The sequence below is a fragment of the Bactrocera dorsalis genome, chromosome 3 (genome assembly GCF_023373825.1).
Source record: "Bactrocera dorsalis isolate Fly_Bdor chromosome 3, ASM2337382v1, whole genome shotgun sequence".
NCBI lineage: Eukaryota > Metazoa > Arthropoda > Insecta > Diptera > Tephritidae > Bactrocera > Bactrocera dorsalis.
The window spans coordinates 63,088,370-63,376,727 of NC_064305.1; the positions used below are offsets into that span (position 1 = coordinate 63,088,370).

A 288,358-nucleotide genomic window follows, 5' to 3' on the forward strand; every position below is an offset into this window, starting at 1 on the left:
ACAATGACCGCATATTTGTGGCACCTCTCAGTCTATCAGTTAATTAATCAAGAATAGTAGCACATAAATAGTTTAAATAGTGGAAAATTGAGCAAGCCACACGCATGCAAGCGAATATTTTGTGGCTTTCCGAGGAAAAATCAGAAAGAAATATGAAGACAAAGATGATTAAACATTTATGAAATGCAACGCGGTGCGATCGTGTGTATATCTTTATTATACATACTTATATACATATCTACATACACTAACACGCTCGCCACACAGCAAACTTATCAACGCCGCATGTTTTAATGATAATGACTGCATTCTACCGACGGCGATGAAGACATAAAAACCAAGAAACATTAGAAATAAGAAATTAGAAATGCTCAAACAAAAGATAAATGCAACAAAAACACTACGACCATAGAAGGAAAATGCTTTTTAGCTCTGCAGTTTGACATCAAATTGCGGCGCTAGTGGCGAGCGTTGATTGCCAAGCAACGGGCAGGCATTCGACATTCACAAGTTGTTGACAACTCGCGCCATTTGATTTCACACCTGACAGCAACACCAACAACTGTCATGCCGAACAACGGTAGTTATGCCTGTACGTGTGTATGACAGTTTGTGACCAAAGTTGACAACGCGGAAAAAATTATGTTGATGATGGGAAAATGCTGACCAAAAAACAAAGAAGCGAAGCAGTTTGCATTAAATTAAATGCCTGAAAAGAAATGCCGAGCTGGTCCGAATGCGCTGTGCTATGAGCTAATGAGCGTTAGATGAGAAAATAAATCTCTTGGGTAAATTAAATGTAATGAATTTTGTTTTAATGAAGTAATTGAAACACTGTGGTGGATAATTGACACCAGGAAGTGTGATGCTATTACTTTATATTTGAGTTGAAAGATAGTCAAAGATAACGAGTTTGAAATGAAAATTAGTTAATGATGAACAGAAGTATACGAAAACAAAAGAGACGAGCTTGCGATATAAGAGTACAAAGTATGAGATTGGCATGAATAAGCCCGACAAAGTAAAACTTGTATTAAGACAACTTCTATTGGTTATATCACTTCTTCGGGATCTTTGTTTCACTATACGTTCGGTAAGATTCTATTCACACACGGACTTTTTTGTCGTGCTAACCGTTTTTTATGGAAGAGGAGACGAAGGGAATGTGTCGCTTGTGCTTGAGTGGCAAGCTTTTTGTTACTGATCGTAACAGCTCGCTGTTTCGCAATTGCAGCCCTAGTCTCACTTAAAAATTTCAGTTTCAAAATCTTCAGTAGTGTCTTATAAATTGAATAATACTCTCTACGAAGTCCAAATTTAATAATGAGAAAGAGCGAGGGCGAAATCGAGAGAGAATGAGAGGGATCGGGGGCGAAAGCGAGAAAGAAAAACGAGGAGATAGATCAGAGGAAAAAGGTATTATATATAAATCAGTTCAGTTCAGGTCTAATAGTGTTTTCCTCCTGGCAAAAAACTATGTCTGACTTCATGTAAGTTTTCGAACTAGAGGAATCATTAGAGCGAATCTTATTCGCTAATAATAGAAGGAAAACATTGTTCGCTAAAAATCTACAAAAGTTAATTAATTCAGAGGTTTATTTCTCGGGTTCAATAAAAAATTACTTCGGCATATATAAAATATCTGATTTGCGAATTTAGAGCTTTCTTTCATATGTGTATACATATATAAATCCACAACTTGCGATGTTTAAGTATTTTGAGAAAATCCGAAACCATTTTATACTGCAATTCTCCTTTTGATGGCTCTTTTTATGAAAGTATGGGAGAGAAGAAATCAGTGGTGGAGAAGGGAAGGAAACTTTTTTTGGAATGAATCTAAGCTTGCTGGGGAAGGTTTGGTGGAGGTATAAACTGTCTGGAACTATCTAGTAGTATGAGAGGAATATTAACTCTAATCTTGCTGGCCGTACGCTCGAGACTAGGGACAGGATGACTGAACATCGAGCTGCTTTATGATCTCGACTGACTCCCAGCAGTCGGGGGGTAGAATTTTCCTGCCGTAAGACGTGACTGAAATCCAATATGCACTATGCCTGTTATTTGGCTTGCCTCGAAATATCGAAATTATAGTCTTGTCAGAAATAATGCAATAATAACAAAAACTATAAGGTCTGCCCGGAGACTTAAATTAAGCCTTGGAGTTGGCTGCAATCTGCATATTGTGCTTGGCGCCCTTTGGGGGCATTCCTGGTGGCTGTGTGTTCGTGTGTGGTATGGGTAGAATTGAAAATTTCAGTTGAGTGTGGTGTCAGATTGCAGCCGGGTGCCGGACTTATAGCACGGCAGAGGTTATAGGTTTGCCTCGAGCCCGACCAAGGTGGAAATGGTGACCCTGCCATCTTACCAATTGGAACCAAATAATAATTTCAAAAATTTTATTTGAAGCGCTGGTCAATGCATTGTTTTGATCTACTATGTGCTTTTAAGCACCGTACGGTTAGGTCATATATGGCAGGTATTCACTTAAAACTAAACGAAAGTTGACCCCCAGGCAGGCAGGCGGAATTGCATAAAACTGCAAGGCTAATATGCTTACTAAGGCAGATACTTCTGTCTCACTAGCGGTAGAATGGTATCGGATACTACACTGACTTCATACTACTGGATGGTTGGGTCTCAGACGAGTTCGGCGACACTGGTCAGATAGTAGCAAGTGTGTAATGCAAGGTTCTTCTGGCCCAAGGTAAATCGTAAAAGGTCTTTTGAGGGCCTTCAGCAGAGTTTACTTCTCAACAGTTATAGGAATTTTAACAGGACATTGAAAAATCTTATTGCAGGCGGATAGATTTAAAATTCTGCCAAATGTCAGTAACATATGTAAATTGTTTGGAAAAGAATGAGATTGAGTCATCTCAACATTTCCTTCTTCAATGTTACGCCTTTGCTAGATTAATACTCATAATATTGGGTTTAACATTTTCAGACATGCCGATGATATAGCGGAAATAAAGTTAATCCAAGTAGATTTGTGAGGATAGCGGAAGCTATGAATTGGTTACGTTGATTCAGTTTTATCAAAAATACAAGTTTACGAGAGGTACAAAGTCTTCAAAGACGGTCGAAAGATCGTTGAGGACATGCCTAATTCTTAACGACCTACGACCTCATCAAAAAATGAAAATATTAAAAAGCGAAGGATGTGGTGCTTGAAAATCATCAGGTTAGACAGATGGCAAGAGCGCTCTCTTCTGAGTTCGAATGATTTGAATATTTTGAGTATGAAATTAAATATGCTCGACTCGTCCTGATAAAGCTGAACTTTTTTCAAAAATAGTACCGATCCCACATTCATGGATGACATGTACACCTAGGATCAAACGGTTCTCCACTAAGGAATCTATCTTCAATATAAAGGGGTCAGTAGGATAATCTGGCCTGTTTTTTGACATTTTTTTTCATAGAAATTTTTATTCTATAATAGAACTTTTTTCACATATCATGAGGTTTATCGTAGAGTGTATAAAAATTTTTTTTCGGAATTTTTTGATGACGTCGAGCGATATTATTATTTTTGGGCCTTTTTCGAAACCTTCCAAAGATAAAGTGGTTTCTATACGTACATTAATCCATAGTTTTAGTTGCCATCAAACCACTTGCGATCTACCGGTAAAATATAGAACTTATCCGTTTATTATCTCATAATCTCTGTAGGAAATTTTCTGATATGAGTACCGTTGTAAAATTAAATTATTGGATACTTTCTGAACTCATTGGTACCAAATATTTGAATAACGCTCTTTTCGTGACAACATCCATACAAACAGACAAGACAAGGAAACAACAAAAGCTATAGGTCAACCAACTGTTGCTAATTGAAAAAAGTAAAGTAAAATGGAACCTTTATACCACATACATATATACAGACACACATACATACATATATGCAATTCTACGTAGATAATTGCCGCAATTGGCACAGGAATACCAACAGCAATGCGAATGAAAAACTCCAACAATACAAAGCAATAGGGAGAGAATGTGTAAATGCAGCGTGACAAAATCCAACAAAGGAAAACAACAACAAAAATGTGTATGTGCGACAAAGGCCCAAACGCCACAGCGGCAATCGGCGACTACAGAACTACAACGAGCGAAATACTAGTGAGCCATAATTGTTGTTGTTGTGTTGGTCATTTCTTTTGCCTGCAGCCGCTGTAACTGCTGCAATTGTCGTAATTGGCGATCGCGTATTGACGCACGAAAGGAAGCAAGCCAAAGCGAAACGCCAGGAATAACGTTGAAGGAGAAGAAGAGAGATGAAATGCAGAAAAACTTTGCTAAATGACTGAAAAGCCGACAAGATTACACAACTAGCAAACAACTAAAAGCGGCAACGCGGCAAGCTCGTGATGCTTGCCATACAATAACGCACGTTGCTGCAACATTCACTCTACTCGTCGCCAAACGACGATTTTGAGCTGCTACAAGTCGCCAGCTCCAACACCCACCTCCGCGCGTCTTCGCAGTGACAGAGTCCACAAATCAATCGTGCGACTTCGAAGTGTGGTAATTATGCCGTTACTCGCCGACAACTGACATTTCACTGACGATTGGCAACACGTTGTTGGCCGCTCAGCTGTCTGTTTCAATGTCTGATTAACCATTAAATACTTGACCCAACCAATTGTGGAGAATGTCTTGCTAGTCGCGGTGACTTAATACGAGTATGCTGGCGCATTTACTCTGAGGTAATGGTGAAAGTCTTGGGAGATGCTGCTGGCTTGGGAATTAATTAAACGGACATTACATCTACCTAAGTAGAGGAGCTCTTGCGCTCACTTTGGCAGACACGCCAATTAGGGAAGTGCGAATTATTAGTTGTTACGACAATTTTTAATTGCCAATAAACGAGAAAATTACTGATTACCAGGAAAGAAGAGTTCTGGTCATACATACATACATATTTATACTCGCATATGCATTCGATTTAATTATTGTAAAACTTTCCATTAATAGTCATGCGATAAAAATCTAATAGAACTACATTAGTGTCCATTTGATTGCTAGATCGAAGCTTCATTCATTAAATCATTCAATTTATGTATTGAGTAGCTCATTTACACTTCAGTGAGTTTTAATTTATTTTTCATACAGGCGTATAATTTGTAATTATTTGCAATTTGTTTTGTCCTGCTTACATTAATGCCACTGACTTGTATTTGCGACTGCTGAGGCAAATTGTTTTTCACCTAAGAAATTTTTGAGTTAATGAATGAAAATGCTGCAGACAATGAGACCGTTCAAAGAGCTAAGATCGAGAGTTACCGAGCATTTAAACTCTCGCAAATTGTAAGGATTAAAAATGTAACGGTGTGCATTATTTTAAGAATATCTATAAGTATCGATCTTACGTTTTGAAGCGGTCAAAATTTGAAAGAGATAAACTGCAAAAAATGAATGCCAAAGAAAGATAGTAAACATTTTTCTATAAAAAAGAAGGAAACCTCGAAAAGGAGCAAGAATTTATAACGCGAAATATTTACTTAACCATCAATATTTGCCAGGTTGTTCAATAAACTTTATTATACAGTATAGTCTCCCTGAACAATAATACACCTGCTCCAACGATCCTCCAATCTGTTGATCCCATCCCTGAAGTGAGAATCCCGAAGGTCTGCAAAATACGCTTCAACAGCCGTTATGACATATGTATAATGACATACATTTTTTGAGTTCTGGAAACAAATGGAAATCGCTGGGGGCCAAATCTGATGAATACGGTGGATGCTCTAACAAATCGAACTAAAATTCATGGATGCCCTTGTGACATGGTGCATTGTTCTGATGAAAAAGCATTTTTTTCTTCCGCAAACCGGGTCTTTTTTTACGAATTTTTTCCTTCAACTGGTCCAAAAGGTTGCAATATTATTCATAATTGATTGTTTTATCAGTTTGCAAGTAATCCACTAACAAAATTCCTCTCGCATTCCAAAAAACTGATGCCATAACCTTTTTGGCCGGTTTTCGGACACGAACTCGTTTCGAAGCCGTACAAGCAGGTGCACACCACTCTTTAGTCTCGTGTTTTGATTCTGGATCATGGTGATGGACCCAAGTCTCATCTATTGTGTTGATAGACAAACAAAATCCACTTTATCCTTTTTAAAACGCTCCAAATGTTGCTGAGTAAGTCGCATTCGAATGTGTTTTTGTTCCATTGTTAGCGAATGCGGCACATATTGTGCACACAGTTTTCTAAAACCCAAAATGTCATTTAAAATATGGCTTGCACTACCTAATAAGATGTGTAGAGCCTCTAGTAAATCTTTCGCAGTCAATCGACGATCTTCCAAAACCATAACTTGTATTTTGGCTATGATTTCTGGTGTTGATGCGCTTTTTGAAGGTCCTTCATGTGGATTGTCTTCAAGGCTACCACGTTTTGTTATTATTATTAAATTCAGCAACGCATTTTTGCACGGTGAATAATCGTTACATACTTTTAACATATGTTCGTGAATTTCTTTTGGTGCTACACCTTTCAAAAATAAAAATTTTATCACTGCACGATATTCAATTTTTTTCATTGTAAAAAAATACTGCGACAAGGCGACACTAAATGACTTGTAAACAAAGAATGAATTGACAGATTGAAATGACAATCAACATCAACAAAACAAAAATTGTGTGCTAGTAGCAACGCCCTCTCTTATCGAGCGTCAAAACTTATTGAACAACCTAGTATTTTGTCGCCTTCAAAGTAACCCCCATTAGATGTAATACACTTATGCCAACGACCAATATGGTCAAATAGAACTTCGTATTGACCGTCTATCCATCCGGAACAAATCCATGATGCACCGAACGATGAATATCGGAGAAAACGATGACCATTACTTTAATTGTTGAGCGGCTTTGGCGTGATTTTTTTTTGTTTGTGTTTGGGCTCGTTTTTCTCTCTCCATTCCGATGACTGTTGACATTTTTGAATATCATACTCATAAACCCATGTCTCATCCGCAGTTATAACGCTCTCCATGAATGTGGGATCGGACTTCCGATAATTCTTCTGGGTGTTAAAAACTTGTGCCAAACTTATTCTACCCTGTCCTGAAAAGAGCGAGTTATACTAGAACATTCAAATGCGAGACAAAGTGCATTTGAGAAGAAGATTTGTTTAATCAAGCCAGCAAGAGAACATAATAAAACCCAAAAGCAAAACAAAAACAGCTGTTTAAGACTGTAAAAATAAAAGATTTCGCAAAAAAAGAAGTCAAACGCCGCAATCAGGCAGAGGCGTGTCATAAAGATGATATGAAAACAACCGCAGACAGTGAAGGCAAGCTAGTGAATGATTTGCAAATTGTACAACCCGATTAGTTGCAATAAAAAGCTTTATTTCTGCGAATTTCAACATATTAGCAAGATAATAAATATTTGCGCGATTTGCATTTGCATACACACATACATACACGCACCAATGTCCAGATGTCAACGAATTTATCCCGGTGCAATGAACGCCGCAACGTTCACCGGGCAAAAGTTGCTGGATCTACCGCTCGGAAATAATAAAGTAGAATGCCCTCAGCCGCAGCGGTCAATCAGTGCGAGTTCCGATTGAAAAGTAAAAAACATGTTTTTACATTTTTTGTATGTAATTATAACATGTATGTATGTACATACATACATATGTATATACTATATGTGGACTCATAACACACTTGGAAGCAATTTTTAATTGAGTTAGGAGTTAAGGTCAAGCTTGCGAGGTGAGTGGGACACCGGTTATAGGGTGCTGCTAGTCTCATGTAGGGTTTCCCCACAAATAACACAATTTTAAAACAAAGCGTTCATTTGAAAGAAATTATATTCCACGACAAGTCGTCAGCTATGTTAATAAGTGAAGTAGAAATATTCAATGTCTGTATTCAAAGTAGCAAGAGGTGTTTATGTGTAAATAAACAATAAACGTATTCAGTTGTGGATGACATTTTGAGGCTAGTTTTGGTGGAATAGAAACAGTTTGGAAGTGTAGAATAAAACAACCTATTAAAAAGGGTCTCCAATGGGTTTGAGATTAAGAAATTTTAAAAGGTCCTTAAGAAAGCCGAGGTTAGGCATTACAAAAGGTCTGAAAGTAATGTAGTATGATCTAATATTCACTAAGTTATACATTGGTCACACATATTATCAAATAATGAATTCGGATGATAACCCTGCTCACTCCCCATATAACGTTACTATTAAAAGTCTGTAATAAATCAATAACTAAATACGCCAGATACATTAAATTTTATCTCCGAGATGACATGAGAAGGCTTTATGGGAGTCAGGGAGTAAAAATTGTACGAAGGGGTTCAAGCCCCTAGGTACCGATTATGTGAACCCCACAGTCTATAGTTGACTTTTGACCGAAAATATCTGTCAATGTGTGAGATATACAATTGAAATTCAGACAGAAAACCTTCCTGACAGTGATATATCTTTGTACGGGTTGAATCGAAGCCCTGAGCGCCCCTGTACTTAATAAAAAGGTTTTGAACTTCCAGGTGACTTTATGCTGGATATTTCGGCCAATATTTGGGTTATCTCAATGTAAATTACAGAACATGTTTTAATCATAATAATATAGCTTTGTGCCTGAAATAGATACAATTGGGTGAAAATTTGACTTATCCCTTATTAACCATTTTCGAACACCCGGCTGACTTTGTCCCATATGATTATATAAATTAGTGTCATTTATTATTTATTATAGATACACATATTTTCTAGACATGCTAAGAAGGTCGAGATCTTAGAAATTGCATTTTGCAAGAATAATTTCAGAAACTATGAACAATTATATTATAAAAAGCATTTCACTTGAAAATAAATAAATTAAATTTCAAAAAAAAACTCTTGTATCGAAATATTTTTTTTCTAATAACACTTTTCTTTCATAATTTTAATCCACTACACTTAGATCAACTATTTGAAATATAACTCCATTCCTGAATCGCTTTGGTCGAACCCTTTCACATTGATTCAACACCCAAACACAAAGCCATTAAAGATTTTTGCATATCCTTTACAAATATTTGTCAATGCCTTAGCCTGTACTTTCGAACTGCAGTACACAAGAAAGAACATACGATAAGCCCTTTGCTGTTTACACACCCAAACACACGCCCACACCAAGGCAGAAAACACAAACAAATCGCTAAGATTATTAAAAATAACTTAACAACAGCCGGCAGCGAAGAGCTAATGCAAATACAAACAGTTATACAAAAGCAGTGAAAGCAACAAATGTAAAATTACAACAACACAAAGTTCACAAATACAAAAAGACAAAACATTGACAATACTCGTACAACAAATATATTTATAATTTATGGTCACAAGATGCAGGAGGTATATGTGCAGGACAGGGGTTGGCAAAATGTGAAATACGAGGTATTATCACCCACTCTAAGACTCCTGTGAGAGCAGAAGCCGGCAGGGATTAAGTGTTGATGTTTGCGGAAGAATTTTGAGCCTTTTGGGGATATCCATATGTGTTTGTATTAAAATTGAACTGGTGGTCAATAATGTTAAAAGTCTTTGTGCTGCCTGTGTCAATTGTGGCATCCGAAAAATACGTAGAAAATTATAATATTATAGTTTTCTATGTTAAAAATATTAATATTTTATGTCATAACTCTTTTGTTAGAACCTTTCCTTTCATTAGCAACTTTTAGTGCATACATCTAGGCGCGCTGCATCACTTTTTCTGCAATGACCTCTTGCTATTTCTCTCAACTGCTCTAATACGAGTAATTCTGGTAGGTGTGGTGGGTTTGTTACATGCTGCCACAGCTCGAGGGCAATATGTAAATTTACAAAATTGACTTGAATTTCAGCTTGATTTGCGTTTATTTAATTTGCCAGTGATTTCTGTCAGTGAAGATGGATGAGTATAGGATTTTCGAGGCATTGTGTGCATAAATTATTAAAAAGCTATACAGTTATTCAGGCTTTATTCTATACTCACAATAGGCGGCTCATCGAAGTGAATAATATGTTAAAGACCTTCGTGGTATTTATACTCGTTTAGAAAAGAGAAGGTGCAAAGCGTTAGCAACATTTGACGTGCTTGGCAACATTTGACATGTTTAGCAACATCGAACATTATTATTGCCTAGCAACATGTTGCTTATTAGGTGAATATTTTTATTTTAATGTATGTATTAAACTTCTGTCTTTCTCTTTGGAAGCTGGGCTGGAATTTTCAGTGCATCTAGTCATTGTAGAGTCATTGCGTGTTTAAAGATATTTTTGAGGTTATATTTAAAGTTTAACTTAAATTTTCACTCTACTGTTCAAGGTCCTTAGCTTTAATGTGTTTTTTTATAGAAATGTATTACATTGCATATGTATGTATAATATATGGGTTTTTATTTTCTACCGACTCATTTGTGTCCTATTCGGGAACTAAATAAGTTGATTAAGAAGAATTCATTCAATTGAATTCACGTCTTGGGGTTAAGTCCATTAACTGAAATATTATAATGTAATGGAAATTTGTTATTTCTTTGAAGTTCTGAATCACTCACATTCATTCCCATGTAAAGTCTAAGTTTTTATGAATTTTTAGAATGAGGAGATGTGGATTACCTTTATTTTTCCAGGCATTCTTGCCATATGAAAGTTCTTTTAAGAGGTTTCTTATGTTTGCGATTCGAAATTACAGTTTTTGTGGCGAGAACAAGCCTTTACGGTTACTTAAGGCCGGGTCTCACACTTTTTATCATCCGGTTACTCACTTGACTGTGGCGACTTAATTTATAAATATTAAACCTATTAGAGAACCGTTTGAGTATGTCCTTAGTCCTGCTATTAGTTCTTAAACAAGTTCAGGTCGTTATAATAATAAAACTATAATACGTTTTTTAATGAAGTTAATTTTATTTAATGTAAAAAAAGTTTATTCGAAATAAAGCCTCAAACGATTTGGTCATTGACAGCATTGCTTGAACCAACGTCTTGAGACTCTCCAAGTTTCTCGATAACTCATGTTCTCCAACAGTAGCTTTTGGAATTAATCTGTATTTCTAGACGGCCAATCATCTACGCCTTTGGAACCAGGAATATTGCTTTTAAGCCACTGTTGAGTGATTTTTGTGTTTTGAACTGGACCAGAATCTTGCTGGAAGATGCAACGCTCTCGTTCAAAGAAAATATTGCTTAATTGCTTTACCACGCCTTTTTACAAATCCTGTTGGTACACTTTTTAAGCAGTTTTTTTTTCAAAGAAGTGAATTTACAGGAGGCTCTCCAACGTATAATTCCAGCAGCTGGATATGACCACTTTGAACCCATAGAATAATATTTTTTTCGACTTTCCAAGTTTGTGCGTAAACTCTTCTCTCTTTCGTCCATTCGGACGACATGACCTAGCCAGCGTGGCCGATGTCTCTTAATTTGCTGAATTATGTCAATGTCGTCGTATATCTCGTACAGCTCATCGTTCCATCGAATGCGATATTCGTCGTGGCCAAGGCGTAAAGGACCATATATCTTCCGCAGAACCCTTCTTTCAAAAACTCGTAACGTCGACTCATCAGATGTTGCCATCGTCCATGCCTCTGCGCCATATAGCAGGACGGGAATAATGATTGGCTTATAGAGTGTGGCCTTTGTTTGTCGAGAGATGCCTTAACTTCTCAATTGCCTACTCAGTCCGAGCAAGCACCTGTTGCTAAGAGTTATTCTGCGTTTGATTTCGAAGAGGGGTACCCACACTTATTGCCCAACTTTGATCCCGGCTCTTATAAAACTGTCCAGTGCCATCTTTGATCAACGCCCATCGACGAACTCGTACTTTTGGCAACTTTAAATATATATGATACAAAAACTAGTTTATTTGCTTTGAGGAACCTTAACAAGTCTAGCAAAATGAACCTTGAAATATGTAATCCTTTTCATTTATCCGTAATATTAATTGCATGAAGATTCCTTTGATCTCGCACTGACTTTCATTTCTTCCACTTCAAAAAAGAGTCTTAGAAAGCGTGAATTAATTTGAAATCTTGCAAAAATATCAAAGTGATTATCTCAGTTGACAACCAATTGCCTGCTTTTTCAATAAGCTATGCGCATATATTAATTTTTTTCACACCCACCGCCGCTACAGCCTACCTAAGCACAGCCCTTCCGCCAACCATAAGTCTAGTTAACATTAATTCGATATCTCTTTCAGGCCAGACGAGTTGCTTGTTTCCCCCAGAAAAAAACATAAAATACCAAAATATACCCAATAAATTACAATACACACGTCAAAAATGTAATAAACACACACAAACACCTGCACACACACACTTGCAGGCGCTTGCACCCTTGTTGCAAGAGTCTACAACCCTCTCGAAGCGGCATTGCAAGGCCACAAAAACATAAAAAAGCAACACTAAAACACCGAGATGCACGAATACGACGCTGCATACTCGTACACCCACCGATTTAGATATCGTCAACACATTTTGCCAAAAATAGAATTAGGAAATCTTACAAATACAACAAATCAAGTTAACGGTAGAGTCCTTGTCGCGTCGGCCGATTGTGGCTTTGTGCCCCAATGTAAATACTGAGCGCAAGCAAAAAGCTCCGCACACGCGTTGTTACACAGTGGCTGTAGTTGTTGTTGTTGTGGCGGTGGCGTACAAGGCCGTTTGCTTGTTTAATTGTTGTTGTTTTTCGAGTGTCTGCTTGTTTGGAAACTGTGCGGTTTGCGTGCTTTTCCGGCTGTTTAGTGAATTTTACAAATGAAATTTACTGCCTTCGATTTACCCCAAAAACAAAAACAAGCGCACAACAACACACACAGACAATCAAATTTTGGCGAGGGTGGAAATTGTTCCGAAATTTTACGTAATTATTTTAAGCCGTTTGTACGAATTCGTTTAGTTTTTTTCGTTTCCAAATATTCGGCATGTGTTTGCTATTTCGAGTGGGTGGCTTTTCTCTTTGAGTTTTTGTGCTCCTGGAGGGTGGTTTTGCGCTTGACAGCATCAGACGTTGCACGCTGACACCTTAAAGACGCATTAACTGTTACAAATTGCGCACGTTTCGAAAAGCGAATGAATATTTTAAGCACTTTGGAAGTTGTTAAGTGAATTTTTAATTGAAAGAAGGCACTTTGAAACATTAACTTGAGTGGAAAACTTTCGAACTTTCAAGTTAATTGAAAATCGGTAGAAATATAGTAAGACTGGAGAGTGTAAAGTTATATTTATAGAATTCCGACTTAATAAAATCAGTTCACCGAGGTAGAAATGTTTTTAGTAGATAATTTCAGCTGCTCGAGAACGTCCTTTTCATCTATATGTGACTTTCTAAAACTATGATGTCAAGATTGGTCGTTCAAAATAGTTTCAAGATCAGCCCAAAAATGCAAATATCAATTCCAGTTTGACCTTTCCATTTTCACGCAATAAAAGTAGTGCTGCATTTTCATAGATTTTATATTTTGAGGACAGTTTAGACCGAGTTAAAAAATCGGTAAAATCCTCTAATACACTTCTGTGTAAAATTTTTAAGGGTCCATGACTTCAGAGGGGTTTCTCCACTTATATTTTTTCCACCGAACAGAAAAATGTGGAATTTGACGATTTGAGGCTTATTCCAAAACTATATTGGCTTTTTGATATTACAGCCTGCAAACAATGGGGTTTTCAATAGGGGCGTTACAAAAGTAGGCTGATAGGGACAGCAAACGATGCTACATTTTTTCACACTCTTTTGACATTTTTCTTCAGTAAGGTTTGCTATTTCATCATGGAAAGATTTACGATCCAACAACGAGTCAATAGCTTCAACTTTAAGAGCGCTACGTCCAATTTATGGTTGTCCTGTCAGATTAACAATTGAAAGTCTAGTTAAAAAATTTTAATCCACAGGCACAGTACAAAATGCTCCCGTACTAATGAGACAAATAAGTGCCTGTAGTGTCGAGAATGTTGCTGCCGTTAGTGCATCAATTGAGAAGGACCCAAATCAGTCTCTCTCAAGTCGTTCTCAAGCGTTGGGCATCTCATGCCGTCATTGAGGCAAATTTTGCGAAAAGATCTTGGCTTACATCCTTGAAAGATCAAATTGACGAAAGAACTGAAGCCGCTTGGCGACCAGAAACGTCGCATGTTCTTGAATTGGGCTGAGCAACAACTTGAAAATAATCCAGATTTTCATAGAAAAATCATCTTCAGCGATGAGAGCTCTCTTAATAACGATCGTATGTTAGAGAGATGAGAAATTATTTTTTGATGTAAATATCCAGAGAGGCTCGCGCAACGAAAAAGATATTAACCGGAAGCTTTCCAAAATATGCTCTATGACTTTAGGATCAAAAATAAACAATGAAATTATTGTAAACTCTGCATTATTATTTTTTCAACCAAATTTACAATGATTACACTACATAAGATCCATGAGAACTATGTGACTGTGAGCCGCCTTAAATTTGAAAAAAAAACGGAATAAGACTTTCTCTCTCGAAACTAATCGTTCTCTTGATGAACTAACTTTATGCTCTATAAGTCTCCTATCATGGACGATGATTAGCCGAGAAGAGAAAGAGAACTGTTCTACACAAGAACTTTGAGCCGTCTGCATAAGCGATGAGTATCGAAGAAAATGGAACCAACAACTTTATAAGCTTTTCGGCAATGTAGATATAGTTAATCACATAAAATTCCAACGAATAGGCTGGTTAGGTCATTTTGCTTCCAGCAAAAAGCTCAATCGATTTCAGGCCCATGGATGAACAATGAAAGCAAGAGCGCATCCAATGGAAAGACCAAGTGCATAGCGACCTGTATGAACGTGAGATGTACAACCAGCATTACCTTGCAAACTATAGAGAAAACTGGCGAAGTGTTTTCGGTCCAGATTGACCCACGATTCTAGTAATAAAGAAGAAGAAAAACTTCAGCGGAAAGAATAAATCGATTAGTTTTTGGGATGTGAATCAAAACCAGCCATATGTACATCTTATCAATATCTATTTTGAAGAGAGTTCTCCTTAACAAGTATCACGCTGGAGACTAAAGCATCACAACAACCACAATTCTACTGCATTACTTTCTGAAGAAAACTATGCTGTACTCATAAAAACTTATTAGATGTATTAAAGGAAATGGATCTTGTAATCTTAGAAGTGCTCTCACAGCGATCAATTAATTCCTACATCCCACACATAATGTCTCAGACGAATACTGTCAAGCGAAAGGAAACTTATTGTAAGTGCAAGAGAAATTTGAAGAGCAGATAGGCATCTCTTAGAAAAAGTATATGTATACTTTGCTGCCGCAGTCGGATACAAGTTACTTTGCAGCTTCGCTCAAGTCAAATTCGTTAACCTTTACCATGAAAACTTCATTAAGACGAGCATGTTTCCCTTTTAAACCCATTAGGTGCATATATTTACCTTGCCCACTCCATATTATTTCCCATTCAGTCAGCTCTCAGCGCTTCGAGTGTTTATGCAAATGAACTTTGAATGTACACAAAAGCCAAACCCCGCCGCCTGCCAACTCCCCGACCAAGTCATTGGAAATTTATTTAATGTTACACATACGAAAACGATTAAAACACTCCAATAAATATGTGAAGCTAAAAAACACAAGAGTTAAAATAAACCCCAAAAAAGGGGTCTCACAACTACCCCAACTCGCCGACAACACTCGAGATTTCCGCTAACATTTCCTCACAAACGTGTGAGTGTGGCAGCATTAAGTGGCAGAGTTGCATGAGGAACTCGCTGTGGTTAGAGATGAACACAGTCATTAAATGCGTCTAACGCATATTCAAGTATTGAAATACTTACGGACGTCCTGTCAAATGTTGTCGCTGCCGATGCCCTTCACATGCAGCCTCCAAACGTTGACGACTTGCCAAAGCAACGGTACAATTATGGAACCAGCGCCGCTATAGACGCTTTGTACGACAGTTAGCCAAGCGAACAGTAAGTCCAACAGTGAGCCACAGGGTTGATTTGCGTAAATAAAGTAACGGTAATGCGCAATTTGTTTGGCGTTCTGTGCAGACCACGTGATGTCGCGTCGTGCTTCTCACATGTATTTACACATATATATTTGCAAATTTTCGCCAACCTGCCGCCGTCAGTCAGCAAGTAGAGTTTCAGTTCGATGGTGGGAGTTCGTTTGTTTGTGTACAAACAATGCGGAGAGAAAGTTAAAGCGCCAGCACCATGTGGCGCCATTTAATCGGCAAACAAATTTCATTTTACCTTCGAAGGACGCGTGCACTTTTCTGCTCTGCGACTGCACTGCGCTCGCTATGGCAGTGTGTAGCCCCAGAGGTCTCGTAAGCGTTGTTAGCAGTAGCCGCCAGCGATAAAGTGCTGAATGAACTCTTTGGGGGTTGTTCCGTTTATGGAAAACATTTGTTGTTGCCATTTTTTGTTGCTGGCCGTTGTTATTGTTGGAAATACATATATATACCATATAAGTACTTACATTTATTTTGAGATACATGTTGCGCAGGTCTTTGACGTTCGACAAGCAATAAAAATTATTGTACGGAGTTCAACGCCAAACTTTATGTGGGTATAACTTACATACATATATCGCAAGGATCAGTAAATTTGTTCCGAATAACATTGAGTTTTCAATGTCGGTAATCGAAAAGGTATAAATGCTATAACTCAGTCATGAATCACGAGTCTCTGTGGGTAAAACTTAGGTTCTTGGTACGAATCTTTCAAACCACTCAAATTACCGAACTAAGTGGAAGCATCTCTTTATACAGTGTGCCAATGGACGAAATCGAGCATTAGCCACTCCTATCTTCTTCTTTATTGCCGTAGACCGCGCTTAGCGGTTATAGCCGAGTTCACAAAAGTGAACCAGTCAATCTTCCATTCCACTGCTTGACGCCAATTTGTGATTCCAAGTGTAGCCAGGCCCTTCTCCACCACCCAGCGGGTACAGCGTCGAATACTCTCAGAGCTAAACCCCAAGTGTTTTCATTCAGTTTCTCTTAATTCGCTGAACTATCTCAATGACGTCTAATACCTCGCACAGCTCATCGTTCCATCGACTGCGGTATTCGCTATTGTCAATGCCCACATGACCATAAATCTTTCCCAGAATGATAAGTGAATTGTAGTATCTAGTCCTTGTTCGTCGATGAGGACTTTACTTCTCTATTGTCTACTTAGTCCGAAGTAGAGCCTGTTGGCAAGAGTTATTCTTCGTTGTATTTCGAAGCTATCGTTGTTGTTGGTTCCACGATATAAGAAATTATCTACGACTTCGAAGTTAAGACTGTTAACAATGACGTGGGAGCCAAGTAGCGAGTACGAAGCCTGTTTGTTTGACGACAGGAGATATTTCGTCTTGCTCTCGTTCATTACCAGACCCATTTGCTTCATTATCTTATCCAGTCTGGAGAAAACAGAACTAACGGCGTTGTTGTTGAGGCCAATGATATCAGTATCATCGGACTACACCGGATCTACACTTGTACACTCTTATAGAAGATTGTACATTCACTTTTCAGCGCTGTAGCCCGAACTATTTTCTCCTCCATTGGTATCGAACGTCTCGGAGAGGTCTTTCCCGGAGCTTTTGGTATTGCTAGAGGTCAGTTTACATATCCGTTTTCGTTTTGCTTTCTCTTGGTGTTATACTCGTACTTTCACTGCCATGCAATAGGTTTGAGAAGTGTGCCCTATAAAATTATATACTCCCATACAGAAGTTGTATTAATCAGGATCCAATGAAGATATCGGAATAAAATCTTTCTCAAATATTACCTGCAAGACATGCCAGCTGATACCCAAAAATGGTCGTAGACTTCAGCATTAAATTTTGAAATCCTTTGTTAGGTATGATCTTTAATACACATATAGTATATCTGCTTCAGCAACATGTTGCAAACATCATAGCAACATGCAATCGGCATTATATACTAGCTGACCCCGCAGCCGTTGTCCTGCGTGAGATTATATATTTTGAAATGAAAAGAAAGTTAAATTTATCATTTAATTTTTTTTCAATGTAACGCAGCTTTATAAACAACGTTCCACGTTCCAACGTCCAACTCGTGATCACGCCACGGCCGTGTGAAAAACATAGCATTTCCTTATTTATGCCGTGTTATGTTTGAACTGAAATGGAAAATCGTAATTTGGCCAATGCCCGAACATTTGTGATGAGTTCCTCTTTCGTGAATTGATAAAGGGAAGATGGAATTGATATCGAACCACCGGAAGTATCAACCGAAATTGTACCATTTCCAATTTTTAGCGAAAAAGATGTAAAATGTCTTTGGCAATGTCGATGTTTATATCGAAAAGTATGCGAACTTCATTTTCATTCCAGTGATTAACGTGTTCTAGCAAATGTAATTGCTGGCTTATTTCTCCAAAACTTGCACACATCGAACCATTCACAGTAAGACTTAAATATAGTTGAACCGCGTACATTAATCAATAGCAACCGAAGGTAGAAACAATCGTCGTTTTTCGGGTGGATTGTGTAAATTCGTCCTAAGTCAGTAGACACCTTGATGTCAATTTACTGGTTGGCCTTGCTTTCTGCGTAACTATTTCTTCGACGATGCATTCCATGTATAATATCAATGTATTTCCGAATAGAGCAATGTTCTCACAAACGGATCACTGACGAAAGTTAAGAAAAAACTCGTCAATGTTAACTTTGTTGCTGGCGATGTTTCCACTGTCTATACTGTATTCTCTGGGATGAAATACACTCTTTGGCCATTCTCCAAATTAACTGCGAGACGCACAAGATTCGGAAAACGTTCATGAATTGCAAAAGTAAATATCCTACAAAACGCTTTATTGCAGTTCACGTATCGACCGTAAGACTAATAATCGCCATGTTGCTTCATTTGGTGCCGCACTTACAAACGTATTTTATCGATTACACCAAACTGCAATACTAAACACTGATATGAGTTTTGAATATGATTTAGACAATAATGGTGAATATAGTACGGTCCATGTGTTGTCAACTTCGATATTCACTCTTCTAAGTTGAACGCTGAATGTTCTGTTATCTGGTGAGCGACGCCGATAGAGTTGATATCCATCATTTCCAGTTTGTGTTTCCGAAAGAAAAGCACGTGGATACTGTTTCGTGCATTTATTGTCAGACCTACAAACCGAAAAGGGATTGTAGTGTCCGCAAGGTCCATGAACCATATTGGTTTCCACCACTTCATATAATACTGGATCTTTCTCTACATCTGGAATTTCCGCATGATTGAGTGATTTCATCAATTTGATCTGGTGTAACCATCATCCACCATCCAAAGAAGAATGTGTGCGTGCCGAAAACCTCTATTTTGCCACTCAACAGAGTACATCTAGCATCCAACAGCACCACATATAAGTACGTTGCTTCAAGGTAAAGTCAATCAAACATCGCAACTGTTGTTTGAAAAGTCGTGCTGTGATGATCGCTTGCTGATTGACCGCGATCCATAATTCCGCACGTATGACACCGCATCCTGGGAGTACTTCTTGCCTTTCCTTGCCTTGGGCTGCCATACGTTGATGGCAAAACGAACGCCGACCGATATTAGGGCGACCTCTTCGTGGCTTCGTAACAAATTTCAATCTGCAATTGAACTCTTTGTGTAAAACACACGTAAAGTTTTCTTTGACTAATTTTCAATAATTTTTCTTTTGAATAGCCGGAATAAAAAAGCAAGCGACCGAAATTAAACTATTCAAATAATTTACAAATCAAAATATTGAAAAACAAAACAAACAAAAATTAAAAAAAAATTGTATGCAAAAAAGTTACTATTTGGAATTATCCAATTTTATAGACTTTTCATTGTTTTTAATATGTATTCTGCTATTCGGGGTGGAGACAAATCCAACGAATCAATAACCATGAAAATTGGTTCAGCAGATCTCGAGTTATACTTAAGTGTTCGAACAAACCTCTTTGTTTTATATACATACATATACATATACTCGTATGTAGATATATAGATGTGAGGTTTTTTTTATTGTTTTTATTATCGTTTTTTTTTTTAAGAAATGAAATATTCAAATATTCCTACAAACACGAATTTTGAACAAATGCTTATGATTTGAAATATAAATTTTGTATTTATGAATTGTATTAAATTTTGACATAAAGAGATAAACGGTATCCTATGTCCTTACCCTGGTTTTAAGCTACCTCTCCACCAATTTTCAGCTAAATCGGTTCAGCCGATCTTGAGTTATAAATGGTGTAACTAACATTAACTTTCTTTTATATATATAGATAATTTTATTTGTCTACCAATTTCAACCCCGATTTTAATGTAAACTTTCGACTGAGAATTATATGCGTGTAGTTAAATCCAAACAGTGCCTGCTGATCCCAGCCAGATACTCAGAGTCGTAAAATTTTACGATCACAAAAGCTCAACGCACATTTCCGCAAACACACTCATACACAAGGAAGACGCTGAAGCCGAAAGCATACACCACCTTAACCGCCAGCAAGAGCACCTTATTCCACCTTTCGCCACCCCTTTTCGTACGGCGCCGGCTATCGTAATGTTATCGTACCCACCACTTCAATTCTTGCAACACTCCCTTACATGTGCGTCCGTGGCATTGCACTGCCATCTACGACGCTACCCGCACTCCGAGTGCATCCCACCGGGTCTACACCTTTCCCGCAATCGCATTTTTATGGCTACAGAGTGGCTACAGTAGCGACACGCTCACCAACACAAACGCATCACAGAGCGCGCTCTCTTCAAATCACATTGCAAAAGTGCTTTTACGCACTACAACAACAAAAACAAGCACAAATGCAAGCAAAAATTATCGAGGAATAACAGCAAAGGATAAGGTCTTTCATAAACACAAACATACACACAGGCGCACTTCAGTGCAGTTGCACGTGGTTAAATTACCGTGAAGCAGCTTAAGGGTGAAATGTCTCGCTCGCCGTGGCATAAGCACTTTGAGCCGAGTGAGTGAATTAAATCTCGCGCTCAACCGTATGGAGATACGAATATCTTGCGATATTTGTAATTTTATATGTGCCGCTTGTTTGTATGGGTGCAGAACGAAAAATATCCAATGCGTATAACCTTCACATTTACTTTTAAGCACACATACACATATATCTGCTTATTGGTATTAGTGTATGGGTGAATGAAATGGACAGGATACTCTTATATGGGTATAATGACACTTAAACGAAACGTGCATAACGCACAGTGGGCCCAAGTTGCTAATGTATCATATACTTTTCCTGTTGTCTACCTTTACTACTAAATCAGTTCCACTCTCTCCTGAATTCAACCTAGGGAAAGGAATAAAAGAGAAGTTTTGCTCATTTGCAAAGGGGAGAGCGAGATTACTTTGCAGCCATAACTGAAGTATCTTGGCATAATATTAGACTCAAGAATTAAATTCAAGAAGCACCTGAGGTACGCGTCTGGAAAAGCAAATAAAAGATACATATAACGCCTTAAAAGATGGCAGGCAGAGGCTGTGTATGTTTCAGTCCTCGATTTCTAATCTATAAAAATAAGGATCTTAGTAATATTCAATGGATCCAGGTTCTGGACATCAAATCCTTTGCAAGATCAATAACCACAGTACATCGACATTCTACAATACGAATAATTAATGCCTTCCGGACTATTTCAACCGACACTTTGAAGTATTATCCAGTAAGCCAAACCGTCCATTGACATTAAGGGAGAAGAAGTTGAGTGATTATATTGGGTTGTCAAAAAAGTCTTGCGGTATTTTTATTGAATCAACTCGTGTGGCACCACCGAGCTTCTTAGTGACTCCAAGCTTCTTCAAATGGTTTATAACGGTTTGATGACTACTATGCGGGTCTCTTTCGACAAATTCAGCGATTTTATCGCAATTTTCGACGACAGGCCTTCCGGAGCGTGGCGCATCTTCGACCACCTCTACACCAGAACGAAAACGTTGAAACCATCGTTGTACGGTGGAAATGGAAACTGTATCGGGTCCATAAACTGCACAAATTTTATTGGCGGCTTGAGATGCATTTTTGCCTTTATCGTAGTACGAGGGCTGCTATATATATCTCTGCCCTAATAATGAAAATAGGAATATTTATCAACGAAAATGGTTTTATTGTTTTTCAAAATATTCTCCATCAAGATTTATACACTTTTGCATGCGCTCAAACCAATTTTCGAAGCACTTTTTTTCACTCCGATTGAGACATCTCCAAAACATGGTTTTAGAATGCTTCAACAGCATCTTCTGGAGACGAAAATCATTGACCACGCATTATTTTCTTGATGTGTGGGAATAAAAAGAAGTCATTGGGTGCCAAGTCAGGGCTGTACGGCGGATGACCCATCAATTCGATAGCCAATTGGCCGGTCAAAAAGGCGCTGGTTTGAGCCGATGTGTGAGAGCTCGCATTGTCATGGTGCACAATGATTCTTCTGCTCTTGTTCGTTTTTCGAATTTCTCCGAAGACTTCAGGCAAACAAATTGTGGTGTACCACTCAGAATTGACCGTCCTACGTTGCTCAAGCGGAACAGTCGCCACATGACCAGTTTTGCCGAAGAAAAAGGCGACCATTTGCTTCGAAGTGCTTCTTCCATGAACAACTTTCGTTGGATTTGGCTCGTCTTGGAAGACTCACACGGTCGATTGCTGTTTTGTTTCGGGCTCATACGCATAGATCCATGATTCGTCACCTGTGACGATCTTATAAACGTCTTTTGAAGCACCGCGATCGTATTTTTTCAGCATTTCTTTACACCAATCCACACGAGCCTTTTTTTGAGCGATTGTCAAATTGTGCGGGATCCAACGAGAACAAACCTTTTTTACGGCCAGGTGCTCATGCAATATCGAATGTATGCTGGTGGAAGAAATGCATAGGCATGCCTCTATCTGAAGGTATGTTACATGACGGTCTTGCATTATCAGTTCACGTACGGCATCGATGTTTTCTGGCACAACGGCTGTTTTTGGACGACCTTCATGGAATTCGTCTTTGAGCGAGCGTCTGCCACGATTGAACTCGTTGTAACAGTTTTTCACAGTGCTATAGGATGGTGCTTCATAGCCATACAAAGATTTTAGTTCATCGATGCACTTTTGTCGTGATAATCCACGTCGAAAGTTGTGAAAAATGATCGCACAAAAATTTTCACGAGTTAATTCCATTTTTTGGCCGAGATGAATTATTTAATTCCCTGTAAATAAAACAATTCACGATTAAATGACAAAACGTTCTGAGTGATGTTATGCTAAAAAATGTCAAACTTTCCAATGGAAATGTCAGATTGCACCTGGCAACACTTAGTGTTGCCAAGTCCAGAAATATATATAGCAGCCTATGTAGTACCGTATTTTCTCTTTATTTTGCTCCATGTTTGCGACGCTATAACTCACGAACGACTTAAAAGAAACGACAACAAATCAAACACGTGTTAGCGCGTGAAATGAGCTTTCCAAAAAGGTACAGCTACGCGCTTTCAGCGCCAACTAGCGAAAATACCTCAAGACTTTTTTGACAACCCAATATTAGTTATCAGCGCATAAAACAGTATCGTAAAAGACACAGGAGAAGAGCAACAAAATTTGGCAACAGCGGTGGCAACCCTCATCCAAAAGACGATGGATCCACAGTTGGATACTGGACATTCAGTCGTAGATAGGCAGATGGGACATGGGGATTTGGATTTCCATATGACACTAATACTAAGAGGAAATTGTTTCTTTAGAAACTAGCTTACTATATACTATAGATTCCTCCATGACATTAGTCCGAACTGTCCGATGTGCAAAGAGTGAACATTTATTCTTGTATTGCCCTAGGTTTTTAAATACCATATAAGGGAAATGCTAAAACTTAACCGGTTGCTCTGTGGGAAAGTCTGAAGGTGGGAGAAGGTTAGGTTTAGCGCATTACAGTTCCCCAATTCGATCTTCTCTGACTTTTCTTGTTATAAAAAACGTAGATAATGGCGAAAAATAGTTGCATAAAATTTATGAGATTGATCTAGGTTGTTGTTAGTGGCTAAATAAAATCGAATAATGCTTCGAAATTGATAGTCCTTGATGGACATCGGCCTCATTGCTTTTTCATTTCTATAGTTTAAAATTTGAAACTAGGTTTGGCAAAGCTTCTAGGTAGTCTTTATATAGTTGAAGGAGTTTACATGAGGATTGTGTTAAGGTTAAAGAAAATATTACCCTGATCCACAACCTTTCAAGCTAATCTCAAATTTGGCGACTAAAACGGGCCACCGACCCACAGTGCCAATCGAAAGACAAATGTGCCAAACGAGACGCCTGAGAATGCGTTCAATACAGACACCGTTGATGTGTGCCAAAAAAAAAGCAACATAATTTCTACAATATGCGAATGTTGTACAACAAGAATAACAACAACCACAGAGCGGTAAGCAAAGGCAACAGTGAATGAACCCCCAAAAAATCAGACGGAAAAACATTAAATTTCGAACCCTTATTTTACACATTAAAAAACCAACACACATAAAGTGGCACATACTTATATACATGCATTTGTATATGTATATATACATATATACATATATATATATCTAAATATCTATATGTGTATACAATTGCAATAAATGAGACAAACAAAGGAACAGCACGCCAACACTCGGCGCCAGGACTAACCACGGACAATGAACGCGCGTCGTGCCGCTTGGCTGGCCGCTCGCCGCTGGGTGGGGTTGGCGGCAGTGTGGCATGCCACTTCGTCAGCACGTCAACACACGCACATACATACATATGGACTTGCATTTGCCGTGTCCTTTACGTGTCGAGCGCGACCGGCAATTTACCCTCTCGCAGTCGGTCGCCTGTCAATGTGTTTGTATGGGAGTATGCGTGTGTGTGTATGTGGCACTGCAGTCCATCAGCCGTGAGTCGTGCTTTGCTTTGCTTTTGCTCTTGCTTTCCTACGTTCGCTTTTCTTGCTGAGCAGGCAAAACAAACTCCATGAAAATTTTCTCTGATTAGATACAATTCAATTGTAAACGCGCGCGAGCGAACGAGTGTGCAGCAGAACTCACAGGATATACGCCGGTACCGCTGCGTTGTGCGTGCGTGCGTCATTTACGTTCGCGTTTATCGAGTGAATGTGTTGTTTGTGTACATTTTGGTGAAAATAAAAGGAAGAAAAATGGAAATTTAAAAATAATTTTTAATCAAAAGTGAAAGTGAAGATAGTGCTACTATGTAAATCTCAATCGCCTTTGTGCAAAAATCGGTGAAAATAATCATGTGAAACGTGTCACAAGCAGCTTCGCAGTTTCTGTTATTGTTGCTAATAGCCCAGAGCGCAGCTTCTTTGTTTACCAGTGCTTTGTGTCAGTGAATGAGAGTCTTCTTCTTCTTCAACGTTTTCTTCTTCTTGCTTCCTTTCTCAAGCGCTGTGTATTTGTTTTTATTAGTGTATTTATGTACGTGTATGTGTGCCGCTCTGCGTCATTCATTCAACTCGCTTTGTACGCGCCAGCTTGCTTTCAAACAAATGTCAAAATTTCAAATGTTTTTGTTATTGTCGCAAAGCTTCTATCATACAGTGCATTTGCAATAATCACCAGCGCGCATAAAATCTGTGAAACGCCATGGATGAGCAGGATGACAATTTGAATATAGCCACTGGCAACGCGGCGAACAATAGCCATAACAACAACAATGGCGATGAGTCAGATGAGGAAGTTATTGAGGGTATGGAATTGCTGGAGGGCAACTATCAGGTGCTGCGTCAGTGGGTGCCACCCGCACCGAATTATTGGGATGCACCGCCCAAGGCGATCATCAAATCGGCGGAAGTGAGGTGAGAGATGAGGAAGCGTAACATATAATATGAAAAAATCAAAAGTGAAATGGAAAGGAAAGTTGGCAGGACAAAGAAATTAAGGTGGAATTAAGTAATTTACTTAATGGAGTAGACCAGTCATAGTTCAGCAGCTTCCCGATTCTATGTACATATGTATATGCATCTTATTCACGGTACTTTTCACGATGTTTCATGTTTTTGTAGGAGCTTTCGGATTAAGTGTCATTATTTGCACTTAAACCTTTGAGCTAACTAAGCTTTTTTTTACTATCAATGCAGATTCTTTTAGTAGATTCAAGTTTTTCACTAGGACTTGCTTATCCATGAAATTGATGTATACTACTGTGCCCAAAAAATAAGGTGACATTGTATTTATTTTGAAAATTCTTTATTTATTCTTCCAAATCATTTTCATCCCCTTCAAAGTAATCCCATCCCGATGCAATGCACTTATGCCAACGGATTTTCTAATCTTTGAAACACTGGTTGTAGTCACTTTCCGGGATGGCCTTCAGTTCCGTCTTCGCTGCGGCTTGAATCTCCTCTATCGTATAAAAACGGTGTCCCCGGAGCGGTCTTTTTAGCTTGGTGAACAGCCAGAAGTCGCACGGCGCCAGATCAGGTGAATACGGTGGTTGCGGAACGATATGGGTTGAGTTTTTGGCGAAATGATGACGAATTGCGAGGGCATTATGGGATGGTACATTATCGTGGTGTAAAGGCGTACAGCGTTACACAAACGACGCATAACGTTCAAATAATATTCCTTGTTGACTGTTCGACCGGTTGGAAAGAATTCATAATGCACAACACCACGATAATCGAAGAAAACAGTCAACATGACCTTGATTTTTGAGCGACTTTGGCTCGATTTTTTTGATCTCGGCTATCTTTTGGCACGATATTCGCTCGATTGATCGGTTGTTTCGGGGTCGTAAGCATAGATCCAGGTCTCATCGCCAGTTATAATGCGTTGCATGACACCCTGGCAGTTGGAAAGCATCGTTTCACACACTTCAACGAAATGCCTTTTTTCCAAAAAATTCAATGTTTTCGGTACCAGTCGAGATTTGACACGCTTGAGGCCCAAAACATCCTTCAAAATGGTATTGGCTGAGCCTTCCGATATGCCATTTTCATCAGCAAGGTCTCTATCTTTCCCACCAAAGAGCTGTTACTTCGTGGCGTCAAGCGCATGCGCACTTATCCCATGCCTGTCACTCAATAAACGACTGATTATGCAGTGACATTTAAAACAAAATGCTTACTCCTTTTCAAGGTTGGGGAATCTCTATAAATTGCTGGTTGAAAAATTGGCAATATTAGTGCAATTCAGCTGATCACATATATACATTTATTTCTTTTTCGCTTATAAAATATTTGTTTACATAGTCTTAATATAAATTTTATTTCCTAAAAAAATTTCAACTATTAAAAATTAATTTTGCTTTTCTTTCCTTTTCCAGGTAAGATACTGAATATATTGTATATAATACCTACATAACCGGACCATACAGGAAACGAACAAGGCTTGCTTCGAAACTGTCAGATCTCTTCCGTAAAGAAATGTTTTAAATATTGTTATGGGTAATGAGATGAGATCCTCGAACTGTTAAAAGCTCAATCCAAAGCATTTCCTAATATTATAAGGTATAAGATTCAGGGCAATAAACCACCAAAACTATCAAACAATTTTTGAAAGAATGAAGAAAATGTCAAGTTCTTAACCAACGGTTAAGTTTAATTGATCGCTTTAATGAACAACTAATTTTCAATTAAAATTTCTCTACGAATAACCTTTGGTTTTCTGAAGAAACAATAATATTTATTATTTGTTATTATAATTAAAGGAAAAAATTGGTATTTTAATATAGCTTTACAGGTGCTGCGTTACAGTAACAAAAGGGCGTTGTTTGCAAAAGCTAGAGTAAAGTATGTGATCTCAAATAAGGTACCCAAAACTCTCTCTCTGGAACAATAAATTAATTTTAACCACGTAAGGTAGTTTCCTCAACTGCTTCTTCAAATATTTTTGCCAAACTGAACTAACTAATGCTACATGCAATTTCATTTTCTTGACCACCAGTTAAATTTATAAGGTCGAAAAGTTTAATCAATAGTTAGTTTTCGGGTTAAAATATATCCTCACGTAATATGTTGCTTTGAGTAAGAAGCACAGTATATCTTTTACGATCTCTACACCACGTCACTTTTATACATGATTCAGATCTTTTGGAACGGGTCAAACACTGATACGCTTCATACTCAAAACGTTATCCAAAATGTGTTGAGGCGATTCATGAGAGATGTTAAGATCCTCTGCTATCTCTCTGAAGCTGACGATTTTCAAGCACTATTTCATTAACTTGCCGATGTTATCATCATTAACAGAGGTTCATGAAGGACTCACGGACTTCCTAAAACACTTCTACAATATTTACAACGATTCGGTAGGCGTGCTTTCAGAAGGAATGCAAAGTATAAAACAGACACGTTATTAATTATTTTTTCATTGTTAGCCAAACAGATACCAAACATACACTATGTGACGTCCTACTGGAAGCAAAAAACAGTAAGACTTTGTTTATAATTTTAAAATTCCTAATTTAATATTCAAAAACTATGTCGTCCTTCTCAAAATAATCCCCCTTGGCACCAATACACTTCTGCCAACTTTTTTTCCAATCTTGGAAACAGTTCTTAAAGTCAAATCCCGGAATACCCTTCATTACGCGTGCTGATTCACGTTAGTCATACGGAGCTCAATTAGGCGAATGCGGTGGTTGCGGCACGATATTGCTTGAGAATTTGGGGAAAAACTCACGAAGGAGCAATACAGTATGCGACGGTGCATTATAGTGATGGAAAAGGCAAGAGTTGTTGGGCCATAATTTCGGCCTCGCGAAAAGGGCGCATAACACTCAAATAGTATTCCTTGTTGACAGTTTGGTCGGGCGGAAGGAACTCGGAGTGCACTACACCACAATAATAGCAGAAAACTGTCATTTGATTTTTGACCGCTTTAACGTGTTTTTTTCGGCTTTGGCTCATCTTTGCCACGATATATGACCAATTGATTGTCTGCCAGTAATAATACATTTCATGAAATCCTGGTAGTGGGAAAGCACTGTTTCACAGACAGAAAAAAATTAGTGATTTCGGAACTAGCCATGCTTTCACTTTTCTTAGGCCCAAATGATCTTTCAAAATGGTTTTCACTCATCCTTCCGACATTCCAACGATGCCAGTAAGATCTCTGACTATTTATGGTCGTTTCTCAAGCACCAATTCCTTGATGTGTTGATCATCAGTTCATGTTGATGGCCGTCCTGGTCGTTGCTCGTTGTCTATGCGTTCTCTGCTCTCTTTGAATAGTTTCTACCAATCAAAGATATTTACTCGCGAGAAGCAGTTATCACCGAAGAGCTTCTTTGTTCAATGATTTCACTCACAATGTAGGAATCCCCGAAATAACTTCATGTACTTCATAAATACAACTTTTGAATATTGCATATGATGATGAGAGCTTCGTTAAGAAATATCCTGGTACTACATTTTGTCGTATTCTTGCCTACCTCTGTATACAATACACATATCAAAAATGTATAGGGTACATGGTACATATCAATATTATCGACTATGTCGATATCTTAAGAAAACCCAACTCATTAATTAGCATTTATAAGCCCATTATCGCGAATCTTATGTTGAAAAGTGATTAAAATGGACGGAATAACCCTTCCTAATAAGTAGATTTATTTATATAAACAGTTGGCTTCTACACTTTTGGGCACACTTAAAAGCAAAACACACCGAACTTGGCTTAAATACTTAACTGCTTACATTTACCATAAATGTGTATTTATTTGAGTATGGCTTAATATGTAGCTTTTCCACACACTCAGCGACAAAATTTTATTGCATAACAGCTTTTGATTAGCGACGAGTGACAGTTGCATTCGCAATGACTTCCATATTTTTGCACGTCACCACAAATGAGATCAAAGAATTTCCACTCATCAAATGCAGTTAATTTTCCAACACATTTGGAAAATCGCAAGTCAAGTCGAGCGGCGACGAGCTGCTTTGGGCAAATGCAATAGCAATAACAACAGCAAGCAGCAAAGCGATCGTGTGTGTATTTATGTGTGTGTGTTAGTGTTTGAGTGTGTGTGCTGCAATAAATCAGCGTTTGGGGTTATTCCGCGTTGAGCAGTTAAACCATTACAATTGATTGCCGGCAAACGAGCAATTGAATGCTGTCATTGTAGCAATGAAAATGTATATGTATGTACATACGAGGATGATCCGATTAATACTTAACATACAAAATAATGCGATGAAAAATTTTGAGAAATATCGAAAAACTTGAGTCAGCAATGCTTCAATTTCTTGGTGATTCCAATTTTTACCAGGAACGTCAGTTTTTCAGGTGCGTAAACATAAAGAAGTCATATAAAGTCAAATACGGAGAATCTGTTATAGATGAACCAGCAGTTTGTAGCGTAATTCGACACATTCAGCTGTGTCGATGGCGGAGGCTTATTCGGGTCTTTTGACCGTTTCCTGATAGAACAATCATTGTCTTCTTCGTCTTCGGAGCAGGTAAAGTCCTGTAATCTTTTGTTCTACTGCTAGTAGGCGATGTAAATCGCACTTTGTGACGCCTGAGAAACGACGGCAAATACCTTCCCAATCGATAGACGGGTCTTCGTCTACTTTGGAACAGGTAAACTCCTATGACCTTTTGCCCTACTCTTAGTAATCAATATAGGAATCCCAACAAACTGTGGCCAACACTTTCCGACTGACAAAACAGTCTTCGTTTTCTTCGGAGCAGGTGAAGTCCTGTTACCTTTTGCCCTACGCCTACTAGTCAACGTGGCTTGAACTTTGTGAACCCCAAGGAACAGTGGGCACACTTGCCGACCGATAGAAAAATCTTCGCGTTTTTCAAAGTGGGTTCGGCGGGTGTAGTCTGCTATTTCGACTGTCCCAAACACTGTTGAAATTTTTAACTTTCATTTTCTCATAACAAATCTTTCTGGTCGGTTCTTGGAATCACAGTTTTGACAGTAGTTACCTTCGAGAATATAAAGGGTGATCCATTTCGAGGGTTCTTACATTTTTATTTAAATCGTTCGAAAATTTCGCCTGGTAACTATTGCTGTACTGTAACGAGATGTTTTGCTCCAAGATCTGAATTGAAGCGGGATTTGCCGCCTAGACTTTAAACGTTACATATCCCTACAGGAGAAACTGTGATATCACAAGTTCTTGGTGGCCAATCAAACGGCCCAAAATGTGAAATAATCGGCTCATCGAAGTGTTTTTTCAATAAATCGGATGATGCCGAGATCACAAGCTTCAATGTCGGGCGTAAAATAGTCGGTTATCATGGCGCGATAACGTCGCCATTGACGATCGCGTTTTTACCGGTCTCATTTTTGAAGAAATATGGACCGACGATTCCACCAACCCACAGACCACACCAAACTGTTATTTTTCCTGGATGAAATGGTAGCTCTTGAATCTCTTCAGGTCGCTCTTCATCCCAAATGCATCAATTTTGCTTGTTTACATACCCATTAAGCCAGAATTTTGTACGCTTTCAATTTAAGATCTCGACGTAAAATGCGCTAAATCGTTCCATACGTCTATCCGAGTTGCTGCGAACGGCGCCGAATCAACTCTCCATGGTCTTCATGTACACTTTCAGCTACGGCTGCTATATTTTGCTTACTGCCTGCTGGACGTGGTTTATTCGGTCGAATATTATTCAATAATGAATGCTGGCTCTCAAGTTGGGTGATGGTGGCGAATAGTACGTTCAGTAGGCCGATTTTGTTGACCATAAGTTGAGCGAAGGGCGCGAAGCATATTCTTTACTGAGCCTAAGCTTTCGTAATAAAGTTAAACGATTTGTAACTATTGTTCAGGTATAAGTCTTTGCACGATGAAGCGACAAACAATACTGAACAAAAATAACATGACAGCTTGGCATGACTCACGCGTGATCTGTCAAAAAATGTCTATTGAAAAAAGTATCTCTCTTTGGATCACGCTCAAAGGATAGAAAATTTCTCTTGCAATAATAGCGTCATCCTGTGGCGAGCCTAAGCACTTATCGCACCGCCCCTGTATATACCTCTGTAACTTCATATAGCTGTATAATTCTCGCTAAAGCCGCGCTGAGTAGAAAAAATTGCAAAAATGTGCAAACATCATAAATAATTAGTCGGCTGAAGAGCCGGCAGTTGTCAAGCTGCTGCAAGCTTTATTTGTAGGCTGTTACTATGCCGCTGTTTGTCGCTATTGTTGTTATTATTGTGGCAGCTTTAATTACACACACATACGTACGCATACACATACACATATGGCGAGAAGCCATATTTGCGCGCGTAATGAATTCACTTTTGTTGCAAGTGCAGCAAACCAGACTTTAATGAATGTCCAAATGCGGTTGCTGCCACCGTTGCGGCGGCTGCTGAACAATGCAACAACAAGTCTGTAGGTATGCGCGTCCAGTACATTAATTGTTGCAACGATAGTGAAGAATGCAACAGTCGGCAGGATAATGTTGCAGCGTGACCATGGGCGGATATGCGGCTAGCTGATTAAAAACAAAAGTTGGCGAAAGCAAAGAATTAACGCTAATTACATACATTTACACATATTACCACCAAACTTACACATACCAAGTATGCTTATATATAGTATATATGTACAGTTATGGACAATAAAATAGAATCATCCGTGGTACTAATTTTCCGTTCTCAAAAAAATTATGAATTTGATTTAAATTCAACTAAGTTATATTTTTATTATGTACTTCATATCAAGTGCTATTGGTAGCAGTAAAAATATTGGAACAAAAGAATTCATAAATATTACAAAAACAAAGGTAAACAATATATTTCAAAAATTCGATGGACAAAAAAATAGAATCAAAAACTTTTTCAATAAAAGAAAAATATTTTTTTAAGGGAACTAATAGAAAAATTGGTAGTACATTGTAGTGTATTCTTAATCGTGTAATCCCGATGCACATCTTCTAAGCATAGACCTAATTAGGCTACCGAAAGTGTTCTGTGGAACAGAATACCAGACCTTTGGACCTTCTCTCAGAATTCTGCTCTATTTTTCGGTTTAAGGGGTGCAATATTTTCCTTAACAATTTTCCGTAAGTTTTTGATGAGATTCAGATCTGCTGATTACTCTGGCCAAGCCATAAGGCTAGCACCATGATCTGAAAACCATTTTTTGGCAAGACCCGAAATATGTTTCGGGTCGCTCTCTTGTTGGAATTGCCAAAATGCAAAGCCAATTCCAGTCAGCATTTGAGAATATGAGATTATCTAAAACCTTAACCTATATATGGCGGTCTATGTTTTCTTGTATCCAAAATATAGGTCCCGGAACACAATATGAGAAACAATACTAAACCATTATATTGCCCCCACAGCGTTTGAAAGACCTAGTCGTGTAGCGGACGCACATTTCTTTGTTTTTTGGACGTCGGACTCATGCATAACTATCATTTCCTATCATATTAATTTTGCATTGAGACTATAAAATATCGAACCATTTTTTCTTAATTTTCAGCTCCGCCCTAATTAATGTGTCGTTTTGCAAACTGAGTACGTTTGTATCTATGCCATTTTCTCAGCATTGGCACCTTTCGAGACCATGTGCCAAAGCAATTTTTCTCCACAAGTCGTCTTCTTACTGTTCTCGAAGAAATTTTTGCAAATAATTCTTATTGAATGGCTGCAGAGGTCTTTAACGGTACGCGCATCGGCAATCATGCAATATTTCGAACGACTTGCGCAGTCATTTTTTTGTGATCGGGGTATTTTTTCAGACATTTTAAGGCATTAAACACAAATATTTGAGACATATTTCATATATTTGCAATTTGCCGTTACGCGTGACCCATTCCTTGCAAATTTTGGACGCACAATCTTTCCCCCTCTAAACAATGTTTTGCTCGACCCATTTTTTTAAATAAATTCATAATTGATACAATTATTCATTCCACAGATCTAATTAAGTTAATATAACCACTTTTTACGCTTTTTCAATTCAAAATTTTTCATTTACGAAACTATTTCCGCTATTGATTCTATTATTTTGTTACTAAGCACGAGGCACGCTATTTACACTTTTTAAATTACAGTTAACTGTAAAACTCGACAATGCTATCTTTTCCTCTTTTTTAAAAGTACATATTATTGCCTTTGTTATTATGCCGAAAAGTTACTACATAGATGAAAATTTTCAAAAAAATTATGATATTGTTTCAAAGCAACACCTTTGATTCTATTTTATTGTCCATAACTGTATGTACCTATGTCACATGCACACATACTTAGATAAGTGGGAATAAGAGCAAGCATATACTTACTTTGTTGCAAAAGAGAATTCGTATGTATATACATACAACTTGTTGCTGCGCCTGTGGCATGAACAAAAGCTGCAACAACGCAAATGCCTGCCTTTTTTCAATTTTCATCTTCCTGTTTCATTCTTATCTCTTTTTTGTTATTGCTGCGCATTTCCGTTTGTGTTATCAACACTTTTGCCTCTTATTCATAGTACTTGAGGTGGACTTAATGCAAATGAAACAAGTCAAATAAGGCAATGTTAAGCTAGGAAGCAACCGATCGTTAGAAATTCTTGATTGTAGAGATCTTATATGATTAAAAGGCCCATCGTTTGTCTAAAATTTACAAAAAAATATGAAAGAAAACAACTATTTCTTAAGCAGTCTTCGATTCAACATTTTTTTGATTTTACCCTAACCTTGAATGGAGTTGCCCCTTGATCTGAAACTCGAGGGTCCTTGACGATCATTCCTTTTCTGATCATAGGCATATTGGGTTCAGTCTAACCTGAGAAATTCTGCCTAGAACGTCTTTTAGAAATCCTAGGAATACAAACTTGAAAATGTAACGCCAGAGGCTCCGAGAAACTCTCACATCCGCGCCTTAGGTGGGCTCATTGGTCTCAACCAACACGCCAGACTTGTGGATCGAAGTCTTCAGCTTGGCTTGTAAAACTCCACGGGAAAGCTCCTGTCCACTGAAGCACCGAAGGGCAGAGAGAATCTGGTATGGTAGACCACTATCGGTACATGCGCTGTCGCAAAAGGCTTTTAGCTCAAAATCGATCGCAAAAGATCTTGTGATCTCTGTGCCCTCAGTAAGGTCAGCTTCTCCCGAGTTGTGAGGCTTTAAACAGGCCATTGCCTTATTGGCGTCCATCTGTAAAGCTGGGAAATCTGCAAAAGCTGTATGGAAGAAGTAAATGAGGTGGAAACAACTCAACATTTCCCTCTTGACTGTCCTACGTTTGAGATATCAAAACATAAAAACTTGGGAGCGCATACCTATGCAAATTTGTACTGTCTACTAAGCGTTTTGCTAATTTATAAGTTCGAACACAGGTGTTCTTTTCTATGGCTTCACAAAAAACTACCACGGACGATCTCTATAGACCAACCATCTAATCCAACCTAATTTAACATTACCAGATTACCATAAAAACCGTATATTTGAAAATTATTCTACAATCTTCAATGTAGTCCCCTTGGGCAGCTATACAGCGATTCCAGCGCGTTTTCCATGCTTCGTAACATTTCTGGAACGCTTCGACTGGGAAGTCCGCGAGTACCCTCGTCACGGCCGCCTGGATGTCCGTAATCGACTCAAAATGGGTTCCATTGACCACCGATTTTGTTTTAGGAAACAAAAAAAGTCACAGGGTGACATGTCGGGCGAATAAGGCGGCTGTTGCCACACAGCGATACTGGGACACGCTGAGGGCGGTGTGGCACGGCGCGTTGTCGTGATGAAGGATCCAGTTACGAGCGATGCCTGGACGCACCCCGTTGACTCGTTTTCGCAATCTTTCGAGTACTTGGCATTAGTAGACTTGATTCACAGTTTTCTCCGGTGGAACGAATTCTTTGTGGACGATTCCACGGCTATCAAAAAAGGCAACAATCATCGTTTTCACCTTCGGCTTGCTCATGCGAGCTTTTTTCGGGCGGGGGGCGCGCGGAGACAACCATTGTGAGCTTGAGCACGACTAAGAGCACTATCACCATACCTTCTTACAATTTGAGCGTTCGTTTCCGAAGCTGTTTCGCCCAATCTGGCGCAAAATTTTATCCCGACGCGTTGCTCTTGATTTCGTTTTTCCATTTTCGTGACGAACACTACAAACACACGTCTACTCAACTTGACGCAGCAGGCACAATGGTAAAGCAACCAAAAAGTAATCGAGTCTTGCTCCGCAAGGAAGAAAGAGTAGGCAGAGAAAGGTATTGCCAACAACTCCAAGACATGCATCATGCCAAGTTGCTAACCTCAGGAGGTTTAAATATTTAATCAACCTCCCTAGTGACAAATTCATGTTACTTGTCGCATTTTGCACTGGCCATTGTAAGCTGAAGAAACACTTACATGACATAGGCCTAGCTTCTTGCCCAATTTGCCGACTCTGCGATAGGGAGCCTGAAATTCTAGAACATCTACTAATTGACTGCATAGCTGTTTGCAGACGCAACATTAAAGCCCTTGGATCCATGTTTCCAAATAGGGAATACTCCGTCTCAGAAGCACCAAGCAGTATATTGGAATTTGTCGATATGCTGGGGCTAAGTGGGTCGTTGTGTCTTATGAAAGGACACAATAGAACTAAGGTCGCGTTGCAATCCTCATATATTTATTTTATCTGTTATACGTACCAGGCTTTATAATTTTCGGTCTTGTAATAATATTTTTTCAATATACCCGTATCCTAGACTCAGTAAAAATAGGTTTTGAAGCACTTTCTGCATAATTTAGCCAGCCTGCATTTGGCTCCCAGCTTGAGTGCCTTTTATACAACTATACTATACATTATTTATGTGGCACTTGTTGTTGTATGAACAACAAATATTACCATATCTACTTATATATAGACACCTGGACCCGTGCAAATGTGTCGGCGCATAAGAGTTGTCAACGCGGCTGTCAAGTGCGACGAGCGACTGCCAAGTGCGACGGGCGGCTGTCAAATGCGTTCAGCAGCAACATTGTTTAAAACAGGGTTGTATTTATGTTGCGAGTTGTTGCTGTGCTTTCCTTAGTACAAGCGGTTTTTTTCTACTTTTATAGTTTCACATGTTATAGCTTTTATTGTGCTCTTTTTATTGCTGCTCACTTTACTCTTCATCGTCGCATTCTATTCTTTCAAAGACATCGCTTTCCATTTCAAATTCAACATTTACGATTCAACAATTCTTTGCGCGGAAAAACAAAACGAAAGTATAATTTTAGTGCTTTCATAAAAATGCACGACTTTCACTTGACACGGTGGTCGTGGCTCCCAGTGAGATACAGGGTAGGCCATTTAAAGTTGACCCATCTGGCAACGCTGTAACTTTTAACAGCGCTGACAAATCGGCTAATGTCATACCGCGTTAGAAGCGTCATTTGAAGACAATTTATACCATGGAACAGTACACTCCAAAAGAACGCGCTGAAATTGTTCAGCTTTATATTCAAAATAACTTTTCAATTGTGTTAACGACGCATAATTCATAAAGATTTGAAGATGTTTCCATATAAAATTCAAATGGCACAAAAACTAAACCCAGCTGATTATCCGCGACGCCTTAATTTTGGCAAATGGGCCATCGAAATGGCTGAAAACGATTGATATCGAAAAATGGTGATGTTGACTGGCCACCGAGATCACCAGATTTGACGCCACCAGACTTTTATTTGTGGGGTTATTTGAAATCCAAGGTATACGCTAATAAGCCAAAGACCTTAGCTCAACTGAAAGCCAACATTCGACGTGAAACAGCCGCCATATCATCCGAAACATTGGCCAAAGTCATGGAAAATGTCGAAAAAAGAGTGCATTTAGCTGTCAAAGCTAAAGGTGCCCATTTACGCGATCTAATTTTTAAATATTAGCTGAAACAAATCCCCTTGGACCAAAATAAATTATTTTTGAAATGAACAAAAAACATTGTTTTCTTTTGTTCTTTTTTTTTAGAAACAAATGGGTCAATTTTAAATGGCCTACCCTGTACTTTGATGCAAATGTCTTACGCAGGATGTAACAAGTTACAAAGAGTATAAAGAGAAAAACAAAAGCACGAAAATCAGTACAAGAAAACAAGAAACTATTGTTATATAAGAAGACTATGGAATGATAATTCACAACTGATTATTGTTCATATGTAACTTGGGCCTTATACTATACGGCTCTTAGGTCCTTAATTACGATCTTCAACTATATTGTTAGGGAAGCCTAACAGTCTTATATACGATAGATACTCCAAAATGACAGCGCTTATCTTAAGACATCTAAAGCACTCAGGAAATTATGACAAAATACAAATTATCATTAACTATGGCGTATGATAGTAATTTAAAGACTTTAGAAGGACCACATCTTTAAAAATATGTAGGAATATGTATTTACTCGTACAGTTTTTTAAAGCATGGAGGAACTAAACGGTAGGAAGGAGTAATCGAACTGTTCCAGATGATCTTCGAAGTCATACCACAGTCATTCGGACGCCGCAAAGCCTTTCGTTAATACCAGATCATAGGAGGTTTTTGTCAAGTGGTATTCAGACTGTCCGCTTATGTTCTCTATAATCTTTGTTACGGGGATCTATCTAGAAGCTCAATATAACTTAATTTCATTTTACTCAGTTGTAGCCTTCATTTCAAACTTATGGCTCTAGAGGCTATAACCTGTTGTACCTGCCAAAGCCGACCAGTAGTAGGTATGGATTATATTGAAGAAACCTCATATTACCCTACCACCATGAGGAAGGATTGAGATAAACATCCTATTGAGCATCAGTGATGTAAAATTTATATTTACATGAAGGGTTTTAACTGAACTTGAAAGAAGGCTTGGAGTAAATATTATCATATACATACATATACCTCGAATATATGTAATTTCCTTTCGTACTTTGTGGATCACTATGGACTATTGAACCTCTTCTCAAAATATGGTGCACATAACTAAACCTAATAAGCCCTATAGAGAGCCTAAGGATGACTTAAGTACTAGTAATATGGCCCAAAGTAATTTAGTATTAGTTTAACTAACATGGTCTAACCTAATTGAACGGAACTTCGGATTTGCAGAGTATTCTAACATAAATTAAACTAACCTTCTAACACCTCTTCTAGCCCAAATCTTCTTCTTCTCATTGACTTCTTCAAGTGCTTCGTAGATTGTGTGAATACAACAAAGAAGCAATACCAAAATAACCCATGATAACAACATAACCAACAAAATTGTCCCGTCATATTCAGTGAAGTGCAAAGACGATTCAATTTCGAGCTCAAAGTTTGTAGCACCTGAGCCAGACTAGCGAGATAAAATTGTTTAACCCATCTGCTAGAGATTTCTCTTATTATTTTTGTCATTTTTATTTTATTTTCAACTTTTTATTGACACTTCTGTATTTTTGTTTGCCACTTTGTTGTCGTTGTCTGTCAACTGTCATGAATTTCTTACATTTTATCACTTTTTACCGTTTGCTGCATTTTTTAGTACGCGCATTACACCAAATTGCTGTGTTTTCAACACGTCTCGCACTTGAGATGCTCTCTTAACCACGTTTTACACGCTGCGATATCACGATTTGCCGATTTTCGCGCATTTTCGCATCCAATTGCAACTGTCACATGCAGTTTCGCTCGTAAATATATCGAATGTGGTGATTTTACTCGAATGCAACTGCAAGTACATGAATTTTTCAGTTTTAGATTTGAAATTGCTCGCGTTGACTGCAGTGAATGCGGCGAAATGTTTGAGCGCAAATGCTCCGTTTTTGATTGACTGTAATAAAAATCATAATTGACAGCTGCGAGATGGTGTGTTGTGTACTTGTTGCTGGTGTTGTTATTTTTGCTTTGTTTCTTGCCTTTTTTGTGTTTCTTATATAGTAGTTCATTGGCCTCGATCATGCCTGAGATTGATCACAGTATCCAATAGACAATGCCTTCTAATATAGGTCCCGATTGTAAGGTTACTTGAAACTTCGAAGTATATTTCCTCCTTGAAATATTCTCTCTTATGTTGTAGGATGATATTGTATGCAAAAACAAGGCTAATATTCCCCTACCTTCAACATTTTCCAATGCTAAAAAATATTCTATAATGAATAAGGGTTGCCATTATAGCGCCTGATGTCAATCGAATGTTGTTATGAACCTAATTCTTTAATATTTCCGTCCAGCGAGGAATTTTGGGTTTTTAGTTGTCTACTTAAATTGCCTAAAAATACTTAAAGTTCGATTTCATGAGAGAAATTCCAATAAAGATGCATCTGGTAATCCACACAATGTTACACACCCCTAAGCTTTAAGAAATTAGTTTTAACACGTATGGAAGGGCTAAGTTCGGGTGAAACCGAACACTTTATACTCTTGTAACTTGCCAGAATCAAAGCCAGGGAAATAATTTAAGATGAAAAACGTTAACCAGAGGATCGGTATGTAAGCAATTTTATATATACAAACACTCTATATAAGTCATAAACTGGCCGAAGAATTCGGCATAAGATTTATTAGAAAAACTAAAGTCATCGTACGTGGTATGTGGGAGTTGGGGTAATATCGACCTGATCTTATCTATTAATAATCATTCCAAGTACTAAAAAACAATTTTAATTTGAATGAAGGTCTAATATTTTTTTGAAGTCTTAGCAACCTCCAATCTCAATCTCTTGAGATACTCTTTCCATGACGTAACATTAAGTGAGTGGATCTTAAAATAATCTGCTATAATTTTGAATGTGTCTTTGATAATGCCAACACTTGGGAAACAAAGCACAAGTTTTGATATTTTATTGTCCTCATATCAATCTTCATTTATCTACTGTTTCGCAAAATATAACTGTCGTTTTCTTCAGTGTATACAACACTCTAAAATAAAGATAAAAACTAATTAAGATCTCTTGAAAAAGATTTGCATCAAGTGAACATTAACATAGCAAGAGACATAAACATAAACATAGACATAGACATAGACATAAGCATAGAAAAAATCTGGCAGTTAATTACGCGTACCTTGAGGAAATTTTGAGGAACGTATACGAAATATACCAAAATGAAAATATAGTGATTTCTTCAAACTAATCGCATCAGCTTACCTACAATTTATTGCCTACCTACTCAAAGATTAGAAATTAAAAAGTTGTTCTGCAAAACTTTAAATGAACTAAACTAACTGTACTGAAAGAATTGGAAAACCAGATGGTTTCTATTATAATAACTTTTTCACTTCAGCTTTCTAACTATATAAGTTTGAAAGCTGAAGAAGTTTGCAGTGAATACCTTCAGAAAAATTTTAAATTTTCGAGGTCATATGTGACTTGTGTAATCTGACTCTTCAACTCTCGGTATTTGTTCGATTCCGCGCACTTTTCATCGTACCAGCTGTAATTTGCCTTTTCCGAAAACTAATAATTTCATCTGTAGCTGTACGTAAGGAGCTTGAAATGCCGTCCCAACGTTCCCCTATAACGAATTGAGTACTCTCAGAGAGCAGGAGTGCGAGCCGAGTAGAAAATCGTTCGGCTGTTTGTAGCTTTTCGATGTCGAATCTTCCTAATGTTTGTTGACTGCAAGAAGATAGTAGTCCGAGTTAATGGTAGGACCTCGGAGCGAACACACGTCTCAAACACTGGAGATATTTCTTCCTTCTATCACAACATGATCGATCTGGTTGGTGGCTTTTCAATCCGGAGACCGCCAGGTAGCTTGGTGAATTTTTCTTTGCTGGAATCTGATACTACAGATAACCATATTTCGGGCCCCGGCGAAGTCGATCAGCCTGAACCCATTTGGGGATTTTTCATCGTGGTGGCTGAATTTACCGACCATTGTGCCAAAGATACTTTCTTTGCCTACCTTGACGTTAAAGGCACTAAGCACGATTTCGAAATCGTGGCGGGGCTGCTTTCATAGGTGCGCTCCAAGCGCTCAAAATATATCTTTGGTCACATCGTCCTTATCTTCCATGGGGTCGTGTGCGCAAATTAACGATATGTTGAAGAACTTCGCTTTGACGCGGATTGTGGCTAGACATGCATCCATCGGGGTGGATGCCAAGACTTAGCGACGGAGTCTCTCTTCCACCACGAATCCAGCTACGAATCTCTCACTGAATTTATGAATCGATTTTGATCACTCCCAAGTGAATGGTGCTCAAAGAACTTTCCTCACTTTCGTGAACTTCTAAACATGGCTGCATCATCCAAAAAAAACGGAATTTAATTCTACCAGTTTTATATATCAAGTGATTTCTAGAGTTCTGGTTATGGATTTTCAGTTTATTTAACATCCTCGGTTATTTTACGCTGAAAATATCTGCTGTGTTTTTATTTAGCGTTCTTAGCACCCTGATTTCACTTTCAATTCTTCAATATGTCACGACGCTAAATATTTCCTGCAGGGTAGCTATCAACAAAAAAGCTTTCAAACTGCAATCCGCTATCATTGCTTGTATTTATGATTTAGTGGCTGTCTACGAATATTATCTAACAGTTTTATGTTCAGCCAGCGCTTAAAGTCATTTTAAACATATGTAGATGTGTCTAAACCAGTTTTTAAGTTTACAACGGTATTTGATTGCACATCTATATTGACTGGCTTTGTGACAGCGCGATGTCAAAATTAAGTTGGTAGATTATGCTATCAACAGATATTATCGCGCAGATCTTTAATTACTCATATATGCATAACACATTACACTCTGGCAATAGATTTGGTGTTCGAAAGCTGATGCTTGAAGACTTGCAATAAAAAAAAAAATGAAAAAAAAATAATAATAATAAACAAGGAAAAATGGTTATTTTATTTGCATCGAAACTATAATACCCTTCACAGGTGTATTATTTGTAGCATAAAAGAGCAGAAAAGTATCGTTACCTTGATTTTAATCGTTCAGTTTGTATGGCAGCTATATGCTAGAGTTACCCGATCTCAACAATTTTTTCGCCGATTCTACCGTTGGCTTGGTCAATAATCTGTGCCAAGTTTGGAGAAGATTTCTCGTCAAATAAAAAAGATTGTCATACAAGAGATGGATTTTAATCGGTGAGTTTGTATGACAGCTATACTTTTTAGTAGTCCAATACAGGCCATTTAGACAAATGGAGTTTTGCAAAATTTCAGATCGATAACTCAAAAATTAATGAACCAGTTCAGAGACAGATAAAGAGACATACATGGCTAAATCGACTCAGCTCCTCACGCTGATCATTTATACATAGGTTTTATTGGGTCTTCGACGTTTCCTTCTTTTACAAACTTTGTGGCAAACTTAATATACCCTGTTTAGGGTATAAAAATTTTTTAACAGCATAAATGTGCATATTTTTTTTTTTACATTGTGTATGTGTGCTGCTCGCTGTTGCTGCCACAAAGTCGCCTCAAAAATGCACTTGTTGCGCAAAAAGCAGTCAGCAATTAAACGTCAAGCGCCAAAATGACAAACCAAATAACGGTGATTGCAACTACTGAATTATAGCAACTCAATGCAGCCGAGTACACATAAAGCTGTGTGTGAGTACACATGTAATGCATGTACATATGTACGCCTGTGCACACCTACATTTGCAGCAAGTACATAAAATGGCAACACGTTGCTGCAATTTCGTTTAATTAATTTTTGCCAGCAAATTTTACACTTCTGCACTGCGTTGCAGTTCACTCGAAATGGTTATGCTGGTAGTACAATAAAATGCTCGACCATATGACCATATAAAAGTGAATATATTGAGAGTACATACATATACAAACATAAATATACATAACAAGTCCATGATTTTGTTGAGTTTATATTTTTGATACAAAAATCAACTTACAAAATTATATTTATATGCGAATGTTGTTGGTGTTTATATATGTTTGTGTATTTTGCAGCATTATTGACTTCTAGCAACATGTTGCATTGTTATAATTTTGGCCAAACCGCCTTGGCTTCTTTAGTTTTGGTATTATTAGTCATTAGTAGTGTTTTGTTTTATTCTTTGATAATTATCTTCTTATGATTTACAATGTGCTCAAAAAATAACGTTTTCGTTTTCAAAAGTGTATTTAGCGTTTATTGGCAAAAATATTGTAATTCATGAAAATACATTGCCTATTTTAACTTGACATCTTTAATGACAACTTTCAACTAAATTTACTAAATATTTCGTTTTAAAGAAAAACACGTTTTCTTGACAAAATTTATATATTATTACACAAAATAGCTGGCTATTTGAATAGATCGACCGGCAATCCATCGGCCTCAGTAGCTTTGTTGTTTCTCAGATGGATAATTGCTATTCGAACTTCTTCATGGCCTAGCAATGGAACGTCTGCTCCAACGTCATAGATTGGAGAACCGGGTTCACAATCTCCTGGTGTTAAGCTTTCACTGCCATTCAGCAGGCTGGAGAAGAGTTCACTCCATAATTTTAGTAAGCTCCGGGCATCAGTCACTACATCACCTCTGAGGGTTCTACAAGAGTATGTTTCGGTCTTGAAACCTTCTTTTAGTCGCCCCATCTTTTCGTAGAAATTTCGAGCATTACTCCTATCGGTCAGCCTCTCGCCTTTTCTATCTGCAAATGCGTCTCGCTTCCTTCTTCAACTCTCGGTATCTATCCCATCCCGCCCATGTTCCGGTCGATTGTAATGTTGCAAGGTAGGCAGTCTGTTTTCTGTCCACTGGGACACGGCATCTCTCATCGCACCAGCTATTCTTTTGGCTTTATCGAAAACCGATGATTTCGTTTGCACCCCTTATATCAAGTTGACGAGTGCTCTCAGAGAGCAGGAGTGCAAGCCGAGTAGAGAATCGTTCGGTTGTCTGTTGTGATTGCAGCTTCTCGACGTCGAACCTTCCTTGTGTTTGTTGACGTGCGTTTTTTGTTGCATGGAGGTGGGTGCGTGTCTTGGCTGCAACAAGTGGTCGGAGTAGATGATAGGACTTCGAAGTGTACGCGCATAAAAAACACAGGAGACGTCTTCCAACTATCACAACATGACCTATCTGGTTGATGGCTTTTTGATCCGGAGACAACAAGACAGCTTGATGAATTTTACTACGCTGGAATCTGATAATCATATTTCGGCCCCCGGCGAAGTCGATCAGCCTCAACCCAGTTGGAGATTTTTCATCATGGAGGCTGTATTTACCAACCGTTGTGTCAAAGACACCATCTTTGCTTACCCTGACTTTAAAGTCGCCAAGCACGATTTTGACATCATAAGCCTCGACTGATATCGCCTTCAGTCCATTTTGGTTTTTTTCGGTTTCGGCTTATTTTTGCAGCGCTATTTGCTAGACTGTTTAACAGTTTTCCTAGTCGATACAGTGTTTGCAAAAGATTTAAGTCTTTTAGTGCGAGTTCCAAAACATTAACCAAAACGTATTGAATCGATCCATAACAGATGCTAAGATCCTCGGCTATCTCTCCCTTGCCTTTGCTATTCAAATAAAACGGTCTGTTTTCACAAAATTTGGCGTGGGTCATTTGCTAGGGCTGCAGTCTCCGAAGAAATTATTAAGATTAAGTTACCATAGAATATAGTTGCTGCACAAACTGACCTTTCACAGTTCTTGCGAAGGGTATTATAGCTTCGGGCAATCAAAAACGAAAATATTTATAGCTTTATTTAATTTTATAATATTGTGTTATTTACAATAAAATATGATTATACAAACTCTTTTTATAACGTTTTTGTACTGAACCAAAAACAGACCTGTGCATAAAAGTTGTTTCACATTCCAATTTTGGCGACAGAATTTTTTTCTCAAAAGCTTCTAACAAAATAAATTACCACACATATTTCACTCAATGCAAATCAACGAGCAAATTTGAATTGTTTGACAGAAACACGTCAACACAACATCAAAGTGAACAAATGCCATTTACGCGTCGTGGCCACTGCCAAAAAAACGCAAAATATTACACAAACAAACCATCAACAACATTCATAACTCAGCGGGCGCAATGTGGCCTTTGAAGAAATTACGATGACTTGTCACACAATGCCCAACAAAGTGAAGTCAAAGAGCCCACGCACCAAATGCCGCAACAAATTTTCACATAAGACACACACACACACACCCACCTACTAATTTCCTACACACTATTTGTTTTTGTTGCTGGTAATAACCCCGTTATTGGCGAATTAACGCATAATGGAGCGATTGGGTACCGCTGCCAAGTGGTGGCGTAGGCCATTGCTTGAAGAGGGTCCGAGGGTAAATAAAATGTACGCAATTTTGACAGAATACCTTCGACAGTGGGAGGCTAGCAGTGCTGGCTTATAGAGAGTGCTCCAAAAGCGCTTGATTATGCAAATAATTTAATTTACCACTTTGATGCACGAAATCAAATGAAGTGGCTTGAGTGAGCGCTTATAAGTATACTCGTATATGTATTTACTTAACTGTGTAAACAAGTGAAGAGTAAGGGCATATAACTCTACCATCATTCAACTAAAATGCGTCCAAAATACAAAAATATTATATTTCATTCGAAATTCGGTACAAATGCCAAAAAATGTGAAAGTTACAGACTGAAATATCTAACAAAGAATAGAACTCTACATATAGCAACATCTATCAGTAGAATTAATTGAAGTGCTCAGAGCCAGCGTTTTAATATCTAATCGAACCGGCTCAACGACGTAGTCTTAAGATCATTGCATAAGTAGTACTCATATCAAGATCAATGTAACCTAACTTCAAGTTTGGACCAGGTATTAAAGGTTCACTTGGGCTATAATTTCATTTTATTCCAATTTAAAATAAATGAAGGTAAAAGTGATTAGGATATAAAAATTCTAAGCCTAAGTCACCCGCGCTTTATTATTCCCAAGCAGATGTTGAAATACTTAATTTCATGTTATCATTGTAAAGTGTGATCCATTTCAAGGTTCCCTCTTTTTTTAAAGAAAAAAATACAGGCATTCAAAATTAATTGGGAATGTTTATTATCATTCGAAAAAACAACCTTTGACCTTATGACATTTCGACTGCCAACTGAGGAATAACACGCGTGATGTTTTGCTTTAAAGCCTGAATCGAAGCGGTCCGCATATACTTTAGACTTTACTTATCCTCACAGGAAAGAGTCTAAAGAAGTGTGATAGCACTCGATTTTATCATAGTGGCCAATTCGACTGGCTCAAAACATGAAATTATCTGCTCACCGAGGTGTTCTCTCAATAATTCCATCAATTGATGCGACATGTGGGAAGCGACGCTGTCTTGTTGACACCAAAATATGGCCGAGATCTCGGGCTTCATTGACGGTTACGTTCTCACAGGCATCATTTTTGATGAAATTTGGTGTGTTCATATCCACCGTTATCTTCTGGATAAAAGCTCATCAATCGCTTTAGGTTGCTTTTCGTGTCAAATGCGACAAGTTTGCCTAAATACTGAACAAAAACAACATAACAGCTTGATTCGCTTCACTCGAGATCTGTCAAAAAAATGTTATTGAAAAACGCAGTTCTAGTTGGATCAGCCGTTACAAGTAATTTAGCCACTGCAGATTAAAAAAAAAATCTAACTAAACTCTTTATCCTTGATATTTTAAGGGCCATTTTCTCTGACACTTCCTTTTGGAAGAGTACTATTGCTATTTAAGTGAGTAAGTATAACAATGGGAGTTTTCTTAGTGCCAAGAAGAAATAAAACATCTGAAAATCTTGGAGGCCTTGCAACAGGTCCACACACATGATAAAACGCTTAGCAAAATTTGCTTCTTTAAATTGTTTGTTTCGTTGGATATATTGCATGTGTCAACATCCTCCAATACAGTCACAAAAAGGTCATTAATCATTTCTCTGAAATCTGCTCATATTTTCGTGTAAAAATCGAGATCATGCGACGCTCTTGATGATCGTTCTGCTTCTTGCACAAGTTGATTTTTGTAAGCCCGAAAACCGATATCCTTCCGTAAAATAATTCATAAAGTGGAGGAGCACAGATCCCATTAATGCGTGCATCCAGCTCCATTAGGATATTATTGCTGTTGTTTTAGCGGCAGAAAACAATCCTGAAGTAATTTCGAAAAATAGTGCCGAGTTGACAGTTCTTGGGCAGATAATAATCCGGGCCTGTTCCTTCGTTCCAGTTACTTATACCCATCTGAAGTACGAACGGACCATTAAAGTCTTTAGTGGGCACTGTTCAGCGTCACTGATTCATTAAATAGCTTCGCACAAACGACACATAATACTCAATATTATTCCTTGTTGACAGTTTGGCTGGTCGAAAGGAATTCGAAGTGCACAGCATCTTGATAATCGAAGAAAACTTTCAACATAACCTTGATTTTGGCTTGCTTTGACGTGATTTTTTTCGGCTTGGCTCACCTTTGCCACGGCATTCGGCCGATACCGGGCCAAGACTCATCGCTAGTAATAATATGTTTCATGATGTCCTGGTAGTCGGAAAGCATTGTTTCACAGACGTTAACGCGACGTCGTTTTTCGAAAAAAATTATTGATTTTGGAGCCAATCGTGTTTCTTAGATCCAATTGATATTTCTAAATGGTTTTCACTAGTCCTTCCGATACTCCAACGATGCCAGTAAGACCTCTGACTGTAAATCGTAGATTATCATGCACCAGTTCCTTGACCTCTCTGAGCATGGTTTGCCGTCAACTTGTTCTCGACTCTCCTTGAATAATTTGTACCAATCAAAAACACTTGCCTACAGACAAACAATTATCACCTAAGATCTTTTCCAACACCAAATCTAGCGAAGATTCTTTGATGAATATTTTCACTCATCATTTAAACACCGAATTTACTTTATGTACTTCAGAAAGACAAGCGTATACTAAACATTAATGATTATTTTGATGTGACATTTGGCACAGATGTTACTGACAGTCCAACCTAGTAAAAAATTATTTCGACGACCGGATTTTCGTTCGAAGTTTAAATTTAAAAATCTTACTATTTTTTGCCCACAATATCTGTTGTATGTACAATATCCCGACATTTATGTAAATAACTTACTAATTACGAGTTTTCTTTATTTCTGCGTTCGTTTCTGTTACCATAAGTAGACCATGATATATGGATTACGCATTCCAGTGCCATGAATACCTCAATAAAGTCAATGCGATGAAAGTTTTGCGTACAGAACGAGCTCAAGGGCAATGAATCAAGTTGAACAAGAATGTGCTGATAAGAGGGTTATTAAGAAGTGTGTTAATAAAAAATAATGTAATTTTCTTTGTATTTTATATTTTTAAAGAGTCACAATATGTATTTTTTTTGAAAATAAATTCGGACTAATGCAAAATATAATGAAATGCCACAAATCACTTCGAATAATAGTTTAAACTTTTTTTAACCATAAAAATATTTCACAAAATACTCATGGTGTGTGTATTACATATCGACTGCGCCTCGGCAGGAACCATTTACGCGAGCCCACAATTGACCGTTAACAAACCAGGTTGTATCCACGGCATACTCACCAATCGGGAATGGCAATTTCACCAAATCGCTGCTGAGACGAAATTTATCCAATATTAAATCGTGCTGAAAAACAGTTCATATTTTTGAAAAAAAGTTTTAATTAAGAATTAGTTTTAATTAATAAATAAAATTTAAAAAATATTGAAAATATTAATTAGTGAAAAATAAAAAAATTGTATATAAGAAAATTTAAGTAAAAAAAAATATTTGAAATAAAAAAAATTAAATAAAAAATATTAAAATTAAAATATTATTATATATATTTTGAGTCATACTAATATCAGTTTTAAAAGAGTTTTGTTGACTATATTTTTTTGATATTTTTTTATATTTTTTACGACCTTTTATTTGATATGTTTTTAGCACTTACATCATACGGACAGGTATGGTTAACATTACTGTACTCCTTCATTATGTTGTAGAAGAACTCGGCCACAGGATTTGCTCGCGTATTTTTCATAAATTTACAAGCGTCAAAGTGGACTTTATACAGGAAAGGTTTCCAACCATTGGCACGCTTTAGCAGGCGAATAGAAACCTTAAAAATATAATATTGGTTATGTTTTTAAATTTTATTTTAAAATATATATAAGAGTATATCATATATGCTTTATAATTCACAATAAAATTAAGTATATTCCAGAAATCGAATTTTTTATATTGCTATAAGCAGTTGCCGGTTTTAAATTTTTCGGTCTGTTACTCACATTCGCTTCCCGGCCAACCTCCTTCAGTTGCGCATGCACTTTCATGTAACTGTCCTCGCCACGCACTGCCTTCAAGAAGCATGATTTGAAGACTATCTTTGACTTGTCGTAAGAGTGACACCTTACATTGGAAAATTTGCAAAACGAGTCGCAAAGCTATAAGTTAATGAGATAAGCACATTCTTACATTTATTTTAAAATAAATAATTCTTTATTTCATTTGGAGTACAATATCAGTTACAAACTCACCGCATGATCCAGCAATAACACAAAGGAAAATATGAAAAAAAAGGAAAATTTAGCTGCGGATAAAGTTGCTGAAAATTTCATTTTCAATTTAAAATAGTTTTTACTAATTTCTAGTTAAAAAAAAATTATAAAAATTTATTTTTGCCACGAGTTGCTTGCACCTTTTTCGATTGTAAATTTATAAATGACTTTTCGCTTGCCATCCCCAAAGCCTCATTAGCTGAACATTTTCACGCACTTAATGTTTTTTTAATTACTTTATAGTGAATTTAAACTATTTTCATAAATATTTTTGTCTGTCCAGGTATATTGTTTTTCCACCATACCCAAATTTGTTTTATTCTAATTTAATAATTGCTTTTGGTTGACACGCTGTCGTTAGCCAGATCAATTAGCACTGTTTTCTGATTAACGCAAGTGCTTAAATGTAATATATTTCCAAATTTATAAATACAGTGAAACCTGTGTAAAATGAATTCTAATTTTCGTCAGACAAGTGTTAGACAAGGGAGGTCGACATCTCTCGCGAGCTCGTTCGAATGATTCTGGTGGATATTTTGGGTATGAAACAGGTTCTTGCTCGAATCATCATCAAGCTAATGTTTTTTCCAAAAAGTATTACCGTAAACAGGTCTCTTTAGACATGCTTGATTGTGCGAATTCCGATTCCACATTCATGGGGAGCATTATAACTGCCAACGAGACATGGGTTTATGAGTTTGACATGCAAATAAGTCAACAATTATTAGAATGGATCCGAAAAAAAACGAGCTAAAACCGAATAAAAGCACCCCACTCAAATATCAAGATGATGCTCTTTGTCTTTTCCTTATTCGTGGTTTGATGCATCAGGAATGTGTTTCGGAGGGACAGACGGTCAATAAGGCAACCACCTCTATTGCGTGATAACATTCGACGAAAATGGCCGGAGTTGTGGAAGAACAATTAATGTATTTTGCGTTTTTTCTTGTTCCTCAAATAAGAAATTGTTGCTATGTGGAACACTTTTTCAGTCGATAGTGGAGATAGAACAAAATTTCGCTGAAGGAGCTGAAGGCCAGCTCAAAAAGTTCTTATGAAAAGCGTTTCGAGGACTGGAAAAATCGTTGGCATAAGTATATTAATCTGGTGTGGATTACTTTGAAGACGACAAAATAAATATTAATGAATAATTAAATATTTTGCGTTTCCGTAACTTTTTTGTCACAGTGTGTATGGGCCATTCCATCCAAAAAAAATTTTTCGTACGAAAATTTTATGTTCTTAGAGGCAAAATATTGGAAACGTATGTACTTTTTTTACTTGTATGAAAAATTTTAAAGTTAAGAATTTTTAAAATTTTAAATTTTGAGAAAATGACCTTCAATCATTTGGTTATATGAAAAACAAAAATGGTTCGCACAAAAAAAAATGTTGTAAATATTGGATGGAATAACCCATATAAAATACTTATGTATATGCATATGTTTAACTTCGGTGCCGTTGATTTAAAATTTGTTTCTTGTTTTTAGAGAAAATCAATATTGTACTGATTTTTGAAGAACCTATATCGACTGCTTCTCCCCTCAAGATTGATTTAAAAGTTCTTTAAGCATACAAGTACCTTTGTTAGTATTGTTTCTTTGTAAGTACTTTTTAATTAAGTTTGCAGAAAAGAGGAAAAGTCATCCTAGTATTGAAGCCAATATTATTTAGGATTGAGAAACACTTGAAAATGCATACTCAATTAACATTTATGCGGGTATAAAAATACAAAACTCATTAAAACTTTAAGCAGTAACATTAAAAAGGGTTAGACGTAAAGAAGCTGTGAATTCTAATAAGAATACTCATAACTGCCTTAGCCAGGATTGGAGAAAGAGATCATATAGTCAAGCTTCCGCAAAAATGTTTATATTTGTACATATATATGAGCTCACATATCTATCTACATTATATCCTTTAATAATTGCAACCTCTCATAAATATTTGTTCAGCCCTCTAAAAGCTTCATCTATAAGCATATTTTTTAATCAAAGCACAATCCCCCAATTTCGCTGAATTCTCACACTTCTTTCAACAATTACAATTACACAAAAGTACATAAGTTTTCCTCTCCATTCTTTGTTTATTAAAATGTTGCTAAAACGGCTGATGTCACCATCATCACCGCATCCTTTAACCCCCCACGCATTGCGTTGAGCTCGCTCATCATCTTTTTCATTGCAAAAAAATATATATATAACAACAAAAAATACAAAACGCTGCCAACACCATTGCCATAAACATTTACACACAACATCATCATCAACACTAAACAACCGAACGGCAACCAACCAATTTCCAATACCAATCACGCCACCGGTAAGGCAACAGACAGTCAGCCCAGGCACCAGCAGCCGCGAAAACATTACCATCAGCGTTGTCGTCAGTAACATCAGCATAACCATCAACCTCAAAAATCAACCCCAATTGCTGCTGATGGAGGGAAAAAACAAGAAGGATGAAAAATTTACTTTTTTTTCTACGCACGCATGTGATTACTGTTGTGACTGTTGTTGTGGTACGCCGTTTATGTTGTTGTTGTAGTTGTTGTTGTTTAGTAATCATAGCGTTCTGTTTAATTAAAAATTTTATATGGCGCACAATTCAGCTATTGTAACGCCGTTTTGAATACACACTTACAGGAGTATAAGTATATTTTTATGTTGTATATGTGTGTACGTGCATATGTGTGAATATCTCTATATACATACATATATAGTAAAGTCGAATCGAACAAACCACTGGCTTAGGTCACATCGTCTGGTATAAACCTATACAGAGATACCTCCTGCATTAAATCCAACTAAAGCGAAACATACTATGCTGCTAATGGCAGCAATGGGCTTTGGCAAAGGGAAGATAATGTCGTCTCAACAAATAAAGGCCAAAGAGGAAGACACACCTCCGACTCTTCGTTCAAGGGACAGTGTTACGAAGAGGGTTAACTTTAGAAAGAAGTCCAGAGTTACTCTCGGCAGTAAGGCGGAGTGGAACGATTCTGTGCTCGACATACTACTGAGGGGCACCACTATCCAGTAATACACTGCCGGCTCTAAAATACCGGAAGGTATTGGAGCAGGAGATCACTTACCAAACTATTCATACCAATGGAACGTTTATCGACCACTTTTCTAACAGAAGTCTTTGGTATAAGTCAATGTGCAGAAATCAATCTCTGCTGCAATCTGCAAGCAGCACCAACTACTCGTGTAAAGCTTTCTTGTTGCTACTGCATTTCATATTATTACAGACGAACAAGGTTCGTGCACAGTGCGTGGTGTATCGAAGAGGACTATTAGCAACAGGCTTCCTTATTTGAATCTAATGATAGCAAAGTGATATATTGGATTTTTATTTTATTAGGGAAATTGACACCATAACTAACCTAACCAATCTTGGGATCCCGTCAATATCAAACAGTTTTAGAGGAACCTCCAATATTTAAAGTTTTGCCAAAAAACAAATAGTTTTCGAGAATGTTGTTCTTCCTTGGCCGTATAAAAGCGCGAGTTCTTCCAATTAAAAGCAAACGAAGTTCGTGCAAAGGAAGATTCGACATAAAAGCCAAAAAAGAGTAGCCCAATGCTAAAACTAATAACTAAAATTAAAAATTGGGGCTGGAATCGTGCTCAGCAGCGAATAATAAGAAATGTGGGAAGATACAGTGAAAACCGTATATGATTTCTGATTATATGATTTCTGATGCAATATATCTCTCGCATGACTTTGGTCCAATATCATAGGATGTTAAAGATTTGAAGTACAAATCCAAGTACTCATGAGTGAGCTATGAAATCAATGAGATACTTCGACATATCACAATGAATTTGGTACTAATAACATATTCGAACCAAACCAAATTGGAGTTTTTCTATATAACCTGACTTTTGGGTCCAAAGTCGCAAGTTACAATAGTCTCGTTTCTTCAGCTTTGATCTTCATATCATAATCTAATTAAGCATCGATTACATAAATCGCCGAATGGATTTGCTACTTTACATGAGGCACACATATTTAATTTTCATAAACTGCAACTTGACGAAATATATAATCTTTATACATATGTATATGTATATATCTATACATATAAATATATGTTCATATATAATATTCATTTTAAATAATGTTTAAAACACAACTTTTGCTTGATTTACCTTTAATTTTTTCCATATTGTTATTGGGTTTTACACAGTTAAATACTTCTCTAGCTCTAGTTCTATATACAAATATAGTAAATAACTCATTAGCAAAGCTTCAAACCAATCATCAATGCATCTATTACATTTTGGAGACTTTCTCATTAGAGCATAGACAATGCTATTAGCAGCCACTGTTATGTATTGCGCCTGCGCATATGCAATGCTCAATATTTGAGAACGTCGAAAGCGGAAATGATAGCAGCGGCAGAAAATGTGCTGTTGCTTCCGAATGTTAACAGTTGGCTTCATATTTTTGTGCAGCTCTCGTCAGTTGAATGTAATGTGAAGTGGGGAATGGACGTTGCTGTTGATTATGTTATTATTTTTCAATTTCGTATTTATTTATTTATTTAATTTGGTAAAATTTTTTAAAATATTTATATGAAATAATGGTTATGACTATAGATTTAAAGCATGTATACATTTTATGAAGTTAAAAAATAGTAGTTGAGTATAATTTGCTTTGTATGGGTTATAAGTGTAGCTGAGCTTAAAAATAGCAGCCATAGCCAATGTGAGAATAGTATTGCATACGCTAAGGGGCAAATGATTTATTTTATTTCTTGTGTATTTTTCTAAAATAAAAGTAATTACTGTAATATTAATTCATAATATTTATAATAAAAGTATTAAGATTGATAAAAAAAAAGGCAATACAATTAAATTGGTTCATGACAATTCCTAATACTACATGTACACACATACATATGAAACAAAACTTGATAGCATTGAATATTCGAAAAAGAAAATTCTGCAAAGTTAAAACTATTCTATGGTTTTACTGATCTGGGCATAACTATGATTCTTTCGCAGCATTTGTGTCAGCTTTGTAGATAGTTAGCAAGTTGAGGCTTTGCTTTGCGACCTGCGGTCTATTGTGCCCGCCCCTATATCACAAATGGTCACACAGGTACAGCATCCTGAATAATTCCAGGAGCCTTGCTGGTCGCGACTATGGTCTTGTGATTCCTCTCCACGTAGATGGAACCTAGGATCTTAAGTCTGCTTCTGCAAATTGCTCGGCAATCTAGAATCAGGTGTTCTGGAGTTTCCTGTTCCATATCTCAGAACCAGTAGTTTGCGTAAGAGAATTACGCCCATGTTGGACAAGTGCTTCCTGAACCTGCAGTGCCATACAGAGAGCGAGACAAGAAGATGGAATTTGTCTCGGGGGAGGTTGTTCACCTCCTTAAACCTTGCCAGGTTGTACCCTCCTAGAAGTGGGTTGGTTTAGGCCCCATCATCCTGGATGCTTCCGCAGTGCGGACTAGTTCATCAGCCCACTTATTGCCGGCTACCTCTTTATGCCCCGGCAGCCAGATTAGAAGTACACTCCTCCACACACATTCTTCTGATTCTGCCTTCTGATATACGGAAAACGTCTCACTTGTATGGATAGTTTGGTATGCTGTCCCGCAATGCCTCCTCCAAGTGCCAGGTATGTTTCGCTACCTGTTTGATCACATCAGATGCAAGTGCTGCAGTTGAGCAAGTGCACATTGCCCTTGAAACGCAGACACAGGCGAACCTTTGCAGCTTCTATAGTTGAAAGCCTACCCTACCGCTCCATAAGTGACAATACGATCATGGTATACAGTCATCTTATGATACCGGGCTTGCAGCCGCAGGATTTGCCGGCTAGGCGTCTGCATATTATGAGTGCCTTGGTGGCTTTGGACAGTATTAAATCCCCATGAGGCCAAGAAATTTTACACTTCTAACATCTTACTGAGTGTTTGGTGCCTCAACCCCGGAAGAGATTTTCGTTTCGTAAAAGAACAACGGTTGTTTTTGATTGGCTCAGCTATGTAACTCTAGAAGTACTTCTTCGACTATTATACCGTTATTTTGAATTTCACCTAAATTAAAACTAAAATATTAGAACATCAAAATTGAGTAATTAGACGAACAGAATTGAATCTTACAAAGTCGACTTTATTGCTACAAAAACAAGTGAAACTCAAAGAAATATAAGTTGTTCTAATATCAAAATATCTATCACTTCCACCACTAACCAATGCCTCATAACATTTTCTCCATAAAGTATCCTTACTTTCATTAAACTATACAATTACTCCTCAATGACCATTTCTGCAGCAATTTAGAACCTCATTATTGATTTCGCATTATGCCAATTCGCCCGAAAAGCAATTCTACCCTTATTAAAATAGAGAAAAATCTAAATAAAAAAGCATTAAAAACTACTACTACAACAACCGCACCTGTGTCGCCAACAACAACAGAAGGAAATTCTTGGAAAAGGAGGAGAAATAGACAAGCCAAAAATGAAAGTGAAGCGGCAAAAAGCCGCACAACTAACTAGCCAACGACCAGCACGAGCGACCATTTAGGCGCACTTCAATAGCACACTCTTCGCCGAAAGGGTCGAACTAAGCGCAGAAAAATAGGTAAATTGTCCATTTCGGCAGGGAAATAAAATTTTATGAGATCACTTTAGCGACACGAATGCCGTTGGGCGCTCGTTTGCCTGCTAGTTCCGATTATTCGCGCCAAAATTTTTCCTTTTGTCGAAAGCGTATTTTTCATGGCCTTTATTGCCCTTTTCGCCTTTAACTACTTTCTTTATTATTTTCCTTTTTTGCAGCGCATAGTTTTTGGCCATTTCGAATTTTATATTTCCCTAGCATTGATTTGATGACACTATTGAATGGCTGAGTAAATAGTTGACGGTGCGGTTGACTGGCTTTTGGCATGCTTGACTGAACGGCGCTATTTCCTCGGCTTGACTTTTGCCAGCGGAGGCGCCCCAAATGTGTGGCACACATTTGCGTGCCTTCATGCCGCATGCTTACTTGATGTTTGTGAAAAGGTGTTTTGTGTTTGTGTGTTTGTGTTACTGCGTTGAAACAAATGTGTTGGTAAACGAGCCCATAATGTTCGCAATTAGCCAAATTGATTTTCTGATAAATTGAAATTGCAGTTGCGGCACTTTTGCGGCTAATGAAAATTGATTCGAAGTTGTTGGCGGAGTTTTGGGCATTGTAGTTCGCCATTCGAATTATATATGATAGAATTTTGTGGCAATACATGTGTATAGTATCCAAGTATTTGTAAGAATTTTGGTTATAAAATATTGTGATCCACTGAAACGATAATGTATGAATCTGGCTCCTAGTCCTCAAGAACGTGCAAATTCTCTAGACTAACTACGAATTAGAGTTATATAAAGCTTATATTTTATTTTTAATATACGTTTAGTCAAATTTATACATATTAAAACTAATATGTTGTTGAGCCTCTTTTGCTTGCTTTAACGGCCTTAGGTGGGTATACCTCTAGTACCGTCAAAAGAGGTAATTTTTTCCACTTTTATTATGGGAAAATTAAAACAGTTCATATCTGATTTTTTTGCATACATATTAAGAGGTATTACTAAACTACAAAATAAAATTGCCTAAGCGTCATTCAGACGCACTCTTCGCTATAGCATGCACCAGTTTTTCTCCTTACGTACGACATCCCGTCGCTGCATAACATGTTAAACTTGAACTCGTCAAAGAAGATTACTTTCTGCCAATTGACTTCAGTCCAGCTTAGGTGCTTTATAGCTCAGCGGAGACATTGTTGACGCATTTTCTTAGCAAAAGTGGTTTTTTTTTCGGGTTATCGAGCGTTCTAATCAGCAACCCGGAGCATGTTTCGTATAGTTCTAGCAGTGATTTTGGTTCCAAGGTCTTCTATGTATGGTCTTCATTTTGATCTTCTCAGCGGTTTTGAATCGATTCTTTCAGTTAATGCCTTCTATTTACCGGTTGCTCCTAGAAGGCGTTTTCCTTGCTGCTCTTGAGCCCGTACTTGTTCGGATTTCAATTCCCGCCACTGTATTTAAATAATTAAGAGGGTTATGTTAATGAAATTAGTAGGGAGCATTTCCCAGAGCATATATTTTTTAAATTTCTTAAATAAACTAAATTAATCCAGATATTTTCCTATTCCCAATATAAAAATATTTTGTTTTTCAGCCATCTGGTTGACTTATATTATGATCTTTGAAATAGGCCCAGTACTTGAACCAAATTTTACGATTTTTTCCTCAATGTTTTATGAGATTCTTTTTTATCGATTAATATATGAGACATGTTATGTTTTTCGCAGTTTGGTTTTGCAAAATTGTTATTGGTTCGGTTCCTGCGATGCATCGCAGGCTGCGTCCAATATTCAGTATTCACACCACTTATACTCTAGTCGAAAATGCGCATCTCCAAAATGATGCGAAGTAGAACTGAATAAGTCCATTCGCCATGCTTGCAACGCTTGAAGGTGTGTTCATCTATTTTATGGAAGATTTGGCGTTAGAAACTTGGTTTCTTTTTTGGCCTTATAAAACCCAATTCGTGCTAAAACTAAAGAAGAACGACCATCAGCGCTTCGCACGTTCGGTGAGAGACGATGATGGCCATCAATCGCGATTTACACAAAAAAGTTTTGTTCACAATTAAGCTCATTTTTTGAAAGAATGGGTACGTTAGTACACAAAACATTTGGATTGATGCAAATCGACAACACTTTCTTGGGACACAGTTTTATCCGCAACAATGTTGATGACATAGAGGACGTTCAGAGGGAACCATTATAACATATTTTAAATATGCCGGGAATAATATTGCAATGGTTGGGCATCACTATAGAGCAATAATTAATAGCTTCTTTATTGCTGCATCGGAGGTTGTAGATGTGGACGACCTTTGGTTTCAACAAGACTGGCTACATGCCATACAGACAATGAAAAAATTAATTTAGATTCAATTTAACATGGCTAAAGGATGTTTGAGAGATTATTTAAAGTCGTATTTTATGTATCTTGGTTGGAATTTTTTGACGCTACCAAACATTATTATAATAAAAATCTTGGCCATAACAAAAAATTACTTCTTCTTGATACCCAGATGTCTAAAAAATAGCTTGGCGCATTAGGCGGAGCTTAATGGAAAACTTTTTCTCTACAACTTATCCTTGGCAATACGTTGCACGTGGGCATAAAAAATATTGTTCAATTACTTTACATACACTATAAAATATTGATGGAAAACTTCGCTATATAAATATAAAAGATTTTGTAGACGCATATCACTAAATATTTTTCTCTTTTTCTCATTGCAGGTGAGTTCGAAATGCCATTTTATACACGCATAGTCATTCAGTAACTAAAATTTTCACAAATGGTAAGTCTCATAAATCTAAATGACGAACTTTCCTAGATAAAACGAAGATGCTTGCCTTAATAAGCAACATTTTACATACACGCATGGCTTCGAGTAAAAAATAGCGTCTTAATTACCAACTACATAGACACATTACCACAAGTACATACATAGCTACATTTGAACATGTAAAAACTGCCTTTGTGGCAGCCCCGGCAACATTAGTGGCAATAACCGCCAAGCCTTGTCGCCAAAGCTGCGCCTGCAGATTGACCTTGAACTTCCAACACGCTGCCAGCGGGCAAAACTTCACAAGCTGCCTTTCATACACATACACACACGTGCATTCATATGTGCTACATGTAGATGCTCGCTAATAGCGTTAGCAGCTCTGGAGATTAGCGCGCTGCCACATCTTTGACGCTCGGCTGCGCACTTTTTGTTGCTTTTGTTGCCATCTGTAATGTTGCAGGTGCAGCCACAGACGCATTAGCTGTCACCCGTGTAAGCGCTGTCTGCTATTTATTTGCTTTATGCTTTCGCTTTTCGCATGGTCCACAGCCGCTAAGCTTTATTTGCTTTTTGACCGCGTTTATCATTGCTCAGCTAAGCAGAGAGGCTGTGTCCATGTTTATGTGTACATGTGTGTGTGCACTAGTAGATATGAAAAGTCTTACTTGGCGCAAGTATGCGTCGCAAAGACACAGACTTTAGTTATGGTCCATTTGTTGTTGGTTCATTTGCCTGGAGCCGCCTGTGCTGCACTGGTGTGTGCTGAAAAAGATGATTGATTGCGCATTAATGTGATCGCTGGGCGGTGGGAATGCACAACGGCGTGTCTACCATAAATACTCTTTTATTGTCTCTACTATTATCTAGGTATATGTGTTTATATGTTGACTTTTTTATTGGTTGATAAGAATTTTTTTTAAATTTTTTTGGTGAGAAAATCGTTTTTCTTTCGAAGAACTAAAGAATTATGCTTATTTTTTTTTCTAATTGTGTGTTTATGATTTCTGCTATAGTGTTCTAAATACTTTCGCTGAAACGTATTTGTTACTGGGGTCATCTCTTGAGAAAGAAAAACAAGAAAAAAAGTTAATTTTGGTTGCACCGATTTTACCATATAATACCCTTCACAAATACAATAGATTCCTTCCAAAAACTGGATTTTGATGCTTTAGTAATCCGATCTGATCAATTTCTCCTTAGATTGAATCACTGCCTCGGAAAATAATCCATGCCAAATTTCGTGAAGATATCTCGTAAAATAAATATGTTTTTCATACAACAACTGGTTGTTGATCGTTGTTTTTGTTATTATTGTAATGGTTATCTGGCCCCCATTAGGGTGGCAAGGTTCAGATAAGTTGTCATCAAGACCATCCAACGGTAAGTCCAAGAAACGTGCTGTTTCGCCGGGGTTCGGACCATAGGGAGAGAGGTGTCAGATATGTACGGTTAGATGGGCATGCAAAGAGGTGGTTAGAGTGCATCGCATGCCTATATTTTATATGTCAGAGTCGATCCTGGCTTAGTTTAAGTTTATCCTGTTACAATATCCAGAATGCAGCTCCGCAAGGGTCACTCTCGAATCTCGCGAGTTCCTCGTCTGGAATGCGTGATTTGACTCCAAGTACGCCATTTACTGGGAGGGAGTCGGTGAAGGTGTTTATGGCTTCACTGTGAATGGCAGTTAGTGCATGTTTGAAGTTAGTTGCGTCCGAAGTCTGGTTGGTGTATTGATTTACGTCGTCGACGTAGTTAAGGAAGGACCCTTTTATATTCCTAGGAGGCGATTTTGGACTGCAAAAGAGAACACGATTAAAACTAAAATTTTTTTATAATATATTCAATTTGGCACAAGTTTTCTAGCTAAGACAGAATCGCTCTAAGTTTTTCCAGCAAAGTTACTTAACTCAAACTAAACTCCGCACTGATATTGATTAATTAACCAAATAATAGAAATATCATTCCTGAAATAGTCAATACAATAACCAGAATTGTTCATATGCATGTGGTCTCTTGGGTCAATGACCGTAGACTTGTGCTCTTGTTTGCTACTCCTTATGTAAATATAACGGAATACGAATTCTGACAACTTTGCACTTTCTAACCACAGCCAATACACTCCATAGATGAACATAAGAGGGTGTTCGGTGTTCGGCCGCCAACATTTACAGCCATTAGTGATCATTAAAAACTATACTCCCATTTACCCACCGAAGCAAAAACAAAATTCTCATATTTGAAATAAAAACAAATTTAAATGTGTGCAACAACAACAGCAAATATCATCAATAAATCATTGCGACGTAAAAATGGCAACAGATCTTGTAGCCGAACACTAAATGGGCAACTACTGTGGAACTCTATTAGACCCCGAGAGAGAGGAGGGCAAAACGGCGAAAGACGCAACGCAATTACTTAATTACAAAGTGTAGGTACACGCGTAGCATTAAGCGGCAAAGAACACGGTATTTACAAGCCGAGCTCGAGTTGGTCACTCACACACACAAACGCCTACATTGAACTCAAGAGTAAAATGCGCACTCTGTGGACTATTTTTAACTAATGGTCTTTGTTATGCTTTGGTGGCAGCGTGAAAGACCCGCCAGCCGTTGCCGTAGCGGCAAGCTAACAAATCGCTTTCAATCATAATTTCCAGAAAATTACAACAGTTCATGAATGTAAACAGCAAAATAAGCGAAAAAGCGTAGAAATCATAGACAATGGAAAAAAATACACGCATACAAGTACATGAGCCACTTCAGAGATTAAAGCAGATCAAAGTGTTCAAGCTGATCGCTGTGTTAAAGTCCAGCCGATCATTCAGTTTGACTGCAACATCTATGTGCAACATGTTGGCAAGCTCGCACAGTTCGTTCGACTATGAAACACGGTTTCCGAAAGAAATGCGAAAATGAAACGGAAATGAAATTCGTGCAAGAAAGCGCCAAACTTGACTAAACGCCGTTGGAGTGGCCAAAGAAAAGCAAGCAGAGAGCAAGTGAGTGAGTCAGTGCTCTGGCAAGATCAACGGCTCCACTCAGCTTTGCTTAACTCGACTGCGTTGCTTCGGCTCCCATTCACCGGCTCAGCGTGAGTTGGCTTCAGTTTGAGTAAAAACGTGCCGGCGTGCGGTAACACCTGTCGGTTTGTGTCGCTAACGCGTTGTTATACAAAACCTTGCTATTACCGGTTAAAGTGTCTTATCGCGCGTTTCAGTGGTGGCCCATAGCGGCTTTTGATTGAGCTTCGGTTCTACAATGTAAACTAGTTCTATGTTTGCTCAAGCATCACTTCAATAGACGATTTGTTATTGAAAATATAAAATCAAAGTGGAAATAAAAAACAAAAAAAAATATCCGGTGGGTTTAAGCGTAAGCATAAAAAATACAAAAAAAAAAAAATTAACCAACAAAATTATTTTTTAAGTTGCGTATCGAATTTTTAAGTGCTTCGTTATAGTATTGTGCTTAGAAAAAATATTTTAAAAATCTAAATTGCATCAATTGCCATGAAACTAGAAGTTGGTTTTCGTGAGAAACCAAAAATGAAATTAGAATTTTATTTAACAACAAAAAATACTTGATGACAAAAATTATATACCTAGAAATGTGAATAAAGCTCAATCATGCTTTAAATTATATACGAGATGTGTTCAATAATATATTGATAGTATTCAATAGTCTCCACTCGATATTATGCACTTATGCCAGCGCTTCTGGCAATCGCCGAAACACTTCTCAAACGTGATTTTTGGGATAGTCTTTGGCTCTTGTAGTGCTTTTTTTCTAAGCTTGTGAAACGACGCCCTTTTAAGGTTCTCTTTATTTTTTGAAATAGGAAAAGGTCACCCGGAGCCATTTCTGACGGCTATGGAGCATATTATCAATACTGAAAACAATAATTTAACCTTTGTTTACTTTTATACCATGTTTTTAACCCTTACTGCTCAGCAAAAAAAGTATTTGTTTTTCATTTTTTTCTCTTGGAGAACTTGAAGATAAATAGCCTATTTTTGACCATCTGTACCTAAGATTTCCTGTTGATAAATTTAACTACTATTTTTATTCAGAATATCTTGCGCAATACACTAATTTCATGCTACTGCTCCTAAGAGCACACTTGCTGCTTTGGGCTTGAAATTTATGAATTTGTAGTTTTATTTTTTCTAGTCACTCTTTTCAACACTTCGTCAGCTGGTAAAAATATCGCTTTCACAATTGGACTTTTCCATGTAGAAGAGGTTCCCACCTTCCCAAACCAGCACACACACTTCTTCAGTTACTGAAGTATACATTTGGGCGGCTCGTCTAATCTAGTCTCAGTGTTTTAAAGATTTCACAATTGGACTTTTCAATGTGGAAAAGGTTTCCATCATCCCAAAACAACAAACACACTTCTTTAGCTACATAAGTATACTTTTAAGCGGCTAGTCCAAATCTCTGTGTTTTATTTGCTAAACTACCATATGCTGACGTCCTTATGGCTCACTCCCATTTTTCTAGTTTTGTTTGACAATTCATACATTAACAACGAAGCGTAGAAAGCTCCGAAAAGAAAAATTCTATGTGAATCATATATATATTGATTTTATGGGATATTTCCTGATGCTCATGTATTAAAGTTCCAAAATCTACCGCAAATTTATTCCTTGAACCCCTTGACCAGCCTATTTGGATGTTTTTAAACATAAATGCTTTGTCATGCCGAAAGGTTTATAACAAACTCGACTCTTTTATAAAGTGAAAAACTTTTCGTCAAAATAGGACATGAGTAAACATACTGTGTTCATAGCACAATATTTGTTTCTATTGGTTTTCTGTATATGTATATGATGGCTTTAAGATACGAAAATCTCTACCTATTTCTTTACTGCTAGAACTGCCAAGTGTAACGTCTTAATCTCATTCATTACAAAATCCAAAGCCTTTGTGCTCTTTTTAGGCTAATGTTATCTTTGGCGCATTACTAGCCATTATTAGCTTCTTTTTGCAACAATAGATTAGCCCGTTCACCAAAAGTTTTCTAACTTAATCTTAACTACAACATCATAATATAAGTACATTTAACGGTACCCATGTAAGCATATACATATTTATGTATTTGCGGTACTTTCTTGGTGATTAAATGAACTCTTTAAATTCAAATGCCGATAGAAAGGCAATATTTATGCAAATTCATATGCGTTACTATATTCGGCAGTGCAAAAATGTATACATACTAGCCTCACAAGACCATCAACAATCCAAATAACCGAAAAGCATTCGAATGTGCCGTGTTCCAGGCATATTTATCAGACACTAGTGTGAAGCATGAGTGCTATAAAATAATTTCTAGAACAACACGCATTGAGTGTGCTACTTTTACTTTTGAACAAGAGAATAACAATACTTACAGTCATTCTAACAGCTATGTCGTATGGATTAAAAGAGTTATATGATGCTGACTGCAGAAAAAATAGAATTTTGATGAAAAAAGTGGAACTGTGCACTGATGAACAGTGAAATGGAAAGACACTGAGTAACAACCAATCAAAGTGTGGAAAAATTTAATAAAAAGCTAGAAATATTTAAAGAGCCGAAAAGCAAAAGAATTTGCAAAATCTAGTTATTTGAAAAATACAAGTATAATAATTTAAGAAATAAAATAATAAAAAATAATGTAAACAAGTGAAAATCTGTGTGTATTGTTGTTTCATAAAATATTATAACATAATCAAAAGTAAAAGTTGTTAAGTAGGAATAAAGCCAAAAATAATTAAAAATAATATGCATACACATTTTTTTTATTAAAAAATATGAAAACTATTTTTTAATTTTTTTTTTTAATTTGAAAACTATTTTTTACTTCATATTTTTTTTTTGTATATTTAAATAATTTAAATTGCTTTTTTGGAAAAGTTGTTGTAAATCACTTTGTTTTTTGAAAAACAATTTTAAAAGTAATAAAATTAGTAAATTCATAACAAAGGCAAAAAAAATTTAAAAATATTTTAATCAACATGTTTTTATTCAAAAATATGAACACTTTTTTTTAATTATAATAATATTTTTTTTTTAATATTCTAATTTTTAAACAATTCAATGAGATTGTTTCGAAAAGGTTTTAATTATTTTACTTTCTAATATGAAAAAAAGTTTACAAAAATAACTTGGTCGCACTTTTTTAGCAAAATTACTATTTTTTGTTTTTTTTTATATTAAATGATTTATATACATTTTTTAGAGAAGTTGGTGATATGATTACTTTATGTTTAATAAAAAATATTAATAAAATTAAAAAAAGATATCCCGAAAAATTGTTTATTAAAAATATAAAAACCATTTTTAATAAATTTATTCAAATAATTTTATAAGAAAATTTTTTTAAAATGTATTTTTTTTAGTTTGTTGTCCATTTAAATAATTTAATTAATTTTTTAGAAAAGTTGTAAGTCAATTTAATATTTTTTTTAATAATTTTTTTATTTTAATTTTTTTTTTAATAATTTTTTTTTTTAATAAAAATTAAATTAAATTACAAATACTACTTGTTCTGAACGAAATAAAGAAAATATTTTATAATACTTCACATTGAAATTTTTAGGAAAATCGTAGTTTTATTAATTTGTATTTTGAAAAAATATAATTCGAAAATTCAGAACAGAGTAAACACAAATAAATGATAAAGTTTGATAAATTTTTTTTATGAAAAAGTGTAAGCCATTTTTTAATTAAGTTGTATTTTTTTAAGGGTTTCTATTATTTATATATAAAAAATTCATATTAGTTTCTAGGGAAAGTTATAAATAAATCAAGTATTTTGAAAAAAAAAATATTTAAAAAATAATAATATTTGAAAATTCAGAACAAAGCTGATTAAAAAAATTAAAGCCACTTTTTTAATTTATATTTTTTTTTTGCTTTTGTCTTTTTATATTCAAATAAATCACATTAAATTTTTTAGGAAAGTTGGTCATTTTATTCATTTGTATTTTGAAAATTAATTAATTAAAGATTATATTAAACAAAATATTGCTTAAACTTCATTACTGCGCAACAAAAATAAAAAATATAATTATTAAAAAAAAACAAATTCAAATTTCCAAACATTTTCGTTCAACAAAAAAACACAAAAAATATAATAATAAAATTTTGTATATTAGAAATTTAACAAAAAAATTTTCTGAAAAAAAAGAAAATAGAAATATTATTCAAATATACAAAAAAAAAATCCAAAAATTAATGAATATTGTTGATTAAATATTTTAGTTATACAAGCAATAATAATTAAAATTTTAATTTTTTTAAACTCCAACCGAAATGTAGAAAAAGTTCAAATCTTATAAAAAATATAAAATACACTGGACTCCTGCGCAAAACTTGAAAAAAATATGTGTGCAAAATTTTTTACAACACCAAAAATATGCAACGAAAAATACAACACAAGCAGTGACTTGTGAAAATATGCTACAACAGCAACAACAACAACAGTAAACAAAACATAAATAAACAAAAATCAAACCTCCGCAAGAAATTCTTCGACAACAACTTCGACTTCGTATTAACTGCGAGGGATTAAAGTACTGCCAGCATATAAAAGGCGTAATAACAACTAAGCCGAACAGCAACAACAGCAATAACAACAACGACAACACGGAAATAATAAAGAGTGTGATTGTAACGCGCCAAAAAGCAGACGATACAACGCAACAAAGAACAACAAAAGCAAAAACAACAACAAGCAACACATCGCTGCTGCAGCAGTTTGTGGCAGGCACATTGTTGCTGTTTGCTGTCGTTGGCTTGCCGCTGCAGACAAGCTGTATGCATTCCCCATTTTGGCAAAGTGTTAAAGGTGCGTGTACCAAAGTGTTATTGTGCAACACAACTACAACTTTCTATGTATAAATATATATATATTTGTGTACATTTACCGTGAATTGTTGTCACATTATCAAGCATTCGCTGTTAGCGCGCCGACGAGCAGCGACCGTTTTCTGATTTCGATCGCGCGCGCCACAAAACGTTTGCTTCAATTGAATTCCACACACACACACACACAGAGATAACTTACACATCACACGCGTATGTGTGTCTGTGTTTACGCAGCGCAACAAAAGCAGTGAAAAATTATGCAAACGAAAATTGTTGTAAATAAAATTATAGCGAAGGAAAAATAAAATCAAAAGAAAATTATGCATAAAGTGTCTGTCGTCGCGCAGCTCAGCTTGCTGTGACTTTAGGCGTAGCTTACGAGCGTGCGACCCAGTGGTCGCTGCCACCAAATGCCTTCATTTGGTATTCTATGTGTCAACGACGCACATTCACAATTTCTGTAATTTTTTATGGGCTTTTAATTTTTTCGCCGTTTCATTCTTATTTGCCGTGATTATTTGTTCGATCTCCTACTACTCCTCTACACATTTGGCATCAAAATGCATGCGGTGTCGTCATTTATATGAGCCTTGACGCGCTTACAATTGAATATTTTTCAGTGGGTTATTTCTTTATATTGTCGCTTTGTTCAGTCTTTGATATCAAATAGCATGTGTCCATACATATATGATTAGATATAAATATTGTGTGTGCAATGGTGTGGTTTGCTTTATGTTTATTTGATATCTTGATGGATGCGCGCTTGTGTGTAGCCCTGTAGGAAATTTTTAAAATTTTTTTAAATTTTTTAAGGAATAAAAAATCCACTGGGCACAACATTACAAAAAATATAATCCTTTAAAAAAATAAAAATAAAAAAATAAAAATAAAAAAATAAAAATAAAAAAATTAAAAATATAAAACTTATATTTTTGTTGATTTTTTTAGTTCTGAAAATATTGTGGAATATTTTTATGACATTTTGATGGAAAATAAGCTAATTCTAAAATAAAAAAAAATTTTTTTTCCCAATCATTCTATACTGGTTATTAAGTCCAAAAATCTTCTGTGAATAATTTTCTAAAAGGTGTTTCATAACGGGTTTTTCTCATAAATTGTTTCCACAAAAATTTCAAGTTTTAGTCGTAAGTTATTTGGTGGAGAAGGACCTGGCTTCGCTTGGAAGCTCCAATTGGCGCCAAGCAGCGAAAAGGAAGAACGATTGGTGCATTTTTGTAAACTCGGCTATAAACAGTGTTTACGTCAATGAAATGAAGATAAGAAGACATCTTATCCTTTAAAGACACATTGTTTCAAAACAAGAAAAACATGTTAACTTCTACTGCATCTTATCTATAATCCCCTTCACAAGTTCAAGTTCTTCTAACAAAAACTTGATTTTGATCAATCAATTTTTATGGCAGCTATATGCCATAGTGATTCGGTCTGAGCAGTTTTTTTTCGAGATTACATTATTGGGTTAGGCAATAACCCCATGCCAAATTTCTTAAGATTTCTTCTCAAATGAAAACGTGTTCCATACAAGAATTGATTCTGATCGTTGAGCTTATTGCCAACTATATGTTATATGTAGTAGTCCATTACCGGCATACCCACAAATGAGCAAGAAAGGATGGGTGCAAAATTATAATAAGAAAAATATATAATTTTCTACTCCGATAAAGCTATTACCAAGTCGTTAGGTAAAAAATATATTTATATTGGTTTTTATTTATTTTTGCCACACGAAAACTCATATCAAATGTGAAAGATATGAAATTTTAGAGAAATTATTGTTTAACATCGAAAAAAATATATATAATTTTCGTGTTCATTTGGCTGGAGAAAGGTCTCTTTTAAGTTGCTCCATTATTTTACTTGATCACAAAAAAGTTGGGAATGATTGAAACAAAACAATTATTTGTTATTACTGAGGGTACACCAACAGAAACAAACATCATCACAAAGTTCGTGTGACAAAAATTATGTTTACCAGTGTTTTGACCATGAGATTTAATTACATCGAAATATTTGTACTAATTGTAATAAATAATTATTTCATTGACACGAAAAATAAATGCATTTGCTCTTAGTAATCCACATTCAAATCGATTTCAAGCTAGTTCCTTGAACATTTTAGCTAAAAAAATTCTTACAGCCAACCTTTTTGAACTTGCGTTGGGTACAAAATTAAAATAATGATTCATATGACGTTGCTTACTGTTTAACAAGTAAATAATAATACTCAGTCGTCAAAGTGGAGCAATAAATTTTGATGTGGCTTCGGTTTAATAAATATATATTTGAATATACATGTAAACTAGTGACTCCACGATTGCATAAAAATAGTGTATGTATATAAGATAAAACAAAAAGAAAAATTTGGAATATAATAAAGCTTTGCTTACTCGCCAAGTGATTACAAGGCCACCTTTGAGATATGTGTATTCTGCAATTAAATTTGTATACATAAAAATTAAGTTGAACTGGGGCAGTACATATTATTATATCGAAATAATAAACTTCAAATCAATTATAAAAAAATTTGAATTTAAATTAAAATAACTAAATTTAAAATTTATTTGAAAAATGTCTACAAAATGCATTAAAATTTCAGGGAAATATAATAATTTTTCGTTTTTTTTTTTAATTTAATGACATTTTTACAAAATCCATTCAAATTTGGCATAACCAGACCTAAAATTATATGTTTTTAAATAAAATATTTTTTTATTAGTACTTTTTATTCATATAATAGCGCGAAAAATATTTTTACTGAAGCGATACAATCACTTTTTAAACTATTATATTCCAATTTTCAACACATTTGAAGTAAATGAGCACTTTGGTCTGTATTGCTTCAGCGGGCTCTTGGAGCATCTATTAGAGCGTGTGGTGGAGATTTATGTACCAGAAAAATTCACAAGGAATTGGACTGAAAAATAATTAAGTGGCTATCCATCCCGATTATCCATTTTGCGACTTCACAGCAAGGATGTAGAATAGGAAAATACTTACTTCATGATTTAAGCCACTCTTTTATGTATATTAAGAATCTCTGCAGTCTCTTGCATTATTCATTATATTCAATTTTCAATATTATTATTTAATTTTTTTTCCATTTTTCATTGTTATGGTATTTAAAAAGCATGATTACCCCTTTTAAATAATTTCTCTAACAAAATGAAAATAATTTTATTGGAAACTCAAACTTTGAAGCAGACTTTTTTCCATACTTAATACGGCCAAACTCACTTTTTGTTTCGTGACAAGAACAATTTTTGAAATATGAATACTAAACAGAGTCTTCAATATCATAAAATTCCTAAAAATTTATATAAAATATTTTTAATATCAACATATTTTGAGTCACTCAACTAAACTCTCGAAACTTTTTCATCTTTACTTACATTACAAATACAAAATTTTGCTTTCCAAATAACAAAACTCCACACATTTTAAAACACAACTTCATTAACCTAATAACTCACAACTTTTAATTATTCTTTACGCTTTTCCACTTTCAAACTGCCAATAGATTAGCAATCACACCCACCAAGTTTGTGTCTTAAGTCTTTTGTCTCAATGCCGTCTGGTTGCTTGGGTGTGGGAAGCGCTTAATTTTCAAGTAATCTGCGCCAATGTCTGGCTTATGGTGACATATTCTGATACGGAAATTTACAAAAACAAAACCAAAATGTGCTATTCGCTAAAGTCATAGCTAAAGCAATAAAGACTGCAACAAATTATGGACATGAGAAAATGAGATTACATTTACAAAAGCAATAACCGTAAAGAACAATACGCGCCGTTATGATGTCATGTGGTGCAAAATGCAATAAACACAGTAATCTTAAAAATTTTTTATATCTTTTTATATAATTTTTTTCTTATTTTTTGAGAGCATTTAAATTGCGTTTGCAGACAACATAATAAATTTTTAAAAGCGTTTCAAAAAAGTCAAAAAATATTTGAACAAATTATTGCTAATTTGTTTTTACTTGATAAAAATTTAAACCAGCCAGCGTTAAATTGTAATTAAACACCTGTTGGCTGCAATTGCGATAACGCGCACGCAATCCACCTAAACTGCATTGAAAACACACGCCCGAACTAACACTGAAATTAAAATTGCAGAGTTGAAAAAAATATAAACAAATTGCAAAAATATTAATAGCATGTCGGCAAAAATTTGGAAAATCACTTAAATATGTTTACAAATTGTCGCTTATATCTCCATAAACCTTGCACGCATATAAATTACACATGTTTATAGCGGTATTAATTTATCAAACGCGACTTGCGCGCGTTGGTGGCGAATTGCTTAGCCATGGTCGCTGGTGCGCAGCTTACTTTCACGCTGCCACACGCACTCTCATAAGCATTTATTCATATTTCGCGCTCGTTTTGCGCACGAATTTTTCGAGTGAAAAACTTAATTTGTCAACTGGTTTCTTGTCTCAAGCCTTTAATTTATCGCCCAGCACAGCCAATCGCTTAATTTACTAATTTCCAGTTGATAAAATGTGCACGCTTCAAAAGCAACAACAAGAGCAACAAACACTGCATTTAATTGCTACGATTTAACGCTTAAATGCAGCTTAAGCTTTGATTACTTGTACGACGGGTGGTGGTAATTCCAGTAGCTAAAGCTGATGTGTGTAATTGCAGTGGATATTAATCACGTAGCGCTTGGTTAAAAGGAACAAAGTGATTTAACATTTTTAACCACCATAAACCTTCAATTAAAGTGATTTTAGAGGGAAATTTTAGTTTCACCTTCACTACAGCGAGCTAACAAAACGTAAAATATTTATCTATATAGATTATCATTTAATAGTGTTACTTACTTTAGTCTAATGGTCTGATTTTTTTTAGCATTTTTACAAACTATGTGGCAATGCTAAAGCCTAAGGAATAGGCATATTGATCAGTATTATTTATTCTCCTCAAAAACGTGTTCTGTGCTACCAGATTGATCTACCTTTATAACACATTTTAAAATTTTGCACGCGGCCAAACCAAGGATTTCATCCATGGCAATCTAAACCAACAAAAAATATTAATTTCAAATAATGTCGCTAGGAATACCAATAAATTCGAAAAAAAAAAATGTTTTACGAATAGCTTCACGCAAACTTTGCGTATATTCCTTATCGACAGTATGGCTGGTCGCAAGGAATTCGAAGTGCACCACACCTCAATAACCGAAGACAACTGTCAACATAACTTTGACTTTTGACTGCTATGACGGCTTCGGCTCACAATTGCCCTCCGATTTCAGCCGAGTGATCGTCTCTTTCCGTGTCGTAATAACATATTCGAGACTCACACCTAGAAATAAGTATTTCCATGACATCCTGGTAGTCCTTCGTCCAAGTCTTTAGGAATTGTTTTTCAAAGACCTGTGTAAAATTTCATAAAGATCGGTTGAGTACTTCTCGAGAAATCTTTCCAACCGATTTTAGAAACACTGTTTCGAGGAAAATGCGTTTAAAGACGCGCACTTAGTCTGGAGCTCACATACCATTACTCAGATCAACTTTAAAATTTAGAAATATTCTAGAGGTATTGTAAACTTAATAAGACAAACACAAATTCTTTCTTTTATTAGCGTGTTGATCAACACTTGAAGATGATGGCCATTATGAATCTCGCTCTTGGTCAAAGCTTTCTCGACCCTCTTTGGATAATTTGTAGCAAACAAAAACCCTTGCTCACGACAAACATTTATCACAGAAGGGCTATTCGAACATTCTGAATGTTTCGGTACCAGAAATTTGATTCCGTACAGAGAATTTAAAGAAGTTTATTTGTTGAATAATTTCACTCGTCATAAAAATCGCCCAATGTATTTCATGTACTTCCGAAAGACAAGCGTTAATGATTTTTTTATGTGACAGATGTCACTTACGAATATACCAACCTAAGGCCTGGCTTTTCACGCGAAATATAAATTAAATCTTACTATTTTCTGCCCACAGTAGTATCTACTTTCAAATGTAAACAAGTCTAGATTTAAAAAAGATTCTTTGCAATTTTAAGGTAAATCGGTCAAGTAGAGCCTGAGAAATCGTGGGTACTGTTTTGAAAAAGACGGTTTGGAGGAAACCGGGTTTAACATTTCGTATCCCAGCCGAACCAGTTTGGATGCGGGGTTAGCAATATACTTTCATTTCCGAAAAAAATTTAAATTTTTAAAAATCCTCTAGTACACATATTTTTGAATAGTTAAACTATGGAAATGTACAAAAAAATTGATCGTATTAGTTGATGTGAAAAACATCGAACGGAGGATCGGAATGAATTATATTAGGGAAATGACTAAGTAGACCGGAGTATAACTAGCCCAGTAATCGAGCTATTTCGACAGCAAAAAATTAGATGTGACGAAATTAATTTTCAGATACAAAAGTTATTGCCCACCAGTCTGTTGTATAGGGTAGGCCATATAAAATTTTAAATTTCGAAGATAGGGCGTAAAAGATTGAGTGTAGCGTTTGCTGTATGGCACGTAGCGCCGTTCAGCTGGAACCAAATGTTGTTCAAGTCTTCCTCTTCAATTGGCTTGAAGAAAAATTCGGTTAACATTGCGCGATATCGCTCACCATTGATGGTTACGGTTCCTTCTTCATTTTCGAAGAAAAATGGGCTGATGATTCCACCAGACCAAAATCCGCACCATACAGTGATTCGTGCTGGGTGCATTGGCTTCCCGACGATTACGTGCGGGTTTTCTGTGCCCCAAATGCGACAATTCTGCTTGTTAACGTAACCATCGAGGTGGAAATGAGCCTCGTCCAAAAAGATGATTTTTCGATAAAATTGACCATCCTCGGTCAAACGATCTTCTGCCCAATCTGCGAACTGTAGAATAGTGAATAGCGCCCCATTTCGTAAATTTTAGACTTTTTACTGATTATCTGTCACTTTCCGAATGGTATTTGACGTTTTTAATGTCGAAATATAGATAATTCAAATTTAAAACGTTAGATGGCCCACCCGTATTAATATTTAAATCAATCGAAATGGTTGTTGATGAAAATGAAAACATAATTATATCTTCCAATACGAAATAAATGACATTGTAAAAATATTTTAATGAGCAATCCATACGGGTAGGAGTTTTATCCCATTGATAACAAAATAAGACAACTGAAGTAAAAAAAAAAATAGATCGACATTTATAAAACATCTATAAATCGTAAAATTTCTGCAGCCCATCAATTCAACAACATCACTTAGCAATAAATTCCTCAACTTTCAATATTTTTTCAAGCTGCATCCCTCGATATCCACCACCATATCGGTGCGTAAACTTTCTAGTGCGCCAAGTGAGAGTGCGAAATATTTTGTCGTTTGCGCTAAATCAATAACCGGCAAACCAGTTGGCGTAAAAGGCAATCAGTTGCCGCCGTCTGCGTCTCCCACCACCCTCCGTGCCGTGCAACTGCCAATTGCAATTAAAACGCCTGCAAGCAAAGCAACTAACTGGAACCGAAGCTATTGTTGTTGTTATTGTATTAGTCGCTGCCTTGCGCGCTACAGTTGCTACCGCTGCCATTAGTTGCCACTATTGCTGGCTAGTATTTTTTAATTAAATTTCTAGTTGCAAGTATGTGTGTGTATGTGCTTGCCACATTGGCCGTCCGCTGACTGATAGAGTTGTTGTTTTATTTATAGCTTTGGCGTTTGCTATGCCACGCTATTTTGTTGTTATGCAGCGCTATATTCAAACGATGAGGTGGCAATTTTTTGCTTTTTTCCACTCTCTTTCTTTCTTTTTTAAGAAAAACCAGGTTAATTACGCGCTTTTAGCAAAAGCAAATCAAATCACATAGCGGCACCAAAAGCGCTAGCTGCCGCATCTCACACCGCAGCTGTGAAGTATTTATGCCGCATTTGTAGCGGAAAAATGCAACAAGCAAGGCAACAACAACAACAGTAATAGCGTTGACTTTCAGAAATGTGGCAGCCTTAGTGTTGGCGTGGCTCTTTCACTTGCTGCCGCTGGCGCTGAACAAACTTGTGCACACACACATACATATATAATATATCTATATTTACATACATAAATCGTCAAGCAAGCGCGCATTGTGCCTGCTTTTGATAAAATTACACCAGTTTTTCATTTTACATATTTTTTTTGGTGGCACTACAATTCACTAGACGAAAACTGCTGATGCTTCTTTACGTTGCAGCTTCGTAGGAAGTTATTGCAGTCGCATAAGTGTAGTGCAGCTCTTACCTAAGAGTATTCAGCAGTTAGTTGCGAAAGCGGAAAATTAATGAATATAATGACAATGGCATTTTCCTATGCGCTTATATGGCAAGTTGAATTTTCTTTCCTTTTAATTGGTTTACTTATAGATACATCAGATATATGTGTATAGACTCCATACAGTTTATCACAATGAATGAATTTATACTGCACAGAATGTCATAAATATTCTATCAATTTGGAATATTCTAATGCTAAATATCATAGAAAGATAAACACATTGATGTGAATCCTTTCCTAAGTTACCAACTGAATTTAAGCTTCTTGACTTACGAGGTTTGACAATTAAGTAATGAGACTGATTTTATTGCCGCGCTTGTGGTAAACCTGTGACCTTGAAATTCCCTTTCTCTTTTTCCGGCATCTCTCCCCTCTCCATTGATATATGTACCATCGCTCTAGCTTGTTTAGTTCGCCTGCTGCGTCAAGTTGAGTAGACGTGTGTTTGTAGTGCTCGTCACGAAAATGGAAAAACGAAATCAAGAGCAACCGTCGCAGAAGACTGTTTGGAACAAGTGGAAAACGATCCCACGCTGCTTGATCGAGTTATTACAGGCGATGAGAGCTGGTTTTTCCAATACGACCCGGAAACCAAACGCCAAAGCTCACAATGGTTGTCTTCGCGCGCCCCCCGCCCGAAAACGGTTTTTATGGAATCGGTCTCATTACGTAATTGTTATACCTCGTAGTTCTTAACTTTGGACTTCGGACGAAATTCGTTTTGGAATGATCTCGACCCCGATTTAATTCACTATATAATCAATAAAAACTGGTCCTTGATGCTTCATCGATTAACTGTTGTAGATTTAATCCACGTTGTGAAATATAATCCGCAGAAATGTTCGCAATTTGATGAAATTTTTTTGCTGCAACATAAATAGATGAATATTTTAAGTTACTGTGTACATTAAGGTGTGGCAATTTTTAAAGTTTGAAAAGCCAACTTTATGAATATGTGACGGTTATTTTGAGAAATGAAAAATTAGTTGGCAAAATTTTAGTTTGAATGAAAAACGAAAATTCCTAGGTTAAATGTGTTGGGAACATAAAAAAAAAATAGCGACCCCTTAGATTTAAGCTACAGCGCCTGGCTTGAGGAAAGATTTTCTTTGTTAATTACTAACATTTGAGGAGGTAAGAGTGAAAAAAAAATTCAAAAGAAATTTTTTGAAGCACCCTAGTGTACAGACAACAAATAGCGCTCGAATTTCAAAACATTATGAGTATGTATGAGAACAGACTTTGCGATATGGGTTGCCTGATTGCAACCCTAATGTTTGCCAAATCCCGAAATATATGGAAGTCATCCAAAGTACTTTTATATGGACTATCTTGAACTAATTGTATGTTTCACACCTTATGTAATATTAATCTATTACAGTGTGTATAAACTGTAATCTCAGCAAATACTCTTTCCTTAATAACAAACGTTTGGCACATACATTTAATGCTTTTATTAGTTTTACATTTGTCGGTAGTTGGGAAATCGACTCCGAAATATTGTGGGCAAAAAATAGTAAGACATTTTAATTTAATCTTCGCGCGAAAATCCATTTGTTGATATGTTTTTTCTGGGTTGGTATGATTGTCAGTGACATCTGTGATCCAAAGTCAAAGATATTACTGGGAACGTGGGAATATATGAAAGATCAGTGAAAACCATTTGAAATCATTTGGGCCTATGAAAAGTGAAAGCACGACTAGTTCCATAATAACTCATTTTTTTCGAAACAACAGAGTCGCGTTACCGTCTGTAAAACAATGCTTTTCTACTACCAGGATGTCTTGTAATTATTATTACTGACGATGAGTTTTTTACATATGTTGGCGATGCAGAAATAAACGATCAATTGGACGAATGTCGTGGTAAAGGTGAGCCGCAGCCGAAAAACCACGGCAAAGCAGATCAAAAATCAACGTTAGATTGAAAGCTTTCCACGATTATTGAGGTGTAGTATACTTCGAATTCCTTCCGATCAGCCAAACAGTCAACAAGGAATACTATAGCTATGCGCCGTTTGCGCGAAACTATTCGTAAAAAAGGCCGGAACTATTGGTTTTGCAGCATGATTGTGATCCCTCGCATACCTCATTGATTCTTCGTGAGCTTTTCGTCAAGCACCGTATTCGCTTGATTTATGTAGCTCCCTGTGACTATTCAGAAAACTCAAATCACGGCTTTTAGAAAACCGTTTGAGTCAATTGAAGACATTAAACGTGAATTGCTACTCGCATTAAGGCTATTCCGGAAATTGACTTTGACAACTGTTTCGAGATTTTAAACACACGTTAGCACAAAAGTATTGGGCCAAAAGAGATTAGATTGATGGGGACGACATAGTTTTTGAGGAATAAATAAAGAATTTTAAAATTATGAACAAAGTCTAGCTATAGTTTGCTCATTGAAATTGAGAGATTTGGTCTTTAAAATACTCTAGTGGCAAACAAGCAAAATGAAAAACAATTTCTTCTCAGTTTTGAAGACTAACAAATTGCATACATTATTTTTGACATATTTTCCAAAAAATATTCGAATCAATTAAATATACAAAAAATATCCAATTTGGGAAATGTTTGAGCTATAGCACATATGTTCAACATCAAAACATATTTCACTCGAAAAATATTTCTATGCTTTTTCTTTCCTCGAACTTCTAAATCCAGCTATATAAAGCTTTATACATACAAAAATTCTAAACGAAAATTAATCAAACTTAATTGCCTTACTTTTAGTATATTTTGTTCTAATAATATTTCTGTTAAATCCGAATTCAAACAAATGCCAGCCTAATGAGAACTGTCAATGGAATGAAAAACAATTTGTTTGCACACACGTAAATGGAATGTGGCGAATGCCTTCCTTGTGTATGCTTTATTAGTTACAAGTGTATTTTAATGAATTCAGCCGCGTTTGTCGCTTAAGTCTTTAGTATTTTGTTTTCGTTTTACATTTTTGTGCGCAAACCTGTTATGTACATATGTATGTGTATGTGCGCGAGGCACAGCAGAATTCCTACAGTCAATTTTGCGCCGAACACGGCATTCCTAGCGACTAATTGGTGTTGGCCAGCAGGAAAAACGTAATAGAGAAGCGGCTAAAATGTGCTTGTGTAAGCAGCAGCAATGAGGAAAGCAGCTGCCATGGGCTTTTGTAGTTGCTATGGATGACCAGCGCACTTAGCTGGAAAAAATTGACATTTTAATTATCTTATCAGTTTGACTAATTTATTGGGCAAGCGCTTGTGAGTGCTACGTGAGGCATGCCACAACACGCAAGTGGCAAACACATATCTAATAGAAGTACTTGAAATACATAGAGCTGCTAATGGTAATGGCTGCATTCTAATGCATAGTTTTAAACAAAAGAGTTTTAAAATGAACGAAATATAATTTTATATCATTTTATATATAATTTAATTATGTTAATTTTTTAATAATTTAATAAATTTAATTATTACCGCCTTTTTGCTAATTTTTTTAATAATGTGACTCAACTTGTAACACTCTAAGTTGTGATTCGTACTACTTACAAGTGTTTCAAACGTTTTTTTTTTGCTCACACATTCACACACATACTCACATATTCACATGTAAACATGAAAAAAAAGAATCAAATATTCATTAAGCGACTAATTGCTGACTTAAATGGCTATTCACACCTTGACGCATTTCACTCCAGTCTCGTGCAACTGTTAATTGCTGCTGCATAATCCGCAAAACACTCACACAGCTACATATATGTCTACTTACATATGTTCATATATGCGTGTGGTCTAAATGTTTGCCGCATTTGATCTGAGTTTTATTGTTGTTGCTATTGCATCTATGTTTGTGGGTCAATAACCGTTTATATTTTAACTGTTATGGCATGTTTTTCAGTTGCCTTTTGTTTCTGCTGCTGTCATTTCAACGACACTGTGCTGCATGTGAAAATCCGCCGCGCAGGCGCATCTTCGTGTCTGCCGTTTTCTTTTGTTCTCAAAGCTCTTGTTGTTGTACTTGGTATGAGTGGGTAAAGTGTGCATTTCAGTTGTGACCTGAATTCGGTAGCATTTTTCCAAAGTGAATTGCAGAATTGAGGTGGTTGCATAGATAGTGATAGTACAAATTATTTATAAATAGAACGATTGGAAAAATGTGTCAGTAAATAAAAAGATTTCAATATAAAATATAAAGTTTACAAAATAATAATATACAAAATATATAAAATATATAAAAAACAAAAGTCTTTTAAAAATAAAAAATAGAAATAATATGAAATGCAAAAAAATTGAAAAAAAATTGTAAAATAAAAAAAAAATAAAAATTAAAAACATAAAAAAAATATTAAAAATATTAAAAATTAAAAAACTTTTAAATTTTGAATTTTTTTTTGAAAAACTAAAAAACAGAACTTAAAAATTTAAAAAAAATTTAAAATTAAAAAAGTAATAACTTAAACTACAAAAACAAAACACTTTAAAAATTAAAAAATTAAAATTTCGAAATTAATAAAAAAAAAAAATTTCACACAATTAAATAATTAAAAATATATTTACATACATAAAATAACTAAGAATGATGTTAATCTGATAATAGTAAGATAAATGGTAAAATACTAGCATTTCAATATAAAATATAAAAATTGAAAATAACAATAAAAAAATTACGAAAGAACAAAAAATTAAAATCTTAAAAAAGAGTTTAAAAATAAGACAACGAAATTTTTTGAAGGTTCTTTACAGAAAAGTAAAATAATTAAAAATATTTATACGAGGTATGACAATTAAGTAATGAGACTGATTCCATAAAAACCGTATATTTGAAAATTATTCTACAACTCTGCCATCCCCTTCAAAGTAGTCCCCTTGGGCAGCTATACAGCGATTACAGCGCGTTTTCCATGCTTCGTAACATTTCTGGAACGCTTCGACTGGGATGTCTGCGAGTACCCTCGTCACGGCCGCATGGATGTCCGTAATCGACTCAAAATTGGTTCCTTTGACCACCGATTTTGTTTTAGGAAACAAAAAAAAAGTCACAGGGTGAAATGTACTCGTATTTATTCATTCGTCTACATTAAAGTTGTCGCCTTCAAAAGAGTTCCCATTCGATATTATACACTTAGGATAACGCTGCTTCTAATCGTCCAAACTATTCTCGAACTCCATTTATGGGATTTCCTTTAGCTACTTGTATTTCAGCGATAAGCTTTTAATGTCATCGATATTTATAAAAAGACGGCGGTTGAAGAGTCTCTAAATTTTTGGAAGCAGAAAAGAATCACATCGAGCCGTGTCTAGCGAATGGCGGCTGGGATATCGTTTCAGTATTACTTTTGGCCAAGAATTCGAGAATAAGCAACCAAGTGTGAGCAGTTGCATTTTCGCGGTGCAAAAGCCGTTAATTGGTTTTTCCACGCATGTTTTTTCAGATTGTTTCATGCAAACGGCACTGAACTTGTAAGTAGATTGACCGTTTGATCATGATCATTGCGCACCAGGGTATTAAAGTCGACTACCACAGTTAGCATAACCTTCATGATCGAACGCACTTGTCGAGCCTTTTTTGGTCTTCGTCTTGGCTGCAACGACAAACAGTAAATCCATAATTTGTCACATATTTGAATATCTTGTAGAAATTCTGCATCGTCATTGACTTCTTTTATTGATTCCTGAGCAATATCCATTCACCCCTGTTCTTATTAAAAATTAAAAATTTTAGAACAAATTCGCTACCTGCGACAAACGATATGCAAATATCATCAGCGACTTTTCTGATTGCGATTTCATCGGTTATTGATGTGCTGAGGAGTTTGACATGTTCGTAATCTTCATCTTGGCCATCTAAGAATCGTTGAAGACCATTGTTAACATTTCACACCCCAACACACATAAACATCACTAACCGGCTGTCATGCCAGGAATGCAAAAAACAAATTTATTTTTATTAGCGTCACAGGTCGCATAATTGCGTATGAATTTATTACCCCTTTTAGCACATGCCATTATATTAATTTCACTGTTCTCTCTATATATTTCTCAAAAAAAATTCACACATTCCTCCTTCATTTTAATGCCCTTTCAATAAAACAGCCATAATAAGAGCTATCTTAAAGCCATCACACAGCTGGCAAATCAATTAACACCTCAGGCATGCGATGTGCCCAACCAAAGACTTAAGACACAAACCCGCGTCGGAGTAAAAGTTCTTAGACTTTTATTGTTGTCTAAAAGCAATATATTAGCTAAAGAAAACACGTGTTAGTATATTTTAATGCAAGCTAAAAGATTTAAGTTGTGTTTAATGGCAATACAAAGCAATAATAATAAATTTTTATTTGCATTAAAATTAACTAGAAATTTTATATTAAAATAGTGAAGTTGATTTATAATATATCTAGAATTTAGTTTGATTTTTATTTTGAAGCATTGCTTACGTTAAATGATTTTTAAATTCCTTTATTTGGAAAATTAAAATACAGCTAGTATCGAACAGATTTAAGAAGGAAAAATTTAGTTCAGTCGGAATTTCACTGTTCTGTAGACTAGTACTTTCCGTCGGAGAATCTATAAAGTACATATATAAATGATCAGCGTAACGAGCTAAGTCGATTTAGCCAAGTCTGTCTCTGTGTCCATCTGTGTATATACAAACTAGCCCCTTAGTGTTTGAGAGAAGCTGCTGATTTGTCGGAACCGCCGATATCGCACAACTATAACATATAAGTGCCATATAAACAGAACGATGAGAATCAAGTGCTAAGAAAGGTGTTCATTTCCTTCAATCAGTATTCTTGCCTATACCACGATTTGGATTTGATAGTGGTGTTGCCGTCTTCAGAAAATTTTCTTTTTATAAGTTGGATTAAAAATATTAATTAATTGTTTCCGTTTTTGGTGGCAAATGTTATTTAACATTAAATATAATCAGGTGGCAGCATAATGAAGGCCAGAATACCATGTAAAAAAAGATTAGATAAGGGTGGCAACCTCTTTCAAATTTATACTATTACTCAATACTCTGAAATTACTTGAAGATTGTATATATATGTTTTTGAGCACATTTAAATGAAATAAGGTGGCAACTCCAAAAAAGGTATTTCGCTGTCACATTAATTTACAATAGCCAGCAATGTTTTGCAAGCATTTCAATTAGTATATTATTTTTTCAACAATTTTTAAATTAAATTTTTTGGCAACTCCATCAAAACTACTAAAATATAATATTCTGTAAAACATTTTTTGGACGCGCTCATTCTATTTTGAACCAAATCTAATAATATTTAAAATTTTTCAATTACATTTTTGTGGCAATGCACCATAAACCATTAGTTGGCGGCGAAAAATATTTTTCATAATGAAATATACAAGAAATATAATGAAATTTCTGATTTAATGAAAATTTCTGATATAATGAAAAATCAAAATTAATATAAGTTTTCTCAAGGCATTTATTAAAACAACAACATATTTTCGAAAGTTCAAAGTTGCATAAATTTAATAAAAATAAAAATTTAATTATGAATTAAATATTAAGGCAAAAACGTTGACCTTTAATAGTCATATTATTTAAAAGCCCACGTCAGTTCATTCATTTAAGGTTTTATCTAAATTTCTCACATTAATTAAGATAAAATTCACCAACGGTTAAGTGCTTATACATACATATGTATATATGTATATATTCATGGCACTAATCATATAAATCCACATGAACTGAAAAATATATGATTTTTATGCGCTCAACTAATGAATATAATCCGACTTTTGGCGTTTTAATTAGTTGACTGTAGTTTGGAAGAAAAGGCGAGCTTATTTTTTGGGAAATTAATTTGCATACAGTGTACCGTTAATAACTCAAAAGAGACACTAATGGAAAAATAAAAGAAAAAACGCCTCAACAGACAAAGGAAAAAAGACAAATTAAGATAAAATTGTGACAGGTGACAGACGGGGCTGAAGTTGTTGCTAAAGAAAGCGACTACAAAGCAAAAGAGAACAAAACTTTTTGTGTTCCACGCTTTGTTGGCGCTGTGAACTTGTCTTCTGAATGTGTCTTGAGAATGACAGCGCGCGTCGAGACAGCTGCTGTCCCTTCTGTTAACTCACTAACTAGCTGACTGACTGACCGCCTCAGTTCTTTGACTAAATGCTGCGTATGAATACGTAATATTTATTTATGTAATGCAAGAATAAGACTAGCGATCTGCTGCTAATTTTTTTACGCAGCCTCATTAAAATATACACACATACATGCTTACATATATGTATACCCACATAAATATACATATATGCGGCCTTTTGTCTCACCTGAATACGCTTTACTGCTCCGCTCATTTGCACTAATTTGACAGATGTACTTGGCGTTTATGACATTTGCTCACACAAGTGTAAGTGTGTGTGTGTGCCTCTGCGTTTTGTTTTATGATTTATTAACAACGCATTTTGCAAATTAGCCAAAGCAAGCAGCGCCCAAGCAAAAACAAAGCGATGTTATAATACGTAAATGCAAATTGTTGTTGTTGTTGTTCGTCGCTGTGGCAAGCACACAACAAACGTTAGCTAAGTTCATTGTGTAAGCGCTTGTGTGTTGTCTTTAGCGCCCATTGTTGGCAGCCAAGTAAGCGTGAAAAGCTCGGGAGACCTACTTAAATGTCCTGGTATACGCGATGGTTCTCTGGGTTAACGCTTTTTTTGTTGTTGAAAAAATAATTACAACGCAGCTTTTAACGCTCGAAATGTGCGCTTGCTTAACCGCTGCTTATTAAAGGCTAATTTGGCGATGACTAGGGTAATTTTTATGATCGGCATTAATCGTTTAGTTGCAAGAAAAAATACTAATTGTATAATTACGGAGGGAAAATGTTTAATAAATGGGTTAACATTGTGTTGAAATAGCATAGTGTTATTTTTTTGGGCAGTTATGGTTTTCTTATTATGTACTTAGATTGTACATATGTACATATATATTTATTACAATATTAGAAAGATGGATCAAAGGCTGCAGCTAAAAAATTAAGTTAATTGCTATAATATTAAAACACTCGAATGTATTGTTCAAGCTTAAGCATTATATTCTTAGTTGATATTTTGACAAGTTTTGCAAAGACTTTCAGGTCACATATGATCAATATTTTAGTTAGCACTCCAGATTTGGCAATTCTAGATTAGGTTGGGTTCGATGGCTGATCGAAGATCGCACGAGAACTGGTATGAAAACATAGAAAAGAAGAACTCCTTTGCTCGAATTTATAAATTATCAAAAGGCTTAGTAGTCAATACAATTTTGCATTAATTTCAACTACCGCCAGTGTGTAAGTCTTGAGCTTCCAAACACGGGACAGTCAAGAAGGAAGTATTGAGTTGATTCCACCTCATACTCTTCCAAACAGCTTCTGCAAATGGCGTCTGGTAAGATTTTCAACCTCACAGCATGGACGCCTGTAGTGCAATCCCCTGTTAAAAGCCCCACAACTAGGCAGAGGCTAGCAATTCTAGATATGTTCTCAGACTAAAATGCTTCAATCGTCTAGATCTCCATTATGAAGGTAGTTTTTAGTACTTACAACATACATACCTCTCTTCTTTTGAGATCGTAAGAAACTTGTACTCTAAGAGATATTTGTTAAATAATTAAAATTTCCAAGTCCCCGGCCTATCATAGTAAAATGCAATTTCTGGCAGAATTATTGTCTTTGTTATTCAATCTTTAAGGTTAATACACTAATTATCGCTGTTGATAGTCTTTTCATTTCCGGTAGTCAATAAAAATTATTTCATGAGGATCTCAAAATAGAGACGCAATTTCCTTACCAGGCGACTGTTGCGTTTTGAAACGCTTTGGAGCGGATTCATCGTGTACAGCCTGCCTTGAATAGCTGTCGTTTGGACTTCAGAGTGAAATGATGGAGACATGCTTCAAAAACTGATGTTTATTACGCTTGAACATCATCAAACACTGCTCCGAATCATCAACTCGTCGTTGTTTTTGGTAAAAAGTGAGCTCGCTCGTCACCCCCTTTGCACAGGGCTTTCTCATACCCAAATAATCGTGGATGATATGATGTATAGTATACGTTCACATGATATCTTTAAAGTTCCTGCCCTCTCAAACAACTTCACTTTATGGTCATACAAAATTATTTTATGGACTTTTATTATGTTTTCGTCAGTAGCAACCTATTTTGGGCGTCCACCGTTCACAGTCTTCGGTGCTATTTCATCACATTTAACCTCAGCATAACAATCCTTAGTGAATGATTTTTAAGGGGAAGTGTTGGAAAACTCACCATCAATACAAGTTATTGCTTCAAGTGTATTTGCTCCCTTCAAAAAGCAGTATTTATCAACACGCGAAATTCCTTTTTATGCATTTTTTCACAATAACAAAATTTGCTTCACTCAAAATGATATAATTCACTAACTAAGGATTAGGCAGCTGTGAAATTTACAGAGTCCGGCACTCGCAGTGTAACCAATGAAAAAACCCATAAATTCGGTTTGGAAAATTATTTTTATTTATTTTAAAGTACAAAATGTGTGAAAGTAATCATAAATTTAGGACCAATTCACTTTTGCTCCATATGACCACCTTTTGGCTTAACAATGGCCTTGAGACGGTCAAAAAACGAATCGCAAGCTGCCCAAATGTGACTTGCCGGTATTTTGGCCCACTCACGGACAATGGCTTTCTTCAGCATCTCGAGACTGGTGTATTTTTTACTTCGGACCTTGCTCTTCAAAATGACCGAGAGAGAATAATCGATTAGATTCGCATCTGATGAATTCGAGAGCCATTGTGTGGTCGTAATGAAGTTCGGAACGTTGCTTTTCAGCCATTCTTGGTTCACTCGCGCTTTGTGAGACGGTGCTGTGAGCTTTTAAAACGTCCATGGTTTGCGACCGAAATGTTTGTTTGCCCACGGCTTCTAAGCAGGATCCAGAACACTTTCCCGATAATGTGTCGCATTTACTTTGACGCCAAGCTCGATGAAAACAATTGGAGAGGGCTCATCTGCGATGACAGCGGCCCAAACCATTATTTGTGGAGGGTGCTACCTCCTGGTGGCCAACCGATGACTTAGATTCTCGTATGAACGGTCGGTCAAGTTAACCCTATCGTTTTAAGAGTTTACGAATTGCTCAATTGGAAAAATTTTTTCGTCAGAAAACACAATGTTCGGAATTTGACCGCTTTCGGCCAAGCGAAGCAACTGCTTTGCTCTCTCAAGTCTTACTTATTGGTGCTTGGGTGTGAGATCAAGGGCCGTTTGGAACTTGTAAGGCTTGACCTTCAGCTCATTTTTCAATATGCGTCGAATGCTGCGGTCGGATATTTCCAGTTCCTTAGTCATTTGATTGGCACTTCGTCGTGGATTTCGCTCAAGGCGCTTCTACGAACCATCTCACGTGACGTTGAAGTCTTGGTACTGATTCATTTTAAAAAATATGTATGTATGTATGTATAAAGATGGAGCTTAAAAATCATAACGAGAAAGGTATTTATACTCGTGACTCGTGAATGTTTAATTTATATTTCCATCAGCTCGGCTAGATCTTCTAAGCTTGTGAGATCCGATGTGTTTTAGCTTAATCTCACATACGGGACAATCAAAACGAAAGTGTTGACATGTTTCAAATAAGTTTTCTTCTAAGCTACTTCTACTGTTTGGCTTGCCATTTATAATGGGTCAAAAGCATCTTGCTCTACCCTCACCAAACTCTCGCAAGGCCCAGCTATGCAGTAGTAACCCGAAAAACTTCATCCACTCTAAGTACAGCGAAGCTAAGATGCCTTTCTTTGCCAAATTCTCAGCTTTACGATGAGACGACTCTGATGCCGCGGTAGCCTGGTATCCAAACCAGTATTATCCAGAAGTAACTGGGTGCCGTTGATTGTAAGGTTAAGCATGCTTTAACTAGCCTCGATTATACGGACTAGAAAAGAATCCCTATTGTCGGAGTAGATGTGTAGTCACTTCCATAAAGATGGCTGCGCTGCGGCGAAGTAGACCTATGTGAAGTTGGGGGAAATAATAAACATCAATTAAAAATTGAAGAAATTAATAAGTTCTCTCATCGCTGAAATCGTAATATGCCTTAAGAGTTCTAAGTTGAAGTTTGATTAGAAATACGAAAAGACTTTTTCGACTACCCAGTATTACGTTTCCTTTCAGAATTTATGAACCATTGTGTATTTTTGAAGCCTCCTGTTTGCTAATATGTATCGACTATTGTGAGCTGTGAACTTAAGAAATTTATTTGAAACCACATGCGTCAATGCGGGTCTTTTTAAATAATACGAATTTTTCTGTAAAAAAATAATGAGAAAATTTAAATAAATTCACCATATTTGCGCTGAAATTTTTTTGACCTTGCAGTCACCACATAACTAGAAAAAAGCTGTGTTTGTTAGTATTCCCTCCTCAAAGATAATGATAAGCAGCAATGAAATGGTTGAGACTTGTCAGCATTTGCATAAAACGAGGCTTCCGTGATTTGATACTTCTAGTTGAAGCTGTAACAATAATTTAATTACTATATCAATTACTATTCATGTATTACATGAGCTCGCTGATAACCCTTGTTGAGACTAGATAATTACAGACAAACCTAATTCTAAGCCTTAATAACTAACTTGACTGCACTGCAGTTGCATGTCATACATTGTATGCTTTTACAGTAAGCTTCCAATGCTCTTTTTCCGCCTTTCTGTAATAATCAGCAGCTGTTTTGCTGCTAACATTTTATTTCACTCATAAAAAGTTAACTGTCTTGTTTATGTCAAACATAAATCTCACCAACACCACGGCAATGTACACATACACATACATACATACAAAGAGTCCACAGAGCATTAGCAATTTCCCGCTACAGTGGCTACTTGCATTGTTGTTTATTACAGCCGCGTAGTGTAGCTTTGTGTGATTTCTTTCACAACTCTCAAGGCGTTGGCGCATGCGCAGCCGTCACTCTGGCAAAAAGTAAATGAGTAAATCAAAATTATGCAGCGTAAATTGAGTCACTGCATTTCAATATAGTTCTCTGCTGTTTGTCTGCTCCGATTTCGTATTCACCGACCGAATGATTAGTTGAGTGTTGCTGTGATTGTTAACAATTTGTTCGAATGCGCGCGCAATAACTGCGGGCTACCCGTAAGCAACTCGGCATTTCAATTGTCTACGTTTACGAGCGCTAACCACAACTTTGAATTACGCTCGTGATTGGTGGCGCAGCAGCGAAGTGGCGAATAGACCACAAAAAAGCATTGCAATCGAATGCAGCTGCGCGCTTAAATCAAAGCAACCATAAAGCGCTGCCTTTTATGCCGACAAGCGGGCCAACTGTAATAGTAGCAGACGACAAAAAAAAAATTAAAAAATAAAAAATTATAAAAATAACGAAATGAATTAAAAAATATAGAATAATTTGAAAAAAAAAAATAAATATAAATATTTATAAAAAAATATAAAATAAATTAAAAATAGTAGCAAAGCATAAAAGGCAAGAAAATATATCAATGAAATTTACACCTCCATGCCAAAGCTAAAATACAAGTCTATATATAGACGCCTATAAAATATCTCTTTATGTTTGTATATAGGTAAACTTTGCTTGATTTCTCAACAAATTCACAAACCTCACATACACTCTACTACCTTTGGCCAAATAAGTAGCGGTGTAACTCGCTTATTTGTAATGTCAACCATTTAAATGTGTATAAATCACATGTTGACACCAGTTGAGTGGGCGCCGAACAGCTATCGAGACTGGTTCGCATATTTGCGTTGCTGCCCTTTTTCGTAAGACATTATTTACCTTTGAACGGATTTTAATCGAATATTGACATTTATGAAATTAGGTGTCGAAATCGTTGTTTGCCCATAACTTTTTTATATATTTTTTTCTGTATGAACAACATTTGAATTGCAAATTAAGTGATTATGTTCAAGTTGTTGTTATCGACTAATTAAGTTGGAGTTTATGCATAGTTAATTTGATTAAAAATTAGTATCAGGCGATGGTTCAGGAAATATACTTACAAAAATTGGTGAAAAGTAATCCAACAAATCAGTACATTTATATGAGAAAAAAGAGAGCAGCAAATAGTTTCACGTTTCGAGGTATTCTATTGGACACTAGCGAAATAGTTGTGTTAAATTAAGATAAGATTAGGTTAGGTTGGTTTGGTGGGGCAATGGGTCCACGCATAGACTAGTTTTGATGCTTTGTGATATCAGATGGAATTCAGTTACTAGGTCCATGAGGAGTAGTCATGTTTTAGGATGCCTGCACTTGACGCAAATTCCAAAAGACTCTGTGATAGTGAGGAATATCGATACCTCTGCCAGTGCATCATACCGTGGGAACCCCAGATGCTTACAGCGAAGTAGGCTTGTCAATGCGGGACAAGTGCACAAGAGTTGCTCCCTGGTGCCTTGCTAAACCTTCTAGACATTTCCTGCAGATTTCTCTGTTTTAAATATAAAAAATCGATAAAAAGAAGCACTGAGGTATCCACGTGTGACATTGATAGCCACAAAGTTTTATGCGATTATCTATTCAGCCTTTTGAAAAAAATGTTATAACGATCGCCTGTTCCCATGGCTGTTACGTAACAAGAACAGAGACTTGAATTTTTATGAAGTGTAAGAGAAACCAGGCGACCTATTTGGAACATTTTATATCTTTGCACAAATTTTATTTCAATTTTGACAGAAAGAAATTATTTCAATTCTTGGGGAATATTTAGAAGTTTCAATTAATTAATTAACCCAGAAAAGTGTAGTTGGAATTATGTACTCCCTGTCATATAACCTTATAACGGGTGATTTTTTTGAGGTTAGGATTTTCATGCATTAGTATTTGACAGATCACGTGGGATTTCAGACATGGTGTCAAAGAGAAAGATGCTCAGTATGCTTTGACATTTCATCATGAATAGACTTACTAACGAGCAACGCTTGCAAATCATTGAATTTTATTACCAAAATCAGTGTTCGGTTCGAAATGTGTTTCACGCTTTACGTCCGATTTATGGTCTACATATCATTTCTCATTTCTGGTTGAATGGCTACGTAAATAAGCAAAATTGCCGCATTTGGGGTGAAGAGCAACCAGAAGCCGTTCAAGAACTGCCCATGCATCCCGAAAAATGCACTGTTTGGTGTGGTTTGTACGCTGGTGGAATCATTGGACCGTATTTTTTCAAAGATGCTGTTGGACGCAACGTTACGGTGAATGGCGATCGCTATCGTTCGATGCTAACAAACTTTTTGTTGCCAAAAATGGAAGAACTGAACTTGGTTGACATGTGGTTTCAACAAGATGGCGCTACATGCCACACAGCTCGCGATTCTATGGCCATTTTGAGGGAAAACTTCGGACAACAATTCATCTCAAGAAATGGACCCGTAAGTTGGCCACCAAGATCATGCGATTTAACGCCTTTAGACTATTTTTTGTGGGGCTACGTCAAGTCTAAAGTCTACAGAAATAAGCCAGCAACTATTCCAGCTTTGGAAGACAACATTTCCGAAGAAAATCGGGCTATTCCGGCCGAAATGCTCGAAAAAGTTGCCCAAAATTGGACTTTCCGAATGGACCACCTAAGACGCAGCCGCGGTCAACATTTAAATGAAATTATCTTCAAAAAGTAAATGTCATGAACCAATCTAACGTTTCAAATAAAGAACCGATGAGATTTTGCAAATTTTATGCGTTTTTTTTTTTAAAAAAGTTATCAAGCTCTTAAAAAATCACCCTTTATTAGAAGAATCTGCACAATATGCCATGTAGTTTTTTTAAACAAATTTTTAAAAGTAACTAAAACGCATAAAGATAAGGGATTGCAATTATGTTCCAAAAATGATTTCAGTCAAGTAACCGCAGCCGTAAGTCGAATAATGCCCTAAATAGTCTCTGGTAAGGTGTCAGTTATATCGGGTTTATATGCGTAGACAGGCGACTTCACATTATCCCATTCCATTAGTTGATTGGAGTCTACGCCACAGGCCCACGACGATCATCAAAAGTTTTTTCAGTATATTAATTGTTTCGTTGGCTGTATGGCATATAGCGCCGTCTCGATGGAACTAAAGAGCTTCCATATCAACATCCTTCAATTTAAACACAAAAAAGTAATTGATCATACTGCAGCATTCCCCATTAACTGTAACATTATGGTCGGCTTCATTTTTGAAGAAATATGAACCAATGATTCCCTCTGCCCATAGACCGCACCAAACAGTGACTTTTTGGGGGGGGTAACGGCGTCTCAACAAGGGGTTGTTTATAGGCACTACGAATACAAAAATTTTGTTTATAAAGTACCAGCTCAATCAAAAGTGAGTTTCATAGATGAACAAAATTTTTTTTTGAGAGTCGGAATCACTCATCATCACTCTCGTTTTGGGTCATTCGGCTTACATTTTTGTACGAGTTAGATTTTGTAAGCCCTTAAACCAAGATCATTCCGCAAAATCCTCCATAAAATGGATGAGAACAGCGCTAGTAGCTGCGAGCGGTGGTGAATGAACACTTTCGGGTCTTCGAATCATCGACTCCCGAACGATGCAATCTGTTCCCTGCTTTAATTTGATATATGAAATCGAAGAGTTTAAATTTTCCTGTATTGAGTGCTACGAATCGAAGAACCAGCCCTGGAGATGTTACCTCTATGACTCAGAAAGTATAGAAATCGGAAGAGGTTATGTCTGTGTTGAAAAAATCAGCAATGCCGTGTATGAAATGGTTATAGGTTAAGATTAGGTTAGCAAATATAAAAATTTAATCCAATTGTTTATTGGGCATGCAGTAATCTATAAAGTTCAGATTTAATAAAAAAGTAAATATACGAATAGCTTTGAAACTTATATTGCATAATTTCTTAAGACGTGGCAGATTAATTATGTTATATACAGTTTTAATGAACTCCCTCTTTCATGACTTTTAGGTATAAATCAAGTTTCTTAGACTTTTCACAGCCTTTTTCTGAATCTTTTAACCGAAATTGAAATCAAAATTTTTAAATTTACCGCCAATTTTGTCATGATTTAACGCCAACGACCTATGCTTATCAGTTAAAATGAGATGTTTAATTATTTTCTTAGTTTAATATCTTAACTAGATTGCTCCGAAAACCTCTCAGTTTTCCTAAAATTAATAACAATTAAAATGTTATCAAAAAGGTATGCATTTTCACTCAGTTCAATCTTCTAATTGAATACAAGCATTACCTATACCGGCTTTAGATGGCGTTACAAAACCTTCTGTGATCTATAAGTGTGTCATACAGGCAATTTACTTTGCCATGGCTATGAAAATATACAGTTACAATAAAAAGAAAGCATGAAATTAGACAGTTGATAAAGCTTTATTACAGCTAATTTGAATTACAAATGCCACACTCCACCAACTGTTGCAACTGCTGCTGACAATACGGGCATTGTAGAATGATAGATTCATTGCCATTGCAACCGAAGCTTGAAAAGAATCCCAAGCGTGGAAAATTTTCCACCGCTGATTAGAAAGAAATGAAAGAAATTGTGGAAAATATTCAAAGTAGTTGTTATTAGAAAGCAATAATGAAGTTTGATTGTGTGAAGAGCTGAGTTGCCACGTGTCTAAAAATACATATATTGTACTGCTGCTATTGTAATTAATTTTATTAAAAGGCAGATGCTCTTAGCAGCTAATGCTGATTTTCCATAACAGAAATTAACATAACAGTACATTGTTGTCTGAGTAATAATCAATTGTGGTTAACCTAATTCTTTTGTATGCTTTTAACTGAGTTTTTGCTTTTTCTTTTCATTAAGCACATACTCCTTAAAATGAAAGCCGATACTAACTTTTTTTTTGACCATTTCAAACTACTTTTTTATAATACTTACTATTATGTAAAGAAATTCTGGTTGGTCCAAGAACACGACACATTTTTTCAAATACCGATCAATACAAACAACCACTCAAAAATTCTAACGGCTTCAATAGATCAACGATGGAAATGATTCTGGAAAGGTTTTGGGTATTTATTAGGGTGGTACTAAACATTTTAAACAAATTTTTATATCACACTTCGTAAAATTCGGTATGAAAACGGCTTCTGCTATAGTAAAAATATAAAATAATTGATATTAATCATTATTGCAAGCATTTAGATTCCATTGCAATTAATAATATAGTCCCCTATTGGTCTACCCTCTTTATCTTGTATATGAGCTACAGGTGAAATTACAGGGAAAGTGTAAAACGGTTTCCTTAGTCCCGTCCAGCTTACATCTGCGTCAAATGTTGTTATAGTATACTCTCCAGTGCACCGTTATGTAGCTGTAAGTCCGAAAATGCTATTCCAGGAACTATGTAATAAGTCCTGGGTCTTAGTCTTATCATTCTTCAGCCATATCTGCTTCGTTATCTTGCAATTGAGTGTTGATTTCCATCCATTTCCATTCATCTAGAGATGCTCCTAGTTTGGCCAACTCGTCTGCTTTTTCATTAAGGAAAATGTTCCTGTGGCCGTAAACCCATATTAAAGACAGGTGAAGTTGATTCGCCAGTGGGCTTAAAGCCATTCTGCAATTGTTGCCTGCGCTAGAACTATTTAGTGACGTCGAAAAAGCCAGCAGTATTGTCCGTGTACTCGTATATGGATGTTTTCTGTATCTTCCCCACTTATTCAATAGAACACCACATGCCTTCTGTTTACCTAATGTATCTGCTTGGATGATGCTGACTGAGTTTGGTAGCCTACTCCGTAGTCCATTCTGGACCCGTCAGTATAGATAGAGTTTGTATCATCCTCCCCTGCTAAACTTCTTCTCCATTCATGTCTAAAGGGTATCCCCACCCGGAAGTGGCTATTGGAACTTAACCTTGGGAGAGTACAGTCTGATTTACTTATGTTTAACTGGTTCAGGATTGCCTATGTCCATAACAATTCATGTTCCAACTTTTTCATTAATTGCAGAAGTATATTGAGCGCATCACTTGGACATAAGTTAACCCCTTCATAGGCTACTCACTGAATTTCTTTTAGTTTTCTAATATTATTCTGTTTCTTTAATGCTGTTCATCTTGAAAATTAATAATTTTTTTCTTAAGCTTACTTTTTTGTAAGGCTTTTGCTGCTAACAGGGTAAATAAAGTCCATGCTGTATTTCTGGGGTTTCGGGAGGATTTCTCGCGATTGCTGAAGAGTATCTACATAGGTAGTCATCCGTCTGATGACTCATCTGACTCTCTCCAGTCATCAACAACCAAAAATTTTCCAAACTTCGGAAATTGAACGAAGGCTTATCACCCCTATTACATATGTCTATATAGATTACCGTGATGCTCCCCCATATGGTATATTTCGCATTTGTCTTCAATGCCGCTTTGCGGATGCCGAAGCTGATTTTATTATCAGCTTTCGGGAGAAGTCTATCGACTTCTGGCAAATAGGGACTAGCATGGGTTTACTTGCTTTATTGCGCTTTTCTTCATTGATGATGGTAGCCAAATGCGGATATGAATTCTTCTTGGAATAGCCTTCAAATGACAATATTTGATAATTAAAAAATATTAAAAATATAAAAATGAAATACTTGTATATAAAAAAAATTAATTTTTTAGCACTACCCTAATAATCATAAATCCATTTATGCGCCACTCCAAGCCACAGTTATCACTCAGCACACATACACACAACGCCATCAAATGTAAACAACTTCATTTGAATATGAATGCAGCGGATAAATTGTCAAATTTATGGCATCCACTGTCTCTTGAAAGCGAATAAAAAAAGGAAAGAAGACTAAACAGCAGCAAACGCGCCAACAAAATGTCACACTATGCCACTGGCCACATCAGAACGATATTTTATGACCAACAGAGCCACAAGAGCCGCAACTATATAGTGGATGGCCGATGCGTAGCAGCAGGCAGTCCAGCGGATGCAAAGCCATCCCGATCGCAAGCATTTGAATTAGAGAAGACATAGGCGGCGGCAACAGGCATGTGTCGTAAACACTTTACAACAATGTCGTTAGAGCCAGTTTTCATTTCAGCCGCACGTATCGACCGACGGCTGGTGGTGTTAGCTCAGCGGTAGCGGATTGACTTGTTAAGATTCTTATTTGGTTGCCTTAGATCGTGTTTGACAGCGAGATAAAGTGCCGCTAGTTACTCGTATATACACACGTGCTCATTTATATAAAATAAAGTCTCTGTGTGTGTGTGTGTTTATGCATCATAAAACTGCGCAGATTATGAGCGTAACAAATTTGGTGGTCAACAATTAAAACAAGTCACTGAAAAATTTGCACAAAATGGAATTGAAAGCTGGATTATTTAGTGATAGAGTCATGCAAGTGCACAATATTTGCAGAAGACTCTTGCCAGTTTAGCCATCAGAAGCCAAAGCTTAATGTTTTCATTTAAAAGCTGCCTGTAAATTCCGATGTAATCATTTAGCTCCAAAGCAATAGTTGACATGTCTCAAGTTACTGCAAAAATGTTTAGAAAATTGTTTACCATTTTCAATGAGCAAATTCTCTATAATATACCTATAGCGATTGTGTCTTAAGTATGCCTGAAAGAATTCCGTTCCCTTTGGGTTAACTATGGAGTTACATTTGTTGTAAATGCTTTCTTACATCTATATTCTCCATTAATGAAGACTGAAAAGCAAAAGTTAGACTTAAGATTGAAGTAAACAAACTTTTCCTATGTCTTTTTCATTTCTAATATGTACGAGAGTTGTATTATGGGCTGAGAAGAAATTAGATCGTCCAAAAATGGTTTAATCCTATATATACTAGTTCTTCTGCAATAAGAAGATACCATCTCAGTCTATACCAACAGGTCCAAAATGGATATCCGTCTACCGAACTCGGCTAGCATCTTCCAAGTGGAAGTACTGGGCATAAAAAAGGCCTGCAAAGCTCTATTGGATAACTACAAGATACATAAAGCAGCAATATACACGAATAGCAAGACGGCTCTCTTGGCCTTGTCGTCACCAATAACTAACTCCAGCATAGTCGTTGACTCCAAAAATGTACTGAGCTCACAAAAAAAAATGCACCACCTAGACTTCATCTGGTTTCCCGGCCACAGTAACAATTTCAGCAATGAAAAAGCAGACGAGTTGGCACAGGCAGGAGCTTCCTTATACGAATCCGAGGCAGAGTTGATACCAAACCCGCTAGGATCGATCAAGAGAGCTCTATATACAATTTGAACAATTAGCAAATAACAGATGGAAAAATATAACAAAATGCAATATAACTAAACAGATATGGCCATGGCCAATATATGAGAAGAAAAGAAGTAACGACTTATTAAATAGGTACAGAAAAAGTATCTACAGACTAACAGCAACTATACCAGGGCATATGAACCATTGCGTCCAAAATGGGTATGCCCTACAACAACATCTGCCGAGTCTGCAAAGCAATAGGGAATAAGGAAACAACTTTCCACATTGTCTGTGAGTACTTAAAATCCATCAAGTACCAAACCTTAAATGGATGTTTACAAAAAGCATATCGGACATTAGTAGCTTCATCGAAACCACAAAATGGTTTGAAAGAGAAGGTGAAACGTGATAGCAATAGCAAAAAGGTCTACGACTAGTGCACCAAAATGGCACAGCTAGTGCTAATTGAGCCCGAAATACAACAGGGCTGCACTCCTATCTACCTACCTACATAGTTCTTCAGTTCTTCAATTTTTGATATACTGATTTGCACGTGTTCTTTTCTCCCAAAGAAGCTGCGCCTTCGTCGGAACCGCCGATATCGGATCAATATAGCATATAGGTGCCATACGAATTGAACAATCGAAATGAAGTGCCTAAATGGAAATTTTTTCCATTTGGCGATATATTTTCACGTAATTTGGCATGAATCCACTTCCTCTTCTTCTTATTGGCTTACACACCGTTTAAGCGGTTATAGCCGAGTTAACAACAGCGCGCCAGTCATTATTCCTTTTCGCTGTTTGACACCAAATGGAGATTCCAAGTGTAGCTAGGTCCTTCTCCACCTATTCTTTCCAATGGAGTGGAGGTCTTCCTCTTCATCTGCTTCCGTCGGCAGGTACTGCGTCGAATACTCTCAGAGCTGGAGTGTTTTCATCCATTTAGTTTACTCTCCCGCCTTTGTGTTGCGGAGATACCAAATTGAGACATTCCTTTTCGTGCTGTCAAAAGCAGCTTTTGAAATCGACGAAGAGATGGTGAGTGGTCTTCTTTTCCAAGATTTGGCTCATGCAAATATGTGGTCAGTTGTTGATTTTCCAGGCCTAAGGCACACAGGTGAGATCCAATTAGTTTGTTGACGGTGGGATTTAATATTTTAAACAGTAAGCTAGCTCGATATAAAAGTAAACTGACGGTTGTTGGCGCAGATTGTGGGGTCCCCTCTTTGTGGATTGGGCAGGGCAGACTTAAATTCCAATCATCGGACATGCTTCCATCCGACCATATTTTGCATAGGAGCTGATGTATGCTCGGCGCTTTGTTGTTCTTCAGATGGGTAATTACTACTCGGATTTCTTCATGGTCGGACAATGGAACGTCCGCTACATCGTCATCAATTGGGAAATCGGCTTCAGCATTTCCTGGTATTACGATTTCACTGTCATTCAGCAGCCTTGAGAAGTGTTTTAGTGTGCTCTGGGCATCAGTCGCTAGATCACCTCAGAGGATTCTGCAAGAGTATGCTCCAGTCCAGAAACCTTCTGTTAGTCAGAGCATCTTTTCGTAGAATTTCGAGCAAGCCTTAATGAGTCAAATGATGGTTAGGTAAACAATTTCCTTGGCAGCAAATTTCATCCCCGTGAAGAAATTATTTTTTTAAATTATTTTCTGAAAGAACTGCTCCAAAAAATAAATGCAAGATCTACGTAGAATTTTCAGACTGTAAACTCTCAACGGAAATATTTTTCATTAACAGCTAACCTGTTTAAAGATATCAAAGACACAATAAATCATATACTTTATCTATCACTCCAGTTAAATCAGAGTGCTCTTTCTCAGTTATGAGCAGCCACCTGACTGGTTGAAACAAATTAAAAGTTAACCCAAAACTGTCAAGATCAATCTGGATCTGGATCTGATTACTGGCTGCATGTTGTTTACTTGTCACTCGTTGTCGTTGTCGGCTCGCAGCATCTGCCTTACATTTCGCAAGTCACTTGACTGCATTTAATAACTAGAACTGTCACGAATCACTCGAAGTGGTAAAATAGATAAGCACACATAATTTTCCAGATATCTGCATGATACCATTTCAACCGTTGCCCCAATTTCAAACCAAACCACACGAACTTCAACTCTATTACCCTGTCAAATGTGCGTTGTCTAAATAGATTTCCACAACTCATCGTCGCATCGTGTAGCCGTGTATGATCATCACACTATTTGTAAACAAGTCCACGAGTACGAGTACGAGTATCACTGATCGTGTTAGTGGGCTAACACCTCCAGTTTTCCACTCGTCACTTATCAGCGCGCCGCAATCGTCGACAATTACGTATGCTTTTTCCTGCTCTATTTAATCACTCACCGTTTGTTTGTAAGCAAGAATTTTTCCGCTTGCTCGGCGGCATAAATCGATCGATCGGCTCAAGATCGTGCGTTTGATCGAGAAAATTTCACACAGTGCGCGGCGGCATTGTTGGTGGCGACATTCTGCGAAGCCACATAATGTGCGGCTTTGTATGTGTGCGGGGAATGAGTGTGTGCACTTTAATGTGCGACAGTTATTCGATATTTCATCTCCGCCGGAAGTCGTTGGTCAGTAATGATCAGCATTTGCCGCTAAGTGACGCCGTAGCCCGACGCGCTACAAAACATCAAAACATGTTTACCTTATGTTTGTCGGTATGCGAGCGACTTAATTTCTTAATTTTTTTCGTTCCCAACCTGGTAGGAGAGACTTAAGTGACACAGCGATTTTTACTTATTTCTGTATTTCTTATATTTTTAATTCTTTATGATTCTGTTTTCTTGTTTCTTTGCTACAAACACTTGCCTGTAATTTCAACCTAATTTACAGCTAATCATTTCGTTGGTAAGTGGTGCATGTGAACCAAATTTTGTTCAACGCAATAAAAACGCGTTGCGCTGCGCAGACGTTGGCATGTGAAATCAGCGCTCTAAATCGTTATTTGCCTTTAAATATAAAATTTTCTAATCCAATTTTCAATTGCAACAATTTTACAACAACTGCTTGTTGCTTTAATGAAACTTCAATTACTACAATTCCTAATTGCACGGATCGCGTGTTAGAGTTCATAAGCAGTTGGTCTTTGCGCTGGCGGTATCTAAAATTAGTGAGGCCGCATAAAGTATACTTCACAGCTGCATTATTATGGCAGTAAGCAGATCTTAATACTTTAACTTATCTCTTTATTTGCTTTCTATTCGATGTGATGCTTTATTGCAAGCTCCAATTGCTAAGTGTTCCACGAAATTGCTTAGCCGGAAGCTTGGCAGTGCTAATTGCAGACGGCGGCTTGAGTGTTTTCTGAAGTCTTGTTGAATTACTTCGCCGTGGCTTTAATTTGCAGCTAAAGTAGTTACGGAAACACACAAAAGTTGTTAGAAAAAAATACAAATTAAAATTCGAAAAAATTGCTTTTAACCAGATTGAGCATAGTCGAGCTAGTCTTATAGTAAAATCAGATGATCAGTATGTCAAACTTTTCATTAGACCTTCGATAATTATCGTTACAATTCAGATATTGATCGGCTGGCAATATTTACTGCAATTTGAGTGTAAAGCTTCGTATTTTAACTATCGGAATTATTTATATGCAACGATTTACTGCCGAAGGCACTAAAGATCTCAGATAATATGCATCAAATGCCATTTTTTATATTGGAATATGATTATTTTATAACTTCGATAAGTTCTTTATAAATGATAGATATAGAATTAATCAATATTTGCTCTAAATTTCAACCATTTATTGGAAACAACGAGCTTTACTTCCTTATCCTTCATATATCGTCACATAATGTACACCTTGTGTTTGCAAATGAGTCTCTTAAGGCTTACTAAATGTAGTCCAATCTGAAGGACCAAATAAAATTGAAATTTTGAATCAGATTCACGCGAAAGAGCTTTCTTATCTAATATGCCAATGTGTATAAGATATAATTTTATATATATAATAATAATAATATATATATATCTTACACTCAACAAAACTGAGCATCGACCTTTGAATAGTGTTATTAGATGATTCTTTTCTTCCTCACAATTTTAATCCAAAAAATTATTAAGCAACAGAAAAAGGCCGTCACCACCCAATAAAGCGTTTTTTTTTTATTGGCGCTTATGCGGTTATAGCCGAGTTTACAAAAGCGCGCCAGTCGTTCTTCCCATCAAGCATTATTGATACATAAGTCTTGTTAGACCCATTCCAAGATATAGCATATTCGTTTGGAAGGTTTTAATGTAAAACAAGTAACTTCCTTGCTACTGCTTTCTATGTAAAGCCTCGAGTTAGGGTGCAGAACACTATATTTAACCAGATGGTTGGCGCTCCGGCCAAGAGTTTAGTAATCAATTTATGTACAACGGATCTTTCAAAAATATCTGCGTTATAATCATAGGTGGAAATCAGTCTAAACTGCATATGTGAGCGAGCAAAGAAAGCCGAATCAACTTATTCCTAGCGATATAGAGAAATAAGTCTAAAGCCTAAAAGTGGTAAGCTCTGATGACTGCATTTACAGCATAATAACGGGTGATTTTTTTGAGGTTAGGATTTTCATGCATTAGTATTTGACAGATCACGTGGGATTTCAGACATGGTGTCAAAGAGAAAGATGCTCAGTATGCTTTGACATTTCATCATGAATAGACTTACTAACGAGCAACGCTTGCAAATCATTGAATTTTATTACCAAAATCAGTGTTCGGTTCGAAATGTGTTTCGCGCGCGTTTTGTTCAGCGATGAGGCTCATTTCTGGTTGAATGGCTACGTAAATAAGCAAAATTGCCGCATTTGGGGTGAAGAGCAACCAGAAGCCGTTCAAGAACTGCCCATGCATCCCGAAAAATGCACTGTTTGGTGTGGTTTGTACGCTGGTGGAATCATTGGACCGTATTTTTTCAAAGATGCTGTTGGACGCAACGTTACGGTGAATGGCGATCGCTATCGTTCGATGCTAACAAACTTTTTGTTGCCAAAAATGGAAGAACTGAACTTGGTTGACATGTGGTTTCAACAAGATGGCGCTACATGCCACACAGCTCGCGATTCTATGGCCATTTTGAGGGAAAACTTCGGACAACAATTCATCTCAAGAAATGGACCCGTAAGTTGGCCACCAAGATCATGCGATTTAACGCCTTTAGACTATTTTTTGTGGGGCTACGTCAAGTCTAAAGTCTGCAGAAATAAGCCAGCAACTATTCCAGCTTTGGAAGACAACATTTCCGAAGAAATTCGGGCTATTCCGGCCGAAATGCTCGAAAAAGTTGCCCAAAATTGGACTTTCCGAATGGACCACCTAAGACGCAGCCGCGGTCAACATATAAATGAAATTATCTTCAAAAAGTAAATGTCATGAACCAATCTAACGTTTCAAATAAAGAACCGATGAGATTTTGCAAATTTTATGCGTTTTTTTAAAAAAAAAAGTTATCAAGCTCTTAAAAAATCACCCTTTAGAAATAGAAACTTTGAGCGAGGACTAATTTAACTATCTTCACGTGGGTGTTTTAAACCTAGCTACTGTAAATTCAGAGGGTATTATAGTGGGAGCCAAGATTTCCCCAGCAAGTTCACAAAAATTTTTATAGATCACCTAGTTCTTTTAGATCAGTTGTGAACAGTCGAATTTTTGGAAAATGGGAAGTACCCAGGTTGTCTTTATATTTCGGGATTTGGTAACTCTAGTTTAGCAATCGAGAAATCACAATTTCCTCCTAAAATTCGACATTTGTGCTAGTCACAGTAACTTAAAATATTCATCTCGTCCAAAACTAGAATTAAATCTAGATGAGGATTAACTTAGCAATAGTGCGTACGATCGTGATGCTTCTAAATAGATCAATGACATCGTTACAGGTGATAAATTGGGGATTTACGAGTATGAACCCGAAAATAAAGAGCAGTCAACTGTATAGGTGTTTCAAGATAAGCCGAATCCAACAGAAGTTGTTTGCGCACGCAGCACTTCCAAGCCAATGGTTGCCAGTTTTTTCTAAAGCTGCTCATGTCGCAAACAGACCACTAGAACAACGCAGAACAGTAAATTCTGATTCCACGTTATATGTCTTCAATTGACTCAAAACGTTTTCTCTGTCGTTTGAATTCGGTGAATAGCCAGAAATCACAAGGGGCTAAATCAGGTGAATATGAGGGTTGTGGCACGATATTGGCTGGAAGTTTGACGAAAACCTAACGAAGACTCAATATTGTATGCAAAAACCAAGAGCTATCGGTCCATAATTCCGGCCTCTTTTTGCGAAAAGCTTTGCGCACACGACGCATAGGACTCAAATAGTATTCCTTGTTGACAGTTTGGCTAGTGAAAAGGATTTCAGAGTGTACCACACCTCGATAATCGAAGAAAACTGTCAACATAACCTTTATTTTTGACTTTGTTTTTTCGGCTTCGGCTCACCTTTGTCACGATATTTGGCCGATTGATCGTCCTCTCCTTCGGGTCGTAAGCAAAGCTGCAAGACACATCACCTGGTAGTCGGAAGGCAATGTTTCACAGACTTTAACCCGATGCTGTTTTTCGAAATAATTGAATGATTTTGAAATAAATCGTACTTTCACTTTTCTCAGATGCAAATTGTCTTTAAAATAGTTTTCGCTGATCCTTCCGATATGCCAACGATGCCAGTAAGATCTCTGAATGTTAATCGTAGATTCTTAAGCACCTATTTCTTCATTTTATTGGCGTGTTGATCATTTGATAGTCATACCAAAAGTCTTACCATTCTTTGCCTAAAGGAGTATGCCAAAATAAACTTTTTATATTCTCTTTGCTCGCGCTATATGCAGACATACATGCACATACTACACGCTTTAAATTTTTATTTGATTACTTAATTTATTTGTCAGTAAACACATCGCAAACAAATACAGCATAAAATATTGCAAATAACTCTGTTTATGTATAGTGATATAACACCAGCAGAACTTTGTTTTGGCTGTTCCGGCCAGTCACCAATCGTTGACACGCTAAGTAAAGTTTAATGATCGCTGGGCATGCAACCCAACAAACCACTCGCCATTTACCGATTGCCATGAGCCAGACGGCAAGCCGAACACTTAGTGCTCGACTACTGCATTGCCAGAATAAGCGAAAACAAAAGAAATACACTAACAATTGACAACGAAGCAATTACCGCGATAATCACTGCCATGCGAAGTGATCGACTGCAGACCGAGGAAAAATTTGTTTGCAAACCACTTTTGGCAGCTGAGATGGCGCTAAAGGCCATGCAATTTATTGCTCTATTTATACTTCTTGCTAACAATTTTATGTTTGTCTATTTCTTCTTAGCTTGTGCTTGAACTCGTTTTCGGTAGCAATTCATCACTTAGCAGTCGCAGCAGTCTTTTAATTTTTATTGCATAGCAGCTATATATGGCTGAAATCGTTGCAGTTGCTATAGTCTACCGATATGGATATACTATATATACATATAAGTATATAAGATAGTGCTTGCTTTTGTTTGACTTTAGCAGCTATGATTAACCGCCAGTTGCGACTGCCAACGGCCATGCAATCAATCATTTTCGCAATTTCCAACTACTGCAGCAATTTATTATGCCGATTTCAACGCAAAAGTGGAACAATATTTAATAATCCATTTGACGATTTTATTACTCACTTGGGGATATTTACAAATATTTTCATAGTCATAAGAAAGTTTTGTTAGTGGTGTATGTTGCAAGCTTTTCTCGTACTTTTAAAATTGAGAATATTATATCATAAAATTGTTAAATTATATTTTTTATATGATAGAAATAAAGTGTACGGAAAAAAAATTGTTTTCATTTTTGAAAATTTAACAATTTTTTTTTAAACAAATAAAAAAATAAAAAAAAAAAATCGGCCCACTCCGGGATTAGCAGGAATAGTTGTCAAATTAATTGAAGTTTCTTTTGAGGAAAAAAAAATGGCGAACTTCCAAAAAATGACGATTTTACTTTAAAAAAAACCGATTATTTTATATAATTGATCGTGATAAATTTTTTTCGTGTATTTTTTCGAAAAGTTCATTCAAAAACAAAAATTTTAAAAAAAGGTCCCCTAAAGTCAATTTCTACAAAAGGTATGGCTATTTCAAAATAAAAAAAAAAACATTTTTTTTTGAAAAATTCATAACTTTTTTCAAGTTGGACAACAAATTTTGAAAAAATTCTCAAAAATGTTTTTCACAGGGTAGAAAAGGATGGATAAGTTTCAGCAAAATCTAAAAGGATCGGGTTCAAAAGTGGTCGATTTGGTATGGAATACACCATATATAAAATACGTATATGAACATTTAGCGAATTTAACGAATTTTAAAAATTCATATTTTATTAATAAAAATATTGGAGAAGATCTCCTGGAAATCCTCGACAAAAAGGTATTTGGCGATGAGGAAGATATCTCTGTTCCAAATTATCTGAAATAAAAAAACCAAAAGGATTCATTTTAGCATAGATAAACACAGATAATGAATCGAAGAAATCGTCAGAATTTTGACTTTGGACATGGTATGTCTCTCTAATAATAAAAATCTTTTTTTGCACGAAAATTTACACTTTAAAGTGACTTATAAAATCTAAATTTTTATCAGAAACTTTATTCCTTCGATTCCTGTGAAAATTTCAAGTCAATCGGTCAGGCCGTTTCAGATAAATATTCTTCACGGACTTTGAAAACATCGTTTCGAGAAAAACACATTTAAAGCGCAGCTGTTACTTCGGTACGGTTCCGCCTACTTTCAGACGTCTTTAGAAATACGCTCATTACTCCGAAACTATGCTCACGTCCCATATAACGGTTATGTTGAAAACTACTAAAAGTGCGATAACTCACTAAATAACTACGCCATAACCTTGACCAATTTTAACCATCTTTGGTGTGAGGTTATCCAAACATTTATATTGTGAAACTAGGCCTATGTATATAACAGACTTAAGATCCTTGCATTCGCCAGTAAACAAATCAAGCATCAAAGAAGATATCAGAATAAAATTTTGTACAAATAGTGCCCTCAAAATATTTCATCTTACACCCACAATTTGACGACGTCGAAAAAGTATTTTTATGATCCCAGACGCCAAATATGTGTTCATTAGTGCATAAGGTAGATATTTGGCCTAACTTTGCGGTATTTCTGTGAGGTCGACTTTTGCAATATTTTTGTCATGACAGCATGTTCTTGTGTTTTTAACGATTGTATGCCAATTTTTGGATGATTTTTTCCTCATGCGTGTACATAAAACAAAAAAATATTTAATTATTCAGCAATATTTATTTCTTCGCCTTCAACGTAATCTCCACCAGATGAGGCCAAAAATTTTTACAGTCCTCGAAACACTTTTCATAAGCTCTTTTTTGGATGACCTTCAGCTCCTTTAGAGAATATTGTTTTATCTTTTCGATCGACAGAAAATGGGTTCCATTCCGATTATTGTTGACTTGCTTGGATGTCAAACTCATAAACCCATGTCTCATCGGCAGTTGTAATGCTCTCAATGAATGTGGAACCAGAATTCACACTTTATCGGGACAAGTCGAGCAAGAACGCGTTTCATACCAAAAATGTCCAACAAAATCATTCGAATGGACTCACGGGAAATGTGGAGGTCTTTTGCTATATCTATAACACTTGCATGATGATTTTCAAGCACCATGTCCTTTACTCTTTTAATTTTATATTTTCATCAGTTGAGGAAGGAGCCTGCTTTAGAGGCTTCAAAAAATCTATATTTTCAAGGATTTTTTTGGAAAGGAAAGAAATGTTTGATTGAAATGAAACTTTTAGGATTTATTTTTGTATATTTGAAGAGTCTTCTTAATTTTTTTTATTATTATACATTAGATATTCTTCATGTTTGAAGAAATTTACGGAGGCGCCTTGAGTGAGCAATTTCTGTGTGGCGGGCAAGATGCAGGTCGCAATTTTCATTGCAAAATTTTTAATTTTCAATAGTGTAATTCCTAAGTGAACCAAGAAAAAACAACAAAAAGTGAAAAATTCAAAAATTTTTCGCAGATTAGAAAAAAATGGATTTAAAATAAACATTTGCTTTAAGTCGTTTAAAAACCGGATTAATGTTAACTTTCTTAAGGTATTTTAGGTTCACCAAGAAGAGAATTTAATTCCAAATACAACGCATTTTGATTCGTTTCGATAGGACGTTTACTTTTTTTTCTATCTTGCCCGCTAATTCAGTAAAATCGTAAAAATTAAAAACCGAGAAATCGCCCGTCAAAATTTTCGCTTTCTGCTCAATCGCTCATATATCTACTAGACGCTTGGTCACTATTTCCCTTCTAGCTTCGAAAATATTTGGAATTTTTATCTACAACTTTGGGGACATATTCCCAGATTATTTTTAAAGAGATTTAAGCAAAAAAAAATTAATTTTTTTAAGCATCTAAAGCAGGCTCCCCCCTTAAAAGGGTCGAAGGTCGTCCAGAACGAGGCATGTCTTCATCGATCTCCCTACCATCTTTGAAGGCTTTGTACCACTCGTAGGCTTGTGTTTTTGAGAAAACTGAATCACCGTAAGCCTTCAAGTAATTTAAAGCAATAAATCATTCTCAAAAGCAGTAAAATTAGCGTGTGCTCTATAAATTACTCAATATCCAAATAAAAAAATAATAAGCCGAAAATATAGTTGACGTTCTCAACAAACAACAGTTCAATTCCACCACAATGTACCAATATAATTCTTTGGTGCATTTTTTTTCAAATATAATACTTTGTGTGGTTGGCAACCACATTTCAATTGCAGTTACTTGCACATTTCTGCCACAGCTTAAGAACTCTACTCAAATTTCTGCCAGAAGCTTCAGCATTTTTGCTGATTCATTATTTTGACATAGAGTTGTGAGGAAAAAATATATCATTACAACGCTAACGCTAATAAACAGCAAAAGAATCTGCAAACAACACAACAATACCGATTGCTTCAAGTGGTGCAACAACAGAGGCAACTAATTGCAGTGGCAACGCCTCGACGCAAAATACAATTTAGTGGCAAGCAACTGCTGGCTGGTCATAGAATGCAGCAAAAGCCGCTTGCAAAGACAGAGTGTGGAGCAAAAGCTCTAGCGGATATTCGTATGTCCATACTTTTTATATATATTTATATGTGTGTGTATGTGTAAATGTTTGTATAAAGAGTTGCGAGGCACAACTATGCCACTAAAGTGTTTTGATGAAGACATTATTATCAGAGACAAGGGCATCATCACTGCAATTTGGTGCTTTCGCGTTGAACATTATGGTGGTGAGGTAGTTGCGGACATGCTTATGGCTGTGTATGTGTGTATGTGTGAACATATGTATACATAAATTGATGTGAATCTACTCAGCAGTAGCTTAACAGTAGCAAGGAATGGCAGCAGCCGCCAAGACTGTATGGTGGTTGCCACACATTTATGTGCAACACTTAGATATGTGGGTACATATGTACATGCAACATAAAGTAGATGCACATACATATGTACATAAATAAATCCGCATATGAGTAACCGCGCTTGCATTTCGCCAACAACGCTTTGTGCGGTGTTATGTTGTTGTAAATACATAGTTTGGCAGCGCTGCGCTAAGTCACCGCCATGCAACATAGCCAGCGATTGTTATCCACAAGCAAAGTACATACACATACATACAAATCTATATAAACATACATACAAATATATATAAGCTTCCACACAGTGGCTTAGTGGTGAATGCGTGCGGCTACGTTTTGTTATTTGGAGTTGCTAACAAAATTATTAACTCGGCATAAATGTTTGGTACCCGTTGCTGTGGCTATTGTTGTTGTTGTGGCTTTCTGAAATTTGCACGCGCACTTGGCAATGTGCTTTGCTGGCAAATGTACGAGTTGCTCGAAGCATTTGCACATTAAATTCAGCTTACCCACATAGCGGCAAACAGACATACACACATTGCAACACATACAAACAGAAACTCAAAAACACACACACCCAAACAATTGCACAAAATGTGTGGAGAAAAGCGTTTTGCTGCTTTTCACGCGTTGGCTTTGCAAAATATTTGTGGTTTCGTTGGAAATTAGCGGTTTTTATGCCACGCTACGTGGAGTTATGCCACATTAGGGAAATGAGCTACAAAAAAATGCTTCAAATGCTGAAAACTAATTATTTTATTTTCGTAAGCATGCACATATTTTTCTCACTTGGTTTACTGCTTAGCCAAGCATTTCAAATTTTTCTAATTTCAATTGAATTTTATTTGTTTTTTAGCATTCTTTTGGTGGAAAACTATCACGCTAGAAAATTTTTCACGCTTTAACAACCTAAATTAAAATTTGATTTTAATAAAAAATATATTTTTTAATATAATGTAAAAAAGCATATACTTTTATGAAACTCAGCTGAAGCTGTAAATACTTATGTATGTTTAGAAGAACAGGGCAAATCGGTAAGTTCAGTTATATCGAAGCTACAGGTTAGATTAGGTTAGGTTAATCTGGTAGGCCAATAAGCGACGCATAGACCAATTTGGTCCTTTGCGATACCAGATGGAGCTCACTTGCTTAGTCCAAGATGAGCATTTTAACAGACTCTACGGCCCAACTGTCGATACCACTTCCAGTGTATCATACTGTGGGGACTCAGATGCTTACCGCATAGTCTTGCCTATACGAGCAAGTACAAGAGATATTCCATTGTTTCCCTGATGTAATGCTCTATACATTTCCTGCAGTTTTCTCGATCTATTAGCCCCATTCTGAAAGCGTGTGTCGCCACCAGACAATGGCCAGTAAGTATTCCCATAATGTTCCTACAGTCTTCACTATCGAGTGTCAACAACAATGTTGTGTACTTCCGATCTACCGTTTTGCACATGATTTTTAAAGTTTTGCACCCAGCTACCTCGATCCATCAGGTTTTGATTTTCTTCACCATGCTTCTGTCGAGATCTTCGTATAGACAATGCACGGGTTTCCCAATGTTGGTCACGTTTTCGGATGTTAGCCGTACACCTTTCTTGGCAATCTCGACCACTATTTCATTGCCCTCGTTGCCTTTGTGGCCTGACACCCACTGGAAATGAAGTTGGTTACTTCTGGCAACACTTTCCACAAAAAAAAAACACTTCTGGCCGAAATGCGATACGAGGTTACTGCCTTGATTGCTATTGTCAGTCTACGTAGATGTTGACTTTGGAATTGCCAACAGGTGCATTAGAGACCAGCTCCGCGGTTTTCGAAATAGCAAAGATCTCAGCTTGAAATATACTGCAGTAGTCCGACAACTTAAAAGGTTACCTTCTTCCTAAGTTGAAAAGTGGAGTCATGTAGTCGGTGTTTGCCCAACCGCTATGCCCGTAGGTTTTTTATGTAAGTTCTCCTGTAGTCAGCAGTCGTCTCGCCATTTTACTGCGCAGTTTTCAGCGAAGAGGTCTATGACAGGTGACAGGTTTAGTACCAGTTCAAGAGCTGCCGTTGGAGTTGTTCCTAAAGCTCTATCGAAGCTATTATACCCTTAATAAGTAAAAAACGAGATTTCTCACAGGAATATGAACAATTTCTTTGGAGATTGTTTCGTTGCTACGCTCAGTTTGGTGAAGATATTTCACCAATTGAAAAAGTTGTCCATATAAGCACTTCATTCCCATCGTTCAGCGTTTCGATATCGGTGGTTCCGATTAATAAGCATTTTCTTAGAAAGAAACAGACGTTTCAGATCCATATCTCAAAAGTTGAGGCACTGGTTTGTATATATACAGACGGACAAAAAGAGAGATGGCTATGTCGACTTAGCTCGCCATGCTGATCATTTATATTTATACATAAATTATAGAGTCTCCGACATTTTCTTCTGGTTGTTACAGACTTCTTAGCAAATACAATATACCCTGTCCATGGTATAAAAATAGAACACTCCTGAAACCTGAATCGAAATTGAATTTATTGAAGATAGTAAATATACAGGGTTTACCAATAAGAGTGATATGATTTCTTTTCAAAGAAAAAACACTAATTGCTTACGATATTCAAATATGTTTTATTTAACGTAAAGTACACTATAATTATGTTCTGAATATAACATCATTAAAATGACCTCCATGACTTCTTTTGCGGAAACGAATTCAATGAACTCAATTATCGAATACTCTTTCCAATTGCGGCTCGTTGATAAAAACGGTACCATCAGCTTCGTTTGAAAGTACGGTCCGATGATTCCACCAGATCAACTGGCAATTTAGGTGAATGTAATGGTTGTTCATGAATAATTTGTAGATTTTCTCCAACAGGTGTGTTTATTTATCGCAGCACTTAGATGAAAATGAGCCTCATCGGAAAAGATGATTTTCTTAAAACAAGTTGTTCCAAGGCAAAATCAGCAAATTCATAACATTTACGGTGGTCTAATAGCTTCTCTTCTTGAGTAAGAACAATTTTATACGAATGCAAGACCAAATCCATTGTCAAGATCTGCCAGTTGTGGTTTGAGACAGTCCCAATTCTTGAGATCGTCTTGGAATCAACAAATTGTTATCTTCACCAACATTTGCCTGATCGGCACCACTTTTTTCAATATTTGGAGCGATGCTTTGTCTTATTGGCACTTGAACATTAGGTCAAGAAAATGTACGCTTGAAATTTTCAACAATTTGCCGATTTACGATCATAAACATGTTGTAATTGGAAAATGAATATCGTGATAATAAAAGTGCATAATTTGTAAACCATGATAAAATTGTAAGAATTACTGAACACAGTGAAAAAAATAGCAGATCATGACATATTAAAAATAACTAAAACGGCACCTAAAAGTTATATCATTTGTATTGGAAAACCTGGTATGTATAAGTAGCTTTCTTCAATTCGATGAACGCTATACAGCGCATCCAACAATCTAAACAATGTTTAAGTTGAAGAAAGACTTCAATTAGCACAGTAAAACATTTTAGTAGTCCCTTAGTTTAGAGGATCGTCTATGGCTTACTTTTTTATTTTTTTTTCCTTACTCTTTTCCAACCACAGCACTCTAAGGTACTAAGTTACGTACTGGAGTTCCTACCGCTCCATATAATTATAATTCAGACAGCAAACCAGACCATGCTACTCTTGGCAACGGAGTGGTGTGGAACAGGGAAGGTAATATCATCACAATAAATAAAGGCTTTAGGTGAAGAGACACCACTCCTCCAAGGGACGGCATTACGGCCGACAAGAATGATTCTACGCTTGAGCTACTAATGAGCGGCAGCACATTTCACTGATACACGGGCTCAAAAACCTTGGAAGTCATTAGTGCAGGCATTGCAAAACCACGCACTAAACTTTTCAGGCTCATGGGATGTATACCGAGGATATTTCAAGAAGAGATTTTTGATATTAGTCAGTGTATAAAAACTAATTGCCATACTTAGCGATCTCAGTCTATGAGTCCCAATCGCTCCTGGTGCAGGAGTTCGTAGAACGGGTATTAAGAGGTAGGCGATATTGAATTAGATAATGAACTTCGCTCTGGTGCTACTTCTAAAATGTTGAGATCACATACCTTAAAGGAGCTCCCGTTGACAGCAACAGGCATTCGTCATAAACCTCTGCAAAAACAAATTCCCTCTGGTAATTGTATTCTACATTGATCAATGCAGGTTCAAGAAGCAGCTGTCCAACATTGGTGCAAACTGTTGGTTGGAGTTGGAGCTGGAAGCTCCAGAGCACCTGATTCTCGATTGCACAGCAATCTAAAAGCGCAGGTTTAAGACCCATGGATCCATAAATCTAGATAAGCATCATGCACCTGAACAGCGTTCAGAAAGTTCCTGAAACTTATCAAAATGCTATTTTAAGACCCCTAAAGGTTGATAGTATCAACTTCCCCGTGAAGTTTCTCTGTTCCTGCAACTAAAATGACTACTCCACGAAAAGCGAATTGAGTTTCATAAGATCTTTAAACGCAGTTGGTTGTGGGAAGGTCTACGAAATAATAGAAAAATAATAAAAAATTTGGGTTAAGAAAAAAGTTAAATCTACTACAATAGTACGAACTCAATTTAGACTATCGCCTACTTGTAGATAGAGACTACGATTATTCGCATATTAAATTTTGGTATGCAATAAGAAAACTAATAATTTAAAATCTTAAGCATACTACGCTAATATACAAAAAGATATTTCTGCCATTATTTTCAATACCTAAGAATTTCAACGAAACCCATTCAGAGTCCATTCGGTTGCACTTATCATTTTAGTATTGAGTATTTGGTTTTTTCAATGAGCTCTCACCTGGAGTCATATTTCCAGATTAAAGCGAATAACGAATAACGATTTTAATGGCTAGCTAACCGCAAATGTGCTGTTAATGGCTAAAATAGCTAATAGTCTATAAATTTTAATTGATGGCCAATGTTAGGCACACACTCGGCCAAATGGCAAGGTAATAACCGCGAATGGCCTTTCAGATTTCGACTTCGACTTGGCTTTTCTTACACAATTTTCCATAGAACTAACTTTTGTATGTATACACAATCAAAACAAAAATTCAATATGCGATAACAGACAATGCACGCACAGCAAGAAAAATCAATGTTTGATGTTGCTGACGGCAGGCAGCGAGCGGCAAGCAACTGGCCATGCGGCCTATGATGGCACATCATTGCGCGATCAATTGATAGGGGATAGTGCTTGGCCACCGTTCGATTGCCTATGCCGGCACCACACACACCTGATGGCAGGCACATTCACTCGCCGTTGCTGCGAACGTCTGTCAATGGCATTGTAATGAGCGAAGTGGCAAGTTGCAAGTTGCTAATAATAAAAGAAAATAAAATAATCAAAAAAGAACGTGCTATCAGTAATTGCACTTACTGCGAACGTTGTTATTGTTGTTACGCGCAAGTGCGGAGTCATAGCTGTTTTTGCGCATGCGCATGCTACACACTTGCAACAGTCGCAGCACTGCGTGACGCATCTAAAAAGTAAGCTGAGTGGCGAAAAGTGAAGACAAATAGAGTAGATTGCGAAAATTGAAAATAAAAATAGCAAAAACCGTAAATAGTGAAGAGCATGAGATTAGCTAGCATTGTGTGGCAACTTGCTGTTAGTGTTCGCTGGTTTGTGCCACAGCTGCAATTTATGCCAAGCAAAGGAGGGCAACCTAATAATAATGGCACACAGGCAGTAGGCAGTCAGCAGTCACTAACTGTCTGCCAAGCTGACTGACTGATGGCCTGACTGTTTGATTGACGTGCTGAGTAAATGCTTGCCACAGCTAAGCAGTGCGCAGTTGCAACATTGTAAATACGGAAGCACCGGCTTGTAGATTTAGTTTAGCTACAAAATGCACGCTATTGACCAGTGTTGCCACTACGGACATGCATATATAATTTGATATGTGTGAAAAGCTAATTTTGTTTTCGTTCTACAAGATGTTTGCTTAAATCTTTGTTGTTTTATACTTAGTATATACTTGTACTGGAAAATACATATACATATATTGGAACACGTGCTCGCTATTTTATTTGATATACTTGAGCTGGGATGGAGCTTTGTCTTCCAGCTAAGTAAATAACTGTGTTAAAAACTTTACAGTATGCACTAAAATTTATTTACCGTTATTTGGAAGATATAAATCTGTCTCTGTAGAGTGGAGGAAGACTGTTAAATCTGAGCAAACTAGTTTACTAAAAGCCGGGCTATTTATGCAACTAAAATAGCCTCAAAGTATTTAAAAATTTAGTTGAATCAGGCTTTCTGTGACGAAACTCTCGACCGATAGGTGTGACTATTTTCCTATCCAAAGCCTTGTATTCACATAGAACATGCTCCATAGTCTCTTCTTCTTACTTACTATCTTCGTTGAAATCCTAAGAGACTTTAAACACACAAATCCGTTTGGCTCTCTGTATATTTAAATATATTTCTTATTGCGAGCATTTTCGTTTCCAGAACAGGAAGGTTTGTTTTTAATTACTGTGGTCTCCGCATGAAAGACATTTTAATGATCTGGTAGTCGGAATGCGATTCTCGCCTTTAATTTTGCTGAAAAGATACCATCTTCTAATCGATTAACTAGTTTGGACCCTTCCGTATAAATACAAACTCTATTCGGGAACGATATTGATATTGAATTTATGTTTAATTCTATAGGATTTCGAAACGGCGCAATATTATAAAAGTTTGTTTGACAAAGTCAATGTGGTCCTTTTCGTATTTTTGTATTGATTATTTTCCGCCTTAAAAATTTTCCTACACTGAGTTTGAAAATTCCTATCGAATATATAGTATACGATAGTATAATGATTTTTAGAAATAATTTCACCAAGCAAAACTACTGCTCCAAAAACTGATACATAATTGTGTTGACTCTGAAAATTAGCATATATCTATTACACATTTTTTGTATTTTAGGAAAAGAGGTTGCTTTACATGAGGTCAAAGGTATTCATGTTGTAGTATATGTTATCATTCAAGACATACTACGAAAATTTATTTTGAATAGGATTCTCATTTCAAACTTCCTACAGTACTTTGGGTAAGAATTTTAGGCTATAAATTGCCATAACTTCAAAAAAATTCCACCTCGAGTGGAATCCATACAGCGTTAGCATAGAACGTCCGACATAATATTGAACCGCACCTGGCGTGAACCTACTGGACTTACGATAAACACTGTCCTACAAGAAAGAGCGCATCTTATGCTTCACTTTGCCTCAACGCTCAACGGCTGCTGTTATTCTTACGATTCCGCTGTGACCGAGCACCCAAATACGTTTAATGAGATCATGCATTCCTTGGTTAGTTTTCTGCTCACAGTAAGCGAGCTCAAAGTCAATATAGCTGCTACACTATTGGAGCCCATGCAAAACTCTTTGAAAGAAGCAGACACTTACACTAGCTCCACTTTGAAGACGCTACAAAAGTCTGGTAACTTGAAATTTGAGTTGATGGCGAGTTCTCGCCCTTAACACCAACCCATCCACGAAAAAGCTCACTATAACTTATATCCAACTCCAAAGTATTGCTCCGCACCGCATTCAACTCCCTCAAAGGTACATAACAGAGAGAGAAACGCCAGAAGAAGGTTCCGCGATGCAGTGATCTAGATTGTCAGAATGGTGTTCAGGAACTAGAAGAGCTACATTGTAGGCAACCACATGGTCGTAGAGTTCCTTAAGATTCTTCAATGGATCGTTCAGCTCCAGGATCTTCTATTCAAAGTCAGAAATGTCCCTATCCTTCTGTCGCAAAGAAGAGTATAAATGATATTTTTTTAAATTAGCTTCCAACTCAAACTTAACAACAGCACCATTAATCGCCTCTTTCCTCTAAGAAAGTTACCCAACACATAGTCCTTATATAATATGTAAGGGCTCCCTCCAGGCATGACACTATCGAACATGGCAGTGCCGACCGAACTGCATTTTCTGTAGGCTTGCAGAACCCTTAACAGCCCGTTTCTTGGATTTCTTGAAACGAGGATAGGCTGACAGACCTAAGCTTCGTGGCAGTGGTATGGGAGCTTTTTTCTTTGAGTTTAAAAATTAAATACCATTTTTAAATCCGGTTTTTGGATTTAGGGATTCTTCAATTTTCTTTAATTAAGCTTTTGCGGATCATTTTTTTTTTATTTAAGCATTAAAAATGTAAATTTATTGACAAAAATATTTAGTACACAACAATAACTTTCTTAACATTAAACCGCGCAACCACAAGAAAAGCAAACGTTTCGGTAAGAGCAAAAAAGAAAATGTGACAACAAATCGCGGTCAACAGAAAATTTCACACATAAATTTTAACCGAAACATAATTTATTTAGGTGCAACTTGCCGAAAAGGGTTCAAAAAAATCAATACATGGACCAACGGTGTCAATAAACAGGAGCAGCAGAACAAAGGCGCATAAATATAACGAAATAATTATACCAAAAACAAAGCAGACAACTCAGCAACAACAATAACAGCGACCTAAAAAGTACAAAATCAAAGCAAAGACACAAAGCCAATGCAAGAAGAGAAGAGTTCCACATTTCTGCTTGTTTTGAAACGAAAAGAAAATAAAAACTAAAAAGAACGAAGCTTTAAAACACAATAACAACTAAAACAAAGGCAGAAGCACACAAAAAGTCTTGAAACATAACAAAAACTGCAACAGTAATTGCTGATATACTTGCAACACAGCCAAATTACTACAGCAACAAGCAACAACAGCAATAAAAATCAGCAATAACAACTTTTACAAGTACCTACACACACATACACACTGAGAAGCCCTAATAGCGCAGCCACTAGCAACATGGAGAACATGTCATCATCAATTGAACCGGTGCCGGTGGTGCCGCGCACCGCCAATTTGCTGGCGTGCAAACAATGGTGGCGCGTCTGCTTCTTATATGGCGACCAGCAGAAGTACTATCGCCAAGTCTACAGCAAAGCGGCTGCGCAACGGCTGGCGCTCTCCACTGGCGGCACGCTAACAGCCACCGACTTTCCACCAGACAACAGCAGCGGCAACGACAACGATAATGACAACGAAAATGAGACGCACAGTGGCAAGGACAGCGGCTGCAGTGGCAGCATGCAGACCGCTGACTATGATACGGTCGCTGGCGATTTTATCGAAACGCAATTAGACGACGCAGATGCTAACGAAATACTAGCAACAACAGCAACATCAATTACAGCTACAACATTGGCAGATGCGATCAACAGCACCGATATGGTTAAAAACCATAATCAGGAGTTGAACAAACTGACAGCGAAGCGTAAGAAGAAGCAGAAGGCTAAAGAAGGTGACGAGCAAGCGCCACCAGTTCCACTCTTTCCCTCCAAATATCAGACCATGAATGTCACTGCGACTGAGACGACGGCCACGAATGCGCTGTTCAACACAACGAGTCGCGGCAAAAAGTTGCTGCGCTCGCTGCGTGTGCACGTCGGCAAGGGTGGTGACAAGTCGGCGAAGGCGCGGCATAAAGCGGCGCTCAACTCACCCGACCAACCCGAGAGCGAGGCTACCAAAGGTAATGCCAAAGTCACAGTGCTGGATGACCCGTTTCTTTTCGGCATTGACGCCGATCATTTGGGTGATTTGGTGCGCGGCAAGCAATATGCGCCCAACACCACCGAACATATTTCCCAATATTATAATACATATCTGGAACAAGAGCAGCTCGCGTTGGATGCACATAATGGCGCGCAATTGGATTTCGGTCAACATCTGTCTACGGCCTCTTCAACACCCGTGCAATACGGCTCCATGCCGCAGGAGCCAGATGCCGAGCCAAAACCCGCGTTGCCGCCTAAAAAGAAGAAACAGAGTAATTACGAAACTCTCAGTGGTTTAATGCATGGTGATCTCGTCGATGGTGGCTCTGCAGAGCTGCAGCTAAATGAGAGCGATTTACAGTTTTTGAATTTAAATATGCGCAATCGCAGTTTGCCGCGCAGCATGAAACCGTTCAAGGATGTGCCCACTGATATTAGTTTCACATTCACTGAGGCGGATGGTGATGCTGCGTCGCCCCCACGTCCAGCGCCGTTGCAGAAGAGCGCCACCTGTGAGCGTGATATGAATTTGGGCGCGCATCTGAAAAGAGAGGAGTGTGATGAGTAAGTTTTAGTGCTTAAGACATTTTTTATTTGTTGTTTGCAGAATTAGTAATGATATTCGAAGCTTTTCCAGAAAACGGCAAAACATATTAAAAATAAGTAAATATAAAATTGAAGATTTAAACAAAAAACACGTCAACTTCGGCTACACCGAAGCTAATATACCCTTCACAGGCGCATTTCTCTTAGTAACTATTTGTTCAGTTTGTATGGAAGCTATATGCTATAGTAATCCGATCTGGACAATTTTTTCGGAGTTTATATTGTTACCGTAAGCAGTAATCCATGCCGAATTTCGGGAAAATACCACGTCAAATGCGAAAGTTTTCCATACAAGCCCTTGATTCCGATCAATAGGTTTGTATGGCAGCTATATGTTATAGTAGTCCGATATCGGTAGTTCCAAGAAATGAGCAGTTTCTTGAAGAGAAAATGACGTTTACAAAATTTCAAAATGATATCTTAGAAATTGAGGCACTAGTTCGTATATATATAGGCGGACAGACGGACAGACAGACGGACATGGCTAAATCGACTCAGCTCAACATACTGGTGATTTATATACATATATACTTTATAGGGTCTCCGACGCTTCCTACTGGGTTTTACAAACTTCGTGACAAACTTATTATACCCTGTTCAGAGTACAAAAATATATATCATGCTCCTTGTACTCTGAAAAACCGGCTTACTGAGTTCCTTTGGGTGTCAGAAATAATAATATAGGTGAGGTCCCAAAATCTGTGGTTTAATTGCATATATTTTTAATTGCAAATCACAATTTCTTCTTCTTTACTGGCGTAGACACCACTTACGCGATTATAGGTGGGTTATCCTTTTAACTGGGGGCGTTTTTCACGTGACGGGCCCAAACCCAGCGCACAACCCTGTGGAGGAATGGTTCGTCTTCTCACTTTAGCTCGCCTTCAAACAGACAATCTTTGGCTACACAGACGATACTTGGTCTAAGAACGGAAATGAATCGTTTCTGGCCACTCCCAAGTGAACGACGATCAGAGAACTTTCCTCACTTGCGTGAACTTCTACCCATGAATCCATCCTCCACAATTCACGATTTATAATAGCCAGTCTGTGAAACAGAACTATATATTTTATCATTATTATGTGATCACATTTCTTCCATTTTTTTTTTTGCTAAACAATGTAATCTCACATATTTTATGTAATATTTCTAACATATGGAGCGTTATATAGGGTGGGCCATATAAAATTTTAAATTTCGAAGATAGGGCGTAAAAGATTGAGTGTAGCGTTTGCTGTATGGCACGTAGCGCCGTCCTGCTGGAACCAAATGTTGTCAAAGTCCTCCTCTTCAATTTGCTTGAAGAAAAATTCGGCTAACATTGCGCGACCATTGATGGTTGCGGTTCCTTCTTCCTTTTTTGAAGAAAATTGGGCCGATGATTCCACCAGACCAAAATCCACACCATACAGTGATTCGTGCTGGGTGCATTGGCTTCTCGACGATTACGTGCGGGTTTTCTGTGCCCAAATGCGACAATTCTGCTTGTTAATGTAACCATCGAGGTGGAAATGAGCCACGTCCGGTAAAATTGACCATCCTCGGTCAAACGATCTTCTGCCCAATCTGCGAACTGTAGAATAGTGAATAGCGACCCATTTCGTAAATTTTAGACTTTTTACTGAATATCTATTACTTTCCGAATGGTATTTGACGTTTCCAATGTCGAAATATACAATAGATAATTCAAATTTAAAACGTTAGATGGCCCACACCCTGTACATAGAATAAACTAAAAGCGTACCTTTTTCATAGACTACTAGAGTAATCACAACTTCTCAAAAAAAAAAAAACTAGTTACGATAAATTAAAGAAATATTCTTATCTACGTTCAACTATAAAATTATTTTTTCCAAAACAATTAAAGGTCTAACAAATTTATCTAGATAGTAAGTGAAAAGATAGATATATTGGCACGAAGACATTATTCAATCAGTGAGCATTTCTAATAAGAACAAAATTATTTAGTTTATTAAATCAAACCTGACCTTCCGCTTACTTCCAATCACCAAATATATTGATGATACATTATGTTCTCACTAAATTAAATTATTTATTTAGCACAGTTAGAATGGTCCGATAATTTGGTGATTTAGCTCAAATATGTTTTTTAGACGATATGTTGCCACTTTCATTGTAACCCCCATCCTATTTTTACAACCTTCGAATGAAGCCACCAGCATGGACTAGAATAGGTAGTAATCGCTTGATAACAGATCCGGTCTATAAGGTACGAGTAGATGCCTAAAAATCTCTCATAAAGCTTCCGGAGATTTTGGCTGGTGTACTGCCTAGACTGATCGTGTTGGAAGACAATTTCGCTCAAAATTGCCGCTTCTAAATGACTTCCTCCTTCAGATGGTTAAAAGTACTGCTTCGAATTTAGAGTTTGGTCGTAAGAGAGCAGATCATGGTAATCATCTGCTCCGCCCATTTGATCAAATATATATTAAAATCAAGTCAAGAAACTACAAACTTCTCTGACAACTGGAAAAGGGAGTTGTTTATATTAGGGGTATTCTCTTGCTCTTGCAAAACCCGGTGCACGGTGCAAGCATTGCAGATTTACAACGGCACAACAACAAACACACGCAGAAAAATATTTGCAAGGGCTGTGAAATATGTCAGACCAAAACCCACATATATAAGCGTGCAATGTCACGCAAAAATAAAATTGCAACCCTGTTGTAGTTGCCATTTTACATAAAGACATATTACGTCGTTAAATTGTTGAGAAGGGTAAATTTTAATTATATTTTGTAATTTCTATATAAATTATAAAGTTTTGTTACAGTTTTTTTGTTAAAAATGTATGCAGAAGGTGCGCCAATTCACAATAGCCATGCACAATAGTCATTTACAATAAATTGACTGAATCAGTCGCTCATATATCACTAGATTCTGCAATGGGTGCTCTCGTGCCCTTGTATATATCGGTGTAGTATTTCTGCAATCTGCAATCTTGCAAGAGCAAGAGAATACCCCTATTAATTCTAGAATAGAAATATGCAATGATGTCTTGACTAATATTACATTAGAAATCTATCGAAAATTACTGATTCAACTTTCGAAGATGAAGATGAAATTGCTTAAAACTTTAAGCTTAACCACAAGTGATGAAAAGTAAAAGAAGTAAGCAAGATCTAAGTTCCGCAGCAACCGAGTATTTTATAATCTTGCGACTTGCAGGAATCAAAGCCAGTTAAATACCTTAAGCTGCAAAACGACAACCAGAGGATCGGAATTCAAGCAACTGTATACAAGTATATATGTACATATAACTCATACACTGGCCGACATATTCAACATAAGATTTGTTAAAAAACGAAAACCATTATACACGTGCATGTATCGACTCGATTTGATCTATTTTTGCCAATTTCAATCATTTTCGCACTGTTACAAAGGAATGTGAGCAGAAGCCTTTTCATACTATCTGGGGTGCAAAATTGTCATTACGATTCCCTTTTGAAAAGGTTTTCGGTTAATGACGTGTTGAGGGCATGGCAGTGGTCCGATACCTGTCTGTAATACCAACCATCTTACGAAGCCGTGAAATATGTGTACGAAGTTTCATTAAGATACCTCAATTATTACTCAAATTGTAGCTTGCACAGACGGACGGTCGGATGGACAGGCCCGAATTTGGACTTGTCCGTTCATCTTGATCACTTATATAATAATTCGGTATTACAGATCAAAAGCAAATATTAATCAATATTTTATTTTTATTTTTCAAAACATTTTATTTATTATTAAGCTCGATACATTTTTCCATATGTTTGAACTAATTGTCGAAACACTTTTGACGCTCTGAAGGAGGTATCTCCAAAACATGCGATTTAAACTAATCAACTGCATCTTCAGGTGTAAAACCGTCAGTAAAAGATATTAAGTATAAATGAATAGTGCTGATAAGTCTAACCGTTCTGTGTATGTATGGTATCAAGAATGACACACTTTACGATAAAGTTGTGAGTTACCATATTGCAATACTAGTGTTGCCAAATTCCGAAACATAAAACGCAATCAACTTCTAACTTTTTGCCAAGAAGTTTTCTCTTGAAATAGTTTTCGTTGAGTATAAACTTGAGTATATTTTCGCTGAAGCAAATAAAACTTGTACCCAATTTTTCAAAATCGCTGAAGATCTACTGATTCACTTTGTAGTATAATCTTTTGAATATTTTTTTATAAACTTATCTTACAGGTATATTTAAAGTATCTCTATATCGATAACTTGATTGTGTGTAGTCTTGATTTCTTCAACATCGTAATTTGCTTCGATGACAGCTTGACATTTTAATTTGTCATCGGTGGTCTCCTTATCTTTCGCAAGCGACATACTCACTGAAGTTCTTTTCATATCAGAAAAATCAAACAAATATTAAATGAAATCACAAAAACGAGCGAACAGCCTCCCAACTCAATCTCATCAATTTCAAAAAGCGCACTTATTTGTCAGAAGTAATTTCACGCGACGCATTGTCAATTTAAATTACTCAACACAACATAAAGCAAAGACAATAAGAGCAACGACATAGAGCATAAAAACGACGAACAACCAATCGGGCAATCAATGATCAACAGAACGGTTCGAGTGAATGACGAACGCAAGCCGCTGAATGGCAAGCACGATTGCTAAATTAGCCAAATGAAGATGAGAAGTGAGGTGTTGAAAGCCGCAAATCGCGCAACACCAGAACGCATTTTCAATGAAGAGTATCTGCAAAGAACAACAACATAAAACAAAAAACGTCCATGAAAAAATGGCAACAATTTGAGCACACAGACAACAACCAGAACAAAGCAAAATAATGATTGATTAGCCTTCGGTGAAGCAGCCACCGCCATGCAACAGTGAAGAAGCTTGGAGGCAACAAAAGTCAACGTACACATGAGTTGGGTGAGAACTGCGCAGCCGCGCAGGGTCGTTGGGCCACAACGGGTATCGCTTGCAAAATTGAAACCGCAAAAGTGCGTGTGTGTGAGTGTGTGTGTGCCGAGCAAAAAGTGAAGGAAAACGAAACGATGCGCAGTCAAGCGGGCAACAAAGCGAGTGGACAGCGAACAAGACAGGCGGCTGCACAATAGAGAGCGGCGGCCGAATGGACAAAGCCCACACGAGCGCCCAACGCAACACATAGTGCACGCATTTCAGCATTTCACTGCGCAAGCGCGTATGTCTGCATTAGCATTGTGAGTGTGTGTTTGTATGTTCGCTTGAAATTGAAACCTGCCTTTGTTTACAATGTGTACGCGTATTAAAAAAGGCAACAAAGCTGACGGAAAAGAAACTCAATAACCGAATGCTTGGCCAGCAATTGTTACGCATGCGCTTTGGTGTGCAGCCAAGCGGAGTGGGTCCGCAATGGCCACATCCTGCCGCACAAAAGCCTTTACATAGTTGCTTTTATTTGTTCAGCTCGGTGTTGTTGTTTTTTTTTTTTTTTTTGCTTTACATTGTTACGCATGCGCAGCTCATGTTACTCGATTTCGTAACTGCTCGCACACTTTGGCGTTGCTTGTCTGTCTGCTGGTCGCGCTACTTTTTTCCGCTGCAGACAGCTAAGTGATTTAAATGCATTTCTGTTCACCTCAGTGTAGTTTTTTTCATGGGATTTAATTTTTTTCGTATTTATTTTCGCAAAACTATTTCTTCATTTGGCCGCTTTTATGCATTGACAGGCATCAGAAGGCAGCGCCGAACGGCGAAATATGAGAGCAGTTAGGTAATGCTTATACTTACGTATACTATTGTGAAAAATAAGCGCAATGTTTTGGTATTATTAATGAAATGCGCTGATGACTAAGAAATATATTGTCATAGAAACTTTTCAACAAAGCCTAAAGTTGTTTCATTAATTAGTTCTACGTTTTTTGGGAAATTAATTTTTACTAATTTATGTCTTAAATAAAAAATTACCTATTATAGGATTCAAAAGTTTGCTCATTAATGTACAAAAGCTCCGAATAAAATTACTCCTTGAGATAAAGATGCAATATCCGAACAAATGGCTTAGATCGAATTGCTATAGCATACAGCTGCCATAAAATGTATTTTATTTTATTATCTAAGGTAATGATACAATCTACAAAGATAAAGCAAAACTACATCTGCCATAAAAATCGAGCGATCAAAATCGTGTTCTTGAATGGAGAGCTAATATATTTGCTGAGGTATCTTTACATATTTCCGCATTGACTATTATCCTCAACGGCCGTGGCGATAGTTCCGCTTTCTTCAAAGAAGTAAACGAAATGGGTCTGGTACTGAACGACAGAAGACATCACTAAACAAACAGTCGTCGCACCACTGAATTGGCTCCCACGTCATTGTTGACAGTCATCACTTCAAAGTCGTGGATAACCTCGTCTATATTGGAAAAAACATAAACAATAACAACAATGTCAGCCTCGAAAACCAACGTAGAATTAATCTTGCCAACAGATACTACTTCGGACCGAGTAAAAAAAGGAAAATCCTCTCTCGACAACGCAAATGCCAAACTCTACAAGTCACTCATCATCGGCTATAACCGCGTAAGCGGCGTCTACGCCAATAAAGAATTCGAAGAATTTACTTTTCTGCTACTGACCATCGTATATGCATTTAATTTGATTCAAATTCTGAAAGAGATCATTATCCACATCTCAAAAATTGTTTGGCATATAAACCTGTGAAAATGTATTTCGAAATATATCCACTCGGTAGACAACCAATATCAATGCAAAGTAAATTAAAACCATTCGAATTTAAATCCAAACCTTAGATCCCTAAAGTTATCGAAAAAATTAATTTTATTTGGAAAGACCAAAGGATTTCACGTTATTCTGCTAAATGTACTTATAAACTAAAGTCCATCTCTTCGGGGTAAAAGCTTAGGGACGAAATGCGCTTTTATCATTTTCGACCGTTATCTTTAGCTCCCACAGCTTTTTTCCTTGCGTATGACAGAATGTTAAATAGAGCATTACCGCTTATGACTAATATTGCATCACCTGACACAGTTCCGTAGGCTGATGTAACTCTGAGGGCTGCGCTACAGTGCACTCTGGCCACCTTACGTCGGTTTTCCTTTTTAAGCACATCTGCCCTGATCTCCACTCCGTATAAAATGACTTAATTGTCGTCGACATTAGAAGCTTTCTCTTTTCTTGGCTGGGCCCTCTATGTTGGCCATTACTCAGCTAAGTTGGATTTGTCCAAAGAAGGTTAGTCTGGGGTCCAGTCTTACGTCTAGGTAATTTACTAATTTCTGTATCCTAAAAACATCCGTTGTCGGTTGCATACTTATTTTTAGGGGTACGTGCTTATTTGATAGCAGTAGCAGTTCTGTTTTTTTTCGTAGCGAGCTTAAGGTTATGTTTTTCGAGCCATAAGGTCCTTCTTTTATAATCTCTGCTACTTCTTCTTTTGTTGTAAGCGAGTTGAGAGATATGACATGCAGCCATTTAAAAGTCATAGCTTTCAATATGACCTTAGTTCTATAATATACGTCTGCTCATTTCCAGTCGTTCTCCAGATATATTTTTATTAACTTGATGAACAAGTGGAACGCGGCATAAGGACCATAGGTAACTATTAAGTAATATGTTAATCCTTCTACACCAAAAAATAAAAAGATAAGATAGATCTTTGAAATAATTTATGTAATTTTTTTTCCTTTCCTATATATCAAATGAGATAATTAACAGTCTCAGAAAGACATAAGTTGAGGGTAGTATACGAAATGAAATTGATGAGTTGAAAAAAATTTGCGATATTTTTTTTCATAATTATCTCTCTAAAGTCTGCTTGGTAAAGTTATCATATTGTAAGCAGCATTATTTTCTTGTAAATTTCTTTAAAATGAACCATCGACCTGCGTGAGGCCAAAAATCGTGTTTAAATTATAGATATTCTAGTCGCATATAAGCTGTAGTGGTCCTACCTAAATGCCACTTACCAAGCACTCATAAATTATAATAAGCAAATTCATGAATTAGTCACATTTGTAAAGACCACACAAGAATACATAAGCGAAGCGACATACACAAAAGAGTTTCGCATTACAAACGAGACGAAATTCAATAATAATATTTTCTATGTTGCAATCAATATGTGCAAACAACACGGTCAATGCACTCTAAAAATAACAAGTGTTGCAACCTAATGAGTAAACAGTATAGTCGCATTGTAATGCATTCTGCAAGGTCAGCAATCACTTTGATTGGCTGCCTTTATACTTTTCCGGGTTTTGACTGGAAATACACGGGGCGGAGTCATGGAAGAGTCAGTTAAACCAAAATGTATAAATACCCTTATATTTTCAATAAAGGACAGATTTAGAGCATACATGAACCAAAACCTGTTGTGTTTTGAATCTCAACTAAATCATTCCGGCTGACTAAGCTTAATGATTAGCCCTCACAAAGGGGCTGTTTAAAAATGTAATTTGTCGCGTTCACATCAGTAGGCTGAGCGATGTGATCGTGTGTTAGGTGTTCCACATTAATTCTTCTCTGTTTCCTTACGACACGGCAGACCTGCCGCTTGATGAATGTAAAGGACCAATCCTCCACAAAGCGCGGAAAAGTTGAAAACTCAATTTGACTGTGGTCAATTAAGAAGGCGATATTATTCAAATTGTCTTCAACAAATAATCTCGAAAATTGTTTGAACCCTTACGATTACATTAAGGGGCTATACCAGTGTGACGCATGAAAAGTTAACGATTTTCTTGAATGTTTTTAAGAGAAAGTACGCGATTGAATATTTCAAACTTCTTTGAACGTAATAAGGTTTATTTTAAGATTTTTTTTTTACACAAATGTTGAAAAATAACGGAGTTAAAAATGAGTAGCTGAAACACAAAAATTTAAAAAGTTTATTAAACCTAAAGATATTTCCTATACAATAATCTACGATTTTTGAAAAATATCAAAAATTACGAAAATGGCGTAATTTTGAAAAAAAAAACTTTTAAAAAATTATCGTTTTTTTAAAAATGTCGTTTCGAGAAAAACGCGTTTAAAGAAAAACGCGTTTAAAGTTTCACTGTTTGCTCCTCCGAGCGATCACTTTTTAGAATGCTGCCATTCAAAAACTATTCAAGATAGGATCTTCGCGATTTCACAGGATATTTATGGAAATATTAGCTAAAAGCAAATAAATATTTTTTTTTTTGAAAGTGCCACACTGGTATAGCCAGTTATGACGAATTCAATTAGTGTTGAACACAAAAAAGAGTTCTGCTCAAATATTTTAGCATACCAAAAATAATAATTAATAATGAATATTGTTTATAAAGTTTTTATTTAATTTTTTATCTATTTAATCTGTCTCTTTGAACATATATATGTACATTATTCCACAAAACCTTTCGAAATAAAATCATTCTTATTTTTTCTCTTTACAGGTAAGTTTCAATTATGGCTACATATTAAAAAATATATCTGGATTTCAGTAAGTTAAATAACACAAACATAATACAAAATATTTATACTTCAAAATGATGTTAAGTTAAGAGACTGCTTATATACCGCACAGCACTGTACAACGCCATATACATACAGATATGGTATATGCATGTTGCAAAAGCTTGCTGGTGTTGCACACACCAGGCCGGGTGTCAACAATCTCAACTCAATCAGAGTGTTGCTTGCGCTTTTGTGGCAAGTAATGTGAGCCCATGCGCCTTTATTTTATTAACAGCTTTTGTATTTTTGCTTTCAAACTAGGTTTGTTAGTATACTTCTTTTCTTCTCTTATTTTGTTTTTTTTTTCAGATTTATACACTTTACTTTCCTTGTTGTTTCTGAGTGGTTTGCACTCTTCCTCAGTCCTTAAACGCTATCCTTTTTCCATAACAAATATTGACCTTCCCTTTGGTATAGTGTTCACAACAATACTGCTCATATCACTTGCTCTAGTCTTTGCTTTGTGCTCGAGCTTAATGTGCAAATATGCTAAAATGGCCTATCGACTCATCTTTCTGGCATTCGCTTGCGGTTTCGCCAACTTAAATTGCATTATTCGATATTCGTGGTTGCGCACATGATTTTGCATAATGCAAAAATGTAAATTCTGTACGTAAATCGTTGAGCTATGACAGCAACAGCTTTTCGCGGTGAATGTTCTGATTATAGTATGGTATTTTTGCAAGAGAGTATAGTGTGAAGTAATATAGTGGATCTAAGATACTAGTGTATATAAATTGGGTAGTCGAAAAAGTCTTTTCGTATTTTGTGAATCAATCTCGTCACATAGCATCATACCATATAATGAAGGGAAAGGTTACATTACAAGCTTCATTTAAATAAGACAAATTAAATTCGTGGAAGTTGAAAAAAGTTACATCTGTTCAAAAATGATTAAAAATAATGTAGAAATTCGATATATTTAGAAATTTTTGTATAAAAATGAGAAGAATGATTACTGATGAATAACATCTCTAGCGGAAAATGGCAAAAAGTGGTCGACCAAAATAGTACAGATTTGTTTATTTAGTTAGTACGTAGTATAAATGTAATAAAAATAAGTTGAAATTTAATTAGAAATACAAAAAGATTTCTTCGACTACTAATATATACAAAACAGTATTAAAATTATTTTTATAATTTCTTATCAAACCATGAAGCACTCAGTCCTATGCGAACCTCACACAGTCTCATTTCTCTTACCTAACTATTTCATATATGTACTCTCAATTCGCTCCATACTCATTTTCGATTACCATGCCCGTGTCACATTTATATCAGGCACCGCACTGAGACAATCAGCATGCTCGCCAGCGCCCTGTCGTAATGTCATTTAAATTAATGCAAAATGCGTGCATTTGAAAGTCTTGCAAACAATAGCATATCAGCCATATAAGGACGAAATAAGGCTAGAATAGTTGGTATAAGTGGATAGTTTATTGAACTGAATGCATATGAAATTATACTACTTTGGCATTGTTGCTGAACTGAATTATGATTGCTCCGCTGTTTAAGCGGCTTAAGGATAGTCTGCTTTGTGGTGAAGGCAACCTTTCATTTTCCATGACTATTGGATATGCAAAAAGTTTGTGAAAACAATGAAAAAATATAGCAAATAAAATGAATGCCATTAGAAATGTTGAATCGCTTGTCCTTTTAGAGTATTTCATAGGAGTTATTTGAGGGCCTTTTAAACAAAAATATATTTATAAGTATGTATATATGAAATATACTGAAAATATAAATACATATATGCATTATAAATACTTAGTATTTTATATATTGATCCTTGAGAAATAGAAATTCTAACAAAAGACTTAAGCGACAAACTCGACAGTACTTGGCAGTCAAAGTTATAAGTGAAAATAGCGTTAAAAATGTTGGAAAAGTATCAAAAAATATTTCTCCCAACAATATTTTAATTAAAAGTACCAAATCCAAACTAAGCAAGAGAAAATATAATTTTCCAAGAATCGTTTATTCGACAAGACACTCCCTCACATAAAACTACATGCACTTACAATATAATTGCAGAAAAGAGAATGTTCTTAAGAAATAAAAAGAAAAGAAACAAACAAAAACACTAAAAAAAAATCAAAAGTAAATCTCTCTCAACCGCTGGATATTACTGACCAGTCAAGAGCCAACGTTGAAATATTCAAGTAAATACTCCATACATGTTTATTGCACAATTCTTCTAAGGTAAACCATTTTTATCTGCCATTTGCAGTCGCTTATATAACCGACGAAATTACGCAAACAACAATAATGTTTTATGAGTTTCATGTGCTGACTAATAATTAACTTCCATCTAATTGAACGTGTTGTCGGACACAAGTTACTGTAGCTTCGTAAGAAATTTACGACCAACTGATAAATGATCTCGTAAATGTTCTGACCACACTAGTCAAATAGTTAACCTTTGTATGATCGTGATGGTCGTTAATGACTTAAATTTTGTTTTTGTTAAGGAAAAGAAAATATTTTTTAAAAATTATTGCAGCTGAAGACGTCTAAGAATTTTTAAGGGATATTTTTTTAAGGGTCACGTGTTTGAAAATTTTCATTTCCAAAATATATCTTCCTCTTATAAAATGGACTTTCGCCGGAAGAAGGTTTATCAATTTTAATGTTATTTAAATATTTTTCGAAGGTTTTGACCATGCCTTAATAAAGGTAGGTAGGCTATCATACATAGCCAGGGAAAATTCAGACTACTATCTATAGTTCCAAAGCTATTCGCTTGTTGTTGTTGTTGTAGCGGTTATATAATCCACGCTTTGGTGGTAAAATTTAGGTTGGTTGACACCGAAATCATCAAACGTTAGGCTCAACCTGCGTGCTGTTTCGACGTGGCGTGAAACATAGAGAGAAGAGTGTAAGATGGGTGGGGTTCGCTGAAGATATAAAGAGGTACTTGCAGTCATGCGAGGATTCTTTACACGCTGTATATATATTTGGTGTATAGGGGTCTATTCTGAATAGGTAGGAGGTGATGGAAATTCCCTCTGGTGATTAAGAGAGTTTCGAAATATAAAAGTTAAATACTAACGGCGAGAAAATACCACCCTGCGAAAGTCACTGTTTAAATCTTCTTAACTCAGAATTTTGTCCTCGAAACAGTAGGGATAATTGCCTACCGCCAAGAAAGTGCATGTTCCACTTCTTTAACCCTGGAAAGAGCATAAAGTATTCGATTTCGCTACAAAATATGCGTTATATGATTGTCGGTGTCAAAGGCTTTTGTCAAGTTCAACGCAACGACGATTGTCCCCTCACAAGGTGCTTTTGGATTTATGACACGAACAATCTGAACTTGTGTGAGTGCTGTGTACTTTATGGAAACATTCTTGATGGTATGCTAGATTCAGGTGGTGAGTGCACGATGGAGGTAGCAAGGCTTCAGGTGTCTTCACTACTGAGAAAAGAGAGTTATTGGACGATAGGGCTTCCTTGGTAGACGAGTTTTCCAGTTGCAGTAGCATGACCATGCTTCCAACTTTCCATACATCGGTTATTTAAAGAGTCGTCAGAAACTAGATAACGAATTTAGTTAGATACATATTAATACAGTTTCTCATACAAAAGGACGTGCTAAAAGGAGTTTTGACAGAAGTTTATTTCCGTCAATTCTGATAAATCTTTTCTCAATTTTATATACTCCAGCATCGACATCGAAATATTAAAGCTGTTTATAATTGTATTTGTGTGACTCCACATGACCGAACGAACAGGATTTTTCCAGAAGTATATCTGCTTAAGGGGTTATATACAGTTCGGCGGTAAAAAAAAGTTCAATTTTCCAGATTTTTTTCTGAGAAATCCTTTAAATTTATTGATCCAAGCATTTGTACACAAATTATGATGTCTTTTAGCTGTATTTTAAAACTTAGTATTAGTATAAATATTTATTTGAAAAGGAACTTCAACTGACCTTCGGGAACTTCTTCCACAAAAGAGCACTATGTCTCTGATCTGGATTCTCTGAATTTAAAAAAAGACACAGATTTTCAATGCTGGTCATCATTTTGAGAAAAACGCGTTTTGTGTTTGAAATGCACTTCCAAAACATCAGAAACACCTCTACGTGTAACTTCGAAAATATTCACCGAAACGATATAAAATTTTCTTTGTGTATTTTTAAATATATGCACATTAAAATAAAAAAATATGATTTTTTGAAAGTTCTCCCCTTAATTTGTCAATCCAGGTATTTTACATAATCATTGAGCTTTCCACTTTTCTTTCAACTTTTCAATTCTTCATTCCTTTTCCTACGAGTTTCTATCTTTGATCTTCTTCCATTTCCCATGTGTACCAACCTGTTATGAATTTTTTTCACTTTTTGTCAACTCAATCTTTTGCAATGGCCTAATATTATTATTGATTGATTGAAAAGTTCCTCTCAGAACAGTGCGCTCAAGCACCTACATCGAAGCATGTCAGCTGTAACTAATTTCAATTTGACCTCTTGTGACTAAACGAACTGTGTTTTCCCAGAAATATTTATCACTGACCAACAGAAATAATTTTCAAGTAGGAAAGCTCGTGACATCATAGAATTGATTTAGACAATAAAGTGTAGCTAATGCAACATGATAGTTGGATGTTTACTCAAAACTTAAAAATATATATTTATAATCGATGTCTCTGCTTGAACTAGTGCTGCTGATAAGTCTTTGCAGTGCTGCTGCTGGCTTAAACTTTTTCTGGCAGAAATTCAATCAACGATACATTTTGGTCCTGTGAATTATTTTTTTGAAACTCTTCTTGGAAAAATTAAAATAATATAAATATATATACATATATATATTTATATATAATTATGCCTTTATTATGTAAGGTGGTTGACAGGATCATAGTAGCCGCTAGAAAACGGCAAACCGAAATTTTCATTATAAAGGGTGATTTTTTAAGAGCTTGATAACTTTTTAAAAAAAAAAACGCATAAAATTTGCAAAATCTCATCGGTTCTTTATTTGAAACGTTAGATTGGTTCATGACATTTACTTTTTGAAGATAATTTCATTTAAATGTTGACCGCGGCTGCGTCTTAGGTGGTCCATTCGGAAAGTCCAATTTTGGGCAACTTTTTCGAGCATTTCGGCCGGAATAGCCCGAATTTCTTCGGAAATGTTGTCTTCCAAAGCTGGAATAGTTTCTGGCTTATTTCTGTAGACTTTAGACTTGACGTAGCCCCACAAAAAATAGTCTAAAGGCGTTAAATCGCATGATCTTGGTGGCCAACTTACGGGTCCATTTCTTGAGATGAATTGTTGTCCGAAGTTTTCCCTCAAAATGGCCATAGAATCGCGAGCTGTGTGGCATGTAGCGCCATCTTGTTGAAACCACATGTCAACCAAGTTCAGTTCTTCCATTTTTGGCAACAAAAAGTTTGTTAGCATCGAACGATAGCGATCGCCATTCACCGTAACGTTGCGTCCAACAGCATCTTTGAAAAAATACGGTCCAATGATTCCACCAGCGTACAAACCACACCAAACAGTGCATTTTTCGGGATGCATGGGCAGTTCTTGAACGGCTTCTGGTTGCTCTTCACCCCAAATGCGGCAATTTTGCTTATTTACGTAGCCATTCAACCAGAAATGAGCCTCATCGCTGAACAAAATTTGTCGATAAAAAAGCGGATTTTCTGCCAACGCCAGCGCGAAACACATTTCGAACCGAACACTGATTTTGGTAATAAAATTCAATGATTTGCAAGCGTTGCTCGTTAGTAAGTCTATTCATGATGAAATGTCAAAGCATACTGAGCATCTTTCTCTTTGACACCATGTCTGAAATCCCACGTGATCTGTCAAATACTAATGCATGAAAATCCTAACCTCAAAAAAATCACCCGTTACAAGGCAACCGGCTACTCATAACGTACCGATTAGAAATTTTTTAGTAACTTATAATAAATAGCAACTGTTAAAGTTTAGAAACGGACTTAACTCGATTTAATACTCTCAAGCTGTAAAGACTATAAATAAATTCTTCAAGGCTACTTTTGGCCCAGCAATTATGCAAATTGTCTTTTAGGAAACCAGCCTTCCTAAATAGAGTTATAAATTCTTTACGAATGAGAAAATTTATGCTCTCGAAGAGAAAACGAAAGCAGTAAAATAAATAATTTTATAAAAACAATAATATAACATATAAATGTCTGTTAGAAAGTACTTTAAGTAACTAAAAAGATTTCTTCACATATTTGAAATTCAAAAGAAAACGTTTGCATTAGCAAAAATCATTACAGATTTTATTTTTCTGTGAAACAGAGTATAAATGTGTTAGCACTGGCTCATAAAATAATTTGGAGCTTTGCCGCTGGCTACTGTTTCACAAGCAAAGTGCAATAAAAAATAGCTTACGGGCACTATTAAAGCTGTTGTAGTCAAACAGGCTAACGGGTAATGATGTGTATACAATTTCGGTTTGTTGAAATTACCCAAAAACTCAAAGGCTCATTACTTTTTTATGCCTTGTGCCTGTGCTCGTTACTCTTCTTTATTTTGTGAGCGAATTGCATTTAACGAGCAGTTGATAATGCCGCACAAAAAGATGAGTAGCCAACGGAGAAATGTTAAATAACAGTTATTTGCTTCAAATTGTAAAAAGGAAAGCATAATAAAGAATAATTATAGCTACCGTTGCAGGGCAGACATAAAGGCAAAAACGAAGCACAAACGGGCCAAGCAGATTTGAAGGAAATTAAAAGAAAATCGAACTCGCCGAGTAAATAAAAGAGTTAGTGTTAAGCTTCGAGCTAAAATTTAACTACCTAACTTTTTTTTCATTTCGACAAATGCGTGAGTAATGAAAAAAAACGGTGAACTTTTAGGAGAAAATACAGGGTGATCGATGCTAACGAAACATTACATTTTATAGCATCGGCAAACGCCACGCCCCTGATACGACTATCTAAGCGATTTATAGTATGTCTCTCGTTAACTTGCTCTGTAAATACTTCAATGAGTAAGCAGCGGGATACAAGTCAAATGTTTAAGAACTACTGGCTGCTAAAGGGTGATACTTTTGCATTGCAAGGCGGGTTTTAGGCGATTACACGAACCTAGTAGAACTATCTAGGCTTTTTTGCCCCCACTTAACTTGCTGTTCCGTGGCTACTTGGACTAGATAGTCAGCCTGATCCATGCCATCTTCTTAGAAGGCATTTTTCCTTATATAAGTATTATTTGCGAAAACCGTTATCTAATTGACAAAACCTATTTACCTAATGTTTTACTTATAAATAAAATTCTTAATTTCTAAATTATGAATCAAGTTTCTCTCTGCCTCGCCTTTGCTTTCTTACACTCTCACCGTGTCTTTTACTCCCTACTCAAAGATCATACCTGTACTCCAAACAAAAGCCTTTGCATACAAACTTGCTGTCCGCTATCATCACAAACTCACGCATATGTCACTCAAATATCAATTATTTGTCACTTGAGTAAATGAAATGTTGACAAGCAACTTAAATTGATGCTCGCGCACACACAAAAAGCTAAGCCCATAAGCTGCGCGCCGAAGACTGACAGACTGCCAGGCAAATCAGATAACAATTTTACTCTTTTTGTTGTCTTTTTTTGTTGTTTTAAGTAGACAAATGAACAAAGCACATCTTTTGCCTGTGTGTGGCACGCAGAAGAGTGAGCAGCAAACAATTTGGAAATGATATAAAACTAAAAGGCGAAAGCTAAAGATTTTTACTCATATTTAGTATGCAGAAGTGAGGCAACTTTATTTTGATGACATGACATTTGTGCGAGTATACACATATACCAAAGAAATGTTAGTTTTATTTATCAGATAGAAGGTGATTTGTTTGTGGCCTGCTTGCTATTAAGTAGTTGATATAGTTTTTAATAAGAACCTGTGCGGGTTCAAGAGATTATTAAAAGCGCTTTTTATATCGCGGAATATTGGTACGTATTCGAATTTAAGGAATATTTGGCATATGTTAAATATGTTCGAATAACATTAAAGAAGATGATAATCGAGAATAAAAAAGAAAAATTACCTTTTTTTCTTCTTTTTATTGGCGTACACTCAAAATATAATTGTAGATCAGTAATCATTCCTCCTTTTCGCTGTTTGGCGCCAATAGGAGATTCTAGGTGTAGCCAAGTCCTTCTCCACCTAATCTACCCAACGAAATGGAGGCCTTTCTCTTCTTCTGCTTCCCACAAAGGGTACTACGACGAATACTTTCAGAGCTAGAGTGTTTTCATCGATTCGGACGACATGACCTAGCCGACGGAGCCGCTGCCTCTTAATTCGCTGGACTATGACTATGTGGTCGTATATCTCATATTCATCGTTTTAACCATTGCGGTGTACGCCCTTGCTAATGCGCAATGTACTTTAAATCTTCTGCAGAACCTTTCTCTCGAAAACTCGAAACTTCGACTCATCAGATGTTGGTTTTTGCTAGAAGACTTTACTTTTCATTTGCCTATTTCATCTTGCCCTCGTTCACTACCAGACCCATACGATTCGCTTCCTTATCCATACTGAAAAAAGCAGAACTAACGGCGTGGTTGACGAGACCAATGATATCAATATCATCGAAGTACGTACACAGAAAATTGTACCTTCTCAATTTAGCTGTGCGGCTCGGAGAGGTCCTTTCCGATCATGACGGAGTTTTTGGTGTTACGTATACTCAACGTCAGCTTTCACAGCCGTAATAGCATTGCGGCAAATTCAGACAAAGCGGCATTTCGTGCTGTCGAAGGCAGTTTAAAATTGACGAAGAGGTAGTGTGTGTCGATCTTCCTTTCACGGATCTGGTCGATTGTAGATTTTCCAGGCCTAAAGTCTAAATTTTTTACACAATACGTTCGATAGAACAATATTTGCGATGTTGAGGAGGCTTATCCGGCGGTAGTTGACGCAGATTGTGGATTAAATAAATAAATAAATAAATAAAATCCATTAATTGTTCTCCCATATTTCCGACCATTTTAAATGGTTGTTCTCACGCAAACACTTCAATATGGAAAAATACAACTCCTTATTGGGCGATTGTCCTCCGTAACAAATGCATGATACACCAAACCACGAATATTGTAGAAACAATGAGCCTTATCTTAATTTTTGAGTTTCTTTGGCATGTTTTTTTTTTATTTCGACTCGTTTTTTCCCCTCCTTTACAATGGTTGTTAACTTGTTTGCATTTCAAACTTATAAACCCATGTCTTATTGGCAAGCGTAATGCTCTCCATAAATATGGGATCAGAAGTCACACAATCAATCATGTTCAAAGATATTTATTTACGGTATTCGTTTTGGAAAAAAAATCAGTTTTATCAGGACTCGAGGAGTCGAGCAAGAACGCGTTTCATACCCAAAATATCAACCAAATCATTTTTAAAATTTTCATCAGTTGAAGAGGTTTAAGGTCATCCAGAACGAGGCAAGCATCCAACGATATCTCGACCGTCTTTGAAGGCTTTGTACCACTCGTAAGCTTGTGCTTTTGATATCACACGAAATTCGGTTAGAAGTAAAAAATTTTAAACAAACTCTTTGATCGATATTTTTATCCATTGTAAAAATCGCAACCCACTACTGAGGTGTCCTGACTTTAGCAGTGCCTGTAAACGATTTGGTTGACAGATCGCGTAATCGCGATTAAGATAGTATTACCAACTTAACAAAGTACACTTTCTAAAAGTATCATTTACCCGTGGAATTTAAGTACATTTTCCGGTGTTTTTTTGGCATAATCTATAGGTGCTTTTATTTTCTAAGCTTCTTTGCCTCAAATTTAGAGCTACCCTAGAAAAACTTATTGCATCTTCACATACATAATTCAAAATTATATTATAAACTTTTATCACACACATTTTGTTCATATAAAAGCGACAGTACACATTATTTTTCTTAAGAAAAATTAAGAATAAACAATTCAAAATGTCCAAAAACAATGCGCATTTTGTTTTTAAACACAAAGAAAATATTTTCTTTTGTTTCTTGCATTCATTTAATAAGATTTTCAAGCTCATTTGCGGAAAATACTTAATTATACACGCTGCTGTGCCAAGCTTAATGAAAATTTTTCCTTTAACCTCTGCTTCATGCACACAAATAATGAAAATAAACTTTTCAATAGCTGTCAAAATGCAAGCGGCTTAGGCTTAGGCTTAGAAAAGCACCAACAAAGACAGCTAAGCTTGCTATGAAATAAATCAAAAAGGGCGAGCGTACATTTAGACACAAGCATAGCATATGCGAGAGTGAGTAAAAGAGCTTGGAATTAAATGCCTATAAAAATAGAGAAAACAATTAAAATTCCAAAAGCTCTGTGCGCAACATGTGTTTCTTTTCTTCTTCTTCTTGAACGACTTCAACAATGTTCGACGAGTATTAGCAATGTGTTGTTGACTTCGGGCGTTTTGGTAAAGGTTGGTTGTTGTTGTTTGATTTTTATTATTATTATAATTTTTTTTTGAATCGCTGGCATTCGGCTCGTAAAATTGCGCATGTCAAGCCGCCGGTGAGTAAACAGGTAAGAACGCTTGCGTATAAGCCTTCGTAGGTATATATGTACATATACATATATAAGTATACACACATACATGTGTATGTGTGCATAAAAAGGGTTCGACCGCTTTGCTAATTAGCATTACAAGCGCGTATGTTGTTCTTGCGAGCGCAAATGCTGCTTACAACAGACAGCCGCAGACGACATTGCGCGCTTGTTGCTGTGTGCTGAGCGCGCTCCAGACTTGAGTTGAGAGTTGGACGCAAAAACGTGCTTCAACATAAATCCAAAGTGACATTAATGTATATGTATGTTTGTACAATTACACACACACACGTATATAACAAGTGTGCATGCGTATGACAGCCTTGTGCGCCCTGTCCGCCCAGGAGTGCCGCATTGGAATGTTCGCATCGCTCGCCTAAAGTCTTCATTACAGCATTCTCTCTGCGCTAACTATTTTTCGTTACATTAAAACGTATAAAAACGCTTTAAAAAAGTGCGCAATTACTGCTTTACATAGATTTTAATGCCGACATATGCCGATGTGGACACTCAAACGCACCTTTATGTATGTATGTGTGCATGTGTGAGGAGCAAACTGTAACGATCAACTGCTAAGACTTAAGCGCTGATAAAAAAGCTTGCAAAAAATATAAACTATAAATTTTCTAGACCAGATACGCTGTGGAACAATCGCTTTAGGAAAGAGTTACATTTTTGCCTACTCAAACGAAAATGTGGCGCCCTTCGATTGGCAGACAGCCAGCAAATTGCGCGTCCGAATACACTTTTTGCGCAATTTTACATTTTTTCCACGTTTCTTCGTTTTATGCCTTCAGCGTAATTAAGTCCCACACGCATACCCACACAGCTTTGGTGCTCACCACTTTACAAAAGTTGGCACATGTGTAACAGCTTCGTTCAGCTCGCGTATGCGTACTTTATTGCCTCGAGGACACACCCTTTCTTGCTGCCCATGGCAACATGACATAAAGTATTTATTTGCGCTGTGTAAACTGCTCTAAACGTAGGTTTGCAGCTGTCCATGCTACAGCGCAATATTTTGACACAATGTCTTCCAAGTGCCCAAGCAGTGACAAGCAAGGTTTTGAGTAACCACTTTCAAAGTAGTGCAAAAGTAACTAACGGGTGATTTTTTTGAGGTTAGGATTTTCATGCATTAGTATTTGACAGATCACGTGGGATTTCAGACATGGTGTCAAAGAGAAAGATGCTCAGTATGCTTTGACATTTCATCATGAATAGACTTACTAACGAGCAACGCTTGCAAATCATTGAATTTTATTACCAAAATCAGTTGGCAGAAAATCCGCTTTTTTATCGACAAATTTTGTTCAGCGATGAGGCTCATTTCTGGTTGAATGGCTACGTAAATAAGCAAAATTGCTGCATTTGGGGTGAAGAGCAACCAGAAGCCGTTCAAGAACTGCCCATGCATCCCGAAAAATGCACTGTTTGGTGTGGTTTGTACGCTGGTGGAATCATTGGACCGTATTTTTTCAAAGATGCTGTTGGACGCAACGTTACGGTGAATGGCGATCGCGATCGTTCGATGCTAACAAACTTTTTGTTGCCAAAAATGGAAGAACTGAACTTGGTTGACATGTGGTTTCAACAAGATGGCGCTACATGCCACACAGCTCGCGATTCTATGGCCATTTTGAGGGAAAACTTCGGACAACAATTCATCTCAAGAAATGGACCCGTAAGTTGGCCACCAAGATCATGCGATTTAACGCCTTTAGACTATTTTTTGTGGGGCTACGTCAAGTCTAAAGTCTACAGAAATAAGCCAGCAACTATTCCAGCTTTGGAAGACAACATTTCCGAAGAAATTCGGGCTATTCCGGCCGAAATGCTCGAAAAAGTTGCCCAAAATTGGACTTTCCGAATGGACCACCTAAGACGCAGCCGCGGTCAACATTTAAATGAAATTATCTTCAAAAAGTAAATGTCATGAACCAATCTAACGTTTCAAATAAAGAACCGATGAGATTTTGCAAATTTTATGCGTTTTTTTTTTTTAAAAAGTTATCAAGCTCTTAAAAAATCACCCTTTAGAATGTTAACATTTGTGTTTACTTTATTCTTCATATTATAGATAGGATATATTAGGTTTGTCACGAAGTTTGTAAAGCACAGTAGGAAACGTAAAACGCTACATATAGTATATAATATAAATGATCAGCAAGACAAGCTGAGTCGATTTAGCCTTGACCGTCTGTCCATTTATGCGTGAATTGGTTCCTCAATTTTTGAGTTATGGATATGATAATTTACATACCGCCTTTAAAAAATTTAAGGCTTTATTGTATAAAAATGGTTACAAAAATGTTATGCAAAATATTGACCGTCGCTAGCTACTACTTTAGACCATCTTTCTGGCGGCATGCGTATTCCGTGACGAAAGAACTCCTCATCTTTCGAGTCGATCCAAGTATCAATCCAATTTTTGACTTCTTCATAAGAACTGAAGTGCTCATTAGCTAGACCGTGTGCCATTGATCGGAACAAGTGGTAGTCAGATGGTACAACGTCTGGAGAATACGGCGGATGGGGTAAGATCTCCCATTTCAGCGTCTCCAAATATTTTGTGACCACCTTTGCGACGTGATGCCGGGCATTGTCATGCTGGAGAATGACTTTATCGTGTCTTTCTTGGTACTGTGGTCGTTTTCCTTTTAGTGCTCAGCTCAAACGCATCAATTACGTTCGATATCGATCTCCTGTGATGGTTTCACTTGGCTTTAGCAGCTCATAATATGTATATCACCCCCAGCTGGTCCCGCCAAATGCAGAGCATGACCTTGGCACCGTGAATGTTCGGTTTTGCTGTCGACGTGGAGTCAAGTCCAGGCTTTTCCCATGACTTTCTTTGCTTAGTATTATCGTAGTGGACCCATTTTTCGTCGCCAGTTACAATGCGATGTAAAAATCCCTTTTGGTTGTGTCTTTGAAGCAGCTGTTCATATGCAAAGAAGCCTCGTTCGACATCTCTTGGTTTCAAGTAGTAAGGAACCGAGTTTCCTTGTTTCTGAATAATCCCCATGGCTTTGAGGCGTTTTGATACGGCTTGTTGTGTCACTTGCAACGATTCGGCCAACTCCTCTTGGGTTTGAAACGCATCTTGGCCGAGTAATGCTTCCAATTCAGCATCTTCAAAAATCTTCTCCCTTCCACCACCATGCCGGCCTTCGACTTCATAATCACCATTCTTAAAACGTTGAAACCATTCGCGACATGTTTTTTCACTTAGGACAGCCTCACCGTACGTATCCGAAAGCATTCGATGAGCCTCAGGCGCACTTTTCTCAAAAAGTGACATTTTCAGTTGAGAATAAGTTTGGGATGCAAACAGATTTCTACAAATATTTTGTTGGGTGAATGTCGACACAAATGTCCAAGATCGATATAAAACGATTTAATCGACCATCGAATTATTGATTGCTGAAATCATACATTAGCCTAAACTACTTTTTGAACACACAGTCCAACACAATAAATACTACAATTATCATAAAAGAACTAGTTTTGTAACTAGTTTGCAACACTAAGGAAATATTTCGTAACACACCACTCTAGTAAACTATGCAAATCCTTAGATTTCATACTTAGTATAGCAAATAAAATAACTCGTTATTTTGCAAGACGTCTGCAGAGCCCTTGGCTTTAAAAAAGCGCGTATGTTTGTTTGCTTTTAGACAAGTGCTGTCCACAAATTGTATTTGTAGTTTTAATTAACGCGCGCGCATTTCAGTACAAAAAGTGTTGTAATCGTAAACGGTTTAGTGTTGCAACATGTTATAGGATATGTTTGCAGTGAAAGAAATTCAAATTCTTGAAACTGCAGAAATTCTATTTGTCAATAAGACAGTTGAAATGAGTTGAGTTGTATGTGTATTAGGGTGTTTTTTTTTTTTTTAACTATTAATTTTTTTCAGTCCCGTCACGAAATTTCCTTGAAAATACCCTAAAAAAATTCCCTGAAAATTTTAGCCCTTATCTAAGATTAACATTAAGAACTGAAGCAAGGCCTGCAAAAATTTTCCTTAGAAAATACACTACAATCGTGAGTTTTTATCTTTAAATTCCTACAGATCAGAGGTGTTTTATGGCATCGCTTTGACTTTAGACGCATATTTCTCAGGACTGTTCACTCTACAAAAGTGCCCAGTGCAACAAAGTCGTAACTCACACCAGCGAGGTAGTACGGGGCTCTAAACCCGCTTTTTCCAAGAATTTCGAATTTTTTGGTATATATCTCGTAAATGACAGGAGCTATAGAAAAAATGTAAATGACAAATTTGTAGGAAATTGTATTTGCTATAAAAAAGATCCGAAGTCAAAAGGTCTATCATTAATACTTCTCGAGTTATTTGGCTTTTTAAGCAAAGCTGTATGCAATTTTCATGGATTTTTTAATACATACCATCTATAAAGATTCCATAAAGCCTTGCTTAAAAAGCCGAATATCTCGAGAAGTATTAATGACAGCGGATTTGACTTCGGATCTTTTTTATAGCAAATAAAAAAACCTTAATATATATTCTGTACATATATACTTATTAATATTATATATTTATTAAAAGAAACTTCTTCAAAAATTCATTAAATAAAAATTGAAGTTCATATAATTCCTTAGTTTCTCTCAACATCAACGTTAGACTCTTGAAATTATAATGCCTTTTTAAACAGCTGCTATAATTTGTTCGATTTGAAACTTTTCAATGCTTGGTGAATCGAAAACGCCTTTCGTTATACCTTTTTAATCTTCACAATAAATCTAATAAGTTTACTACTTTCTTGAAATTCCCAAAGCAAAAAGTGAGCAGATAAAACTAATTAAGATTAACAACTCAATTAACTAATTACGACCACTTTTCTATGTTTGTGCTTTTACATTTTTATTGCTGTAAACTTGCGACATTAAGCCTCATTAAGTCTAGTCCACTTCTGTTTGCTTGTGCGCTGCTGCAACGCTCCTCGTGCCTTCTAAGTCAATATATGCAACAAGAATCGCGATAAAGTGGCTGGCATATACATGCATGACCAATAAATCTATTAACATAAAACAACAACAATACGATGTATTTAAAATGCATAATTTATGCTACTAATTTTAGTAGTTTACAGCTGTTTGGAGCAGAGGAGGGGAACGTAATGTATGTACACTTATGTCTGGTGTCTACATTAGTTAGCTAGTTAATATTTTATAAGGTGTATTGGGTAATATAAAATAAATGCTGGGAACTTACATTTGAAGGTACGCATCTAATGAAAATGAAAAGTTGCTTATACGCCGTGGATGCGCGTCACTGAGCTCAATGAAAAGTAAGTTTTATGGTTTTTTATTTTTATTTTACGAAGGTTTAAGACTATTTTAAATGCATATCGGCCCTTTTTTAGTAGTAGTAGTAGGAGGAAGCATTAAAATTGTAACTTTAATCCAATAAACCTAATCTACTCCCAACTCCAGACTCTCTTACGGAACCACTTGTTTAAGTATTACTTCGTGGGCACGGATTGCCGGCCGCCTAATCTGCTCTATATGTCTCAGTTTCTCCATGATTGATTGGCAATAAAGAAATATATGCTCAGAGTCTTTAAAGCACTCTGAACACGTCGGACAATTCGGACTAATGTCGTGCTGGATATGTACAGGTAGCTTCTAAAACACCCATGTCTACTAAGTATTTGGGTTAGGTGAAAATCCAGGTCCCCTTATCTATCGATCACGAATATATCGGTATCAGTCTATGGATCCACCGTCTTTTGAGTGAAGTTTGCAACCGCTGGTGCCATAAGATTAAGCTTTTGACTCTCTCTTCTCCTTTGTCTCCTTTAGAGGGCTCTGATAACTTGTATATCCGCTCGTCTTCGTCACCCTGTATGTCAATGGATATCACGCTGACTATTATTTCAGCAGAGTCCATGTGCCATCGAACGGAATAAATAATAAAAACTGGGAAACATGGCGGGTGGGATAGAACTTCCCATTCGAACGTTTCTAGGTAGGTTTTAAGGGCTTTGGCAACATGTGGCCGACCGCTGTTCTGCAGCAGAATCACTTTTTCGTGCCTCGCGTGATCCTCATGGAGCAACGTTTTCAAAGATTGTTGGTCTAAGCCCTTTGTTTAATTTAAATATTGAGCAAAGTCAGATCTTAGGTAGAAAACACAATTCTTGGGTTTACTATTACTATTTATTTTTTCAAATTTGAATACTTATAATATCGAGAAAAATGCAAATTTCTATAATATATTTTCCACCACAATTACAAACACTTCTTCGGCATGCAGATGCAGTGTATAATACTAGATAAATGTGTTCATGACCGGCGACCACTACTAATTGAAATCGCCATAAATACAATGGCAAATGCCCGCGGCTATTAAATAACTACTCGATATTTTTCAACCAATAATGGCCAGCGCCAAATAAAAAGCTACAAAAAGCGTAAAAAATACACAGTTCAATATGAAATGAAAGAAAAACTAATAAGAGAAGCAAAACATAACAGCCAACAGTGCACAGCATGTGGCAAGATGCAAGCCCTTGAGGCAGCCAAGCAACCGGCAGTGAAACAGAGCAAATGCAACGCTGCAACGCAAAGCACGAAATGCGCATGCGCCGCGCAGCAGATTAGTAAGTAAAGCGAAGCGGAAGTGTTCAAATGCCATCATTATGCCAAAAGCAATTATAAGCGTGCTTGTTTGCTTATTGCGAAGCTGCTACCTTTCAGTTTTGCTTGCATATTTCATTGCATTGTGAAAAGTGGTAATTAAAGATTTGCATATCCCAACCAGAAACACACACACACAAAGCTTTGCTGGAAGTCAGATCAGCGAAAGGTCAAACAGCAGAATCGAAACGCAAAACGTAGAACCCACAAAAATCACGAGTGCTCCGCTGCACCACGGCGCTCTTCACTGAACTGTAGACTGCAGTTGAGGAATGTCGACGTGCAAGTTCGTGTCTTAAGTCTTTCGTAAGTGGTGCGCAATGTTGAGTTGTCACCTTTCCGCTAAGAAAGCGACTAACGCACTTTAACGTAGAGTGTTTTTAGCGCACTTCTGCACTACTTGTTGCAGCTGCAAGAACTCACACACGCAATATACATACTATATATATAATATATTTTTTATGCTTCGGCCAACTTGCATTTTTTTAGTTTTTTTCGCTCCTCTCTAAGTTTTTTGCAAGTCTGCAATTCATATGCTAATGAGCAGTTGCACACCGTGAGCCGAGGCTGGTTGTGCCGCAAGCAGGCAATGACGACAAATTAAGCCCCTGTTGGCGTGCAATAAGTTCGAGGCAAGGTACATGCGCATGCGTATATTAGCAATAAATAAGAAAAATGCAAAAATCGAATCTGTGCTGCCCACGGTCAATGCTTGGAAGCTTCACTCTTATTTTTCATACGCCAAACAGCTTCTGCGAACTAAGTACTTGTGAAAGCAAGAAAGAACTTTGCACGAAGTTGAAAAAGGCGTGGCAGTAGGCATATTCGCTTTGTGTAAACGTATGTTTGGCAGGTTTCTTTCTCACTGATCGGTAGCTAGTCTTCACTTCCTGCATGCCATTTCGTTTTCATTCCACCACTTTTTTCGATGACATGATTTCTTAGTTTTTATGAATTTTCTTAAATTTTTGGTAAATATACTCACTTAATAAATTTCAAATGTTGAGGACTTTCCACGAAGGCGTTCTCTTACTGGATTTATGAATACTGCATATATTTCCTGTATCCAAAGGAAGACTTTTCGCAAAAGCGCCACAATATTATAATGGTTTAAAATCATCTAACGATTTTAAATTAAGCATTAAGTATTCAAGGGGTTACATGGGTTTCCTCGGGCAAAAAATGGCCTTTTTTCAATAATTTTTTTACATATAAAAAATAAAATATTTTAATGAACTTTTTTTTATTTAAAAGACTCATATTTAGTAAATATTTTGTAAAATTTTCAAAAAAAATATCAAAATGGCAGTCATTACGACGCCATTTCCGGCAGCCCCTCGGAAAAAAGGTGCATCTGCGTTGTCAGCAGAACTTCTTTCAGGATCATCAGAAATAAAAATAAAAAATACGTGTTTTAGTAAAGACAATAAACTGGGTACTGAACGAGGGAAAAAGAAAAAAATGAAAATTATATTTTTATTTATATTATTATTTTATTTATATTTAATGAAAATTTATTTATAAAAAAATGCAAATTTCGATGAAAACTTCTCGACATTTTTTTTTTTTAATAGTTGTAATTAAAAAAAAAGAAAATCCTTCGTTCAAGATCTTGTAAATGATATCTCGAAGACCTGTGTAAAATTTCATCAAGATCGGTTGAGTAGTTCGCGAAAAATCTTGACAACCGACTTTGAAAACACAGTTTCGAGAAAACGCGCTTAAAGACGGCGCACTTAGCCTAGATTGCCTCGAGCGCACAAGTTCTCAGGGTTGTATCTCCGAAAGTATTGGTCATATCAACTTGAAAATTTAGGACAATACTCTAGAAATGTTATGGAATTTAATAAGATAAAAAAATGTTTTTCGATTTTTTGAAACTGTGAAACCCATGTAACCCCTTAAGTAATAGATAGCTTATACATTCTAGAGTTATAAAATAATCAAGATAGAGGAAGGAAATGTTTTTTCTATTTCTGTACATCGACATATGTTTTGGTTATCCAAAAAATCATAACGAAATGAGATACAAAATTGGGTACGCGTATTTTTTACTAATGAATACTCTCATCATAACGTCATTATCAAATTCACCAAGTTGTGTAAATCAAAACATAAAATATTATGGCGCTTTTACCAAATTTGCTAGAAAACAATCGTATCAGAGGATGAGAGAGTCTGTGTTAAGAAACAATGGAGAAATTCACTTCTTCACCAACAAAAACTGAAGCACAAATAATTCATCTTAAAACTCAGTTCTTAAATTAGTTGACAACAGGAGTTAAAAGGGTTCCGTCTTTCCAATTTATTTGTGTGAAGTTTTCGTGAAAGCTCATTTTATTTAATAAAAAAACATTTTTTGATTCCTTTTATCTTGTAACCGATCTCCAGGAGAGCCTCCGAAACGAAGTGCCCAGGTTACGTTAGTCTGGTAGGCTCGTGAGCCACACAAATATCACTTCTGGTAGTTAGTGATAGAGTGCGGTTATATAGTTCAAGAGAATTAGTCAACGTTCCGGATGTCAGCAGTTGTCGTGAATTTCAATAGGTCATACGGCCTCACTATCAGCAATTCTACCATAGTTTCATAACGTGGGGCCCTAAAATTTGTGAAGCGTTGCCTTGCTAGTGTGGTAAAAGTGTATAAGATATGTTCTGTTTATTTTCTGGTGCCTTCTTCTTTACATTTTCTGCTCTCATCTTGATCTGTCAGCCCCATTCTACAAGCTTGTGTCGCCACCACACTGTGACCAGTGAGTATTCCAATCATGTTCCTTTTTATCAAGAGTGAGCAGAAATTTTGGGTATTTTTGATCCACTGCATTGCACATGAACTTTGCAGTTTTGCATCCTGATGGATCATTCTATCGAATTTTTATCTTCTTTGTTATGCTCTTGTCCATTTCCTCATAATGCATAGGTTTACCAAGGTCGGCCATATTGTCGGAGGACAGCGGCACTCCACTCTTGGCTTTCTTGTCCACTATCTCATTGACATCGATACCTTTCTGACCTGGTGCCAGTAGAAGTGAAGTCGCTTGTTACTGCGTGGATTGCCACTTCGTTATCTGCGTAGACATTGACTCTGGAGTTGCTCTGTGATACTTTGGAGGGTAGCTCAGCGCTTTTCCTAATAACAAAGATAGTGCAGTAGTTAGGCAACTTAAAAATCTACCTCTATACTGGACAGTATACCCCTCCTACTTTTTGCCAATATTTTTTTATGTTAACTCTCAACCTTCATCCAAAATTGAAAAGTGGAACCATATTGTCGGTGCTTGGTATACCGAGCTATGCCGGAATGCTCTATATCATATGTAAATTCTATTGCAGCCAGTACATTCAGAGATGTCTAACCAAGAAGAGTTTTCTGCTTAAAATTATCTCGCATTCAAAAAAATCGTATTATAAGTATAGATGAATGCAGATATTTATCTAGTCCCTTGATTTTGAAAAAAAAGTAAGAAAAAATGATTTTATTTTGGGGGTTTTCTTAAGGTCTTACATGGATTTACGGGTTTCCAAAAATTTCCAAATTTTATAATAAAATATTTAATTTTTTCTGTGAGAAAAAATTTTTTGAAAGAGGCCGTTTCTTATCAAGGGAAAGCCTATAACCATTTGCTAAGCTATTCTTTAGAAAATCTATAAAAGAACTACTAATGGAAAAACTTACCTAACAGCGAGTACTACAATCGGCACTCAACAAAAAATAATATCAAAACTTAAACATTTCAAAACTTTGCATAAGCAACTACCACACATAATACTCGACGCTAAAATTCATTGTCAAAGTCAATTCGATAACAAAGGCAAATATTTGAGAATCCGACTGGCACTTAAAAAGCCTTTCAAATGACAGTTTTTCGCTTTTCTGTGAATCTTTAGCAAATATTGCTGACTCGTTGCTGCTGCCGACACAACCAACACACATGTTGCTGTAGCTATGCAACAAATGCATAGGAAAAAAACAAAGTTGACGCGGTTGACCATCGTTTTACGGCCGCAATGACGCTGCAACTTTACGGCATTTTGCGTCCTCTGTTGCAAATATCACTTACTGTCAGTATTAACAGCTCGTTGTAGATGGCATATAAAAGAAATAACAACAACGCCAAAATTGAAAGATGGCAACGATAAAAAATTTATTGCTGGCAATCAAACTGTTAATCAATGAAGGTAACTCGTTTGTTTACCAGTTTATGAGATATGCAAATTTTCGTACGAGAAGGAAGAAGAAGAAAAGTGGAAGAAAACGAGGAAAGCGACAAAAAAGAAGGAAAAAAGAACAAAAAAGGGAGTACTAAGTTGGCAAAGAAGAAGAAACTGGCGAAAGGATCGTTTTGCCGGCATAATACTTGTTTTCTAAGCCATTTCGCAGCAGTCGCTCCGCTGAATGCTGGTTTGGGCAACAAATTTTTGTTTGCATATTTTTAAAAAAATTTTTGCAAGTTTTACTTTTATTATTTACAACACACATGCTTTACATTAGCTTATCATGTTTTGAGTGCTGCATTTTGTTAGTTGTGTTGTTGCATTGTTTTTTTTTTTACTTCCTGCTGCATTCACCTGGTTTGCTCGCTGGTTACTCATGTTCTGCCACAGCAGGTTGCCGTAACTTGTTGGTAAACAAGCAGTGCAACATGTTGGCTGTCGGAGTTGCAGACCACAGACAAGCCGTGCCAGAATTTCCTACAAAAAAGTTTGTACTTGCTGTATTTTTTGTGATGTTGCCACCGTTTTGTGTTATTTTTACAAGAGCCTGTGGTGTTTAGCAATTTTTACAGTACTACATATGCATTTTTTTCAAACATATGTATATATATTTTTTTTTTTGTTTTTTACGATTTTTTTGTACACATATGTATATATATACATATATATATATTTTTTTGTTTTTTACGATTTTTTTGTACAACTTGTGTACATTTCTGCGCACGTGTTGCTGTCAAAAGTAGTTTAGTTTTGTATAATTTCTGGTTGTGTGCTCATTTGTGGTCCAGTTAAGCTGATCGCTTTTGTTTTTCTTTACACCGCTTGCTGGTGTCTCAAGCAGAGAGTAAGGAAGTGTAATGAGGCAAGCAAAAAGTTGGAGAAAAGCATCCAACTGGCCTTAATTTGCAGCCTCGTTGCGCGTGGATGCAATTAATCAACTCAATTCTGGTGTTATTTTGAGTTCATCTGCCTTACGCTTAGAAACCTTTGTTACTATTATTGCTTTTTTTAACAAAAAAATTAATTTTTTGAAGTAACCAAAGAATTTTTTGTACAAATTCACATAAGTTAACAACTTTTTACTGCTTTTAGGAGCGAGTTCGTTGCTTTAGTCTTTTGATTTTCAAATATTTTTTGAAAAGAAGGGCGAGTTCGCTCTTTAAGTCTCATGAATTCCCATATATCATATTTTTAACAAATTATGGTGGCTTCGTAGCTTAAGTCTTTTGTGTTATTACATGGCCTCTGAAAATAAGCTGAGAATTAAATTTTTTTAAAACTAACTAAACTTAGGCTAAGTAATTAGGCTTTATGAATGTTGTCACCTTGAAAAGAAATCCGACAAAATGGTTAACAGTAAAAAAAATCAAAAAATCAAAAATTCAAAATATGCCAAAATCCAAAAATTGATTTACTCGAGTTAGATGAAAGCTTATGTTATATAACAACAATCAAAAAAAATACAGAGATGTAAATACCACTAAACTAGAAAAACAACTTTTTACAAAACAGCATAATTTATAATAAAAAAATTCTCTTCAGAACAACCTAAAAACTTACCAAAATTTTCATATGTCTACCATGATCGACTTCTACCTCTCTAAAACTACTTTAAAATTTCTATAAATATTCAAATATGTACTATGATTGACTACTTGAATAATACCGCTCTTGAATATTGGCTCCAGCAAACTCAAACTCTCGTAAAAAACAAAAAAGAAGATCCTAAAATCCGGTTGCTGATGAATGATCTTCAGTTTCTTCTCTAATTTAATGCCAAATTAGCTCGACAGCGCATAGCGGTTCATCAACAAATCGTTCATTCTATGAAAGCTAGTGTAATTAATCAAAACAAATTCATAGCGTAACCTTTCAAAAGATACAGTATAAGATAGAAACAATAACAAGTTCATATCAACAATGCTGGCAACGCAAAAACTCATAACTTTGCTAATATTAAGCAGACGTAAACAAAAGCTGTGCGCTAAGTTTTGAACTTGGCTCATCACTCAGCCTACTTATCTGCAAGTCAATCGGATTCGTTTTTTTCATATTTTTTCGCGAATGCTGTCGGCTCGCGATCACTCAACACATCAATTAAACAGCAAAATGGCAAAAAAAGGTTAATGTTTCGCTGTTTTATTGCTGCAGGCGGCGATTCTACTTAATACAAATGGAAGTTATAGGGTGACCCATATGGGCAGAAAATGAAATAATATAGGAAATTTCGGAAGAAGAAATTACCAGTTTAAGTGCCCCAAGAATTCATACTTACCCTCATGCATCATATTTTCCAAAATCGCAGTGTCTTGCAAGCCAAAGTTGCAGCCATAAATGTAACAGTAGATCTGTTGCTCCGGAGTGCAGCCTGCTTTAAGGAAGTGACCACTCAGATAGCAGAGCGGCGATACTACCCTCGAACTTATTTACAGTGCGTTCAGGGTTTGTCGATCCATCCTCACTATCAATACCATCAAGTGTCTTTTTGATAAGATTGTTGTGGATGTCAGGCCATAGCGGAATTTCAGGATATTGTAAAGCTGATGAGCAAGAAAGGAAAAGCACGCTAAAACCGCTATCGGTAGAATAGGAACGGGTCAGTGCTCTCGTATCCTCTTGTGTTCTACTGCTGGAAGCTTGACCAACTTTCGCCCACCATCAGTACTTGTGCTGTCGCTAAAGCGTTTAGCCTAATATCGATCGCAAGAGATCTAGTGGTCTCTTTGCCTTCAGTAAGGCTAGCCTCTTCCTAGTTGAGTGACAAGCCATTACCCTATCAGCGTTCATGCTGTAAGATTAGGAATTTTACCAGAATTTTACCAGAAGAAAATGGGATGGAAAAAACTCAACACTTTCTTCTTGACTGTACCGCGTTTGGGAGGTCAAGACTTAAACACTTGCGAGTACATACCTTTAGACATCCCACCGAACTGGCGTGTGTTAAAATAAAAAAAGCGTTTTGCCAATCTGTAGGTCTGAACACAGGAGTTCACACATTCTATGGCTTCATAAAGGACTACATATACCAGTCCACATGCGATCATCGATCAGCCATCTAAGCTAACCTAAGCTTATGGTTTAAATTGCTTTTATTATCTCTCATACATCTCTCAATTCTAAGTAAATCTAAATGTACATTTTTACTTAATTAAAGATCAATGTAAGCACCCTGTATTTTTTTTCGATTACTGATATGTGTATGTGTCTAGTTATACACAAAAGCAGAAATACAGTTTGCTTGAAGCTGCCACTTTTTCAATTAACATCTAAGGCATGCCATTTCTTTTTCATCTTTATTCCTATTCGCTTGAAGCGCGGAAATGTGGTTTGATTTCTGTGCTCATTCTACACGTCAGTCTGTTTACGCTGCCGGGCATACACTCACACCTATTTGAGCTTTGTTTTTACACTGACGACTAGCGTGTTCAAGGCATGATTCTGTTTTATATATAATAATAATTTTTTATACATTTTTTTTAAATATTTTTACATAATAAATTTTTAAAATATACAATTATGTAAGTTAGTACAAACATTTGTATATGCATAAATATATACCTAAAATAAGTGCACATTAGACCTAAAGTCGCGATGCATTTCTTGTGTAATAATCAATCAAAATAAATATAATAAAATGATTTACTAAAATTGAAAAAATTTCCAACAGAGTTTAGTATGAAAAGCATCAAATTCCTGTAGTAAATAATCTACAGTAATTTTATAAATTAGTGCTCATAATTAAAATCCATCAAACAACAACTGCATATGCATATTTTCTATATCTATTTTTGTTGGTATTAGCATTGTCATCTGCCATGAATAGCACTTGTTAAATGCATAGAAACATACAATATCTACATACATATATATATATACAACACAGGTGTACATGCATACATACCCTAGCATATACGAACATCTAGCCTATCAATTAAAGCTACAGCTCCAACCTGTCTGCAGGCCATTTATTAATTTGCAGTTATATATGCTTGCCTCAGCTGCGATACGTATACACATATACATATGTACATATCTACTTTGGCAAACCGTCCATTTAAATCAATTATCAGCTGATGACAGCGCGTAAACATGCAAACAAAACTGCAGAAAATAGCTGTCAGTTTCGCGCACAACAACAGGAAGTATTTAATTTGATATGTTAAGGAATGTGTGTTCAGACAAAAGACTTAAGCAACGAACCTGGTACAGTGAACAGTGAATTTATATTGAAATTTTAGCATAACTTTGTATTTTTATATAGTTCGTCTACCAATAAACTGTTGTTAAATCGTTAATCAGAATTACTTGAAAATATTTTTGCTGAAAAAGTTTTTGGTATAAGGCACACGCTACTTTGATGGCGGTGATCATTTTCACATAAAAAATCATAGATTTCGTTATGAACAATAATATATAATAATTTTTAAACAAGCTATTTACAAATTTTACGTTTTATATGTTCTGTATATAATAATATGATACCATACATAGCAAAGCTAAATAACATCATTTGTTAAAAAAATTCTTAGTATTTTGAAGAAGATCTCCTCTTACTTACTAATATCGTGGACTATTCCTTAAAATAGCTTTTTTTTCATTTCTTCATTCCACGTAGCTTCTATAGTTTTTTTTAGATTTCTTTTAGCTTTTTTAAACTCTTTTCTTTCAACATTTTCCCTCAAATAATGCCAGCAGTTCTCAACAGGATTGTGATCTGCACTGTTTCCTAGCCACGTGAAAGACTCAATTCTAAAAAAACTCTTTTTGGTTTGTAACTTGCAAGTGTTTGTAATGATTTAGTGAAAAGTGCATTTCAATATTTTTATTCAGTTACCGTTTTTGCTCTATGGCAAGGGTCTGAAGCTGAGTCATCCTGATAATAAACTTCTTGAGTGTATTCGAGCAGCTGTTCAATAGTTGGCAAAACGCTTTCTTTCAAATTTTTAATGTATTTTTCGGCATTCATCGATCCGTCTAATTTGTTGTTCATGATGAGCTTCTACTTTTTTCGGACACCTACTGCCGTTGTTCGATTTAAGGAAATCAAATTCGTATAATTTTCAATAATATTGCGCACACTTCAATCACTTATTGCAATTTCACGATCTATATGACGTTTGGATAATTTATTTTTATACTAGCTGACCCCGCAGCTGTTGTCCTGCGTGAAATTATGTAGTTTGAAATGAAAAGAAAGTTAAATTTATCATTTAAATTTTTTTTTTCAATGTAACGCAGCTTTATAAACATCATTTTTCGGTTTCTGTTCCGGTGTACAGAAAAGATGATTTTCCAAGTCGTGAGCACGCTACGGCCGTGTGAAAAACATAGCATTTCCAAATTTATGCCTCACACTATGCGATTATATTTAGGTCCTGTTGATTGACATCTCAAATGCAATTTTCACTGGAAACGGAATACGTTTGAACTGAAATGGCAAATCGTTAGAACTCAAAGGAATTCGTAGGATCAAGCATTCTGTCCCTTTGTACTCGATAGGTGCATCACAATCAGTCGGGTTCCATTACACAGTTTCGGCGCATGAAGATTGGGAAACATAATAACGACAGATGCTACTTTGAGACGCAAATGATGCGGTGGCATACCAAGCCTGTCCAAAGAATTTAGGAATACCACCGGATAATTCACAGCGTTGTCTTCATTGTCAAGACGATCGATCGATTTGTATGAGCGCAAGCCTCCAGGAACTTGACTTTGAATCTTCTAGTTGACAACAACATCGGTATTTTTTTCGTGAATTGATAAAGGGAAGATGGAATTGATATCGAACCACCGGAAGTATCAACCGAAATTGAACCATTTCCAATTTTTAGCGAAGACGATGTAAAATGTCTTTGACAATGTCGAGGTTTATATCGAAAAGTATGCGAACTTCATTTTCATTCCAGTGATTAGCGTGTTCCAGCATTTGTAATTGCTGGCTTACTTCTCCAAAACTTGCACATATTCCCATATACCATTCACAGTAAGCAATGACTCAAATAAAGTTGAACCGCGTACATTAATCAATAGCAACCGAAGGTAGAAACAATCGTCGTTTTTCGGGTGGATTGTGTAAATTCGTCCTAATGCATTAGTTGAAAAGACACCTGGATGTCAATCTACTGGTTGGCCTTGCTTTCTGCCTAACTATTCGACGATGCATTCCATGTACAATATCAAGGTATTTTCGAATAGAGCAATGTTCTCACAAACACATCACTGACGAAAGTTAAGAAATAACTCGTCAATGTTAATTTTGTTGCTGGCGATGTTTCCACTGGCTATACTGTATTCTCTGGATTGAAATACACCTTTTGCCCATTCTCCAAACTAACTGCGATACGCACAACAGTCGGAAAACGTGCATGAATTGCAAAAGTAAGTACAAAGCGCTTTGGTGCAGTTCCCGTATCGGCCGTATCGTTCAAGACCAATAATCGCCATGTTTCTTCCTTTGGTGACGTACTTACAAACGTATTTTATCGATTACACCAAATTGCAATACGCAACGTTGACATGACTTTTGAATGTGAATTAGACAACAGTGGCGAATATGGTACGATCCATGTGTTGTCAACTTTGATACTCACGCCTCTAAATTGAATGCTAAATGTTCTGCCATTGTCGTCTGGTGAGCAACGCCGATATAGTGGATATCCATCATTTCTAGTTTGTGTTTCCGAAAGAAAAGTACTCGTACGTGGATACTGTTTCGTGCATTTATTGACAGACATTCAAACCGAAGTGGGGTTGTGGTGTCCGCAAGGTCCATGAACCTTATTGGTTTTCATCACTACGTATAATACTGGATCTTTCTTTGCATCAGGAATTGCCACATTATTGAATGATTTCATCAATTTGATCTCGTGTAACCACCTTCCACCATCCAAAGAAGAATGTATGCGTGCGGCAAACCTTTCTTTTGCCACTCAACAGAGTACATCTAGCATCTAACAGCACCATATATGCGTTGCTTCAAGATAATGTCCATCGAAGCTGTTGCTTGAAAAGTCTTGCTGTGACATCGTGACGATCGCTTTCTGATTGATCGCGACCCATAATACCGCACGTATATCATCGCATCCTGGGAGTACTCGTTCCTGTGGCTTGATCTGCTAATGTATGTTGATGCCAAAAAGAACGCCGACCTCTTCATGGCATCGTGACAAATTTCAAGCTGTAATTGATCACTTTGTGTGAAAAACACATAACATTTTCACGGAATAATTTTCAAAAATTTTTGAAGCAAACGCCAAATTTGAAAGATCTAAATAATTGAAAAACAAAACAAAAAAATTGAATAAAAACATTTGTATGGAAGAAATTAACTTTTTGGAATTGTTCAATTTTCCGACTTTTCCTCATGAAAGACATACAGGTTCTTTATTTCTAAACCTTTCCCGATCCACGACGAACAACCTTTTAAAATTTCATCTATATTGGTTCAGCTGTTCTCTTAGCGTTACTAACGAACAAACATTCATTCGTTTGTATGAGAAAAAGAAAAGGGCTGTTTTCAGGGGTTTTCCGGCAATTATTCGAATTTTTTTCTCCGCAGAAACCATCCCTGAACCTCAACGAACATAATAAAAAAAGAATCATCAAATTTGGTTCAGTCGTAGGAAAATTATGAGCGTACATACATTTTGGCGATTCATTTTTATTTATATAGAATGAAGCTATGATTCTTGCTTTGCTTGATGTGATTTCTTATCTATTGACAGCACCATGTTTCAACTGTGCTTGTTTTTACAATTAACTCGAAAGAAAATACCGCAAGTACTGAAATAATCATGTGCTGAGACTAAGTGTTTTAAAAATAATGGTAAACTAATGGACTTACATAACAAAAAAGTCGAACAATACCAATTGAGCGAATAGTGACAGCTTTAGAATTGAATATTAGAAAAGGTTCGACAGCGTGGTTTTTATTTTCTCTGAGTGAAGTTTGACCATTATTTTCATTGGTAGGGTTTTTTACGTGGCGGATCTCAAGCCCAGCGCACAACCCTGGTGAAAGAAGCCTTCTCACTTTAGTTCGCCTTCAAATGGATGTTTTTTGGCTACACAGAGGATACTTAGTCTAAGAACGGAAGCTTTGAGCTGCTTGAGCTGCTTGAGCCATATATAAAAAAATCGTGTCTGGCCACTTCCAAGTTAATGGCGCTCAGAGAATTTTCCTCACTTGCGTGAAGTTCTACACATGACCCCATCCTCCAAACATGGACCAAAACTGAACTCTCAATAAACTACTGCTTAATATTTCTACAATGAATAAGGGTCCCCTTCCCAGGCTTAAAATCGGCGTTTTCAACAAATGGGCAGCTTGTTGTATCGAATTTCAGATCGATACCTCAAACATAATGAACTAGTTCACATATATACAGACAGACAGACACACAAACGTGGTTAAAGCGACTCAGCTCGTCATGTTCTTATACTATATATTTTTTTCTTTTTGGTATTACAAACTTTATGCCAAACCTAGTATACTCTGTTGAGTTGAAGGTATAAAAAATCGCCTAGAATGACAGAAGCTAATAATTTTCCGATTTGCATAGAATTAATGGGAATTCGCAATAAAAAGCGATTTCGTGATAGTCAGCGAGTACCTTCGTCGCCAGCTTTTGCTGTCTTATCCAAACGCTTCGAAACTCAATGTATTGGATGAAGAATGGTTTTTGAGAATTTAAATAAAAAATAAAGTGTTTGAAAAAACCCTAAATAAAAGCTAATATTGAACTCTTTCGAATTTGTGGATTTTTTCACTCCAAGAATTCTACTTGTTGATTAATATTTTGTGGACAGGTTGGAGACTAGTCTCTCATAGACCAGAATTCCAGTTATTCGCTGACGGCCTGTATGTTTCAGTACCAAGTAATTACTGTTCTTGATTTCGCGCATTAATACTAATCATAATTTATTTTTCAAAACGATGGATATTGAGTCCAAATGCACACCCAATTGGATCACAAATATCGTCTTGGTTCCAAAAATGTGCCGTTATAATCCATTTGGTTTGCGGTTATACCCTGATGTTGACCAAAAAAACACAAACCGAAATACGGGTAGCAAATCGATTTTAGTTACAGAGAGTAAACAAAAAAAAACAAAAACAATAAAATACGAGTAAAAGTAAATATTGTGCATGGTCAGCACTTAAGCGGGCGTCTATGATACGAGTGAAAGACAGCACCGCCACAGCAACGAAACAAAGCAGCAATTTAACGCGCTAAGGCTCACACTTATTTCAGGCTTTGAAAGCACACCGACATACACCTACTTCCACTTATGTAAATATGTATTTCTACGAAGAATTCTTCAGCAACTCACCACACAGATATTTGTGTGGGCTCTGGAGCAAGTGCACTTGCCGGAACACACTCAGGCGTCGCTTACGCGCACCGTAAACAAACAAAAGCGCCGCGCAACTTGACGCTCAGCTAAAGCCGCGCTAGAGCACCGTTGGCGCAGGTGTGAATGCATAAATTCTGGGCAAATTGTTGAAATTGCTTCTAATTCGCATTCTTCTCACGCTACAACCATACACAAACGTATAAATTTATGCGTGTTACTAGTTGCATTTGTGTGTGTATATGTATGGGTGTATGCATAGTACCGCTGTTGGTCAGCGTAAAATGCTTGCGTGTTTATTTGTATAAGTATAAATTGTGGCCAACCGCGGCCGTAAATATGCTGTGCGGCTGGCACTTTTGTGCCGGAGAAACAATGATGCAGTCAGCAACAAAAAGCTGAAGCGCACGCTGCACTTAAATATAAATATATATGTATAAATATACTTGTGTATATAAGTAACAATTTTGCTCTTGTTCCATGCTGACTCGTCAACCGTTACAAATTGTTTCACTAACCCACACATCCAGCGGCGGCAGTCCAAAAGACCTGGCTTGCATATGCATTTACTCTGATATTACTAGGCGCACCGCTATAACGGTAAAACAATGTTAGGTTACTAGCGCAAGAGTAAATAAATAAATGCATGGTCGCTTTCTTAATGTGTTTGTATATTGTTCGGTCTATACATGCGCTAGTGCACACTCAAACGCTCGAAGTTAATTGTTTGGCAGCAAATGTTGCGCTACAATGTTGCAAGCCATACAATCTACGACTGACAACATATAGCATATTTTTTTAGTATTCCAGCTGCTTCGCAAACCTTTACCACACACTCGTGTAGCACTCATTTGAATAGGTGTATATATATACACTGTATATATATTTCATCCTTTTATTACCTGGCTTACATATGCATACATATTTATGTATGTGTACTTATGCATATATGTATTTATATATATAAATATGTTACAACATTTGCATGGTGGTGGCATGCGAAAACATCCGCCAACATTAATTGCTCAACATTCTTGCAAAATGATAACAGCAGCGAATATTTGCTGCGGTTCGATTTATTGTTGTGAATGAAGTAAGAAGAGAACTCTATTTGGCAAGAGGAAAAATATACAAAAGAGGGAAATAGTTATTAAGCTGAATATACGAAATCGTGGGATCTTCTTGGAACTTTTAAAGAGCCCATAGAGCGAAGCGATGTCGCTTCGGAAGCTCGAGCGGTTTCAGTTCCAGCACTACCTGTATTTTTTTCGCTTTCAATTTAAGATCTCGACGTAAAGTGCGCCAAGTCGTTCCATACGCCAGTCCGAGTTACTGCGAACAGCGCCGAATCGACTCTCCATGGACTTCGTGTACACTCCAGCTACGGCTGTTATATTTACATCACTTCCTGATAAACGTGGTCTATTCTATCGAATATTATCCAATAATTAATGCTGGGTCTCAAGATGGGTAATAGGCGCGCGAAATACATTCTTTACAGAACGTGAATTATAAACTAATAAAGTGGAACGATTTGCGCTGTTCAGGCGTAAGTCTTTCCTATTTGGAGCCCCCGTTATTAATGCGTGAAATCATTTGAAATTATTGAAAGGCACACCCACTAGTATGTAATGGAGTTAGGGAGGCCTTCCAGACAGTATGGAATTTTTCAAACAACAATAAAATGTTTAACGAATAACTGTGCTATTAAAGAGGTTATGGTGAAAACTATTGGAAACCAGCAAACAAAAACAAAAAAATTATAATAAAAGAAAACAAAAAAAAAAAACAAAAGAAAAAACGCGTGCTTACCGCGGCACATGGGTGTGACGGAATTTCAAATACCTCTAACTTTTTCATACTTAAACATAACTTGTTATTGATTTCTGTATTGTTTAGATTTTCTTCCTCCACAAAGGTATATTTATTTATTTTAATCGTGCATTCAAAAATCGTTTACGACATGCATGTCAACGATGGCACTGTCTCTTAGGTATTCACATTAGACATTGATACTCAAAAATAATAATGCACACACTTGTGTGTACATGATGGAAACATGACTGTCTACACAAAACCATAAACATTCTGTCCATACCTTCATTTAATATCGAAGTTGTAAAACAATAAAAATTTTAGTCGCACATACGATCCGTGGAACCTTGCACTCGACACCAACACACACATCCAAATAAATACACATACCTCTACCGTTAAGTCGTGGCACGCGAGCTCCTGCAATTGTAGCGCCAGACGCCACAACGAGTTGTAAAATATAAGCAATAATTGTGCAGAGCATAGTGAACTGCCACATGTACTTGGCAAAAAGAATGCGAAAAAGAATTAAGCAACTCAAATACAATGGCAATAATGCACGTAATAATAAAAATAAGGAAGCACAGCTGTATGTAGAAGTGAGAAATAACCTCGAAGGAGCATAATGGGTAGAAACTAGCATACAGTATAGCACAAAATTACACTCGTTTCCAACAGTAGTAAGGATATAGGAAAACATAAGCAACTCCATAAACAACAACGGTGGCACACACACGCCAACGATTATCGACAAGCAACGATGGTGGCGTCACAACAGAACAAGTCTCCGAGGTGAAATTCCGAGACAGCAATTTTATGAGCCACCTGTCGCCTGCAAAGACATGTTGTTGTAATAACAACTATTGTACATATATATATATAAAATAAGTACATACATACATTACCAATACTGTCTACTAGTTTGGTTACTACAAGAATAGTGATAACAGATATATTACGTACGAATATATGAACCCTCAATTTTGCTCTAAATAGACAGAATATTTATAATATTATTAATATTTTAAAATTTATTGCAAAATATTTGCAAATTTATGCAAATTTATACAAAATAAAAACAGAAAAGCTTATAGATTCTTTGTTTCATTCTTTAAGGCTCACAAAGTATATTCAAAGGACTCTATATATTGTAAATTCATTTGCAAATTCATTTTTTGTAAGACCAGTTGCTACAGAGTATTATAGTTTTGTTCAACTAACGGTTGTACGTATCACCTAAAACTAATCGAAATAGATATAGGGTTATATATATATATATAAATGATCAGGATGACGAGAAAAGTTGAAATCCGGCTGACTGTCTGTCTGTTCGTCCGTCCGTCCGTGTAAGCTGTAACTTGAGAAAAAATTGAGATATCTCGTTGAAACTTGGTATGTGGGTTCCTTAGTACGAAACAAATGTTCGAGTTCGTAGATGGGCGTAATCGGACCACTGCCACGCCCACAAATCGCCATTCCACTTGATTAGTTCAGTTTCCAGTACGCTAATCAAGAAGCGTTTAATATAACGGGATACAACTTTGCACGAAAAATGTCTTTAGTATGTGCCACCTTATGACTTAAAACTGTTCAAGTCCAATAAAAACTTGCCAAGCCCCTAGGTACCGAAAATTTAGACACCGGTACCTATAGTTGACTTTCGATCGAAAATGTCGGTCAATATGTGATATACATATGTATATAACAGAAATTAAGGAATAATTCTTCTCTTAAATCTTATAATGATATGTCTGTGTTTCAAAAATGGGTTGAATCGAACCAATACTTTCCTTAGGCCCCATATACTAAAATAAAAATTTTCAAACTTCCGTTTGACTTTGTGCCGCATATATCGGCCAATATGTGAGTTATCCCAATGAAAATAAGAGAACGTGTGTTATGCATAACAGTGTTTCTTTGTGCCAGAAATAGTTAAATTTGAGCGAAAACTTGGCCTAGCCCCTATCAAAACTAATATCAGGATTTTTGAACATCCGGTTGACTTCATTCTATACATATGATTGGTTTTACATATTATAGTATTTTCCCGGCTTTGATTCTTGCAAGTTGCAAGAGTCTAAAATGTTCGATTGCACCCGAACTTAGCACTTTCTTACTTGTTAACTAGTTTATTTGATTGAAGAGTGTAAACCTAAACAACCAGTAAGGAAACGAAAACTGTTTAGAAAAATGTTCAAAGTTTAAAGCAAAATATATTTCGTTAAGCTTATGTTATTTAATATATATGAAAAATAAGTAAAATTGTTAAATACGCCGTTATGTTTATGGCCGGACTTCTATGTTAATGGTATTTGTGGCGTGTTTCTGAATTTTATCCAATGCCGAATCCTATAAAAACTGCTTTACGTTGTATAGTAAATATATAATAATTTGTATTCTTTTATTTATGAATATTATCCAACAATAATCTAATTTTTAGTTTATTATTTAAATAAGTTTAATTTAACATTTAGTTGTTATTTTAAAAATTTTTATAGAAATGCAAAATTAGGCCAAGTGTAATAGTTCAACGCCATCTGAAGAGCTGACAGCTGTGAATTTGAAAGAATTTATGTATATTTACCGCTACTTCATGACACAATGGAAATGTCAATAGTTGTAAAACAAAAGAAAATATTTCGGTTATGCTTTTAAGCAGCCATAAACATTCTTATGCAAAATTATTTTCTTTTTTAAAAACTCAATAATAAGAAGAGCCAACGAGTTACTTAACAGGCAGAGTCTGTTGCATAACAAAAGAACGAAAGAAATTTAAAGAATGACTGCAACCTGTAATGATTCAAAATAATAAGAGCGAGTTAAAAGGGGGGAATATTCAAAGTTTTAGCAGTTTATAGGAAATTTATGGAAGAGAAGTTAATGAGTGTAAGAAGAGGGAAGACTAATTCGCATCTACATATATAGACAAATATGGCTAATCGGCTTAATATATACTCTTCAGGTTGTAAAAATTATAATTGGAGACAGCGTTTGCATCAAACAGCTGGGTAGATATAACAAAATAGTTGATAACACCGCTTAAATTGATCCGAAAAGGGCTTAAAATATTAATTTTTCTCCCATCTTCTAGCTGTATATGTTCATATACAGTATAGTATGTTTTCACTACATAAGCAAGTGAAGGTTTAAAGTTTTGATTTGGGCATATTTGGTTCTTTTCACATCTAAGTTACGACCAGTAACAAAACATGCTTAAGCTAAAAAGTTCCCCAGTTCGTTTCTGAAAACAAACGTCATCAATGAATGAGATTGCTGGTGAGCGGTCAATACAGTTGGCCTTCTCAAACCCATAATTTCGTTAACTATCTGAACACAAAATTTTCGAAAGAGATTTTCATTGACTTTAAAGTGAAATATTGGGTTGTCAAAAAAGTCTTGCAGTATTTTCGCTAGTTGGCGCTGAAAGCGCGTAGTTCTAGTTTTATTCGTCGCATCGGGTCATGCTATACCTTTGTGGAAAGCTCATTTCACGCGCTAACGCGATTGATTGTCCTTTCTTTTAATTCGTTCGTGAGTTATAGCGTCGCAAACATGGAGCAAAATAAAGAGAAAATACGGCATATTTTACAGAACTGCTACGATAAAGGCAAAAATGCATCTCAAGCCGCCAATAAAATTTGTCCAGTTTATGGACCCGATACAGTTTCCATTTCTACCGCACAACGATGGTTTCAACGTTTTCGTTCTGGTGTAGAGGTGGTCGAAGATGCGCCACGCTCCGGAAGGCCTGTCGTCGAAAATTGCGATAAAATCGCTGAATTGGTCGAAAGAGACCGGGATAGTAGTCATCAAACCGTTATAAACCATCTGAAGAAGCTTTGAGTCACTAAGAATCTCGATGTATGGGTGCCACACGAATTGATTCAATAAAAATACCGCAAGACTTTTTTGGCAACCAATACATATATGTATATATGCATTTACGTACAAAACTTTCCCAAGCACTAAATAATTTTATGATTTCGTTGATGCTTCCTTTCCATCTTCATTCAATCTAAATGACAAATGCTTAATGTAGCATAATCAGTTTTGATCATTGGTTTGAGCGAACACAAGAAATATTTCCTTTTGTTTAAACATATTCATTCATTTTTCTTTCCTTTGGGTAAATTTTCAAGCGTAACATAATTTTTGAAGAGCAAAGGCTAACCGGCATACTTACATTTATTTGCCTAAAAGCACTTTGCTAAGCAGACTTTTCTCACATTAGTCAAGTACCGCATGCCACATTTCCGCTTCAAATTTTGACAAGAGCAAGAAAACGCCGAAATACACAATAAATATGTGGCACAGCTTGTCTTGAGAAGAGATACTTAGCCATGAAAAATATTTAAACATTTGTCTACTCAAATGACAGGCACTTTAAAATAGCGGAAACGGTTAGACCATTTAACAAAATATCGGACATTAAGCGGTCACAATGGTCGGTTGAAGTGCGTTTCCTGAAAAAAAATATAAAATATTTGCGGCTGATATTAAGCGCCTGTAAGATAACTATAAGATTGTAACAATTGCGTAAAATACTCACAGTTTTTTGGCAATGATAATTTTGGAATCAGCTGTAATTATATTGAAATTATAACTGAGGTGATTTATTTAGAGTATCGTGTTTTGCAGTTTATACAAATATATTGTTGGTCAAGTTGAGTGAGACTTTATGTTTTTAATTTTGTTAGTAAATTGATAATTTGTCCTTACATATCTGTACATGTAGACTACACATGTATAAGTCCATGTCTTCATTAAATAAACCTTTGTAAAGTGTCAAGTCGAACGAACTGAATATGATTATTAAAACATATGTACTTATATACTTGTAGAAAGCTGTACCAAGTATTTATACCAGAGAAATGTACAGTCTGTCAAGTAAGAGCGTGGTCGTGTTAATTTATAAAAAAAACTTATTTTATGAAACTTTCATTTTACAAAAATGTGTCCAATACACATTACAAACAATGATGAAATTTGGTCAATAATATGTCCAGTCACCATCGACGTCGATAGTTGCCTGACATCTCCAAGGCATGCTTTCTCCTGCAAAATCCAATCTTCATTTTTTCTGATAAACCATCGTTTGGCAGATAGCAGTAAAGTCTTTTTGTAGATTTTTTTTAAATTTTCTCGGCATTTAGGTTGTCAGTAAAGAGGTACAAAGTGCCGAGTCCCAGCTTTGAAGCAGCCCCAAAGATGCACCTTTATTCCATGTTTTACGGTCCGCTGAACAAGCCTTTTGGTGGAAGTTGACCAGGCTCGCGTGAGATCAGAACGAGCCCATATAGAACATTTATCAGTAAAAATGACATTTTCAAAATCTCTGTCAGTATTCTCATGCGCCCAAGCGAAGTCGCTTTGTCACAATTGCGCCACTTCAGATCAAGAATATGAAGAAGGGTTCGGATAGTTTCGTAGGATATATCTAAACCTTTTGCCATTAATTTTGCTTGTCCTTGTCGCAGTGTTAAAGCAGGATTCCGCGAAAACAGATTCACTATTCTTTTTTCATCTTTTTTGTTCACTTTTCCTATCGAACCACGTTCTGGTAAATCATCGACATTTTTAACCACTATATATCGCTGTATCCACTTCTGTACAAATGCCTTCGACTTTCTCATATATTTAGCAGCCGCTGATTGCGACATTTTGAGACCTTTCGGGTGGATGCAAAGGAACACAGCTTCGTAGCGCGACGCGTACTTAGCACTCGTGGCGTTTAACGTGATTCTCTTTAAAAAGATCAACGACAACTGAACCTTTGTTGACAATGCATCAAGGACAAAGCTTCCCTCTATCGGCTCGCGAAGGAATTAGAGCGAAATCTTTCATGAATTGTTCATAAAGTCGACCACGCTCATACTTGACAGACTGTATATGTAAGAGACATAAAATTATATGGACTTCTAATGAATTACTTTGCTTTCATGTGTAAAAATTATATGTTCTTAATTCATATTGCTGCGTTGTTCATTGCCCTTTCAACGATGTCGATCGGTAAAGTGATAACTTTGCCTCGCTCGACTGCCTTGAGTTCATTATTGGTCCACGAAATTATAGTACTCATTCTGCTTTCAAAATAACACCATAAAAACAAGTCAGGCGAGATTTGTTAATGTCACCTTTGTTTTACATCAGATGCCAAAGGCATTTTTAATTCCAAATGGCGTGCCATCTTGTCGTCAAATCATTTCTTTTACATTTGTAAGTAAATATAAATATCCAATCTCCATCGAAAATTATTTACTTAACCCATCCAAGCCCACGGCGAACCGGAATTGAATTGAGATTAGAAACAAAGGAAAATAAAAATTGTGTTCATAGTGTATCTGGCTTCCGCTGTGGAAGGTGTTACATATGTGTAACAGTGGGCAGTACCTTATAGTTTCTGACTTCATCCTTTTTCACGTAAAATACAATCTCAGCCAGCGCTTAAAATTTGAATGCGGTGCGTTACATATATGTAACAGTGGGCTTGAATGGGTTAATCCGCTACTAGTATTCGTTAAAGAATTTGAGCTTTATATGGTGATAAAATTTAGTTAAATTATAATAAAGTTTATGTCGAGCAATAGCGGACAAATTTATATAGTATCTACTCCGGATCTCTTTATATATGCTCAAATGTTGTAGAACTTCACAGCTTCGCTGAGCAAGCTTTCAGTTTTTATTTTAGTATGTTTGCTTGGGATGTTTTGCTAAGAATAGTACCTTTCAATATCCCCACGACAAGTAAGCTGCATACCATTATTCGTATCCATAGTTGATAATTAGAACTTCAGAAATGCTTTCAATAATGCTTCTCAGAAATGCAAATTAATAAATTGAATATAAGTAGCCATTTGGAATACAAAAACTGGTTGTAGTATATAGGAGCAAGAACAATTCAACAGTCGTCTTTCATATTAGGATTTTAAATATTAAACTGACAATGTAGGCGTAAATTTTATACTTGTGACGTCTATTAAGGGAGGGGTAAGGTTTTTTTCATCGAAAAAAGACCTTTTTCATGAATTTTTTTAGAAAAAATTATTGCTGTGGGTTTATTTTACTTATTATTATATGAAATCACAACATTTGAAGGATACTTAAAAAAAGTGTTATCGAAAAATAGCGAGGAAAAACGGTTTTATCGTTGATCTCTGCAGGCACCTCGAAAAGAAGTTTTTGTGCGGTGACCAGCCTACAGCATTACTAGATCATCTGAAACCAAAAAATCAAAAGGCTTTCTTTAGCTTATTAGTTTATCTTTTAATTGACGTCGAGATTTTTTACTTTTTCAATTTTTGGTATCATTTTCAAGCCAAAATACCGATTTTAGACGAAAAAAACAACCTATTTGTTATTGTAAAATTGTTGGTAATTAAAATTTTTGGAAAAACTCAACGTCATTCGAGAGCTATGTAGTTATATATATGTAGAATATTTGTACAAAATTTCAAAACTATCGATGCAGTAGTTTTTTCTGTAGGCTGGTCACCGACTTTAAAAATGTCATATTTGGGAAAATCGTGTTTCGCCGCTCAGCACAGGTAACTGGAAGGCGCGCAAACCTAAGTTAGAGGTACCGTTATTCAACCTGCTGTAACTTCGTTAGTTTTTCTCTGAATGACCTAAAACTTTAACACAATATTCTTGACATGTTGATGGTTCTGAAAAAAATATAAAAAATAAAGAAAAAAAAGGTTTGTCAAACCTTAAACACATCCATTATCCTAGTTTTTAAGAATTGTATCTCAACGACCTGTGTAAAATTTCAAGAAATCTGTTGAGCAGTTCTCGAGAAATCTCGCCGAACGACTTCAAAAACACAGTTCCGGGAAAAACGCGTTTAAAGACGCCTAGCTAGCCTCGAGCGAATAAATTCTCAAGTCTGTATCTCCGAAACTATTACTTGGATCAACTTGAAAATAAAGAAGAAGAAAAAATTAGGACAATACTCTAGAGGTGTTGTAGAACATAAAAAAATCGATGTTTTGAAATCTTTAAACCCATCTAACCCCTTATAGTGAAAAATCAGAAGGTGAAGGTGGTAACCACGGATAACCAAGAAAAGCACCACAAGGCAATTTGCTTCACGTCGGAAACCAAAACTGAAAAAATAGCAACTAAAAAACGTCCAAAAGCGCATTTCTAATGTGGCATTTTGTATTTTTACTCAAAAATTAAATAAATAAACCAGCCCCGCGGATTACCACAGGGAAAATTTATTGCAAGACCAAATCCACCAAGAAATTACCGTAAAATGCACGTGTATTAAACTCAAACATTGTGCTGGTCAGTTGAAAACTCGAGCGTAGAAAAATCAACTGACCAGCAAAAATACAATCGCACACACACAAATTACCAATTTATAACAATACCAAGCTGAGAAACGGTGCATGCCACCAAAAAGTCGCAGCAAAACTTGCTCAAGACACAATTGCGTGAAAAATTTGGTTGCGCAGTAAAATGTTGCATTTTTATTTCGCGAAATTTTCGAGACCCCGCTATTTCTTTCAATTACTAATGCAGCGTGAAATTTTTCGAATTGCTAGATTGCTGTTGTAAGGCGTTGTGTGCATTTATAAGTGACTGCATAGTGACGCTTGGCTGCACAAAGCGCCAAATCATTTGTAAACAAAATAAGGAAATTCGACTGAACTAAGAAGTGTATATATCAAAAGTCTGTTTGTGTGTGTGTATGCATTGCTATGCGGCACAAATTTTCGACCGTGCCAAATTGTGGCGCTACAAATTCGGGCCCACCTGAATGCTGCACTGAGAAATTGCTCCACTTTTTCAATCAACTTTGAACTGACCATAGTGTCCCGCTACAAAAGTGCATAATTTTCATTTATTTACTTTGAATTGCAACTTTAGCTGTGAGAAATATTGCTATTAGTCATACGAGTTACCGTTAAGAAAAGATTTATTGCTGAAATTTGCGCTCATTGGTATGCCTCTATTTGGCGAAAAAATATGCTTCCCATGCTTCCTAGATTTTGCATTGGATTTTTGAAATATTTCTTAAAAGTGGTCACCTAGTCTCAACTATTGACTTTTGTGACAGCGCATGTACCGATGGTGGCCTAGCGTTGGCCAAACTTCTGCGAAACCCAGCTATCTTCTATGTTCTAGAAGTAGAACACAAAAGTGTACGGGAGCGGGAACAATACTTAGTCAGAGAGTCTGCAGCTAGGGTTTGATAGAGAGTAAACCCTTCCACCAATCTTCCCCCAATCTTTAGACCATTTACTGCCCCTCCCCTCCAACGGCTTCTTCCCACCCACAACTCTGTTGCCGGTATATGGGTAGAGAAAGAGCCGCCAGAGCAGTAAATCTACTCCTGCTTAACCTGATCCTATGAAGTCAATAGTCAGAGAGTCGAAGTATGAAACACATGTTGATAGAGAGTAAACCCTTCCACCAATCTTCCCCCAATCTTTAGACCATTTACTGCCCCTCCCCTCCAACGGCTTCTTCCCACCCACAACTCTGTTGCCGGTATATGGGTAGAGAAAGAGCCGCCAGAGTTCGGTATGGCTACTCCATGATTCACCTGATCCATTATGAAGTCAAAGTGAGTGAGGATTTCGAAGTATTGAAACACATGTTCTTTTAGGAATCCAAACTCTCTGAGTCTGACGGCAACTTTCTGAGCCATACATACACCTTCCGACGATGTCTGCGTGAAATAAGTGCAAGATGACGTTAAGTGTCATTGCAGGAATGGCCCCTTCTGCAACACGCATGCTGATGAGCGCCGCCCTTTGAATGTATTCGAGTTTATTTGCAACTGTGGTCTTTTCTAGAGCCTTCATCACATAAAGACTCCACAGAATATAATTGGCTTGATTATGGTGTCGTAGAGCCAGATGACCACTTTCGGGAGAGACCCCACCTTTTGGCAATGGCACCTCTACAGCAGTACAGGGTAATCGATGCCTTTTTGCTCTCTCTTCGGTATTCGGCTTCCATGAAAGCTCTAGATATTTCACTGTATCCCCCTGGACGGATGTCTACCATTTGCGGCAGCGGTGCCACTGGAATATTGTATATTCTAGTGAATAAAACTATCTCGGTTTTATTTGGGTTGATGGCGAGACCGTTTACGATTGCCAGTGATTACTCGGAGACAATGATCCGATCGCTACAAAATTATTTCTGCATATTCTGTATCTCATTATACATTTTTCGGATAGGTGAATGGGCTGAAGGACTGTATTTCTATCGATTTCTTAGAAAATATTACATGTTAACTATTTTCAATAACTGTTTGTTCAGAATTGAGAAATATTTAAAGAATACTCTTGCCACATTTCAAGTAAATTGACTAATCAGAAATTAGATATAGTCACGGCTGAATTGCCTTGACCCTAAAACCGGTTTAACTTTGGAAATAATTTTAGTTTTGAAAAATCGTTTAGGGAGATAATTTTGAATATGTGTCTCATCAAAATATATAAAAACGTTAAATTTTTTCAAAGACATGAATTCTCTAATACTCGTAAAATAGTTTACTACAGGATATACCAACAAGAACAATGGGATATTAAAATGAAATAAAACACTCAAATTTTATGCTACTTATGGTTTGAAGAAAATGTCGGCAAACATCTACCAAGACTCCGTTTGCATATCTCAACTTGCTTCCGCCAATTCTAGATGACCCGGTACAACACTTCGGTATAGTGCACTGAACGTCATCTTCGAGCTCGTCAAGCCTCTTCGTTGCTGGTTGATTAGCGTAAAAATTTGATTCAAGGGGCAAAAATTATTTCATTTAACCTATTGGCGTTAAAACGGATCTTGGTGGCCATTTGACTGAACCATTTCTCGAAATTAGCGAGTCGCCTAACGATTGCACGCAATGTGTCCATTTTTAGACGTAAAATATGAGGCGGCACACCGTCTTGTTTGAAGCAAGGGAAAAAGTCGATCAACATGGTATTATAACTCTCGCTATTGATGATAACGGCAATTCAAAAGAAATAAGGCCCGATGGTGCCAACATACCACACTCCGTAACAAACGGCTCATTTTCGGAACCACAAGAGGATTTGATTCACACCAATAACAACGATTTTGTTTGCTGACGAAACAATTAAGCCAGAACTGAGCCTCATCTGAAAAGTTGACTTTTGTGATTATCGGAGAACCCGAGTTTTCGTAGTGAGCTTGGACAATTTCCAAATCGTATAACAAAGTGAAACGCGACATAATGAAATGATAAACCTTACTAAATACACTGAGAAAATTTGTCACCAATCCGTAAACGAACATGGCGGCCTCGAAGTGTCAAAGTCAAGTTATACAGTTTTACCATATTCAAGATGGTTATTGTAAATTTATTTATTTCAGGATAAGTTTAGTTTAATATAATAATAATTTTTTTGTTCGAACTAAAAAAATAAAATTAAATTACTTTCTTTACTTTTAATATTTCCAAAAAAAAAGAAAATGTATTATTCACTTAACAAAACCCAACAAGTTTCTATTCCCTGAAAATTCACTGAAATTTTTCCAAAATTGCCTTCAAATATTTTTTAATAACACGCAAATTCAATTAGCGTGGCTAACAACATAGATGGCATAAGTGCATAGTTTATTAATTAAAAAAGTATGCACCACTTGTGCTTAACCAATTAAAAACTAATTCCTTTGACACAACATACAAAACAACACTTTGCAATAACAGACAAAACGTCAAACGAAAGCATAAAAATATTTGCAATTAATTGATAGACAACCGCAGAACACAAAAACAACTAAAAACAAGAACAAAAACAAAAAAATAGAAACTGCAATGGCGCAGATAACAAACCCTAAAATCGAAAACGAAAATGAAAACAAAACAAAAACGTTGAAATAACCACAAACGCTTTGCAATAACAACGCAACGCCTACAGCGAAATTGACACATCAAACTGTCAAAGTGAGTACAAACAAAGTTGTTTTGTACATTTTTTTTTGCAAAATTTCAAAACGCCGAGAATTCAATATTTCAACTTCAATGGAAACGCTATTTGAACGGGGTGGCGCACAAAATACCAAGCTTCGATGATATATACAAAGTGGGTGGTAACATTTTTGGGGGTTTTTGATGATTTTTTTAAAAGAGTCTATGACAAATAACGTTTACTGATCGCAAATATTATTGAATTTCGGAAGCTGCCATACCATTTTTTAATGAACGAGCTGGAGGCATATCTTTTCGAAGTTTGGAGTTTTTTTTTTTTTGTATTGTGAGATATATTTTTTATGCAAACGTTTTCTGTATTCTGAAATACTTTTATGGTTACATGGTATATCGAAGTAAGATATGGGATTCTAAATTGATTCAACATAAATCTACTTACTAGCTACTAGAATGATGATGATGATTGACATCTTTGCATGTTAAACTCACAAACCCATGTCTCATCGGCATCAGCATGCTATCGATCAATGTGAGATCGGAATTCGCACGGTCAAGAATGTCCAAAGAGGTTATTTACTGCTTAACGTACCTTTTTTGAAAAAAAAAACTTCAGCTTTATCGGGACGAGTCAAGAATGAACGCGATTCATACCCAAAATATCTACGAAAATCTTTCGAATGGACTCTCGCGAGATATCGAGCTCTCTTATCATCTCTCTAACCCTCTCCTGACGATTTTCAAGCATGATACCCTTCACTTTTTTAATATTTTCATCAGTTGAAGAGGTCAAAGGTAGTCCAAAACGAGGCATGTCTTCAATGATCTCTTGACCATCTTTGAAGCCATCGGGTAACTTTTTCAAGTACGATAAATCATCAATTTGGCTGTGACGATGGCCGAGTTGTAAACCAGTACGTTGCTTTGAGACGGAGCAGATTTTTCTACCCTTCTAATAACCATAATTCGACATTGTGGGCGTTTTTCCTTTCACCCGATAGTGAATGCGGATCAGACTATGTTTATTCCAAAAACGTTGGTGTAGTAAAGGAAGTCACGCACACAGTTTCGATTGTTCCCGTTTTTGTTGTTGTTGTTGTAGCGGAAGAATTGAAAGTTCTTCAGTTGAAAGTCCTTGACCGGATAAAAAAATCCAGGTTACGTAGACCCGACTATCGTGCTAACAGTTGGACTGTTTCCGCCTCGCTGGGGGGACCAGTCGATTCATTTTTCGTCGCAGTCATGAAATTACGCAGAAGCTTTCTCGGATTACTTCGAGTGAAACACTATTATCATGGGACAACACAATTGCAATTGTGCGGAATGCGTAAACGGAGCAGCAGACAAACCAATAACTTTCTCATGAAAGAAAGAGAAAAGTCAGCGCAGAGGCAGAGTCGTCGTTTATATCAACTGAGCGCCTTGATTGCACTGCCTGTGTAAATATCACTTCAACATAAGCCGTTATGCTATACTGATATTAACTTAGATATAATAAGTAAAATACATTTGCTTTCTTTGTTGCACCTACACTCTCCTTTTCCCTACAGGGTACCCGATTTGATTATTTTTTACCGAATGCAAATTGTCTGCCCAACACGCCAGCTGCTCCTTCCGCTATACAACGCTGGCAAAACCTCCAACACTACCCTAAAAAGTAAATGTATCATATGCATGCCAACAATAACAAAGAAACAAATATTGACACCAACGAAAATATTTACGCCAAAAAACAGAATACATACCACAGGTCCCAGCAAACCCATGGACATCCAGGCACACACGTGAGCAGCGTCGTCTGACTGGCTGCGCGGGCCCTGACTGTGTCGAATTTGCAAGGCGTTGTGATAACAAAACAAAAATATTGCATTTACGCGCCGTTGCATGCATGTGGCAGTGCCTCGCCACGCAGACACGCGTCATGAGCCCGCTAAAATATCCGCCAACATGCATTGACAGCTGTCAAAAGTACGCAACAAAGCGCAGCACAAGATCAAAAAGAATAAAGTGCAATGTGTAAATATGCAGGAAGTGTAGTCGAAGGTTTTTGTGCTCACTTTTTTATTGTTATATTTTATTTTTGTTTTTATAGAGTACTCAAACGCTGTTGACTTTTTTAACGAAAACTTTTTCAAAGCGCGAAAGTTTCTTATTTTATTTTCACATATTGCATTTAATTTCATTTTGTTTCGCCTTTGTCACTGCATGAAAATTCACTTTGCACCGCTTTTTTTTCTTTTGCATTTTATTAAAAATTTCCTAAACGTTCGTTGGTTGATTGTGGGTTTTTGTCATAAGTTTGTTAACGATGTGCTGCAAAACCCCGAAACAAGGAAAGCACCAACACAGCGTGTTTAGTCATTCACAAAGCTGCAAATTGTATTAGGTTGCAGCTAACAGACTAAAGTTAATTTATTTTCCAACAATTACTTACAAAAATGGAATTTTTTAGAACCAAAAGTGCTTATAAACTGTTAGGATTTAGTTATTAGTGACCGTCTGATATATAAATATGTATACATATATTTTTTTAACTCCGTCGACATTGCTTCTACAAGTATTCGGCCTACGGGACTGCCGTTAGGCACTCCATCGTGGGGCTAAGCTTAGCCATTCGGCACTTCAGTCACGCATTTTCGCCCTAAGGTTAATCCTTCTGTTTTCGCTGCGTTACCACTCTGTTCTCCCTAGTTCTTGCATAGCTATATCTACCCACGCTCTCACTCTGTTCCAGACCACCTTTGGTTAAAACATGTAAGGCACGACATTCTCCGGCCACTCAATCGTTTTCAGATTCTGTACTTCAAATCTCTCTTTTTTCATACTTTTGGTAGGAAAAGAAGATATGCAAAGCGTTTTCTGCGCTTCTGCCTCAGAAGGTGCAATTTGATTCTATTTTTTAGAGATATTCTTTATAGATAGAAATCAATTTCCTCATATTTACGTTCTCATGGCCGTTACCCATGCTTGTACGAATCTAATAAGTATGTGCGTCCATCTCCCCGTCGTTGCTTCGTCCCATCGTTTCTACTAATGTTTAATCTCCTTTGTCTTTTCTGCTTTCTCTCTTCATTCATTAAGCTAGTGCCAGTGCTTTTTGTTTCATCGAATATTCGCTTATTTGCATGAGACCTGCTATGATTCCAGCCGCCTGATGTGACACAGTTCGTTAGGCACATGCAATTCTGATTGCACTTAGTCGGATGGACCCCATATAGGTGCAGCGTACATGAGTATTAACTGACATACATTGGCCAAAAGAGCTCCTCTATTCTAGCTTGTCCCATCAATGTTTCCTCGTTACGGCTGCCGTCACCCCTGACTCTTTTTCGTAAGCCTTGTCTTGATGCGTCTTGTAATTTAACCTCGAATTCAGCATCATTCCTAAGTATTTCAATGACCTCTGTGCCGTAGGGTCTTGTTAAAAGAAAAGAGCACTTTCATCAAATTATAGCTGTACTAAAGTCTAGTATGATATTCATTGCCCTCTTGTCATACTCTTTTTGCTAAATCCTTTACCCCTTATGAGCGCTTTTGACACAATACTTTCTCAGCAGTTACAGCGCTGTTAAAACGAACGATCTTGGAAGCCACGATACGAGCCCACGAATCGAGATAATATGCTCACCGACAGCATCGCGGCAATACTAGCGTTGAGATTGCAAACTGTGCGCTCAAGTGTCCAACTTCACTAGATAAAGCATCAAGCTACTGCATTATCAGTTTCTTTTGGATGCCTGCCCGGTGTGCGGTGTCGCTACAAAACTGCATCGGAATGAGACCGAGTTGGATCGCGATTGTTATCTTGCATTCTAGCATTAAACCTATAGATCTCGCGAGCGCTTAGCAAAATCTTTCTGCTGATGTATTTGCTCTTAGCAAAGTTCATGTAGTCACAATCGTAATACCTGACTCAATGTGTATGCATCCTTGCGAAATCGCCGCATTTCGAACGAAGAGCAACCTGAAGAGATTCAAGAGCTGTTTTCACGATGATTTGGTGAGGTTTGTAGAGCGTTGGAAACATCGGTCGATATTTCTTCGACCATTTGACGACTAAAATTGGTCTCGGTAATATTTGGTTCCAATAAGAGGGCGCCACACATTCCCACACATCGCACCAATCAATGGATTTACTAAGACAACACTTCGGTGAGCAGATAATTTCACGGTTTAGGCGGGTCGATTAGCAACCAAGATCGTGTGATATCACACCGTTAGATTTTTTCCTTTGAAGACATGTAAATTCTAAAGTCTATGCGGACAGTCTCACTTCGATTCAAGCCTTGGAGAAAACCATCACGCGTGTCAATCGCCAGTTACCAATCGAAATGCTCGAACGAGCCATCGAAAATTTAACTCAACGGTTGGACCATCTGAGACATAGCCACAGTCAACATTTGAAAGAGATAATCTTCTTCACTAAATGCAAAAGAATGCTTTTTCGAATGATAATAAACATTTCCCATTAAATTTGATATTTATGTGTTTTTTTTTTAAGAAAGTAGGAACCTTCGAAATGGATGAGTAACCGAACCACTTTATTATAACCAACCATTTTCCCATAAACATCATTTACCATAAATAAACTGTAATTTCTCTGATTTATTTGCACAATTATTAATTATAGATTATTTGGCCATAACTAATGCGTGCCAATTTCGGCTGTCTACCATCAATTGCACAGTTACAAGGCAAAGTAGGTAGCTAAAAGTAGCGCACCCTAATTGCTGTTGCAACTTTCAACTTCACCTTTCGGGACGACGCAAGCAGAACCACTTACAATTTAATTAACTTTCAATTTGTTATGCCGCATGCCACACAGTTGATTGCATACTTCAGCTGGCAGGAACAGCGCTAATGCCACCAAAATAGAACAACAAAAAATATATAAATCTGTAAAGGCCAGAGTATTGTAAGAAATGCCAGTTAACGGCAAATAAAATTGTAAAAACTGATTGATTACTGCGTTGTTGCAAGCTTTGTCGCGCCGAGAAACTCGGCAGCAAGTAAGATCTGTTGTCGTCGCAAGTTCAATTAATTTGCCGTTTTAGTCTTTTTCCATTACATTTTCTTATAATTTACCTCACTCACGTTTTTCTCTCGTTTCTCTGTCTTTGCAGGCCCATCAGTCGCACGCCGCTCACACAGGTCTCCTACCTGCAAAAGATACCAACACTGCCGCGCCACTTCTCGCCCAGCGCAGCAGCCGCAGCGGCGGGCGGAAGTGGCAGTTTAGGCCTTGGCGCGCCAGGTGCAACATCAGCACTGCTGGCCGGCAGCGTTTTGCCCAGCAGCTCGTCGGCTAGCGCTTTATATAGTCCAAATGCGACAGGTTTGCCGACCTCACCGCTGCCACTACAGCGTCAATTTCATCACGCGCCACCACCGCAACATGGACAACAACAACAACAGCTACAACATCAACCGCCATTGCCGCCACTACATCATCATCAATTGCATCCGCAACAATATTTGCCACCGCATCACCAGCTGCCACCGCCGGCGCCGCCACATGCCCCTGCCTCAACAATCGGTATGCTGGCACATCATGCACCACAACAGTATTCACCGGCGCATTCGGCGCACTCTTCATCGTCCAAGTACTCCAGCTCATCGCTGAAGCACCAACATCAACAACAACAACAGCAGCAGCAACATGGCATGCCGCAACCACAGCAACATGCGCCACACCAGCTGTCGCCGGCGATTTCATCACCTTCACCGCCCTCACTGCTGCACCACCCATCGTCGGCGCATGCGCCCTTCGTGCTAGTCGGTCACCAGCAGCTTGACATGCAGCGGCATTCGCACTCGGACGATGACAGCGGTTGCGCGCTGGAGGAGTACACTTGGGTGCCGCCCGGTCTGAGACCCGATCAGGTAAGCAATAAAACGAGAGAAAATACACAGCAATTTTCAAGCGTCTAGCCTTAAGTTAGCAAACGAGTTGCGCGCGGCTGCCGGGTAAGCGGCAAAGTTCGATATCGCGACAGATAGGCGTGAAATTATGCCACAATTGTTTTGATTAAGTTAAGAGGGCTGCAGTACGCAGTCGCGGCACTTGTATGGAAGATTTGCAATCAAAACGAATTAGCAGTGTGTAGAAGAATGCAATTATACGCGTTGAAATTAATTTACTACCTCACAACGAAACACTTTGAAGGGCAATAAAAGAGAAGCTGCATACGACTATTGTATATATTGAGCGCATATGTAGAAGCCATATATGTATCTATGTATGAATATTTTATATATACCATGCACTGCGCATACGTATGAAATGCCACTGCGCACGCGCCACTCAACACGTATCTCTTTACAGCATTACCGTCAAGAATACGCGAAGCGCTCCAGCACCAAGCAACCAACAGCCAATGCGCAAACCGACAGACATCCTCGATAAATCTCTATACATAGCATTCATTTCAAGACAATTGTAACAAGACGCCATAACCATGACCAACAGTTGCATTGCCTTGTGGGCTCGCCTTACCAAGCTTACCGCGGCCCCAAGAGCTTTCGGCTTCTCAAAGATATGTGGTTCACTTGCTGGTATAGCTGTAGTGCCTGTGCCGCAGCAATTCTTCAAATTATGCTTGCAAACGTTGTGTGTGTGTTTGGTGTTTATCATTTTGTTGCCTAGCAACTGTTGTTGGCTTCTTACGCATTGCGTCACGCTACAAGCGTATAAACGTAAGAGCAGACGACACTCAAGTGCAAGTTATCGTGATACTTTGTTATATTGGATGTCTAGCTGTGTCACATTTAATCTGCTGAAATCCATATCATGTCGATTGCGCGACACTTAGAGAAACATTTTCGAAAGGAGATTTGTTTTACCCTCAAGAAAAGCGAAATTTTTACTGAACTTAAGGTCGGTGGAGTGGTCCCTCTACTAAAACCTGCCAACCAAGTCTTATCGCCCGATAAATCTCCTTCCTCAATTAGTAAAGACGCCTTGTTACCCTCGATGTTCACTCACCCGCTAAGTCTAGCAGATCATCAACCATTTACAATAATAAATGTCCATATAGTTCGTGGTCTAAATCAAAAACCAACGAAGAAGACGATCCTAGTAGAATTGGACTTGTAAAAAGTTTCTGACACAGTCAATCACACAAGACTACTAGAGAACAGCGAACAATCTCCGCTCATTTCAGGGCTAAAGTGGTGGATACTGTGCTATCAGAGCGGTAAGTAATCATCCGTTTGCGGAAACTATCTCTGCAGTCATCTGCTTCAAGCCAAGCCGCTTGCAGCGCTACCACAACAGACGAAGAGCTCGAGTTGCCCCGAAGACCTACAGAGACCCTTTCGCAACTTCGTTCTAGATACTGTAGCAGATTAAACCTCTAACTATCCAGAATTGTTCCCGAAAAGCTAAATATATGTCCAGCGCGCAATGAGTCCCCGCATTACCCTAACCACCTCTTTGCGTGCCCAGCAAACCCCTTCCTTCAACTCAAACTCCTCTCCCGATGGTCTGACCCCATCAAAACTGCACGTTTTCTGGATGTATCGTTAGATTCTGACGATGACAACCAACTTAAACCTTACCACCCAAGTGGTGCCTAGGTAAGAGCTACAACCATAACAAGAGCTTTCTCTTCCTTTTTAAGGAACCTTTTTTTGATTAAAATTAGATCAGTGGTAGATTTAGGATATCTAAAGACGACGTGTGAATATTCAGTTCTTTGGCATGTGGTCTTTAGTCAAAAGTTGGGCCAGCGTAAACTTAAGCTTACTTAAAGTAAATGAACTCAATAAGCTGGTCCACAATCATTAAAATTAAGTATTTATTCCTAAACATCTTAAACTATTCTAAAATCGTCCTTAACTTCTAATATCTCATTGAATATAATATTAATCATATGAGCTATTATAGTTCATAGATAAAATCGACCTCCCAAAAGCCGAAAGATCCATAGCCAATTGTTCCCTTACTTTATTTCTATTCCACCGTATAACTTTTGCCAGACTGACGTTGAAATATCTCTGTAGTTAAGCTTCGACGAACCGAGCGATTTTGAAAAAAAAACTTCGAAGCGCTTAGTTAATAAATGAGATTCCTTTGATTCACACTTCCGAGTACTTGCCAACAGAAACGAAGAGTGGACCAGCTTACCAAGTAAGCCCCTTTATGACCTTCGTTTTAGCAATCATTTCCGTAAGCTAACCTAGCATTACCTCATTATTGTATCGAATTCTTTAGATACAATTTAGCTCGATCACATTCTCTACTCTACCAAAAAATACGAGCAAGATTTCAAACAGGAAAACTATTTTTAGAAAAACTGTCCACTCTAAATAATGACAGATATATTTCACAAAATTGAAGTTCGTGTCCTATCGAAAGCATTTTCTTTAAATTTAAACAAAACGACAGACTTCGAGATCAGTAAGAGGGTCTGACTCTGGCTAAAAAGGATTATATTTCGACTCAGGAAAACAATATCGGCTTTGGGATTTATTTTCTCTCAGAAACTTTCAACTTCTTCCTTTCCTAAACCGGTACAGAACTAGTTTGGCGCCTTCAGTTCATACTTCCACTATGATATTCAGTAATCGTAAGGTACTGGGCAGTTCGCGAATCTCAACGACAGGAGTAAGTGACTTATAGAAAATTATAACAAAATGGCTTTTCAGCCGTTGGCTGTATTTTATGCGAAAAGAACAAGCCTACATTGGCGAGGCAACCAAATAAGCATTCAACAAACAACTAAACCAAAAACCTAACACTTTTCCAGCGAATCCTGCTAAACCTAATATTTACACCGCTATTTTTCTGCAAGTGCATCCACTATGGCTCAAGTACAACCATGAGTGTATCTTACTTATGCGGCAAAGTGGTTTATGTGGTTGCTGTGGTTGAGGTCATAAATATTTCAAGTGCAGTTTTGATAAACAAGAGTTATTGCCAGCTGAAAAAAAGTGAAAGAAGTAAATTACACCAACAAAAAGTTCATTAAAAAGTAACAACGCAGTAACGAAAGGCGCGCAATAAAACTTGCTACAATTTGTTTCATTGATTGAAGTGGCTATAAAAATAGAAATTAAAACTAGCATACGCCGCAACTGTGAAATCAAGTGTCGCCCTTATGGCTGTACATATGTTTTTGTTGCTGTTTTTGATTACAGCAGTCCAGCCAGAGACTTTCCCAAATTTCCGATTTACCGTTTGCACCGACTATGCGACACGCAGCTGCCGCCAATTGACTTTTTACTACGAGTTTAATGCGTTGAAAAGTGTCCGGACGACGCGCCTGACCGCTGCGCCACACGCCGCATGGCATCCTCGCGACTTTATCAATTATGTCGGCCATTCATTTACTTTCAAAGTTGTGGATTTCCAGAAACAACAACAAAGTGTAGCGGGAAAGGTAGACACCGACGAAGAGGGGACACAAAAACAATAAACCTCTTCCTGCTGCCACACTATCAGCGCCTTCAGCAGGCTGCGGCAATGTGGCGCGTTATCCATACGTGACAGACGCTGCTGACTACCGCTGTGTGCAACACATAAATTATTACCGTAAAATATCCGTATCCGTTGGCGCGCCGCTGCCACTGTTGTTAAATATAAATCTTTCGCAATCTTACAATTCTACATAAAACTTGCTGGTATTTATTTCATATGCAGTTTTATGTAAAGGGTGGTCCTTATGGTATGCATTTGTTCTACTTTTTTGACTCATCGTATAACCAACTGGACAAGTTTGATCAAACTGAACAAGCCTTTACTTAACTAATCTCTTTACAACGTAGTAGATGACTCCTTCTACCTCTGATATTTACCGAGTCGGAGCTTTGGGTATCCCCTTTTGCGCTGACCAAGGCTGTACACAGACTCAGAGAACTTGTTAGTTATCTTATAAATCTGTATGTTATCAAATCAGCTCTTTTTACATTTATTAACGAAAAAAGAACGACGAGAAGTTAATTAATACTAAGAGAGCTAAAGTTTTGTCTTATAGTGGAGACAGAAGCAGCACTTTTTCACCTTAGAAATAGAGATGAAAAATCTTTAATTTCAGCAGGAATGAAGAATGCTATGAATGATAAATGCTAAGAGTCCTTTCACAGTTCGGGATCTTACAGCAAATATCGAATCAAATTTTAACGAAAAAAGAAAACTTCATGTGAAGTTGCCTCAACAACCTACTACGGCAACGTTAGATGAGAGAGACAGAGAGAAGGAGAGAGAGACGTGGTTAGGTTAGATTAGGTTACATAGCTGAATTCTTCTACAAACGTCACAAGATAACTGGACAACTGTAACCGTAGCCCTTTCGGTGATCCAAAGATTACACGATATAGATCAAACGAATATCACAGGACATCTTAAGTTCCCTGAGAGCATGACTATCAACGTGCTTCAACTTCAGTTTAGCAAAAGCTGAGCAGTGGAGGAAAAATTGTCTTAATGTTTTCACCTTTTTCCACACAGCTTTGCAAGTTTGCATCCGTCAACACTTTCAACCTCACTGCTTGGTTACTTATACCGTTTCAGCACTCGAGCGAAAGAGGACAATGGAACGCCGACTCGGACATTCTTCTTCTTAATTGGCGTAGACACCGCTTAGGCGATTATAGCCGAGTTAACAACCGCACGCCAGTCGTTTCTTCTTTTCGCAACGTGGCGCCAATTGGATATTCCAAGCGAAGCCAGGTCCTTCTCCACTTGGTCCTTCCACTCGGACCTAGTCTGATGAAATTATGTTACAGGTGACATTTCTTGCGTAGAGATATCTCTGAACGTGAATAAACCTCCCAAACTTTGACTTCATTCCGAATCCTTTTGATCATGGAGTCGCCAAACCAAACTCTAGCAACTTTTCTTTCAGAACAATTCTTCCGCTACATCAACAATAAATATTTTTTCTCTGCCACCGTTGGAAGAAAGGAAAAGTGAACTTCTTCAGAGTTGACTCGAAGCTTGGGGAAAGATTCGTGGAAGGGTATGTTGTCAGGAACTCTCTATCAACTCACTTTTAAAGTTCCTCACTACTGTAGCGTTTTACTGCTCCGAAATGGAACTTTCTTTATAGAAGTGACTATCCATTCTGATAGCAGAGTGGCGATACTAACATTGAGCTCACTAACCCTGCATTCAAGGCTGATTAAGGAGTACCTTGTTCTCAATGACATATGTCGAGTCAATTTGTGATAAGACTATTATGTGTGGCAGGTCGCACTAGGTAACTTTAAGGCTGACGAGTTGACCAGGAAAGCCACCATAGTACCGTTATCGGTAGAAAAAAACTGGTCGGTGCTACAAACTCCTTATGTGTTTTACTACTTCATTATCGGCCTCCGCGGAAGCTTGGTCCGCGTTGAACTCCGCTTTCAGAAATCTTACCGAGCTAGTGGAAAGCTTGTACCAGCAGAAAAGATATCGATTTTTCCAAAAAAAATCCACTATTTGGATCACCCTTTGCATGCGCCTTTCACTACTCATACGCTTGAATATGGTTCTATAGTTTCTATTTTTTTCAATGATCTTCTGTATTGTTTTTGTTTCTCTGCAAGCATTGCACTTTTATTTTCACTTGCTTTGTTCAACTGACTTCACTTTATTTCTTTTTGCGGTGGCTAACAATCCATTCATGGTCAGCAACGCAGTCGTTGCAATAAAAAAAAATAAAAAACAACCACTACAAACAAAGAGCATGTGATGATACGCGAGCAGCATGTGCTGGCGTTTAAATAAATAAATATTGTTTGTGGCAACGTATTTTCTTTTGCTCTTCTCTCATTTGCTGTGCTTGTCCATCAAAATGATATACGGAAGTTGAGCGCTGTAAGTGCTCTGAAAGCGCCACAAGCACCACAGATGGGTGCATAGAAATACACACAGTATGTGTGACATGTACGTGAGCATAACTGTCACAAAGTCCATCCCGTGGATATCATGACGCAAAGGTAGTAGCAGTCCCTTTGAAACGTCCATGACGCTCCTCTTTCGGCACAGCTTATACCATATTTATTTAAATTCCACCATTTTTTGGCAATTTTCCATTTGAAACCTCCCCCTAACTTTGCATTTTCCAGCACGCACCGCTACTATACTCACTTTTTCTGCTCCTCTATTTTTTTCGAGCATCCTGTCACTCAGTTTAGCTCTCGTAAAATATTCTGTTGGTCGTTGGTCGACACCACAAGTGCTCGCTTCTGTGTATATATCACTTCAATTGTGATTTTAAGCTCTGGTCGTTTTTGCTCGTGTATCCCATTCATTAGTTGAAAGCTTCGCCTGTGTTCAGCGCGCTTCCGGGGAGTCCGTTAAATCCTTATGCTTCTTATTTATGCACTCTCTGAATTCATTTATAATGTACATATGTTTGAATGCAAAATGTGAACAGTATGTAGTGAGCAAAATTCACATAAGTAGATACCACAATATTCATTAGTTTATTCATGTCTTTTAAATTTCTTTATTAGCAATAGATTTATAATACTTGGACTAGTATAACTTTTGTTTAACCATAAGTTTCTGAGGCAAGCTACATATTTTTTTCTTTTTTGATAAAAACATAACTAAGCCAAGTATGTGTTTAGAAATCTTTAAATGATTCTAAGCGATTTAGAAGATGACTCTCTGTAGATTTTGCATCTGTATAGTATTAGTCGATATATATTATTTTCTTTCAAATATAAAAATCCATAATCTACACCAATTAGAAACAACAAAATTCAAAGTGTACAAAGATATGAACCAGCATGGGTATAGCGGTCTCATTTAAAAACTCTTACTCCAGCACATAATGGTTTGAAGCATCATAATACTCTCAAAGCTCAAGTTTTGTGGTTTTTGTTAGAATTGATACCATTTCTATTGTTGCCTCATTTTACACTCTCGTTCCATGCACAGTTAGTTTAAGGAGGAAGGTTTTTTCTTGTATGATTTTTTGGACCTCGCTACTAAATCTTTAAATTCTTTTATGTACTTTTGCTAGCGCTTCTTCCAATCATTAAAACTTGCATCAAACTCGATTTTTGGCCTAACATTTAACTCTTTTAGTGATGCGGTTTGAATGTTATATACAACGACGGGGTTTTAAAATTCTCTTTATATTTGTAAAATGCGAAAAAGTTGCATGGTACTAGTCCTGTCCAATATGGACTAAGGCTGGAGCTGCAGTAAATTTTTTGCAGCTGAAAATTTTGCACAAGGGTTTGCAGTAGTAAGGGCACCTGTGGGGAAAGATTTGAAAAAGGGGGCTTGGGTGCGGCCCCTAATAAACTTAATGACCATATCTCTTAAACTATTAACGGTTCAATAACCAACATCGCCTAGCGCAAATAATATTATATAAGAACTCCTATCGACTGTGTGAAAAGGAATGAAGTCCGTGGATAACCCCGCTTACTCCCAGTATAACGTTGGTGTTAAAAACTACTTAAAGCGCGATAAATGTGCCAGAGACATATTTTCCCATGAAATGTCATGACAGGGCTTTCAAGCAGGTTCTGTAAATTGAATGATGGTGGCGGCACCGCCCACCTTTAGGTGAAATCGCATATCTCGAGACTTGCCCGACCGATTCCAAGTGTAGCCAGTTCCTTTTTCCTCTGATCTTTCCAACGAAGTGGAGGTCTCGCACTCTTATAGAAGACTGTGTTTCTCTATTCAAATCTGAAGCTCGGATTATTTTCTCCAGATATAGATTGAAATACTCACATGATATGGAGTCTCCTGGTTTGAAACTTCGCTTAGTATCAAACGGCTCGGAGAGGTCCTACCCCATCCTGACGGAGCTTTTGGCGTTGCTCAAACTTATAGTATACAACCGTATTAGAAGCAGTTCCATTTATTGCTGTCGAAGGCGGCTTTAAATCGACGAAGAGGTGATGTGTGTCGATCCTCCTTTCACGAATCTTTTCCCACCGTTGTCTTAGCCAATAATTCATGCCAAATTTTATGAAGATGTCATGTAGTGAAAAATGAACGGGTTCCTGAAGTTAAAGGGATGTCTGCAAAATTTCAAATCGTTATCTGAAAATCTGAGGAGTTAGTTTACGTATATATAGGCAGTCAGACAGACGAACATGGCCAAATCGATTCAGCTCGTCATGATGATCATATACCTAAATATATTAAAGAATCTCCGATGTGTTATAAATTTTATTGAAAACTTATTATACCCTGTTCAGTGCAAAAATATCTGGAATAATATAAAAAGCAGTACTGAATTAGCATAAAATATGAGTCACTCTATGCATATCTATTTATATAACTTTTTTTTGTAAAAATCTACGAACACGTGCAACCGAAAGACCATCATAAATAACAGCTTTTATTCTCCCATTGCAAATCACACTTCATTCCCAATTGTCTCCCGCTATAAAAATGCACATTTGGCTTAAGTGTTAAAAACTGCTTTTGTCAGCAGGGTCATTGATGTTAATAGTACTGATGTTAGTACTGCTGGTGGTCATGGTGATGATAATGGTGACGATAACTGTAATAGTACTGGGTATGATGTGGAGAATGGTAATGACGCTGCTGATGTCGTTCTTTTTAAATTTTGATTCTTTTTGTAGCCTACCGCATTATGCATACCAAAAGTACTTCTGGGCTGCCATGCCCACATGCTCGCTTCACCACTGCATTCCGCAATCCCTGGCCTTTGTAAATATTCCAACGATCGCCAAATCGTCCAATAAACGCCAAGTGTATCCTGCTTTAATTTTATCGATTTCAATATCAATCCGATCAGCCGCCATGCATTTATTGGCCTTTACCGACCACTGGCCACCAGACAAGGTGAGCGCATGGCATTCCATGTGCGATAAACACCATTTCTGCCATTTCAACTGTGGCGCTATTAAAATGGCATAAAATATAAATTTATGCCAGGCAATGTCAACGGCCAGCTGTGTGAGTGCTGGTATGTTTTCCTCCACATATGTATGTGTGCATGTATTAAGCTGGCAGCAAATCATGCGCCAACCCGCTGAGATGCGTTGCGGCGCGGAGCTTAGAGCTTTCAGGCGATCAATACGATTGCAGCGATTGCTGCACTTACTCATCGTGCCGCATTTGGTGTGTGATAAGCATTTACGGTCACTTTTCTTGGCATTCATTTATTGTGCATTTCGACTGTGTCCGTGTGTGTGTTTGGTGTTCTGTTGCGCAGCTGTTATTGACGTTTGATGATGCGCTCCGCTCTTTTCTTTTTATTTTGCTTGCAATGGCGCACCGCTGTGAAAGAGTTCCAATTCTGTTGGTTAGTGGTGATTGTTTTGAGAATCGTGCTGCTCCTGCAGTGCCGAACGTGATAAGCGGCATGTGGTGAACTTGTAGTTGAGAGAAGAGTATGACACACTCACCGATCATCAGGTGGTGTTTGTGCGAAGAAATGTGTTTGTTAATAATAGAGGACTTTTTATGTTTTGTTGAAGCTTAGTGGAAAGTTGATTATTAAAAGCTTTTATTGAAAGTAATATTTATTGTTATTCCTTTTTCAACAAACTGTCATTTGTATTCATTAGAAACTTTTACTTGTAAAATTAAAATAGCACACATTTCGTAAATAAGATGTTTCAGAACTGAGGTATTTAAATTTTTCATTGAAACCACATTGGTTTTTGTATGGAACGTTTTAATAAAATGTATTATTTCGAACAAATCTCTTTATGTATTGATGTCAAAACTGCTGCTTTAACTATCCGTCTCCAATTACTTACCGCCAATTTATTAGAATGTAATATTTAGACACAATATTACAATTATAATTATAAGGTTAAACACTTAAAATTCTTATTTCACATCAAAAAAGTATGATGGTAAATATTATTCGAAAAATGCATAATGTATCCAAAATGCCAATGATTTTGGAGATCAGTTTTATTAAATTGTAATATCATGAACTGAGTTGTTCGATAGTAAAACCGATATCTGCGATTTCGACAAACGAGCAGCTTCTTAGGAAGTCAGCGACATTTCAGTTCAATATCTTAAAAACTAAAAGACTAGTTCGCGTATATACAGATATATGGACGGAGCTAAATCAGCTCATATATATACATATATATACTTTTTAGGGTCTCCGACGCAAACTGAGTATATTCTGTTCAATTTGTAATAAAGTAAGACCTTATCTTTAAACATATTCCATGTATTCAAATTCCGAAATTCGCAAAATACTGTGTTGGCGACTGACCACTTGCAGCGTTTTCTTTGCTCACAAAAATGTTGCATTTGCATGTGGCTCTGTGCATGAGCTGTAAAAATTGAGTGTTCTTTTCTCAAAATGTTTTCAGGTTCACTTGTTTCTCATAACCTTCATAGGTCCAATTCCAGAAACGTATGAGCCATATCTGTCGATGAGAAGACGGGTCTCACTATATTTCCGTACGGAAATAAAAACATATTCAATAATTGTTCTTTGTTCACTCGCTAGTTGTTAATTTCTATACTTACATTGCATGCTCTTGAATATGGGACTAGTGTTTAGAATCCGATATCCATTTACAATGTGTATTGGTATATGGTTGCTTAATGGCAAGTTTAAAAATTAATGTAAAAACAGGAAAAAACGTTGACTTCGGCTACACCAAAGCTAAATACCTTTCAAAGGTGCATTTCTGTTAGCAACTATGGATTCAGTTTGTATGGAAGCTATGTGCTATAGTAATCCGATCTAAACAATTTTGTCGGAGATTATGTTATTACTTTAAGCAGTATTCAATGTCGAATTTCGTGAAGATACCACGTCAAATGCGAAAGTTTTCCATATCAGCACTAGATTCCTATCGTTCAGTTTGTATGGGAACTATATGCTTTAGTAAGCCGATCGGAACAATTTTTTCGTATATTACATAATTATCTTAGAAAATAACCTGTGCCAACTTTTGTGAAGATACATTGTCAAATGTGAAAGTTTTCCATACAAGAACTTGATTCCGATCGTTCAGTTTGTATGGCAGCTATATGTTATAGTGGTCCGATATGGGCAGTTCCGACAAATGAGCAGCTTCTTGAAGAGAAAATGACGTTTGCAAAATTTCAAAACGATATCTTAAAAACTGAGGGACTAGTTTGTATATATACAGACAGACGGACAGACGGACGGACAGACAGACGGACATGGCTAAATCGATTCAGCTCGACATACTGATCATTTATATATATACTTTATAGGGTCTCCGACGCTTCGTTCTGGGTGTTACAAACATCGTGACAAAGTTAATATACCCTGTTCAGGGTATAATTAGAAAATTAGATTGATAGCGCCCATATCTCGGCAACTAATTAACCAATTTGGACGATATTTGGTACCTGCATAGCAGTCGGAAAAACGTAAAAATTTACACAGTATTTCTTTAATTCAGCAGAAGATCTTAACCGATTTAGCTAAAAATTGATAAGGAGGTGTGTCCTTCCTTACTGAACAACGCAAGGTCATTATTACGAGTATATCACAACAGATAATCGTCTCAGCAGATGCATTCCCACGTATTGCGGCTACCTTGTTAGATGATGGGTGTATGACGCACAGACATTCAGATGAGCGCACGGTATACTCGACAACGACGTAATAATTCCCGAATTTCACGCTAGCAGACCCGTGGGTTAATACCTAGTATTATATATTGGTGTATAAAATCAATTACAGTAGTTTATGGAAAACAAAGCTACAAAACAGTTTGTCTCCATTAAGAATGAAACGTAAGACCAATACGCATGCGTTAGAAGGTATATTAGTGTACGGTTGGCACCACATGTTCTACTCGTTGGTTTGAACTTCTGATATATGTTGTTCGATTCGCCATCCTCCAATGCTTGGCGAATCGAAGGGGGCCGTCGCCCCGGACGCAACGTCTTGGGGGCGGTAAAACGATCTTCGCTGTTTTTTAATATTCAGAAAAATACTTCAACAATTTTTATACTCTCGCAACAAAGTTGCTAAAGAGAGTATTATAGTTTTGTTCACATAACGGTTGTTTGTAAGTCCTAAAACTAAAAGAGTCAGATATAGGGTTATGTATACCTAAGTGATCAGGGTGACGAGTAGATTTGGAATCCGGATGTCTGTCTGTCCGTCCGTCCGTGCAAGTTGTAACTTGAGTAAAAATTGAGATATCATGATGAAACTTGGTACACGTATTTCTTGGCTCCATAAGAAGGTTAAGTTCGAAGATGGGCAAAATCGGCTCACTGCCACGCCCACAAAATGGCGGAAACCGAAAACCTATAAAGTGTCATAACTTAGCCATAAATAAAGATATTAAAGTGAAATTTGACACAAGGGATCGCATTAGGGAGGGGCATATTTGCACGTAATTTTTTTGGAAAAGTGGGCGTGGCCCCGCCCCCTAAAAAGTTTTTTGTACATATCTCGGAAACTACTATAGCTATGTCAATCAAACTCTACTCCTGCAAGCATCTCCATATACAGTTCAAAAATGGAAGAAATCGGATAATAACCACGCCCACTTCCCATACAAAGGTTATGTTGAAAATCACTAAAAGTGCGTTAACCGACTAACAAAAAACGTCAGAAACACAAAATTTTACGGAAGAAATGGCAGAAGGAAGCTGCATCCAGGCTTTTCTTAAAAATTGAAAGTGGGCGTGGCATCGCCCACTTATGAACCAAAAACTATATCTCAGGAACTACTCCACCGATTTCAATGAAATTCGGTAAATAATATTTTCTTAACACCCTGATGACATGTGAAATATAGGTGAAATCGGTTTACAACCACGCCTTCCTCCAATATAACGCTATTTTGAATTCCATCTGATGCCTTCTCTGTATAATATGTACATTAGGAACCAATGATGATAGCGGAATAAAACTTTACACAAATACGGTATTTGAGCTGAGGGATCCCTTGTGGAAAAATTGTCGTGAACGGACTATAACTTTTCATGGTCCCTTATATCGAACACAAAGAACTCAGTGCCTAACCTAACCTAACCTAATTTTTTACCGAAAATATCGGTAAATCTCTCAGAATTTAATTCTAATTAATTTTACAGCAAAATAAAAAAATATGTAAATGACGGATAATGAAATCTCGATTATCACTTTATCATGCGAGAGTATAAAATGTTCGGTGACACCCGAACTTAGCCCTTCCTTACTTGTTTCCAATGAAATTTATTTGTATGAACATATTCAAAATTAAACCTCAAGTACAATTCTATATCTATATATATGAATAATAGTATAAAATGTATACCACAACAACCCGTGATCAGATCCCCTAGTAGTTTATAGAAAATAAAACTACAATGAGGTTTTTTGACATGCAGAAAAATATTTTTTTTATCAAGAAAGTTTGTTCGATTCGCTACTCTCCAACGCTTGGCGAATCAAAGACAGCTATTAACAACATTAAGAGACTGTCTTAGGTTAGACTTGTGATGAAAGTAGGTAAAATAGGTTTATGAATTTTTATATGGCAAATATATCTCACATACATATATATGTTCATATACATATATAAATATATTATATATATCTCAGTTAATGCGTACTGATTTCTTTATACATAATTTTCATTTTAATAAAGCTTATAGGGCTCTAAAAGAATCTTGAATCTGAAGTCTGTTGAAAGGTAGTACGACTCTCAACTAAGTTGACTTGAAGGCCCCTCAATTTGCTTGACCGCTATTATCAAAGCAAGTATTTTAACTATTCCCAAAAATACACAAAACCATAAAATTTTGGCGGCTTACAAGTATGGATGACCTTAAAAGCACATCTCTTAAATAACTAAAAGCTTTTGGCGTAGCCTTTGAGTTTGAGAAGTGAATAGGTGACAAAATTAATAAAGGGTGATTTTTTAAGAGCTTGATAACTTTTTTTAAAAAAAAAAACGCATAAAATTTGCAAAATCTCATCGGTTCTTTATTTGAAACGTTAGATTGGTTCATGACATTTACTTTTTATACTCTCGCAACAAAGTTGCTAAAGAGAGTATTATAGTTTTGTTCACATAACGGTTGTTTGTAAGTCCTAAAACTAAAAGAGTCAGATATAGGGTTATATATACCAAAGTGATCAGGGTGACGAGTAGAGTTGAAATCCGGATGTCTGTCTGTCCGTCCGTCCGTCCGTCTGTCCGTCCGTCCGTGCAAGCTGTAACTTGAGTAAAAATTGAGATATCATGATGAAACTTGGTACACGTATTCCTTGGCTCCATAAGAAGGTTAAGTTCGAAGATGGACAAAATCGGCCCACTGCCACGCCCACAAAATGGCGGAAACCGAAAACCTATAAAGTGTCATAACTAAGCCATAGATAAAGATATTAAAGTGAAATTTAGCACAAAGGATCGCATTAGGGAGGGGCATATTTGGACGTAGTTTTTTTGGAAAAGTGGGCGTGGCCCCGCCCCCTACTAAGTTTTTTGTACATATCTCGGAAACTACTACAGCTATGTCAACCAAACTCTATAGGGTCGTTTCCTTCAGCCATTTCCATATACAGTTTAAAAATGGAAGAAATCGGATAATAACCACGCCCACCTCCCATACAAAGGTTATGTTGAAAATCACTAAAAGTGCGTTAACCGACTAACAAAAAACGTCAGAAACACAAAATTTTACGGAAAAAATGGCAGAAGGAAGCTGCACCCAGACTTTTTTTTAAAATTGAAAATGGGCGTGGCGTCGCCCACTTATGGACCAAAAAGCATATCTCAGGAACCGCTCGACCGATTTCAATGAAATTCGGTACATAATATTTTCTTAACACCCTGATGACATGTGCGAAATATGGGTGAAATCGGTTCACAACCACGCCTTCTTCCCATATAACGCTATTTTGAATTCCATCTGATGCCTTCTCTGTATAATATATACATTAGGAACCAATGATGATAGCGGAATAAAACTTTACACAAATACGGTATTTGAGCTGAGGTATCCCTTGTGGAAAAATTGTCGTGATCGGACTATAACTTTTCAAGGTCCCTTATATCGAACACGAAAAACTCAGTGCCTAACCTAACCTAACCTAATTTTTCACCGAAAATATCGGTAAATCTCTCAGAATTTAATTCTAACTAATTTTACAGCAAAATAAAAAAATATGTAAATGACGGATAATGAAATCTCGATTATCACTTTATTGTGCGAGAGTATAAAATGTTCGGTGACACCCGAACTTAGCCCTTCCTTACTTGTTGAAGATAATTTCATTTAAATGTTGACCGCGGCTGCGTCTTAGGTGGTCCATTCGGAAAGTCCAATTTTGGGCAACTTTTTCGAGCATTTCGGCCGGAATAGCCCGAATTTCTTCGGAAATGTTGTCTTCCAAAGCTGGAATAGTTGCTGGCTTATTTCTGTAGACTTTAGACTTGACGTAGCCCCACAAAAAATAGTCTAAAGGCGTTAAATCGCATGATCTTGGTGGCCAACTTACGGGTCCATTTCTTGAGATGAATTGTTGTCCGAAGTTTTCCCTCAAAATGGCCATAGAATCGCGAGCTGTGTGGCATGTAGCGCCATCTTGTTGAAACCACATGTCAACCAAGTTCAGTTCTTCCATTTTTGGCAACAAAAAGTTTGTTAGCATCGAACGATAGCGATCGCCATTCACCGTAACGTTGCGTCCAACAGCATCTTTGAAAAAATACGGTCCAATGATTCCACCAGCGTACAAACCACACCAAACAGTGCATTTTTCGGGATGCATGGGCAGTTCTTGAACGGCTTCTGGTTGCTCTTCACCCCAAATGCGGCAATTTTGCTTATTTACGTAGCCATTCAACCAGAGATGAGCCTCATCGCTGAACAAAATTTGTCGATAAACACATTTCGAACCGAACACTGATTTTGGTAATAAAATTCAATGATTTGCAAGCGTTGCTCGTTAGTAAGTCTATTCATGATGAAATGTCAAAGCATACTGAGCATCTTTCTCTTTGACACCATGTCTGAAATCCCACGTGATCTGTCAAATACTAATGCATGAAAATCCTAACCTCAAAAAAATCACCCGTTACAAACGAATGAATTTTTTTTTTTTTTCAAAAAACAAAAATTCCCGATATACCTACTCTAATTTATATGCCTATCTAATACATAACCCGCATATTCAATGCTTTTTTCGTTCTTTATTGCAGGTACGCTTGTATTTCTCACAAATACCCGATGATAAAGTGCCATATGTGAATAGTCCGGGTGAACAATATCGAGTGCGGCAATTGTTGCATCAACTTCCGCCGCATGATAATGAGGTAAGTGAAACACACATGAAAACATATTTATATAAATGCCTTAATAAAACAATATATAAATTTGTATACGTTTAAAAAACCATAATATACTCGCACTCACATTTATCCATTCCACAATCGTACCACGAACTCCCACGCCGAGTGGCAAAACTAAAACAAAGAACTTTCCAAAGTGTCTATTCAAATGTGAAGCTTTTATCTGATTCAGTCAACGTACCGCAAGAACGGTACTCATGCGGGCATAACTGTATCTGTAATGGCTGCAGTTACGCTGAGCGCGCTCAATTATGAGGGTGGAAGTGGCACTATGATTTTATTTGAAGCAACAAACTCTACAAAATAATAATATACATAGATGACCGAAATGTTATAAATATACATACCAGCATATACATACATACATACATACATATGAATATCATTTTTAACATTTTCTAAATCTGACACAGTGTCTTCTCACCCACGCACTTCGCTCCGACCATAAATAGGCAATCTGTGACAAGTTTCGCATAATTTGCATAGCCAAACGGGGCGCAACCCCACCAGGCACTCCGCGCTACTTTTACTTAATAACGGACCGCTGTATGTTTCTGTGTTAAACTGAGTTCCTTGTTATTAGACATTTTCGATGCTCAATAAGTTGTTAACGTTAAAAATTGCCCCAATTCCTTGCTGTCCAGCATAACTGGTCCAGCGCCAACAGTTTGCAGGATCGATCAGCATGTGGCACGTCGCAAGTTAGCCATTACATATGATGCTTCTCTTGCATTGGTACCGTTGTACGCAAAGCAGCTAACGTTTGCCATTTAAATCTAACGAGTTTTCACGCACTTCCCACTGTGTGTTCGACTGGCGAGTGGCACGTTCATCGCTGGCAAGGCTTTCGTGAACGCATATGAGAATATCTGATCGATATGTTGATTGGCTGCGACGTCGCTGGCTAACCGTATAACATATGTATTTGCATAACATATTTGGGTTTTAGTAAGTGTTTATATGTTTGACATTTACAGATGTACGGGAATGTGTGCTAGCTCTTAATGCGGCTGCCAGCGGGAGCTGGATAGAAGTGAAGCTTTAATGAGACACAATAAATTTAAGAAATTTCTGTTAGAGAAATACTATGAGATAATAACTCATCGCCATCTTCAGATAAGTTTTTACTAATAAAATCCACATGAAGTTATTTACAAATTTTGCAAAGAAAATCTGAATTTTTTACTTCTAACTTCTTTTGGTTCGAGCCCCGTTTTTGGTACAAAATTTATTGTCAGCACTAGCTAGGGTGTCTTACTCCTACTTAATATTTATCGTTCCAAAAAAGATTTTATTGATCTTTATTGGCAAAGACGCCGCTTACACGGTTATAACCGAGTTAACAACAGCGTGCCAATCGTTCTTCATTTTCACTGCTTGGCGGCAATTGGATATTCCAAGTGTATTCTCCACCTAGCCTTTCCAACGGAGTGGAAATCTTTCTCTTCCTCTGATTTCCCTCCCGAATACTGTTTTGAATACTCTCAGAGCTGGAGTGTTTTCATCCATTCGGACAATATGACCTAGCCAGCGTAGCCTCTGCCTCTATATTCGCTGAACTATGTCAATGTCGTCGTATATTTCGTACAGCTCATTTTTCCATTGACTGCAGTATTCGCCATTGCCAATGCGCAAAGGACCATACATCTTCCCCAGAACCTTTCTCTCGAAAACTCGTAATATCGACTCATCTGATGTTGTCATCGTCCATGTCTTTGCACCATATAGCACGACGGGGATGATGAGTGACTTGAGAGAGAACTTTACTTCTAGATTACCTATTCAGTCTAAAGTGGCACCTGTTGGCAAGAGTTATTCTGCGTTGGATTTCGAAAGTGAGGTTGCTGTTGTTGTTAGTGATAATGCTGCAATCTCAAAAAATTCCTTACAAAAAGAAGAGTTATATCTATAGTAGTCTAGCAAGCTTTCGCAACTACCACCGATCCCCAAAATTGTCCACTTTCAGCCAAAAATCTGTATATCGAAACAAAACTGTACTAGTGAAGCCACCCTTTAACATCATGAACAAAACCAATTCCCTTCAATGACTCCCATCATCATCAGCGCTTTAACTCACATTTTACTGCATTTAAATTGAATTCCAACAACTGATTTGTGGCATAAATCACACGAGTTACGCCCACACGCCTACTGCATGTTGTACCGTACATGGTACCGTTGCATTCGCGAAAAAAGAACATAGTGCCCGCATAATTGTGGGGCATTGAAATGCAATCACAATGAGGACTATGCGTTGCCAACATTTACCCTCGCATGAGAAAGGCAGATTTGCTGTAGATAGAAATGACATTGCTGCCGAATTGACAATTTGAGCTACAGACAAAAGGTTAGAAATGCGAACGCATCTATGTTGGTATGAAAGCATCTATTTCCAGTAGCAAATGCGTTAGTAGAAAGACAGTCAGTAAGGCTGCGTACAAAGTAAAGCGAAGTGTTCTTAAAAGAACACGTATCTGGATACACTGATATCCTCATACAATTTCACTTCATACCGGATCACTAGGATCGTGGAGTCGCCAAATCGAACTCTGGCGATTATACCGACGAGGAATTTGTGGGTGAGAAGCAGCCGTTGGAGGAGAGGGGCGGTAAGCTTCTTTACAGATGGATCAAAGCTTGGTGAACAATTTGGTGGAAGAGTTTACGGCCATCTCTGTCTAGAGGTTTTTACTATCAAAAGGTCTGGTCTTCATAAACTTTTGGCCCAAGCTAGTCTTTCTAACGGATCACAGAAATTTAGTAGCTATACTTTCCGGCTTGATTTCTTTACTTTTGTCAGATCCGCAAGAGTCATTAGAATATTCTATGGCTTATGGGAGACTAAACGTCAATCAATACAGTACCAAATTTTCAAACAGTCGAACTTCTTCGTTCACAGTTCACATTACGGTCCTATTTGTAGTGTAGTTTGGGTCATTCACCTTTAGCTTACAAAACTTCAAACATGTTTTCTCGAAACGCATTTTTTGAATCAGTTGATAATGGTACTCGGAGACTATCGCACTTCAAATTTTAACTGCAACTTCACAGAGACCCCATAAAATATCTAGTTAAATAATCAGCATGATAAGCTGGATCGATTCAGCCATATCTGTCTGTCTGTATCGACAAAAAGACGTAAAAATATCGCGTCAACCAAACAAAGTATTCCAGTTTCCAAATTTTAGTCCCATAGTTTTTAAGTTAGTAATTTGAAATTTTATACCCGTCTGTTTCTCACCAAGGAGCTGCTCATCTTTCGGAACCACTGATATCGGACCACAATAGAACATAGCTACCAACAAACTAAACGCTCGGTTGTATGGAAAACTTTTTTAGTTGACGCGATGTCTTTATCTGCTTCTTTAATTATTGATGTCGTAATATAGTCACCACCCTGGTAAGATTCAGATAAGTTGTCATCGAGGTTATCAAATGGTCAGGAAACGTGCTGTTTCGGCGGGATCGGATCTTAGAGAGAAGGGTGTCGAATGTATAGGGTTAGCTGGGCATGTAAATAGGTGGTTACAGTCATGCGATGCCGCTTTGCATGCTGAACATATATTTGGTATGTCGGGGTCGGTTTTGGATAAGTAAGAGTTTAAACTGCTACTGTATCCAGAATAAGGCTGGGATAAATCACTCTCGATTCTCGCGGCAGTTTGAGCTCGTCTTTTGGAATGGATGGTTGTTTGACTACAGCTAAGCCATTAACTGAGAAGGCATCGGTTAAAGTGTTTATGATTCCACTGTAAATGACGGTCTACGCATGTCTGAAGTTAGTTGCGTCCGAAGTCTGGTCGGTGTATTGTCTTACTTCGTCGACGTAGTTGAGGAAGGACCTCTTAATGCTACTAAGAGGCTGTTTAGCTTCAAACAGGTTCTGCAGGGATAATTTCTACGAAAACACCCCAGCAGAAACTGCTTGAAGAGGAATTCATTATGGTCTTTAACTGGAAGCATACAGACCTCACTGTGCAGATGTTCGATAGGAGACATCAAGAGGGATCCCGTTTTAGTCCGGAGTGCAGTGTTCTGGCATATCTGAAGCTTCCTCGTTTTCGTTTCATTGCATCCAGGCGACCATATTGGTGCGGTGTAGGTAGGTATCGGCCGGCCGATTGCTTTGTATGTTGTCAGAAACATTTCTATGTCAGCGAAAGAGGAGATAGAAATACCCTTTGGTTTTTGAGGGAGTTCCGAAATGTAGAAGTTAAACAGCAACGTGGAGAGAACACCACCCTATGGAACTCCTGCTCAGTTCTTCTCAATTTGGAATTTGGAATTTTTACCTTAAAACAGTACGGATGATTGCTGGCTGCTCGTAATTTTTAGTTCACTTCTTCAACCCTGGAGGGAACATAGATTTTTCGATGTCCTCAAGTAGCGTTGTGTGGTTTACTGTATCAAAGGCTTTTGCCAAGTCCAGCGCTACGAGGATCGTCCTCTCACAGAGTGCATTTTGGTTGAGGCCATGAACAATCTGGGACGCTAAGCGCTGTGGTGGGGCTATACACTATACGGAAGCCATTCTGAGGGTTTACCAGACTCAGGTGATGAGTGAAAATCGGGAGTAGCAAAGCCTCAAGCGTCTTCACTACTGTGGCAGAAGAATTATCGGGCAATAGGACCACCTTTTTTGACGGATTTCTCAGCTTTTAATAGTGGGACCACTCATCGCGTATTTGAAAAGTGGTCAACGAGACAGATTGAGGACCTTGGTGAGGAAACTTACTCCCGTCAAGTGCTTCAGCATTATAGCATTTATTCCATCAGGACCAATGAATTTGGAGATTACACACTTCCTCGATTTTACCAAAATCGTCTAGTATCAACGCTGATTCCATATGCTTCACTGTGTACCTAGCTTAAGGTAAGTACAATCACAACTCCCACAAGGCAAATAATATAATTGACAAAAATCGAGCATGCAACTGATTGCTGAGCTACAGCCACAACGCACAGTTGTTTGTCATTGAAAGCACATTCACATACGCGCATTACACGCTTTGACATCTGTCCACACTTGGTCATCTATAGTTTGACAAAGCAAGTCTGCTCTGCACACACCACCTAACCAACGTACTGATACCCCTTTGCAACCGTGTAGTAAGACGCGTGTTTGCGTGGAATTTGCATGCAGCAAAACAAGTCGGGAGGCGGAACGAACCATTGCCAGTCAGTCAACCGAATAAACCGAAACAAGTTGGAAGCAGAGCCACTATTGCTGCTGCTTTGCCACCGCACCGCGCCGCCGGAGTTACGCGAAAATGGCTGTCATTATTCAGGAGCACGTCAGCAATGTTGCATGCATGCTACACATGCCACACGAATGATTTGCCAGCGAGCAGGCATGGAATGAGCAGCGAAAACTTGCGTAATAATCAAAATGTGTGCATGCAACACAACACTTACACATGTCCACACATAAGTGCACACTTCGGCCATATCAGCAATGTGCATCACTTGATTGACCATCACAGCAGCAACAGCAGCAGCGGCGTGTTTTGCATGCCACACTACCACTTTTGAGTGCCACAAAGCGTTGATGGTGGCGCGACTGCTCTTTCTCAGAAGCAATTTTCAATTTACACGCACACACACATGCGTACGTGTGCCTGACGCGAGGCGAAGAATTTTAAATTCTCAAATAAATACTTGACTGCCGACCGCAAAATTATTTAACTTGTCACTTATGTGCCCACACAAAGCTAAATACATTCACACACACTCACATTCATTTAATATGTTACAAAAGACTCTTAGCTGAGCACCACTCTCCATCATCACCATTTAAAATTGCTGTTGTTTTTATATTTTTTTATCTTTCATCTTCTTCACAGGTTCGTTACTGTCACTCATTGACGGATGAGGAACGCAAGGAACTTCGCCTATTCTCCACACAGCGCAAACGTGACGCTCTCGGACGTGGCAATGTCAGACAGCTGATGAGTGCGCGCCCCTGCGATGGCGTAAGTATTGTTTTTCAGCAAATTCACTGAAATAAAAATAAATATATAAATATATGTATATATAGTACATAAAGTATATAATAGTTATCAGTTGTCTGCCGTGCTGTAGTGCTGTAGTGGCCGTGCTGTAGTGTCCTTCTCTCAATGACTGCAGTGCGATTTGCTTATTCCAAACGGAGTTTTGTAAAAATGATCTAAACTATCTGAACATGTCGTGCAGGAATCTGTACAGGTAGCTTCTAAAGCACCCATGTCCACTTAGTATTTGGGTTAGGTGGAAATCCAGGTCCCCAAGTCGTATGTCTATCCTCGAATGGATGTCCGGTATCAGTCTGTGGGTCCACCGACATTGCAATGAGGTTTGCCACCGCTGCTGCCATATTGTTAAGCTTTTGACTCTCTCTTCTCTTTTGGTTCCTAACGACGGCTCTGATAACCTATGTATCCGCTCGTATTCGTCACCCTGGATGTCAATTCAGATAATACTGGCTATTACTTCAGCAGAGTCACTTGATATTGTTCGAAAGGCACTGATAACTCTTAGTGCCGACAGCCTATGCGCAGTGCTTATTTCTCTGGCATATGCTTTAATGCCTAGTGCCTGGATCCATATTGGAGCGGCATATTACACAACCGACTGAAACGTACGCAGCCTTTATTTGTCATCATTCTTGATAAGGCGTTTAGAATTTTATTCGCTTTACCTGCAATGTATTCTAGGTGACCTCAATATTTGAGCCTTGAGACTATTATTACTCCAAGATTCTTTAGTTGTAGCTGTGAATGAATCTCACACTCCCTTATAGTGAGATATATACTTTCCTTCACTTTTCTAGTACTTATGATCAAGACTTCTGCCTTTTGCTCAGTCAGTTCTGAACAGAATTTTTTACAATTTTCGAACAAATTTTTCAAAACAGACCACTATTCTTAGTAGCGTATACCCTATCAAAATCAAGATGAAAATATTTCCCGGCTTGAAAGTTGTTTATATCATTTTCGCCACAAGAAGCAACTGACAAAATCTTTTTCAACAATCCAATTATATTGTAACTACGATACGTGAGCTTGGCAGTCCCACTAAATACTTCTTCCGAATGAATAATTTTGAAATTTATTTTTCTGATATAAATTTTAGCTATTTAGACTTTATAATATAAATATATTATACTTAAATTAAACCAAAAAATACTTTATATAGGTTATCATTGCAGTTAAATAATTAATCTTCTTCTAAATCACTTTAGTGTACAGTAGGTTAGGTTAAATTACGTAAGGTTAGATCGTACGGTTGTTCTAAAGTCAACGAATCTCACTTCAGCAGATATTCGTTCTTTATGTTACCCATAAAATTGAATCAACAGATCCTCACAAATCGACCGATCGATTTAAGCTTGCCACAAATTTTTGAAGAGGATTAATTTCAATCAATTTTTGTCTCAGACGGGCAAAAGCTGGGCAATAACGAAGGAGGTGACAAGATGATTCAACATCGCCTGTCATAATTTCTAATTCTTTTTTGCCTTCATGTATGATAACAATAAAAAATGTTATCTTTAACCGAATTCGATATTGAGCGTATCCATTACGAGGGGTGTTGGAGACTGGCAATATGCTCGCCTCGCCATCGATTCCAGAAGTGCTGTCAAATTGACAGAATGGTTTGCCAGTGTTGAAGTATAGTCACCTTGAAGTCTTCAACGTCAGCGTTGGAATGTCCCTTTAGCGGTTCGTCAATCATGAAGTGTTCAGACGCGAGGACTTCAAAGTGGCTTACACGTGGAAGAATAAAACCGATTAAAATTAAAAATGTCCTATATGTTCCGATTCTTTATTGAAGATAATGCAAACACGGAAGCTAGTTTGACAGCAAGCACATATGTAAGTGCTGCCCAGCAAGCTTCAGACATATGTTTGTAGGGATGCCCGATAGGCGCCAACAACTAGGAAAATGCTTTTTGGTGATGGGGATTATATAAGGGATATTATTTAGCTATCCTAACTCACTTCTCAGACATACTTATTTATACACTGAACAAATATAGATATAGATATACATAAGTTTATATCTACGAAAAGCACGGATACCTTATAAAGTGTATATAAAAATGATCAGCGTGTCGATTTAACCATGTCTGTTTGTCTATTTATATATATACCCGAACTAATTCCTCAGTTTTTGAGCAATCGATCTGAAATATTATACACATCTTTTTCTAAGCTGGAAACTGCTAACATATATCTGCCAAACAAACTGACCGATCCAAATTAAGCTTTATATGGAAAACTTTTTTATTTGGCAAGATAGATTCACGATATTTGGCATAGATTATTTTTAAAATCGAAGCCACAATATTCAAGATAATTGTTCAGATCGGGTCAATATAGCATATAGCTACCAAAGTTAGTTATTGTTTAAGTTTGATGAAGTCTTTCTTCTTTCCGTTTTATTGTCACTCGAGTTAAAGTCATCTACATATTAGTAAAAATACTAAATTACTTTTCGAAGATGCTCAACTAAGATTAGTTGATAGCTTGATTATAAGATTAGTTGTGTTTCATTAGCCGAACAAACATGAATATGAATGAAGTATGCTGATGCTTAAAGCATTTCCACCAACGTGCTAAATGCAATTAGCCAAATTCAATAAAATAACATACTCAGTACTCCTCGAATGCGTAGTTATTTACAAAAGACTATACATATACTCAGCATACATATATATAATATAGCTGATTGTACTAGTGCCTAGTAATTGTATGCAGCATCGCATCGCCAGAAACTGTCAATTTGACTGTCACTGGCATTGGCATTGACACAGGACAACACTGCACTGCCGGGTCAATGTCACTTAACCGGCGACGAAACGTGTTGAAGCCACACTAAGCAAACAAGCAACTTAACTCAATGGCACTAACAAGTGAGCAAACACAAACACACTCAAGCGAGCAGTAAAAGTTGCGTGCGAGTGGAAATTATCAATATGAGTGTGTATGTGTGTGTGTAAGAAAATCATTTGGTATTGCATAACAAACTTAATGCGATTTCCTCTATGGGTATGCATGGCTGTGTGGGCGTATTTTCAGATTTGTCTAGCGATTATTGTGCAACTCAAGTAAATTAAATATGTATGTATGTAGATACGTGAATAGCCCTAGTTAAGTATATAATATTAAAGATATTCCATAATGAAAATTAAATTAAAATCAAGCTAAAGCAATTCCACACTAATTCGCTTTCCTTTCTTAAAGTCGCGTTTATTTATGCTTTCATCAGCAGCATTTTTATTATTTAAAATTCACTGCATTTATACGTATCATATTTCCCTCATTTCAGTGTGACGAGTTGATTTCCACCGGCGACATTGCTGTATTCGCTACACGTCTGGGTCCGAATGCTTCGTGGCACGCCGGTTGCTTCATTTGCTGCATTTGCCATGAGCTGCTAGTCGATCTCATTTACTTTCATCGCGATGGCCGTCTCTATTGTGGACGTCATCATGCGGAGACATTGAAGCCGCGCTGCTCTGCCTGTGATGAGGTAAGTTTGATGTTATTATTCGCTTCTATTCACCACATTCCTACAATGAAAAAGTCTTCAGCAAACTCTACTTCCAATAACTTATGTTCAGAAAAATCTCTCATCTGTTTAATTTTGAAGTTATCTAACATTTTCCAACTACAACCTACGCTTTAAGCTGCTTTCGAAATCAGCTTTCGAGTGTTAAACCACAAGACATACGACTTTAGCAAACTTCTACGAAGTCGTGTGAACTAACGGCAAACACCTTCGCTAATTTTCTACTAACCACTGCACTCAGTACCAAACGCACAGCGGCAAGTGTTGCCACACAGATTCGACTCACATACTTAAGAGCGCATTGCACTCCCCAAAGATGCAGCCCAGCATTTCTAATCAAAGTTTCAGCAAAAGTTTTCAAACTACACGGCTGACTCTTCCCATAAGCACTTTCGCTGCACTGCTGTACTTATTGCTCATTTCAGAGTATACTTTACGTCTTCTTTATGTCTGCTTAACAGCTCACTTTTCAACTTTTAAATTTATTTAACATTTCCGTTTCTTTCTTGCTCTCCTTGGCGCAGATAATCCTTGCCGATGAATGCACCGAGGCGGAAGGACGTGCCTGGCATATGAACCACTTCGCGTGTCAGGAGTGCGAGAAGCAGCTGGGCGGTCAACGTTATATAATGCGCGAGGGCAAACCTTATTGTCTGCTCTGCTTCGACGCGATGTTCGCCGAGTACTGTGACTACTGCGGCGAGTCCATTGGTGTGGATCAGGGTCAAATGAGCCACGACGGCCAGCACTGGCATGCGACGGACGAATGTTTCTCTTGCAACACATGTCGTTGTTCGCTTTTGGGACGCGCCTTCTTGCCGCGTCGCGGTTGCATTTACTGTTCGATTGCTTGCAGTAAAGGTGAACCGCCCACACCATCAGATAGCTCGGGTACTGGCATGTACACCACACCGACACCGCCAACGCAACGTGTGCGTCCGCAGACGCGCATACCCAGCAGTCATGCGTCCAGTTCGCCGCCAATGTCACCAATGCAACAACAACAGCACCAGAATAGCTTCAATCAAGCGATGTATCAGCTGCAGAGTCAACAGATAGCGGCGGGTATAGTTTGTGCGGGTACGGGTGGTGGACCAAGCGCCAGCGATGTGCATGCTGGTAGTGATAGAGTGGGTGATAGCGCTGCACCAGTCAGTGGTGCAGGCGACGTGACGCTTAGAGATCCAACGAAACAGAGCTACCCAACATCAGACTCTGATGGTGGTGTGGTCAAGGATTTGGAACATGCGATTGGTAGTCGCAGTGCTGGTGATTTTACAGACTTCTCAGGCGGTGCGCCTTCAACATCTTCACAGAATCTATCACCGCTGATCTCACCCGGCGAATACACACATTTGATGCCTCAACCAATGGAGCTGAAATCTGAGGCTGCTTACAACTTCAATGAGATGTCGCTCAACTTAGATGCCGCTTGGCCTAGTAAGCCACCACACACCGGCTCACATACATATAATCTACCGCGTCATATACAACATGTCTCGAAAATGGAAAGCTCTATGACCTCAAGTATGCCCGAACTAACTGGACGACCGGCCACACAGCCACCACCGACTGGCGCACACACTACCTCGCAACAATTCGCACAAGACTTTGGTGATCCGATCACTTCACCACTACCCTCCGACATCGGTGAGTTACCCACACCCAATTTGTCGGTGGCTTCGACCGCGCTACCGCCCGAATTAATGGGCTCACCCACAGCCTCAGGCGGTGAACGCTCAATTACCTCGCCGCAATCTACGCAGTCCAGTCAGCCACCCATACATCCAGTGTCCATACTTAGCGGCGCTTCATCCTCATCACCGATGAGCGGCCCAACTGGTGAGGTTAAAAAGAAAGGTGTACGCTTCGAAGGTTTACCACCAGACCCACTGCCGCGTTCGCGCAGCTATTCCGGCAACGGCGCGGGCACACGCGACCGTGATCGCGATCGTGACCGTGACCGCGATCGTGATCGTGACCGAGACCGCGACCATGAGCGGAGCAGGAGCAAAGACTGCTGCAGCGGTGAGCGTTCTTCTGGCGGTAACGGTCATCACTCATCGCGCCGCAGACGTCGACGCAAATCATCGGGTCATCGCAGCAACGGTTATCGCTCGCATTCCACAACGCGCGCCGACACCTACGTGACAACACAACCGCTCTCCTCCTCCTATCAAGGACCACCATCGGTGTTGCAACGCGCTTCAAACACCAGCAGCGCATCTGCCTTACAGCCTGTCACGCATTGTGGCGACGACGAATCGGATGATGCCTCGAGCGTTTGTTCCACTTGCTCGTCATCCTCGTCCTCCTCCGAAGACTATATGATGTATCAATTGCCACAGCGGCGACATTATGGCGGTGTGCGCGTCAGCTATGTGCCCAACGATGCGCTCGCCTATGATCGCAAACGCAAGCCGACGGATATGAGTGACAAGGACAAGAATTGTATTATTTCGTGATGCGTTGTTGTAGCGTTATGCAAAGTTGCGGAGCAAGCGCGTATCAGCAGTCATTAAGAGTTGTCAGTCAGCGTAGCAGTGGAAATGGGCGGCAGCGCCGCTGGCAATCGAAGCCTATAATATTTAAACAAAAACAAAAAGTACAACAAAATTCAAATGTGAAACGTAATTAAAAAGAGGCAACAATTATTTAAAATTAAATATATGTATATGGCTTCCAGGCACACTAAATCAAAGCGGCGGCGGCGGGTATCAAAGCGTTGGCATTTACCATCTGACATAATTAATGATTTATAAATTGCTTTAGTGATGAGTTAAGTTGAAAGAGGAAATTAAAGTGTAATTGAAAACTGATAAAAAAAAAGAAATTAATAAATGCTACTTCGGAAGAAGTGAAGCAGAATAAATTTTGGGGATTAAATTACAATAAAAATTAAAAAAGGAAAAAAATAATTTTTTAAAATATTAGAAAAAAAATATTTAAAATTGTGTGTATATAATAAAAATTTCAAATTTTATAAAAATTAAATTTTCTAAACATTAAGTTTATACTTTCTTTTATTATTTTAATGGTTTTTGCTACTTATATATTTTAGTCTATATTCATATATAATATATGTATTTTTCTACTGAAACCAAATATTTTATAGTGTTATCCCTAAAAATTTATTATTTATTTAATACTGAGGCAAAAAAGCAAAATGCTACAAGTTTTGTGCAAAACTATATAAAATTAATTTAAAAAAATACGAGGATATTAATAAAAAAATAAGAGCCGACGTAATACCCGCCCGTGTGTTGTATTTTTGATAAAATATATACCATTTTCTAAGATAATTGAAAAATTTGCAGAAATTTTGTAAAATTAAAAATCATCATACTGAACCAACATATTTTTGATAAAAAAAAATATAAAATTATGAATCATGTTATTTTTGATAAAAGAATATAAAATCATTGCAAATAATATATACCTAAACTCAAAAATAAAATTATAAAATGAGATTTTCCCATTCAGCCATATCCAATTGCAATGCAAAAAACATGTACAATTATCTACGTGAAGAATTAATTAAAGCAATAAAAGTTAAACTTAATGAGTTCCAGAAGCACTGAGAAACCTCAGCTGTAGCAATTAAGTATTTAAATTAAATTATAAAATTAAAAATAAATATAAAAATAATAAGTATGAGCAGCATAAGAGTATGTAACTATTTTTAGACTATATACACATTTAAATAAATAATAATAATTTAGAAATTGGGTACATATTAAATTTTAAAAACCTACAACTACCATGCATAAGTACTAGTACTTTTTAGTAATTAGAAGCAGTAATGTTAAGAGATATTATACATTTATCAATATTTCTACAAATTTTATATATAAAAAATTAATAAATATTTATTGACCCTAAAATATACAAACAAATACAAAATTATGTATATAAGCATATAATTAAACTTAACTAAATTAAAATGTATTTTTATATAATATATAACTTTAACTGAATTACCAGTAATTTTACATTGTAAATTTTTAAGATATATGGTAAGTTAATATACATATAAAAAATAAAACTAAAATTAAAACTAAAAAAAAAAACTTTTTTAATTTTATAAGCAAGTTAGTTAATTTTTTGATCCTTTACATTATAATTTCGCATTTAAAATACTCTGCCGACATTCTATCTTACAGCAACCGCTCTGTTTAATTCGGTGTGTTAATTACATTCGCCCTCTATGAGTATGTTAATTAGCATGCCATGTTGGAGGAGCTCACACATACTATGTCTGCTAAATTAACATTAACAGTGCTTAAATAGTCCCTGTTGGAGCTCGTGTAACATAGGTCTGCTATATTCACATTAACACTGATTTTATTAGCAGCCGCTGTTATGGCTTTACAGCGTGAAAAATTTAAAAATCGCATGTGCAAAATCAGCATAAATCACCTGCTGCTGCACCAGGCGAACATAATCAGCCAGTAAGCTGCCAGCGCAGCGAAAAATCGCTATAACTTCGTCAAATATGCACCGATTTTAAAAAAATTGATATCTAATGAAAGAGCGAGACATAACGTCTCTGTTTAACTTAAAGTGAGTTGAAAATATAAAAGGTGTGTATTGTGAAAACGCTATTTTTCCACACAAGAAGTGTTTTTGGGCGATGTAAAGCCATTTAGGACGCTATTAGCATATACATTTGTACAGAATTTATTTACAAGGATTACTAGATCTAAATTTTTAGTAAGTATGAGTTTTTACGTTAGCTTAGTTGAGTTTTTAATAATCATGAAAGGTGCATAAATTTTGCAAAGAACCATAAAAAACCTTTCAGTATCTCTTTGGACTTATTAGACTTAGATTTATTATTTTAATTTATTAATCTATATCAGTCTGAAGATGTTTAAAACTAAACATCTTTAAAATTAAAATTCCTATTTCTCTGGTCTTATGAAATATTTACCGTTGTCATTTCGAACGTAATTTCGTATGATACTTTAATGGAAATCCTCGTCCCTATTAGCAAAAATTAGGACAATCGCTTTTTCACCAGCAAATTCGCCATAAACAAGAATAAGTGAAAATCACTTCATGCCAGATCCAAACTATAAGGTAAATGCATAGTATTAAGTCAGTCAAGCTCCTGTAGCTTCTGGCGAGTCCTTATCGACGTGTTGGCATTATCCTGATGATGATTTTTTAGCCAAAACTGTGTACTTCTTCGCGATTGCTTATTTTAGAAGGTCCAATTGCTGACATTTTCGCCGTAGAGGAGCAGCGCATAGCAGAGAGTTGATACTTCCTTTACCATCAAATAAATTGCAAAACCTTCTTGACTGCCAATCCTGGCTTGAGCAATACAGTTTTTACTTAATGTGGTCGTAAGTCACTAAACTTTTATCTCCAGTAACCTCAGAAATGTTTCACTTTTATTGCGATTGAGAAGCAAATCGCAAATAGAAATTAGGCCATGAGGTTTTCACATGACTAATATTTATAAAGAATGTAAACTTCTGAGGAAATGGAACTCCCAAAAGTATGCATTCAAATTAACGTCTTGTTTTCTAAAATACTAGGGAGGGCAAAAATTGCTGCAGATAATAATTTTGCTGAATTTTGAAGTAGGGAAATTTTATAAAACAATAATTTTAAAATTAATAGCAATATGTAGTAAATCACAATTTTTTATTGAAAATTCTGCTTTAAGTCTTACTTTTTTCGGTTTAGTAGTAACTTTAATACGATTTATACAAAAAAACGCTGTTCAGGCGAAAGTATTTCCATGATAGCATGCCAAACAATACTGAACAAAAATAATATGGCAGCTTGACAAGACTCACGCGTGATTTGTCAAAAAAGGCGATTGAAGAATGTGTCTCTACTTGCATCATCCTTAAATTATGACATATCTGAATTGATCCACTTTAGATGTTATCAGTGCTACTCTTAATAGGGGCAGTAAAATGCCACCAACAACAACAATTTTATGTGACTGGCTGCATCACAAGCCTTTCGACAAACTTCCATATAATTATGCAACACTAAACGTAAATTATGGAGCTTCATTTATAGCCGACCCCCTTGGCAATATTCAAGCCCTGGAGTGCATGTACATGCTCGTATGCTTGTTTCTGTGCGTGTGCTTAATAAGTTATGTAACAAAGTGCATAACAACAACCAGTTTTACAAACAAGATTCAAATATTTCTAGAAAAACGAATCTTAGCAGCTTGTAAGTTATGTAACATAAAAAAATTCATCAGCTCAATTATCTCGCTCAGGGCACTTACAAATATTCCACAGATCTAAAATTTTGAGCAGCAGTTTAATTATAGGTTAGGGTTGAACAAATGTAAAAGAGGCAAAAAATATTATTTTTAACAAAAGAGAGAAAACAGATATTCGTCTCGACGGCCGCTGTTTTCCAAATATTTCTTAACCGGTCTTGCAACATGAGGCCGGGCGTTGTCGTGATCGACAATTATTGATGAGTTGTTGTCGATAGCGTTCCCCATTAATGGCTTCACTAAATTTTAGAAGTTCATAATATCACACGCTCTTCTGATCCTAACTAATATAGAGCTTTATCCTGACGTCGAAGATATTCGGCTTTGTCGTCGATGTGGTTTATTGGCCAGGTTTCACGTATGATTTTATGTATTTGGGGTTGGGGTATTGGATCCATTTTTCATCCGAGATTGAAACGACTTCTTTTTGTATCATCCTTGTAGTACGAGTATTTCTGACATGCAAAATAGTCTGTCAATGGCTTTGGTTTCAATTCATTTGATGGCCGTGAAACGGATGCTTTACCAATTCCGAGCTCTTTTGTGCTTCGAAAATCTTCACCGAGTAAAGCTTCGAGTTACTCAACTGAAAACTCTTTTGACCGACCATGTTCCACCAAAATACAATGACTTTCGGCAGAGGTTTTCTTCACATTTAAGCAATGAAGAAGAACTACCCACAAAAATTGTTTTTCAGCACAAAATTCAACATACTATATATACTCGTACAAGTATAATACCTTTCGATCAACCAACTGACTGTGCATGGAAATTCTCGAACATTAACGATCTTACAACTTTTCGGTACCGTTTTTCCTTGTTCTTTGCTGCAAATTCTAACTTTCGGTGATCGACAAAAATTTCTTCCCAGAGACAGGCTTTCGAGATAGGAGATCAGGAAGTGGTCGATGAGGCCATATCTGGAGGATGCAATATATGCGGAATTATTTCGAAGCCCAGTTCATGAATTTCTGTCATCGTTTTCACTGACTTTTGACATGGTTCTTTGTCTTTGTGCAACAGCACTTTCTTTTTCTTCTGCGACCATTTCTCGGCGATTTCGTTCTGCAAGCGGTCCAATAACGCTATCCAATAGTTGCTGTTTCCGTTTTCAAGGTAGTCAATACAAATTATGATCATCCCAAAATACAGGGTCCATTACCTTGTCAGCCAACTGTTGTAGTTATCCTTGCTCTCGAGCAGATTGATCGTGCACTCGGATGAGTGTCGACTGAACTTTGGAGTGAAATGATGGACCCATGTGTCATCCATTTTCACATATTGACGCAAAAAATCGGGTTTACGCTTGAACATCTCCAAATACTACTCCGAATCATCAACTGCCCGTTGTTCGATCAAAAGTAAGCTCGTACGGCTCCCACTTTGTACAGAAATCTCCGCTATATACAAAATTTCGCATTTCGCTGAAATTTTAGATAATAAAAACTTAATGAAACTAACTAATATTCTATTTTGGATCCATAATATTTATGAAAGCTTAATAACATTTTCTTCAACGTGGGCGAATATAGACTGGTAGAAAGTTGTGACTTGAAGTCTTTTCTCAAAAAATAAAAAAAACTATATTTACAAACGTAAGCCTAGCGGAAGATAACGTTGAAAGTAACAGACAATGAAGCGTCGGAGGAAACAGTTTTCAGTTGAAATTGTATAAACAGAACGACGATTCATATGAACGAAGCGACTGCCAACCTCAGTAGTTTAACTAGTTAAGGTGTTATACAAGGTGCGTTCCAATGTAAACAGGACTTTATATCTATATGTCGATATATGGTGCGTTAGAATCTGCTGTCTTTATCGATTGTCCAGTGAGAACTTCATGACATTTCATTGAAGGGAAGTGAAGTTATTGTGTTTTAAGTGTCAGTATGTGTGTGTTAACGGTGCGAAAATGAGCTTCCAACAAAGAGCCAACATTAAATTTTGTTTTAAAATTGGTAAAACTTTTACTTAAACGTTTCTGTTGATGAAATAAGTTCATGGCGACGATCGCCTATCCCGTAGTAAAGCGCAACGCATTTCAACGTTTTCAAAATGGTCGTGAAATCATAAATGGCGATCAACATGTGGGCCAATCAAAATCCGTGATCACCGGAAATTCCATCGAAATTGTGCGTGAATTCATCAAAAATCAGCCGAAATCATCATTGAATTTCATGGAAATTGAGTTGTACCACTCCAAAGCATCAATTTATCGCATTTTGACCGGAAAATTGGGCTTACGAAAGATGTGTGCACGGTTTGTTCCGTACAAATTGACTGACGACCAAAAATTGCTCAGAATCCAACATTCGAAGGACGTTTGTGACCGATTATTTGACCAAAAATCACATTTTAACCATTAACCACTCTCCGTATTCACCTGATTTGGCATTTTGCGGCTTCTTTCTTTTCGCAAAAATTCATTTGCCCATGAAAGGAAAGCATTATGCAGACGTAGAGGCCAAGGCTTGCACCGGCATACTGGCGGCCATACCGAGCTAAAACACTCGTTTGACATACTTTTGGACCGTGTGCAAAATAAAAAATAATTAAATTCTAACTGTGTATAGCCCCTTATAGCCAAATTGTGGCGTTATTGGAACTGGCGATGAATACAGTTAGAATACTTGTTATCTTAACTTATACCTGATTGTCTCGTAAAGTATTAATTCCGAAAACAGTTGGTCACAGATAACAGGGGACGAAGAAACATCAAACGAGCAAAGACTTGACTTGAAAATATGAAATATAACTACTAGTTTATGTATACCAAAACATATCATCAGATTATTTAAATTAAAAGCCTCGTACGTTTAAGCGAATCATTGAAATGACAAGCAAATGAAATGGAATTCAATTGCCCACAATGTGTGTTGTAATTTCGCACACAATTAAAAAGAGCCGATGTGGTTGGCAAATGGCCCAACAAACATATAAATATACGCAAATCTATTTATACATACTTATGTGCATGTGTATTTACATCATGTATGTGCGTGTGTGTAAGTGAATATCCATCGTGTGGACACAGCTGCATTTGACGGTAATGACTGTCAAAGCCGGTGGACAAACGCACACAAAAAGCAATTTTACGAACTGCACTGACTAGCAAATGATAATACTACAGGCGCACACATACACACACATTTACATGAACATGATAACGGTAAGCGCCGTAATCTGTGGTGGGAGTGTAGCGGAAAGGACGCATATAAATTGTGTTTTATCTGATGCTGGCGGCCAACAACTCCAATCTCTCGTCACTCACACCCAATTGGCGCGCACGTTTTTCTGCTTTGCTGGAGGTTGTTGTTGTTGTTGTTATTGCCGTGTGTTGGTGCAATTGTTAGTGTCATATACATTGCTGGATAAATGCATGGTTATTTAGTTGGCGAATTATTTGGGGCCATTGCATGCTTTATTTGTTGTTGTAAGTCATAGTTTGTGCGTGTATGTGTGTGATAAGCGCAATGGTCACCGCTTGCAGCTGTTGGTATCTCCTCTTAAATATGTATGTATATCTACTTGTATTGTCTGTATTATTGTTGTTGTTGTTAACTGTTGCAGCGGATGCAGGAAACGGAAATGACATGTAATAAAACATAAAAGCGCAGGCGGTAAATGAGCAAGTGAGATTAATGCAAGTTATGTGTGAGTAAGTTATGCATAAATATACAAATTGTGATGGTGAATATTTCTCCTGTATAATACTATTAATACTATTGCTCACTGAATTACACAAATCAAAAAACAAAATTTAAATACAAAAACGAACAAACACGAAAATTTAAACAAAAAAAATTAAAAATCATAATAAAACAAATGCAGTAAAAAACAGATAAAACAACTTGAAATAGAATGATTTTACAATTGTAAAAAAAGATAAATTGCCAAAAAAAATATTTTTAACAAAAGAAAAAATCTAAAACATTCTCAAATATTTGTTACTACAATATTTCTTTTTTTTTTTAATATTGTTTTTTTGATATAATAAATATTTTTCTTCCTTTACTGGCGTAGACACAGCGCTAACGCGGATGGATTTAGCCATGCTAACAACAGGATGGCGGTAGTTTCTTCATTCGCTATTTCGATTCGAGATACCAAATGAACCCAGGATCTTCACCATCTGATCTCTCCAACAGAGTGGAGGTCTGCTTCCAACGGTGGGTACTGAATCGAAAACTTTCTTCTATCCAGACAACATGGCCTAGGCAGCTCTTAATTCGCTGAACTATGTCAATGTCGGCGTATATTTTGTACAGTTCATCGTTCCATTGGTATTCCCCCGTTGCCAATGCGCAAAAGACCACAAATCTTTCGCACAAACTTTCTTTCGAACACTCCTAAGGCGGATTCATCATCAAATGTTGTCGTCATGACGAGGGACTGGTAGAGTTTGGCTTGTGTTCGTCGAGAGAGGACTTTACTTTTCAATTGCCTACTCAGTCCGAAGTAGCACCTATTGGCAAGAGTGATTCTGCGTTGGATTTTGAGGCTGACGATGTTGTTGGTGTTAATGCTAGTTCCAAAATAGACTAAGTTATCTACGACTTCGAAGTTATGACTGTCAACAGTGACGTAGGTGCCTAGTCGCGACGACTGTTTGTTTGATGACAGGAGATATTTTGTCTTGCCCTCGTTCACAACCAGACCCATTTGCTTTGCTTCTTTGTTCTACCTGGAGAAAGCAGAACTCGTGGTTGACACCAACGATATCTATGTATGTCATCGGCGTATGCCAGCAGTTTTACACTTTGATAGAAGAGTGTATTCCCTATTTAGTGAGCTCGAATTATTTTCTCCAACAGCAGTTTGAAGAAGTCGCTTGAAAGGGAGTCGCCCTGACTGAAATCTCATTTGGTATCGAATGGCTTAGAGAGGTCCTTCCCGATTCTGACGGAGTCAGTTTACACAGCCATATTAGTTTTGCGGAGGCATCAAATTCAGACATCGCGGCATAAAGGCAGCTCCTTTTTGTGCTGTCAAAAGCAGCTTTAAAATCGACGTAGATGTGATGTGTGTCGTTGATTTGCCTGATCTAAAGCCACACTGATAAGGTCCAATCAGTTTGTTGACGGTGGGCTTTAATATTTCACACAATACGCTCAATAGAACCTTATACGCGATGTTGAGGAGGTAGTTGGCGCAGATGTGGGGTGTCCCTTTTTGTAAATTCCAATCATTGGGCATGTCCGACCATATTTTGCAAAGAAGCTGATGCATGCTCCTTACCAGTTCTTCGCCGACATGTTTGAATATAGCTCAGCCAGCAATACATAGGCCCCGCCGCTTTGTTGTTCTTCATACGGGTAATTGCTATTCGAGCTTTATCATGGTCAGTATGCTTTGGGCATCGGTTACTAGATCACCTCTGGCGGTTCCACAAGAGTATGCACCGGTCTTGAAATCTTTTGTTAGTCGTCATCTTTTTCAACGAAAAGCGTTACTCGCATACTCACGAATTTCTGCCTCTCTGTTTTTTCCGTATTCCAATGCGTCTCTCTTCTCTCTTCAGCTCTCGCACTGGAGACGTGTCTTCCGTCTATCCCAACGTGATTGATCTGAATGACGGCTTTTCGATCAGGAGATAGACAGACAGTTTGAGGAATTTTTTTATGTTGGAATCTAGGACTACAGATAACTATATTCTGGCCCCGGCGAAGTCGATCAACCTCAACCCATTTGAGGATGCTTCATCATGGGGGCTGAATTTACCGACTGTTGTGCCAAAGAAAGCTTCCTTGCTCATGGCGTTAAAGTCGCCAAGCACGATTTTGACATCGTGGCGGGGGCAGCTAATACAGGTGCGTTCCAAGCGCTCTTAGAAAGTATTCATGGTCACATCGTCCTTCTCTTCCGCCGGCGCATGGTCGCAAATTAGCGATATGTTGAGGAACTTCGCTTTGATGTGGTTTGTGGCAAAACTTTCATCCACCAGGGTAAATGCCAGTAGTCGGCGACGCACATTGGGATATCTGTGGCCGAAATTCAAAAATTTCATGTTGTCTGATTTGAATGAAAATTTCACAGTTTGTTACCAACTATCTGTACATTATTTTCCCAAAGTATTAGGATTCTATCTGCATTAGTTTTTTGTCCAGAAATACCCAAAGTTGGTGAATTTAGAGAGCATCAAAATTAGCAAAAAATTTACTCAAAAGTCAAATTATTGATACAATAAAACAACTATTGAAATTCAACTTCGTTATTATTTTTATTTATAATATGTATCAAAGAAAAAATTTGCATCAAAATCCATTGAAAAAAATAATGCATAAAAAATTTTGTGGAACAACATAATTTGGTCGACAAAATTTCAATGTTCTTCAAATTCAAAGTGGTGCATCTTTTTAGCGCTGTCTACCGCTGTCGACATACATATACCGAATTAAAGCCTGAAGTCTCAGCTAAACGATAAAAAAAAATTCAGCTGCCCCAAATTGCCCCCCTTGAAAAAAAACAATGTCAGAATGTCACGAAGATGTACAAAATTTGCTAAAAAGAGACTTAATAAAAGAGAATTTAGTTGTATGGGAGGTGGGCGTAAAAGTGGGCGGATATTATTGAAATTTAACACCAACATATATAATGTCATAAAAATGCTATGTACCAAAAATCAGTGCTGTAGGTCAAAAATTAAGTTTCAGCTTATATGGGAGGTGGGCGTAAAATAAAATTTTTTAAAAAAATTTTTTCATTTTTTTCTTGATTGGAATCCAAAACAATGATGTACCAAATGTCATTGTCCTGCGACAACTCCTTATATTTTTAGCCGCAGTATGCACTAGCAGAAACCAATGTGCGACGGAGTCTCTCCCACCACGAATCCCACACCAAATTTTCGCTCTTTTCAATGCCGCAAGGATCTACTCGCCTCAGTTCTTGCCCCGCCTATCGCATTTCTTGAACGGCGGTGATATCAACCTTCACTCTAACGAGAACATCAATCAGCTGGGCAGCGGTACCTTCCCAATTAGGGACCGGACATTCCAGGTGCCCTCAAATCGTAGTCCTTATTTCGTTTTCCATGGTCGTCATCAAAAGGGGGGTCTCTCATCCGAGGCTATTCATACTTTTGCAGTGCTGGGGTTTTTTACGTGGCGGGTCCCAAACCCAGCGCACAACCCTGTAGAGGGGATGTTTCATCTTCTCACTTCAACTCGCCTTCAAACGGATGTTCTTAGGTTACCCAGAGGATACTTGGTCAAAGACCGAAAGTCGCGAGCTGCTTGAGCCATATGTAAAAGTATCGTTTCTGGCCACTCCCAAGTGAATGGCGATCAGAAAACTTTCCTCATTTGCGTGAACTTCTACACATGAAATACATTTTCTTCAAGCGCTTCCTACACCAATTTGATCTAACATTTTTGCAACATAAACACAAAATTAAAAAAAAAAAGAAATAATTCTGCCTTGTCTGCGAAAGTCTACAACTCTATTGCCATTTTCAATTTCCATTTCAATTGCAATTGCAATTTCATTTTCGATTTTAATTTTAATTCCATTCGAAATGCCAATGCAATCTGGAAAATGCAATCTATTCGCTTTTGTGAGTGTTGCTGCACTAACTTGCAACGCAAATACAAATACAAACACCATCACACACTGACTTATTTGCGCATAAATAGACAAATCTACGATGCTCTGTCTCCCATTATTGGCATTGTTATGCAACCAACCATCTGCACCCCCCTCCGTTGCTTTGTTGCTATTTTTGTTATCTGTACTGTACGCCATTGTTATTGCTGTTGTAGCTTATCAGTGCCAGACATGTTATCGTAGCAAGCAGCCTCCACCTTGCCCTACAACCACCTGACTCCACTGTGTCAATACGCCCGCTCTTTCTCCAACTCTCCCGCTCTCTCTCTCTCTACGCACCCTGTAGCAAGACAGCACACCAGTTTGTGGCACCGGAATGCAATAAACAACATCAATATGCCCACAGACACCGCCACACTGACACACGGCGCACCGTTTGTGCATTTTTCCATACATTGTAGTTGTCAATGTTATCATTGTTGTTTTTATTGTTGCACGCATTGTTATTTTTCATCTACATATTTGCTATGCAAGACTCTGCCATGTTTGTACATGAATTGGAATATGCAAAATACCGACGGCAGCTATCAAGAGGCAAGCAAGCAGCAGTTGCAACAAATGTGTGGCATGCCACAACTTGTGCCGCCTCGGCAAACTGAAAGTAATTTCATCACTGTCTCGACTGGTTGCAACTCACCTTTCCTTCGATCCACATTTAACTAACTTTAACACGCATACACATACATACATACAATATATACACTCACACACATACACACCTATACATTCACCAATATCACGCTCAGGGTGTCTTTTCACTATCTTCACCATCTCCATGTCGCATCAGTGCTTATTCGGGTCCTACTCTTTAATCACTACAATTCATTTCCTACCCCCTCCAACCCTTTCAGCTCACTCTTTCTTGTTTGCAATAATGTATTTGTGTATTTACGTGTGCATGTTGCAATCATGCTAATCTCCTGCTTTCCAATGATATGATTTAATGTTGCCCATTTGTTGGAGCTGTAATTACACGACCATTAGATCGATAATATGTCCCTAAGTGAAGTGCGGTGAAGTGCGTTTGTGGTTGTCCAACTGTTGGTCAACGCTGTTGCTTCGACCAGCTATGTAAGTAAGCGCGCACACATGTAAATGCGGTGGCGGTCATATTTTTAGTGTCACTTATTATAAAAAAAATATTTAATAATAATAAACAGTACTTTGGGAATGGGTATTATTTACCTTTCCTTTAAAAAAAAAATTCAAATAGGTGGCAACTCTACACAAAACTATTTTCATCGAAAATCTTTTTGCAATCTATACAGTTTAAAAATTTTAGAGTAGTATTAAAATTATTTTTTATTTACTTCATGTGAAATTTAGAAAAGGTGGTAACCCTTCTGCAAGTATTTTTTACCGGTAAACCTTATTTTACCCTATAGTGACCTTAAACCAGTTTCTTTCAATTCGTACTTGCAATTTTATTTAATAAAATTTGTATAAACAGGTGGCAACTTTCATCAAAAATATTTTCTACTTTAAGTGTTCATTAATTTTTTTGGCTTGCACTTTATACATTAAAAAAATATTTTATCAATTAAATTTGTTTAGAAAGGTGGCAACCTTCCTAAAAAATATTTTCTGCTTTAAGTGTTAATTAATCTTTTTGGTTAGCACTTTATATATTAAAAATATATTTTATCAATTAAATTTGTTTAAAAAGGTGGCAACCTTCCTAAAAAATGTTTTCTAGTTTAAGTGTTCATTAATCCTTTTGGCTTGCAGTTTATACATACATATATCAAATATAATTTTTTATAAATTGAATTTTTTTTTAAGCAGGTGGCAACCTTCATCAACATTATTTTTCTTAATCTTTTTGGTTTGTAGTATGTCTATTTATATCTATAAAATATAAATTTGTTTTACTTCAATACTTCATGCAAATGGCAACTTCTTTTCTTAACCAATAAATAATAATAAACCATTTGTTGTTGTTTTAGATGTGTAAAATTAAGTCGTAGCAGAGTTCACTAAGACCTTTAGGATGACAGAATATCTCTTAATTGTGGTATCATATCCAATCAGTAATATTTGATTTATTTATAAAGTTAACTAAATCAAAATTTTAATATGGTGGCAACCCTTCTCGAAAATATTTTAACTCTAAATCTTGCCATTTAAGGATATGAAATCTTACTTTAGGAACTCGTTTATCTTAGCAATTTGAAAAAAAATTTAAACAGGTGGCAACCACATAAAAAATATTTTTAAGATTTATTTTCCCGTATCTCTTTTGTTTGGATTGTATCTATATCTCACATGCTTTTCATATATTTTTTTAAGGTGGCAACCTTCTAACGATTTATTTCTTTATTTCTTTCTTTTTTTCGAGTATTATACCAAAGAATAAAAAATATGTATTCAGAACTATGAGGAATACACTAAAGGTATAATCGGAGCAGTATTTGGTTTCAATGATCAATTTCGTCGCCTTAGTTGTGTTCGACAGCCTACAAGAAAGTAGTACTTTATTTAATTTAGCAATGTCTATACTAGAGAAATGACCTATAATGTAATGTTATACAAGTAGATCAGCCCTCTTACAATTTTTTTTAATATTATTAAATTACAATATTATCAATCAAAGACAGCTCCAATTTCCCATCAATTGCCAACTGTCCTTATTTACATGCACGCCACCGTATACTTACCTGTCGCATTTATTAGCAAAGCATCACTTCGAAGTGCCCGCTCGGCGTTGGAGAGCCAATGGCAAGTGCCTTAATAGGCATAACAAGTTCGAGTGCTCCGAAGGCTGAATGACTTAGCCACTTTGTTCGATTATTCGTATTCACCTTCGGCGGCTATCGAAAGACCAACTGTGCAATTATCTTTGAAATACACACATATGTACATATATATACGTGAATGTGTGGTTGCCTGTGTTGGCGCTGCTAATATTGGTGGTTTTACATGCCTGCTCTTGCATTAATTAGCTGCTAGCGGTTTGTAAGATTCTTCTTGTTTTTACTCGACTGGCCACTTTATTGGTTAGAAAATTAATTACAGTGTTGACCAAACTTAATATGTTCAAGTGAGTTTATGTTAATGAATGAGGTAAGAACAAGTGTGTAGAGGACAAGATATACATTGTAAAAAGTCAGATAAATGTAAATTTGAAGAAAGATAGACAATGTCAAATTGTTGTGCAGTAAAGTAAACGAGAGTGTGTAAATCAGTGTATACAGGTTTTGTTATATGTGGTACATACATATTTAAATATACATATGTTAGACATTAATATTGCTGTTTTATTTGTTTAAGATTTAGGGTTTTGGTTGAGGTTTATGTTCAAAAAAACTAAATGCATTTTTCTGATTTTAAATAGCGAAGTTGTTAAGAAAGTAGAATGGGTAACATATGTACATAGCACAAATACCAAATAGATTGAAACTAGTGAGGAAAGTAATAGCCCTGCTGAGGTATCTTATCAATAATTTATGGTCATAATCTTAAAAACCGTACATAGTCATATACATGTATTTCCATCCTTAAATAGATATTTCAGTTTGGAGTATTATTTTTCCCAACTGTTGATAACCGCTAGTCCATACACATTGACAAACTGCCTTAACAATATCGAAAGGATCAGTTAAAATCATTTTGAAGGATCCTTTGGGCTTAAGAAAATTGAAAATACTATTGGTTCCAAAACCACTCAGTTTTTTCGAAGAACAGCGTTGCGTTAACGTCTGTGAAACAATGCTTTCCGACTAGCAGGACGTCATGAAACGATTATTACTGGTGATGAGGCTTGGATCATTACTTATAACCCGGAAACAGACGGTCAGTCGGCCGAATATCGTGGCAAAGGTCTTCCGACGCCAAAAAAATCACGTGAAAGAAGGTTAAAAAAATCAACGTTATGTTGACCGTTTTCTTCCAGAAAAGACGTTAAGAAGGCAACCAGACTTCGTTTGACGTGTTTCCAAGACTAGAATAACAATAAAGTCAATCAAGTAGAAGATGTGAAAATAAAAGAAATAAAGTCAATCAGGTGAAGAATAGAAATTATATCATACATTTCACAACTACTGAAAATAGCTGGAATGTAATTTATGCTTATGGCCAAGAAAAAAACTATCTTATAAAGTCATTTTGTATTAAAAATGATTTCGGGCAAGTGGTCAACGCGGCGGCCCCAATGTCAGCGTTCAAAGCGCGTAATATTCTCTTCGAAGGAGTCTATCGACTTATCCGCGTAGACAAACAACTTCATATAACCCTTCAAAAATAGTCCAACAATGTTAAATCGTATGGTCTTACAGGCCAAGTCACAGACCCACCACTCGAAATTTTGCGCTCACCAAAAGTTTTTTTCAAAACACTGATTGTTTCATTGTATGTATTGCATTTACTCGTAACTACATCTTGTTTGAACCAAAAGTCGTCCACATCGACATCCTTCTGTTCCGGCACGAAACAGTCATTAATCATGGCTCTACAGCGTTCACGAATGACTGTAATGTTATGGCCTGCTTCATATTTGAACAAATATGTGCCAATTACTACATCTGCCCATAGAGTCGAGCTATTCAAATACTGCTGTGAAAAACAGAAGAAGCTCTACCCTATTCGCAAAAAGACGACCAGACACACAATGTCATCTCCGAAATTAGCGCTATTTTAAAGTAATCCTTCGTTAAAAACAAATCTGCTAGAGATTGATAGTGTTTTGAGAGATGGTACTCTATCACTTCGAAAGGCGGAGGAATGTTTTCGATGATTCAGAGCGGGTGAAAACGACACCAGACACTTAATTTTACCCTCTACTGCGAACAACTGGACCGTTTGAAGCCGGCAATCGACCAGAAGCATACAGAATTGGCCAACACGAAGGGTGTAGTGTTCCACCAGGACAGCAACAGACCACACACTCGGTTGATGACTCGTCAGAAACTACGGAAGCTCGGATGGAAGGTTTTATCGCATCCACCATGTAGCTCGGACTGCGCTTTAAGTGATTACCACCTGTTCATGACCATGGCGAAAGCCCTTGTTGATGTAAAGTTGAACTCAAAATAGGCTTGTGAAAAGTGGCTGTCCGAGTTCTTCGCAAATAAGGAAAGGGCTTCTACGAGGGGGTATTATGAAGTTGCCGTCTAGATGGAAACAGATTATCGAACAAAACGGCGCCTATTTGAACTAAATACGAAGAAGCGGAAGGCAGATACTTTGTTTATAACAGCCGTTAAGATTAGAGATTTCCAAGAGAACCTTAAAGAGCTGTGGTTTTACAAACATACTAGATGGCATTAAAAGCGCACCACTGAGAGCTACAGGCTATCCCATCGAGTTTGGGAAGTATTTCAGCGATTAGAAAAAGTTCTAGCTCGGGTGCTTAATATCGAATGGAGACTAATTTGAAGGTGACAACATTAATGTAGTCAAATGAATAAATATTTTTTTTAAAAAACGATGCCTGGTATTTTTGGAACACACCTCGTATGTAATACGAGTATCGAAGGCTCAATGTGATTTTCTTATAACAAAACTTTTAATTTATGCAAGTATTTTCAATATACGGGGATATTCGAATTTGTACAAGAAGTGCTTTGTATTATTTTCACATATACGATTCACAGAACTCCATACTTTTTACTGTTTAACTAATTTTAATAGTTGAAATTTGTATAGAGAGATAAAACATCGGCTAATCGGAGCGGTTAGTGGCAGACCTTTATATTTTAATGTGCCCTTCGTTGTCTGGAATGTATCCTCCCTTCCTTCGACAGCGGGAACAAAATTACGAACCATATGTTGCCAGATGGAAATACTGGCGGTCTTTTTCTATTCACCATACGGGAAGTTTATTGAGTTTTAAATTTATTATCCAAGAAATATAAGAAATAATTTTTCTTATACGGGTTAGTAAATCTTAGCAACAATTTCAAATATTTTTCGGCCCATTATTCCAATATTAAAAATAATAAATTCCCATCAATAAAAAAACACCGTAATTTATGCTGCGGCAGGCGACTTTATTAAACGAAACAAAAGTGAAAGTAACACACATACAAATAAGTAAGTATATGCAACACATGCATTTACATATACATATATGCGTGTACTTGCTACATGAGCAAATGGCCAGCAAATGTTCAGCCGAATATGAACAGACATAAATTACAGCAAAATGACCAGAAAAAAGCATAAAAATAAAGAAAAAAGCAACAAAAACGTTTAATTAATTTTTGGGCAGCGCGTATGAGTACTCAACACGAATACAAGCGCACTTCTCGTATATACTCAAGTATTGTATATTTGTATTATAATGCATGGTACAGCAACGAACAGCAAATGAGGGTAAGCTAAGTAATACTTTTGTAAGTATGTATGATAACTAAAAGCATGAAAAATGATTTTAGATATTATTTTAGGCGTTGCTGCAGACCAAACAATAACAATAAAAGCAACAACAATAACATAACAGCATACTTCAGAGCTAATAATGAGCTACAGCGCAGTCATATTGATGCAGCAAAAGGAGTTACAACAGCAACAACAATAGTGAGGTATTTCTGATTAACGGTTGGTGGTTGCTGGCAGGACCATAAACGCTGCCATCGCTTATCGATGATATTTACGGCATTTGCTGTGAAAGTTTTACGGCAATGGGCGGTTAGTGCTTTAATTAGTGGGGCGTGTGGCAACATTAGCGCAGCAGCTTTGGCGGCAAGGTGTGAGAGAATATTTTGTATTGATTAATGTGTTGCAAGTGTGGCAAAATTTAATTAGCAACGGACCAAAGCAGCAATAATAATATTAGAAATGGAGGAAGCAAGTTGGGGATATTAATGATGAAGAGCAGAGCAGGATAAAGGATGACATAGCACAGCATAGCATGGCATGGAACTGTAAGTAATAAAATATTGTAATAAAATGTATTAGCACATTATTAGCGGCATGGCAGCGCTGAGCGCCAAATGCAAAGGTTATTTATCATACTTCGAAGCAGCAAGTTTAATGTGTGGCGTAAATGGTAACTCACCACCTCAGCTTTTAAATGGTAAGAAAATTTGTATGCCACACATAACCTCAAAAGCATACATGTTCATTAAAGTGAATTCACTTTCGCCGCTCGGACACACATCCAGCTGAGTTCACCCTCCAAGGTGCTGGTTTCATCTAGTCTGTGAGATTTTACCGCTTATTTATTTAGACACTATCTCAGCAAGCAGCGGCCATACATATACACACACATGCATAAGTCCGTGCATAAAGTACAGCTAAGCTGCCGTTAGTAACCAGCTCTAACTGCATATGCTATATAAAGTATAAAGTATAACTCACTTTGGTCCGCTGGCTTGGCTGTCCAGCTGCAAATAATGTCTCGTGCGGTACTAGCAACATTGTATCAGTTTCCAAAACGCTTCAGACTCACAGCCGCAATAATAACCTCAAATAAACGTAAAACTAATGCCTTGCCGGTCGTTAGTACTACTAAATACTATGAAAGCGAAGCATACTTGCAGGCGCACAGTGTTTTAATTCAAGTAAATAATAAATAAAATTCAATGAAATTTGACAAAATATTTCTTTGATATTTTAGGTATTTTTATACTTCAAAAATTATAATATTTGCATCATAAATAATTAGCCACATTTTTTAGACTATTTTTATTAATATTGAAAACAAGAAGGAAAGTTTACTTTGGCTGCACCGAAACTATAATACACTTTACAAATAAAAACTTTTTCATGCAAAAACTTGATTTTAGTTGGTCAGTTTGTATAGCAGCTATCTGCCAGAGATCTGCAAAAATCACTATTTTCTTGATTTACTCATACGCGAACTTTTTCATTCAACCCAACTCACTGAAAAAAAACAGAGTGATGAGTAAAAATCAACTAATTTTGCTGTACACATCATTCGGAGGATCTAGAGTTTTCGGTTCAAAATTTCTCACTCAATTCAACTCACTAAACAAAAGTCAGCGTTCAATAAAATGAGCATGTGTTGACGAAAGCATCATTGGGTTCAATTTGAGTTAATCGATTATGAGTAAACTATTAGCAACAAGACGACACGATGTGAGCGTTACGACTGCATGTACAGTAACAATTTCTATGCAAGCCCCATGAGTTCCATGAACTGCAGATTGTTGAACCGAATGAGCAAGCGTCCGAAATCATTATATTGAACACGAGCCGAACAAACTCGGAGTGAAACAAAAAATCGCACACACCCGAATGAATTTAAAATCAACAACGAAAATGTGAGCGCATGAAAGTTTGATCGGCTGATCCGAACAGTGTGATTATTCGGCTGTTGAGCGCGTCCGAATGTTTTTCATTCAGCCGATGCCGTTCTCTGCTATCTGCCATGGTGATCCGATCTGAACAACTTTCTCGGAGCTTATACTTGTACAGTTGCCTTAGAGAGTTATTTTTATAAAATTTCGTGAGCATTTTTTTATCTCGTCAAATAAAAACTGTCCATACAAGAACTCGAGTTGCATTGATCCCTTTGTATGACAGCTATTTACTGGGTACCTGCCTTTGGTAATCAGCGCCGTGAAAATGCCAGGCAATGTCCGAGTACATCGGGCTTTCTGCCATTATATGCACCCTGTCCCTTACCCCCGCCCCACAAAAAAACCCGACCTATCAGATAGGTGTCTCTGATGCAATTATCATTCCCCGTAAGCAGAAAAGCCAGACTCAGACAAAATGTCAAGTCTGGGTTACCCCCAATAAACCAAACGTCCCGAATGTACTCATACGCCACTCGGCCGTTAGGACTATTGCCCCAACGATCTTGCTACCTGCACCTAAGCTTATCATCCAGAAGCCTCCTGCTCCTTAAATATCCCTCCCTCACCATATCATCATCGGAAATCCAGTCATGCCGTAGCAATGACACACTCAAGATCTTTCTTAACCTGAATGCTAATCAGGTCCTGCGGACAAAAAAAACATGGCTAAATTGACTCAGTTCGTCTTAATGATCATTTGTTATATTTTCCTGCTGTATATTACAAACTTCGTGGCAAACTTAATATGCCTTGTTCGGGATATGAAATCAAATTAAACTTACAGTGGATTTGATAGTAAAAACGAATTTAATCTTTGAAATTAAGAAGGCGAGTAGCCTAAAACAGGAAAAGGAAATATTAGAATATATTTCTCAACATTGTCTCCGTTTGGCTCGATCATCTGGACCCCTAGACCCTCTAATACATCGATTTCTCTAGGTAGACGAAGAAGTTCATACCTTGTAAATTCCAAGAAATGTTGGCAAAGATATTCGCGCCGAGGAACAGTCTTCGCATTTTCGGGAGCTGGTTAGCTGAATGAGATCCTCGGTTTTAACTGTTCCTTCCACATTTATCATTACAAAACTTCGAGTCAGAGCTTGAAATTGACAGTAGCCTTTTAAGAGAATGTCGGATCCGGTAATAAATCTATCTTGCAATAAGGGCACCATTGTGCGACACGGATCATAAACTTTTCGATCGCCCTCGCAATGTAGCTTTTAGATTATTTAAGTCCGTTACTCTTAAAAGATCCACACGTTTTATGATCTAAACAGTTATATTGAACTTTTTTTTATTCAACATAGTTATCTTCAAAGGTGATACACTGATTATAGTCCCTCCTTCAACTCTCTTTTGCTTCAAAATAGGCCTCAATTTCGGCGATGGCCTTTTCATTCGACGAAAATTTCGTCCCACTGAGTTTTCTTTTAAGACCTGAGAATAAGAAATTGTCTCTGGGGGCCAAATCTAAAGAATGCGATGGTTGCGGAAGCATTTCGAAGACAAATTCAAGAATTTCTACCATCATTTTCACTGACCTGTGACACGGTGCATTGTAATTGAATGGTGAATGAGTAATTTCGTTTTCTTCAAATGCGGCCGTTTTCGGGGATTTCGTACTTCAAACGGTCTAGTAAGGCTTTGTAATAGTCGCTGTTGTTGGTCCTTCCTTTTTCAAAGTTTTCAATGAAAATTATTTCATGCGTATCCGAAAATACAGATGCCATAACCTTGCCGACTGTTGCGTTTTTCCACGCTTTGGAGTGGGTTGATCGTGTACAGTCCACTAGAATGACTGTCGATTGGACTTCGAAGTTAAATGATGGAGCCATGTTTTATCAGTTATCACAAATCGGCGAAAAAACGCGGGTTTATTACCCTTGAATATCTCGAAACACCGCTGGGAATCATAAACTTGTCCTTGGTTTTGATCAAAAGTGGGCTTCTTATTCATTTTGTGAACTTTTTTCGTCGTCAATTTTTGTCGACAACAACAACTTTTGAGCACCCACTGCGTTCACCGTCTTCGGTGCACATTTCCCCACGTCTAAACTAAGCATACAGATCCTTGAAGATTGATTTCAGATTGTTGAAAAATGTATGTACCTTCTCTCTTAATTTCTGGTCTGACTGACCAAACTATTTCTTTTTCCACATTTTTATTAAAATTGCATTGTAACTAAGCCACTGTACAACACCTACACAATGAAACGATAACGACAATTATAGCCTTGACCACCACTAAACCGAGAAGTCAACTAGCCACAACTAGCCAATGGAAACCAAACGCCAGCAAATAAAAGCGACCACTGGAGAGATCCCCAAAGTCCTCTTCTAAGCCACAGTGTGAGTGAAATGGCAGCGACGAATTTATTTATGATGCCAGATTGCCAAAGCCAAGCGTTTCACTGCTATCTCGAAGCGTACATGCACAGCGGGAAGAGTGTTAATTACACACACTCACACCGGTGTCCGTTGGTCAGTTCACATATAGGATAAAAACTTCTCTATACGAAATGCATTCAGGCTCATTGTATTGAATATATAGTGGCAGTTGGTCATAAATTGTTAAAGTTTTATGATGGTTGCACAATACGGCAGCCAAGTGCTGAGCATGAAAAGTAACGGGAAATTCTAAATTATGCCAAGGCGACCAAGCTGAGCGAAACAGTGAAAGTTTTTGCTTGAAGTATAGATTTCTAAGCTTGTTGCAAAATTTAGATAACAGTAAACTTTTCTGTTGGAATTAAAATATGAAATTTAAAGGCAAAGACAAATGGAATACCAAATTTGCATATTGAACGTATATATATACATACGTATCTACCATACGTCCCTATTTTTTTGTTGTCTCAATCAACTTTTATTTTGACTTTTTTCATCCGGTGCCCGCATCCAATTTGCCTTGGCTACAGTAATTAAAACAAACCGGTCATCAAACGAAGACATCAATGCAGACCGCCTGCACTTCGATACACATACACTTGCACACATGAAACAAATAGACGGTCAAAAAGTAGTTGAGCAGACAGCAGTTTACATATGACTTATTTGCTTTGCTTTTGTCTCATTTGTAATTTTTCATTTTTTTTTGTTTTTTTACTTTTTGGTTATTTCACTTATTGACGCAGACGCCTTTCGGTCATAGTTACATCCCAAGCTGACAGTCGAATTGTATCCTGCTTTCTGTCAACGAGTATCGTCTGTCTGCAACAACATTCATTGCCATAAAGTAAACAATTTGATGTCAGTATTGATTTAACTTGAAATGCTTTTTCATATCAATTTCATGTTGCAAGTGAAACATTGCTTCCTCAGCTATGAAATTGCGTGACATCAAAAAGAAGAAGACCAAGGCGAAATTGTGTTGTGATGTGACAAAAAGTAACCAGCAAAAGAAGCACATAATTCGCTCGAAGCAACAAAGCATATTTGTTTAACGTTCAAGTAAATTGTCCTGATGGAGTTGGCGAAATGTAATTACTAACTTGAGAATCCCAAATTGGAAATTGCTGGTCGAAATTCACTTTTAAAGCAAACACAATTCAATTTCAAAGCTTTTTTTTGACTCGAAAACGAGTTTAGAGGTCTAAATTAAAAGTTCTAAATTAAAAGTTAAAGAGATTATTAAATTAAACTTATAATTTGAATGTAAAATATACATCTAAAAGATCTTTTTCAGGATATGAATAAAGGGTTCTCTTTCTTATTTAAATTTCTATAAAAATGTTCAACTCTACGAAAGCACCAAAACATTGTTCACTATCTAATTATTTGGTTGAACAGTCTTCATATGTTCAAACAGACAATTAAACGGGATAATTAAACTGTTAAATGAGTGTTACATTAGCTTGATAATCACACACACACAATTTGGCTCACTCAGTTAGAAAGTATGAGCTGGTTTTGTAAATCTGTATACATTTAAAGAGTTTGGAGTCTTCAAATTTATTATTATAAAATTTTATTATTATTCACTGCTCATACAAAGGTAAATAAAAATATTTGAGAATATAAACAACATTATTTATGAGGAGGACTATTTCGCCTTCTCACTTTAGCTTGCTTTCAAACAGATTGTTTTTCTGCTACACAGAGTATACTTGGTCTAACACCGGAAGTCGTGAGCTGCTTAGTATGTAGAGAAATCGTTTCTGGAATGGCGCTCAGAGAACTTTCCTCACTGGCGTGAACTTCTACACATCCTCCAAAACGAAGACAAAATATCTCTTGTTATCAAAGAAACAGCCGTCGCACTTGCGGCCTGACTCCCACGTCATTGTTCACAATCATAACTTTGAACTTGTAAATAATTTCGTCTATCGTGGAAACAGTATAAACACTAAATCCAACACACAAACACTCTTGGTAGCAGTAAAGACCTCTCTCAGCGAACTGACTTGACTGAGATAATGTACTCAGAAAAAGTTTCCTTTAATAAATTTATCATTTCGAAAATTTTGTTTTTAACGTACCCATTCAACCACAAGTGAGCTTCATTGCTGTACACAAATTTCTTGTGCAAACCGGGATCGTTGATTGTCTCGTTTTGAACTCATTCACCAAATGTGCGACGCACTTGGTGGTCATTCCGGTTTAATTCTTTTCCTAAATCCGGATTCCAAGATTCTTCTTCTTCGATAGCGAATGGACTCTTTAATGTATTCTTTGATGCTCTGCTGCACAGCACCAACAACGACTTTGGATGCGCATTATCCACTAGAGTAAAGGTATTGCGAAACCGATCCATAATTTCTCGAATCACCGACTCTGCTGTTTTTGTTGTTGTTGTTTCATCAGAAAATAGGCAACAATTAACTGTGAGAAATGTTGCCGAGTTATTTTGGGTATCGGAACATAACAATCTTCTCCGCAGTCTGCACAGAATGCATAAAATTCAGTGAGATACTTAGGTATTTCAGGTATGCGCCGTTACCAGAAAGGAACAAAGTTAGAAAAAGATCTTTCTATCCTTGATTCCTGTATATCCATCTGCTAACACAAACGATTAGATTTTGACTTTACACTAGCAAAATATGAACGCATTTTTAATAAAATTTCAATAATACATTGCAGTGCTTTTTATAAGCACTTTTTGGGATGGCCTTCAGCTTCTACAGCAAATGTTTTTTTATCTTTTCGATCGACGGAAGACGGATTCCTTTACGATGATTGCTGACTTGTTTGCATGTCAAACTTATAAACATATTTCTCAATATGAGATCGGAATTCGCATGAACAAACTACCCAAAGAGGCCTGCTTACAGTACTCTTTTTGAGAAAAATTTTGAGAAAATTTTAAAAGAACGCGTTTCATATTAAAAATATAAAGCAAAATCAATCGAACGGACTCTCGAGAGATGTTGAGATCTCTTCCCATCTTTTTAACACTTTTCTGATCAAGTACCATATTCTTAATTTTTTTAATGTTTTAATCAATGGAAGAGGTCGAAGGTTGACCAGAACGAGACATGTCTTCACCGCTCTTTTAACCGTTTTTGAAGGCCTTGTACCACTCCTGGATGTGCGTTTTTGTTAAAATTGAATAACCTTAAGCCTTTTCATACATTCGCAATAATTCCATTCACGAAATTTGGATAGAAATACAAACTGAGACAAATTCTTTGTTCAATGTTTTTATCCATTGTAAAAATCGCAACTCACTACTGAGGTGTACCGACTTGAGGAGCTGCTGTAAACAAAATGGTTGACAGATCGTGCTCATATTTGGCATAGTAATTACAGAACAGTTCTACTAACTTACCAAAACACATTGTTTGAAACATCATATACCCGGGGAATTTAAATTACACTTTCCGGGTGTTTTTGTCATAGTATAAAAATAGTAAGTTACGTATATGCACTGTCACAATTGATAAAATGGTAATGTACATATTTTAAAAAAATGTTAAGACTCACAAAATAATCCTTTCTGTCCTTTTATTTAATTAGTCACACATCCGTTTCTCAAATTCTTTAAAATTCAGACTTTATCAAAATAACTTGAATTGCAGCTGAAATAAGCTTAAAAATTATCAACAAAAATTTGCACGCCAGCACTTCCCTGGTGACAATGACAATTACAAAACAAATCAAAAGAAGACTAAGTCGCAATAAAAACAAATACACTTAATGCTAAATGAAATGGAACTCAACGAACATGCAAAAACAATAACAACAAGACACACATATTCAAAGTATCGACAATAAAATTTGCAGCGTTTACTACAACAACATGTTGGAGTTAATAAATGCACAACAAAATTGTAAGCTGTTCTCTTTTCAAGCAAGACGCAAAGAAGATGCTTGTTGCTAGCGAGAATTTTCGCCAACTTACTGCAAGTGCTTGTGGCAGCTTATGCGGAGTTCAATAACTTAAAATAGCGCGGACTTTGCGAGAGTAAATTTAGAAGTATTTTATGAACTCGAGAGCTGAACTGAACTCGGAAAATAAATAAAAAAACTCTCGTTGGTTGGTTGGCAACAGTTTATACAAAATAGCAAAACTTACTTATATACATATATACATTGTTGCACCCAAATTAGTAGCGCACAGCGTGAATGTTGCGACCAATGCTGGCGCTTCCTAAACTGGCTTACAACTTGAAACAATAAAAACTTATTCACTTAACCTGCAAGTAGCTGAACTTAGTACTGAGCTGAATTAAATTTCGGTTTTTGGTTTGAGAAGATGTGCAAATAAACATGTATCTCCCTTCATCGAGGCGGCTAAGTAAAAGGATATAATTTCACTGCTATGAATACATAATTCACGCAAATCGGCTTGAGTGCAACCTCAACGGTGAAACCGAATGCGTTGTATATTTAGTTGAAAGCGACGCGTTGGTTAATGGGGATACGCCTGTATAATTGCATTAGTTACTAGGGTTACTCTTTTAATTCGCGGAACTGGGGATATTAAGTTTTTAAAACCTCACTTTCACATGTTTCACATAAATTATAATATAAATATTTTAAATTTAAAAATTAAAAATTTTAAAAGTTAAAAACACAACCCTACGAGTGGTACAGAGACTTCAAGGACGCTCTAGAGATCGTTGACTTTCGACATTTTCAACTGAAAAAATATATAGAAAGTGAAGGATATGGAGCTTGAAAATCATCAAGTACGTATTAGAAAGATGGTAAGAGAGCTCGATATCTCTCGAAAGTCCTTTTGAATGGTTTTGGTGGATATTTAGGGTATAAGACGCGAGTTATCCCGATAAAGTTGATTTTTTTTCAAATGAATACCATCGATCAACTACCGTCATTAGTGTTTAGTATAGGCTGCTATATACATTTCTGGACTAGGCAACACTAAGTGTTGCCAGGTGCATCCTGACATTTCCATTGGAAAGTTTGACATTTTTTAGCATAACATCACTCAGAACATTTTGTCATTTAATCGTGAATTACTTTATTTACAGGGAATTAAAAAATTCATCTCGGCCAAAAAATGAAATTAACTCGTGAACATTTTCGTGCGATCATTTTTCACAACTTTCGACGTGGATTATCACGACAAGAGTGCATCGATGAACTAAAACCTTTGTATGACTATGAAGCATCATCCTATAGCACTGTGAAAAACTGGTACAACGAATTCAATCGTGGCCGACGCTCGCTCAATGACGAATTCCGTGAAGGTCGTCCCAAAACAGCCGTTGTGCCACAAAACATCGATGCCGTACGGGAACTGATAATGCAACACCGTCATGTAACATACCTCCAGATAGAGGCATGCCTATGCATTTCTCTCACCAGCATACATTTGATATTGACTTAAATAAGGTTTGTTCTCGTTGGATCCTGCACAATTTGACAATCGCTCAAAAAAAGGCTCGTGTGGATTGGTGTAAAGAAATGCTGAAAAAATACGATCGCAGTGCTTCAAAAGACGTTTATAAGATCGTCACAGGTGACGAATCATGGATCTATGCGTATGAGCCCGAAACAAAACAGCAATCGACCGTGTGGGTCTTCCAAGACGAGCCAAATCCAACGAAAAAAAAAAATCGTTGATAAATATTCCAATTTTCATTATTAGGCCAGAAATATATATAGCAGCCCTCGTATTTAGGGTGTGAAACGTGAGCTGTTCCGATAAAGTTGATTTTTTTTCAAAAAGAATACGGTTGTGACCGGATCTAAAACCGAAAACGCAATGAATACCATCGATCAACTACGGTCATTAGTGTTTAGTATACCCTTGCCTTTCAGCAGTACATAAGGAGCATTGGGCGATTTTGACGACGAGTGAAATTATTCAACAAAAAAGTTCCAATAAATTTTGTTTGCGGAATCGAATATCTGGAGGTGAAACGTTCAGAATAATGGAAAAGGTCTTCGGTGATAATTGTTTGTTGTGAGAAAGTGTTTTTAACTGGTACATATTATTCGAAGGGGATCGTAAAAGCGTTGACGAGGACCACGTCAACCATTTTCAACGTCAACTGAAGATAAACACGTCAATAAAATAAAAGAATTTCGGCTTGAGAATAATATAAACAGCCAGAGAACATACTGGCTTTGAAGCTAAGTAAAGTGAAAGCACGATTGGTTTCAAAAACACTCAACTTTTTGAAAAAAACAGCGTGGCGTTAGTCAAACAATGCTTTCCGACAACCAGGATTTCATGAAACGTATTATTACTGATATGAAGTCTTGCGACGCGGAAACAGATGAGCAGTCGACCGAATATAGTGGAAAAGGTGAGCCGAAGCCTTAAAAATCACGTCAAAGCAGGTCAAAAATCAAGGTCATGTTGATAATATTTTCCGATTATCGAGGTGTGATAAACTCCAATTTCCTTCCGACCGGCAAACTGTGTGTTATGCGTCGATTGCGCGAACTATTCGTAAAAAGCGACCGGATATGTGGGCCGACATTCATGGTTTTAGCACCACGACAATGTTGCCGTTGCATACGGCATTGATTCTTTGTGAGTTTTTCGCAAAATATTGAACCAATATCGTGCCGCAACCACCGTATTCGCCTAATTTTGTTCCATATGACTTCTGGCTATTGAGTCAATTAAAAACATTAAACGTGAATCGCTACGCGCATTACAGCCTATTCTGGAAATAAACTTTAACGACTGCTTCGAAGATTGGAAAAATATTTGGCACAAGTACAAGTAGTTGGTGCCAAGGGGGATTACTTTGAGAGGAACGACATAGATTTCAAATCAAAATCAAAGTTTTCAATATATGGTAATCATTGAATATAGCATATATATGATATGTGTATAAAAACGCAATCTAATTAACGAATGAAAAGTCACCAAGAAGACCTAGACTTATAAGATTATTGAACCTAACATAACTTAATATCTAATAGTTTCTTATATGTAATAAGCTTATATTAGAAATTAGTGAGTACTTTGGATTTAGTTTTATAAACAATTTTTCTTAACTTTTAGAATCTTTTATAATTTTTTCATCAGCCGTTTTATAAATTTGCCACATAATCCAAAAGCATGTACTGTCACCCACTTATGCCGTTAAACTCAATTTTATATTCAAATCCTTGCATTTCTGTCCGCTGTGTTTGTATATATCCATATGAATATATGTGCGGCGGCATGTGATTCTGTTTTGGGTACGGATTAGTCTAACGGCATTTGCATATTTTAATTATTTAGATTGTTTTAACAGCGCAATGCTATAGCGCCCACACCCGGAACGCCCTATTTTAAGCGCAGTCGTCGAACAAAAACAGCCGGAAGCACGCCAGACATGGCAACTGCCATTTGCGCGCCACTGCTCACCACCTTTAGCGCCCGCAACAAAAAGTAAAAACTTGAGAACTCAATTTCAGCTTAAATGCTGAAACTCAATTAAATGCACAGCTGTCTGCAGGTGTAAATTTTCCAAAATTTCCAAAGTAAATAGAAGTAAGTAAGCACACCATTCTACGAAGTGCGCTGCAGGAAAGGAAAGCAAGCTGAAATATTTTTAGTTATCGGAAATTGATATCCTGCCCATTTTTGTTTGTGTTTAACTGTACGCGTATGTGTTGCTTTGGGTGTGTGGCAGTTTCCTTGCTTTTATGTGCGTGCAACAATTTTTCAGCTGCCTCAAATTTTCTTACTTCATTTCGCCGTTCGACGCTTAATGGCAAAGGCATGTTTGTGAAGTGGCGCATTTCCGTAATTCAGCATTTTTGCATGCACTCATTCCTTGCCATTTTCCTCTTTTTTTCATTTTGCTCTTCAATTGCATGCCTGCAACAGCAAAAATTCAGCTACTTCACTTGCCTTAGCCGTCAGCGCTGCATTTGCTCTCGAGCTTTTTGTTGTTTCATTCTCCTGTACTTCTTTTCTTCGTTTTTTTGTTTACTGCGCACCATGTGGTGTAAACAACGCTTGGTTAACGGTGAAAAGTGTATTTCATCGTTATCGCTCATGGAAATGCCATCGTCGCTGTATTTAAGGTATTCAGATTACTCATACGCACGGAAGTACTCCGTTGAAATTCGGAGTATTTTTTCGCCAGCCAATTATTTTTCACTTCTTTCTTTTTCTTTGCAATATACATTCCTTTGAAATATGCTGATGCAACGATTTTAAGTGCAGTTTCAATAACGGAAAGATTCCAAATTGCAAGATCATTATATTGCATTGGTTTGAAGATGCTTTGAGATAACTGTAAGGTATTGAAAAAATATGTGTTTACAGTTGTAAAACAGCGGGCTGGAGGCCTTTAAATAACTCAGTCTCAAGCAGCGCTTAAAGATACGTGGCGCCCTTCATAACAAGACAGCCTTACTTTCATTGGTGGGGCTATGCGCAAGCGGACATACATTGCCCTACACTCGTGGGAAGGGAGTAAAGCCCGAAAAAATCGTTTGCTGATGTAGCTTGGAACCGCAATATCTCTAGTATGCTGGATGAAAGAGATCTTGAAGGAAGAATCCCCAGAGCCCAATGGAAATGGGCGTAAGCTTAGCTGACAAACGTGACGCTGGAGATGCGACTAAGCAATCCGAGTCCGACACCTTCATGGACGTACCAGGGCCAAATCAAAATGACTGATTGGGACGGCGAAAGATCGGTCGAGAGATCAGTCACATGATTCGTCTGAAGCTCGGATGTTATTTTCGTCCAGTATTGTTTGGAATTTCACGGTGAAAGAACATTTACAAATCGTCCAACTTTATTATGAAAATGTATTATCCCCCACCTTGAGACCCAGCATTAATTACTGGATAATATTCGACCAAATCGACCACGCCCAGCACCCAATCAAGAAAGTATACCAGTCGTAGCTGAAAATGTATACTAAGACCGTGGAAAATCGATTTGACGCTATTCACAGCAACTAATACTGACGTAAGGACCGACTTGGAGCATTTCACATACGTCGAGATCTTAAAGTGAAAGAGTATAAAGTACAGATTGGGAAATAACTGAAACCGTTCGACTTACCCAAACGACATCACTTTGCTTTATGGAAACTTGAAAAGTTCCAAAAAGATTCGCCGTATTCGAGCCAAATATTGTTCAGTGATGAGACCCACTTTCGCCTCATTAAGACGAAGAGCAACCTGAAAAAATTCAAAAGCTACCATTTAATCGACAAAAAAAACTTTGTGGGGCGGTAGAATCATAGGTCCATATTTCTTCAAAAGTGATTCCAGCGAGAACGTAACCATAATTGGCGATTGTTATCACGCCAATTATAGCTGTCTATTTGATGCCTGAAGTTAAACTCGTGATCTCGGCAACATTTGGTTTTAACAAGACGGCGCCACTTCCCACACGTCCCATAAATCAGTGGATTTATTGAGAAACCTCCTCTAGGAACAGATAATTTCACATTTTTGGCCGGTTGATTAGACACCAAGATCGTGTGATATCACACCGTTAGATTTTTTCTGTGGGGATACGTAAAGTCTAAAGTCTATGTGTACAATCCCGCTTCAATACAGGCCTTGTCATTCGCCAGTTACTTGTCGAAATGCTCAAGCAAGTCATCGAAAAGTGGACTCAGCGGATGGACCAACATTTGAAAAAAAGATTATCTTCAAAAAATAAGTGCTAAATAATGATCTTTTGAAAGACAATAAACATTCCCCATTAAATTTGAAGTTTAAGTGTATTTTCTTTAAAAAAGTAGAGAAATATATCACCATCTAGTTAAATACAATATTACTAAGATTATTTAAAGAAAATATTAATAGAAAATTAAAAAAAAAAATTATTTATTTATTTAAAACTATTAGAATCAATTATTTTGTGCAAAAACATAGATAGGTGAAAAATTTGTTGAGCAAAGCTTAACGAGGAAAGCTACAGTTTGAAAACAGCAAATATAACATTAATAAATTGTGAAAAGTATTTCAAATATATGGAGTCACATAATCTACCATTCCTAGAAATATACTTCTCCTCTTCAGTCATCCGTGTTGAAATTCGTAATACCAAAATATGGTTGATCTGAAGTTTGTTTTAACTTTAATTCAATTGAGTGGAATGGAAAATCGTTCTAATGGTATATCCTAAGACATTGGAATACGAGGATTTTTTTAATAAAGAGACCTTAAGAATTTTCAAAAGATATAAAATTCATTGTTAAAGCAAGTAAGCTTAGAAGGAGCCCAGAGTTTTGCATTTGCCTAAAGCGGTAAATTGTCTTTAGACAGGCCTGTTGGCAATGATGAGAACTTGAAGAACTCTTTTATAAACTCTCATCATATATGAGTAAAATCAGTAAGATTATCAAATTAATTATAAAAATTTAAATGCTCGGATGATTTCTCTAAGCAATCAATCCAACAAGCCAATCGAGTACTCAACACTTTTTATAATTTTTTTCTACGATATTCATATAACTAAAAATGCTTTATAGTTTCATTTATTTAAATCACTATACTTCATACTGCCATAAGTTCCGTTACAAGTCCTTTATGTAATTTCGCATTTCTGCGAATGCATACGTGTACAGTTTTTATAATTGAATTGTGTCGAAGCAGGCCAGGACGACCACTCTTGCACTCATCAACAGTTTGGGAAAAAGATTACAAGTGTGGTAAACAAAAATTCTAAAATTATTATCTCTTTGAGCAGCTCATGAATTTCACCTACGCTTTTTCCATACCTGCATATATAAAGATGTAAGGGCAATACTATTTTCATTTGCTCCCCCACTTTAATGTTAACAAGCAAAAGCAAACACTGAACTTATTAATATATGTGACCTAGTCTACGGAAAGGGGGCTTAGGTGTCAAAAAAACAATTTCCAACGAGAAACTGACGAAACGACTTGTTTTTTTTTTAACAGCTGTTTCCCAGAAAACTAGTTTTCGCATGTTAGCTCCCTTTTCGTAGACCAGGTCACATATACATACTCGTATATATGGGCAGACACTGCATACAAATTATAAAGAAATAAAGGCACTTCTTGTCATTGCTACATGTACTGTAGACTTTGTAACAGAATTTATGGCAAGACCAAGTAATTTAATAGGGTTGCGCGAATCTCGAATAAAACAAATCTTGCAATAAGTTCGATGGTTAGGAAAATCGTGCGGTAATACCGGTCTTAATATCACATAGATGTCTCACCTATATTAATTTTCGTACTCTTTGGTCTTCAAATTATGAAATATTTGTGACTTATTTCATTGTTTAAATGGTATTTATAAATGATGGTTTTCAGATTTTTAAAATAAAAACTGGAACTAAGGTAACAATTAACTAATTTTCATTTTTTCCAGAGGAATCTCAAAATTTGTCTCAATATTTGTTGTATTTATTGATCACAAAAAATAAAGGATTGAACCCGATTATCAAACTAATCAAAAAGTGGTCGATATATTTCTTATTATTAATATCATGATATCAATTAGTTTATGTCTGAATTAAAAATATATCACTTGAAATTAAATATTTGGATCATAAATATCATACGTGATAAAAATACACAATTAATTTTTTGGAGCGAGGATACAAAATCAAAAACTATATCTGCTGTAAGGCATATTATCTGCTGAAGGCACTGCTTACTGTATGTTACATACCCAAAACAATACCAGACTGGCTTAGAGTACCTACTTTAATGCAAACACATATATTTTCATAAATATATTTAGCAGGAAACGTGTTACCATTTAAAAAGCCATAATTTATATTAACAAATTCTCAACTACAATGGCATACCTGAGCAAAATTCCTAACCTAAAATTCTTTAAATTTCATTTAGAACTCACTACACAAGATTTCCACCTCTGCCTCACGCCCAAACTAAAGTAAGTGAAAATTGTTGTCTGTCTGCAAGCCGCACCGACAATTCCGGGCATTCGAGTTTTCCTGTGGCAAAAGCGTTGCGTATACGCCCGCGCGAACACACAACTGAACTCTGCAGAGTGCTGAGCGTGTGTGCGTATGTGCAGATGTGTTGGTAGATACGACGGAAATGTGAAATTTTGAAACAGAACGTATGTCTGCCTCGAAGGTAAAATTTACATGCACACACACATTCACACTTACGGCATTGGAGTTGAGCACAAAAGCGAAGGAGTGAGCTTCAATGAAGGAGAGCAGTGAACTAGAGTGGAGGAGGTAGGGTATGCCGCACGGTTGCGCTGGCAACCAGCTGGCTGTTTCAGCAGCAAAGTACATGAAGCAATTGCGTACATTTTCCAACACCCCCCAGCGGGTGCTTATAAGCTCACATGCACTTGAAAATATTTTAGCGCCCGAGTGTTTGGCACTGATTTTATGCTTTATAACTTCAATATCCGAATGGCAAATAAACAGGCGCATCGGCTGGAGCGAGCGCCAAAGTTTCAAAGTCGACGGCAGGGTGCCAGAGATTGGATGCTTTGCTGTGTGAAGCAGCCGGCAGGCAATATGGTTGCGCTTTGGCATTGTTGGTGCTGTTGCTTTTATGACGACATTGGCGGCGAAGTGTTGCTCTGTTCAACCTGAAGGGGTTCGGCGTTTTCAAAGCGAGCGCAGAGTTTTACATGTTCGAAATTCGACAATCATTTGAATTGAGTTTTGTTGTAGGCTGAGTTCAACATTTATGGTGTTGCAATATTTAAATGCTTAGCCGCAAGCAATTTATGGGGATGAGATCGGGTGTGTAGGAAAAATTATTGCATAAAACGAATAATGCTTAAAAAACATTATCAGTTATAAAAGCTAGCAGACTTCTCAATTGAATAGTAAAACTTACGATACGAAAACAGACCTTATACTGAAATTTCTTCAATAGTTTAACAGATCTAAAAATTACAGCAGACGAAGTTATGATGGATGTCTCAACTTAATGAGGTCAGACCTTAAATATTATACCAGTTAAATATGAAAATGTACATGAAATTGATATAAAGTTTTCCCTTATAACTGGAGACGACTTTTCTTCCATCCTTTTCGAGTAAATCAGACGAAAAAATACGAGTTTAACTTTAAAAAGCACGAAGATCGGCAAAATTTCCCACAATTCCTCTAAGCTTCATCATCTTTGTTGGCGTACGCGGTTATATCCAAGTTTACGACAGCGCACCATTCGTTCTTCCTTTTCACTGTTTGGCACCAATTGGAGATTCCAAGTGTAGCCAGGTCTTTCTCTACCTGATTTTTCCAACAGAATCGTGGTCTTCATTTTCCTCCACTTCCCCCGACGGGTACTGCCATCTATTCTAACGACATGGCCTAGCCAGCCTCTAAACTGCTTCAGACCATTCAGCCCCTTTCAACGGTTTTGAAAGCAATGGACCCTAGAGGAACATCTCAGATCTTAAAATATTAGCAAACCCTAGGTACCTACCCTAAAGAGCCAGAAATGTGGATTCGGCGGGATATAGAGCATGGGCGGAGGATGATGAGACACTGGAACATTATCTTTGCTAATGTTCGGCCTCAAGCTGGATGAGACGGGTCAGAGTCACAGCTTCCATTGTTCCAACTTAAGAGACATTAAGGTGGAAAAAATTATGTATCCATTTAGTTGCTGGATAAAGCTTAGCTTCATTACCACTCAAAATCGTAATGGGCTCACGGATCCTCCTGCGGCTCATGTGCCTCATTTTTCCATCAACCATTTGTTTTTGTTGTTGTAGTAACTATCTTAACCTAATTCGTAAGGTAAGCCAACCATAAAAATCAAGTTATCTAATAGTAAACACAGAAATGATCTTTTTTTGATAAAATCCAAACACAGGGAAAGAGGTTTTAGACGATTAGGCCTGAGAGATCATAGCGAAAGTGGATTAGTATCATTAGGATAATATTTGCATGAAGGAAATATCTTGGAAAATCAGTGTCTAACTTAGTGAAGTACAGAAGTACCTAATAAACAACAAAATCCTCAACGCAAATGGGCAATAGTCATTTGGACCTCAAGGAAATCTGGTCTTCATTTGCAATGGTTGGATTTTTAGCTCCCAGAACGTTATTTCGTGACTTTATTATATGTGATCAAATACTCAGTTCTGAATTTATCTCGTATGTTTAATTTAGCATTAATAAAACTAATGTGTTCGGAAAATAAATCGCATGAGATATAAAGAGCTCTTCACCCTTAGTTAAGTCAACAGTTCTCTAATTGTAGAGTTTTTAACCCAATGGGTATCCACGCCGTAGAATTTAGAAAGCTTATCTAATGCCAATTGTCAGGCACGTAGCCAGGGGGGGGGCTAGAGGGCTGAAGCCCCCCCCGAAATAAGGAAAATTTTTAAATAAATCGCAAATAAAAAAGATTTATCACTGACTGAATCTTTTGAAACTCTTATACACAACTCAGCTCAAACCTATAACAGTCGTACGCAACTACATTAGACGGTGACTGAAAACTTATCAAAAGTCATACTTAAGCGTTGTACAGATCTCCATCTTGATATGGCGAAGTTGGTTGGACAGGGATATGACGGAGCAGCAAACATATCAGGGCATTTAAGTGGAGTGCAAACCAGGATAAGACAACTGTATCCAAAAGCACGATATGTTCATTGCGCTAGTCACCGATTGAACCTTGCGCTTTCTAATACTATGTCATTACCTTCAATACGGAACTGCCTTGGTATTGTCAGTGAAATAGCAAATTTATTTAGAAACCATTCAAATGCAAACACAACTTTCCAGGACGTTATACAGAAGCACGCACCAGAAAGCAAAAAAAGACGACTTGTTCGCCTTTGTGGAACAAGGTTTATAGAAAGGCATGAAAGCATTATAAGCTTTGTGGAGCTTTTCAAATTCATTGTACTAAGTTTGGAAATAATTTCGAGTAAGACATGGTCCATTTCGTCTAAAGCATCAGCCTTCTTAGCAGCGGTAGAGAAAAGCAATTTTTTGCTTAGTCTATTGTCTGTGAGTCTGTGAGCAATTGTTCAGCTTAACGCTGCCACTGTCTGTGCAACTCCAAGAAAAATCTATGGATTTTGTATCAGCAATGAACCGAGCCAAAGAATTAATAAGAACTCTGCACCAGATAAGAGAAACAGCGGATGGTTTTTTCAACGATATTTTCCAAACAGCATCACAAATGTCTAAAGATCTTTATGACATAGATCTTGTAGTGCCTAGAGTGACTTCGCGTCAAACTACTAGTGCTAATCCACCTTGCACAACCCCTGAAAGCCACTTCAGAGTTACAATATTTATTCCATGCGTTGATGCTCTGATTCAAAACATGACAGAACGTTTATTAGTGAATAAATAAGCGACCTCAACGTGAAGCTAGCGGCACATCTGAAAAAAAAGTTTCTACTTCAAATTGTGCATATTATAATAGCTACTCGCCAAAATTTCAGAAATTTATCTTTCGCAATTATCTGTTGACAGTCGTTTTTGTGAGTCTATTTCGGTGATTTCCCCAAAATGGAAAAAATTTAATATCGAGCTGTAATTATATTTTTATTTTTTAAAGGCAATACGCCTTCACAAAAAAAAGATGAGTTGGACTCAGTGTATGTTGACTCTGCACTATCGTTTACCACCGTAAAATTTTGGGCAGCTGAATTTAAACGTGGTCGCAGGAGCTTGGAATATGATGAACGTCCTGGGCGTCCAAAAACTGTAACCACTAACGATAACATCGCTAAAGTTCATCAATTGGTACTAGACGACCGCCGGATTAAAGTTAGGGAAATTGCTGAGATTATGAAGATGTCAAAAGAAACTTTTTGTCACATATTAAACCAAGATTTGGGCATGAGAAAGCTGTCCGCGCGTTGGGTGCCGCGTTTGCTTACGCTAGACCACAAACGTGCGCGCATGAACATTTCCAGCGCTCTGTTGGCTCAGTTTAGAGGCAATAAAACCCGTTTTTTGCGCCGATTGATAACTGTAGACGAAACTTGGATTCATCATTATACGCCCGAAACAAAAAACCAATCTAAACAGTGGATTGGAAAAGGGGAACCAGCCCCAAAAAAACCTAAAGCTGTGTATTCGGCTGGGAAAGTGATGGCGAGTGTTTTTTGGGACAGCCATGGAATTGTTTTTATCGACTATCTTGAAAAAGGAAAAACTATAACACGAGCATACTACGCATAATTATTGGACAAGCTAAAGGAAGAAATTTCGAAAAATCGGCCACATTTGCAAAAAAAGAAAGTCTTGTTCCACCAAGACAACGCACCATCTCACACCTCAACAGTCGCCATGGCGAAAATCCACGAATTGCGGTTCGAACTGCTTGACCATCCACCTTATTCACCGGATCTAGCACCAAGAGAACCTGGCGCTCGGCGGCCAGAAATTTTCGTCAAATGAGGAGGCAATCTCTTTCGTGAACTCGTATTTTGCAGACAAAGACGCCAAGTACTATTTGGAAGGGTTGCAGAGATGGGAGCATCGCTGGGAGAAGTGTGTGGAGTTACAAGGAGACTATGTAGAAAAACAAAAAAAAAAAAATTGAAAAAGCCGCGTGCATCATGGTTAGGTCGGTTATTTATCGGACAGCCCTCGTACTCTCGTCATTTCAAATTCTACTCCCAGGTTTTGCTGCAATTGATTATGCCGAAGAATTAAAAAATTTTACTATTTACTTCGAGGAGCAAATATCAATGACAGCATTAAAATCAGAGAATCGGTTGTGGTGTGCCAGCTTATCAACAATAGATCCAACCATAGAAGTGTTGAAATTACTGCAACATTGCTATGCAACGTATTTTAAAAATATTCACTACCTGCTTACAATTTTACCAACTCTTCCAGTGAGGACCGCTTCCTTCGAAAGAACTTCTTCAACCTTAAAAAGAATAAAAACTTTACCACGCAGTGTGATGGGCAATGAGCGGCTGAGTGCACTTGCTGTTATTGCAGTGCACTGGGATATTAAAATAGATCCAGATGAAGTAATTAATGATATGGCAAACAAGAAGAAAAGAAAAATATTTATTTATTTATTTATTATAATATGATTTGCAAATAAATTTACAAACATACTGGAAAAAAGAAAGGAAACTGGCTGCCTAGGCCTTCGTCCCATTTTGTATAGATACATATAAATTTACTTATATGAATATTACAATTCTAAATTAATTTTAACAGTATAGCAGGTAGATGTTTTCTTATATTTACATAGTCTAGTGTCGCTATAGCGGTATGCAAATCAATATTTTGCGATGTGTCATTGTAACAGTTTATTAGGTGTTGCATGGTCAGGATATCATTACAGTTCATGCAAAGTGGTGGTGATTCTTTTGAAAGCAAATATCCATGCGTTAGTTTTGTATGGCCGAGTTTAAGTCTCATCGAAACAAGTTCCTGGTGTTTTGTCTTAAAATTCGATTTGCTGTCATGCTGTTGCGATAACTGATGCATAGTTTTATAATGAGCATTAATTTTGTTTTCATAATTAGAGACACGTTGATTTTTAATGAAGTTTCCGAGGCACCTTTTAATATCTTTTTCAGTGTAGTTGTTTATTAAAAAAGTAGGATGAGTATGTGCGTCTTTTGCTAATTGATCGGCATTTTCATTACCCGTAATATTTACATGCGCTGGCGTATATAAAACTTTTATATTTTTGCCACGTATGAGAGTCTCTTTAACCCTACGCGTGAGAATATCGCTAATTTTTGCCGATTTTAAAGCGTTTATTGATGAGAGACTATCGGTACATATTATTAGCTTACAGCCTTTGGGTTTTAATTTTGCAGCTTCTTCAATTGCTGTAATTTCCGATGTGAATATAGCGGTGTAGCAAGGCAAAAGTCCATTTTTGATTAATTCCTTAGATTCTGTTGTAATAGCAAAAGTGTTTTCAACTTTTTTTGAACCATCACAGTACCAAATTAGCCAGTTCTTTTGCTTCCATTTTTGCACTTCCTCAGCATGTAGTTGCCTTAAAGTAAGTGGGTTCGTGCTATTTTTGGTAAAACCACTGGAGATGAAAAGATATTCTGCAGAATTCCAGGGAGGACTGAATACCTTGTAAGTTTTTAGTTTCGAAAAATCTATATCCATCTTCTTAGCCATTTTGAAGATTTCCGTGATTGTCGAATTAATTTTTGGGTATCTTTTCGAGTGAGCTAGAGCCTTAAAGTCTGAGTACAGGATGTTATCTGAGTTTTGTATACAGTTGTATATTTTATTTCCAGTTAATTTAAAAATGCAGTCTTCAATAGTAGGGAGTTTCAGTTCAAAGAGTATGTTTGCAATTGGAGTTGTTCGAAACGCGAGACTAATTATGCGCGCTGCCATGTGGTAATATTTTTTGATTTTCTGCAGACAGCGTTTGGATGTTTTGCCATATATAATAAGGCCATAGTAGATTTTCCCCAATATCAAAGCTTTCATAATATTTAATAGAGACTTCGTATGTGCACCACTTTTCATGCTGCATATGATTTTTAATAGATTTATTCGTTTTGAAAGGTCTTGACATAGGTCTTCAATTTGGTATTTCCAAGTCAGTTTTTGATCGAAGGTTATTCCAAGGATTTTAAGATAGCGCACACTTTCTATTATATGATTTTGAAATACTGGATCTGGAAGATTGCAGTTCCGCTTCCTGCATACATGTAGGTGCTTACACTTTTCAAAGTTAACAGATGCACCCGATGTTAAAGACCAATTTGTAAATAAAGTAGACAAATTTTCCAAATCATTAATGTAAGTGTTTACATCATTAATCTTCGAAACAAAATAGAGGTCATCTGCGTATTAATAGTGGGATATGTTATTAACTTTTCCCATTAAAGCATTTATTTTTTCAAATGCAATTAGAAATAACGTCACCGATAGGGGAGAACCCTGTGGTACTCCATTTTCTAATTTTTTTAAATTTGATTTATAACCGTTTACGTTGACCATAAATGTTCTATTTGATAAAAAAGCTTTTGTATAGTTGTAGATTTTTGGACCAACTTTCCACTGATCAAGTTGATTGAGTATAGAGTGAACACCTATACGATCAAAGGCTTTTGTAAAATCAACACTTATAACAGAGCAGTGATTTCGAGTTGACAAATTACTCGCTAGGAAGTGGTCTAAGTAGATTATTGCCTCTATCGTACCTGACCTAGGTTTAAAAGCAGTTTGTTTTTTACTTATCAAATTGTTTTGAAATAAAAAAAATTGTATACGTTTCGATATTATTTTTTCCAACAGTTTGCTTAAACATGATAAAAGCGAGATAGGACGGTAATTTTTGTAGTCATCTTTCTTATTCATATTCTTTGGAATACAAATGACGTTTGAATTTTTCCAAGAGTGGGGAAACACACCAGTCATGACGATTAAATTATACAAATTAATTAAACGAATTTTTAGTACCAGAGGAGCATTTTTAATCATTGCATAGGTGATTCTGTCCGGGCCAGGACAATTCTCTTTAGTATTTTTTAGATTATTTTCCAGTTCAAACAGTGTAATTTCTTCTTCAAGACTTCTAGCAGACTTTGAAATTTTATTCACCTTGTATACCGATTTGAGGACACGATTTTTTTCAGAAATGTATTCACTTGAAAATTGTTCATCTGCAGAAGCCGATGCAAAATAAGTGGCAAATATTTCTGCAATTTGGAGTACATCTGTTATAATTCCAGTAGAAGATTTAAGTGAGTGAATATAACAAGAGGTGGGATTATCTTTAAAAGCTCTTACTGTTCGCCAAACCTTTTGTGTTGGAGTGTTTGGGCTGATATGCGCCGTAAATTGTTCAAAAGAGCTAGTTTTGGTTTCTTTTACTTTTTTGCGAAAAAGAGCATTACATTTCTTATAATTAAGCAAATTCTGTAAGGTTAAGTTGTTTTTTAGAGCATGCCAGTACTTCATTTTCTCGTTTCTAAGTTCTTGCAGCTCTTTTGTCCACCAACAGGTACTACGTCTCTTCCTGTATGGTTTAGATTGCGGAATACTTACATTGGCTGCTCGCCTAATAGCTTTCGTTATGATAGCCGCCTCTTTATTTATGTTATCAGTATACGGGTATCGGTCTACTTCTTTTTCTAATCTCTTAGAAAAAAGAGGCCAGTTTGCGTTTGCCGTTTTGTATCTAGGGTTATGGACAGAACTCGCAAAACTTACCCTATAACTGAGTATTATTGGACTATGATCACTACCAGACATATCGTCCACCGTGTCCCAATTTATCTCGTTCGATAAATTTGGGCTACATGCTGAGATGTCAATCGCAGTGAAAGTATGATGAGTGGAATAGTGAGTATATTTGCCGTTGTTAAGAATACACAGATTATTTTGTAGTATAAAACTTTCAAACATTATTCCTCTGGAGTTTGTATTGTGAGAGCCCCATAGTGGATGCCACCCATTTATATCACCCAATATAATATTGTTCGCAAAATTATTATCGATTGAATTGTTCAACTCATTGAAAGAAATGTTTATGTTTGGTGGTAGGTAAATATTTTGTATTTTAATTTCTATACTAGTTTTCACTTGGATTGAAGCAATTTGAAAATTCGAACTAGTGCCATTTGCACCGTAGACGTGTTGAATATTTTTGCGGATGAGAAATGCAATACCTTGTTTATTTGACATGTTAGTATTGTGAAGATAAATATTATACCCTTTTGGGCATTTGGTTGTTTTCAAAGCCGCATTGATATGCGTTTCTTGTAATGCTATAATATGAGGTTGGAATTCCGCTATTAATATCTCCAAATTATTGTAATTGTTCCAATAGCCTTTGATATTCCACTGAAGAACTTTCATTATAAAATATGCACGGAGATATGAGTACAGTTATTCAGAATTAGAATTTGTTATTTTACTTTCCTGATTATTGTAATGAAGTTGAGAAAGAATCTCATTGATGTCTGTATCCATATTATTCTGTGAGTCATAATTGTTTACAGTAAAATTGCTGGTGTTGGGAAAGCAATTATATTTAAATTTGTTTACCTGCATTATAGTTGATTCGGTTTCTTCCTGACAATTTGATGATGTGGGTATGCTTATTGAGCCAATAGGAGCTACACTTAAGTTATTATCAGGTGGATTTTCTTTATTTTGATTGTTGAGATGAGTTGTTGGTAGTGTAAAATCTGAGTATTCTAATTGATTTATATAAGATTTTTGTTTTGAAGTTGTGTTGTCAGCAATAAGCTTTGTATAATTATTGGTTTTGTTTTGTAAATTTTCATTGTTTTTGGTCGTTGTTGGTTTTGCTTTTGTTAAGTCCAGTGATTCTATTGGGTTTTCTTTTGTGAAGTAGTCCGGTGAAAAATTGTTATTCACATAAGTTACTGCTTCTTTAATTGATGTTCGGTTTATTGTAGAATAATTAAGGATTTCCTGCTTTTTAAGATAAGTTGGGCATTTTTTATTTGTTGATTTATGCTGAGAATTACAGTTAATACATTTAATTTGAGTGCACTTTATTACCTCTGAATGCTCTGGTAAGGCACATGTGACACAAACAGGAGTGTTGGTACACCTGTTTTTTGTATGACCGATAACGTAACATATTTTGCATTGCATGGGTTTAGGAATATACGGTTTGATTTGAATAGTTTCGAAACCAACTTTTAGGTCTTTAGGAAGCTGGTATAAATCAAATGATAGAATATGTAAAGGAGTATTTACATATCCGTTATTTGTTATTTTTTTAATTTTATTAACTTCGATTACATTTTGATCCGCAAGGCCAGTTGCTATTTCTTTTTCTGAAAGGTTTGTTAATGCTGGAGAAAAAATCACACCTTTCACCGTATTAAGTTTTGTATGATATTCACAAGTAATCTGGCATATATTTGAGAGATTTTTTGTTTTTATTAAAAAGTCTGCGGTTTTTTTGTTATTAACTAAAACGAGTAAATTACCATCACGTGTAAATTTCGTCAGTTTTCTATTATTCTCACTAACAATACCGTTTAGCGCTTTTGTTAAGAGAAAAATATTATATGAATTTAGCGGCTTTTCATTATTTGTACTTTTAATGGTTACAAATTTTTGAGAGTCAATGTTTTTATTATTATAGAGGTTTTCCGTAATTGAAGTTAGAGTAGGAAAAATCTTCGGGTTGTTTAAGTTTAAGTCCTTTTTCATTGAGCTTTTCTTTTTTTTGGCTGGGGGATCCATATCAAGAATCCCATAATAGCCTCCTCCAGGAGGCGGCCCTTCGGCCATAACTGCGAGCGAGAGAACACTATAAGATATGTACTTGTAAAATCGACGTTTGAAAAAAGAACAATTTCTTCACAAAATTATAGATTTCCAATTTAATTTTTCCACAAAATTATTCTCCAAAAAATTTTTTATAAGCTTGAGAAAAAAATAATGCTATCGTTTTCAATGCTTGCTGAGAAAAACAGAAAAATATTACTTATTTAAGTTACAACTACCAAATCATTTAAGTAATATGTATATGAATTTATATTGTTTTTTTTTAATAAACAGAAAATTCAAAGTTTATATATGTTTTTACTTCAGCCCCCCCGAAATGAAAAGCTGGCTACGGGCCTGCCAATTGTAGAAGCTGCTTCGAAGAAGAAGTGGTAGGAATACCTATATTCTGCTTTCTTGACTATCCCATCACCTTCAGACATCATCGTGAGCTAGCGGTAATAGAAATAAAAACTTAAACATATTCGTGATGAGTTCTTGGCGCTTTCTCGAAAGCTACAAGACCATTTATGATCTCCGCCTTCCATAGAACCGAACGGAAGCTAAACAAGCCTAATATCGTATGATTTGGATGCGTTTTTTCGACATTTGGAAGACCTTCAAATTAGCCTCCTTTTGATTATTTATTAACGATATCCATTTTCATACCCTAAACAATTTCAAATTCCTTACTGTGAACCAGCATCAATCAATTTTAACCTAAGCTTTAACCTCAACTTTAGCCTCAACTTTAACCCCAACTTCAACCTTACAAATTCCTATAGGGCCCCACAGCTCTGATTTCCGACACGTGTGCGCGATTCATTTCGCTTACGATTTAAATTCGTGAATTTTGAGTTTTCCTCTCCTTCCACTAAATGGACGGAAGAATTGTTTATTTGTTTCCTGCTCACACACCTACATCATACTTCGTTCAAAAATATTTGCCTGTATGCCCGACAGGGGGGCGGTATGCCTTTGAAATATGAAATATTCAAATATTTAAAGAGAGCTCAACTTTAGGCGGTGGGACATAAAAAGGTGTTACACGCCTGGAAGGGAGTCGGCGCGCATAAATGCTTATGCATACAGGTATTTATTTGTTTGTGTATAAATTTGCTTAACCTCTTTCGGATAAATGCGTAAGCATATAAAAAATGTAAATAAAATGAGTTAAATGCAGAATCCGTTAGCCACGCCGCCGTTGGTAATAAGTCTTCTTCGCTTTTCACTTGCCAACTCACCTACTTCGTTCATATCTTTGTCTGGCAGACTGTTTGCAAATCTACGTGGGGATATATTGTTTGTCTTTTTACTGCGTAATCCATTTATCCCAGCGCTCGCTTTAATGCCAAAAAGATAAATGCTTTCGTAATAAAATTATGCGAATATACTTATATGTATAACTACCTGAGGAATGGTTATTTGATAAATGTGCATTGGAGTTATACATATATAGATATGAGTGTACGTATGTATGTTTCAGCTTTTATAATATTACAGAAAGCTATTTATACGATAGGTGCAGTATAAATACGTGAGCTTAGGTAAGCACATATGCATACATAGAAACTTTTGTTGCTTTTGCATTAACCCATCATATCTGTAATCCTACATCCCAACTGCTGATATGCAAAATTCAGCTATAAAAATATTTTACAAAGTATTTTACTACCTGTGGGATATTTTTCTATGCTCTTGTGTGCGGACAGATAAATACCAGTGAAGGAATTTGATTGTGCCCCAACTGTTGCTTACGTTGTAGCAGCATATACACACACACGTACATATAAAAATCAGTAATGTCGAGCAACAATCATGGGTTAAGTCTTCCGAATTCAATACTTAAAGTAACGATAGTAACTCTTTATCTATACTTTTTACTCGATAGTAGCTATTATTTACAATAACATTTTCAAACTGGAAAAGTGGTTATTTGTTTTAAAATTGCTGTGTACCCAAACAAGCATTGATTTTTCAAATGTCTTGCCATAGATCAGACGTAAAATATAGAATATATTTCTTCTTCTTTACTGGCGGTTATAACCGAGATTGTTTTACCGCAGGAAAATATGCTGTATCTCCCAACACTTTTAAGTTATTTCTATATATATCTATCTATATCTATACTCACAACAAAAAAAGATTATTATTTTCAATCGTAATAAATACGATTTTTTATGTTGATACGTGTCAGTGGATGAATATATAGGCACATTATTTTCTCGTAGTCAACTATCATCTATGAGGAAGCAGGCAAGTGAACTAAGTATTGAATCTTGAAAAAGGAAAGCCATTAACAGCGGCAAGCGTAAGATTTTCATGTAATTCACAGAATTTTCTGAAAAAGGCAACTACAAATGTGAAATGGTTTTTGTTTACGCAGTGAAATTTTTGCAATGCTGGAAATACCCAAGATTTAGATTTATAATTATGTATACAGTAAGTTAACCTGAATTTCAGGCTTCAGCTAACAGACAATAGTTTGATTAATGCGCTTAATAATTATTTTTGAGGTAAGAAAATATATTCAAGTATTATTTTCTCATTTATTCCAGTATCATATTTGAATATGACTGAAGCGTTTTTGAAAAATAATTTTTTTTTTTAATTTTTTCGAAGATCCGATTTTGACTTCACTATCGCATATGTTTATCTGAAAAATGTTATACATCGTTGATATGTATGTAAGAGGAGGGATGATACTTGCCGATATATACAACAAAATCGGTTAAATATGGAGCTGCGAGTATCATGGTTAGTGTTTACTTTTTTTTGGCAACGTGTAGGAACCATTTATTGGATTAAGGAAAACATAACTGTTGATTCGTTTGACGAAATACTCCAGAAAAACATGCTTTTTTGAACGTTCGAGCAGCATAACGATCTCAAGCACACAAGTAAAGTTGCTCAAATGTGGTTTGAGGAAAGAAATGTCAAGGTAATGAAATGGCAGCCACAATCTCCTGACATCAACATCATCGAGAATTTGATCGAAATCGACCACGCAACTATTGGGGTCTATTTCCATCGAATCGACTCTCCACCGTCGTCCAATAATGAAAGCACTTGATTCCAATTCTTCAGTTTGTATGGCAGCTATACGCTATAGTGATCGTTATCGTCCGTTCGACAATGCCGATAAATGGGCAGCATCTTGGTGAGAAAAGAGAGATGGAGAGATGCAAAATTTCAGTTCGGTATCGCCAAAAAGTGAGGACTAAATCGTATATACACAGAAGGACAGAAGGACAGACGGACATATGGTCATGGCTAACAAATATATGTTTAATATCTTATAATAAATAATATATTTCTAAATATAAACAGTTAAAAAAACAACATTCCCACAAGTATTTTTTCCATATCTTCATGTTGCTCATACGCCAGCGCATACCAAGCATCGCACAGATATTAAAACAATAAAAATATTTTTAGAGTCTGGTTTTATTTACAAATCTTTGCATTTAAAAACAACAACAAAGAAAATATATAAATAGTCAGGAAAAATATAAAAAAACATAATTTTAAAGCTTTAGTGCAGAAACAATGCGGAATTCGTGACAAACACAACTTATTTTGCACAACTTCTTATTGTTTATATTATTATTATTTTTATATAAACGCGTATGCAAAAATATTTGTTTATTGCTGGCTAAAATCTTCCTATCACAAACACAAGGCCACAACAGCAACGCAATTAAAAGTTAATACCTCATTTTTGGGCATTGTCGTTGCGGCGCTTATTTACGAGCTGGAAATGCTCCAACCGGCATTTTAATAACTTATGTACTCGCATCTTCTCCACTGTTCGATTCTTACATATTGTATGTGTGTATGTGTTCGGTGAATTGCTGCTGCTGCATGCAATTGTTGTTGTCTTATGACATATGAAGTGTCTGAATAAGGTGCGATGCCCCTGAAAAAGTTGAAAAGTGCAAGCCGGTGGGCGGGTGAGACGGTTGTGCCTGCCTTTTTGAAAGTATTTTCAACCTTTTTTGCAACTATTTCTGTAACTTCTTTACTCCTAGGTTCATAGTTGTCGCCTCGGAGTCGCCCTATACGAAATCTTTCAAACTGATAACACAAAAGAACATCCTGGTAAGTAGGTAACTGGAACTCAGAGAGATTGTACGGATATATGCCAAACACAGGACTAAATTTAAATTTAGATACAGACATTTTGAGTTCTGTGTACTGTTGAGAGAATATAAGAGATAGCACTCGTCGAAATCAACGACAAGAGTGAAAGAACTCGATGAAAAAGTATTTGTGTGACCTATCCGAACGTGTCCTTTGGCGTAGGTGAATGAACGTGAGTGATAGCACTCGGCGAAATCAACGTCAAGAAGTGTGACCGCAAGCCGATTTTCATTTTGCGCTGTGGCGCGCCGCCTTTTCGCTCGTATCTCGGGAACGGTTCGTCCTACGGCCATGATCATATATACCATTTCGGTAGCAAATGACGTGACAAATAACTTTTGTGCTATACATTTTGCCATGAGATGCGTATTTCAGGCGCTAGGGAGACAATTTCACGATTTTAAGCGAATTTCCGAAATTTCAAGGCCGGAGTTGGGGTTGAAGATGCAATCCGATCTCAAAAAAAAAAGTTACATTGGAATCAGGAAGTAATAAGGCAACTTTTCCGCACTATTAGAAATCCCGAATCGAAAAAAGGCCGGAATCGACCCACCCTACTACTCAGTCCGAAGTAGCACTTGTTGGCAAGAGTAATCCAGCGTTTGATTACCAGGCTGACATTATTGGTGGTGTTAATACTGGTTCCTAAATAGACGAAATTATCTACAACTTCAAAGTTATGACTGCCAGCAGTGACGTGGGAGCCAAGTCGCGAGAGCGACGACTGTTTGTTTGATGACAGGAGATATTTCGTCTTGCCCTCGTTCACTGCCAGATCCATTTGCGTTGATTGCTTGTTCAGTCTGGAGAAAGCAGAACTAACGGCGCGGGTGTTGAGGCCGATGATATCAAGGTGCATGCCCTCAATTCGTAGTCCTTGTTTCGTTTGCCATGGTCGTCATCAAAAAGAGGGTATCTCATCCGAGGCTGATTGTTGGTATGGAATCGAAAATTTTGAGGAACTCTATATTCATTTTTTAACACTTTTATTAGTTTATTTTCCATTAATGGGTTATATTCCGATATGATTTCCAAAAAATCGGATTTTATTTGCATATTACTTTACGAACTTTTTCTGAAAAAGCATTCATTAATAAGAATACATTTTTATGGTTTTTGGATTTCAGATAATTTTAAACGGAAAAGTATTTCTCAACGTCCAACACCTTTTTTGGAAGTTCCTGCTCGATATCGACTACGGGAGCAAAGTGCCTCTTAAAAAACAAAAAATCACAAAAAACACGTTTTTCTTGACTTACAAATCTCTCTAACCATACCATATTTCTAGCCAGTCTAATAATTTTACTATATATCACAAATTCATAGCCGATGAAACACACAAGCATAATATAACTATCCTTAAAAATCGAAAATAGCCTTTAAAGTTCTAGCCAAGCAACTGCATTTTCCATTTCCTTACCTTGCTTTAAAATTCAAAACTTCCTCGTATAACAAAGCATAACTGCAACACTCCAAATACTCGTACAACTACAATTCATCTATTATTTTGGAAGTAACACACGTATTTATATTTGTGTGTTGTTAGGAGAGCTTTACGTCTGTTCCTTGCCACATTATTTGCATTTTCACTTTTGATTTATGTCTATCAAAGTGTGAATTTCATGCGCCAACAAAACATCACAAAACAAGACGCAAAGGGAGTGTCTACTCATGTCTACACGAATTCTCATACGTAGATTTTTTTTTTTTTTTTTTTTTTTTTTTTTTTTTGTTTTCGGAGGGGGAATCTTCAAAGATATCGTCATTTTTCCGGACGATATGCACGATTCGCATTGGCCGCACGCCCAAGCAGGACTTGCGACACAATACGCCTACGTACTAAACCCTGAACTCCGTCGTCTTTGCTTGTATTTGTCCCACGGAACTGCCGTTAGGCATTACATCGTGGGACCAAGCTTAGCCACTCGGCTCTTCATTCACACACTTTCGCTCTAATTCCGATTCACCCTTCTGTTGTGGCTGCGTTGCCACTCTTTCTTTCTTAGCTCTTGAATAGCTATAGCTGCCCACGCTCTCATTTTGTTCCAGACCTCCTTCGATTCGATCATGTAATCCACTATATTCTCCGGAGTCACGCGATCGTTTATCACACTCTCTATTTCTTGTCTTTCCTTTTCATATTTTGGGCAGGAAAAGAAGATATGTAATGCATTTTCATTGCTGTTGCTGCAGAAGGAGCAATTTGTTTCGTCGTCATGTCCGTATTTGTATAGATATTCTCTATAACATCCATGACCTGTTAAAAACTGGGTAAGGTAAAAATCAGTTTCCCCGTGTTTCCGTTCTATCCATGGTTGTATGCTTCTAATAAGCCTGTGCGTCCATCTCCCCGTAGTTGCTTCGTCCCATCGTTTCTGCCATTCGTTTAGGCTCCTTTGTCTTTCCTGCTTCCGCTCTTCATTCGTTAGGCGATCGCCAGTGCTTTTCGTTTTGTCGAATATCCGCTTTATTTCCATGGCCATTATGTCTGGTGGCATGAGGCCTGATATGACTCCAGCCGCCTGGTGTGATACAGTGCGGTAGGCACATGCAACTCTGATTGCATTCAGCCGTACTATCGATTTCGCCTTTTCTGCGTATGTTTTCTGTTGCAGTGCTATCCCCCATATGGGTGCGGCATACATAAGTATAGACTGACTCACTTTGGCCAGGAGGACTCGTCTATTTTGACTTGGCCCACCAATATTTGCCATTATCCTGGTTAGAGCCGCCGTCACCTTAGATGCTTTTTCACAGGCTTTGTCTATATGCGTCTTGTAGCTTAACCTCGAGTCTATCATCACTCCTAGATATCTCAAGGATTGCTGTGTGGTAATGTTATATCCGTCAATATTGAGAGTGGCTACCTCTAGTTTCTTTCTGCTCGTGATTAGTACTGCTTCCGTCTTATGGCCAGCTAGTTGAAGTTTTGTTATCATGAGCCATTCTTTGATTTTTTCCGCTGCATGATTGCACAGGCGCTCTATTTCGTGAATTTCCTTCGCTACCACAGTCACCGCGATGTCATCCGCGTATCCGATTATTTGCACCTGCTTAGGTAATGGAAGGCGCAGCACTCCATCATATAATATATTCCACAGAAGTGGGCCTAGGACTGAGCCTTGTGGAACTCCGCCCGTCACCCTATAACGTTGTGGTCCTTCGTCTGTGTCGTATATCAGGACCCTGTCCGACAGGTAGTTGGAGATGATCTTCAGCAAATAGGCTGGTGCTTTCTTTAGCTGAAGAGCTCTTATTATATTCGGCCAGTAGGCTGAATTAAAGGCATTCTTAACATCCAATGTTACTACCGCACAATACTCTTTGGAGCCATACATCCATCTGGTTCCTTCTATAGCTTTACCTGCGATGTACCTATGTCTGCGAAATCCATATTGATTATCGGCCAGTCCCGGTTGCTCTTTTTCGAGATGTTGCTCCAGTCGTACGCTTATTATTCGTTCTAGTATTTTCCCCACTGTGTCTAGCATGCACAGTGGTCGGTACGAGTTTGGTTCTCCAGGCGGTTTGTTTGGTTTTTGTATTAGCACCAAACGTTGCACTTTCCAAATTTTTGGAAATAAGCCCTCTCGTAAGCACTTTGCGAACAGTCTTGTGAACGGGTCAGTCCTGTGTTTAATGGCTATCTTTAGGGCCTTGTTAGGTATGCCGTCCAGCCCTGATGCCTTGCTATTGTCGAACCTTTCTGCTGCCTCTAAAACCTCTTTGTCAGTGACTGGTGTAGGTATTGTTCCGGTTTCTTCTAAACGATATTCCTCTGACGGTTGCGCGGGAAAGAGGGTTTCTACTACAGTCTTTAGTAATTTGGGACAGGTTGGGGCTTGGCCTTTGTGGCCCCGGACTTTTGTCATCACTATCCTGTAGGCATCACCCCATGGATTTTCGTCAAGTTTATTGCACAGCTCTTTGAAGCAGGAGGCCTTTCTTCTTTTGATAGTGATACGTAGATATGTGTGTCTGTATGTAGCACATAGAATCCGCAAATATTCTTGGATATGAATATGAAGACGTAATTTCTCTTGTAGACATGCAAATCACTAACAACATTACTAACGAGCTTTGGAACAATCGTGTATACATCTAACTGTAAGTCTATCCGAATTGAGGTAAGAAAGGAATTAAAGGTTTTCGTATTGGTGGAGACTCATGAATTTGGAAGTAAAAGAAATTTGATGAAAAATTAGAAAAATTTGTTTGTATACTTTAAAGTCAAGGTAAATACTTTAATACTATGAAACGGCCCTCCACATGGTGGTGGGTGACTGTTATGTACATACAGTCCTTTGTGAAGTCAGACGAAAAGCCGCTATAATTAAACATCAGCTAATGGTAAAGCGCTCTGAACCTATCAGAAATTTCTTTAGGTGTTTTATTTCTATATCCACTATTAGACATCCAGCTAAAAATATGAGTTTCGAGGTGTTTTTTAGCTTGATCTGGCAAAGGCAGAAGATCTGGAGAGGAAGTGTTAGGATTATTATATCTTGTCTCCTTTCAAACGGCTGATGGAACTGGCATCCGTTACAATTCTCAATCTTACCGCCTGAATTGGATCAGATTTAGGTCTCAGAAAGACCTCCCCACAAGAAGCCAACAGGGAGACACTCCAGTGGTCAGGAAGTTTAAAACAGTACAGTTTCCCAACAGTGTAGTGCTCTTCCTACCCTGTTCGCAAGCATTGATCAATCCGTAAAAAAGTTCACTGTCCATCTCCTCCAGCTAGTCCTTTTCTACTATTCCTCTTTAAAAGGTATGTGAGCGGAAAAACGATAGCCTTAATTAAAGATGAATACAGAAAGCAGCTCGATGTATGATGTTCGCATGAGTTAACGCTAAAAATATAAGTACATACGAGTAGATGCACCAAATTTCCATTTGTGAATCGCTGCTGAATCTCCACAAAATCAACCCATTTCTGAAGCGGATGGTTACTGGTGATAAAAGTTAGGTAACTTAAGACAATGAGAAATCCGACGGAAGGAGTAACCAAACCAAGTTTGATAGTCACGAAGGTTTCAGGATTAGTGGAGAATGATCTTCCACATAATCCCTAACTTTTTATTCGAAACTGTACTGTCAACAATTGTATCGTCTAAAGGAAGTCATCGCAAAAGACCGGTCAGCTTTGACCAATAGAGAAGGAATTGTGTTCCTTTAGGACAAGGTAGGAGTTTTTTTCAAATTTGGGACTAGGGTTTCCATGAAAGAGGCGTTATGAAATTAGCTTCCAACTGGCAACAAGTTATCGAATAAAATGGTGCGCATTTGTTCTATGTCAAATAAAACCTTCAATTTATTGCAAACATCAAAAGTTTCTTTTTACGAGAGTTGATATATAGCGCCTTGGGTAATTCGTATGTATATCGATCTTACCAATTTTCGTCAGACAAATAAAGGGTTTTCAATAAGAGCCTAAACAATTTTTCTTAAATAGAGCAAAAACGGTTTGGTATAACAATGAAATTCTTTATTCCTGTGAAAATACATTCGATGCCATTATGTATGGAACTCAATTTCTTTTGCATGACCGCTTGCAGACGTCCAGAGGCTGGACCCAATTTTCAACGGTTTTCAAACATTGACATATATTTATATAATTTCGTCAATTGTCGCAGTCTTGTTGGCATAGATCATGGACTTGACGTAGCCCCACAGAAATAGTCTAACCGCGTCAAATCGTACGACCGAGGTACCACGTTCACCAAACTTAGTTTTCAATAAATCGATTGTTACCTTCTGGTGTCGTCCGGTTGGAACCACATATTGTGCAATTCCTTATCATCCAAATCGAGCTAAAAATATTCGGTTATCATTCAGCGGTAACGATGCCCATTCACAGTACCGTCCGGTCTTCATCATCATAGAAGAAGTACGGCCCAATGATGCCGCCGTCCCACAAACCGCTTAAACCCATAATTTTTTCGGTATGCAATGGTGACTCATGGAGTACGTGTGAATTGCTGCCTGACCAATAAGCACATTTTGCTTATTGACGAAGCCATTCAACTAGAAATGGGCCGGATCGTTCTCAAGTTGTTGCTTAGCCCAATTTATGAACAGACGACGATTCTGGTGGTCAAGTCGCCCAATTATTCATCTGACAGGACGATTATGACCACCATAAATTGCACGTAGCGCTCTTACAGTTGAGGTCACTGACTCCGAATTTCGATAGTAAATTTTAATAACTTCGACTCGTTGTTGCATCGTATATCTTTCTATGATAAAATGGCAAGCCTTACTGAAGAATAATGTCAAAAGATCGGGAAAAACATGGCGTCGTTTGCTGTACCTATCGGTCTACTTTTGTAGCGTCCCTATTGAAAAACCTCCACCTTATAGCCCAGACCGAGCACCAAAATTACAATATATGGTATTCGTGTCTGTGGCAAATGAGTTTGTTGGTGAAATTTGTCTTAGAAGAAGTTTAAGAAATTTGATTGTACCAGTTGTTTGCCAATTGGACAAGGGTTTCTATAAGATAAAATAAAATTAGCTTCAAACTGGTAAAAAGTTATCGAAATAGACTCGTATCTTATCGGGAATTCTTGTTTATTTATAATTTATATCACTAATTAAATATCTTTAATGCTACAATTACCCATATGTATGTCTATAATTACTGCACCAATTACTTAAAGCGAACTTTTTAAGAAGCATATTTTCCACTTTAGCAACGTAATATAAGAGAATCAATTTGTACAGCGCAAAAATGGCCACTACTTCCGCTATTATAAACCCATATGCAATTAGGCAGCCACAGGACATCATCAAGAGCAACAAAGAGTTTGAAAGAGAACAGCAAAGTGGTTGCAGTAACCATAAGCGGCTTAACTGCGTACAATAAACCAACACAGACAAACACACACACACACACAAGCGAAGCAAACAAACAAACTACCACAATGACAACTGAAAATGTCATATAAATGTACAAAACTGATGAAGAGAGCTTTTGAAGGGTTGGCGGGTATAAGTCGGAGTGATATAATGAAGCAGCCAGCGCGCAACAGCGACAATAATAATGAGAAAAACTGTTTCGACAAATGCAACAATAACAACAAAGTAGTTGCTTTAATGCTGGCAATGACAAACATAAGTAGATAATTACGCAGGACCGACAGACCGAAAAGGACACATCACACGATAAACGCGGACAATGCAGTCAGTATGCTTGTGTAAGCGTGTGTGTGTATATACATGTATTTGTATGTGTGTCTGTGCAGCTTGTATGGGCAATTGTCGCATTGGCAAACCACAAGCGGCGAAATTAGAAAATAAAAACCACAAGCGGAAAATTAAACCAAATCGTTGGCTGGCAAAAAAACGCAAAAAAAAATTCATCGCACGCGGGAAAAAAGTGAACAAATATAGAGCGATGGCGCTATTTGAAAAGCAAAGGCAAGCTGATATGGAAACTGCGAACGCTAGAAAGTTAAGCAAACAAGTGAAAAGCGAAAAAAGGCGAGCAAAAATCGAAAAAAGTCGAGCAAAAAGCAAAAGGACTTGAATGAAGGGTACAATGACGTATGGGCAGCGGCAGCGCGGGCGAGCGACGTGAGCTAGCAGAGCGCGCTTTGTGTTGGTTTTTCATTATCGTGCGCTTTTTTGCTATTAAAGCAAATGAAAGGATGCACACGCGCGCATGCACACACATACATACACCTTTCACTTTGCATAAAAGGCTACACACCGCAGTCTCTTTAAATGTCTATACAAATATACATAATCATAGAAAGTTTCTTGTGTGTGTGTGTATTTAGGCACCGCAAAAGCGCTACGACCACAACAAAAGCAACTATGAATAAAGGCAGCGCGGAAAGGAGCGCAGTCAAAGCGGTGAAAGCGAATGCCGTCATTGAAAATGTTCGTAAAAGTGAACCCTGCGGCGCTATTGAAATGGAAATGGAAATGAAAATGAAACTTTCCCGCGCCAGCTCCCCGTCTATGCCGCATACCTCCGCTAAGCACACACACATACACATTTCTGCTAACTTTTTACCAGCTCCCAACTGAGCTCGTGTGACGCGTTGCGTCTCATTGCTGGACGCCTCATTGGTATTGTCTGCGCGCACATTCAAAGTGTGTAGTTGCTAGCGGCGCCTCTTGATGCGTGTGGTGATGCGAGACGCACGACGCGGCTGCGCTTCGAAATGACATTTTCATGCAAATTCGAGTGGGGAGTCTACATTTTTGCATATTTCAATTTCAAGTATGCAAAAGACTCAACTTTGATTTATGCTTACGCTGCAACGGCGGCAATGCGCGCGCGCCATTTTTATGTGCGCCTTAAAGTATGCAATGGGAATTTAATGTAATAATAGCGTGGCGAAATAAGTTCAATTTACTGTTATTGCTATTTAATAAAAGAAAAAAAAAACACGGAGAAAAAATACATATTTCGCATAGCAAAAAATTAATACTGTCGGGTATGGAGAATCTGTATATCGAGGCATATAAAACAAAGACCACGTAAAGCCCATTAGCAAAATGAATCTTGAATAGGAGGTCAGTATAAAGTAAGGCGAGACTTCTATGCCAAGTTTAGATAGTCTCTGAGAAAGCGTTCGATATGAATCGCGTCCTTGGAAGCCTTGCTAATTTCCATATTCACTCCGTTTTAAATGCAATGCACTTGTTTGGGAACAACGTACCTATTTTTATAAAATTTTCATATGGGAAGGAACTATTTCGACTTTCTTAGTTGAACTTAAGGACAATATTATGTATGCATACTCCATATTAATAACGAACAATAATACAGAGTGGGTCATCTAACGTTTTAAATTTGAATTATCTATATTTCGACATTGGAAACGTCAAATATCATTCGGAAAGTAACAGATATTCAGTAAAGAGTCTAAAATTTACGAAATGGCTCGCTATTCACTAGAAGAAAACTGGAAAACAGTTCGCAGATTGGGTAGAAGATCGTTTGACCGAGGATGGTCAATTTTACCGAAAAATCATCTTTTCGGCCGAGGCTCATTTCCACCTCGATGGTTACGTTAATAAGCAGAATTGCTGCATTTGGGGCACAGAAAACCCGCACGTAATCGTCGAGAAGCCTGTATGGTGCGGATTTTGGTCTGGTGGAATCATCGGCCCATTTTTCTTTGAAAATGACGAAGGAACCGCCGTAACCATCAATGGTGAGCGATATCGCGCAATGTTAACCGAATTTTTCTTCAAGCAAATTGAAGAGGAAGACTTGGACAACAAGACCAGCAGGACGGCTCTACGTGCCATACAGCAAACTCTACACTCAATCGTTTACGCCCTATTTTCGAAAATCGCATAATCAGCAAAAGAGGTGATGTGAATTGGCCTCCCAGAAGCTGCGTTTTAACTCCGTGTTAAAGGTAAATGTTACGCCAACCATCCAGAAACAATTCAAGATCTAAAGTACGAGATTCAAGCTGCTGTAGCTGCCATAAGGCCTGAACCCATCGAGAAAGTACTTCAAAATTGGGTGGATCGGATAAGCTAATGTAAACTCAGCCGTGGTGGTCATTTGTCCGAAATTGTTTTCGACAAATAAATTTCATAAAACAGCCTTTTAAATAAATGTTAGACCTTTGAAAAATATCAAGCCGTTTTTTTTATTGACTTTTTAAATTTAAAATTTTATATGGCCCACCCGTTACTATCCATTTTATTCAAAACACGGGTGCACTTAACATTCATACATAAAAATCCTCAGGTGTCCACTGTCCCGACTTCCAGTTATAGTAGCATTTATAGTAATGAATGATCTGAAAAAACTGATTAAGAGTGAATACCTTCTTTTTTACTTCCCAGCAAAGAAATCTGGGGGCGAAGTCCCCATTACAGTCAATGGGGAACGCTATAGAGCTACGATTAAAGACTTTTTAGGGCCTGAATTGGAGGATGCCGATGTCGATGGAACGATGAGTTGTACGAGATATTGGGCGATATTGACATACTTCAAAGAATTAGTCCAAGCCAAGTTGTCCGGATGGAAAAGAACACTCCAGCTTTGAAGATTTGCAATACCCACCGGTGGAAGCACTGGAAGAGGAAAACCTCCACTCCGTTGAAAAGATCAGGTGGAGAAGGATCTGGCTAAACTTGGTATCTCAAATTGGCTCGAAATAGCGAAAATAAAAAAGCGCTGTTATTAACTCGGCTGCAACCGCATAAGTGGTGAAATTTACATGCTCACTTATGGTTATAGGGACAACTTTTATATAAAAAGTAGTCTCAAATTCAAAAAACTTTTTAAATATAATAGACGGCGTAGATTGGACTAAAAAGCAATTTTATTAACATTATTTTCCACAACTGCAAAGTAATTAAGGCGATGCACATACTTGTAGTCAATAAAGTCTCCCTGCGTAAGGAACTAAGTGAACGTCATTAGGGGAAGGCACTTTCAGGTTTTTCAAGAAACGCATCCCATATCATCTGTACAGTACCATTCAGCTCTTTTTAAGGGTTCTTGAAGAAATTATTGGTAGCGGAAATTGGGCAATATCATTTGATAAATTATTCAGAAGCCGAAGTTTAATCAACATTTGTGAGGAATCAAAGCGTTATCCGTTTCGAGGTTCCTTACATTTTTAAAGAAAAAACACAGAAACTTCAAATTCAATAGAGAATGTTTATCATCATTCGAAAGAACATTCTCTGTCACCTATTTTTTTAACATTATCTCTCTCAAATATTGACGACGGCTATGTCTCAGATGTTGAGTATAATTTTCGATGACTCGTTGGCGCATTTCGACTGGTAACTAGCGAATGACACGCATGATATTTTGCTCGAAGGCCTGAATCGAAGCGGGATTGTCCGCATAGACTTTAGGATTTACATAGCCACACAGGAAAAAGACGAACGGTGTAATATCAAACGATCTTGTTGGCCAATCGGCTGGCCCAAAACGTAAAATTATCTGTAAACCAAGTAGCAGCGTTTTTTTCAATTAAGTAAGAAAACCACTAACGAAGTTGGTTCAGAAAATATCGTGAATTTTAAAATTTATCTGTTCTGCATAAAATTTTTAGCTGTATACATTGCTTACTTTACTGTTACAACCGCTAAGGTTAGTTGTGTTCTCGCTTAGCGATTTTCGTTTGTTAAAAGAAATGGATGAAAGAATTTGAGCGTGAATTCTGGGCCAAAAATAATACTAAAACGATGTGCCAACCTGCTTATTCGCCAGACATGGCTCCATGTGACTTCTTTCTATTTCCAAAAAGAAAGGAAACCTTAAAAGGCCGTCACAACCTTAGAAGAAAATCGCTGAAAGAGTTAAAATCTATCGCAAAAATGGAGTTTGAGAAGTGCTTCGACACTGACATGAGTGCATAATATCGAAAGGAGACTATTCTAAAATGAGAAAAAAAAAATTTTTTTCAAAAAACCAAAATGTCCTTTATTTTTTTAACACATCTCGCATACATGTACATATGTATGTATGTATTCTATTTTACTTTTCTCTTTCACATTTACATATATTTGTGTAACAATTTTTTAAAATAATTCAACAAATTTGCATAAATCATCGGATTTTATTATCTTGTGCAAATTAGAGAAATTCCATTACCACAAATCCAATGAATTTTGAATTTTGAAAATTAAATTCCGAAACATAAGCAAACTGTCACCGCAAATGTCAACAGTGTCTTACACCACATTGCACATGCAGCCAATAACAACAACGACGAAAATAACTGTGCTCAGCTATTTTGCATAAAACACTAGGCAGTTGCCTCTACGGCCACACTCTCCGCAAAAGACCTGCCCGCCAACTTGTAATTGTCAGAAGCGTTAACGTGTGCTCCCCCCTTTATTTGGCTCATTATAACAATTTATGTAAAATGTTAAAACCACAATTGAAAATCTATTTAAATTAACCACCACAAAATACTCTCTCACACACGCACACATACAAACATAAAGCACGCATGGCATATTGTTGTATCGGGGGGGTTGTCAAAGTTTTCATTTCCGCCCGACAGGTCGCTTGTGTTTATGCTCGGTTCATTGCCGTCGCTGGCTTCTGTGTACTGCGCCACCGCCGTGTTTTGTCAGGCCAACCGTTCATTGATGCATATGAATTCAATTATTCCGGCGTCACCTTTGCCGCCAACAAACAGCAGGCAGTAGTCAACAGCTACAACAATAACAACAGTAAAAGCATAACACAAATAACGGTATTGCCGAGGCTACCGACGACCAAAGCAACCAGGCGGTAGGCAGGCGAAAATGAATAAATTTCGATGGTTTAATGAAAAGCAGCCCGTTTGCCGACGCAGCCCACCAACAGCCCCATATCTGTCCGTGGGTCTGGTGCTAACCTCGTTAATTTTATGCGGCGCACTTGCACTTTTTTCTCGCTTCCGTTTGCCAATTGCCGTTCAAAGGCAAAGCTTAACTGTCGGCTTGCCTGTTCGTCAGTCGCCTTCAGTTGCCGGTTTCGTTATTTGTTTGTGTATTTGTTTGGTTTGCTGCTTCACTGCCGCTTACGGCTGGTTGTTGCTTTGGTTCCTTTTCAGCTTTCATTTCGGGCTCTGCACTTTCGCACACACTTTATAGCCGACTAATTTGCATATTTTTATATGCACAAAAGCGTTGAAGAGGAAAGCAAGTTCTAGCTGGTGTCGGCCTTTCAACCGCGCTAGGCTCGTCGCTTTTGGCAAAAGTGTAGTGTAGGATTGCTGCCGGCTAACAAAAAGGTCTGTGGTCGGCGAGGACTTTGCGAAAAAAGGTAATTTAATGACTGTTACCGGAAATTTTGATTTTTAAGAGCCCATTGAAAGCCACACACTGGCTGGTTTTTTGAGTTAAGGGATTTACTTTTTAGTTGCATTAGTGTAAGTTGTTGTTCAAATGTTTTTTATGAAAAAATGGACTGACAACATTTTGTTGATGTGATTCAAGTGAATACTTTTCTGAACCTTAACAAAGAAGGAGATCTACTAGACTTTCCAATATTTATTTTTCGGATTGTGATATTGATGTGTTTTCTTTACTACGTTTTCTTCTTCTTTATTGACGTAGACACCGCTTACGCGGTATTAGCCGAGTTTGCTACAGCGTGCCAGTCATTTCTTCTTTTCGCTATTTGGCGGCAATTCGAGATACCAAGTTCTTCTTCAACAGATCTCTCCAACTCTCTCTCTCCTCCGCTTCCACCGGCGGGTACTGCGTCGAATACTTTCAGAGCTGAAACGTTTTCGTCCATTCGGAGTACTTGACCTAGCCGGCGTTGCCGCAGTCTCTTAATTCGCTGAACTACAAGTATGTAAATGTCGTCGTATATCTCATACAGCTCATCGTTCCATCGACTGCGGTATTCGCCGTTGCTAATGCGCAAAGGACCATAAAACTTCCGCAGACTTTTCCCCTCGAACGCATACTCACACTATTACAGAACGGGAATGATGAGTGACTTGTAGAGTTTGGCCTTTATTCGTCGAAAAAAGACTTCACTTCTCATTTGATTACTCAATCCCATGTAACTTCTATTGACAAGAGTTGTTCTCTGTTGGATTTCGGGACTGACGTTGTTGTTTTTGTTAATGCTGGTATAGACGAAGTTATCTAAAACTTCCAAGCTTTGACTGTCAACTGTCATGTGGGAGACAAGTCGCGAGTGCGACGACTGTTTGTTTGATGACACGAGATATTTCGTCTTACCTTCAAGGAAGTGATTGTTTTGTTGGCTGCCCCACAGCGTCTTCTTGTTAGACCCGAAGGTCTCCCACATAAACATCTTCCACTTCAAATACGAAGAAGCTATACGGCTCTATAGCGTTCACGATTGATTGTGGCATTATGGCCAGCTTTCATTTTATTAGAAATACAATATCAGCCCATAGAGCTCACCAAATGATGAATGAATGAGGGGATGTAACAGCGTCTCAACTTTTGATTGTGGATTATCATCACAACAGACGCAATATTTTTTTATTGAAGTACCCATACTATCAAAAGTCTGATTCACCGCTGAACAAAATTTTCTTGTGAATATCGGTATCGATGGGCATCTCGTTTTGAGCTCATTCACCGAATTTTCGATGCGCTTGGTGGCATGATGTTGGCCACGGTAGCAGATGGACTTTTTCTTCTTCTTTAATACTCCGGAAGTTCGACTTTACTGGGCGATTATGTCGACCGAATATTGAACACAGCACGCGAAGAGTCACACAAACCGAACCATTATTTTGGTAATAAATGTACACGAATTGGAAACGTTGTTAAGGAGTAGGTCAATTTTTTATGAAAAGACCAACCTCGATAATAGTACCGGATAACACTTCTCTGTTCTAAATTCAAAAACATAAGATTAACTGCGATTTCGCGCTATAGATGATTTAAGACTTTCCTGAGCTGTCGTTTCTAGAATAATAACATATTTTCAAGTCTCCGGTATAACTTACCCTGTAAAAATCAGTACCTAACTGGCAACAGAAGACTGGAAATTTTTTCTGAGTAGTTTGTTGGATATTATGTTAATTATTGTTGTTCTGAGAATAGTAGTTTACAACTGATAGGCTATAATATATTCAAGGCGATACAAAAAGATATACACCAGACTATAAGGACTTTCTTTTCCTAAGACTCCTTTTCCATTCCTCCGCCTCCCGGCTTTCTAGAAAAATCCCGCCTTGAAAAACTGCTAAAAACATGGAATTCAGAAGAGTTGACAATCCTAACAAAGAATGCATAGTCACTCACTTCCTCAAAAATTTCTTTGAAATGTATATTATACATATTATATAAAGATATAAAATTTTCTAACACATTTATATTCACAACCGTATCCTCCGCGTGAACTCCGAATCACTACGGGGTATAAGCAGCCATTTATTATGTCCTTTGGTGAAATCTGCCATAAAATTAAGTCAAACGCCATGATAATGACTGAGTTGGGGAGCTCGTGGTGTTATTTACACATTCAACAATTGTTTACCTTTTCTTGCCAGCGCGTGGATTCACTTTTTGTGGTTGTTGTTGTTGCGATACAAGCGGCAAAAAGCATGAATAACGCTTAAACACATCCACTTGACACCTGATAATGAAAAGTACGCTCTTCAACGGCGCCACCTGACTGCGCAGACAGCAGGTAGTAACGGTAAAACACTCACACAAGTGTGCGCAACAACCGTTTAGCCTTTGCGTCTCTTCCATACCTTTGGCCATACAGTTTTAGTTTAGAAGCAACGCAACACCACAATATTCAAAATCTTTTGTTTTTCACTTGGTGTTACATAGCCAGCGGCAAAGCCCCTTGGAATGTGGGTTGTTGTATTCACTGTTTTTCCGAGAGCCTCTTGTGTAGTACAAAATTATTCCTTTCACAAGAAAGCTTAAAAGACTCTAGTACAAAGGTATGTGGAATATTTTACCCTGTCTCTGAAAGGCGCCCTTGTACTATATGTTTGTATATACATTGTTGTGGCGTATGCTTTGTTATGTAAAAATTTTAAATAATTAAATATTCGTAATGAATACTAATTCGAAATGCAGAATGCATTTTTAGTGGTGGTGTTGTAAGAAATCCTTTTTAATGTAAATGTATATGTACTGCTTTGAATTGTTGAAAAACCGAATTCCAGTGAAAATATTCTTCCTTTGGAGGACGAATATTAGACCGCTTTGTTATTCGTCAGATGATAATTGCTATTCGAACTTCTTCATGGTAAGGCAGTGTAATGTCGGGTTCATCGTCATCGATTGGGGAATCAGGTTTACCATTCAGCAAGCTGGAAAAGTTTTCTCTCCATAATTTCAGTATGCTACGGACATCGGTTACTAGATCATCATTAGTCGCCGCATCTTTTCGTAGAATTTTGGGACATTACCCCTGTCAGCCGGCTTTTTAAGCTCTTCATACTCACCCACTTCCACCTTTCTCTATTTTTACCTGCAAATGCGTCTCTCTTCTCTCTTCAACTCTCGGCATCTTTCTCATCCCGCAAGTGTTGTGGTCGAATGTTAGAACCTCGGAGCGTACGCACGTCTATTGGGGACGTGTCTTCTTCAACATTATCGATCTGGTTGGTGGCTTTTCGATCCGGAGATAGCCAGGTAAGCTTGATGATTTTTCCTATGATGGAATATTACAGAGAACCATATTTCGGAGCTCGGCAAAATTGATCAGCCTGAAATCATTTGAGGATGTGTCATCTTGGAGGCTGAATTTACTGACCGTTGCGCCAAAGATACCTTCTAACGCAGCGCACAACCCTAGAGAGAGATATTTCGGCTTCGCTTTTTAGCTCACCTTCAAACGGATGTTTTTTGGCTACCCAGAGAATACTTGGTTTACGATTGGAAGTCGTGAACTGTTCGAACTTCTACACATGGCTCCGTTCTGATATTGATTTTTTAGCGAATAAAATGTTTATATACATTAGGGAATTGATATATTATTTCCGTCTAGCTTAAACTGTTCTCTCTATATATTCTCAAGGATGTTTAAGCAATACTACTTTACAATAAATAGATCTTAAAAAAATTATTTCAGTTTACCAGTCCATGAAAATAATACAAAAAAATTAATAATGCGTTCCAAATCTTATAAATTTTTCGACAGCGCATACTTTAAGCATGCTTTTTTATAATATAAATCAGTGCATTAGCATACACATTCCGCATTGACTTTCTCATATTTTCCGCTGACTTATGACTGGGTGATAGATGAGTATGTATTTGCATACATTGTTATCCTTCGTTGCCCGCCTGCTGTACTCAGCAATAATAGAGTTCGAGCTTTCCATCAAATCAACCCAATCAATGTCAGTGTCAAACAAGTTAAGCATATTTTCTAAGAACGAAAGTCGTAAATGTACTTCTATGTGGGTACCTTCATATATAAATGTAGTCGTACGCACTTACATACATATGTACATTTATTCTCATGGTTGTTGTCATCACTACATCCTCCTTATTCACTTAACTTCTTTTTGAATAACTTTTGCTCATTGATGCGAGAAATATTTGCGCAGAGTCTGCGAAATTCTTTTAACTCCAACCAAATGCAATATTTCTTTTTAAAGTTCTTTTGTTAAGTTCTTCAATACACATACCCATACATTCATATAAAGTATACATACATCTGTGCATTCTTGAATGCTTACACATACGAGTACTTTATGGATTCGCTAATATTCCGCTGCACTGATTGACTGCCAGTTGTTATATTGATTTTATATCATTTATTATGTGCAGTTATATAACGGGTGATGCAAGTAGTAGCCTTTTTTTGACAGATCACGTGACAAGCTGTCATGATATTTTTGTTCAGTATTGTTTGAAATTTCATTATGGAAAGACTTACGCCTAAACAGTGTTTACAAATCGCTCAACTTTATTACGAAAATTCACGTTCTGTAAGGCATCTGTTTCGCGCGTTTCGCTCAACTAATGGTTAACATAATCGGTATACTGAGCGTACTATTTTCGAACACTATCACCCATCTTGAGGCCCAGCGTTATTGGATAATATCAAATCGAACAGACCACCCGACAACGCTTCCTTTATGGGCTCTTGAAAAGTTTCTTGAAGATTCGACTTTTTGTTTTGTTCAGCGATTAGGCCCATTTCTGGCTCAATGCGTAAAATTTCCGCATTTTGGACCAAATTCAAACTGGACAGTTGGGCACCAAGATCGTGTGATATCACACCGTTAGACTAAATTCTGTGGGAATATATAAAGTGTAAAGTCTATACGGACATTCCCGCTTCGTTTCAGGCCTTGGAGCGAAACATCACACGGGTCATTCGCTAGTCGCCAATCGAAATGCTCGAATGAGTCATCGAAAATTCAAAGCGATAATCTTCAAAAAATAAAAGCCGAAGAATCTACTTTCAAATGATAATAAACATTCCCCACTAAATTCGAAGTTACTTTGTTTTTTCTTTAAAATGTAGGGAACCTCGAAATGGATCATCCTTTATTATGAGCAGTAAATATGTATGTACGTATGAGTACACATATTTATGACGCTTTTGTGATTGCATGCAACATATTTCCTTATATGCATATAAACTTAACCTCACATTTGCTTATGTGAATATATGTATATATTATCATATTTATACCATTTTTATGTACAAGATGACTTTAACCGTTCAAGTGTTCTTGATACTGTCTGAAGAAGCTCTTTCGCAAGCACAATTTGGCATAAAAAAAAATCAAGCAAATAGCATATAATATGGACTAAAACGTCGATAAAAATAGTTTATGAAATATTGTATGTTTCTAAGCATATTGTATGTTTTTAAACTCAATAAAAAGTATTTACAGAAAACAGAAATGCAAAGATTTTGAATATTAGGTCTAATTAAAAGAAATCCAATAACAATAAAGGTTAACTTATTATCGCGTTGAAAAAGTTATACTTCACTTTTTTTATATTTTCATCAGTTGAGGAGGTCTTCGAGAACGAGACATGGCTTCAACTATCTCTCAATAGTCCCTATCTGTCCTTAATTTGTGTTCACGGCCACAGGAACATTTTCGGTATCGAAAAAAACAGACGAATTGATCAAATTAGAAGCCTTTTTACATGAAGCCGAGGAGGAGTTAATACCACGCCCGCTGAGAACGATTGAAAGACTGCTTTGTACTCACTTTGAACAAGTAGCAACATTGAAAAGTGGTACTGGCCTTTTGGAGAACACGCGCTAAAAATGGGACTGCATCAAAACAATATTTGCCGCAGCAGCACACTAGAAGAGAATAAGTAAGCAGTTTTCCACATTCTCAGTGAATGTCCACTTCTAACACAAACCAGACACAGTTTGAACACAAAAATGAAAAGGGGTAGTAAGTGTATAGAAGTCCGTCATACCTACCTACCTATCTGATGATCTACACTAAGCACATGTTAACGATGACAATGCTTCTCCTCATCTGACGTCTACCTCCTTCTTAACACTTGGATAACAGTATGTTTTTTTATTACAATAATTTAAATAGTTTATACTAAGTTGTCTACTGACTAAACTTTAATGTTCTCCATTAAACACACTCTTGCCTTCACCTTCAGATACATAAAGCTTGTTAGTTATGTGGAGTCCAAGACGAGTTTTCACCCGATTTTATTCATTCTACGCACAAATATGCGTTAAAATAAAAAATGACTGACATATTACTAAAGTCAACCGGAAGTTCGAAAACTTTTATATTAAGTATTTGGGGGATAATGGAAGTAACGGGTGATTTTTTTGAGGTTAGGATTTTCATGCATTAGTATTTGACATATCACGTGGGATTTCAGACATGGTGTCAAAGAGAAAGATGCTCAGTATGCTTTGACATTTCATCATGAATAGACTTACTAACGAGCAACGCTTGCAAATCATTGAATTTTATTACCAAAATCAGTGTTCGGTTTTTTTTTTTTTTCGGACAAATTTTGTTCAGCGATGAGGCTCATTTCTGGTTGAATGGCTACGTAAATAAGCAAAATTGCCGCATTTGGGGTGAAGAGCAACCAGAAGCCGTTCAAGAACTGCCCATGCATCCCGAAAAATGCACTGTTTGGTGTGGTTTGTACGCTGGTGGAATCATTGGACCGTATTTTTTCAAAGATGCTGTTGGACGCAACGTTACGGTGAATGGCGATCGCTATCGTTCGATGCTAACAAACTTTTTGTTGCCAAAAATGAAAGAACTGAACTTGGTTGACATGTGGTTTCAACAAGATGGCGCTACATGCCACACAGCTCGCGATTCTATGGCCATTTTGAGGGAAAACTTCGGACAACAATTCATCTCAAGAAATGGACCCGTAAGTTGGCCACCAAGATCATGCGATTTAACGCCTTTAGACTATTTTTTGTGGGGCTACGTCAAGTCTAAAGTCTACAGAAATAAGCCAGCAACTATTCCAGCTTTGGAAGACAACATTTCCGAAGAAATTCGGGCTATTCCGGCCGAAATGCTCGAAAAAGTTGCCCAAAATTGGACTTTCCGAATGGACCACCTAAGACGCAGCCGCGGTCAACATTTAAATGTCTTCAATCTTAAATTATCTTCAAAAAGTAAATGTCATGAACCAATCTAACGTTTCAAATAAAGAACCGATGAGATTTTGCAAATTTTATGCGTTTTTTTTTTAAAAAAAGTTATCAAGCTCTTAAAAATCACCCTATATAACGGGTGATGCAAGTAGAGGTACTTTATTAAATAGCCTTTTTTTGACAGATCACGTGACAAGCTGTTATGATATTTTTGTTCAGTATTGTTTGGCATTTCATTATGAAAAGACTTACGCCTAAACAGTGTTTACAAATCGCTCAACTTTATTACGAAAATTCACGTTCTGTAAGGCATCTGTTTCGCGCGTTTCGCTCAACTAATGGTTAACATAATTCGCCAGTCTCCAGCCGAAATACTCGAACGAGTCATATAAAATTGGACTCAACGAATTGACCATCTGAGACGTAGCCGCGGCCAACATTTCAAAGCGATAATCTTCAAAAAATAAAAGCCGAAGGATCTACTTTCAAATGATAATAAACATTCCCCACTAAATTCGAAGTTTCTGTGTTTTTTCTTTAAAAAAGTAGGAAACCTCGAAATAGATCATCCTTTATTATGAGCTGTAAATATGTATGTACGTATGAGTACACATATTTATGACGCTTTTGTGATAGCATGCAACATATTCCCTTATATACATATAAACTTAACTTCACATAAGCATACTCATATGTATGTATATATTATCATATTTATACCATTTTTATGTACAATATGACTTTAACAGTTCAAGTGTTCTTGATACTGTCTGAAAAAGCTCTTTCGCAAGCACAAATTGGCATAAAAAAAAATCAAGCAAATAGCATATAATATGGACTAAAACGTCGATAAAAATAGTTTATGAAATATGTTTCTAAGCATAGCAAAGTCATTTTCAAACTCAATAAAAAGTGAAACACAAAAATGCAAAAGTTTTGAATACTAGTTCTAAAAAAGAAATCCATTAATTTTCCAACAAATGGCTTAGGAATCAGTATTTCGCATTTTATAAAGGTTACGGAATAACACGTTAAATAGGAAAGTTTTAGATCGTTTGACTCAGCAATGGTAGAGCATGTGTCAATAGTGGACACCAACAACGAGAAAACAAGCCATAGTTTACAGTGTTTCCCAGTAAACTGTAAAGGCGTTTCCTCTAAATGGCAGAGGCGCTGGGACATGACAGAAAAAGGAAGGTGGACGTTAAAACTAATCGGAAAGGGGTAGAGAGAAAACACGTCGAGATTAAGGTGTACTCTTAGCGTGCAGTATGAATCGTGCTTGTCACGGTATATACAAGTATAAAAGATTCCCCTTCGAAACAAAAAACAGAAAAGGCAGGTATTTTCAAATATGAATAGTGTTTATGATCACAATACTGTAACAGCCAATCATTCTAAATTTTAGTTTCGTTGATTCCGTTCCAGTAATTTTGTCAATAACTTGCCACGCTTTGGAAGTCCAATTGTCTAAAATAACGACAAAGTAATAGAAATCGGCAAGTCCTAACATTATGTAACCACTATTTCGCTTGCTCTGGAGCTTTATGCCCCCAAAAAACCTCATGGACCGGAGTTCCATTTTCTTAATTGAAAAAAAATAAAAAACAAAAACTATCTATTTCTGAAACTAATGATTACTGGTGATTAAAAGTGGATTCCTTACAAGAAACGTGGTTGAATAGCGGTGAGTCGACGCAAACGGTAGTCAAGAGAGGATGCCTGTCATTACTCTGAGTGTGGTGGAATTGGTAGAGAATCCGGTATCATCTACTACTAGCTGCATCCCTACGGCCAAACTCTTATTTCGAACCTGTACTGTCAACAATTGTCTGAAGTAAACAACCACACAGAAGCGACTAACTTCAACTAGTGTGTTCCATCATTTCAAGGTTGGGCGAATGATTTTATTGATGAATTTGGGGTCGCCTGCTACGTTGTCAAGCATTTATTTTTTCGACGTCGGATTGGCATAATATGAATATTTTCAGGTCTCTTGGTACGGCTCTAGCTTAGCCACGTTGTATACCCGAAACATTAACAAAATGTTTGACTCAATCCATAAAAGATGTTGAGATCTTATCTCTCCGATTTTCAAACCCTATCTTTTTAACTATTTTGATGCTATCGTCATTAACAATGGTGAGCGGATGACTCGCATGGTGCATGTTTTCGTTGACTTCACGGCCTTTACTAAATACTTTGTAAGCGAGAATAAAAAAAGTTTTAACTTAAAAAACAAAAGGAATTGAGGATTTCGTGCAGTGTTTTAAATTTACAAAAGTACAACATATGACTCCATAATTATACAATGGAAGAATAAGTAGCCATTTGAGTAAAAATTTTAATTCATTGACCATCTTGAAAACCTAAAAGATATCATTGGAGTGTTTGAAGGATGAAATTGCAGAAAAAATCATCATTTTAAAAAGAGGTTCCAATAAATTTCATACGCAAAACCACAACTAATAAATAGTAAAATTGCTTGAAAGCATTCCGCTTCCACCAAATCTGACAATCAGTAACTTTTACCCGTTTTCAAGTCTCAAGAAAATACTCGCTGAAACGGGAAAGCAAGTTAATAGAAGTCCGACTTAACTACCTACCTACCAATCTTATGAACCCACTAAACCCACTTGGTAACCCTCCATAACACTTGGAAAACATATTTAGTAAAATAATTTGTACTAATTTGTATACTATAAGGCAAGTAAGGAGGAGCTAAGTTCGGGGACAAACGAACATTTCATACTCTTACAATTTGCAAAGAATGAAGCAATGGAATTTGTTAGTTATATTGGGTCTAGGGCGAGTTTTCACCCGATTTTATTCATCCTACGCATAAATATATGTATATTATAAGAAAAACAGGCTCTCTCAATTGATATAAGCTGTTGTAAGCGATATAAAGTCACCCAGAAGTTTGAAAATCTTTAAATTAGATATATGGAGGATCAGGGAAGTATTGATCCGATTCAACCCACACACTGGCTACTATCAAAAAAGGATTATCTCTGAATTTCAATTATATATCTAACACATTGATCGATATTTTCGGAACAATGTCAACTATAAGCGCTGCGTCCACATATTGAGACCTAGATGAATAGTTTTGGTTCGATTTGGGTAATTTTTAGTCGTAAGGTGGCACATTTCAAATGCACTATTCATTTGAACCCGATATATCAACTCATTCTTGCTCTGTGGGTTGGAAAAGAAAATTCAAATGGAATTTAAAAATGTTTTATAATGATATCGATTTCGCCATTTTCACAATGTATCATAGGAATGTCAGAGATAACTAACGTACTAAATTTGTTTTAATTCGGTCGGCCGGGTCCATATATATGTTATTTCCCCCTAAAAGTTTTTACAAATCCCTCTCATACCATCTGGGATTTAAATTTAGGTCTCTATCATATTTAGTTGAAAAGAACCTTTACTTTTACAAGAACATCAGCCAGTTAGGCAGCTGCCTTATCAATTAAAGGACCGGACATTCCAGATGCTTACTCTTAAATCGCAGTCCTCAATAAGTTTGCAGTGATCGTCATCATAAGGGGGTCTCTCATCCGAGGCTGTTTTTTACTTTTCATTGGGGGTGCTTCTTACGTGGCGGGTTCCAAGCCCAGCACAAAACCCTGGCGAGGGATGTTTCGTCTTCTTACTTTAGCTCGCGTTCAAACGGATGTTTATCGGTTACTCAGAGGATGGATGGTCTAAGACCGAAAGTCTGGAGCTGCTTGAGCCATATATAAAGGGATCGTCTCTGGCCACTCCCAACTGAATGGCGCTCACAGAACTTTCCTCACTGACTTCTACATATGACTCATAGTGAACGAAGCTGAAATATCTCCTGTCATCAAACAAATAGTCGTCGCACTCGCGACTTGGCTCTCAAGTCACTGTTGACAGTCATAACATCGAAGTTGTAGATAATTGCGTCTATCTTCGAACCATTCTTAACACCAACAAAAATTTCAAACTGGAAATCCAACGCAGAGTAACTCTTGCCAACAGGTGCTTCTTCGGACTAAATAGGCAATTGAGAAGTGAAATCCTCTCTCGACAAACAATGACCAAACTCTTACAAGTTGGTCATCCCTGTCCTGCTATTTGGTGCAGAGGCATGGACGATGACAACGTCTGATGAGTCGGCGTTACAAATTTTCGAGAGAAGGGTTCTGCGGAAGATTTATGGTCTCTTGCGCATTGACAACGGCGAATACCGATGAAACGATGACATAGTTCAGCGAATAAAGAGACAGCGATTGCGCGGGCTAGGACATGTCATCTGAATAGATGAAAAAACTTAAGCTCTTCGACGCAGTATCCGCCGGGGGAAGCTGAAGAAGAGAGAGACCTCCACTCCGTTGGGAAGAGCGGTTGCAGAAGGACCTGTATACACTTGGAATCTCCAAAGAAAAGAAAGAACGATTGGTGCGCTGTTGTAAATTCGGCTACAACAAATTTAAGCATATTGAGCGCATTAACTTTTAGTAGTTTTTCACAGTACCGTCATGTGAGAAGTGAAAGGGGTTATCATTCGATTTCATTCATTTGCGATCGCCTGCGCTAAGTTAAAGTTTTATATCTTAATATAGTGCTTAGCTATGGCACATTATAGGTTTTTGGTTAATGGGGATTTGTGGGCGCGCCAGTAGTAGCCCATCTACGCAATCGATCCTTTTTTGGCAAAGAACGCGTATACCAAGAGGAAGAGGCATAAAGATACCTCAAATTTTACTCAAGTTACAGCTTACACAGATAGACGAACAGGCAGACAGTCACTCGGATTTGAGATCGCCTTTTCAACCTGATCATTTATATTTATTTAGGTAAACATAACTATTATACTCTGTGGCAACATGTTGCAAGAGTATCAATATACAAAATCGGACAATACATCAGGCGCCAAATATTATAACTTATGTACTCTATGAATACTCTATATTTCAATGTTCTTCGATGCCTTTAATTGCATAATAACGAATATTTTTAGCACATTTTAACTGCATAACAATTTAAAAATTCTTGGCAATTTTGCACTATTTCAATAATAGCAAAGCTTAAAATAATGAAATAATTTTCTCAAGGTCAATTGCATGTCTTAAACACTATAATTTCAATTGCCATGCGCCTTCAAAATTTCACAGAAATAGCCTCTCCTTTTAAATTGAAAGTCCTGAATTGCATTCTGAGTGCAATTTGCCTTTAAATTGAGTTAGCAATTGTCACCAGCTGCGTCAATTGAAATGTGATTTAATGACTACTTAGGGTTGCATACCGAGTGATTAATGCCCGCAATTACGTATACGACACGTATTACAATAAAAGATTTCACACACACACACACACGCAGTGAATTCGATACTCATCAAACACGACAAATATTGAAGAGAATTTCTCACTCCAAGCTATTTAAGTGGCATCAAGTGACCAGCTGGCAAGGAGTGCGCCAATATCCTCGAATGGAAGTGGAAGTAGCCAGAGCGCTTAGATAAATAATAACAAGCCGCAAAATAAGCAATCAGCCAATTGAGTTATTGAGCAATCATAAAATCAAACGCATACAAAGTGACGGTGTGAGTGAACGCAAACACTTTGTTAACCTCAGCTGGAGTTGTGGTGCCTGCCAACAACACTTGTAGTTACTCTTTGGTGTGTAGATATCCGCTAAAATTTCTGCCTCCACTTCGTTAGCACTTCTGCTTTGGAAACCGCGCAAATTCAAGTAAATATGGTCACCGCGGTCGTAGACAATCCGATGCTCTCAGTCAATGTGAAGCTGTGGCAGTTCCTCTCCGTGCTCTTTGCACGCGATTGGCGGCGCTGTGTCGCTTTAGTGGCACCCGTCTGCCTAATGAATGCAATGCAGTTCGTTTATTTGTATCAACAATGGGGTGATTTGTCCACTTTCATATTGAATACCTTCTTTGCGGTCTCCGTTTTCAACGCCTTGCTGCGTACGTGCCTTATTATTAAGAATCGAGATAAATTTGAAGCGCTGATGGAAGAATTGGTAACACTATACGACGATATACAAGTGAGTGTGAGTTATGGCGCGTAATTTATTTTTTCAGTTCGATTGTTTGCCTAAAATATAGTTTAAATGAAGAATGTGTTAAAATTTTTATTTTTATTTTGCGATTTTTCAGGATTCGGATGATGATTATGCGAAGAGCGTGCTGGCTGCAGCCACAAAAAGCGCACGAAATATTTCCATTTTCAATTTGTCAGCTTCGTTCTCCGATTTAATTGTGGCAATGGCATATCCACTTTTTCAGCAACAGAGAGGTAAGTAATTGGTGATTTAAGTAGTATAATAATAGCTTATGATGAATCAAGCTATTGAATGTCGGATCATTTAAGCTCATAGCTTGAATAGGAATTAAACTGTTGGCATAGGTTAGTGTCTATGACTACTGTGCATTCTTCGAAAAAATTGTTCAGATCACCTCTTAAGCAAGTGATAGAACGATATTGCTATCAAGCAATGAAATCGATGTCATAGGTTCGAAAGTAAACGGAGAGATCGACCTTTCTCGCTTCTTTTGTGCAAGGAACTTGAAACTAACTTGACTAACTGGACGAACAAATATGGACTGAATCTTCAGTAGATAGTGGTAAAATTCGGCTGACAAAAAGGTTTTAAGTGTTATCTTCGACAGTTATTGCTTCTTCACTCCCTTTACGACCGCTATTACTGTGAAGGTCAAGCGCTACAAGAAAATCTTCAAGTTGCCTCATGAAGAAAGGACAAAGAAATGTTGTTGAAAGCATACGAGTCAATCGACCCGCAATTCATAAATTACCCTGGACTAAAATAGTCGCCTGGATGTAGTGAAACGCAGACGAGAAAGCTTCAGACGTGTCAGAATACTGCACTGCATACAATTACAGGATTCCTCTTAATGCCTCCGGCTCAACATTTATGAATAATGAGGCCCGCATGCTTCCAGACAAGGAACATAACCAACTCCTTTCTGAGCAGTTTCTATTAGAATGTTTTCACATAAACCATTCCTTCAGTCGTTAGCGTGAAGCGAAGCCACCTTCTACTGACATCATGAAATCTTTCCTTGTTTACGACATTGCTACAAACTTTTGTCAATAACAATCAATACCTTCACCGACTCCCTCTCAATGAATGGCGTACTTGGAGTCAAACCACCATCCAACGCAGACAAAGAGATCTAGTCGCCCCGAGTACCCTTGCGCAACTTCGTGCTGGATACTGTCGCATGATTCCAAACAGTTCTTTGAATACCCAACGTGGAGTTCTCATCTAACACCCCTCTCCCAATGGTCCGACCCTTTCGTAACAGCACCTTTCCTGAACCTACTGTCAGATGATGTCGATGACAACCAACCTGAACCTTACCGCCTAAGCGGGGACTAGCTCGACAAACCGTCAACAATCAAAATCACGACAAAGATCTTTTTATGAGTGTATAAAACTTTACCCTACCCTAGGAGGTTGTGCGCCGAGTTTGATAGCCACCACATAGAAACCACTCCGAATGAAAAAGAAACAAAAGCAACGAATGAAAGACCCCAGGGGGCTAGGTCACGTTGTCCGGATGGAAAAGAACACTCCAGCTTTAAAAGTTTTCGACTCTGTACACGCCCGTGGAAGCAAAGGAAGAAAAAGACCTCGTCTGTGAAGCAGGGATCAGGTGGAGAAGGACCCAGCCTTACTTCTTCTCAATATTACCTATATCAAAATTGTTATTTATATAGAAATGATGTCATTTAAACTGAATATTTTATTATTCACAGTTCATCCTTTTGGCGTTGCATTACCCGGCATCGATGTCACACGCTCTCCACTCTATGAGCTCATCTATATCGGTCAATTATCTTTCCCGTTCACTCTGTCCAGCATGTATATGCCCTATGTAAGTTCATTCGCCACTTTCTCCATGTTCGGGAAGGCAGCACTACAGATATTACAAAATAACCTCAGAAATCTATGCGATAATATGAAAAGTAAAACTGAAGAAGAACTCTTCGAAATACTACGAAAGAATATCGCCTATCATGCGAGAATCGCTAGGTGAGCAAGATTTAACTAACATTTTCTTTATACTAAAACGATTTTGAAGCTATATTTCTAATGTTGTGCATATAAAATATAAAAAAAGAATATTTTAAATATTTTAATTTCAAAGATATGTGAGTGACTTCAATGAATTGGTTACCTATATGGTACTCATCGAATTTCTGCTCTTCAGTTGCGTTATTTGCTCGCTGCTCTTTTGCATCAATATTGTGAGTGCAGCTTAATACTTAAAAAATTATAATAAAATAATTTTCATTAACTATCTCTATTTGTTTGCAATTCATTAGACAACCTCCACGGCAGAGAAGATTTCCATTGTCATGTATATTGGCACAATGCTGTATGTGCTCTTCACCTATTACTGGCAAGCCAATGGAGTTTTAGAAATGGTATAATAGATTCATATTATTATACATGGTTGATAGCTAATTTTTATTTCTAATTGATTCCCCTTAGAGCCTCCTCGTCTCAGATGCGGCTTACGAAATGCAATGGTACAATTGTAGTCCACATTTCAAGAGAACTCTACTCATATTCATTGCACGCACGCAAAATCCGTTACAGGTGAGTATTGTTATGAAAAGCGTATCTAAAGTGGGACACTACTAACGACCCAAAGAGAGTATCTCTCTGAAATTTTTATGTTCCATATTTTTATCGTTTGTTAATTACTATATCATAGGATTTTTGATTTTTACAGATCCGCGTTGGTCAGATGCACCCAATGACAATGGAAGTATTTCAATCACTGCTTAATAACGCGTACTCCTATTTTACGCTTTTGCATAATCTTTATAATGATTAAAGCATTAATTATATTTATTTCAAAAATATACTAACATATTGTAGTAAAATATATATGAATTATATTATCAATTTTTCTATTCAGTCCACACTTGAAAGTATAACCGAATTTAAAATTATCCTGTTAAGTGCTTGAAGTTTGAGGGAGATACAAATATTGCAGTTTTTTCAGTGGTAAACACAGCAACTTTAAATTTAATGGAGAATGTTTCATTCATGTATTGAGCTGAATTTTCGATGCCTCGTTCGAGCTTTAAGGCATGAATCGAAGCGAAATTGGCCACATACACTTCAGACTTTACATGTCTTCATAGGACAAAGTCTAATAGTGTGGTATCACACGATCTTGGTGGCTAATCGACGACTCAAAACGTGAAATGAACAGCTCACCGAAGTGTTCTCTCAATAAATCCGTTGATTGATGCGATGAGTTGAAACCAACTGTCGCTAAGATCACAAGCTTCAATTTCGGCAATCAAATAGTTTTAGGTAATATTAATCGATGACTCCACTGGCCCACAAACCACATCAAACAACTGTTTTTTTCTGGATGAAATTTCAGCTCTTGAATGTCTTCAGGTTGCTCTTTGTCCTAAATGCGGCAATTTTGTTTGTTTACATACCAATTGAGTCAGAAATGGGACTCATCGATAAACAAAATTTTGTTCGAAAACGTTAAATCTTCTTCGAACTTTTCTAGAGCCCATAGATCAAAGCGATGTCGCTTGGGAAGGTCGAGCGGCTTCAGTTCTTGCACAAGCTGTATTTTGTGCGCTTTCAATCTAGGATCTTGACTTCCGAGATACCACGAACGGCGCCTTGTTTTGGCTCCACGAAACCGTAGTCAAGACTATAATATTCTAAGTTATATTCGATGAGTAAATTCTCGAAAAGACTGCACTTGCTAAGAGCTTCAACGTGTGCTAAGAACGGCCCTCATCAGCACCTCCGGTACACTACTGACTACACCAACAATAACACTTAATGTCTTGTAAAACATAGCCGTGAATATTGCCGGCAAATGTATTGCCACGAGGTAAGCTCAGTTAAGCTGGATTGATGAAAAATGGATCGTTCCGACGCACAGGTCATACGTGACTGCTTTTTCTCTGCTCACATACCTAAAAGAAAATGAGATGTTGAGAAATTGCTCGAGAAGAGACGCAATGAGCTTATTCTCGGTTGGGTTGAAGGTTGGAATGGAAGTTTTCCTTTAGAACCCGGACCATTGTAGTGCTTTACAGGCAGAAGTGGCCTCTATTAGGTAGCGGTAGAAGCACTGCTACGAAGTGCAGCCCCTTTCAGGGAGTTGAGCATTCATTCGGGCAGCAGAACGCTAATACTAGTGCTATGTTCGTTAACTGTGTGCTCAAAGCTAGTCATGGGGAGACAGCATGAGGGTATTTGATCATCAGACTCGTTTGGATGCCTGGTTACAGCGGAATCGCTGGGACGTGAGTTGAGGTTATTTTTGATAGGCTCAAAGCGTTTGGGGTTTTTCTAAGGGTCTTATGATCCATTTAAAGAAATTTTTTTAGGAAGTACAACAGTCCGCGGTTCTAAACAGTCTACATGAAATTTTTGTTTGACCTCTTAATCTTACCTAATTTAAATTGATTACATATAAATATTTTAATAAGATACTAAATATGACTATAATCCTTTCAAGATTTAGTCAAATAATGACTATTACATTCTTTCGCAACATTTTTTGAATGTAAAGCTTTTCCAACACCTGAGAATATTTTCCCGAATTTGATCTTTCCAATTTTCAAGAGCATAAAATGTTCATTTACACGGCACTTAAGCCTATCTTCCTTAGTTTAGCTTGAGTACCCCTCAAACGTCTTCTTGAGACTCTAAGAAAGCTTTTATATATACATTCGGAGGTCTAACATTGTCTGGCGAGTGACAAATGCCGTTATAATAATTTTACATTTTACCTTTACCGAAATCCCAGTGGCAGTCTTTCATTCAAATTACTTATCCACTGCTGCCGCCACTTAATTGTTTGATTGAGTGAAAATTTGTTCGATAACTAATATTATGTACTGGACAGACGCAAGTTTCTTATTCTTCTTAACACAGTATCTGCGTTTGAGCAGTTTTGTCATAACAGTCTAAGAACAAAGCCACCAAATATTTTACTAAAAACATAAAATGCTACAAAGCTATTAGGTTGCTAATTAGTGGGATGGACTCTTCTTGCAAAAGCTTCCGCATTCAGCATACATCTGTGATGTTCCAAGCCACATTTTACAACATTTACAAACACACGCTTGAGCATATGTGTATAATAGACATATTATCAGAGAAGCCGACTGCACTATCTGGTTTTCCTTGTCTGCACGCATAATTTTTACGACCGCAACGAAATTGGTAGGTGCAGAGTTTATCGCTCACTTAATTGGCAATAATTATAAGATAAATTTCTAAACAAAAAATCGGCTGATATATGCTTGCTAAGGTATTTGTATAAATTTTATATGAGATATACAAGTATACCACAAAAATTATCGAACAAAACAGAACTTTTTTTGAAAAAAAGTAATTGTTGGCAAAAGAATTCAGTTCATTCTTAAATTAGCAACTATAATAACACTTTGCGGTGGCAAATATAGTTTATTTTTTAATCAGTGAACTAATTAAGAGACTATGCCCAACATCTCGCAATTGCTTCTCACTTATTAGTTGCGGTAATATTGGTTTATTATCCTCATACTGAAAAGCGCTAAACTTTGTTATATTTAGAAGTAAGTATGTATGTCAGCGTACATAAACTCTCTCGTCTATTTTTGCCTATAAAATCGGTTTTACGATCGCCAGGCACCACGTCGTCTCATCAATGCGGTTAACTGATTTACTTGTGTCTACTAAATATTGTATTCAGCAAAAGCCAGCGAAAGCCGCCCATAAACCCACAATGCGTCTCGATAGCTGCAAATGAGTAGAATAATGCCGTACAAGCAAGAACGCAGTCAGGTTTTTCCAACACAATACGCCAGTGGCTTCACTTGTCTCGTATGTCTTTATGCCGCTTTGCTTGCCAGTTTTATATTTATCATTTTATGGCAGAATTATAATGATGCCGGCAACTTTGTTGCATTCTGTGGCTGCAACAGCTTCTATATTTTCTTCTATTCATCAATTTCATCAACTGACTTGTTCTTTTTGTGCCTTTGAAATGCCGTTTTGTAGTTTTTACTGACGAAGGGTTATAGCTTGAAACTTTGATTTATCGTTGTGTTAAATAATCGACTTAAAATACCTTACAATAACTGTATTATAAAACCTAGGCAACAGGAAGAGAGGCAGAAAGAAACCCGTTACAATTTCACACACAAAACTCAAAAATGTTCTTTTGTGGTCGAGCACAGGAAAGCCATTTTCTTCTTTACTGGCGTAGACATCGCTTGCTTGGTCTTAGCCGAATTAACAACAGCGCGCCAGTCGTTTCTTTATATCGCACTGCGGCACCAATTGAAGATTCCAAGCGAAGCCAGATTTTCCACCTGGTCTTTATAACGAAGAGGTGGTGTTTCTGTTTCTTTGCTTCTCCCGGCGGGCACTGAGTCGAATACTTTCAGTGCGGAAGTGTTTTCATCCAATCGGTTGACATGATCTAAGCAGCGTAGCCGCAGTCTCTTATTTCGCAGAACTATGTCAATGCTGTCGTATATCTCGCTCAGCTCGTCGTTCCATCGACTGCGATAGTCGCCAGTTCTTCCGTAGAACCTTTCTCTCGTAAACTCGTAACGTCGACTCATCAGATTTTGTCATCGTCCATGTCTCTGCACAATATAGCAGGACGGGAATAATGAGAAACTTATAAAGTTCGATTTTTGTTCGTCGAGGGAGGATTTTACAGGGTTTGTCCGGAAAGTAATAGGACTGATTTGTCTCCGTCGGTACTATACTTCGGAGCGTGCAGCTATCGACTGAATTCGGTAGAAGGCGTTCCTAGTTAACGAACGAGTGGCTGGTCAGTTGTCTCCGAGCACGTAGAGAGTCAGGACCAACACTTTCGCGTGACGTGTTTCTGTGAGTAGCAAAGCGTTCGTTAGAGCAGAGTTGCGCGTGAACAAATCCAAAGTGAAAATGATGCACATTGACATCAAAGGTATCGTCCACCATAAATTTGTTCCTCCTGGACAAACCGTCAACGCCAATTTTTACGTGCAAATAGTCAAGAGACTCAAACGAAGGGACGGCCTCACATTAACGCCCCGGTTCACATCGCCTTTCTTGCGAATAGCTACC

At 37.1% G+C, this 288,358-nt stretch overlaps 3 protein-coding genes across 5 annotated transcripts in view; 2 read left to right on the forward strand and 1 right to left on the reverse strand.

Annotated features, from left to right (window-relative positions):
- The first annotated feature begins 25,018 nt into the window (after positions 1-25,018).
- Positions 25,019-207,234, forward strand: LOC105233078 (protein prickle). 2 transcript variants are annotated; one of them, XM_049452420.1, is made up of 7 exons: positions 67,060-67,539; positions 116,819-118,610; positions 177,738-178,497; positions 194,704-194,817; positions 200,697-200,825; positions 204,163-204,366; positions 204,930-207,234. In XM_049452420.1, exons 2-7 carry the CDS (start codon positions 117,295-117,297, stop codon positions 206,868-206,870), a joined length of 4,464 nt encoding a protein of 1,487 aa, XP_049308377.1. In that variant the 5' UTR covers positions 67,060-67,539; positions 116,819-117,294; the 3' UTR covers positions 206,871-207,234. The 2 variants fall into 2 exon arrangements, with proteins under 2 accessions (XP_049308378.1, XP_049308377.1); XM_049452421.1 differs by lacking the exons at positions 67,060-67,539; positions 116,819-118,610 and adding an exon at positions 25,019-25,809.
- On the reverse strand, positions 49,087-50,412 carry LOC105233080 (uncharacterized). Its single transcript, XM_029553331.2, has 4 exons — positions 50,310-50,412; positions 50,061-50,216; positions 49,724-49,891; positions 49,087-49,416 (listed from the first exon to the last, which is right to left on the reverse strand). The coding sequence occupies exons 1-4, from the start codon at positions 50,388-50,390 to the stop codon at positions 49,264-49,266; spliced, it is 558 nt and encodes a 185-aa protein (XP_029409191.2). The 5' UTR covers positions 50,391-50,412; the 3' UTR covers positions 49,087-49,263.
- Positions 207,235-280,665: 73,431 nt separating the features above from the next.
- LOC105233676 (odorant receptor 43a) overlaps positions 280,666-288,358 on the forward strand; it is an 83,981-nt gene continuing 76,288 nt past the window's right edge. The window contains exons 1-7 of one of the 2 annotated variants that reach the window (XM_049450950.1): positions 280,666-281,275; positions 281,388-281,526; positions 283,012-283,288; positions 283,404-283,503; positions 283,582-283,683; positions 283,751-283,858; positions 283,995-284,148. In XM_049450950.1, coding sequence (XP_049306907.1) covers positions 280,970-281,275; positions 281,388-281,526; positions 283,012-283,288; positions 283,404-283,503; positions 283,582-283,683; positions 283,751-283,858; positions 283,995-284,099 — 1,137 coding nt within the window. In that variant the 5' untranslated portion in view covers positions 280,666-280,969 and the 3' untranslated portion in view covers positions 284,100-284,148. Of the gene's footprint in view, positions 281,276-281,387; positions 281,527-283,011; positions 283,289-283,403; positions 283,504-283,581; positions 283,684-283,750; positions 283,859-283,994; positions 284,149-288,358 lie in introns of those variants that run through there. The other variant, XM_049450951.1, reaches the window with a different exon arrangement.

Excerpts from the sequence above, each read along its gene's own strand:
- LOC105233080 (XM_029553331.2), bottom strand. The coding sequence starts at position 50,390 with ATGAAATTTTCAGCAACTTTATCCGCAGCTAAATTTTCCTTTTTTTTC. Across the intron at positions 50,217-50,309 it reads TGTTATTGCTGGATCATGCG|CTTTGCGACTCGTTTTGCAA; the intron begins GTGAGTTTGTAA and ends ATTAACTTATAG. Across the intron at positions 49,892-50,060 it reads AGGTTGGCCGGGAAGCGAAT|GTTTCTATTCGCCTGCTAAA; the intron begins GTGAGTAACAGA and ends TATATTTTTAAG.
- LOC105233078 (XM_049452420.1), top strand. The coding sequence starts at position 117,295 with ATGGAGAACATGTCATCATCAATTGAACCGGTGCCGGTGGTGCCGCGC. Across the intron at positions 178,498-194,703 it reads CCGGTCTGAGACCCGATCAG|GTACGCTTGTATTTCTCACA; the intron begins GTAAGCAATAAA and ends TCTTTATTGCAG. Across the intron at positions 194,818-200,696 it reads TTCCGCCGCATGATAATGAG|GTTCGTTACTGTCACTCATT; the intron begins GTAAGTGAAACA and ends TCTTCTTCACAG.